The following is a 273,464-nucleotide window of genomic DNA, read 5'->3' as shown; positions in this document are numbered from 1 at the left end:
GTCGGTGACAGCACAGAGGGTGCAGCGGGATATGACTTGGGGAGATTTTGTGAGGGAGTTTAACTCCAAGTATTTTCCATAGGAGGCTCTTGATCGCATGGAGGCATAGTTTTTGGAGTTGACTCAGGGGGACCGTATAGTGCGGGAGCTGGATGCAGAGTTCAGTTGGCTTGTGGGGTATGTAGGCCGGGCATGGGAGCCAGAGTCGGCTCAGGTGTGGAGGTTCTTGTTGGCTCTGCGGGATGATCTTAGGACTTGGTGTAGAGTGAGGAGCTATGCTACGAGAGCAGAGCTGGTTGAGGTTGCAGCTGGGATATAGGATGACTTGAGGTCACAGGTTGTTGTGGTCAGTCCTTTGGTGCAGCCACAACGGTCTCAGACGCATTCTCTGACTAGCAAGGGCGGCAAGCCTGCGCATGGGCAGAAGCGGAAGTTTGATGATATGTAGAGATCAAGGTTCGGTGGTGCGAGATGCTTTGGGTGTGGTAGCAGGGACCACAAGGTGACCAACTGTCTGCAGAGAGGTGAGCAGCGGGCAGTGATGGAGCAGCGGGCGATGACAGAGCCGCGGACAGATACCCGAGTGTGTTACTACTGCAGAGAGACGTGGCATATCAAGCCTCGTTGTCCCAAGTTGCAGCAGATGGCAGTAGCAGCGGTGCAGGCTGGAGGTCAGCCCGGAGTGCAGTAGGGTGTGCAGCAGGTGGGTTGGATTGATCTGACGTCACGGGTGTACTCGACTGTGGAGACCGGTGGCACGAGTGCAGGAGCGATCACGGGTATAACTTCTGAAATTCGAACTTGGTCAATTCAATAGTTCAGATTATGTTTGTTTTTGCTTGTGATCAAATGTTAGGTTCTCAACACATGAGGTTTGTGTAGGGACCTTGTTGGTGGGCGGGTTTAAGTCTCATATTATGTTTGTTTCTGGAGCTTCTCATAGCTTCATCACTCCGGAGTGTGCAGAGAGTGCGGAGATCAGAGGGGACTCCGGGGAGCATACATGAGTAGTCAGAGTTGCGGGAGGCAAGTTCCTGAGAGTTATTGGACGAGCTAGACGGGTTGATATTCAGATCGTAGGGAAGTCATGGCCCGCTGATTTGCTTATCAGTCCAGTCAAGTTGTATGATGTTATTCTCGGGATGGATTGGTTGCATCGGCATAAGGTGCATTTGGATTGCTATCGGGGTAAAGTGGAGTTTGAGCGTCCAGGAGGGAAGTTGGTTTTTCAGAGTATTAGACCGACTTCAGGGAGTCTCGTGATCTCGGCCATTCAGGCTGGGAAGATGATCGAGAAGGGCCGTGAGGCTTATCTGGTTACTATATCCATGCCAGAGTCAGTGGGGAAGTCTACGGTTAGCGGTATTCCGGTAGTGGAGGACTTTGAGGATGTGTTTCAGTCATTGTAGGGATTACCACCATCTCGGTCAGATCCTTTTACAATTGAACTGGAACCGGGGACGCTGCCGTTATCCAAGGCTCCTTATAGGATTGCTGCAGAGATGGCAGAGCTAAAGAAGCAGTTGGAGGATTTGTTGAGTAAGGGTTTTATCCGTCCTAGTTGTTCACCGTGGGGAGCACCGGTGCTGTTTGTTAAGAAGAAGGACGAGAGTTTTTGGTTGTGTATCGGCTATCGGGGATTGAACCGAGTCACTGTGAAGAACAAGTACCCTCTCCCAAGAATTGATGAGTTGTTGGACCAGTTGAGGGGTGCTACTTGGTTCTCCAAGATTGACTTAGCTCCGGGTTATCATCAAATTCCAATACATGAGGCAGATATGAGGAAGAATACATTCAGGACGAGATAAGAGCATTATGAGTTTGTGGTGATGCCGTTCGGTTTGACAAACGAGCCAGCTGCGTTTATGAGATTAATGAACAGCGTGTTACAGGAGTTTCTGGACGTGTCAGTCATCATTTTCATCGATGACATCCTGGTATTTTCCAAGAGTTCTGAGGAGCATGCAATACATCTGAGAGCAGTTCTGGAGAAGCTGCGGGAGCAGAAGTTGTTTGATAAGCTGAGTAAGTGCAGTTTCTGGCAGCGTGAGATGGGGTTCTTAGGTCACATTGTTTCTACAGAGGGAGTTTCCGTGGATTCCGAGAAGATTCAGGCCATCAGGGAGTGGCGGAGGCCGCAGAGTGCCACTGAGATCCGGAGTTTTCTGGGGTTAGCGGGTTACTACAGGAGGTTTGTTCAGGGTTTTGCGAGTATGGCACAGTCGATGACTAAGCTTACAGGGAAGAAGGTTCCATTTGTGTGGTCACCGGAGTGTGAGGTGAGTTTTGCAAGCCTCAAGTAGATGTTGACTACCACGCCGGTGTTAGCACTGCCTGAGCAGAACGAGCCCTATGTTGTGTTTACAGATGCTTCTGGAGTGGGGTTGGGTTGTGTGCTTATGCAGCAGGGGAAGGTTATAGCCTACGCTTCGTGGCAGTTGCGGAAGCATGAGGCTAATTATCCTACTCATGATTTGGAGATGGCAGCAGTGATTTTTGCTCTGAAGATTTGGAGGTCTTATCTGTATGGCGGGAAGGTACAGGTATTTACAGATCACAAGAGTCTGAAGTACATTTTTACTCAGCCTGAGCTGAATTTGAGGCAGAGGCGTTGGATGGAGTTAGTAGCAGATTATGATCTGGATATAGCTTACCATCCTGGTAAAGCTAACCTAGTTGCAGATGCCTTGAGTCGGAAGCGGACGGCTTTGGCTCAGGAGCAGGATATGGAGGCGTTGGTAGGTGAGATTAGTGCATTGAGGTTGTGTGCTATCTCACATGAACCTTTGGGTTTGGAGGAAGTTGATCGAGCGGATTTGTTGAGCAGAGTGTGGTTAGCTCAGAAGAGAGATGAGGGGCTGGTGAATGCCTCTAAGGCTGCGGGTTTGGAGTATCATGTCTCTGCTAATGGTACTATCCTTGTGCATGGTCGGGTCTGTGTGCCGGTGTCGAGGACGTTTGATGCGGTTTGGGTCATTGTGGACTGTTTGACTAAGTCTCCGCATTTTCTGGCCATCAAGAAAACTGATGGTGCAGCGGTTTTGGCCAAGAAGTACGTGAGGGAGATAGTCAGATTGCATGGTGTGCCTGCTAGTATTGTGCCTGATAGAGATTCCAAGTTCACCTCGGTGTTCTGGAAGGCGTTTCAGGCAGAGATGGGCACGAAAGTGCATATGAGTACAACCTACCATCCTCAGACAGACGGTCAGTCAGAGAGGACGATCTAGATCTTGGAGGATTTACTGAGGATGTGCGTGTTGGATTGGGGTGGTCATTGGGTAGATCATTTGAGCTTGGTGGAGTTTGCTTACTACAACAGCTACCAGGCGAGTATTGGGATGGCTCCTTATGAGGCATTGTATGGGAGGCCGTGTCTTACACCGTTATGTTGGACTCAGATGGGGGAGAGGAGCATATATGGTGCGGATTATGTTCATGAGACCTCGGAGAAGATTCAGGTTCTGAGGCTGAACAGGAAGGAGGCTAGGGATCGGCAGAAGAGCTATGCTGATAAGAGAAGATAGGATCTTGAGTTTCAGGTTGGTGATAGAGTGTACCTCAAGATGACCATGTTGCAGGGTCTGAACAGCTCATTGGCAGAGACTAAGTTGAGTCTGAGGTACAAGGGACCGTTTAGAGTGGTTGAGCAGGTGGGACCAGTGGCATACCGGCTGGAGTTGCCTGAGGTTATGCGTGCGTTTCACAAGGTATTTCATGTCTCTATGCTGAGGAAGTGTTTTGACGAGGGTGATCGGTTGTTGGCTAAGATTCCCGAGGATCTTCAGCCCAACATGACCTTGGAGGCGAGACCGTTGATGGTGCTCGGGAGGAGAGTCAAGAAATTTCGGAAGAAGAAGATTCCTTTGATGAGAGTCCTGTGATGGAGTAGAGGAGCAGACTGGGAGCCCGAGGCGAGGATGAAGGCAAGGTTTAAGAAGTGGTTTGAGAAGTAGGCAGCGACTTGAGCTTGTCTAGCCGGGTCCAAGTTGTAGTTCGTGGCTGGAGCGGGTACGGAGTATTCCAGCTCATCTCTCTTGATACTTGGTCGCTTAGGGGTGGTTGGTTGTGCGACTAAGTACCAAGGTGAGGTGGTGCTCAGGATGCGGGTTGATGGTTTGGATTGTTGTATCTTATTTTCTAATGTATTGTCGTTGAGGTTGTAACAATTATGATATTTTTGAGATTAATAAAAATGAGTATTTTTCTTTATGTTTGACTGTTGCTGTCATGGGAAAAAGAGAAATTTCTCGGGTTTTTATTTTTGGAAGTTTCCATAAATAGAAAGTTTCCACAAAAAGGAAGTTTCCATATTTAGAAAGTTTTTAAAAGGGGAATTTTTGTGGGAAGTGTTGAGGTAGATCTAGCCGGGAAATACTCGATGGCATCAGATTTTTTTTTGCTCAAGGCCGTGTGGGCCCAAATCATGTGATACCGATAGCTCGATGGACTTTGTGGTCAGAGAGTGGGAGTGGTATGTTGCTTCGGATGATGATCCGAGAGCGCGGTTTAGGGTGACGACCCAAGATCGGGATATTTGAGACTCCCTAGATACCGTAGCTGTGAGCCGGTATGTCTCGAGGGTTGCGACCCGAGAGCGGGGGGAGTGTGTGTGAGTGACTTCCTAGATACCGTAGCTTAAGGCGGTTGGCCTGATAGCGAGCCGGCATGATTCGTATGTTGCGATCACGGACGGGGGAAGCACTGAGTTGTGAGCAAATAGTGTCTTTGATGTGAGTATATTGGCTAGAGGGAGACCTTATGGTTCATTCGGAGGTGTGCGGGCTGTTGCGACAGTTGCACGGGAAACTTTGGCTAACGGTGTTTAGTCTGGTCGGAGGACGTGCTGGCCGTGTTAACGGTCGCACGGAGGTCCTTGACGGATGGACGGTGATGCAGGATTCGAGGACGAATCCTTATTGGTGGGGGAGAATTGTAACATCCGCAAACCAAATATTGTATTTTTGGTCTGAGTGTCGATCGACACCCTTGCTGTATCGATCGACACCATATGTTATGGTTTGGTCGGGTTTGTTTTGATTGCTGTTTGGTTTGGTTTGGTTCAATTAGAAATCCCTAAATCACATTTATAAGTGAAGGAGCGATGAATTAAGGGTTCTGAGAGTTTTGTTTGTCGCCGTTAAATGAGAAAATAGAGAAAAAGGAGAGAAAGCATTGGAGAGTGTTTCTGTGAGTTTTTGGGTCTGTTCTTGGCGTTTTTGGAAGGATCTGTGGCTGGAGATGGGAGAACTGTTGCTGAGAACGAAGGAGAAGGTTCCTAAGGTGTTGTTTCCACCGTTTCTCAACCCAATCTTCCTTAAAAGAGGTGAGTGCTTGACCATGGTTGATCTAAGCATGAGATCTCTTTTGTTTGGGTTGTTCATTGTTGCTTGTGGTGTTTGCTTGCTTGGGTTCGTTGTTTTCGTGTTTACCATAGGTTCCCGAGGTGTTTGGGTGAGTTTGAGACGGTTTCGAGATGATTTGAAACGGAGGATCGACGTTCGTGCTCGTGCAGTTCGCGTCTGCAGAAGAGGCATCGATCGATACTGTGTAGCATCGGTCGACACTATGTCGTGCAAGCATCGATCGACACCGTGTAGCATCGGTCCACACCATGTCGTGCAAGCATCGATCGACACCGATGTAGCATCGGTCGACACTAGTCTTATCCGAGACTTGTTTTCCTGGTTTGATGTATTGTTGTGTGTTTGTTTGTTTGGTTAAACATGAGAGTCTCAAATGCTTGTGTGTATAACCTAGTAGATGGGAGGACGGCCTCACTAAATATTTATGATAATACTTACGCATCTCAATTGTTGTTTGTGGTGTGCAGGTAAAGGCAAAGTGTGATCGTGCAATCAAAGGCGATGCGGAGGAGGATGTTCTAGAGGCTTGATTGATTGTGGTCTAGCTACTGTTAGGTTGCAAGTGTTGAGTTGATAGAACATTGTAGGATGTTGGAACTTTATTATTTCATTGTTGGTTTGGATTATTGCATTGTTGGTTATTGGAATGTTATTGTTGGATTCTTGTTGGTTTAATGGAATTGTTTTGTTATCCGCTGTTGTTGATTGTTGCTAGGATGTTAATGGGTATGAGAACACTAGTGAATTATATTATAAATAAAAAATGGGAAGGGTTGTTTCAACAGCACTCTACACTATTTTTGTATCTTTTTGTTTCTGCAAAAAGAAAAATGCATTTTTCTTAGTATTTAAGTTTGCATATGCATATTGCTAACATCTACTATATTCTTTTTTTAGTTAACCAATACTATGTTCTATGTCCTGTTTATCATTTATTATTCTTATGAATTGTTAAATTTATAAATTTATGTCGTGTACATAAGCATATACAAATCAAGATCTTTTTCGAAAGCATAAACTTTTTACCTAGAGAGTGTATACAAGGGAGGATTGTGGTATAAACGGGTGTTCATCCAATTGACATAGCATCTGCAAAACAAGAAAATCACATTTGATTGCTTAAAAGAAGTCCACATTTTTATATGAACCCGGTAAGTCACAAAATACTATATTAGTGTTTGTTTTCTTCAGTCTTTATATAGATTTATTTCAGAAAAATCTATAGGAATTTCTTATTAGGGTATATAGTTGAGCCTTGATTTAGCATTATCAACTTTAGAAACCAACACAGAAAAGTACAATTTAATCTTCCATGACTGTGTTGTTAATTTATATTCAGCTGTATGTATTAAATTATATTATTTTCCTTATTTTTTTCAAATATATTATGTGAACCGTCTTTTTTTAAATGGCACTACAATTTGGGATGTATATGTAAAAGAAAACAAACAACACACATGGCAGTAAAACTTTATAGCATGAGTACCTGAAAATTTGTTTTTAAGTCATTATTATCCTTAAAAAGTCTATAAAATAAAAAAATAAAAATATTACTCTGGAAGTGACCTTAGTGCAAAGGCCAAAGGTAAGCCCTTAATGCACAAGATACCATCACACCAGGGATCGAGTCCCGCTCCTTACGAATGTAGGGATTAGGCTAATGAGCCGGCCTGTTGTTGCCCAATGGTTGACAAAAAAAAAAATTACTCTGTAAAATACCACATAAGATAAGAAAATTTAGATAACAACATTCAATTTTCAAATTCTTAATAATTTTGGTCAGAGTTAATTTAAGAACATATATTTTGTAGAATTCAGATATTTTTTTTTGATTAAAAAAAATTAAAAATATAGCATTTTGGATAATTTCCATTAATTTTGTACAAATTAAATACTCAAACAAAAATACGGATATCATGTTAGAAGCTTTTCCTATTTATTTATTTTTGCCAACCAAATACAGATATTCTTTGCCCAATCTGTTATCCGCTGGACTAATATAAATATTGTCAAACGAATAATATAACAGAAATTTACATTTGGTGGATACAGTATGTCCAAAATATACATGTCTATGTTCTCTCATTTATAACTTATTTTTAATCGTTTCCAGGCCAACCGATGGTCTGATCCAAGTCTTAAAGTACTGATTAACACTCAAACACCCAAATATTCATAAACCAAAATGAAACTGAACCAAAAACCAAAATAATAAAAATTTGGGTTACAGATGTTATACTAAATAAATATGTTTACACATACTAAATAAATAATTTTAATTCTTGACATGTTTTATGACATGATAAAATACATTGAATGTTCTCAAATAAATCTTACTATTTTCAATTGAACTAGCATAAGTTCAAAATAAAATAAAAATAAAAATACATAAAATATGTTCTATAACAGTTAAAAATATTAAAACAAAAAAACATAATCTAATATAGATGAACCATATATAAAATAATAAGAAATAAAGAAGTCAATTAATTTGTAATATTTTTATTATAACATAATATATATAAATATACTATGAATTATATTTATGTTTATTCCATATGGAAGTTTGAGAATGTATGTTTTCGTCTGGTCTCATCCTGTATATTCTTTTATGCAACAAAATTTTGAAAACAGGTGTAGGACATGATGGAACATGACAAAACGAAAAGAGAATTACGCTCATCCTTAAATATTCGTATTTGTCTCAAACGGGTTTTCATCTTTGTTAACGGTTATATATTTGATTTGATAGTTCACAAATTTAATAGAATCAAACCAATTGATTTCGTTTGTTATCAGTCCAACCATTATGTTGTTATGAATTTTAAAATTTTGGTGAAACCATTATTTTTTCAAATTTCCAAACATTAGTAAACTAAACCAAAAATCAAACTAGAATCTCAATTAGTATGTGTTTGATTATAAATAATAAAATAAATTGGTTTATAAATATGCGGGTCCGAACCTAATTATTATTTATGGTGAGAAATAATTTATAAGTCCGGACAAAGTCATTTATAGATGTCGCTTAATTTTGCTTGCCTTAGGGCATCTCCAATGATCCTTTATTTTTGCCTCTATTATAGAGTTTCTCTATTATAGAAGTGTGTTTTACTCCAATGGTTCTCTATTCCCACCTCTAAAATAGAAATTGCTATTTTTTCTTTTATTTATAGAGGAACCCAATTTTTTTTTTACAAAGGTTTCTCTATAAATAGAGGAAAAAATAGCAATCTCTATTTTATAGAGGATCATTGGAGTAAAACCCACTTCTATTATAGAATTTCTCTATTATAGAGGGAAAAATAGGAAAAACCATTGGAGATGGTCTTACAAAGGCATGAGAAGTCAATCCAACCAACGTCACCGTTGGTCCAATCCGTTTACTACCATAACCGTATGGTTCAGGCATACCGGGTCGGTTTTTAAGAGACTGGGGCAAGGCAAAGAAGCCAATAGCCTCCTGCTCTAACCGAGTCATGAGTTCGGATCTGATTTTTTACCTTGCACAAGTACGCTCGGGCATTGTTTTGCTGTATTTATATCAAATAAAAGAAAAAAAATATTGTTATTATCTTTACATATAATTATATTTAATTTATAATAGTTGAAAGTCCATTTTATCTATCAAATTATAAACTTTTGATAGAAACTAAATTTTCTTTTGCTATAATCTATAATCTATAATCTGAACATTTTAAAATAATTGGAGAATACAATGTAAGAGAACATGTATCGTATCTTTCATAACTCTTTTATCAGATACTATAACGATTACATGGAAACAAAAGACATAGGGATGAATTATCGATACGTGAGATGAGAGGGAGTTTGAAATGACTGATTGAAAACGGAAGCGATAAAGTAGCAGAGTAAGCTACGTTAAGTTTTATCGGATGTGGTCATCTGCATCTTTTGCCAACACGACGTTCATCACTTGGGAGTCTATGGTGAGAGAATGTATCGTTATTGGTGTCTACTGAATGACTACAACTTGGAATTGTGTTGCTGCTTATTGGAATATCTGTTAACATAGAATATACACCAAAATAAATAAATTAGTTAGAAAATAATGCAAGAATATGTGTTTACAATTCAAGGATCCAAAGAACAATACGTGTTTCATTGTGTATCCTTCTTTCTTTCCTCTTATTCATAATGCATGTCACCACTCTAACTTTGATTCAGTTTATCAAGACAGTTAATTAGAGTACCATAACACTTTGATATCAAGATCAAATAGATAGAGTTTCAAAGAAAAACAGTCAGATAAACAGAAACAGAGCAAACAAAATTTGGCTATGGAATTCTAGAGGAACTATGTATAATTTTCAGATCAATGGAAGATAAATTTACAGCTATATGATTTTCGATACAGAATCTTCCACAACTATAATAAAGTAAAAACAAAAATAGGAGATACAGTATATAGGGATCGTATGACGAAATTTGTGCACCTGTTACCGCCAATTTCTTCATGTTATACATACTACTCCATCTCAACACCGTTATATTGCGGTTGATTCAACGTATGATCTGATTTCAACTTCGGTACCTAAAATCCCTTCTGAATGATTCTCCTACTTCAAGTCATACTATTTCTGCAAAGTAAAAAATCAATCCCTTTAGAATCTTTGGTAAATTAGTGTACAAAATAGAGTGAACTTGTGCAAGTGCATTTCACAATAATATATCAGTACCTTTATTGCTTTATATTGTTTCCTCAACCTCTCTAATGATCCATTTCTCCATCTCTGAATTTATCTTGTTCTTTACATATGCTGCGTACGTCTTCATTTGTGTCCTTACAAATCCGAGATGTAGAGCACAATAAAAAGGTCAATTTCACTCTTGCAACTCCTTGAACGATGCACAGTAGCCAAACACACGGTTAAACCAGTAAAAAATATGAAAACATAAACTGTTGATTTATAGAAAGAGTAAAAAAATGCAAATCAAACTTTTCAAAAACTAAGACATATAATTTCCAATTATAAGTGAGAATTCGAAATCCCAGTCACCCAAAATTACGTACCATCCCATTTTCCATGGAGGATCCTTGAATCCGTTTTGCTCCTCCGAGATATCTAAACAAAATTAGATGACTTAAAACGACTCAGGTTAGATGAGAATAAATACAACGATGAGCTCAAATGATTCAAAAGAAGATAAAAGAGGAGGAAAATCTGTAAGTTTTTGTGAACCTAGAAAAATCTAAAATGGGGCAGGATACTTTTCTTACACCACCAACTCAGACGCAACGATGTCGAACATATATAGAGACAAAGATTTCTTGAAAAGAGATCGTGGGTGAGGAAGATGGATCATGGACTCGTGAAATGGGGAAGTTGAGATACGATATCAATTATTTTGTTTAACTTTCTTAATTTTGAATTTATGATTTGAATTACATGTGGCAAAATGCTAGAATATGATTGGTCAGATGACTTGTGCTTTATAGGATAAAGGATAGGGAGTGTTAATCCTGGGATTATTAACCGTACCGAGTCAAACCAAAATTTTGGGTGTTCAGTTCGGGTACGGTTATAAAGGATAAACTGTATCGGCAACAGTTTGAATTGGCAATCGGTTATCGGTTCTTTCGGTTCGATTCAACCGAACCAATCTATTAACCGAAAATATTCACCCGCTATCATTGCTTTGTCACTTCCTGTATACTTCTTCTTTATGTTATGTCCTAAGGTGGGAAAATCAAGCTTCCTGGAAGACGGAACAGCGAGATTCGTCTTTGGGAAATTTTCGTTGTTGAACGGTGATAAGCTCAAATTTATCCCTAGAGCTACTCTCTCAAACAAGAGATCAATGCAGTACTTAGGGGTCGAATCCACAGAGACTCAAGATCAAACACAATGGATTATAGAGTTTTGTTATTATGCTAAACAAGTTAATTTAATTAATGAATAAGCAATGCAAATATTTAAATGAAAGTGTTGTAAATTCAGAAAATCAAAAGAGTTAAGCCTAGGTAATTTCTCAGAAAATTATGAAATATTAAATCAGATAAATTAATTAAGGTTCAGTAAATAAAGATCATATCTAGAACTCTAAACTTTTGGTAAAATAATCAGTTCTCACTGCAATTATATTCTAAATTTAAAACCAGAAAATCCAAATCTCTTTGTAAAATTCTAAGTTAAAAATCAGCTTTAAGAACAGGTTTAGATAAGTTCACAGAATTATTAATTCAAATCTCTTTGTAAGAAACAATTCTGCTCATCAATGGTTATATTCTCATATCAATTTATTTCCCTAAGATAACAATTCTAGGTGATCAATCAAGAATTATTGTGAAGAACAACCAAGGATGAAGATCATAAAAGATTAAGAACCCTAAAAATCTCAGATCTAATAAATCATAAAAACCTTATGAAAAAATTCTAAACCTAAAAAGCAAATTACTCAGACATGTTTAATAAAGAACAAATCATATTTCTGAATAACATGCAATAGATATTGAAAAGTAAGAAAGAGTTTAGAAATTCTTCTCTCAATGAAGTTCAGATCTCTCTCCCAAAAAGCTCTCAATATCTCTCTCTCAAAAACTGCTAGAAAAATAACACAAGGGTTTCTAAAACCTAAAAACAATATATATACATCCTAAAACACGTCCAGGGGCTTATGTTGCAATTAGAGAAGACTTTGGGCAAATTTGTAAAACTTCCATTTCTTGTTCTCTCGTCGGACAAACAAAAGTGTCGATCGATGCCCTTGTGGTGTCGATCGATGCCATGACTCTGATCCGAATCCAACTTGATTTCCTTCGGTAAAATGCTCCAAAATGATCCAAATTGTTCCATATTGCTCCATCCGTGCCAAAATCCTAGATAACCTGTAAAGACTCAAAAACAACCTAGAAACAAATCAAAAGACTAAAAAAGCACACTTATATCATGGTTAAAAACCGTAAAAACCATGATATATCAACTCCCCCAGACTTAGCCTTTGCTTGCCCTCAAGCAAAACAAAAACTTAGACCTGTGAAAGAGGTTTGAAAACATAGAATTCACTCAACTGCAGGTAACTGATCTTCGCACTCTTCATCGCCTTGACTCTCAAGAACTTACTTCATATACTTTGTCAATTGAAAAGCATCAACATTCCTTACTCAAATCCCACAATCCTCTGGAATATCTAGTGTCACCATTGCCATCTCATTACATAAATTAAAGCAAGTACAGGTGAGTTCTTACCTTGGTGTATCGAACAGTGGCATATGGACTCTCTTCAGGCCAAGACATTCTTTTTTTTTTTTTTTTTCTCTTTTTTTTTTTCTGAAACAATAAAGACTCAAAACCAAAAATTAATATGTTAGTGATCCTAAAAAGCAAAAATTCAAAATAATTAATTCCCACCAATGGGTCGCCTCCCACTCAGCGCTTGTTTTAAGTCATTAGCTTGACTTTGTCGAAGCTCAGGCGTCCGGCGGATCAGAACGTGGCTGTGAATACTTCTGAGAGGAATGTCTCATCATCCAAGGTGGTGTATAAGCAGTAGATGAATGAGGTCTACCAAAGACATGAGAAGCAAGACCAGGGCGGGACTTGGGTATAGTGCATCTTGGCTTCTCCCGAGGACTCTGGAGTGTAGAAGGGTGAGTCATCCGTTTAGTAACAGGTTTATGACTTGGAGCATCAATTTTGAACAAGCTCTGTTGCGGATGTGGAGGAGTATCGACCGACACCACAGCAGTGTCGATCGACACAGAGTCTGATGATCGTTTAGTAGACACTTTCTCAACACAAAAAGTCTGGCCATCAATAGTAGGAACCCTCCTCAGCTTATCCATCTCAAAGTTCATAGTCAAACCTTCCACATTCAGTGTTATGTGTCCCTTCTGCACATCTATGATGGCACCAGCTGTAGCCAAGAAAGATCTTCCTAAGATGAGAGGATCATTAGGCTCTTTATCATACTTCAGCACCACAAAATCAGTGGGAATCATGAAGTTTCCAACCTTAACTGGAATATCCTCTAAAACACCTTCAGGAATTCTTCGGGATCTATCAGCCAAGATAAGAGAAATCTGAGTTGGCTTAAATTCTGTCATCCCAAGTCTTACAGCAACAGAATATGGCATCAAGTTGACGCTAGAGCCTAGATCACAAAGTGAGTGAGAAAACCTTCCTGCTGAGATTGAGCAATCAAGCACAAAGCTTCCAGGATCTGGTAGCTTCTTAGCAGTCCTACACTGAATTGCTGCACTCACTTTCTCAGAAACTACCACTTCTTGCTTTCTCTCCTTCCTCCTTTGAACATGCTAGTTCAACAGAATTGCACTAACATCCTTAGTTAGCAAAGTTCCTTCCTCAGGGCTCAAACCATTGGATACCATTCTCTTAACGTAGTGCTTAAGTGGTGGTGAAAGCTTCACTACATCAATCAAAGGCATTGCAATCATCACCTTATCCATCATTGCTTTGCATCTAGCTTCCTCCATCTCCTGCTTAGACTTTTGTGGCTTAGGAAAAGGAATCTTAGGCTTGTAAACCCTCTCAACTGCTGGAACCTGAGATTTTGCAACTTGTGGTTCCGTCTGAGATGAGTGTCGACCGATACCGAGTTGGTGTCGATCGACACCAACATCTGGAGTCGACAGATTTGTCGATTTCTCACCGTGTTCTGCAGAGTCAATTTCATCAACCTCTACATCTCTCACTGATATAGCATTGCAGGCATGCTTGGGGTTTGACTCAGTCCTCGCAGGAAGATACCCCTCTTGTCGTTTGACAGACCCAGCAGTCTGTGTAACTTGACTCTCCAGCTTCTTAACATGAACATTCAATGCATCTATCTTCCCATTCAGCTCATTGTAGACATTATCAATCTTCCCATTGAATGTCACTGTCAAATTCTCTTGTCCCTGAAGAATCTGCTCAAACATGGCCTCCATTCTACTCTCAGAAGAAGTCTTTGGAGGCGGAGACTGATAGGATGAATTCCCATAAGTCCTTGTGAAGTTGCTCCCTTGTTGCTGCTTCTGGTAATCCGGTTTGGGAATGTAGCCTGAAGAGTTCCCACTGTAAGGCCTATTGCCTTGCTGATTACCGAATCTCTGACCCTGATTGCCATATACAAAGTTGACATCTGCTTCTTCATTCCCAGTCTCAGGTTGTGGCTTAAATGATTCAACTTCAGCAGCAAAGTGAACTGATTTCTTACCAACCAGGAGATTATGAACTGAATCAAGCTTAGCATTAACAGAAGCTAGCTGGTTTGCATCAAATCCTCCATGCAATCTCTTCCTTTCAGCATCAGCTCTCTTAGTACTATTGCTGGAAGCCAAATTCTCAATCAAAGCTTCAGCATCTTCAGGATATCTTGTCTTGAAGTTTCCATGGCTTGCAGCATCCAAAGCTAACTGATACTCCCAGTCACACCCTCTGAAGAAGATACTTAGCAATTGAACCCTTGAGAAACCATGGTGTGGACAATCCCTTTGGTAAGCCTTGAATCTCACCCAAGCGGCTTTGAAAGCTTCATCTGGTCTTTGCTTGAAAGAGGACAGCTTGACTCTCAACTCATCTGACACTGCATCATCATAGAAGTAGTTGAGGAAGGCCACCTTGACATCATGCCAATTTGTCAATGATCCAGCTGGCAATTGTTTCAACCACTGGGATGCCTCTCCTGCAAGTGAGTAAGGGAAGAGTTTGCAGAAGATGTAGTCCTCAGTCACCCCATTAGCCTTGATGCTAGTCACCAGATCCTCAAAATGCTCAATGTGGTCCAAGGGCTTCTCATTGGGAAAAGCGGAGAAAGGTCTCTGCCCAACTAGTTGAAAGTACGCAGGTTTCAACTCAAAATTATTCCTCTGGAGTGGAGGAGGAACAATAGCGGACCGGTTCTCATACACCAAATCAGCCCGGTTGTAGTCAGCAATAGTCCTGATCAGATCTTGGTTGTTCTCCTGTCTTCGAACCGGGTTTTGGACATGGTTGGCAGCTCCACGTCCGTCTGCAGGAAGGGGGTGTCGATCGATGCCACCTGGTTGGCAGCTCCACGTCCGTTATATACATTAATTTTATTTAAAATTATTTTTAAAATTCTAATTTATTAATTTTATTTTATTTTGTTAATATATTATTTAGGCCCGCGGGCCGGCCCGTCAACCCGCTGGGCTTAGCGGGGCGGGCTTTGACATAACTTTTATGTCTGCGGGTTTAGCTGGCCGGCCCGTCGCGGTCCAAAAAATTGAAACTGCCCGCCAAGGACGGCCCAGATGGACGCGGGCCGGCCCGTTTGACACCTCTAGGTCCAGACAATAAAGATCAGATCTAGAACTCTAAACTTTTGGTAAAATAATCAGTTCTCACTGCAATTATATTCTAAATTTAAAGCCAGAAAATCCAAATCTCTTTGTAAAATTCTAAGTTAAAAATCAGCTTTAAGAACAGGTTTAGATAAGTTCACAGAATTATTAATTCAAATCTCTTTGTAAGAAACAATTCTGCTCATCAATGGTTTAATCAGGAAAATTGATTATATTCTCATATCAATTTATTTGCCTAAGATAACACTTCTAGGTGAACAATCAAGAATTATTGTGAAGAACAACCAACGATGAAGATCATAAAAGATTAAGAACCCTAAAAATCTCAGATCTAATAAATCATAAAAACCCTATGAAAAAGCCCTAAACCTAACAAGCAAATTACTCAGACATGTTTAATGAAGAACAAATCATATTTCTGAATAACATGCAATAGATATTGAAAAGTAAGAAAGAGTTTAGAAATTCTTTTCTCAATGAAGTTCAGATCTCTCTCCCAAAAAGCTCTCAGTATCTCTCTCTCAAAAACTGCTAGAAAAATAACACAAGGGTTTCTAAAACCTAAAAACAATATATATACATCCTAAAACACGTCCAGGGGCTTATATTGCAATTAGAGAAGATTTTGGGCAAATTTGTAAAACTTCCATTTCTTGTTCTCTCGTCGGACAAACAAGAGTGTCGATCGATGCCCTTGTGGTGTCGATCGATGCCATGACTCTGATCCGACTCCAACTTGATTTCCTTCGGTAAAATGCTCCAAAATGATCCAAATTGTTCAATATTGCTCCATCCGTGCCAAAATCCTAGATAACCTGTAAAGACTCAAAAACAACCTAGAAATAAATCAAAAGACTCAAAAAGCACACTTATATCATGGTTAAAAACCGTAAAAACCATGATATATCAAACGGCTGCCACAGTAATTTTATTTATTACTCCTTCTGTATCATAAAGGTTGATGTTCTAAGATTTTTTCTTGTATCACAAAAGGTGATTTTTTTAGTGTATTTAATATACTTATATTTTTAAAATCAAATAACTAATTAATATCTTTTACCTTTATAATAAATAATTAAATATAGACATGCATTTGAATGAAAAATGTAAAATATAAAATAAAAATAATTAATAATAATACATCATTAATTATTTTCTTAATTCTGGTGAAAATCCTAAAACATCATGTAGTATTACACACATTATTGGGATTGAATTTGAAGTTAGAAATTATATCAGGTTTACTAATTGAGTTAACAGGCTTACGGTTAATTTGGTGGCCCATTGTTTTTTAAGTTTAGCGAGCTTTACATAAGACACTTTTTGTCAAAACTTATTCAGGTTTACCATGACACATTTTTTTGCTTACTTTTTACACTAGATTAAAACCCTTGTTAGAGCACAAGTTTAAATTCATTTTAGTTATATTGTAATTTTTATATAAAATATAATTTATGTGATTATATTAAAAAGTTTTTTGGATAAAATATTATGCAATAAAATTATATGCTAAATATGATGACTTGAGAAAAGATACTTATTTTGTAAGTTTTATATTGTTAATGATTCTAGATAAGTACCCGTGCTATAACACTGGTTAAATTTTATCTTATACAAAATTTTCTATATTTTCTATTTTAAAATAAAATTTTAATATATTGTATTAGTTTATGTACGAGAAGTTATTTCAACAATGTATATTCTATATCATGACTTAAATGTCATTATAAGACATAATTTTGTGAATTTGGTTTTTAAAAAGCGAGTTATTATATTATGAGTAATTTAATATATTATTATACTTTTTGTTTTAATATACTTGGTTTTTTTAAAAATTCTTTCATATTATAGTGACATATTATTGACATTGCTATAACAAACCAATTTAGGGTGTTTATAATTTCTAACTTTTATATCAAGTTTCAATATTTAAAAAATATTTCAAAATAAATTATTTAAAGTTTATTATATTATATAAAATTATACAATTCAACCAAAAAGTACGAAATTGAATTTAAATATTCAAATTTTGACCCGTTACTCAGTAAAATTTTAATTCGATAGATATTATTTTTTAAAGAATAATATTACTAAAACTTGAATATTTTATAGATTGAATCATTTATATTTGTTTTTAAAAATTCAACTTATGGTATATCCAGAAATAAAACTATTTTTAATTATAATAAATAATATGATAATTTATTTGTTTCACAAAATAGACTCATATATAAAAATGAAAGGTGAAGTATAAAAGTGGGTGGAGGGTAGAGATTGGAGAAGTTCATGCTAATAGGCAGAGAAGGTAGTATGTATCAATGACCATTATAATTGTTCGTCAAAAACCTAAAAAGAAAAGACTGCAACGCCGTTAACGCAATGTTACGTTAATCAATGATTTTATGTTTTTTATTTGTTTTTGTTTGTTTATTTTATTTTTTTAGTTTTAGGTTTTTCTTAAAAATAAACCCCTTAAATATGTTGTGACATGGCACATTTTAACTGGTTAAATTATGGAAAAGTGAATGAATGGGTTCACCCTAGGAGTAAACCCAATAATTGTTTTTTTTTTCTTTTTTTAATCATACCCCCTCATGTTTAGTTACTCAAATACTTGATAATATATTTTTTTCCTAATCTTTTTTCAGACACAAAAGATCTATGTTTTTTTCCTTATAATTTGATATGCATTTTGTTAATAATTTAAATATATATTATATCACAACTGATGTATATGATTGTTCTGTACATATTTAGCTGAATGGTTTTTAATCCGCACACATTTATTGATGGATGGTTTTTAATCTGTACACATTTATTGCTGGATGGTTTTGATCTATCTATACTATTAAAAGTGAAGCATTATTTACAAGGCAAAATGAAACATGAGAATATATGACATAAAATGACCCTGAATAAATTAAAAAGCATACAAGATAAGAAGGACATTAAAGTAAATCATATCGTCAAAAAGCATGGATCCTTCTCTGACCCGAGTTTAATTAATTCAGGTTATGTATATATATATATATATATATATATATTTGAAAATATGTTAAATTAGATTCAAAAAAGAAAATAGCGTTTTTACATCTAGTGCAACAGTGTAATCAATAGAGAGAGCTTAAAACAGAGGAGGTTGAATAAGTGTGTAAGAGACTAATTAGAATTTGGATGCTAGCCAAATGCTCAGACTATCATCGTATCGGTGATCGCCCTCGAGCTGGATGGCAAGTAGCTGGTTGCGGACCTGCCTATCAATCCGCTGAAAAAGTTGAGCCTGGGTGGATGGAGGAACGGCGTGTCGATGATCATTCCGCTCCCGCCATAGAGTATAGACCGAGATCTGCAAAGCGTAACGCACAAGGAACCCGATTGTCCGGTTAGGCCATTGAGTAGAGGCTTCCTGGACCACAGTTTGCCAGTATGTGGAGTGTCGAGTAGTGAAAATATGTGAGGCGAGATCATCCCAAATTCCTGTAGCAAACCCGCATGAGAAGAAAATGTGTTCTCTCATTTCAAGGGCGTTGTGACAGAGTACACAACTTGCATCCACTCCTCTGTTCTAGAGTAGCATCCTATCTCTGGTGGACAAGCGATTCTGAACAGCTAACCACATGCAGAACGAGAATTTAGGAGTGGCGTGAGAGAACCACACCCCATTCTTCCAACCAACAACACCAGAAACCTGTCTGATATTATGCCAGGTGTCTCTAGTGGAGAAACGTGGTCTGTACTGATCATTCTGGCCCTTCCACAGTATTCTATCCTCTTCCAGTTTTCGTTTTAGCCATTGCGTATGCAGCTCAATCTCCATTAAGTTGAGCTGGTCTGTACGATGGTGTCGCCTTCGTCGATTCCAGGCCTCAGCAACTGTCGCGTGTTGGCCGATTCCCATATCAACAATTCCTCCTGAGCCAGTGATAGATATAAGACGCCCCATGCTAAACCAATCATCGTACCAAAATAAAGTCCTCTGACCGTCATTCACACTTGTCTTGCATAGTGGTTTAGCAACTTCCCGAAACTTGACGATTTTTTTCCACATCCAGGAGCCTAACTGTGTTGCCTCAACTGCCCAAAAGGACGAGTGCTTGAGGAGATTTTGTTTGACCCATGTAACCCATAACGAGTCTGCACCAGAAACTATACGCCAAATAGGCTTTAAGCAGCACACATCATTTGCATCATGCAGAGACCATAGTCCCAAACCCCCCTCTGACTTTGGTTTACACACATCTTGCCATGCTACCTTAGCTTTGTTGGTATTAAGGTCTGGACCCGACCAGAGGTAAGCAGAACAGAGGCTTTCCACAGTCCGGATACATTCCCGGGGGAGACGATAGGCGGCCATCCAGAAATTGCATATACTCCAGAGAACAAAGCTAATTAAGTTCAGACGGCCAGCATACGAGAGGAACCGTGCCGACCAAGAACCAATTTTGCGTTTTACAGTCTCGATAAGTGGAAGATAATCCGATGCAGAAAGGCGCTTGGTGACAAGGGGAAGCCCTAAATATCGAACTGGCAAAGTGCCCACAGCAAAAGAAAACAGCTCTGTGATCTCTTGATGAACCTTAGGGGAAACCCCCGCTAGATAAACCGTTGTTTTCTCCATACTGATTTGCCGACCAGACCACTTTGCAAAGTCCTCAAAAACCTTAATGATTCTGTTGATAGATCGAACAGTACCATCGGAAAAAAATAGGAGATCATCGGCAAAACATAAGTGTGTTAAGCCAAGAATCCTACACCGAGGGTGATAACCAAATTGTTGAGACAATGCTGCTTTGTCCAACAGTTTTGAGAGAACATCCATAGCAATTACAAACAAATAGGGCGATAGCGAACAGCCTTGCCTCAACCCACGTTTACTGTTGAAAAACCCCGCAAGTTCACCATTCACTTGGACTGAGAAGGATGGAGTAGTAATGCAAAGCAGTATCCAGTGAATAAATTCAAAAGGAAACTCCATTGCCTCGAGGGTGGCTCGCAGAAAAGACCATTGAACTGAATCGAATGCTTTGGAGATGTCAATCTTAAGAGCACAACGATTTGATATGGTGTCCTTATGATAATCCTTAACTAGCTCTATAGCAAGCAAAAAATTCTCAAGAAGTAACCGATTTTTGACAAAAGCTGACTGATTCCCAACTATGAACTTTGGCAGCACTGATTTCAACCGATTGGCTAGTATAGTTGAGTTTACACCCTTCGGCAAGAAACCTTTAACAAAGAAAGATTGAACCGCCAAAACGAACTCACAACCAACAACATCCCATGCAGCTTTATAAAAGTTTAAGGTGTAACCATCCGGACCAGGGGATTTGTCATTTGGCATGGCAAATAAGACCTTTTGTACCTCGTCAGCCGAGACAGGGCGAACCAAACATGCTTTATCAATATCAGAACAGCGAAACAGCAGCAGACAGCGTAAAACGTCCGGGAGAACCTCCTCGTAATTACCAGGAAGCAACTGCATAAATTCTCGGAAGAATCTATCCGCTTCAAGCTTTATCTCAGCCGGATCCTTTGTGATAGAACCATCCGGCCTCTGAATTTCCCTGATCGAGTTAGCTGCCGCCCGTTTAAGCACAGCACGGTGAAAAGTTTTGTTGTTCTTATCCCCAACCTGCAACCATTGCAGCTTAGAACGTTGCTTGAGGTAGTTCTCCTCTAGACTGGCCACACGTTCCCATCGTTCATAAGCCACAGCTTCTTCCTCCATTGCGTGTGTGGTTGGGCATAGCATGGTTTGCTCTTGCTTCCGACATAGATTCACATAAGCCTCCTTCGATTTCTTAACCAAATCTCCCAACCTGTTTTTTGCCAATTGTCGGAAACCTGGTTTCAAAGATTTCAGCTTCTTGGTATAATGTGTCTGGAGTCAGATTAATTAATAGTATAAACAAACAAAGTCTTTTCACAAAAAAAAAAACTCGGCATTTGAATTAGTTGTTACACGAGTGGCCCAAATGTGTAATATCCAATAACACATTACCAAGATGCGTAATAAATATAGTGGTCTAATAAATCGAAATCTTTCCAAACAGAACATAATTCTCTACATAAGAAATATTAACTACTACTATAATTACTAAGATATTGTATACCTTAACAAAAAAACGAATACCAATAATAATGAAAAGAAATATTATATTTATGTCTTTATACTCACGCAAATTATGTAAAATTAAAAATTAGCAAAATTTTGTATATCACTAATGTTGAAAAAGGGAAACTATCCTTATGTCCCAGTCACACAAATTAAGACATTTTTAAATAGGAAATGATAACAAATTAGCAAAATTATCGGATGCAATGTTTTCAAAACTAACAAGAAAATATTACACCAAATAACTACTACTTACCATTACTATTTTGCTCGTTTACTCGCAAATTAATTGGAAACTGTACAACTATATATAATTCGTTCGGCGAATACAAGGTATCTTAAAACAATATCAATGATAACCACTTCATACAGAAAATGGCTGCAAGTAATGGAATCACGAGTCTTGCTAACATAAAACCTTTCAAGACAAGTTGGAAGATTCAAGTGCGGATCGTTAATTCGTTGAGACAATATACGATCTACACAGGGGAAACCTTAGAAATGATCTTATCAGATGTTGAGGTGAGATTCTATTCATTTACTCTATCTACTTATATTTGTTAAACCATATATGATTACGTGACTAATAATATATTATTTGCTAACTATAGGGAACTCTAATCCATACCACTGTTTAAAAAAATCATGTTAACAAGTTCCACAGAATGATAGTTGCTGGAGAGTGGAGGTTTGTGGAGAATTTTCAGCTGACTTAGTCTATGAGGAAGTAAAGGGCAACAAAACATGCTGAAATCTATTTAGATTTTCAGTTGGAATCTATTGTTTCCTGAGATTTGTCTAAAATCGGTTCAACACAGTTTCTATAAAAAAAAACTAGAATAAAAAATTAGAATCCTAAAAATGTCGCAGAGGCTTCAAGATTATTTATTTGAATATCGGAGGAGTCTGTGGCTTCAAGAATAGTATAGAAGTAGAGCTGATGGTTAAATTTTGTAAACATTTTTTCGGTTAATCATAGATAATGATAATATGACAAAGCAATATAATCAAAAAGAGGAGGACCCCGATTTAGATTTCAATACATTCATCATATTTACAATCTAGAGATTAATTTGAGAAACCTATTTGGATATTTCCTTAATCTAATTTTCATCTCAAAAATAAATTTTAGATAATTTAGTAAGTCAACAAACCTGATATATAATCAATGGCGAACCTTGCTTTGGGCGTTGATCGTAGTCACTACCCATCTGAATTTTGATCCATTGATTACTTGCAAGAAAACAAGATTTATAAAAGAAGAATGAAAACCTGAGAAATCAAAAACCCAGCTTAAATACAAATTAAGAAACTGAAATTGCTTACCTTGAACTATAATAACACATATAGTGTTGATGTCACTGGATTCGGCCAATTATTGGTAAAATAGGATGTCGATAGATGTTCCAATTGGAGAATAATCAAGAGTACAATATGCAAGTAGTTTTCAAGTTCGACTCGCTAACATAGTTTAACTGAGAAAGTTATGATTTTCCTCAAACGAACAAACTATACTATATTCACAACAAATTTTCTATACTACATTCACAACACATGTTCTACTCTCTTTTATTTTCTATGGACAAATTATAAACTCTAACCAAATAACTATAAAGAATACCACTTCTCTTCTTTAAAAGTTAAACAACTTTCGTCTAAACCAATAATAACATAAATTTCACACATTTACATAAAAATACAAAAAAAAAAAACTTAGTTTTTGCAAACAATCCCGCACGTACGTGCGGATCCGGATCTAGTACACGTTTATTGCTGGATGGTTTTAATTATACACATATTTGTTAGAATTGATATGTAATAAATGTTTTAGACAATTTTGGTCTGAAATCTGAAAACCATCCAGCCATAAACGTGTACATGTTATACTAATTTCAGAACAGGTTTTTGTTCTAAATAAGTTAGTAGTCCGAAATACAAAATTCTACAATATTCAGATTATGTATTCTACGGTTTAGTCTATGTTCTAAACGTTTTAGTATAATCTTTCTACGATTTACTCTATGCTCTAAAATCGTTAGAATATATTTTATTCTTTTTACTATCTCTGAGAAAATTAGTAGACATCTACTACAAAAAAGTAGACTGTATATAGAAAGTGAATCTTTAGAAAAGGAAACTCAATATTTATCTAATAATTATGTAAGATTGTAATTGTTTGTTAAGATTACGTTCTATGAAATTTAGAAAAAGTTGTCTAACTGTTTTAGAAATTTTTAAAACAACTCTAATCGTTTAGTGCACTAGTTTATGGTCTTTAAAACCGTTTTCTCCCATTTCTTTTCACCATTTACGACCGATGGCAATGCACATCTATGTTAAGAGTGGTGTTTGGAGATTTTTGAGAATCATGAGTGGAGATTTATTATTGATGATGATAATCGTGGAAGATTACTGACTTTAGAATCGAGTACAGCACATGAAGAATTGAATATTATGTTTTCAGAAGCCTATGGAATAGAACCGAGTATGGTTGATATGGAGCTAAGTTTTTTACCCACAGATCTCACTGCTGAGTGTCCTCCTGTCGTTATGATGAATAATAATAGTCAGGTTACAAATTTTCTTTCCTAATATAAAAAGAAGAAAACAATAAATTTGTGTGTGACATTCAAAATGTGGTGTTGAGTAGCCTAGTGTTGAGGATGTTGGGAGCAAAGTCAAACTGGATTTGAATAAAGAACCAGAGGTTTCAAGTGATGAAGATGGCGATGGTAGTCTGAATGAAAACGACATTTATATATATATATATATATATTTAACGACTTGGTAAAAGAGGAGAAACAAAATAGGGTTTTGATGGTTGTAGAAGTCTCTCAATCAATTAGAGGTTTAGGTTTCTTATTTTGTTTTCTTATTTTCAGAAATAAATACACTTTTTAAAATATATTTATATTTTTGTTATTTTGGTTGTTTAAAAATGAGGGTAAAACTGGGTTTTGATTATTATAAAACCTATCTGGCTAAACCTACAAAAATAAAGTGTATATGGACATTTTCCAAAAAAATGTCCTATATTTCCAATTTTCCCAAACTAATACAGCAATAAACGTGTACGGATTAAAAACCATCTAGTAATAAATTTGTACAGAACAATCATATACATCAGTTATGATATAATATATATTTAAAATAATAAAACAAAATGTATATCAAATTATAAAGAAACAACGTAATTTTTTTTGTTTCTAAAAAAATTTAGAAAAATACAATTATTAACAAATATTTTAATAATAAAAGAGAAGAGATGTGATGAAATAAAAATAATAATATATCATATCCCACTTCCTCTCTCATACACCCACTTCCTCTTTCACACTCTCACGTTTTCTCCCTCTCTCACACTCACAAATGGTTACTACACCTATTTCTATAATTTCAAATAGTAAACTTACTAATCCTCTAATTTAGTTTCCAAAACATACTAAAAATACAAATAACCCTTTAAGACATGATGTCTTAAATTTTTAGTTTCCAAAACATACTAAAAATACAAATAACCCTTTAAGACATGATGTCTTAAATTTTGGGTATCTCCAATGGTCTTCTATTTTTACCTTTGTACTCTACTATAAAGTAACTTTTGCTCCAATTGTACTCTATTTTCACCTCTATAATAAAGATTGTTTTTTTTTTTCTATTTATAGAGGAACTCTATTTTTCCTTTATAAATAGAGGTGAACTATTTTATTTACAAAGTAGTCCTGTTAATCTTTAACTTCTTTTGTTTATGACCAAAATAAATAAAATAAGTATTTTTGAGAAGTAATAATATAAATTTAAGTATAAATATTTACTCTAAAATTTTGAGACTACCATTTGCAAAAGATAATTTTATAAAAGTGTTACAAATTTAAAGTAAAATGGGTTAGCTTGTAATTTTTGTAAATAAAAGGTGTTAATTGTAAAATAAAAATAATATCTATTTAGAATATTCTATTTTTTTTTTTTTTTGGCAACAGTTTACAAGAGTGGCTCAAACGAGCCAAAACGAAGGAACGTTTTACATAGGTAACTAAGTGCGGAACTGAACGAACTCGTCGAGCTAGATTATCCGCATTACCATTCTGAGAGCGAAGGACGTAGACCAAAGCAAACAAAACAAACTCCTCTCTATCCGCATGTATGTCCTCCAAATAAGGCGTAAAAGCTGGCCACTCAGCAGGTGAAGACACCATCTTCACTAGGTCAGAGCAGTCGGTGAAAAATACAACAGATTGATTATCCGTCCCAATCATACAGCGCATAGCCCAAATAAGGGCCTCAATCTCGGCATGAAGAGGGGATAGACTCCGACGCAGGTTGGCAGCACCCATAGTAGGGGTATCTCCCCAGGGTGATGTACAGTACCATCCTCGGCCTGCATAGCAATCTGTTGCTTTCCAAGAGCCATCAACAAAACACGTATAACTTGAGAAAGACCTAGCAACACCCAAACCCCCGTGTCTACATGGTAGAAACGCATCATGAACATTCGATGTGAGATCCATATCCTCTGCTTGGGCCAGAGCCCATGCTTTTGCCTCATCCTCCGCTATTCGTAAAATAGCAAGGGGATTTGAATCCAAATTAATAAAATATTTATCATTGCGTGCTTTCCAAATATACCACAAAATCCAGGGGAAAAAGTCCTGGTTTGGAATATTGTGGAATCGCCAAAATAGGGAATCCAATTCGTGAAAACCGACTCCGATGGAAAACAACCCAGTGCTGTCGGGAATTGGGACAAAGCCCACACATGTCTAGCTGGTGGGCATTCAAAAAGGGTATGATTAATTGTCTCTTCCTGACAACCACAAAGACTACATGTGGCATCTCCACATATACCACGATTCCTTAGATTAGCCGCAATTGCCATACACCCCCAATAGCACTTGCCATTGAAAATGCCGAAGCTTCGGAGGGCATCTAATTTTCCACATAAAAGCCTGAAGAGGAACAATGCTCGGCCCATAAACACTCAATTCAGTAGGAACTGTGTGTTTTGAACGGAGAATATGATACCTTGATTTAACCGTATATTTACCAGCCTTAGTAAAATGCCATCCCAACAAATCCGCTTTATCCGGTTGTCGCAATGATAATGCAGAGATTATAGCCACATCTTCCGGTACAAACGTAGCCGTAAGCTAAGCCATATCCCAGGAGTTTGAACTCCTATCAATAAAATTTGAAACTCGTAGCAGAGGGTCAGCAGGAACCGCCATGCTCAATGATGGTCTCGGGGATTGGGCAGAAATCCAGGGGTCTGTCCATACTGAAATGGAGTCACCGGATCCTACCCGTTTAATTAGTCCTTTGTTAACCAGAGAGCGAGCAGAAACTATACTTCACCACCCATAAGACGGCGAATAAGACTTAATAGGATCTAAAGGGTCCGAATGCCGATAGTAACGACCCTTAAAAACCCGTGCAAAAAGACAATCCGGAACCGTAATTAGCCGCCAAAGCTATTTGGCAAGCAAAGCAGCATAGTTTATCCAAGCTGTTATAATCATCCAAACACCAAAAACCCAACCCCCCCCCCCCCCACATCTTTCCCGCAGCATAGTTTATCCCATGCGATCCAGTGTAGTCCCCGCGATTGCTCAGACGAACTCCACCAGAAATTCGAAATGGCACTTGTCAGCTTCTTCGTGACCGTCTTTGGGAGACGAAAACACGACATTACAAAGGTAGGGACCGCCGTAGCGACCGATTTAATCATGACCTCCTTCCCCCTTTGGATAACAATCTCGCTGGTCACCCACTGGCCCGTGCTTGCAGCTTATCTTGGACAAACGAAAAAAATTTCATCTTAGATCCACCCAAACTTTCCGGAATTCCCAGATAAGAACTCATCCCGCCCAAATTTGTTATATCCAAGACGCCCTTTAATTCCTCCCTGATAATCAACATCCACCGTATGTCCAAATTGAACAGAGGACTTGTGGAAGTTGATTTGCTGACCAGAAACCCGTTCATATTGTTGGAGAATCCTCAAAACCACCTCACATTGCTCCTTTGTGGCCCGACAGAAGAACAAACTATCATCCGCAAATAACAGGTGCGAGATAGGAGGACTAGCAGTGGAAATCCGGACACCACTGAGAAGCTTTGCCTGTTCTGCTTTCCGAAAATTAGCAATAAGCACCTCCGTACACAAAATAAAAAGATATGGCGACAAAGGATCTCCTTGTCTCAATCCCCGATGTGGGATAATGGACCCCGAGGGCGACCATTAATCAATACCTTGTACCTAATTGATGTCACACACCACATAATCCAAGATATCCATGTCTCGCAAAAACCAAACTGACGAAGCAGTTTCTCTACAAAAGACCACTCCACCCTATCATAAGCCTTACTCATATCCATCTTGATGGCCATAAATTTCCCTTTACATGAAAGGTTAGTACGGAGGCCATGGAACATCTCCTGTGCGATCAAGATATTATCCGAAATATAACGGCCCGCCACAAATGCCGACTGTGTTTCGAAAACCAAAGACGGAAGAATATTACGCAGCCATTGATATAGAACCTTTGAAATAATTTTATACCCAATATTACATAAGCTGATCAGACGCAACTCTGACATCCTGGTTGGTTTATCCACCTTCGGAATAAGATAGATATGTGTCTCATTTAACCATTTATCGAAAACTCCCTCCTGAAGAAAGGAATTAACCAAAAGGACCAAATCCGCTTTAACCACACTCCAAGCTTTCTGATAGAATAATGCCGTCATACCATCCGGTCCTGGGGCTTTATCCGGATGCATCGTAAATAGTGCCTGCTTAATCTCCATCTCAGAAACTTCCCGTGTTAAAGAATCATTTGTGACCTGGCTAACAGATGTACCAATCTCGGCTAAACTATCCTCAATATCTGAAGGATTCGACGAAGTGAAAAGCTCCTGAAAATACGATATTGCAGTATTTTGGATCTCACTTTCCTCCGTCGACCAAGTACCATGTTGGTCATAACAATTCGGTTCCGTACCCATCGCTGCTTCGTTTGAGCATGAAAATAACTTGTGTTGTTATCCCCAAATCTCATCCAGCGACTTCTACTTTTCGTATACCAATAAACCTCTTCATCCCGATACGCCTCCCGTAATCGCCAAGTAAGTTCTGCAATCTCATCAACTGATGTACTATCATTCTCTTGTGCAACCGCTAATTTATTTTTCAAATCTTCAATTATCTCCCGCCCATACGGTACCTGAGCTTTCCGCCATTGAGAAATGGCCCGCCGACACGTAATAATTTTTTCCACTAAAGTGGAAGACGATGAACCGACCCCCACATCCCACCCCTCCGCTATTGCTCCAACAAGCCCATCCTTATCAAGCCAGCGCCGGTCAAAATGAAAACTGTTTTTACCCCGACGAACTTTGTCCTCAATTACCGCAAGCACCGGCATATGATCCGACGCAATCCGTGGTAAATATTCCGTAAAATAATCAGTAAATAAATCATGTCACTGTTCATTTGCTAATGCACGGTCCAGTCGACTCCGTATCGGTTTCTTGTCCCTCTAACCTCGCGAAGAAAGTGTATCACCCAGAGCGGGAAACTCAAGTAACCCACAATGTCGGACCATTGTATTAAAAGGTACAAAGGAAGAAGCATGGCACAATTTGCCACCCCGCTTCTCATGATTGCCTTTTATTTCATTAAAATCACCAATTAGGAACCATGGTTGATCGCGTCCCAACCCAATCCGGGTTAACCATTCCCACACTAGATCACGGTTCTTTGGAACCGGATCACCATAAACAAAAGACAAATGTATTAAGTTCCATTTATAATTAACCTCCACATCAATGAGGCTATTTGATTCAAATAAAAAGGAAACATTATTATTATTATTATTATTATTGTAGAATAAGGCCAAGCCACCACTACAACCAATAGGTTCAACTGTTTTTAAAGCTGAATAACCAAAATGACCAACAAAAGACTCTAAAAAAGAAAAGGGTTGTCTAGTTTCAGACAAAAACAACAAATCTGGCTTATGCTTCCCCCATAAATCCCTAAGATACCCAATAGTAGCTTTATTGCCCAGTCCCTGGCAGTTCCAACTTAGTATCTTCATTTTGGAATCTTTGGAATCTTTGAAATTGGTGGTTTAGCTCCACCAGCGATACCCTTCTCCATATCCTGAGGCTTCAGGGTAACCGTGTCTCCAACCAAAGCAGGACCCTTTAAAGATGGTCGCTTGCGAGGGGTACGTACATACAAGTTCAGCTTCTTGGAACCCAGACCTTGGGTGCCTATGACTCATTTCCCCTTGCGTGACTTTTCCACAACCGTAGACTGACCTATTACACTCTCCTCCGGTGGTTCTCCTACCATAAGAGAATTCGTCCCAGCTATGACGAGGTTCTCACCAACGAAAGCCTCCTCCTCCATACCAGCAACATCCTGAACCTCCTTCCCTTCTTCCTCTGTCACATCAGTATCAACCTGCATAGTGATAGTCTCCTCCACCAAGGGAACAAAAACCTCCTTCTCCTTAACCCTCTCCAAAACCACAACAGCATCCACCGCAAGGTCCTGCACAACAGTCTCCTGTACAGACATAGTGTCATTGTCCCCAATAGTGACCGCAACCACACCAGACTTATCTTTCTCAACATGAGATAACGTCGTTGTTATCCCTGAATTCAAAACAGCACCAATCTCACCCAGCTCCGGAACTGCCTCCGCATTGTCCGACGAAGCTCCCTCTTGAAACAAAGCCTTACGTACCACCTTACTCAGATGAGGATCATCCACTAGAGCCGTAACAACACCAGAATCCCGCTGCTCCACCTTATCTTTGAGTTGAACTTCAGACCCCTTCGTAACCCGCGGGTGTCTGTGTTCGTTATGTTGCACATACGGTTGGAAACGTCGTTGCTTATGCACCGGTTCCCCAACGGGAAAAGTCATCCGACTTTTGTGTCCTTTATCAGACCTCCCCTCCATAGGCCTCTTCCCATCAGCCTTAGTCCTCTCTCCACTGTGTTTACCCCGATTCCCCCATTTAGCACCTCCCTCCGATCCAGCCTCTTGCTGCCTCTCCGACGTGACTGCACCCTTATAACTCTGGTGCCTACGATCAGCATCCTCCCGAGGTAAGACAAGTTGTGCTATAGTAGGCTCCTCTAATGGAGGACAATGATCCTCATCATGGCACAGACTAAAACATTTAGTGCAAAAGCCAAACAGCCTTTCATAGCGAAGGGACACCACAGTAGCTTCACCGTTGAAAAACTCTACCCCCGTCTCAAAACAAAGACATTTGAGACCATTGATGTCCACCTGAACCCTTCCTCCATCAATATCCACATCCAACACGGACCCCAATGCTTCCCCTATGCTCCTGAAAGTTGGAGCAGCCCAAAACTGGAACGGAACACCCATGACGAACCCAGAAGGTCAAGGACGATGGGTAGGAAGGATCTACTGTTGGACGCCATCGAACCATGGAAACCATCCAATGGTCAAAGTAAAATGGAGCCAGCTTTAGCACCTCAAGCATATCGGCTTCCTCATCGAAATCGAACTGGAACTTCCCCATCCCCAGGTCTGCACCAACAACTTTGCCATCCATATGCCAAATCCGCGGAACATAATAAGGAGAGCCTTCATGTCTTGCCTTGACGGGTTCATACATCTCCCGATCACTGTCTTTGAGTAACCTTCTTTCAATTCCGTATTATCGAAATATGGAACCTTCACTTTTGTCTTCATCACATTCGACCCCTGACTGAGAATCAAACTCTGCGACATCACCACAAGGAATGTTGCTAAGAGCAAAAACAAAGTGCACAAAAAACTTCGAAACAGAGAAAAAAGCACTGTGAGTGATGAGTTTCCTGTTGCACAGAAGCCAGGTCTTTATACTCGACAGAGGAACCGACCCACGAACTCATAGGATCAATAGAATCCCAAAAAATCCGACCCACCACATCTCGTAATAATTGTAATCTCCAATCATCAAGCAAGATAGGCATAGCGCACCAGATCAAACCATTAAAACCAATCGTAACCCAATCATACCAAGGATCCCCAAATCTCATAAGAAGCCCAGAGAGAAACAAATACGAATCCTTCCGTCTTCCTTTTCTGATATCGAAATCAGCGGCATACCAGAGATACGGATCCGCACAGAGCACCACAAAGATCCACCATGATTGCCCAACCTTCCAGATTCGAACAAATCTCTCCGAATAACCATTTTGATTCCTTCGATTGAATTCTCGATCCGTAGATCTGAATCCAATATCATCACACTCAAATGAGTTCCCGTAACAACCGCATCGAACCCATAGAATACCAAAAGAATAAACGCTCATAGTCGGGTCAGAACCCTAGAGCAATCGCCATCGCCGTCGTCGTCTTTTTCTTTCCTTTTTTTTCTTATTTAGAATATTCTTTTATAGAGAAATAAATAGGAGAAATCATTGGAGTAAAACCCATCTCTATTATAGAGAAAAAAATAGGGAAAACCATTGGAGATGGTCTTAAAGACACCATAAATATTTTGTTATCACTTACTCCCTCTTTCCCTAAAAAAATGATGTTTAGAAGTTTTTACACATTTTAAGAAAAAATAATTAATAATTTTAAAAACATTATTTTCTCTTACTAAAAAGAAATTATTTAATTTTAAACCAATAATAATTTAAAAATTCAAATATTTACAATGATAATTTTTTGAAGGTTACACAAGATTAACTTTAATTAATTTAAAATTATATTAAATCAATCTTTATGAGACATAAAAATATCCCAAAACATCAATTTTTACTGGACAAAGTAAGTATTATATTTTTATTGGAGAAGACATATCCACAAATATGTGGGATAAAGATGGTCTTATTCTTATTTCTTCTTATCTTAGGATTCTTGAATATTTTAATTTTAAATGCTTTTTTAATATTTTTAATTTGTTTACATTTTTAATATTATTACACAAAAGCTCCTTTGCTTGTAAATGCGTTTATGTTTTGTCTTGGCTTTTATGCTCAACACTCACATCCATACCCACAAATCAACTCCAATATTTGTTTCAAATTATCTGTTTAAAAACAGAGTAACGTACATATACTACTTTTTTTTTTTTTCACTGAAGATTTTCATTATATAATACAAGGTGAAATACATGGGTGGAATGCGTTTTTGAAATCTTAAAGCCGGAGGAAAACAGAGATATCCCCGGAAACTTAAGCCCAATATTCGGGAAACACAAATTACACAACACAAGCCAAAAGAAAACGTACATATACTACTACTTATCTTTATATGTCCTTAAAACAAGGTTATTGTAATTGTTTTAGAAAAGCCTAGTCTACCATGGAAAAAACGAGTTGAACTTATCTTAGACGGAGAAGTGAAAGCGAGATTTCATTTTGAGGGTGTCTAATTCTTTTTGGTGTAAATGTTAAAGACAAAGGTGTTTATTACACGTTCACTCTATTGTGTATGTAAAAGTAAACTACATGATAAGTTAACCTCACGTTCCACTTTTGCGGATTCATAGAAGCTAATGTTGTGTTATTTTTCTTTTAGTATCAAATATTCAAATGTGTTTCACATAATATTTATAACTACATCTATATTCCTATACAAAGTCTTTTAATTAAAATATTGGATAGCAAAAATTGATCTAATGGTTTTTTGTTAATTACTGAAATTTATTGTCATTCGGCATCCTATTTTTCTTGCGTGTGGGAGTTATATGACTACTACACATGACATAAATTTAAAAGACATTGTATATATCATAGGAAGGAAAATTATCATGAATTATATAGAAATTAATCAAGAACAAAATTTATCAAGACATTGTGTCCCTTGTATATTTAGATTTTTGGAGGTCAATAGTTTTATGTAGTTTTTGTACATATGAACACATGTAACGATACTTCATTAGAAGCTCTCATGTATTATCATGCTATGTCTTAATTTTGAAAGGTCAATATTTTATTTTTTAAAGCTCTCACCACATTAGAAGCTCTCATGTATTATCATGTTCATTTCACTAAGTATCGTTAAATGTCCCCAATCTCCAGCCCTCAACTTCACTATTGTACCAAAACCCCTAAAGAACATTTGAAAAAGTCAGCATCTGCCCAAAAGTTGTTGGCCAAATTTCCAACTGTCGAGAAGATCATATGTACACAAGAGTATTAAAAAGCGTATTGTGCATGGCAGCACATCGTTTAGGTTTATCTCTAAATTATTCAACATAAGACTCTCCTTCTAATTTTGACACTGTAATGAGTAATGACGCGTATTCCATCATCATGAAAAGTCACTACTGCAACTTCCATTGTCGTTTGTTGCAAACCGAACTTATATACTAATTTTGGAAGGCTGGTGACCAATTCTATCCACCTAGACTCATTCCAGTCCCTCTCTTTTCAAAGACCAAGTTGCAAAGGTACTGAGCATTTGCTGGTCCGGTGCTTTGAACCATCCTGAAGAAGGCACTTGTATCTCTTGATAGCAATTCTTGTGGACTATCATACTCCAAAACCTAAAAAAAAAAATTGACATTTCCCATAGTTTTTATTATGTAACGAATCCATATCTGATAAGAAGATAGATATAATTAAGTGAGTTCCACGAATAGTAATCCTGGCATTACCTGACCAGAACTAAGCACAAGGATTTTGTCACAGTCGACGATGGTATTCAATCTGTGAGCGATAACAAGCATTGTGCAAGACTTGAATTCCTCGCGGATGGTCCTCTGTATCAGAGAATCTGTTCTGACATCAACAGATGCAGTTGCTTCATCGAGAACTAGGATTTTAGATCTTCTTAGCAATGCACGTGCTAGACTTAGCAGTTGCCTTTGCCCCACGCTGAAATTCTCACCTCCCTCAGAGACCTTCACAGAGTGATGAGTGTTTGGTCAATAATCTCAATCATAACAAAACTAACACAAACAATGCTAATAAAAGCTCTGATTAAACTACACCTTTGCATCTAAGCCAAAAGGAGTCCTGCTGATGACATCTTTTATATGGGCCCTTTGTAAAGCCTCCCAAAGGTCAGCATCATTGTGCTCACTAAATGGATCGATATTGAATCTCACCGTCCCTAAAATAAAGAAATGATTCTCATAATGAATAACAGAATGCAGGAATATATACTTACAAGTTACAATGTTGTCTTAAATTAAACACGAACCTGAGAAAAGAACTGGTGATTGTGGTATGATACTTAAAACCCTGCGTAAATCTGTCAGTCCGAACTTAGCCACATCACTGTCATCAATCATAATTCTTCCCTTTTCTATTTCCACGATCCGAAATAATGCATTCAGCATGGAAGATTTTCCTGCACCAGTTCTTCCTACCACTCCTACTTTCTCACCTGGAGAAACAAAAAATGACAGTCCATGCAATACTAGAGGAAGCCCGGGTCTGTAACGCAGGTGAACGTCTTCAAACTCAATGGATCCTCTTGAAGGCCAGCCAGATACTGGACGACTGTTCTCGATTATCTCTGAAGCCTCAGAAGGAAGATCAATGTAGTTACCCACACGCTCAACAGAATTCAAGCTGTTCTCTGCTCTGCTAGCTTGCCTTAAAACACCACTTAACAGAGTAGTGATATTCAGAGTGTAACTAAGAAGGAGTCCCATCGTAGATGCAAAAGCAGCTTGGTTCTCTGCATTCCCATTTTGCAGAACCGCAAACGTTGCAGTCAACCAGATCATGATACCCCCAAGAGTCTCCAATCTTATAGTGAGCCAACGATTTGAGCTCGTATTTGCAAGAGTGAACCTTATGTTGTTGTCCATGGATCTTCCATTAATATTTGCCATCCGGTCATAGGCTTTATAGGCTCGAATGCTTGACAAACCATTCAAAGCTTCTCCAAACTGAGCATAAATAGGTGATCTAGTAATGGAATCCAAACGTCTAACTTCGCGGGATGTGCTCTACAAATCACAAAATGATGTTAGTTCCAAGAGTATCATATGGTTTAACAGCAATTCTCCATGTTTTTGAAGAAGGAAGTACCTGATAGTAGAGGTATGCTGCATAGAACAGTATTAGGAGTGGCATTATTGCCCACAATGAAATTGTACTGACAGTACCTATTAGTGCGAATGTTGAGAGGAGTTGCCACAGCTGGTTCATGAACATATTCATTAGGTTGGCCACATTTCTATCTATATCACCAATATCCTTAGAAAATCTGTTTATTACACGTCCAATTGGATTAGTGTGGAAGAAGAGCATAGGAGCTCGAAGAATAGAACTCAGCATAGCGTCATGGAGTGTTTTGGCGGCACGTAAACTTGATGTGATCAGCCAAAAGGAGATGGTAAACGTGACAGCCACCTGAAGCAATGACCATAAAAGTCGTCAACTTCGTGTGATTTGTCAAAATTAAAGATCTCAGTCTTTTACAGAAACAAACCTGACCAAATCCGAGAAGAGCATATACGACAATGTAGAAACCGGGACTATAACTCTTTGACGTGCTTTGATCTGTCCAAAAACTTAACCATGTGCTACTTGAAACTCGGAGAACTTCAGTAGATAAATAGCATGCCAATAGAATCATAACTACCCATAAGCCGCCAACTGCTTCTTTATACCTGAAAGTTAAAAACTATCTTATAGTCATCTGTGTGTATAAAATATAAAGAAATGCTATATATTCTGAGTCGGATGAACCAGTGAATGTTGAGTTAAGTACCTCATCAGAACATTCCAACTAACGATGCCAGTTTCCCGTTCTTCTTGCTTGACAAGCACGGATCTTCTCCGTTTCCCTTGCTTGGTACTGCCCTGATTTCTTTCACTCACATCAATCGTGACAGTTGGACCCGGCTTCAAAATGTTCTCGTCATTTGTATTGACCTCTTGGGCATCCATTTTTCCAGCATTTTCCATTAGTGTCTTGAACAAACTCCCACTTTTTGACAGCTCTGCGAAGGTTCCTTCCTCTTTAATCATTCCTTCGGAGACTAAAATTATTCTATCCATTAAAGGAAGAAAATGTAGCTGATTTGTGACAAGCACCCTCGTTTTCCCCTTCAGCTCATTCTTCATACAGCTATCAAAGACCTGTTAATTGTAATAGTGAAGCTTAAATAATTACTCAAAAATAAATACTGTAACTGTGGATATTAAACTCTACAATTTTTGTTAGTTCAAAGAGATTATCATTTATGTAAGAATACCTGGTGAGCAACATGAGCATCTAAAGCACTCAAGGGATCATCGAATATGTAAACATCTGAATTTGAGTAGACTGCCCTAGCCATTGAAACTCTCTGCTTTTGCCCTCCACTAATATTCACCCCACGTTCTCCAATCTCAGTAAGATCACGGCCCTGATTAAGCAAAATTCAGGAAGTTACTAAGAAATGTTATATAAACTCAGGCTGTGTAAGTTTTTCATTCCACTTAACTGGAAGCAAATCAAGATCTTGTTGTAAGGCTGTCGCATCAATAGCCCTCCAGTATCTTTCAGACTCAAAATCTGACCCAAATAAAATGTTGTCACGCACCTGCAATATATTAACACATATGTTGGGGACACTTCTAGCCAAACTAACTGACCAAATGGAAAGAAAAGGCGACTCACAGTGGCATTGAAGATCCATGAAACTTGAGGAACATAAGCTACGGAGCCCCTAATAACAACGCTTGAGGTTTCAGGATGAGATAACTCCCCCAGCATTGCCGAAATAAGTGATGTCTTACCTTCTCCAGTTCCACCTACAATGGCAACCAAGCTGCCAACAGGTATCTCCAAATTGATATCGGCTAATGTGGGCTTGGTTGTCTGAATTTTCGAGCAAACGCCGTGATCAGAATGTCATGTATACTGTGCAATGCAGAAGCAAGTATTGCATCTCAACATAATTTCAAAAAGAGAGAATATTTTGAGTAATCACCTTTGAATCCCATGAAAAATATCCATGCTTAATAGAAATGGCTGGAGCTCCTGGTTGAAGAGGTGGGTTTTGTGCTAGAGTTCTCTCTTCACTTAAAAGTAGTTCCTCAATGCGTTGTAGTGAAACATTTGCGTTGACAACCTAAGTCGAGAAGTAGCAAAGATAATTAAAGTAAAGAGTAAATCCATGGGCACATGATAGGTCAAATGCAGACTAGTAAATTAATAGTTAAAATATAATAGAGGTATATGAAACAGCTGAGGAGGGTATGATTGTTAAAATAACCTGACTTAGTAGATTTGGTAGCATGTTGAGAGGAAATCTTAGAACTGCGAATAGAGAAAGAGATGTGAATGCCCTTGCTGGTGTCAAATCTCCTCCAAGCAGAACGAAAACCCCAAATGAAACCACGGTCACAACTACTGGAATGCTGTTTAGTATAAAACTATTGAACTGGAAGAGGAAAAAATGTTTAGGGATTAAGTTGTTTAATGTGGAAGACATATCCCTAAATGTAAGTCATATACGGAATTTAAGTGCATACAAGATACGTAAATCCTGTCGAAATGTGTTAGAGAAATGGCAGGCAGTATAAAAGTAAAGATAAGGAGTCATACAGCTGATAGTAACTGCGCTTTACGAAACCATGAGAGCTCTTCGTTTCTCATATCTTGAACCCGAGTCTCGAAGCTCTTCTCCCATGCATAGCATCTGAAAATAGTAGAATAACTAGTTTAATAATGTATCATTAACTCAAAAAACCTGAAAAAGAAGCAATGAAAATTATCAATCATACTTTACAGTATCCATGGATGCCAGAATCTCATTTGTGATACCGACTCTTTGGTCAGTCCACTGGAGTCCTTCTTTAGTCAGTTTCCTCATTTTGCTTATAATCAGTGTCTGTTTATCAAGAAATAGAAAAGGTGGACTTGTATGTGAACATACGCATTTACCACAAAGCTTGTACAATATTAAAATAGGTTTATCAACAGAATGAAGTTAAATACCTGGAGAGGAATTAAGAGAAACAGAATCAACGAACCGAAAAGTGAAGCAACTCCTAGTTGTTGATAGAGAAGAATCATAGACACAATGATGCGAAATGGAGCAGACCATAAGCCGTGTAGCTGTTGCGATATTTGCTGAAATAATCAGAAGACTATGTTAGCAGTTACAAATCCATAGTAGTGCAAAAGTAGTATGTATCAAACTGAGAGAGTTAGACGGAACGTTTAACTGAACCTAAGTATCAAAAAAAAATTTGTCCCTAGGCGTATAGATTTTTTTGGACCCTTTTCAGTATAAAATTTTTTTTTCCTTTTTTTTGGACCCCAAATGCTTAAGCTTTTCCCAAAAAAAAATTTTTGTCCCATGGCATCCGCCCCTCTCGCCCTAGCTTTAAGCCGGACCTGAGTATACCTGAAGTGAATTAGCATCCGTAGTTATCATGTTCGTGACCTTCCCTGAAGCAAAATTCTTGCGAGCTTCATGAGTTAGTCTTAGAGATTTGTGGAATATAGCTGCAACCTACAAAGTAATTAGCATAATTAGAATAAAGATGACTAAACTGATCATACAAGTCGGAGAGAAATAAACGTTTCGCCAAAATTACCAGAGTTGATCTCAACCGAAATCCCACCCGCCAAACATTCTGAAAATACTGGGCTTCACAAAGCACTCCAAGTGTCTAAAATGAAATTGAAATGGACAGAAAATTATGGGAGGGGGAAGTAGAAAACCAAACATGACAGTTTGGAGAAAAAGTAAATGAACCAAATAGAATTTTAGAGATCAGAGACGAAATGTTGTGAAACATACCACCCCAATGAATATTATGAAAGCATAGACATATCCAACCCAAGCTGGATCACCTTCTTGCATTGACTACATAAAATGATCAACGATTTCTATAACCAAAGTAACACAGGACAAGTTGTTGAAAATGTAAGATAAGAATCAAGGAGGTCTGCAGAGTACAAGCAGCGTATTAAAATAGAGGTCATCACTCATGTATGAGAACTATATGTCACTGCGTTATTACTCATTTTTATATATGTAAACCCCCAAAAAACAATGAGTAATGACCGTCGAGTACATGTTTTATATAAGTCAGGGGCCAAAAACATCTATGCAATATTTTTTCTAGTACGAATTAAGCAGAAAGAGACCTTACCCGCAAAAGATGGCTCAGTATCACTGGTCCAACAAATTGAGAAATATCATTTCCAATCTATAACACGCTAAAAAATGATGTGAAAATTGCATGAGGGTTGTCAAATACAGAACTGAACATTACTGTGGATGCAGGTCAAACCTGATGCACGGAAAATAAACCACAGTATCCTTACCTTGAAAATACCAGCCAACCAGAACCTACAAAGATGGAAAAGAGAATTAATGCCAGTGTCTATATGTGTGGCTTTAAGGAAAACTACATGGAATAGACTTTTATTTAGAAAAATCATCAGCTTTTTACCTTCCACCAAGGCTACTATTTAGTGCTCGGAGAAGCCATGGCTTAGGTCTCCGTGATTCTTCAGTCCAGAATCTTTGGAATCTGTCAAAGCACTCATCCAGTGAATAAGAATGTTCTTGATTCTAAACGAAATCTTCTACCATATATATAAAAGAAGATATAGTGCAGAAGGCAGAAGCCAAGTAGCAACTCATCTGTACCTTGTGATCAGAGTTTCTGTTTGGTCCCATTTGTCTAATTGCCAAACATCCTTCTCAGTTATTGGCTTCCTGTAGCCTAACTGCATCAGCGGCGTGATCCAACCAAAGTATATTCCTAAGAAAAGAAATCCAAATCAGTTGAATAATAAGAGACCATGGCTATATTGGCCAAACAAGTGTCATTTGCCAATAGACTGAGCATGATATAAATTTCGTTTATCAGTTCCGGGGCTACCTACTGGAAAATATGCTGGCATGTCGCTCAGGACATATGTGCTCTCCCTCCCGAAGTGCATCATATTCAACATTGTCTAATGGTTCATCGTTTAGAATATGGTAACCCGGATAAGGATCAAGATCAGGAATGTATATAAAAAGAAGAGTTCCAAAAAGAGCCTGAAACAGAAACCATATGAGACAAGAACTTGATTATTAGCACATGGCTAGCCTCCTCTAAAAGCGAGCTTATTGATAAATTTGAAGATTTTGGATGTAATTTCTGAGAACAATAAATTGCAAACTTATACATAAGGAAGTTGTTCTAACAAACCTGGGAGCATCTCGAACTGATACAGAGATATAGGGCAGTTCTGCAATAACAAACAGAGGAAATCTTATTATGAAATTCAGGGCTAAATCCACCAATGTCCAATCACCAAATCGAATTCATTTCTATGGAATATACAATAACAAACCTATTGATTGAGTTCTTGAGAGGCAACACAAGGTCCAGCAGGACAGCATCAGCAACCAAAACATAAACAACACCGAATCTCAGGTACCATCGAAACTCTTTGACATATTGTTTAGTTTCAAGCCCAACCAAAACAAGCATGGAGAGCCAAGCCAATGCCTCTACCATCAACGATGCAACCTGCCATTGAATAACACCAGAATCCTATTTCATTTCTTTCCTACAACTTTCGTATCAACAAGAAGGGCTTATGAATTTAATCTCCCCACAACCATATGATTACAAATCAGAGTTACTCATTTAAAGTCACCTCAAAGGGAGGAAGACCACGAGTCTCTTCATCCATGTCAAAGAGTGAAATCCCCATGACCAATCTGAGTATAGGCTCAATAGCACAGTAACACGCCAATATTCCAAGCACACAGTTATAGTATTTCTTCCTCAAAAAATATTTCTGAGCTTTGGTATTGTAGAAGATGATCCAAATCCGGTAGAAACACAAACCCAGAAGCACAAAGTGAGAAACAAGAATCACTAGTGAATCAATGGCACACGGCGTGTAAGCTCTAAAGGCACCATCCACTGCTTTTCCCCAAATTCCATCTGCAACTGGCTTGCAGTACCAATTCAAAGCTTCAAAACCCATCTTTTTATCAATCAAACCTTCATTACACAAACTGAAAGAAAACAAAAAGGCATTTTCTTAGTACTATACAAAAAGGCTAATACAACACACACACACACACACACACAGTTTCACGCCCAAATTTAAAACCTTAACCAAGGCAACTGTCATAGAATATTATTAGCTAGAATTGACACCAGTAGAATAACAAAGGGGCGTTTTTTTTTTTTTTTTGACAAGGCCACTAAAAAGATTCTTCAAGGTTCCAAAAGCAAAGAAGTCAGTTGTAAAAAAGCTAAAACCTTTACGAAAGTCCATTAGCAGTAGTAGTACGCAAATCAACTTGAACGCTACTAATACAGAGAGATGAATTACGGAGAAGAAGAAAAGAATTACACTTTTTGGCTCCGTGATATTTCCAAGAAGACCCAAAAAAAATTGAAGCTTTTGCCAATAGTCTCTGAACGGAGAAGACTAATGGGTACGAAAAGCCAACCCAACCCGAAAAGCACTCTAAAAGCAGTGGAGGGAGTGTTTGGTTCTTCTTCATAACTAATCAAAACCTCACTTAAAAAAAGAAAAAAGAAAAAGGATTCTCTTAGATAAGACGAATCGCGAATTCCGATCTCTACATGTGTCTGTAAGTGTAACTCTGTTTTATGAGAAAAAAAAAACATTTATTTATTAGTCACCATTGACGTTTTGTCAGAAATGGGTGAATTTAGGTATGGAGACGAAAATTAATCATTAAACAATGTGAAATATTTAATTAAGGCGGAAAACAAATTCAATAGAGCTATCTCTCTAGAAAATAGATCTAAACCTTGAAATTAGGAGTAAAAAGAAGAACTCAAGAGAACTAGGGTTTATTGTAAAGAGGGGAAGGAGAACTCAATTATTGTATTAGATTCTAGATGGATTACAATGGAGAAGTCTCCCCTTATTTATACATGTCTCAGAGATCACACAATATATCAACTTTCCTTATCAGACGAAGTGAAATATGGAAAACTGCCTTATTGTTTGAGTCGGCTGCGCCGCATCAAAGTGGAGGTCGGTTTCTTCTTCTCCAAGACTTCGTCTCACCCGAATTGACTCTTGATGACCTAATTGATCCCCTAACCGGATTCCCGGTTAAATGTTCAATTAATGTTTCTGGTTTAGCTCGGTATGTCGGGGGTGCTGAATCCCGCACCAACAATTAGTCCCCCCCCCCAGTTCAATATATTCGAGATTTAATTCGAATATTTTGGACTATGGAAAGAGAATATCCGATCTAATCCATAAAGACTTAATTGATTTTACTCAGATCTCCGAATCATCTCACCGCATATCATCTGGACGACACGTGTCGTTTCCGTCACATCCGCTAGCTCGGAATTCGAAGAGTCGCGTAGGTCATCATTACTTTTCGTAGGGTTGCCGCCCATCCGACTCTATAAATACGCTTCTGCTCTCGTCATTTCTCATTTTCCGCCAACAGCAACAGGTAACCTGCTCCGATATCTCTTCCATTTTGCTATTTTTTTCTTCTTCCACACTCTCCGAACTCAGGAAATGGCGAGCACATCGGAACCTGCCTCTTCACCGGAAACTGAAAGCGAGCAATTAATTCGTCGTACATCCAAACGAAGAACTCTCAATCCTGAACACTCCGCGCAGATCGGGGAGTCAAGTAGATCGGCTTCCAAAGTCCCGCCTCACCTGGTTCGCTGTTCAACGGGAGCCTCTTCTTCTCAGGTGAATCCAACCTTGCCATCGTCAGTTCGTCACGAGGCTGAGACCAACGAACTGATTTCGGACGTATTTGCGCTAGAAGAACATCGGTTCGCACCCTTGGGATTTTCAATCGAAGATATCGACCCCTTGTTTGACCATGAAGGACGGATTGGAGGCGAGAAGAGCTCGAGTTCGATCAAAACTGTGAATGATATGCTAAACTCGTGCGGTTTATTCAATAGCAACGTCACAATTTTAATTCCTCGAGAAGATCAACGCCCCTGGAGCCCCCCAGAGGGGTATGTATGCTTATACGAGGGTTATTTTACCGAGTGTCGCCTCATATTCCCAATCCCGGAGTTGGTTTCAATCTATGCCGAAAGACGGACGATAGCGATCTCGCAGTTCGTACCCGGAGCCATTTGTAACTTCATGGCTGCCCTGACCATAGCAGCCGAAGTCAGAGTCGACCTTAGAGTTCAAGCTTTCGAACAGCTATCAAGTTTCAAGCAATCGAAGAGTTCGAATCGCTGGGAAGTTAACATGAGACCGGCTCATAATTTCCTCCGCGGCAAACGAGTGAATAAATTCCCGAAGTATACGAACCAATACTTCTTCGTCCGCGTCGACAATTATTCATTCGCTAACCCGTTGGGTTTTCACCGGAGAGTGTGGAATGAAAATCCTGGTAGATTTATATTTCTAGTATGTTAATTGACTTCGGCACCTCTGACCATTTTTAACTTTTTCGTGTCTCTGCCTCCAGATCGTCCGTTTTGTGCAACGTGCCTAGCTCCGAACTATATCCTCGTCAGAGACGCTCTGCTAACCGGGAACAATCGTCAGTGGGATTCAATCACTCGTATCCGTGTCAAAACTGCAATGGGCAAAGGTAGGACGAATTTTCCAAGTTTTGCCAGTTCGCTAAGACGAACTGGCGGATGCCGCGTCATGGAAGCAAAAGACGTCCAGATTGTTCGCCGAGACACCCAAGCTGCCATTGAAGCCGAGATCGGTCCGTCCCAGGGTCTAACCGAAGTTGATCCTACCCCAGACCAGACGGTCGCCGACCCTATTCAGGCACTCGGAGAGGATATCGAGCCATCTAACGTTGTAGAGGAAAACGCCCTTCCTTTGGCTTTAGAAAACGCCAATCCACCGAACGAAGAACAAGACGTTCCTCAACTCGAAGCTGGATCTAAAAGGAGGAAGAAGAAGAACAAAGACAAACAAATCGTTGCTGAGCCAACCACCGATGCGCGTCAGTTACCAAGTCACAAGCGTTCGGCCGATGAAGCCGGACTGGAGTCCGCCGATCGATTTTGCCTTGAAAGAAAGGATGACAAGACGAATCACTTCGCCTATAATTACTTCGGCGATTATCCCTTGGTGACCAATCGCGAGGCTTCGGGCGAGCTTTTCCGGACCCTGAAGATTTCCAACCGAATTCTTCCGTCAGCTGACGAATTGGAATTCAAGCAAGCATTCCTCGACGTCGCTGAATCGCACTTAATGGTTCGTCTTACTATCAACCTTTTAAAGTTTTATTTTTCCAAAGGAGCTTCAAACTGACGTAGATTCTTTGAATGCACAGACTGCCGCCAAGATGAATGCGCTGGTTCAGAAATATGATAGGCAAGTCAAAACCAGCAAGAATTCGGGTTCAGAGCTCGAAAAAGTGAAGGAATGCGTAGAGCAAATCTGAACTGCCAGCGACGCTAAGGACGCGAGGATCAAGGAACTCGAGGCGCTAGTTGCCGAGAAAGATGGCATCATTGCCAACACGGAACTGAGAGTTAGCGAACTGAACTCCCGAGCGCTTACTCTAGAAGAAGAGAAAGCCGAGCTGCAGGAATCATGCGACGGGTTGAAGTTGCAGCTCGCTTTCGAAGTTAAAAGGCTTCAGACGGATCGATGGGAAAAAGTGGAGCGGACAGCAAAGAAAGCGCAGACCCGATTAGACAAGGTCAGGGCCTATCTAGTCGAACAAGTGAAGGTTCGCCCCCTAGAAGATCTGCTGAACCAAGCCACCGGAGTACAGGAAGCTGTACAATATTTGGTTGAGAATGGGGCCGTCATTCCTGAAGAGCGAATCAAGGAGATTGACGAGAAAAAGGCCGAAGCCGAGAAGACTGTCACGGCGATCGATGTCCTCGAGCTGAATGACAATGACCTTACTATGTCACCGGACCAGCTCGGTTTTGGATTCCCCCCCCCCCCCGGAGATGACGGCTCCGGAATCCGTCGAACACCCATTCGGTTCGAACGCCGCGAGTTTCCAAGCAGATCTGTCTGGTGCCTTGGACGTTGAAAATTGAAATCGTTTTCCGTGTATGACTTCTTTTTCTTTTGTTAATCCTTGTGGGTCGGAGTACCCTTGTAAAACATTGCCGACCCGTTCGGCCCATTTTCTCTTTTGGAACCTATTTGCCGGAATTTTTCCTTTTCGTTAAAAAAAAGAAAACTGACAATTTCAAGAAATTTGTATTCTTACCATTTTGCATGGAAAGTTCCCAATTTTCCTGAGAGGTTTACCTCCCAAGGATCGTACATCCAAGAAAGCTTTTCAATCAAAAACAATGTCGAGCTCGGTTAGCAGCGTAGAATCCCCGTTGGTTGGCAACGATGTGCCAACGTTCTCGAATGCCGAAGCTATCGAAAGAGGGATGGCGTACTTCCCGAACATCAGAGCTCCCTGGATGTTGATGTTCCGCGTTAAACCGGAGGAAAGACGCGAACTAATCGAATTTCTTCATGAGGTGGAAGATCGTCATGCGGAATATTCCAACCGTCTTGCCGCATCAGAACAAGCACAACGAGATCTGTTACTCAAACTCGAGATGCTGGAGTCTCACCCAAAAGACTGGATTGAGAATGGGTTTGACAAGATAGCTGATTTGCCGCCATGCCTTGTTGCGTACTGCAATGAATGCCGAAGTGAATCAGATCGGAAGCCAATGCACATGAATCCTGCCTTAATTGGTGACTTCGTTCCAGGCAAAGTTAAGCCGTTTTACATTAACCGGCGGGCAACCGATGCCGAGCTTGCCGAGGCTGACGCCTTTTTCCGTCAGGTAATCGCTACCCTCTTTTTCTTTTTGCCTTCCTTGTAAACGATCGAAACTTGTCTCTCCCGTATTGACCCGTTATTGATTTTGTGTATGCAGATTGAGGGTACGCACCATGAACTGACTCAAGATCTTCAATCCTTTCATATGAAGAGGGGCAGAATCGATCGACGCTTGAGGACTCTGGAATCCGAGATTGTTTTACTCAAAGCGAAAAGGAAAAGGACCACTGATCTGCTTGACGAATCTGAACAAAAGGCCAGGGCGCTGGAGACTCGTTCCGAGGATTGGGAAAAGACCGGATTGCAGCTGCTATGGCCAATGCCGAAACGACTCAAGTCGAGCATTCGTGAGATCGCTGCGAATGGCGCACCGGTTCGGAATTAAGATGCTTTATTTGAATATTTAATAAGACCTACCCGCAATGTAACGGGCGAACTTGAATTTCGCTTGGAATAACAGTTTTATAATAATAAGAGATTTTGCTTTGCTGCTCTATTCTATATTTAGTCATTGTTTTATTATTTGAAAAATGTGTCAGAGGCGAGACGTCTCCCGGCTTACAACAGACAATTTTTATTGATTGATAGTAGAAAACATCGACTTGAGCCTCAAAAGTTAGTGACGAAGTGTTTAACAAAGTGTGTTTAATCGGAGAGCGAGATACTAGGCTCGGCTTACGTCCTTCGCTTTAGCTCGGATGCCGGACTGCGAAAATATCCTCTGGGTTCGGCTAACCGTTCCGTCTGAACTAAAGTTTGGGTGCCAAATAAATACTCTGGGTTCGGCTTACCCCAAAAATAAAAAGCGGGTGCGGAATAAATACTCTGGGTCCGGCTTATCCCTACACAGGAAGGTCAGGGGCGACTCTGGGTTCGGCTTATCCTGAAAATAGTAGGTCTTTATACAAGCTGATCACCTAGCCAGGGTGTCAACGAGGGATGAACTTTGTACGAGCTAATAGATACTTAATCCGGCTTGGGTTAAGGTATACCTATGAGTGTATAGTTCGTTTTTTTTTTTTTTTTTTTTTTTTTTTTTTTTTTTTTTTGGAAATTATGAAAATTTCCTTTTTCTTTTTGGAAATAATGAACGCGCCCCATTAAATGCGTTGCGCAGTCTTTGAGAATTTCTCTCGGAAAAACGCGAAAATCACGCTTCATTGGTGGGTTTAGCGGCGGTTACTTCCCATAATCCTGTATAAATAGGATTGAAGGTTTGGGAGATCATTCTAACTACTTCCATTATTTTTGAAAACATTGAAAGGAAAAGATGGTGATTACTCGATCAGCGTGGCTAAGACAGGCTCGGGAAAGGATAGCCGCTTCGGCGAGCAGTTCGAGGCGAACTGAAGCTTCAGAGGACTCCTCCGCCCACGAGAGCGCGGAGACGTTCCGAGTTTGCGCTCCTGTCCCATACGTTGACATGACGGGTGCAGAAGGGAGTCCTGTGTGTCAGGAACTTCGAAGATATCGAGCTCGCCGCTATAGGCTAGGGGCTCACCTTATGGCGAGGCGCCGGAGATTGGCCGAGGTCTGTCAGCTTTATCATTTGGACGGGACTATTCGGGTCCTGAACAAACTAATCTCAAACGGTTTCTACTTGGAGAGGTGGCGTATGACTGGGCTGTTTGCCGCGCGAACGGCGTGCTTAGAACTGCTGGAAGGTATGGGGGTGCCCGTCCTCTTGGAGGCCGACTGTCAGCCTCTCGAAGATACTGCGTACCCGTTTAACGTGGATATCTGGGCCTACCGAGCCTCCATAGAAAGGTTAAGGCGGTATGCCACTTTCCTGGAGTCGGCCGGCCCGATTTTCCGCGAGAGGCACTTGGTTGAAGGCCCGTGCGCTTTCTTAGAAGACTTGGCGTCGAGAGGCATCGAGGTTCCAAGGGAAAAACTGGAAGCCCTGAGGGAAAGGCGTCAGTTCTGGCGTGCCAAACTGGACAAGGTAGCAGTGGAGGAACCATTGGCAGACGACCTATCGGGTCCGCGGCCTCCACTTCGTCTGCAGGATCAACCTAGACGCTGAGTGTGGGAGTTCGACCGTTCCAAACTCTGAGTTCGGGCGGTCTTTTTCTTTTTTCATCTAGGACCCCGAGTCGTTGAAAGGACGTTCTCCCTTTGCGTCTCTTTTCGATCTTTTTTTTTTTTATTAGTCAAAACGTCCAAAACATGTAATGGGGATTTGACTTAGTTATTGAAGCTTTTTTCATTATTTTTTTTTTTTGGATTTATCAAAACCGTGTAAAGGAGATTTAAATGCAAGTGAACTTTGGATATTTTGTTTTGCACACCGGCTTGTCGCCGAGTTGAATAAGATAAAGTTTTTAAACCGGAAAAAACTTTATTAATATATTAGCTGCATTCGCTTAGTCTAGAAAAGATAAGGAATTGCCTACGTACCCCGAAGTGGGGATCAAGCCAACCGTAGTTCGTATTACAAGTGAAAGATCAATGGAGTTCGGATTCCCGAAAACTCCTAGATAGGGTCGTAACAACGACTTAGCTGTAGTAGCGTTTCAAGTGGGCCACGTTCCACGAGTTTTTGATGCGTTCCCCGGCCATGGTTACGAGTTCGTAAACGCCCGGACGAACTGCTCTAGATACGAGGTATGGACCTTCCCATCGAGCGCCGAGTTTGCCGGCGTTTACTTCCTTGGTGTTCTCGAAGACTTCTCGCAGAACCAGATCACCTTCGTTGAAACGCCGTTGACGAACAGCTTTATTGTAGTATCGAGCCGCTGCATCCTAGTAGTGTTGCATCCGAACTAGAGCTTTGTCGCGCAATTCTTCGGTAAGATCGTTGTGATCGATCAGCATCTCATCGTTAAGTTTGGGATTATCAACCATCATAGTGCGACGAAGTGTCGGGACTCCTGCTTCAGCCGGGGCAAGTGCTTCGAGACCATACGCGAGGGAGAAAGGGGACTGTCCCGTACTCCGCCGCGGGGTTGTGCGGTATGACCATAGCACGCCATCCAGGTGATCTGCCCATGCTCCTTTCCTTCGACCGAGTCTTTTTTTGAGCCCATCAACGATCGACTTATTCGTAGCTTCAGCTTGACCATTGCCTTGCGGGTATCAAGGAGTCGAAGTGCTAAGACGGATTTGCCATTTCGTCAGGAAGCTTCTGGTGATCATCGAAGTGAATTGGGTACCGTTGTCGGTGACAATCTCATATGGGAGTCCGTGGCGGCATATGATGTTCTTCCATATGAAATTGGTCACGTCCAAGGATTGAATCCTTGTGAAAGACTCTGCCTCTACCCACTTGGTGAAGTAATCGGTCAGCACCAGGACGTACTTCTTGGATTTGGATGCCGGCAAAGGTCCTATGGCATCCATGGCCCAGCGCATAAATGGATACGGGGCAGTGACGGTGTTCAACAGTTCGGGCGGGACATGCCGCATGGGTCCATGACGTTGACAAGCCTCGCATTTGGCCGCGAAAGTTTCGCAGTCAGCCATCATGGTAGGCCAATAGTGTTCATCCTTTTTGATCTTGAGAGCAAGTGCGCGTCCGCCAGAATGGTTGCCACCTTCTCCTTCATGTACTTCCATCATGATACGTTCGGCCTCGTCCCGAGTAACACAGGTGAGGTACACTCCCGAGGCGCTCCGGCGAAACAGTTCCCCGTCCAACAGGATGTACCTGGCACTTCGAGTCTTCAGACGTCGAGCTGCCCATCGGTCTGCTGGGACGGTGCCATCGGAGATGTAAAGTTTGATCTCAGTCTGCCAATCTTCGGGAGGCTCGACGACATCCGCCATATCTTCTATTGGCTCGTCGACTTCCATCGGGATTGGATCGTCGTTGATGAGGGCAATCTGGCTGTCCGGATCAATGCTGGGGGCCTCTATGCATTCAATGGGAATGGTACGCCGTAACTCGGGGTCGGAACGGTTCGCCAGAGCTGCGAGAGCGTCGGCTGATGCGTTCTCGTTCCGTGGGACCTTCGTCAGAGAGAAGGACGTGAATTTGCCGGATAACGTGAGGACCAATTGTCGATATGCTCCCATTCGCTTGTTTTTCGCGTCGAACTCTCCGCTGAACTGACTGACTACGAGTTGGGAGTCACAAAAGACCTGCAGGTGTTTGACTCCAAGTCCCTGGGCTAGTCGGAGTCCTGCGAGAACGGCCTCGTACTCGGTTTCGTTGTTCGACACTTTGAAATTAAGCTTTAACGCCTGCTCGAAGATTTCTCCGGTGGGGGATCGGAGTATGAGTCCGACCCCGGATCCTTGATTTGTTGATGAACCGTCGACGAACATTGTCCATTGCTCCACTGCGGAGGTGGGGTCGTCAAGCTCGGGTGACAGTTCGGTGATGAAGTCAGCTAGAACTTGTGACTTCAGACTTGGGCGAGAACGATATTCGATGTCGTATTCGCTGAGTTCGACCGCCCATTTCGCCATGCGTCCGGATTGGAGGGGGCTATGAAGGACGGTTCGGAGTGGTAAATCGGTAAATACGACGATCGAGTGCGATTGAAAATAGGGTCGCAGTTTCCGTGCTGCGACGATCACTGCAAGGGCCAGTTACTCCAGCGTGGGGTATCTTGATTCCGCATCGTTTAGTGCTTTGCTTGTGTAGAAAATGGGCTTCTGGTCTCCGCGGTCGTCTCGAACTAGTACCCCGCTAACCGCCAAACTGGAAATCGAAACATAGAGATACAGTGTTTCCCCATCTTCCGGTTTAACCAAAACAGGGTGACAGGTCAGATATTCCTTCAACTGACGAAAGGCGTTCTCGCATTCCTCATCCCAATGGAAATCTTTGTTCCCACGAAGAAGTTGGTAAAAGGGGAGGCACTTGTCCGTTGACCGGGTGATGAAGCGGTTCAGAGCAGCGATCCGGCCAGTCAGGCGCTGCACTTCTCGCTTGTTGGTCGGTGACGGGAGTCCTAGTATAGCTTCGATCTGCTTAGGATTTGCCTCTATTCCCCGTTCAGTGACGATGTACCCCAAGAATTCCCTGGAAGTTACTCCGTCGGGTTTAGTTTCATCTGGAATTGATCCAAGATGTCGAAACATTCCGCCAGATGTTGGACGTGCTGTTCTGCGATCAGGGACTTGACCAGCATGTCATCTATATAGACCTCCATGGTTTTGCCAAGCAGATCAGCGAACATCATGTTTACCAAGCGCTGGTAGGTTGCTCCAGCGTTTTTTAGTCCGAACGGCATCACTTTGTAGCAGTAGGTCCCTCTATCTGTGATGAATACCGTTTTTTCGCGGTCGGCTGAACTCATGGCGATCTGGTTGTAGCCTGAGAAAGCATCCATGAACGAAAGCAACTGGTTTCCGGCCATGGCTTCGACGAGACGGTCTATGTGCGGAAGAGGAAAGCTGTCCTTAGGGCAAGCTATGTTGAGATCAGTGAAGTCCACACAAACTCTCCACTTGCCGTTTTTCTTTTTGACCACAACTGGGTTAGCCAGCCAATCTGGGTACTGGACTTCCATGATTTGATCCGCCTTGAGTAGTCGTTCCACTTCGTCCTGGACCGCCTTGGCTCGATCCGGGCCTAGGCGCCTGCGCTTCTGTCTGATCGGCTTGAACGTGGGGTCGATATTTAGCTTGTGGCACATGACTTCGGCGCTTATCCCGACCATGTCCTTTGTTGACCAGGCGAATGTGGAAGCCCGAGATTGCAGGAAAGCGATCAGCTTAGCCTTTATGCTCTCATCGAGTTCGGCCCCGATGCCAACAGTTCGCGATGGATCAGAGGGGTCAATATTCGCCTGTAGGATCTTGCACTCCGGAGACTTGAGGCGATCCCGCTCCGGCTTTCGGGGACCGGAGAGATGGTCCCCGCTCTGTAATTGCTATGCGGTCTCCGTCTTCCTCTGCTTCTTTTCGATAACAGAGCAGACTCTGGCCACCCTCTGGTCGCCGTAAAGCGTGCAAATTCCTGTAGGAGTTGGGAATTTGAGGCAGAGGTGATAGGTCGACGGTACGGCTTGCATCACATATATCCATGGTACCCCCAAAATAGCGTTGTAGATTGGTGGTGTATCAACGACTGCGAACTTAGTCTTCCGGGTCACTCCGCCAGCTCGTACTTGTAGTTTTACGTCTCCCATCGACATCTTAGCGACCTCATCATAGCCCGTTAGCGTTCGAGTTTTGGGTTTTAGTTGGTCTGGTGTGACACCCATTTTCTCTAGCGTCTGCCAGCAGAGTACATTGACGGTGCTCCCAGTATCGATCAGGACTCGTTCGACATTGAAGTCGCCCATCGAGACTTCGATAACCAAAGGGTCTGAATGGGGGTGTTGGATCCCTTTGGCGTCATCCGAAGTGAATGATATCGGGTCCTTTCAGAGTGAAGGCTCGCTCGGAGCAGTTTGAAGGGCGCAAACTTGTCGTGCCCTCTTTTTTAGTGCGCGAACAGAGTCTGCGCAGTCCTCTGGTGGACCAAGTATCATGGTTATTCGTCCACGAGGAGGAGAATTGGCCCGCTCCGGGTTTTGTCCCCTCTGTCGTTTGGGAGGGCCAGGCAGTTCGTCTGCTTGGGGCGCCTCCTCCTTGTGATTCACGGGTGCTTGGTTGACCAGCTGTTGGGCTGCGTTGGGTGGTCCATCGTAACCCCGTCCGCCGCCTGCGCCACGGCCTCGGTTAGATCGTCCTCCGCGCCATCCGCCTCGGCGACCTCTACCTCCACGGGCGCTTTTTGGCTGATAAGTAGCTTCGACTTCGCCAGAAAGATACTTTGCGTACAGGTAGTTCTTCAGGTGGACGCACTCTTGTGTGGAGTGACCGGGGTACATGTGAAAATCGCAGTAGAGTTCCTTCGGGTCAGATGGCTGCTTGTCCTGATCGTCCACCTCGGAGACTGCGTGGATGACGCCCTTTTTTCGATCCTGAGGTTCGTGGTGCTTGCGGGGTTCGTGGTGTTCGACCCGGTTTTTAGCCTTAGCGGGATGTGATGGTTGTTCATCATTAGTTTTTGCGGCTATTCGGGCTTCTTCCTCCTCGTCGAGATCTTGGGTTCCCGGATGTTAAGGTCCTTTCGTAACGGTGATCCAGGGATTAAACCCTTTCTGAAGGCTGCCATTGCTGCATCCTCCGGTACGTTGACCTTTGTCAGCTTCTCCTTGAATCTGTTCAAGAAACTGGCGATGGGTTCTCCCCGTTCCTGGGCCATCTCCCATAGATCTGAACTTGTTACGCCTGGTTCGATGAGGATTCGATAATTCTAGAGGAAGGCCTTAGATAAGTCGTCGAAGTTGTCGATCGAGTTCGGCTCGAGCCTTGTGAACCATACCAAGGCAGCGCCGGAAAGGCTATCCACGAATAGCTGACAGCAACCGGCGTCCCTCTGTTCGTCGGTGTATCGCGCTTTTGACATGGTCGCCATGAAGGATGTCATGAACTGGACTGGATCTTTGTCTCCTTGGTAGATTGGAAGCTTCAGTTTGACGTTCGGTATGGTGGCCCGCGCTATCCGTTGAGTGAAGGGTGATTGCCGAGTCACTTCGACAATCCTATCGATCTCGGGAGCCGTGCTGATAGCTCGATGGAGGAGCGTGTTCATGCCGCTAATCTGCGACCTGATTTCTTCGAGTTCGAAGCAAGGTCCAGAGTTCGCAAGGCGGGTGACCGGGGCGGTCGAGCTCTCGTGTATCCGTAAATTCGGATTTGTCGGTCGAATGCTCGACGTTGTTTGAGGGGGAGGATTCCTCTGCTCGAATTGTCCGTCAGAAAAGTCGAGACGACGAGTGAGTCCGCCCAAAGTGAGTGCTGGCGATTGTCCGGCAGAGATTTGTGACGGGGTTGCTTGGGTTACAACGGCGTCAACTCTGCGGTTGGTGTCCGCGATCATCTGGTAGATCTCTTTCGTCATGGTGCCGAACAGGATTCTGAAGTCCTCCATAGAAACGACCAGCGGGTTCTGGGCCGCAGGCGTGGTATGAACGGGGAGGTTCCCGTCTTCTGCATCGATCTGCTGCTCTGTCATGTGAGCATCTGCCTCGTTATGGGTTTGTTGTTCAGAAGGCTCCGTGAGGTTGACTGGCGCTTCGCGAGTTTGCCCTGTGTCCTGGCTGGTCTCCCCTTCAGATCTGACCCCGACTGGGAGTTCGGTGGAGGTTCCGGCCGGGTTTGCCGTTGCGTTGACGCAGTGACGAGAGTATACGGCAGTGACGGGCCTAGTCGATGCGCCGCCCAGCGTCGCGATGCTATCCTGGGAAGGCGTGATACCCGTGAGATCGGGCGTGCAGTTTGTTTCGGGAACTTCGTTCACGACGGAAGACATTATTGCAAGGCTTTTTTAAGGAGAGTTTCCTAGAGATGAACTTTTCTAGAGACGATTTGCGTCCCCACAGATGGCGCCAATTGTAGAAACTAGGTTTCCACAATGAATTTGTTTAAGGCGGGAAACAAATTCAATAGAGCTATCTCTCTAGAAAATAGATCTAAACCTTGAAATTAGGAGTAAAGAAGAAGAACTCAAGAGAACTAGGGTTTATTGTAAAGAGCGGAAGGAGAACTCAATTATTGTATTAGATTCTGGAGGGATTACAATGGAGAAGTCTCCCCTTATTTATACATGTCTCGAGATCACACAATATATCAACTTTCCTTATCAGACGAAGTGAAATATGGAAAACTGCCTTATTGTTTGAGTCGGCTGCGCCGCATCGAAGTGGAGGTCGGTTTCTTCTTCTCCAAGACTTCGTCTCACCCGAATTGACTCTTGATGACCTAATTGATCCCCTAACCGGATTCCCGGTTAAATGTTCAATTAATGTTTCTGGTTTAGCTCGGTATGTCGGGGGTGCTGAATCCCGTACCAACACAAAGTTTTTTCAATTTGGTAACGATTTACAAAATTAATTTTGAGAAGCAGGAATTGATAAGATTTTTCCTTTTTATTCATAGAAATTGGATTTTCTTGTTTTATAAGTCATGGCTTACGTGCACAAACACCCCAATCAAATCAACTTTTTATGTACATTTTGGATTTATGCATATGTAAACTACTAGGTACTAGTATCGCATGCGCGGGGATAATACTTTCATTCTTCTTTTTTTTTTTATAAATTTTTTGTTTGTTTTCACAATTTTCCAAATTTTTTTGGATTACATATATAATTTTTGTGGAAAATGTCAATGATAAAACATGGTCCTGTATTTTGTCAATTTTGTCCACTATGTAAAGTTGTAAACAATGCCGTTCCTTAGTCAGTGGTTGCCCAAAAAAAAAAAAAAGTCAGTTTGTATTTTGTAGAAAAAAAAAAAAACATGGTTCTGTATTGAGAAATTATGTCCAATGGTTGGTTAGAACTTAGCCATGAGTTCAAAACCAATGTTTTTTTCTTTTCAAATTTTGCGTTAAAGATGAATTCCAGTTGTGTCTATATCATCCGATCCTCGGGTAACCAAACGCTCTCTTTCTCAAAGAAGCGTAGCCTAAATATATATATAGTTACACCACAACAAAATGGGCATTTTTGTTTCGTGTATCCAAAGCAACACAAATCAAAGTTCATCAAAATGTGACTTTTTAAGGTCAAGTAATTTGTAAGCCTTTCATCGTTTGTTTACATCTCGACATTGTCCCAGTCAAACGATTTCCCTTCTAAATTGTAATCTGGGTGTTGCATTCGGTTCTTCGCCAATCTGCTCATCACTGCAAGCCCTGATATAATATTACACCAAATTATTAGATCAAGATACTTTCAACATTTCGTATCCGCAGAATCTTAAGAATAGCATTTACCTTCGACCATTTTGTAAAGAGATGGCCACCACCGCTCTCTAGAGATGTCACTTTGGTTAAGAGAGTCTTCAATCTCTTTATCATGCTTCCCTTCAAGAACACTGCGTAGAGTGACGACTGCGTCCTTTGTTCTCTTCAAAACACTGCTATCATCTTCTATTTCAAGGCTCTCAAGGTCGTTGTGAGATGAAGTCAGGCTCACAGCCAAAGCAAACTGAGCAGCTGCAGCCCAACGAGAAGAAGCTTGCCATTTCCTCTGACCCTCTAATGGTTGTGATGATTCATCTCTTGTACGTTTGTTCTCAAGTACTATACTACGTAAGTACTCGGCATTTGCAGCTCCTGTACTTTGAACCATCTTCGAGAAAGAACTTTCTCCGTTTGAAAGAAGATTCTCTGGTGTACTGAATTCCTGAACCTGGGGTGTTACGAAATTTCAATTTATATTAGTTGAAGACATATAAAGCAGATCTCAAAAGTAGGGTGCAAATAGTGTAGGTCGATGAAGCGTTCCTACTTTTCCAGAATCAAGGACGAGAACTTTGTCACAGTCGATGATCGTATTGAGACGATGAGCGATGATTAGCATCGTGCATGACTTGAATTCTTCTCGGATGGTCTTTTGGATGAGAACATCAGTTCTAACGTCAACAGCAGCAGTTGCTTCATCAAGAACAAGTATCTTAGATCTTCGCAACAACGCACGTGCAAGACTCAACAACTGTCTCTGTCCAACACTGAAATTCTCTCCTGCCTCAGATACCTGATCAAACATACTGAGTTATTACTGAACACAATAGACATGCTAAAGAGAAAATGTTTAACTGAATTACCTCAGCATCAAGACCAAGAGGATTTCTGCGTATAGTATCTTTCAAGTGTGCCCTCTCAAGCGATTCCCAAAGATCGGCATCATTGTGTTCACTAAATGGGTCAAGATTGAATCTCACAGTACCTAGATACAAACGACATTATTAGTATTCTTTTGACTTTTAAGAAAGATAAAAACATCAGAAGCAGTCGTGTTAAAAAAGATATACCAGAAGCAATGGGAGACGTACCTGAGAAAAGAACTGGCGCTTGTGGTATAATTCCGAGCACTTTACGTAAGTCCATCAGTCCAAATCTGCCAATGTCACATTCATCGATCAAGATCCTTCCTTTTTCCAGCTCCACAATCCGGAATAAGGCATTCAAGAGGCTTGATTTCCCAGCGCCTGTCCTTCCAACAATTCCCACCTTATCCATTGGAGAAATCAAGAATGAAACCCCATGTAGAACAGGAGGTAACTCAGGGCGGTAACGAAGAATAACATCCTCAAATTTGATGGATCCAGATGATGGCCATCCGGGAGGTGGACGATTGTTTTCAATGACCAATGGAGCCTCTGACGGTATCTCGATATAATTTCCAACACGCTCAACCGAGTTTAAACTATTCTCAGCTAGACTCGCGAGTCTCAGTACAGCTGTTAAGGAGCTGGTGATACTTAAAGCATAACTGAGAAGCAAACCCATCGTAGATGCAAATGCTTGTTGGTTCTCTGCCCTTCCATTTTGCATGACGGCTAATGACGCAGTCAACCAAACCATGAGACCTCCCAAAACTTCCAAACGGATTCCCAGCCACCGATTTGCAGCCATGTTTACAAGTGTAAATCTGATGTTATTATCCATTGACCTTCCATTAATTTCAGCCATCCTATCATAAGCTTTGTAAGCTCGGATACTCGATAGTCCATTCAATGCCTCTCCAAATTGAGCATAAACCGGTGATCTTGTAGTCGAATCCATACGTTTAATTTCACGGGATGTGTTCTACAATAAGGAAAGAACAGGGTTACCACACAACAGATATGATTGGACTTTTTTTGCTGACAGTTAAGATTAAAGGACTGATGTACCAAAGACATGCGAACTTTTATAATCATGAAAACTATAAGTCTAATGTGGAAACCGCAGCGTATAATAGAAGACTTAAAACTATCAGTGTTCTTTTTGGTCTCAGTTTTCGATGTCTCGATCTGTATTCTTTGAAAGATTTATGAATTGAGAAATCATTGCGTCTAAAAGGTATGTTACCTGGTAATATAGATAAGCTCCATAGAACACGATCAACAGTGGCATGATGGCCCACAGGGACAGAGTGCTGACAATGCCAATCAAGATAACAGTTGAAAGAAGCTGTGCGATTGAACCCATAAACATGTTTACAAAGACTGCCACAGTTCGATCAATATCACCCATATCTTTTGCGAATCGATTGATTATCCGTCCTAATGGATTGGTTTGAAAGAAGACCATTGGAGCTCTTAGTATGGAACCAAGCATAGCATCATGCATCTTTTTAGCTGCATACAGACTGGACATAATCAACCAATATGAATTGATCAACGTCACAGAGACCTGAAAAAACAAAAAGAAATAAGTCTTAGCACAAACATTTTGCTCTCTGTATCCTTTTCTTCTCCATTTTTTTTTCCCCAATACTTTGGCGCAGAAGAAACTTGGTGTACGTTATTTCTTAACTGATCTGCCTTTTAATGTTCAGTTATAAATTATTATGCGATCATGAGTCTTTAAGTTAACGACTCAAAACATTTACCAAATGCAACTCATACCTGTCCAAAAGAAAGAAGCGCATAGACAATATTATAGAATAGGGGTCCATGAGTCTTCGGAGTTCCTGCATCAGTCCACTCACTCAACCAAGTGCTGCTTGAAACCCGAAATACTTGAGTCAAGACGTAGCATATAAGGAGCATCATCACTACCCATGCACCTCCAAGTGCATTCTGGTACCTGGAACACCTCAGTACTCTCATTAATATGGCCTTTAAATACGAAGCTTAGCAAGGAAACATGAATAGGAGGTGTCAAATAATTTATAGAAATAAAGACGCCACAGATAAATTGACATATTGCTGAACCAATAAGAATGTGTCATACTTACTGATATTTCCACTATGGGTAGAAAATAAATAGGAAAAGAAAAACCGCAATAACACAAAAAGAAAGAGCAAAACTCCAAGCGCCAACTAACCTCTCCAGGACTTTCCAACTCACAACTCCAGTTTCACGTTCTTCTCGCTTGACAAGCACAGAGTTTCCTTCTTTGGATTTCTTTGTCTCGCTTCCATCCTTCTGCACATTATTAGTGTTTCCATTCTCAACTGGTCTTACAGACGTTTGATCTGCTTCAGCTTCTCCATTTTCTTCTGAATATTCTTCAACCTTCCCTGCATTTTCCATTAACCTCTGGAACAATGGGCCACTATTGCATAATTCTTCATATGTTCCTTCCTCTTTTATTGTTCCCTCATGGACAAGTAAAATTTTATCCACTTGTGATAGGAAGTGGAGCTGGTTTGTAACAAGTACTCTCGTTTTCTGTCCTAGTTCTCTTTTTATGCATTTTTCAAAAACCTATACATAACAGCCAGTTCTAAATATCAGGTGGCAAACAATAAGAATATTCATGCAGATTGGAAACAAACGTTATAGAATTCAAGATTTGCAAGATTTAAAGATAACAAAGTATTGTTCTATCTGAAAGAGTCTTTGGCTAGTTTACCTGCTGACCAACATGCGCATCAAGGGCACTCAATGGGTCATCTAAGATGCACACATCGGAATTTGAGTAAACGGCCCTAGCCATAGAAACCCTCTGCTTTTGTCCCCCACTGATGTTAACACCTCTTTCTCCAATTTCCGTGAGATCACCACCCTATCAATCAAAAGAAAGAATAGGAAATAAACTTAGATACCTGAGAACTAGAAAAGAGAAGTCCATGCTATCAATGGATCTGATGCAGTTGTCAATTTTTTTCGATTTACATCGCACCAACAAATGTTAAATTTCGTTTCACCTAAGGAAATTTTTGATGCACGTGGCAAAGGAATTCTGCACAAAACTTACGGGAAGTAACTCAAGGTCATGCGTCAGTGCTGTCACATCAATCACCCTTTCATATTTTTCTTGGTCAAAAGGAGCCCCAAACAATATATTATCACGTACCTACGGATGTAACTTACAATCATCAGCTCAAAATCACTTGAGATAATACACTAGTAAAACCAACAATATATGAACTTACTGTTGCGTTAAAGATCCATGAAACTTGTGGAACATAAGCGACTGATCCTCTAAGAGTAACTGTAGCATCAGATCTTGCAGGAAGTTCCCCAAGCATAGCAGATATTAGGGAGGTTTTTCCTTCTCCTGTACTGCCAACTACCGCAACTAGGCTGCCAAGAGGTATGTCCAAGTTGATGTTCGACAAGGTTGGCCTATCCGCCTGCATATGTATACTTCTAGCTCACTTTTTGTACTTCAATGACAATATGTAATAACGAAAACTAGAAGACGTAAGAACATGGGGTAAAATAGACAAAGAAGACCTTTGGATCCCAGGAGAAGTATCCATTTCTTATTGAGATAGCTGGCTGTCCAGGTACAATGGGAGGATTCGGTAAGAGAACTCTCTCTTCAGTCGATAGTACCTCCTCCAAACGGTTCAAGGATACATTAGCATTTACCATCTACACAAGTAAAACTTGGTCAGCATCTGCAAAACAAAATTATGACAATGACTGGTCTAGAAAAAGAGCTAGAGGTTAAATATAAAAAGAACAATTAGAAGCAATCATTACTACTGATGCCACACTATTCATACTGGACATGAATACATGGTTCAAAGGAAAATCACCTGAGTTATAATGTTCGGAAGCATAAATAAAGGAAAACGAAGCACAGAGAATAGAGAAAGTGACGTAAACGCTCTTGCAGGTGTCAGATCTCCTCCAAGCAATGAGAACACACCAAATGAAACAACAGTCACGAAGACAGGAATGCTGTTTAGTATGAACATATTGAACTGCAGCACAAATAGAAGACCAAAAATGAGTCAGAAACTAACATGAAAAGAGGAAATCGAAATACATATAATGCAATATATGTTATAGAATGCTGCTACACATGGCCGATACAACTAAAACAATGTTCACTGAACTAGAAAAGTACACAAAATGCCAACACATCTTGATTCTTGATGGATACCACTCTCAAAATGGTCAAAGGCATTTAACTAGACGAGCAGCTTGGATTTGTCTTTATATACAACCATACTGTTACGAGAACGACCAGTATATGACCAAGACAACTATTGCACACTATGCATACAGTCTATAGAAGCAATTAATATAATAGTCACTGCACTAAAGCCTTACCGCTGACAGGAGTTGTGCTTTTCGGAACCAAGATAACTCATCATCACGTACAGTTTGAACCTTGGACTGAAAACTGTTTTCCCAAGCATAACACCTACATTATATGGGTTTAGTGAGTTAAAACATTGCCTCAAACATCCAACTATGCAAAAAAGAAACATCAGGTCCCAGTCTTCTAAAGTATCGTACTTTACTGTATCCATTGCGGCTAAAACCTCATTCATTAGGCCAATTCTCTTGTCAGTACGCTGCAACCCTTCTTTTGTTAACTTCTGTGTTTTGCTTATAATAACAGTCTGGATCAAAAAAAACAAGAAAATGAATCATAGTCGTTGATCTGAAAAAGAATTGAAGTGATGAGGAGAGAAGCAGAGAAAATTAAGAAACAAATGAGAAATAAGCACTCAAAATCAAAGATCATGAGGAATTATAAAGATATAAGAACCTGAATAGGGAACATCAGAACAAGAAACAATGCACCGATGATGGAGGCAACACCCAATTGTTGGTAGAGGAGAACTAGCGCTACAATTATACGGAATGGCGCTGACCACATGGTATGAAGTGATTGGCAGATTTGCTGTAACAAACAGGAGAAAATTTAGAAATAAGACCAGCTATCAGCTAGGTAAACACTTAGATTTCAAGCCGAAGCTTTGATAAAAGCATTATCCAAAGGTAACTTTTTGACTACATATCAAGCAATATTAAAGGTTTATTGGCTAACAAAGGAAAATCCAACTCCTACAACCGCATTAAAAGAACTCTTAGATTCCTTGAATCTTATAATTAGCTTTCAGAATCAGTCAATAACTTACAGGAAGAGGATTATCTTGGTAAACTGCATTTGAGACTCATATTTTGAGGTATATACACAACTATGAAGTAAAACTTAATACTGAAAAACAGACAAAGCCAAGAAAGGAAAAGGCAACAAAGACATATACCTGCAGCGACTCAGCATCAGTTGTCATTAAGTTTGTTATTTTTCCTGTTTGAAACTTCTTACGGCCCTCATTAGTTAGCCTCAATGACTTCCGGAACACAGCAGCAATCTATTAAGGGAGGAAGTCATCAGCATAAATTAGCAATCTAAAAGCATCTGTTATAGTTTTCAACAAACAAATCAGTACAGGTTTTGAATGAAAACATGAGAAGCATAGCAACAACAGAAGAAACTAAGTAGCAAAGATAATTGATGTGAAACTTCATCTTACCAGTGCAGATCTTAGCCGGTAACCAACACGCATCACATTTTGGAAATATTGAGCTTCACATAGAACCCCCAATACCTGAAATTGTCAAAATCAACATCAAAGACTTGCATAGATATATCCTTTGATGTCCATGCAAGAGATAAAAAAAAGGAAGCGGAGAAAATGTAATTTGTTGCAAATTACATACCACTCCAACAAAGATTGAGATTGCATAGATGTAACCTATCCACGCTGGTTCATTAAGTTGCATTGACTGCAGAAAGTTTTAAGACCACATTAAGAGATATCGTAATATCCAAAGGATGATAGGATTGTGAATCTACCAAGAACGTTTAAACACTAATGTTAGCCAGTAAAATTATGAATCCATCTGAGCGATCCATGTGAATGGCCAAATTACATAGCATTTTGTTAAATAGGTTCAAACACAATGTGAACTGGGGAAAAAAGAAAAGGGCAAAGGAACAAACCTTTAGAAGCTCATTCAGTAGAAGAGGGCCCACGAATTGTGAACAGTCATTCCCAATCTATGATACAATGTAGATTAAAAAGGTCAAAACACTTAATTAACAAGTTACAAAACACATCATTTAGGAAATATAAGACCTCCGAAGCCATCAATATTATTACATAGACAAAGAAAAAGATTGTTACGGAATAATGTAAATAAATAAATAAAAACACAAGAAAGAGAAACAAACGTACCTTCCAGAACCCACCCCACCAAAACCTACAAAATGCAGAAACAGGTTTCCGTAAGACAAACAGTTCATAAGGATGAGAAATATTTAGCATATTACGACCAGAAAAGTAACACATTGATTATCCTAGTTGACATGCATTAAACCATACTTAATCTCACAGCGATAAAAGGTTTATCAGTTTCTAGTTGTTCATAATGCATTAACAATTACAACCAAATGCTTCCCTATATAGCTACATATCATGACGAAGCCCAAACAATCAATTCATATTTCAAAGATACGAGAACACATGACTGCAAAGATGTTTCTCTTTACCTTCCCCCAAGGCTGCTATTCAGTGCTCTCAAGAGCCACGGTTTGGGCTTTTCTAATTCCTTATCCCAGGACATCTGGAAGCTAAAAAAGGAGATAAAATTATATCACGCAACCATGCCAGTCATAGACAGTATTATAGCAAATATGATTTATAAAACAAAAATACCTCCTCATGAGAGTTTCAGTTTTATCCCAAGTGTCCAGATGCCATACATCCTTCTCCGTGAGAGGCCGTTTCGATCCCAGAGTCATCAACGGATTCAACCATGAGAAGAAGATTCCTATGGGATAAAAATATAATGGTAAGGTACATAATAGTCAAAGCTCAACAGATATTGAAGAATCTACTATACAAAATGTTGCGGCTTAGTCAAAGTGATGACCCCTAAGCAAAAACTTCGGTCTCACAATCACATTCCAGTTTTCCTAAGTTCATTTCTATAGAGAACGGAAGCAGAAGTTAAAAAGAAACTGAAAATACTATAGACAACTCGCTGTGTAAATGTGAAAACACTTATAGTGACCGGTTACCAACTATTAGCACTCCATTAGAAATTTATAGATTCAGGGAAATATTTAAGCTCAGAAGAAATTCCAACTTAGATAGGTAGTAAGTGAAAAAGAGATCAGAGATACTGTGGTGATTCTCACAATAAAATAGAAATGCATATAGATAACTAAATTCAGACGGTGGGAATGAGAAATGTAGAGTGACATACTGTCAAATAAATTTGCATGCCGCTCAGGACATATATTTTCTCCTCCAGGAAGCTCTTCATACTCAGAATCCTCCGAGTTTTCAGTCGCCACTGGTGTGTAACCAGGGTGGGGATCCAAATTAGGGAAATACACAAACAAGAGAATTCCAAATGCAACCTGGATTCAAAAGCCACCCTCAACGTCATTATCAAAAGACAGATGTATCATCTATAGCCTGATTTAGACACAGCAGATGGTACCGAGCAGTTTAGAGAATGCAAAAAAAAAGAGTCTAAATGTGCAAACCTGAACTGCCACCTCGCTTATGTAAAGATACAGTTTAAAACTGCAAAAAAAAAAAAAAAAAAACATGACATATACAGTATAAGGCCATCCTGCAGACCAAATGCAACGACTTTCCATAAACCACATAGATTGCAAAATTAACCAACCTGCTATAGTACTCCTTGACTGAAAGAACAAGATTTAACAGCACCATGTCTCCCACAAGAGCGTAAATGACAGCAAATCTGACATACCAACGGAGTTCATGGATATACGTTTTAGTTTCCACAACAGTCATAACCAATGCAGAACCCCAAGCGAAAGCTTCAAGGACCAACATGAACGTCTGGCAAAGAAAGCACAAAACAACAGCATCTTTCAGATAAAACGTACAGAGCAACAACAACAACAAAAAGCAAATGAAGTAATTACACGAACCTCATACGTAGGGAAACCAGCTCCATCCAAATCCAAGACAGAGATCCTCATAACCAATCGAAACAAAGGCTCACCAGTACCATAAGCAGCCAAAAGAGCAAGAAAATAGTTATACCAATTCGACCTCAAGCAGAACTTGACAACTTTGTGATCCTTGGAAGTAAGCCATAAGCGATAAAGACAAAGAATCAAGAGAACAAGATGAGAGATGCCAAGCACAAAAGAGTCAATAGCACAAGGAGTGTATCCACCAAATGCATAATCCACTGTTTTTGTCCACACACCATTCAGCACCGGCTTACAATACCAATCCAACGGCTCAAACCCCATCTTCTTCTTCCTCAATACAAAATTAAAATCCCTCTGCTTTCAAAGTTTATTATCCTCTCAAACACTACACATCACAAGTAACTAACAATCCTCCAATCTGCAATTATTATTAAAAAAAAAAAAAAAAAAAAGACATCAATGAGTTTGTGGTTATGAACTCAATGAATACAAATGGGGAGAATAAGTTGGGAAAAAAAGATATTTGCCATATAAGTGGAGATATTAAAAAAAAAAAACTTTAATAATCACAAAAAGGAAGAACAGAGACAAGCACCACGCAAAAAGTAAGCAGTTTTAAGCATAGATTCTCATAAAACTCTGGAGAAAGAAAAAAAAAAAGTCATAAAAAAGAAGATGATAACATCCAAGTTTCTATCCCCAGAAAAAAAAAAACAAAATCTACAAAAAGTCAGATGGTTCTATTCATGAACAGTATTAAGAAGAAATCACGTAATCGATTCGTTTTAAGATTCATTGTTACAGACTTCTCCCCATGTTTATCAATCGATTAAACGCAAAGCAAAATGGAGAAAAAACGAAAACCTCGAGAGTGCAATCTCGCCGCCGGAGATTTGGAAAAAAAAAAAAAAAAAAAAAATCAAATCAGGAAAGAAGACGTAAACGGAAGAACCTTTATAAGCTCATTTTTGGCCGGAGAAAAGGTGACTCTGACTCTCTCTCTCTCTCTCTCTCTCTCTCTGGCGTAAGCTCTCTTTGGCAGATTCTGAGAGAAATGAGATTTTATAGAGAAGATGAAAATAAATAAAAAAAATGAATGCGTCACTGCTTACACTAACGGAGAGAAAATGAAGAGAGATCCATCCATTAATCCATACTATATGTTTGGAGATTTTTTGCCCAGAAAAGTCAAAAAAAAGTTTCATGAGTAAAAACAATCACCACCTTTTCTCTGCTTATTTCTTTAATTTTTATTTTACACACATTAAAAATTACTAGTAATTAGTAGTACTTAACTTTGCCATTTTCAAAATATACTAAAAATTGGATAAAATCATTATAGTTATTCACCTAAATCACCCCATTTGTTATTACTAATAAATGACTGAGTATTTTTAGTAGATGATATAAAGAGCAATAAGAACAACATTTCAATTCGACAAGTGATACTATTAGATTTTAATTATTTACCCATAATCTTAATCCAACAAACACTTTGGCAATTAGTATTTTTCCTAATCTTACTTTAGCTATCAAATGATTATCATATAAGTATATTCTTAAAAGAAACAAATAATAATGACTGAGAGTAGACTTTTCCTAATCCTTACGATCATAAAAATAATGGCAGCACTGCATGTAACAAAGTTGAAAGCACGACTTCTCTCTAGCTTTACCCACTTTACCAGTAGTAGACCAAGATATTTTTCAACTCTCTGTCCCAAGTTTTCCAAGATATATTGGTCACACGAAAATTTAAAGAATTGTATTTTATTTTTTTTAAACGAAAAAAAAAACAAATCAGCAGCAAACTTAATAATAGAAACTGTCTTCGGAATCAAAGTAGATGTAGTGCACACGAGCAGAGGCTCCTCCTTTTATAATAAAGTTGGCCAACAAGTGACGGAATCAACTCGAATGTTGTTTTATGAAATTGTCACTAACCTATCATTTCAGTTATATATACTGGTTGGTTACTCAGTGAATTATTATCTTTTCGTAAAGAAGATCGATGACATTCAACAACTTATCAGCCTATGAAATAATTTTTCTTTGAAAAAAATATAAATATTTTAGTGTTCTTAGATTATATATATATATGGCGACTAAAGTAGATATATCAAAATTTTGCTACTGGATGAAATAAATTTTCTTTTTTTAAAAAAAAACATGTAGACCACTCTATATATTTTGCAATAACATGATTAGTGCTTTAAAAACATATGGCTGATTATAAGTTAGTTAGTGATTTAACATAATTTTGCTGCTCATTTTGTTTAGAAATTTTTATTGTATTATAAAAATTGAATTGTCAATATATTATCTTCAACAAAAAGGAAAATTACCAAAAGACAATACTAATAACTCCAACTATGCAATATGCATCATTGGCTCATAACAGTGGTCAGTGGATAAAATAAAAGATCTCCAAAGGTGAATCCGCAAATGGTCCACACGGAAGATGATATCTGGCAATGAATGAGAGAAGGAAGGGTCATAGAACACAAGTGCAACTAACTTTCTATATCATCTTCGCTTTCTCTTTTTGGCAATTTTTTGCCTGTTTTCGATTTGAATGCCTCAAACTCACACATTTTTTTTTGTCTTTTTCCCCTTAAATTTTATAATACTATTGATTACAAAATTAAAATAATTTTTTTTCAGTTACAAAATTTATTACGAGTTGGCCAATAGTTTTTAAGGAATTGTCGTTCAGATCTTTAAAAACGCCTCGACGCTGGATCTGACTTTGACTCAACAGATGTTTTGTTTGCACATGCACTACACTAACTAAAATCACTGAATAACAAAAATAAGTAGTATGAAATAGTACTCATGATTTACTCATCACACACGCACGACCTCGACATCATCGATGATCGATTGCGTACAATAAAGTCTTTTTCCAAATTTATTTATTCATTTGTTTCTAATTATATATCTTTAGTCTTTACCGGAAGTATCCAACTAATTCAAGTTTACGCATAATTTGTAAACCTCTAATGATCAAACTGGTAACTGTAAATTGTATACTTTTTAGTTTCAAAATCCAATACCAAGGTGCCACCACGCGAGCATGTTGTCTTTTGGCAAGTTTCTTATGGAAATTCTCTGGTTGCTTCTATCTATACGACATGAGAACTGAGAAGTTTACTACAAATAAAAAAATGTATGGGCCTAGGCCCTAGCCTTAATTCTGATTGGGTCTAACTCGAATTTTAAAGCTACAATATTAATTCGATACAAATAATTATAAACAAGAAAATTGAAAATAGATGCGAAAACCAAGTCAAGTCGAATATTTGCTGAATGTTAATTGTAATTAATCCGAATATCATAAAATAATCACCCAAGTAAAGTGGCATTCAAATGTACTCCATTAGAGGCGACCTAGGAATAATATCTTTGTTGCTCACGAAGGATCTTCCAATGTAGACTCCTTTGCCACCGCCTTGACTCCATGTTGACACTTCCCTAACTGCAAGTTCTAGGGATTCATGAGGATATTCTCTGATATTCTCAAACAGGAAACGGTTATGTGCTTTGCAGACATACTAAAGTATCTATGCAAAAACGTGGAAACTTCCTCGCCTATTCCCAAATTTGTCATTCCCGAATAAGTTAAAATTATAGTAGAGGAATAGTCTAGAGAAGATAGTCCCTGAATAATGGAAAATCTAAGTGTGTAACTCGTTAAAGTTAACTATGTTATATCCTACTATATTAATTGGGAAGTACAAATATGAAACTAACCTTATATGTGTAAAAAATTACATTAAATTGCCATTAGAAAAACTTAATTAAAATTAATTAATTAAATAAATATAAATAATTAAAAAACGAAAATTGGAAACACATCAAATAAAATAAATTATAGAAAAGTAAAAAAAAAAAATCTATTAGAATCCAAACTAATTCATACTTAAAGAACAAAAATTAACAACTAAGATTTTAAAAATCTAATCGAATAAAATCTATGTAACTACAAATTTCCTCAAAAAAATTTTGGGGTTAAAATTTTTATCAAATATTTAATTGAATAAAATATATAACAGTTCCATTTAACGACTTATATTTTAAAAATTAATAAAGAAAAAATAAAAGATATAGATATAGTATCTTATCATTTTCTTCATTAATTTTCTCTATCTTTATTTTATTTGTTTGAATTACTCAGTTTCAAATACAGAGAGAGGAAGAAAAATAAATAATAGACTTAAGTCATTACATGCAAATGTTTTATTGACAGGTTTTCAATAAACATTTTTTAAAATACAAAAATTATAATATAAACAAAAGTATAACATCTATATTAGTATTTTTGCAGCAGTTTTTTCTCAAAAATATGTTTTTGGAAACATTTACCACTAAATGCTATTAAATACTTATATTCATATCCAAACAAATTTAGTTAACTCTCTCTACTATCTTTATAACCAAACACAATTAAAACATTTTAAATATTCATATATATAATGTTATACAATTAATATAGATATTTAGAAGATTTATTTCAGATTAAAAAATTTATTCACCTATCATCTCTTTTTGATTTTAAAATTTAAATTTAAATCTTCATATAATATATAAAGTCAATAAAAGTATTTTTCTGCATATGTTGTGAACTAAATTTCTTAAAACGAACATATATTACTCTATTAATATAAAAAGTGTGTGTTCAACATACATATATAGTTAATTTACCGTATATAGTATATTATAAAATTTTAAGAATATTATAATTTATAATTGATATATCTAAACTTAATAAAATGGTTAAAATTATGAATATTTAAACATAATAAATTTTCAAAATAACACAAACGAATTATATAACATGACGGGTTATATGATATGACATGATTGAATTGATAGTACTAAAAAATAAAATATAAATAATATGATACTTCAACACGGGTTAAATCTTTATTTTACTATTTTAACAATACCAACACGGGTTAAAGTATGTCGAATCAAACTCATTTAATTAAGATTGTATTAAACAAAAATTGTTGTGCGATATACTGCAGTTTATATATTAAATCACTAAAATTAACAAAAGAGTACATTAGCAAAATTAGTATTAAAATAGTTCATTAACAAAAAAAACTTGTCCGGCTGTATACCGCGAGTTATAATCTAGTTATTTATTATTAAGTATGTAATTTTTATAATCTTTTGAATATGGAACCAAGTGGAGCACTAGAGTACTAAAAATGATGGAGGAGACACAAGAAAGCAATAGTAGTATGATACTAGTATCGTCTATGTTATGGGGAACCTCATTTTCCTATTGCCGAAACGACTAAGATAAGTATGTAACAGTAACCATCAATTCGAACTATAACACAATGCAGACTTAATGCCTAACAAAATGAAAACAATTAAGCATAAGAATAGCTCAAAAAACTTTTAAAAACTAAAGTGAACTCTAGTTTTAGGCTTTTGGCGTCACTGAACCGAACACATTTATCAACTTTGTTGGAAGATTATCTCCAGACTCCATCATCCGTTATCAGATGACAAACAAATTAAACATGGATCAACAAGCCAAACAAAAATCTGAAAACCTTCGTGAAACCCTTTTTCTTCATGTTTTGTAAAATGCTAGACCCTCAAAATATTATATGACATTGGATTGCAATGTTTATATCTTGTTAGTGTTCCAAAGAGAGTAACTGGACTATATGAAATTCATCTTTCGCTTATCAAAATGACACTATGCATCTCTAACCAGAAAATTTCACAAAACAAACACTTGAAGATCTAACTACGATATATACTAGCTAGCTAGGCTTCGAAGAATAACAAACAAAAAAATTAAAGAGAATGAAATGCGATCCAAACATTATAAACATAAAGACTTGCAACTTCCATTAGACCTCCCTCCGGTTCATGAGAACATTGTTATAAAAACCTACAAATTTTACATATTCAAATAAAGGATAGCTTCAACAAATTTTAAATAGCACCAATGTTTTTGAGGCCGAGGACAACTCCAACGCCGATGACATGACCAACGGTACCACAAGCCAATGTGTCAGCGAGCGTGAACCCGGCAGGGTCGCCCGTTTGTAGACCCGAGTCACGTGCCTCCAGCCTAAGTCCAGCTGTCGCCTTCCTATTCGCTGATGGCGCTAGTCCGAACCTCCCAGCGAACAACATCAGCGTCGTCGATGTTACCATTATCTAATAAAAAATATATCATCAACCATTGCTTAAAACTTAATTACCATCCATTTAATTTTTTTGTTTTATCTCTTTCATTACCAGATTTGTTGATGAACCAATGAAGTCACACTTGGCACCCAAAGCTCCATTACCCTTGCGTCTCATGGGCTGAACACTTGCCTAGTAGAGTTTAAAACAAAAACAAATTCATATTATTAACCATTTCATATGATATCAGCATCAAATGATTAAATCAAGAAAATTAAAATTACTAACCAGGCCTTGAACAGGAGCTGCAGAGATCTTGGTGGCTCGAAGACCATTGAACTGTGGCAATGTAGTCATCATAGTGCTCGCCATATTCTTAAAGTTGAATCTCAAACTCTTTTTATTTTCTTGTGCTATCAGATTTTTGTGTTTCTTGTTTTTTCGCAGTTTTGTTCTTCTTACAGTCTTTAAAATGATTTAGGCAAGAATCATCGTGTGGCTTTGGCGATCACAGAAATGGATTCTGTTTAGGTTACTTCTTGCTGACTCGTCGACTGTCTATTGGCTGATTTTAACTCTGGATAAGGGTGTCTCATCGTCTTCTTTCAGAAAGATCCTTTCTTATATGGGCTTCACATGCAAGCCCATTTATACTTAATAAATCTCAGCACAAATACTTGAACTTTGCATTACCTTGCGGGACTTCAACTTCAATTGGACCGTGGTCTGGTTTTTGAAGACAATCGAATCATAATATTGTATTATAGTTCTCAACAACACATGAGTCATGGGAAAGGCTAGTGTCTACTGTAGGATTTAGTGGTACTTTTGTGATTGTTTCAAGAGAAGAAGGGTAAGACTGAGAATAGGAAGGATGTCTTATCGTTGACGTGCGGACGAACTTGCCTTGAAGAACACTTTCGAGTTGGTCAATTCATTACCCTATTGTTTGTGAATTAAGTTTTTTCAAACCAATCATCGTACCTGAAATATTTTGTTTTGGTCAAATCCATTCCTTTTAACATTAATATTAAGTTAGAAATTCTTATCTACAACAATCATCAACCTTAATAAGCCACTTGAAGTCCACCACAAGATTTTCATACACAATCATCAACTTATCCACAATATTATTTTTAGATAGTATAAACAAGCATAATCATGATTAATCATCTTTCGAAAACATGATTATGCTAGTTTTAAATTGATCAACTTATCCACAATATAATATAGCATAGTCCTTTTTACAGAGATTAATTTCTCATCGAATTTTAAATTGATCAACTAGGTTAAACCAGTAGGTCGGAAATGCACGTCAAATTACATGCATTTATTTATACAATATTACAATGAGATATGTTTGTTTCTTTATTCTCCTCTAGTCAGCCAGTAACATTTTTATTTTATTTTTTTGAACAAAGTAAGCCAATAACATTTTTTTTGTTGGATATTTATTAGATTTTATGTAACGTTCTTATCCAGTAGCAAGCCAGCAGCAATAATTCTAAATCATAATTAAGTGGACCCGTTTATTAGGAGGAAAGTTGAATTTCTATAACCTAACACAAAAGCCGACACAGTAGACTCTTCTAAGAGTTGATTTGTCCTAACACATAATCTTTAACCAACTCCATAATTATATTTACATCTAGCAGCCGTAGTTGTTTATTAAGTCCTTCAGCTGCCAAAGAATAAATTGTAGAAAACTAACATCATGGACATGGCGTATTATTATTACTTTGACCAACTAAAATCATTTTTGAGAAAATGAGATGTGTTTTGACTTATATTAAACCTTTATAAGAGAGGAAATTTAGAAAATTATTTTGATCTACAGCTTTTGGATCTGGTTAGTTTACCTGAACCGGGGATCTGATTCTATTAGCGATCGACCAACCTCTTCGCTTAACTTACCCACATACATATATACAACTAAACCGGGTCAATCATTTATTCTTCGTCTACGCATTTGAGTATCTTCCTAGAAGTAACATATATGCGCGTGTGAGTTTATAAGTTTCTTCGTTTATATAGCACATAGAGATCATTTCTCAAGCACATCGAACACATCACAACTTTATCATCATCTTCATCATAAGTCATAACCAGCCTGAAATACAAACTCAGAAATGGAGAACGCATTGGTCAAAACTCCATTGAGAAAGCTAAGAAGAAGAAGAATAAAACGGGTCTGGAGATTGAAGTTGGCATGGAAGTCTATCAAGACCCGGGTCAAGTCACATCTCCCAGGTTTCTTGGTTACCAAGAAACACCTCTTGCACATTAAATCACGAAAGGAAGAACAAGATTTGTCTCAAGTGGCCCGGAGGATCTGCAAAATCTCCAACGACTCGACCAAATCGCTAGCGTTTTTACTTCAGCTTCCTAAATACTCAGCCGCGGATTTCTTAGACCGCGGAGATTTGATGACTCCGGCTGCGTCTCCAAGGGAGAACATATCCAAAATGTGGCGTGAGCTTCACGGTAGCAACAATTGGGAGAATCTTCTCAATCCTCTGCATCCATGGCTTAGGAGAGAAGTAACAAAATATGGAGAATTTGTGGAATCCGTCTACGATTCCCTCGATTTCGATCCTTTATCCGAGTTCTGTGGAAGCTCTAGATTCAACAGGAACAAACTCTTTGAAGAGCTTGGTTTAACCAAACATGGTTACAAGGTAACCAAATTCATCTACGCGATGTCTCATGTCGATGTTCCTCAGTGGTTCTTAAGCTCATCTATGGGAGAGACATGGAGCAAAGATTCGAACTGGATGGGGTTTGTAGCTGTGAGTGGAGACAGAGAGTCGTTGAGGATCGGTCGGAGGGATATTGTTGTGGCGTGGCGTGGAACTGTGACTCCCACGGAATGGTTCATGGATCTTAGAACAAGTAAAGAGCCGTTCGATTGCAAGGAAGAACATGGCAAGAACGTGGTCAAGGTCCAAAGTGGGTTTTTTAGTATCTATAACTCGAAAAGCGAACTCACACGGTACAATAAAGAGAGCGCATCGGAGCAGACGATGGAAGAAGTGAAGCGGCTAGTGAATTTTTTCAAAGATAGAGGCGAAGTAGTGAGCTTAACCGTGACCGGTCATAGCCTTGGAGGCGCGCTGGCGCTTATGAATGCTTATGAGGCGGCTAGAGATGTTCCAGGGTTATCTGGTAACGTTTCTGTGTTCTCGTTTGGTGCGCCAAGAGTAGGTAACTTGGCATTCAAGGAAAGGCTAAACAGTTTAGGTGTCAAGGTGTTACGTGTGGTGAACAAGCAAGACATTGTCCCTAAGCTTCCTGGTATCGTGTTCAACAAGGTACTAAACAAAATTAATCCGATAACTTCAAGGCTTAATTGGGTCTACAGGCACGTCGGAACGCAGCTTAAGCTCGATGTATTCAGCTCGCCTTATGTAAAACGCGATTCGGACTTAGCGAGGTCTCATAATCTCGAGGTTTATCTCCATGTTTTGGATGGCTTCCACAGCAAGAAATCAGGGTTTAGGGTTAACGCGAGGAGAGACGTTGCTTCGGTGAACAAGAGCACAGATATGTTGTTGGATCATCTAAGAATACCTGAGTGTTGGTACCAAGTGGCACATAAGGGTCTGATCCTCAACAAACAAACCGGCCGGTGGGTGAAGCCAGTCCGTGCGCCAGAAGATATTCCCTCTCCGTTATCGACAGGATCGAAACCAATTTATAGCTTATGAGAAATAAATCAGTTTCCATTCCATTCATTCGTTTAATTCTTGAATCGTTTGTCTTTGTGAGGTTTGATTAGAACATTTCTACTCGTTCAACATAGATCAAATTGTGACACTAATGTATATATATGTTTGAAGCTACATATTAAGTACAATTTGCAACAGAACGTGTCAGTGTGACAGATTAGAGCTTCCACTTCTAAGAAATTGACATGTGGCACATGTATATTTGACACCTTCTAACTTTTTCTTTCTTTTTTCCCCATACTAAACAAGATTAATGCACTATGGGTTATGTTTGTAATAAGTGGTTATTGGGCCACCTTAACTCCGTGTATATGAAAGTAAGCAAATTTATTGTCTTCTGCAGATTTGATGATCAAATAATTAGAAGATATACATTATAAGATGTTCAATTTTTCTTTATTTTTTCTATATAACATATTATCCAGTAATAATTTGCTTTTGTATTTCTTCACTTTAACTGAAATAGTTTACATGATATGATTGTTACAGTATTTTCAATTTTATTAAAATTTAATATAAACTAAAGCATATATAAATATAAAGAATTAAAAATCTAACATTATTATTATTATTAGTAATTATATACTAACAAAAAATAAGAACTGAATAAATGTTTAACAATAAAGAGAGAACTAAATATATATATATATATATTATTTAGAATTTGATTAGCTTGAATTTCCTGTCATAGATTTATTTTTAGTAACTATAAATTTATATTTAAAAAGATAAATTTCAGTTATTTATTCAGATAAATGTACTTTTGTAAACATTGGCCATTTTTCACTTTCATATTCTAACATATTTAGTAACTCTCATATTAATAACAATATCCATGTGATAAGGCATTAAATTTCATTTAGTTGAAATTTATTTATTTTTGTTTATGTTGACACATTTTTGTAACTTACATAGTATTGCATAGTAATGCAATAATTGATTAAGTACATTTAGAGATATAATATACAAAAAATATATATATATATGTATTTATTGCATTTTTGTAACTCTCATATAGTTTATGTAACTCCTATGACAATGAGATATGAATCACCTTCACCTTATAAATATAAATTGATAAATTGATATAAATATCAATGCATTAACTACCCAATTAAATAATGAATTTATAATATGCTTTTTAACTACAATTTTTCCTATAAATAGCACACGCATCTCATTAATCTTCATATCTCAAATCTCACATAATTTTTTGTATTCAATTTTACTAATGTCTTAACGTATTTCATTTTTTAAATCATCTAAAGTTTATTCTTTCCAAATATATATATTTTCCGTTTTGTTAGTAATGCAAACATATTCTTCCTATCTTATTAACATCATCATATGGTGTCATTTTTTTTTTTGAAGTTTTGATATTTTTTTTATAGACTTTTGAATGTTTAATATCTCTAAGTTTGAACTTTTATGTGAGAGGCCATTATAATTTTTTTTTTCTTTTGGTTATGTTATTTTATAAGTTTGGAAAGTAGGTTTTATAATTTTTACCGACATGTAACATATTGTCTTATACTGTATTTTTCTATTTTGTGTTGTCATTGTTGTTCAAAATAAATGACTATGAAAATATTATTTTTAGTGATGTATGATATATATATATATATCATTTTAATGTAGGCAATTAGCATATATCAGATGTTCTAATTTTGCACACATACTATAATAATGTGCCATATTGTCATATAATATTTTTTGAGTGTGTGATCGATCAAGCTGTATAAAACTTTTATCTAAGGAATCGAAAGAGAAGATTTGTGAGTTTGATTTAGTGAGCTTTATTTAATTATTTATGAATTGTCTCTCTGGGATGATATAGATGTCTACTACCAATAGATATATATTATTTATATGTCTCTTTGTTTGTTTTAAATATACAGTGTGAAAAGGTTATCAAATCATAATGTTATATATATATATAAATCATAAGATATATCTTTATTTATTTTAAACTAATCATATGCAGCTTATGTCATTTTAATATGGTTATTTTTTTAAGCTATTAATGGAAACAATATAATGCTTCATACTCTTCCACCTTAAAATGATTATTATGTTTTTTTTTTTAAATAGTGTGTTGTTGTTTTGGGTACTCTTCCACCTTCATAGATGTTTACTTTTCATTTTACTATTTATTCAACCACAAATAAAAATGTTTAACTCATTTCATATATATTATATTTACTCAACCACAAATAAAAATTAGGATGAACTAAAAAAAACTTTAGGCTGAACTAAAATAATAAAATTAAATCAAGTAAAATTATGAAGCAAGTCAATGACAACTAAACCAATATTTTATTTGATAACAATATATCAATATTACAAACATGATAAAAATAACTACTTAATAAATTTATTATGCATTGAGAAAATTTAACAGTTTCAATAAAGATAAGAACAAAAAATTTAGATTTTTTAAAAAATGATAAACTAATTTAAAATTCTTTTAAGGTAATTAAGAATTATTTTCTATTAAACACCTAGCCTACGCAATTTTGCGTGGGCAACCTAGTTACAGATTTGTTAAAGTTTCTAAACCAACAAACAATCTAACAACAACAACAATAGTTCATGGATTCAACCATGGGAGACCTGGGAGTGATCTTTACTTTAACTGTCTTGAATTCAAAAGTTTAATTTCTTTTCAAAAGATTTCAACAATGATATGAATATCACATATCTCAATCTAAAAATACGTTTGAAGAAGTGGGCGCCTATTTTGTATATTTCCCGAAAAAGAAATGCTAAATAACTTTAAGAATTGTCCGTCTTATACTGATGTGATGAACCAACCGTCTTATACTGATGTGATGAACCAACCAGATTCCATTTTTTTAATAAAAAGAAATAGCAGTAGAAGAATAATAATGATGACAAATCAAGTTGATGTTTAAAAGTAGCTTACAAAGTTACAAGTTACAACAACCCAAGAACACATACAAAGAAGAATCCTAAGCAAACCCTAAAATTTCACACACACAACAATAAAGAGATTCTAAAAAAAGCCAATAAATCAAATCTATGAGATAATTGGGATTGGCTTCAAATTTCTTAAGCGGCTGATATTGCATTGAAGTCTTGATAACGAGACATTGCGCCTTTGAACTCGTGTTCGTCTGGTTTGTGAGTGCTCAAGCTATGAGGAATGTATGCTCTGAAAATCTCCTCAAGGTCTGGACTCTGCTTCAGCTCACGGCAAGCCACCTCGAGAGCTGTGTGCTCGAACCCTCCGTAAAACTTCTGGCGGCACACGTAACCGAAGATGAGAGAGGTGATGATGAGAGGGATCACAAGGGCCGTGTAGAAGAATGTCTTGGCTCCTAAGTAACCAAACATGACTACTTGGAATAGAAACAAAGCTGCTAGTATGCGCTGGTGAATATGCGGCCACATTCTTCCATAGCTCTCATATGATGGGACGTACACTTTCAACGCCTGTCATACATACCCCCAAAATGAAATCGTTTAAGATCACATTTGTAAACCTAAGTTTTTATGGGTGTAGAAATAAAGGAGAGAGTCTGACCTGATTCCTAAGGACGAGCCAGCCTAAACCGAAGTAGGTGACGCCGAATACGAGGATAAGAGGAGCGATTACGGAATAACAGAACGTGATTGTGAGGATGAGCAAGTCTCCTGGAACCCTAGTGGCATAGCTCAAGTCTCCCGGGTACCAAGCTTCTTTCACCTCTGCTTCGGTTTTGCACATGAACTTCTTCTTCAAATGGAAGATTATCAAAGGTATGATCCGAGACAGCTCAAGGCCATAACCAATAAAGAACCTGAAAACAACATAAGATTTAGAAAAACAAACGAACAATGTATATGCTGTTTAAGTTAAGAGGAGCAAAAAAAAAACTCACTTGAGAGCAACATAGGTCAAGAAGAAAGTCGCACTCTTAGGGAGGCTAGTAGCCAAAAGGTTAATAACCATGTCGAGTTTAGGATTTTTCGCAATATCCTTCACTGTGTTAAACAAAGTCCCTGCAAGGGTAACTCCAATGAAGACATTAAAGACCGAGAAGTAAAAGTACTTCCCCGAAGCAGCCCTAATAGCATGGCTCTGCGAAGGAATCCCCTCAGCTTTGGAGAGAAACAAGAGAAGCTTAGGCAACATCGCCAAGAAAACGAGGAGAGCAATCTGAGGAAGGAAAGACTCCAAAACAGTTCTTACGGAGGTTAACTCCACAATTGGCTTTATGAATGGAATAATCTTCTGAAGATTCTTAAGAGTGGTGATAGCAGAGACGAACGCAATTGGGATCATGTAAAACAGAATGGTTACTGCAACAAAGAAGTAGATGAAGTATTGTCTGATTATTCTACCGAAGAGCTTGATATTGAGATTCTTCCATATGAGCTGGCGAGGCTCGGGAGCTTCCATCACCGTCCATTTATCAACCATCTGGCAGTGCAAAGACTGAGCGGCTGATGCAGCAGTAATCCTATTGTTGAAGAAAACAATTGCTGCAGTTTGCTGCTTCTCAGCAAGAACAGCTTTCTGCTCTGTTTCTAGTTTGGCTACAGACTCGTTGATTAGCTCGGTGTAATACTCAATGCTGTCTACTTGTTTACCAACTAACCCACACATGCCGGTTTTATTCGTGGGTCGGTTATTAGTGGCTTCATTTATCGCTTCTGCACGCGCAAGCTTCTTCTTGTAACCTTCCAAATCTTTCCATATCTTATTAACCTATATATCAACAAAGAGCAAAGATTAATACTGTTTTTAAACAATATGATGAATAAAAGTTTTAGTGCAGAACAAGTAGATAGATACCTTGCTGTTTTCTGTTACGACAAGCGATCTGTAGAATGTCTGAGGGTATATTTCTCTGAAATAAGAATCAATGAACTCTTTCTGAGTCTGTCCGTCAGGCGGATGAGGCATATCCCTAACAAGAATAGCGAACTGCTCGGGTTTGACATCAGTAGACATGAGAGCTTGAGCTCTCAATGTAGAGACATGTTTATAAGCTTTCCACAAAAAGAAATATGTGACGAAAGATATCCAGTACACAGCTCCTAGGAACGCCCAAAGCCTCGGACTTTTTTTCTGTTCAGTTGAAAGGATACACATTTTTGCTTTAGAAGATCAAAACCGCAATATCTGAAATGGAGTCTTTGATTGTGTTTGTTGAACTTACTGTGATGTTAGCCATTGATAGATTATCAATTTGGCTAAAAGTTCCTTTGCTTGTGGTATCTGTGGCGTTCTTTGAACGGGTCTTTAAATTGTTGTCTGTTGCGGCTATAGGGAGTAGAGTCGGTAAGAGAAAAAGACCGGAACAAGCAAATATCCCAAGAACTGCGTCAAACAAACAAAAAAAAAGCCAATTTCAAGACATCAGAAACACTTTGTCATGTTCTTGTAAACATTAACTGAACAATATCAACATCTACAAGTAGAGATCCAAACATAACATAGCATAGCAAAACAGATCGTCAGAGACATCAACAAAAACATCATTTTGAAACTTTTTTCCCCCAAATTGTCCCCAGAGATTGAAACTTTCTTAGGTTAAATATCAAACCCAAATCAAAACCAATAAAAATAAGCAGAATTGCACAAGATCCTTAAATAGTAACCACTCTAAGAACAAACTAAAGTTGCCCACAGAGAGAGAGAGAGAGAGAGATCGAACCAGTGCTCAAGAAGACAAAGTGGACGGCAGTATCGACACCGGAAACGTCAACAATATCTTGTTCAGAAGAAGTGAAAGCTTCACGCATCCAAGCCAAAGGGTTACGAGTCAAGGAAGTACCTTCCCATGGTTCCAACCCTTTAATGATCCGATTCGGGTAGTAAATCGTAACATTACCGGGTTTTCGAGAAAGCCAAGTGAAGAGAAGCATGAGAACGACGAAGATAGCCGCAGATGTCCCTAAGGACACAAGGAAAGATCCGAATTCCATCTGGGTTTTGCCAGATGAAGGCTCTCTCTGTTTTCTCTCTAAATCCTCTCAAAGTAGCAGTTTTTAAAAGAACAAAAGAAGGAAAGTAACCGTTTTTAAGAGAAAGAGAGGAAGTGTGTAATGTTGTTGTTCTTGCTTCTTCTGGTAATTAACAGCCTTACAGGTGAGAGAAGACAGGCTTTTTTTCTTCTTTTGTTCTTTCTCTTGATGTATTATTTATTTCACCAAAAAGAAAAAAGAAAAAAGAAAGAAGATATTTTTTCTAGTATTTGTTTAATCTTGTGGAATTGGGTTTGTGTTGTTGTTTATGGAGGAATCAAACTTGTGATTAGATTAAGAGATTAAATGGTGGGGAGAGGGAGAGGTGTGAGAAGAGAGTGAAGAGCGTGTTTAAGTGAGAAGGCCGACAGGTGTTGACGAAAGAGACACCAAAGGAGCTCGTTTCAACCCTACTTCAGGGGCACCCTCTCTCTTTTACCCAATTTGTTCCTTTTCTTTTTATATTCTTTTGTTTTCCAATGATAAATTTTCCTCTTTTTGTGCTTCTGAAGTTTCTATTCCTTTCTATTTTCTATTTTTCTAAGTGTTTCCTGCTTTTTACAAAACTTTTTAACTTGTAAAATTACTTACTATAGGTATCTTACTCCTAAGTTAACTATGACATGTTTTACAAATCTCTTAAATAGTTTTAAATTAGATTTAGTAAAGAAAAACATTTATTTTGTTATATATAAAGGTTATTGTAAAATTGGTTATCAAACTGACTTGTATTTATTAATAACCTCAAACGAGTATTTATATAATAGAGTCTCAACAAAAGATAAGATCACATTATCTAAACACTTATCATAAAGAAATTTAATCATAATCTTAGCAGATTCACACACATCCTCATATACTCCCTCACGTTCAAGCGTGAAAATCATTAATGCACAACTTGGACATTAGTTATTCAAACTGAATCTAACCAAGAGTCTTGGTCAAAACATCTGCAAGTTGTTCCGACGTTGGAACATGTTGTGTAACAATGAGACTGTCACGAACAGCATCATAGACAGAGTGACAGTCGGCCTCAACATGCTTGGTGCGCTCGTGGAAAACCAGGTTGGTGGCAATGTGAATAGCAGTCTTACTATCGCAAAAGCATCAAGCCGGCCTAGACTATTTGATACCCAATCACGTCAACAACATACATATCCATTTGATCTCACGAAGACCAGCGGCCATAGTGTGATACTCTGCTTCAGCGAAAGAGTGAGAGACGGTGTTCTGTTTCTTTGTTTTCCAGGCAATAGGAGAATCCCCAAGAAAAACAACATAAGCACTCAATGAACGTCTTTTTGTGAGTGGACACGACTACCAATATGAATCACAGTAAATCGTGAGAGTAAGATCTGGATCAGCCTTAAGCAAGATACCCTGACAGAGATAGCCCTTTACATAACATACCACACGAACAGCAACATCCCAATGAACCTCGCGGGGGGGGGGGGGGGGGCTTTCATAAAATGTGACAAAACATGAACAAAGTAGCTTAACTAAGGCTGAGTATTAGTAAGATAGATTAACCGACCAACCAGCCGGCGATATGGTTTGGGATCATCAAGAACAGGACCGTCGTTGGTGACTAGGGGATGACTTTGTTGAAAAGGCGTTGCAGCAGGCTTAGCACCAAGATTGCCACAATCAGAGACAATTTCCATTGTATACTTGCGTTGGGAGAGAAAAATGCCCTCAGGACCACGACTAACCTCAATACCAAGGAAATATTTCAACTTTCCCAAGTCTTTCATAGAGAAGCAACACGACAAATAGTCTTTAAACCTTTGTAGCATGTAACTGTTGTTTCCGCAAATGAGAAGGTCATCAACGTAGACAAAACACATAGCTCAATATCGGCTTTGGATTAAGAGAATAGGAATAATCTTCATAGGATTGTACAAATCCAAAACAAAGCTAAGCATCAGACAGCTTCTTAAACCAATACTGAGTAGCTTGTTGAGCCCATACAGAGACTTCCTAAGACGACAAACTTTGACATGGTGAGAGTGATGAAAACCACGAGGCAACTTCATATAGACTTCTTCTTCTAAGTCACCTTGAAGAAAAGCATTATTGACATCCATTTGATAAAATTCCCACTGATTAGCAGCAACAAGACGAAGCAAAGTTTGCACCTCATCTTAACAACCAAGAACAACAAGACGAGCCTTGCACCATTAAATAGAACTATCCGCATTGTATTTCAGTTTATAAACCCACTAACTTCCAAGTATAAATTTATTCTTATGAGGATCAACCAAATTCCATGTCCTCTTAATCTCAAGAGCATCCACTTCTTTGACCATAGCATCATTAAAACTATCATTTGAATAACTTCTATAAAATGTTTTGGTTCCACTGATGTCGTTAGGCCTGGGCAAAAAAACTGGATCCGAAAACCCGAACCGGAACCGACCCGAAAATATAGACCCGAACCCGAACCCGAACCCGGAACCGGTAGAATACCCTATTAGGTCCTAATCTCCTAAACCCGAAGAACTGGAACCGAATCCGGAACCGAACCGAAAACCGAATGGGTACCCGACATACCCGAAATAAAATCATATATAGAGAATATTAGTTATACATATATATATATATATATATATATATATATATATATATTTTATAACATAGTTATTCAAAGTTACAATTTAAAATTCAAAAATATTATTTTTTCCTAGAGCAAAATAATGAAAATACTCAAAATAACCAAAATTATATTGAAATGTTTAGCTATAATTTTTTAAAAATTAACCAATCTTTTTAAAAAAATAATTTTAAAATTTTTATTTTAATATTTAACATTAAAATTTCCGAGTAATCAGGTAAAATTCAGGTTTTTGGGTTAAATTTCGGGTAATCGGGTACAAAATACCCGAACCCGAATGATATCCGATTTTTTCGGGTATTTGTAGGTTCTGAAATTTTAGATCCAAACCGACCCGAATTCGGTAAGACCCGAACCAAACCCGAACCGATATTTTCTGTTTACCCTAATGGGTCCTAAACTCCTCTACCCGAAAAACCCGAACCCGATCGGTTCCTACCCCACCCGACCCGAGTACCCGAATGCCCAGGGCTAGATGTCGTGATCGCAGCCAAATAAGCACAATGGGCTAGTGAAAATAATCATCAGAAATATAGTCTTGTAAGGGGTATAAACATGTACCTTGGACCTTAGTAGAGGACTCTGACTGGGAAGGGAGCAAACCATGATGGGTTTGGGCAGAAAAAACAGCATTGTGAGTGATGTAGACTTGAAGATAACCCGATTCATGGTGTTTCCTTTCACTACAACGAAGCGGTACGAACTGCGTTTTATCAATTTTGGACTGCAACATTGCAGGTTGTGGAGGCAAAACCATAGGTTGGGATAAAACTGTAGGCGATAAAGATTGAATAACAGGTGGTTCCTCAAAAAGAGAGCAAATTGCTGGTTCCTCCACCAAAGAAGGCACAATCGACAGCTGAGATGCAAGAGCAGGAGAAACAATAGCAAGGATCGCAACAGGTGTGTCAACAATAGGATTTGCTTAACTCCCCCTGTCCAACAAAAACCAGATAAATTAGCCAATCCATATCATTAATAACCTGAACAGGTGAAACAGGAGTGGAGCTTAAATTATCAGAAGCATAAGGGAAGACATCCTCTCTGAAAACAACCTCACGAGAGACTAGAAATTCATTCTGGTCTATGTCAAAAACTTTCCATCTCTTTGTTCCAAACTGATAACGACCAAACACACAGAGACAACTTCGTTCACCAAATTTATCTTTATCTTTAGTGACAAGATGAGCATAGCACATAGACCCAAATAAACGTAACGATCCATGCGATGGCTTATGCCCATGAAGCAATTCATAAGGAGAAAGCCATTATGAATAGAAGATGGTGTGCGATTGATTAGATATGCAGCTGTAAGAACAACCTCTCCCCAAAACTTAATAGGCAAACTTGCTTGAAACAGTAATGCTCTTGCGACATTTAGAATATGCCAATGTTTTCTTTAAACTCTACCATTTTGCTGCGGATTCCGACACACGAAATTTGGTGAAGAATGCCTAGTTGATAAAAATATGAGGCAAGGCACATAAACTTTGTTCTATTAGCACTTCTAACAACCTTGACTGTCTTTCCGCATAAATAATAAAATTTATCAATACGCTGCAAACTTCAGACTTTGCAAAAAGAAGGTATATCCAAACAGCCCTAGGATAATCGTCAACAATAGTCAAAAACTAAATAGCACCACATGAATAAGGAACCCGATAAGGATCCCATACGTCACAATGAATCTAAGAAAAACACTCGATTGCTTTATTCAAACTGTCTGGAAAAACAGATCTAGCATGCTTAGCTCGAAAACATACGTCATACGGACTTGAGCTAGCAGATTTTGAGGAACTGGAAAACATAGATAAAGCCAAAAGAACAGAAAAAGACGGGTGTCCTAATCGCTGATGCCACAACTCAGTTTTGAAACTAACATTCATGCTATGTATATTTTCCGAAACCACATCCGTACTACTCTTACCTCTTCCAATCAAAGTTTTCGAAAAACAGTCATGCAAAACACACAACGTTTCTGTAAACAAAGCAACACACTTTGTTTGTTTTAAAATCTTTGAAACAGAGATTAACGTGCAATTCAAGGCATGAACGTATAACACATCAGTCAACGAGACTATGTTGCTTAATGGAAACATACCCATGCTTAAAGTAAAGGTGTTACTTCCATCGGCGAAACCAACAAAAGATGGTGGCATAATTTTTAACACTGTGTAAAAGGGAGAGATTCCCAGTCATATGATGTGAGGCTCCTATGTCAAGTATGATATTGCCAAGATTTTTCTTACTGGACAACTTGTCGGTACTCTTGGCACTCGACTGTTTGCCATTTGTTGAAGGAGCCTCAATTGTTCTAGTGTTAATTCTGCAAAACCCAGGAATTAGAACTCTTAGTGTGAGCTGCTGTTACTTGTCCTCTTCCTCGTCCTACACCGCGTCCAACACCTCTACCACTATGTTCCATCCACCAGTCCGAAAAGCCTACAACTTCCCAACAATCACGTCGCTCATGTCCAGTTCGGCCACATTGTGTACATGTCTTAAAACTTGGTGTTTTTGGGATGGATGTATTGGGTCTGCCTAGATGGGTCGTGTCTGTCCTACCAAGGTACAAAGCAGCGTCGGAAGAGACCTCTCTAAAACTAGAGGAGACTGGCTGGTCAGAATTATCACGGCGAGTTAAGAACCCAACTGAGTCACGTTGCCGCTCATGAAGACGAGAAGCCGCCAGCCTCTATTCTTCCCTAGTAATGCGCAAGTAAACTTCTCCAATAGACGGCAAGGGATCCATGGAGATAATGTTAGTGCAGATACCTCCAAAGCGGGACTCATCAAGACCTAACACAAACTGATGAACCTTTTCTTCCTCCTTTTCCTTATGTGGTTCGAGAGTAACACCATAAGTACACAACCCACATGTACATAATTTGATTGGTTTGTAAATTTGGTATTCTTCCCAAAGTTTACTTAAGCGACCATAATATTTAAGAACCTGTTGACGACATGCTGCAAGCTGAGTCATGAGGTGATGAATACAGACTTTGTTGCCCACAGAGAAGCGTTCTTTTAGATCCCTCCATAATTGATGAGCATCGGAGATAAAAGTCACCATGGATTCATTTTTGGTTCAATTGAAAAACGGATCCATCCAACAATCATTGAGTTCACGGCTGTCCAATTCTCAAAATTTGGATCACGTGGAGATGATTTGTAGATCTAACCATTGATGAAACCGGTTTTACGTTTGGTTTGAAGCGAGTTCACCATCTCTGTTGACCATTCTATATAATTATCACCATTCAACATGACCGACAAAATCATATCACCTGGGTTGTCTGAACTTGACAATAGATACAACAATACCACCATCTTGTCTGGTTGCTGCACTGCAACCAAAGAGTTTATTGCAGAAGAACCATTTTCTACTCCTGATATCTTTTAATTGACACGTAATAAACAAGAAAATTATGAAATTTTTTAAAAATCTACGAAATCGTTGGTCTGATACTATGTAGAGTTAGTTATCAAACTGACTTGTGTTTGTTAATGACCTTAAACGAATATTTATATAATAGAGTCTCAACAAGAGATAAGTCTGCACAAGAGATAAAAACTAGACACATTGTCTAAACAATTATCCTAAAAAGATAATTCTAATCTTAACAGATTCACACACGTCCTCTATAGTTATTGTAGCAATTTTTAAATTTAAATTATTGTTTTAAAAACATATTGTATATTATTTGGAAATAATCGAAACATATATTTTTGTAGAAATCAAATTGAAATAAAGGTTTTTTCTCTTTATTTTACTAGTTATACTTACATTTTATATCCTACTATATTAATTGGGAAGTACAAATATGAAACTAACCTTAAAATATGTAAAAAATTACATTCAATTGTCATTAGAAAAAATTAATTAAGTTAGTTAATCAATTAATTAATTAATTAAATATAATTGATTAAAATAAAAAACGCTGACATATCAAATAGAAAAAAATCTAGAAAATAAAAATTATCTCTCTAATAAATTATGGACGAAAATTACTAAATATTTTTTAAAAAAATATAAACTAATCAGAATTTCAAAAACTAAGATTTTATATCCAAGTAGACAATATAATTATCTTTAATAACTAAATTTCATAGATTTTGTTAAGATTTCAAATTATAATTCTCCTATTATCTTTATTTTCTTTTATTTACAAATTGTTTAGAATTTTTATATAATACTTATGATTAATAAAATGCAGTATCTTTTTTCTGCATATGTTGTGCTTTGAATTTTTAAAAACGAAAAATATATTACTCAATCTATGAAAAAAAGTGTGTTTGAATTTTCACATTGGCGGGTTGGTAAAACTAAATTTATATAGATGATAAATTAATAATTTTTATTTGCTCACAATTATAATATTAAAATTACTACTTCATATTTCACAAAATAACAATGCAAATACAACAAAACAAACAATATAAAACTGTAATATACGTCAAAAATGAAATTCTATAATATTCTTAAATAATTAGTATTCAAAAAGAACTAATAGATTTACAGAAAATTTAAAAATAAATATTATCTCAAACAAAATAATTATTTTAAAAATTATAACAATAACTTTATTATTGTATTATAAATTATTTTAAAAATATTAACCCGTGCTTTAAGCACGGGATATCTCCTAGTATCTTTTATTTAAGAAAATCATACACAAATATATCAAATATATTATTTAGATATGAGTTGAGCCGGGGTTGAGTGTGTGACTAGAAGACAGACAAATAACGAAAACATTTAATTTCTCGATTATTTGTCCTACAGTTGTGGAATAACTAACCCATTAAATTTAATTTTCTCCAATTTAGATTCCTCTCTGGTCTTATTTTTTACTCTAAAACATCACCAATCACACATAATGTGTGTGCCTTTTAGCCTAAACATATAACACCTTATGTGTGTGTGTGTGTGTGTAATCTACGTAAGAAATACATGTCTTGTACGTGTGCACAATAAATACGAGAGAGAGCGACTATTATAAAAAAACAAAGAACAATTGATGCAGTTTCTGAAAGTTTTCAAGTAACAGATAAAAGTCGAAAGACGACGTCCACGACATACTTATAAGATACTACTATAAGAGTTAAGTTGTGACTATCTGATTGACAATGATCTAGTTCAAATTAATCAATAACTATGTCTATGTGTCGAGAGGGGAATCGTCTTTAAATTGGTTATGATTTTAAACCATGGGACGTTTTTTTTTCATTTTTTTTTTTTTTTCATTTGTGTGTACAATGAAAATGATAGTTTTGTTTTGTTTGTGTTATTATCCATGAGCAGTAGCTAGTAGTATCACTACCACCGGTCCTTCCTTTTTATGTCGATTGGGTAAAATCCACACTAGATAGATCTAAAAGAGATGTTATTCTTTTGGCATCTAACTGAATTAAATAGATAACAAATTCACTGGACAAAAACAGTGGGTTTCACTAAGACAGGCCATTAATATGGATGGGAGAATAAAAATTACTATATCTATAGATAAATTTATGCGAATTTGATAAAGTTTGTGTTACTCACAAGACAAAAAGGGCCCAATGAAAAATAGCCGTTGTGGTCCAGTTGTTGCCACGTCGACGTAAAATTCATTGCCGACAACGAAAAAAAAACTTGAAAATGTCCCCCGAACCTTATCTTTATTATATATGTAGTCGAAGACCCTAAAGACTTATCTACAAATAATTTCAGTTTAACAGTACTATTTGTTATTATTTGAAAGTAACGCGGTTCACAGATTTGGTTAGGTGGCTATTGATCGGGTCCAAACTCCTTTTGGTGATATTTATTATTTTTTCTTCTCTTTTCACGTCGACATGTACATAAACCAAGACCCACCACCTCATCAAGTTTCTTCTACTTATTACGAGGGGTATGCTATGAACAATGATTAAATGATATTTCAAATATCAATTAGATGACTCGAATGCATATTTTAATCAAGTTGTATTAGCAAAAATTTATATATAATTATTATGTCAAGACTGAAAATATCTAGAATTCTTATGTACTATTAAAAAAATATCTAGACTAATCTTCGAACTTAGATCAAAATCAAAATATGAAGAGATTCGTGAGAATCAAATTTGGTAGATTTCATTTTGTAAGCTTCGTTGCTTTCACGATCGAATATATATGTGTACATTTTTGCCCATAGACTTGTAATTTGCTTGGGAAAAGATTGCAATAGTAATTAGTTGTAAGAATATTGACTTCTACGAGACTACGACTTAGAATCGTAAGGATTTAAAATGTCTGGAAACCGACCTACTGATTATTTTACTTTTTTTTTTTTTTTTTATCATATAGGCTATTTGTTAGAACACAACGACCAATTTTTAATTGCGCAACACCATGGTATAATTGTGTGATATGTGGACTATACAAAACAAATCAAAACATAAGGATTTTCAAACTAAATTTATTCAATAATCATTGTATGGGAGACGTGACTCCTACTAGTAAAAAAAAAAATACAGTTTGAATTATTTTGCATGACTTGCAATCAAAGGCAATATTCAATCACACAGAACAAAGTATCATTATTATTATTATTCCAAAACTGAATATCAGGTTACTATAATTTACCATATTTCTGGTGTTGTCGCTATGCAACGAATCAATCACATGTAATATAGCATTTCGGTGACAATATGACAAAAAGAAAACTAATTAAATGGTGCGTGTACCTCCGGCCAAAATAAGTTATTTATACTTGACTTGCATATGCCTGAGCAAGTTATACCATATTATATCTCCAGATTACCCATATACTTATTCTAAGAAAACAAAATACTAATTAAACCTTATACATCTAGTTTTATATTGACACCTATAATCCCCATTTGGTCAACACATTATAACATCGCTGATCGTTTTCATTGTTTAGCTGACTAATATGATGGGCCGTTAATATGCACGGCCCAAACAATTTATTTTACGAGACTCCAGCAGGAGAAGGAAAAAAATGGGAGAATTGTGCAAGTATGAAATATTTAGTTCGTATTTTGACATATAAGCCTGCAACTATGTTCTAAAACTGGATCCTGCCCAATACCTAGACTTTTGGAGCGATGTTCATATATATGATGAACCAACCAGGGTCTAACTTTCTCTAATCTTTAAATATTTTCTTAATGTTGAGAAAAAATATATATATATATATATATTCTTAATTACACTGATAAGATAGATCCCAAACTTTCGGCTATCACTAAATACTAACATTACATATTGAATCCAAATTCAAACTAACACATGGTCAGCACAAGCAGTGCGGCCACTCTAGAGGAAGAGCATTGTTCAAATATGTATTTCTATCAACATTTAAATTCAAATGATGATAATATAAATTCATTACAATTAAGTTCGGACAATTCTCCCCATCTATAAAAACTTATCTTTTCACATTAAATGGGCCACTACATTATTATAACTAGGAGATTTCTTAGGAAGATCAAAATCCAACTAAAAATTAATTTACTAAATCCAAATCTTATGTCATGTAGTTCTTTATGTTCCTCAATGTCATATAGACTACCAGTTCTATGTGTCACTGTTAGACAATAATAGTACAAAGTTCAACAAGGATCAATCATGGAGCAAGAACCTAGTTGGTACCAAGCAAACTGGTAGGAGATAGCCAAGAAGAAAGGCTAACGTAAAACATTGAGGAAATGTTTGACATGTAAATATGTAATTTTTTTGACAGTCATTTTGAAAAATAAAAACTTAAAACTTATAATGACATTTTGAAAAATAAAAAAATATATTTAAATATGTAATTATAATGACATTTTGCAAAATAAAAACTTTAAAATGACATTTCCTTTAAAAATCTCTTGTAGATTGCATTATCTGCATGTGTGTCACACCTTCTCATCTTTCACACGCATACATAAAATTCATACACGTAATGCAAATACTTATATACTTATAAGTCTATTGATAACTTATACGTATACTCTGTAGCTCACATCTATGTTGTGACTCATGCATAGATATTTGCACTCACCTAGTTCAATTCAAGCATCAACATCTTCAAGAAAATGGATTCTCTCGTAATAACAATTTCACTTCTCTTTGCAATTTTCGCTTCTCCTCTTGTAGAGTCTGCTTATAATCATAGTAATGGTTACACCCTCGCGAAGGTATCACTAAATCCAATTGATGCTTGCTGGCGAAGAAACCCTAAATGGGCGACTAGCCGTCAAGCTCTTGCAAATTGCGCGGTAGGGTACGGAAAAGCTGCGTTAGGGGGCAAAAACGGTCCGATCTACGTGGTTACAGACCCATCAGATGACCCTGTAAAACCTAAACCTGGAACGCTAAGATATGGAGCGGTCCAACCAAAACCGCTATGGATCACATTCGCACGTGACATGGTGATAGTGTTAAAAAGCGAGCTCTATGTGAACAGCTACAAGACGATAGACGGGAGAGGGGCAAAAGTTGAAATAGGCAACGGGCCGTGCTTAAGGATGAAACTTGTGAAACATGTCATTATACATGGGATAAGTATCCATGACTGTAAACCAGGTCCGAAGGAAAAATTGGATGGTGACGGTATCCGCGTTTTCCAATCTTCACATATTTGGATCGATCATTGTTTCTTGTCTCGGAGCCAAGATGGTTTGATCGATGTGATTTTTTTGTCTACGGCTGTCACTATCTCTAATAACTATTTCACGCAGCATGATAAAGTAAGAGTTTATAATATTTACTAAAACAGTACCAAAAATAATATTTAAGCTAGTATTTGATGAAAAAATTGGTGTGTTTTTGTGAAGGTGATGTTACTCGGACATGATGACAAGTTTATGGGAGATAAGATCATGAGAGTTACAATTGCATTCAACTATTTTGGACCAGGTCTCATTGAGAGAATGCCTAGGTACGTAAGTGTATATATATAGTTTAATTTAACTGAATTAGATTAGAAAATGCTGACATAGATCGATATGTGATCAGGGTGAGGAGAGGGTACGCGCATGTAGCAAACAATAGATACGAGAAATGGCAAATGTATGCGATCGGAGGAAGTGCCGATCCAATTATCTATAGTGAAGGCAACTACTTCGTTGCTCCCGACAAGCGTAGCAGTAAACAGGTATCTTCATTTTAAATATTATCATGCAATAAGATTTAAATTAACGATGACATAATCTCACGTTTAAATAACATATTACATGCTGCACTTGGGTTTATATAGATATTGACTTTGAGTAGCTTTAATAACTGTGTATTTGTTCGAGTACGACGTTGTGTATACATATATTGTAGGTGACGAAGAGAATGACAACTGGAGCTGATTCTAAAAAATGGAAATGGAGTACGTCTAAAGACGTTTTCATGAATGGAGCTTTCTTCGTGCCGTCTGGTGGAGCAGTCAAGCCGTTGTACAAAGGAGGAGAGGCGTTTCCGGTGGCCCACGGCTCTCTCGTCCCTTCTCTTACTTCCTCCGCCGGTCCTCTCCGTTGCTCCGCCGGTAGAATTTGCTAATCAATTACTCACCTCGTTTTTATTATAGAAGACCAAAAAAAAAAAAAAAGTCAATTTCTTCATTAAACGATATGTAATTTTATTTTTTTGGTTATTGCCTCACAGTTCGTTAATATTATCAGAAGATTAACTCCCTTAACTTCTATGTTAATATGTACTCTCTTAGTATAAAATGTATATAATATCGCATTAAATCCTGTAAATATATGGTGGTAAAGTATAGTAATAGACTTTTAGTTACATCGCATACGAGTTATAGTGGCATTGAATTGACCTCTCGCTTTTGCCTTCTATATAATGTTAGATTGTTCTATGATTTCATTGGTGGTTTTTCTTTTTGAGTAATGAGTGTGATGATTCATAATGTTTTAGCTTCTTCTTGAACTTAATTAGGAACTAGATAGATCTATGGTTTTCTCATGGATGTGTCTATTGTTTTACATTTTATTGTTATTCGATAGAACATGCCAATCTACACCCCTCACAAAATCTTCACCAAGAACCCACATTCCAATCTTATGTGAACCTTACATGGGCCTTTGAGACCTCCTAAAATAGATCGTTTGATGGCTCTCGATAAGGTATCTCATCTCGGCTTTGATGGGCCTTGTTTTTGGGGTCTAGGTTTGTTCAAAGCTGAGTGAAGGAATCAATTACACGAGATTACAAAAATTATTTCTAAAGGCTATTTGGTTTCACTTCAATTGGATAGTGTGATACATTGACAATTCAAACTCATACATACAGAGATTGAAAACTACATCTCGTATCCTTTTTAAAAGGATATACTTTTGTAAAAACAAATATAAAATTAAGGAAGATGAAACAGTGTCTCCCGTTAGGAAAGCATGTTGCAAAAAATTGAGCTGAATAATTACTAGTAATAGCTTTTTATCACATACAGTACTTTTTTAATATATCAATATTTTGTTATCTTTCGCTTTTTACGTGTGTTAAAAGATGTACCGAAAAGTAAAAGGCATATATAATCAGCATTCGAATGGATTTTTTTCTTTGGTAAAAGGTTTTTTTAAAAAATCAAATTATCCAGGTTCAAAGCCGTTTAGAATTCGTATTTATAAAGAAACCTTGACATAATAATAGACTAATACATCCACCAATTGTGAAGAAGATTATCATTACGAAGAATCATAACTCATAAGTCATAAGTATAATATAAGTGAGTGTTTACATTACAAAAAAAAAAAAAAAAAAAAAAAAAAAAAAGAAGATTGTCCAAATTACTATATTTAAACGTGAACAAAATATTAATATATTCTAAAAGAAATTATTTTGTGAAGTGTATAGATACAAAATATTTGGAACATATGAGTTATTAATTATTTATAACTTTATAAATATTTGTGATGAGCTGTATGATTATTCATCATTTTGTTATAAATTATCAATAACTGATCCATTGTACCAAATAATTTTATACAAGAAGGAAAATCCGACTTAGATAACCCGTATTTATGTGATGAGCTGTTATCAATATCTTTGTCAAATTATTATCATATACATATCTTAGTCATAGTTTATCAAAATATCTTGATGAAATTTTGTTAGATCCCCCACCAAATAGAATATATTTTAAATATTTTTGGATTGATTATTAGACTGCACAGATATGAAACCAGATATATATATATATATATATATATATATAACTTTATTTTTTATTCTTTCATGGCCTACATCATCGATATGATTCGCACTACTAGATCTTAAAAGTGCATGCTCATGTTTATTTATACATCGTGAAACCAAATTATGTCACTTTCTTCTTTCATTTCTTCGCACGTCCCTATCATTTACCGATTTGTTTTTATTTTATTTATGTATTGACATCGTTACATTACTAATTTCTTAGATCCATAACCGTTCTGAAGATAATAATTTTAGGCATTTACAGTCTAACATTAAAATTTGATGTTTACAGCCGTTTAGTGCATCCCTAAATTTCTTACGTATTTTTCAAGTTCCAACATATCTAGGATTCCGATTACATGTTATAAAACTAGTGTTGAAGTTTGTCATAGTATCAAGTGGAATGTACTACTAGTTTAAAATTGCTTAGAGAGATATAAAATTCTAAATAAAAATGCATTTAAGTGTAGTAGGTATGAGACATGATAAACCGGGCCACCCTTAGTTCAATGCAACTTTTTCCATAGCACATTGCATTTGACTCTTTCTTGGATTTCACATTTTCCTCAAGTATATCAATTATGACTGGATACCACCTTATAATATACACTTTTTCTATAACAAAGAGTTTTTGTTAAATTTAGTTAAAAGTAACCTCATAGTTTTCCAAATCGATGAATTTCCTAAAGTAAAGAAGAAGAAATTCCAGAAATACTAGGGCTAACACATTACTTTACAAACCAACTTAGATTAATATTAACAAAATTTTACTCCTATTTCTAACAATGATGAATTGTATACTTCAAAAAAAAAAAAAAAGAGTATTATTGGTTTAGTACTTTAGGGTTATTAAAAATTGTTAATCACAAAAATAATGCATTTATAGTTAAATTCTAAAATATATGATGTCCACAAGATCCCATTCACCGTTCACAGTGCGTAGATTAGATCATGTCCACACAAAAATCAACAACTTCTACCGTAGAGTAAATAATGTCACTTAGAACTATCTATCATCCCTCGTTGTCGTAGACCAAAGTAAACTAGATCTATAATTCGTGTAGAAAATATTTGGTTTGTGATAGAACGTAGATAGTTCTCGTTGGCAATATTTGGTCTACGATAGACAATTGCTAATTTTCACTTTTCCGGTACGGTATCTGTAGTTAATTAGTTATTAATAATTTTGGTTTATTAATTTGGTTTATTAATGAAATAGCCTCTCTCTAGTATCTTAGAGTAATTTTGAATTTTTTTTTTTTTTGTGTGTGTGTGTGTTCAGATTGTGTATTCAGAAGTAAAAACGTTTACTTCTCTCCAAAACCTAAGTACTCTATAACTTTGACTATTATTATTAGCATTTATTTCCAAGAGCCTTGCCTAAAATCATCTCCAATGGTTTTTCCTATTTTTACATCTAAAATAGAGGAACTCTATAATAGAGGTAATTTTTGCTCCAATGGATACCTCTACTTTTTCCTCTAAAAAAGAATATTCTGTAGAAATTCTTTTTTTACTTTACTATTAATACCTTTTACTTATAAAAGTTGTAAACTAACCCATTTATTTTAGTATTTGTGAAACTTTCATAAAATTATGATATTATTTAAATTTTTAACATTCATAAATATTATTTAAATATCACATTTATTAAAAGAAATACATTGCATCATATAAAATAATAAAAGTGTTAAAAGTTTAAGGACCATTAAATATATAATTTATTTATTTTGATCATAAATATAAAAGTGTTAAAAGTTTAAGGACCATTTTATAAATAAAAAAGTTCAACTCTATTATAGAGGAAAAAATAGAATTCCTCTATATATAGAGGAAAAAATAGAGATCTCTATTATAGAAGTAGAAATAGAGATGGGTTGGAGTAGATTTTACTCTAAATAGAGTTAAAAAGCAAATATAGAAGTGGGATGGAGATGCCCTAAACGATGTACTATTATTGAAATGATCGACCGAACATACACTTGGCCTTTGCCATAATCTAATGCGTGAAAATTAAGTAAAAATAAGGACTTTGGGAATACAAACATGCAAGTCCATGTGACAACTATCTTTGGCAACAGAATAAACACTTAACTGTAAATTTATACCAAAAATTGTAAGTACATACAAAATTTATAAGTAATTCGATTCTTCTCATAGTTTACAGTATATATGGTTCTTTCATAGTTAGGGCGACCAGCAAAAGGAAAACAACTTTCTGACTCTCATTGTAGAATGAGACAACGTGGTTGGTCAAAATATATATTGAGAAACCAGAAATAGCAGGACTACATATATATATATATATATATATATATATATATATATATATATATATCCCGTAACAATCTCTAGGGAGGCGAGTTAAGACGCTAGGATAGTAGGATCCATTTCGTGTAGTGTTTTTTTGGAGGACATAATTAATAGTTTATTTGAATATTGATTCCAAATTTCCAATTTAAGGTTCTTTCTAACTATATGGCACGGTCTATTTAATGGATGAAAACCACCCTAAGAAAAAACTTGTAATTCGTTTTCTTCTTATTGTTTTGCCTATAGCTAGCCATTATAAGAACTAACCAATATGATACCAAAAAAGAAGGAACTAACCAATATAACCCTCAATTCAGGTTTTAGCATGCTTTCTTTTTCTATTATTATTTTTACAAAAATAAAAATTAAAAAATCACAGCAGATTAAAAAAAACAGTGACATCTCAACAATAGTATTTTTTTTTTCTTCTTCTTCTTCTTCTAAATGGCTCATTAATTTTATAAAAGAAAGAAACTATAACAGATACATAGTTACCTTGTGAAGTGCTTTTATATTCTATTTAAAATTATAATAATTTTAATGCTGATAATTATAATTTTTTGTATAACCTACAAGAGAGAAATATATAACTTGGTAAAGTCTATATTTTATATTTGAGATTTTTATGGAGTTAATTATGAAAAAGCCACTTTTTTAGTGGCATTTATGGATTTTGCCATTTTTAAAGATTTTTAAACACAATTTTACACATTATGTTTGGGTTTTTTTGGTTTCATTTTTTTGTAGGGTTTAGTATTTGTTATGAAGTATGTTTTTTAGCAAAAAAATTCACAAATGTATAGATTTTAAAGTGATTAAAAGTGGCAAATGTAAAATATTTGAAGAAATTAAAATAGCAGATTCAAAATAATTGGAATGAAAAGCGGCAAAATCCGTAATACCCGATTTTTATGTCATTTATAAATAATTATTTTATCGTATTCACGAATTTTTTGTTTTTCTCTCCAAATATAGAAAATGTCTGATCTACTATATATATAATATGTAGATTGGGCATATATATATATATATATGTGTGTGTGTGAAAGTAAATCCAATATGACACTTGATCAAAAGTGAAAATAAAAAATATCATCATTTAGATTGCATTTGACTACTTTTTTCTTCTTCTTTTTTATTTTGAAACGGCGCAAATGGTGAAAAGAATCTAACTCAAGCTTTTTAAATATAAGCATCAGTAGTACTATGCCCTAATTAGCACTAATCGCAAGGCTTAGAATTAAGGTAGACAAGGGTTATCAGTGTCTTTTCGGACACTCGAACATGTCTTAAATTGTTGTGTTGGTTTCTCCTTTTTAATTAACACTAATCATTGTTAACGATAACATTAATTTTTTTATAATACTACAGCTTTTAACTTCTTTATTTCGTTTGTCAAATAGTTTCGCTTCATTAAGGGAATGTGTGGGGCCCATTTTAATAATTAGAAAACAGCCTAATTAACATTTTAGCTTCAAGTCTTGTCTCTTGTCATCATCTAATGCTCTAACGAGGTTACAAAGAAAATCTTTGTTGGTATGTTTTGTTTAATGTTGTCTCTACAAGCTTATAACTTGACTGAATAAACAAATGAAAAAAAAGTTTATAACTTGACTTAATGTGTCTGACCTACTTGTTTTACATTGATTAAAAAATTTTAGAATGATTAAAAAAACATAAATTTCTGCAGATATAACTCCAAATAATAGTGGTCAACGACTCTCTCTTACTAGAGGTCAAAAATAAAAATACTCGCTACGCGTACCTCGCTCTTCGATCACTGCTAAAAGGTGACTAAGACCATCTCCAATGTATATCTCTATTTTTTTCTCTAAAATAGAGTAACTCTAAAATAGAGCATTGTTTTTCTCCAATGTATTACTCTATTTTAGAGTTGAAAATAGAGGTAGTGTAAAAAAGTAGATGTGAGAATAGAGTTACTCTATATATAGAGCAATCCCATCATTTTTTCTATTTTAGAGTAAAATATAGAGTAGGGTTGGAGCAAATGTTGCTCTATAATAGAGTTTTGACTCTAAAATAGAGTGGGGTTGGAGATGCCCTAATAAGACTAAGTTGAGTTTCACTAATCATGGTTTGCTACTAATTTAGGTCACTGAGTCTTGATATAATACATAGCCATAAGAACTAATTAAATATCTGATTTGTTTTACAGTAATAACTAAATTCGTTAGTTAACAAGGCTATGTCGTAATAATCTCATCGTTTTAAAAAGGAGCTAGTTAATCATCTCGTCGTTTAGAAGTATTATAGTTGATGAGACGTTTAGGTTCACGAAACAACTTATCTTTCGCAATATATAATATAAAGTTACATATGGGTCAAAATTGTTTATAGAATTATAGTATTCTGGTAAGAAAAGAAAGCAATATAATATAAAGTAACATATGAATCAATATTGTTTATAGTATGTGGTATTAAAAGGAAAGCTGCCCTAGCTATTTGTATTTTTATTTCAGTTTAACCAAAATAAAACAAAAGTAAGTTGAACTAGTACGGAGGTTTCATAAAACTAAACTCTTTAACAAAAGTTGGATGCTCATGAGTCACACATGAGGTACGATATTTGAACCAAATTGCCTTCGATTATAATTTAATATATGGTTAGGTACTCTTACAGTTACTATATAATTTAGGTTACAAGTTGCGGAGAATCCTTCACTAAAGAAATGTTCTTTTTCTTTTAATTTTTATTTTCCTTTGGCACAAAAGAGAGGGTCAATGTGTACTAATTAAAGAAAACATCCTTAAAAGAGAAAAATGTTTCATTTAAGGTATCTTTCTTTTCCGCGAAATCCCCTGAAAAAAATAATTTCATGATTATCTTATTGTAGCAATTTGTAGATCTCATTGTTTTATATAAGATGCATTGTAATCATTTTATCGTAGATGATTCCTTTGCATGCTCGCTTTTAGATTATTAATGTAGTATGTTACTAGCGATTAATTTGAAATAAAGGGTATAGTTTGTCAGGAGAAAGGATGTACTGTATTAATTAAAGCAAAATGTATATCATGTACTAATGCTTATATAATAGTACTATTGGTTTATATACGGCCATTGAAATTTATTAGCTATAATAATAATAACAATTAAATTTTCCCATAAAAACAGAATTAGTTGTTTATAACAATATGGGCCCAAACTTCATAATATATACCAAATGTTGTATTACATGTTTATTATATCAATAGCCGTATCTGGCTCGTCTGACGTCAAAACGTTTTTAAAAACTATCTCTGGTTAACTCATTTTACTACATTTCTTATAATTTAAAATAAAATAAAAATAAATATTATCCATTGGTTGTATTTGTATCTGTAATCTCATTGATAACATTGTACTCCGATTGATATTAATAAAGTTTTTAAGATGTTAAAAAAATGAATTGAATAGTGGAATATATTATTTCATTACGAATAACAAATCCAATAGCTTTTTTTTTTTTTGCCAAACAACAAATCCAATAGCTATGAGACAATACATATACGGAAAATCTAGTAAGTGTGTTTGGTACTAGAGAACATTTCTTCCATGCCAGAAAAAAATTTCGTAGTAGCTTTGCAAAACTCTCCAATGTTCAAACATACATATTTATCTATCGTCAGATATTTATACTAAAAATGTGAACAAAATGTAAATGAATGGTATCTCCAACATGCCCTAGATCTGGGCGTTAAAAAAAAAATTTTTGGTTTCTGATTCACAGATGCTGATCAAAGCCATCACTTCAAAGTCTCCATCAAAGGAGTTCTATGGAATTTTCCATGATATCCTAAAACTTTCTGATTTGTTTGATGAAATTTCTTTCTCTTTTGTAAGTCAAAAACTCAATCGACAAGCGGATGAACTGGCAAAATCAGCTATCCGTTCGGTTTGTAATGTACCACTTTTGGTTCCGGTTTAATCTAAATCACCCACTTATGGGCTTGACAAAAAAAAAAAAAAATGTAAATGAAAGGCATGGGCGATAAATGTAGGCAGTGTGTGAAATTGTACCTACTGTTTTTTTCGTATATAAGTACTTTGTAGTTTATAGAGAACAAGCTAAGTGCCTTAAATTTCAAAATGTGGAATGGGCTTATATGTTATCTATAACAAGTATGGATGTTTGTTTTTTGATAAACTATATATATTTTTTAAACTATAAAGTAAGTATGGACGTTTCTCCTCAATTGTTTTAGTAGTTATATTGTTTTCATCTTCACGTAAGCATGGATAATTCTCCATTATATTCACAAGATTAAGTTAAAGTCACCTTAATTATGACACTAATCCTAATAAGTAAGAAATACAGAAAATAAAAACTCCCCAACATTGTTTAACACAAAATATAAGAGTAAGTTTGAAGGAAACTTTTGATTGACGAACATGCTCACTCCAAATCACATTGTTAATTATTAACCACACTATCATTTATTTTTTTCCTATGCGAGATGAAAACTAAATTTTTTTCTTTTGAAAATGAGCAACTATTTGTAAAAAGCAATGGATTAAATCATGGAAAATATATATAACCAAAAATCGTAGAAATTGGTAGGACCAAACTTAATATCAATTTGTTGAAAGGATCAGTTTTGTATTTATTTTATCTTCATCAATACAAAAAAAAAAAATAATAATCAAATGAACCACATGGTCATATACAATTTAATTGCTCAATAAGTGATAGAAACTTTACATTTCGAATACGATATATTTGGAACATTGTAAAGCTTCGATGAAGAAAAATAATTAATAATTAAATATAGGTAAATTTAATTTTGATAAATCATTACATCAGAACTTTGTAGTTCGTTATTGATTATTTTGTTGTTGTTGGAATAAATTCTAATTAAGACATTCTAGAAAAACAAAAGGTTTATTACACCTCACATATTGATATTTTAGATTGATTAAATTCATGCATAAACATAACCGCACAGTTCAGTGTGATTCTAATAAAAATAAAATAAAATATATTTTTTTTGTGACTATAAGAATCGCACCATATATACTTTATCACTTTTCTTTATTTCTAAACTTCCACTTATACTATAGTTACGACAATAGGTGGATTAGAAAGAAAAAAATATTCAATGAAATTTTTATTATATATTAGATTAATGATTGAAGGATAAATATTTACAATCTTTAATTTTTTGGGTGGTTTTGGCTAAACAGTCAACCTTAAAATTAAAACGTACGATCAGTAAGAGAAAGAGAGAAATAAAAGAATGATCGGATATTTCTCAGAGTTTTATTCATATCAAAGTTTGATTTTGTAAAATATACATAAATCCAATACAAAATATAACAGTGATCGAATTTCTCATGTCGCCTCTTTTTCTTCTTCTCGGTTTAAAATGATCATCTGTTTCTCTCCGCAGCTTCGTAACTTCGATAATGTTTTCGATTTTTCTTTCCAAAAGCAATTAGCCAAAAAGATAATGATTATTAAAGTTAGGAGAAGATATAATAGTGGAAGATACAATATGACGTCAAAAAGAGATGGGACGGGGAAATCTTAAGCGATGAAATGGTGGGACTCCCAAATCTTACACTTGACCTGTTGCTTTTTATATTTTTATTTTCTCACAAACCAGAAACCTTTTTTTTTTTTGCGTGGGTGGTTGTTTTAGATCGACAGTGAATAATATGCATATAATCTAACATTTTTCTACGGCCAAAGTATGTTATGAATCATATTTTGAGAGTTTTATTTTTCTTCAGTTATAAGCGTCATAGTTTTGTTTTTGTATATTTGTCTTGATTGGATTAGTTAACTCGGCTAAATTTGGCACTCTGATAAATAAATATGAGCTTCAAAATTAAAATTTATTGGCAGTTATTCTTACAGAAATATGTTTTCTCTATCTCTACTTTTAATGAAAAATATAATAATAATTTTTTCTATTAAATAACCTAGTATGCTTATAAAACCAAAGAAAGAGGTTGATTTTTTAACTGTAAAATGTCTTAGTGTCTGCTCGCTCTCTGAAAAACAAAGGACTTATTAAACGAATAGGATCTAGTGCTTCCATTTCCATATGGACTGATCCATGGATCCCTGCTCAATCCTCGAGACCAGCACTGAGTACAGGGTCGTCTTACGATCATCTGCTTCGAGTTTCAAATCTTATTACCATGAGTTCTAATACCTGGGATATGGCTTTAACTTACGGCTACGTTTATACCGGAAGATGTTGCTATAATTTTTGCCACACCCCTGTGCCAACCGGATAAACCGGACTTGCTGGGTTGGCATTTTACTACGTCTGGTAAGTATTCGGTAAAATCAGGTTATCACGTTCTTCGTTCAAATATGTCGGCTTCCACTGAACCGACAGTATTTGGACCAGACATTGCACATCTCCGGGCGTTTGTGTGGAAAATTAGGTGTCCACCGAAACTTCGTCATTTCTTGTGGCAAGTGCTTTCAGGTTGTGTGGCAGTTACAGCTAATCTGCGGAAACGTGGAATGAGTGGTGATGCTATGTGTGGACTTTGTGGACTTCAGGAGGAGACGATAAATCACACCCTCTTTGAATGCCCGCCGGCCGAACAGATTTGGGTTTTGTCGCAGTTTCCGACGGGCTGGGTTATTTTCCTTCGGAGTCGGTTTACACAAACATGGATTTTCTTTTTTTGGCGGTTTATAACTGTTCCAACACATGAGGTTTTTCCCTGGTATCTATGGTATATTTGGAAAGCTTGAAATGATAAACTTTTCAGTAATCTGGATTCGAATCCCCTTACAATCCTGTGGATAGCAGAGGATGAGGCAAAAGCATGGGCTCTGGCTCAGTCAGAGGACATGGTCTTAGTAAAACAACCGGACCCGTTTTTTTTAAAATAAGTACAATACATAATTAAGCATCTCATACTACTTAATTAAACCACCCAAACCACAATTCCTCATTAAACCGATAACAACCAATATGCACAGCGGAAACATACCAACATACAGAACCAACACATCATCAATGCAATAACATTCCTAAGCATTCTATCCATCAACCTAGCATAACTCTATCCAAGGTTCCAACATAAACAATATAACCAAGTCCAACAACACACAACCGAGACCCTAGATCATCCTCCTCCTCATCGCCATGATTCCACACTACACAATACCTGCACCACAAACACAATGAGATGCGTGAGTATTACCAGAAATACCCAGTGAGACGATCCTCCCATCTACGAGCTATACACACAAGCAAATCAAGAGTACAACCACAAATAAAACATAACAAACCAGACATTGAACAGAACATCCAATAACACATTCATCACACCTACACAACTTCACACAAAACAAGTTATACAACCCAATCGCTTAGATAAGCTCATGGTCACGCACTCACCTTATCAAACTGATTATAACAACGAATATAACCAGTTGAGACTCTCCTAACGTCTGAAACAGCCCAGCAATTCCCTACAACAAGCCACACAACCAAAAACGACTTATAGCGAAACTGGACAGAAACATTAGAAAAGAACAGTCTTAAAGACGAAACCCTAAAATATAAACCAACCGTTAACTATCAAATCCCTCCGGTGAAAAGCTAGTCCGAGACGTCACGAAGCTTCCCACAAAATCTCGTGCCGATCAGAAACCAGACGAGACCACAATCTCAGTTATAATCCCCGATGGTTCCAACTCGCGTCTGAGAAAATGTGTCTCACGAAACTGCACATAACTCATCGAGTTTAAATCCAAATCCACTTCTGTAAAAATGAGAATGACGATGAAAGGCTTGAGAATAACACTACCAAATTTCGTTACCTTTGACAACGATTTGATATATCGAAACTGTTTCTTCCCAAACCCTAACGATTCTGCTCCTTCTCCTTTAATCTCCTTCACACCACAATAGGCTCTCTCCTCTCTCTATATCTCTTTCCTCTCAACACAAGTATTGAATAACAGCCACGACCAAATAGAGAGAAGAGGCGTCCATTTCATTATAAATGTATCACTTAGGGTTTCCCAAAACCTGCTCTAAACCGGGTGAACTTAAACCAAACTGGGCAATTTCATGATTTCACATAAATTGATCGGTTCTTCCACTTTTCTTTGGGACACGGGCGTTACACTTAGTCCCAGAAAATCCTGGCGCAGGTGTTCCCGACGGAGGTGGGGGATTAGGGGTTCGTAGGTCTCTCTCGAGTCATATTTGTTTTGTTGATGGTTTTGTATGTCGCCCTGGGGCGACGCCCCCACTATGGGAGCAGCCAACCTTCGCCGTAGCCTTTCCCCTCTTCATGCTGAGTTTGAAGCCCTCGTCTGGGCTATGCACTGTATGATTGGAGCGGATAATCAATTTGTCATCTTTCTCATCGACTGCTCCGACTTAGTGAAGATGGTGTTTTCGCCTGCAGAGTGGCCAGCTTTTTTGCCTTATTTGGAAGACATTCAGGCAGACAAGGAGGAGTTTGCTTCTTTCTCGTTAGTCTACGTTCCACGAGCTCAAAATAGTAAAGCGGATAATTTAGCGCGGCGAGTTCGCACAGTCCCGTACAGTTCTGCACTTAGTTACCTATGTAAACAATGTCTTTTCAGATTGGCTGATTTGAGTCAATCTTGTACTATGTTGTCAAAAAAAAAAAAATGTCTTAGTGTTTTCAAATTTTGAGAGTTCCTATTTTTATAATACTTTTTGAAAATGATGGTGTTTCTATAATTAACATCTAACATATGCCACTTCTAACATAAACCTAGTTCTTCTTTCCTAGTATGCTATTCTACATGGGTACCAAACAGGTACAATTGTTGGCAGTGCGGTCGACTACTAATAAAAACGATTTGTATTGTCAGTACAGTACGAAATGAACAGTGCCATTAAAAATATTAAATAGTGAACTAATGTGATGTATTAAAGAAAAAAGGAGTTTGATATTACTCATTTTAGAAAGCTAGATAAGCAAATATTGTTTTTATTTCCTAATTTACATATTTAATTATTACTTTTCAAAAACAAATATAAGCAGTATGGCGGTGCATGACAACCGCAAATACTTTTCTATATTTTAATTAAAACAAAACTACTTCACTTCATTTTTGAAGACAATGACTCTTCTCGATATAGTGATTACTGTTTAGAATAGTCGAAGTTTATTCGGATAACAACTCGTTGTATTTGCATCCAGTTAGTCATATAACTTGAGTTTTCGTTTACTTTTATTTATTGTATTATATGAGTTCATAGCATATGTCTGCATTTATTGTGTTGTTTTAATTGAGTTCTTGGTTCTGTAAAAATGTTTGTTGGTTATGAAAATGTATGAGAAAATTTTGACCATGACGTTGACTCGAATGACAGGTTTGCCAGAGAAGTCGGTGTTTTAAATAGGTATTGTTTTTTTGGCGTTAACTAATTATTCAAACGTCAGATACAAATAATATTGTCTAGCCAATTATATTTGTTAATTTTTATATTATTATATATTATAAAATCCAAAGAAGAGTTGAGCTCATACTCGATAAGACAGGTTTCACGTGCAATGCCCATAGACCAGAGATCAAATACATTTTTGGACTAGGACTAATATCAGCAATCTTACAAATTTTTAAAAGAAAATTCTAGTAATAGTTTTTGAGTTTATTTATTATGTCGAAGAGAATGCGTGTTAAACTAACTTAAACGTATTAAAGACAGGCTAAATAGAACTATTATATCGATAATTAATGGTATGCTCCAGTATTATAAATATGCGATATTAACACCAAACATTTGGATAAGTCATACGCCAAATTTGCATGAGACAGGAACACTTGGAAATTTGTAAACCAAGACTAAGAATGATGTGATGCTGTTGATAGAAAAGGTATCTCGTTTTCTAAATTGATACCAACATTTTTTTTCAAAAGAATAAATTAAACTTATTTTTCCAAAAATTAAAATTTAATACACATAACTAAATATCTCACAATTGTTTTTCTTATAAAAGAAATGAGAGAGAGAGGGAGCGCATGTGAGATGGGCCAGAGCCTCTGATCCAACTGGCAGTTTCTTCGAGGGACATGCATGAATGGCCTCTTCCTTTTCTTTCTCTTCTCTTCTTACTTACTTAGGGTTTTTTTTTTTTTTTTAAACTCTAGCATTTATTAGTTACTTTTTTCATGCCCGAGAAGTTTCTGATCGAGAAAACTCAGGAATCTCTTTGGACCAGAGACAAAAACATAATTTATCTAATGATTTTTCATCAAATAGTGTTCGAACACACGACATAGTCCGACTCCACCACAGTTTGATTTCATCAGATTCAACCGATTGAATTATCGTTTCCAAGTATTTACTGTTAATTTAATTTATAAACATATCCTTTGTTATCATCGTCCTACCTGTTTTTTAGTTGTACGTACGTTCTTGTCTCTAAAACATTTGTTCTATAATAGGCTTGAAGAAGTGAAGTTACACGGTGTTTCGATGATTTTAGAATCGTAGCCTACATAAGACGTCTCCCAATGATTTTTACCATGCACGAAAAAACATCATACACCATTATTTTCTGGTCACGAAGAATAAATATGTTTTGTTTATGTAAGGCAAGACTCTAGGTTCATATTATCATATATGATCAACACCAAGTGTTATCCTGCAATTTTTTCTTTATTTTATTTGCATTGGAAATAAGTCTTTGTAAAATTAATCTTATATATTGGATATTGATTTCATGAAGGTTATTTAGAGCAACGCCATATATTGAAGGATATTGATTTTTTCTTTATTTTAATGCATTAAGATATGTTCGAGGCATCATAAAGCCATCAACAGAAACTATATATCATCTTTTCACCCGGTAACCTTTGATATTTTGTGTAGTTTATCCATCATTCCTCTTATAAATTGTACTTCTCGTTCTGAATAAAAGGAGTATATTCTTATGTGTAATATTATGCGTTAAACATGTATGAGATTTATAGGCTGCCATAAAATGCATAACTTTTTCCTCAAAACTATTTACCAGTGACTATTCTTTTTTTTTTTGGCATCCAGTGACATTTTTATTCAGTAATTTGTGGCTGGAAACAGGGACAGTTTTGACCCAAAAGAAAAAAGAATGGGAACAGTATCCTTTTAACCACAAAAAAAAAGGAAAAAAACCTTGCATTTGCATCTTTTAATTATTAGAAACACTATATTGTTGTAACTATACAATGAAAATTTTCTAAAAATTTTCCAAATACAATATACATACACAAAAATGTAAGCCTCGTAGATCTTATCTTGGTCATATTTTATTTTCAGAACCTTTAAAGCGAATATATAATATATAGTCGAAGAAGAAGAACAATAAATATTAGACTATTTTTCGTGTTATGTGTGACGCAGTACACACAGTGACACACGTGTGGATTAGAGTGTGGGAGCGGGAAGGTAATTGCGTGTAGCGATGGAACACCGTAAGGTACTGTGAAAACGACCAATGGAAGAAGCCCTACTGTTTTTAGTATAATGTCATGTCCCATCTCCAACTCATGCGAGTCCCCACTCTTTTTTTTTTTTCTATCGAACGGCTATGATTCATTCCTTGTTTTCATAACCTATCATCGTACACCGCTCACTTCCGCTCTCTACCCTTTCTTTCTAGGGACAACCCATACACTGTCCTATTCTTCTTCTCTTCTTCTTCTACTTACGCATTTAATTTAATAGTATTTTTACATTATTCTTTTCTTATTTTGACGTCCAAAATCTATCCTATACGTACTTTTATAATATACCCGTCAAGTCCACTATATATATATATCGCCGACAGAAAAAAATATCATTCTATAGTACATTGATTTATTCGAGTACACATACCGAGCTATGTACTTAATAAAGGTCTCGCTTTTGAGACTTTTGTGACAAGTTCTTTTTTTTTTGTATGAAAGTTTTTTGTGACAAGTTCAAAACGAATATATATATATATATATATATATATATATATATATCGAGTAAAGAAGAATTTCTCATATACAAATTAATTTTAGTTCATAACGAAGTCAATTTCCATTGCAAAACCTCGGTTGCTTATCTCTTAAACAAGTCATGGTTACTATTTTCTAGACATATCTTGGAGACGAAACAAGAAAACGAAAACTAAAGTCAATGTGGATTTGTAAGGAGTTCTATTATGACTACGAAACACTTGGCCGCCATGACATTACTAGTAACATCGTATAGATCTCAATCATCTCATACATTAGTACGCAAAATCTGATTAAGAAACTTTCTAAATCAGCCGTCTCACAATAATCCGATTAATTTATGTTTAACTTGAATATAAATGTTGTCTACATCTCTTTTTTTTTTTTTTTTTTTTTTCATTTTGACTTTTTTTTTTTACAAAAAGAGGGTCACTTTATATAGTTTTAAGATTAAATATTTTTCCCTTTGTTTCCATTAGACCAAATTCCTACAATTATAGAAAGCAAAATTCGATACTTAGTGGTACATTTTACAATTGGATTTATTATTAGCCATTATACTAAAGTCACTTCATTGATTAAATTTATTTTTATCCTATTATTTGAACTTATTAATTAGAAAGAGAAAAAAATTTAGTGCATATATAAAGGGTAAAACAGAAATTTAGATAATTTTTTTTAGTTTGTGTGCATTATGTCAAAATAACATTTTTTGTGAAATAGAGGAAGTTTCAAATTAACAAAAGATATATTAATTAACATGATAAGATAACTTTTAACATATTTTAATATTGTATATGATATATTGTATCATATATCTAGAAAATGAAATAAGAAAATAAAAACCTTTCAAATCCATGATTTTTTTTTTTGGATCTATAATCTATATCTGCAGTCCTGTTTTTTTAATTATTAAGATTTAAGAGGGTTTAATTCTTTTATTTTTTTTCGAAAGCCCTCTTAGGATATCTCCAACCCATATCTTCATTTTTTCTTCAAAATGGAGTAACTCTATTTTAGAGTTGGGTTTTATTTTTTTTCGAAAGTCCTCTTAGGATATCTCTAACCCATATCTTCATTTTTTCTTCAAAATGGAGTAACTATATTTTAGAGTTGGGTTTTACTCCAACCCTACTCCATTTTGAAGTAAAAAAATAGAGATCTTCAAATTGTAGTGTTAAATAGAAATAGAGGTCTCCAAATACAGAGAAAAAAATGGAGATCTCTATTTTGGAGATGAAAATAAAGATGGGTTGAAACAAAATTGACTCCAAACTCTATGAAAATGGAGATGGGTTGGAGATAGTCTTATAATTGAGACAAGACTGAACCTATGATGTTGTCGAAACCCGTATAACAAAAGGAATAGTTTAACATGATCATAACTTAAAATATTACCCAAAATTTAGCTTGTTCATTTAGCTTGTTCATTTATTATACACAAAAGTAGTTTATGAAAAAAAGGAGAGAAAGAAAAATATGAAGCAGAAAAATGGAAATGAAAAATGTCTCCAAATGCGAAAAAGACAAAAAAAAAAGAAGATTTATTACACTTTATTTATCATATTTTCTATTATATAATTTGGCAATCTTCCATTGTAATTCACTAAATTCACCCATGTTTCTATATCTCCATTTTTTCTATTTAAAATCACTAGATCTAAATTAGTGTATATAATAACAAATAACTGTTATTTTTGCATAACTTACATGTCATCTTTATATAATTAAAAAGTACTAGGCTTCTAGCTATGTTTCTAGTTTGTCGCAAAATTTTAAGGTTTTTTCGCTTAAGAATTGGTTGCATAAACAAATGCTAGTTGGATACTCTTTGATGCTGATGTTTATGTACATATAACATATACAACCACATTAGCCGAATTTTCTAGCAACTGAATCCCATGTTATTGAGAAATTTTCAATAATGCAACCATAATTAATACAAATAGATAAAATATCCCAAAAAGATATGACGACGGTACTGGTCTATTTTGTATATTATATTGTTTCCAACGTTACCCTTGCTACGTCAAGAAACTGCACGTGCCTTCATAGGGACAGTATTGTCATTGCTTAGCTAAATGATCACTAATGTAATGTCCACCGTTTGGAATCAAATTAGTCATCCAAAACAATGTGGAAAACACCTAGAAAGCTCGAAAATATGATTTTCATTTTTTAAAAAGAAGAAAATAGCTCTAAATTGATTTGAAAGAAATATACGTATATTAAAAAAATATGACATCAGATTCGTAAATTTCCGAATGAGGAAAAATGTGTATTATATACATATAGTGCCAAAAGTGCCCTCTCCGACATGCAATTTCGAAAGTATTATATACATAAAATAAAAGAAAAATGTATAGAAGAATCAGGAAACCCTAAAAGCACGTCCTGTCATTTTTATCAGGTGATTTCACTGTCTATCTTGACTTATTGCTACAAAAAAATATATTTTATTTGTTACTCACACTTCCAATTTTTCTCATAATTACAATTTAAAAAGGTAAAATCACTTATATACTAAATTAATAACTACAGACTCCCTTGCACTAAAATCACTTTTATTTTATCTAAATATTATGCTACAAAAAAATATTATGCTCTATAATAATACAGTTACACATTTTTACCTGAATATTTATATTACAATATTTTTTGTTTTGTGATAAAGTGAAGTCCATCACTTCTTAATTTTTTTTCAAAATTAGTTAGAACACTTACTCAATTACTGTGTAATTTGTTTATTATTATTATTATTATTACAAACAATGATTTATTTCATTTATAATAAGAAATTTTTAATTTCTATAGTAAATACTAAATACACACGACAAATGACTTACGAACAACTTTACAATAAACTGTCTACATGTATAAATACTTCAGCGTTGAACATTCAACTTTAATAAGTAGGATCACCAAAAATCATATTGTTAACATTACTTTGCTTTTTTAAATTGCCATTTACATTAATATTAAAAATATTTAATTTAATTTCTATTACAAAATAATGATCCATTGATCACATATTCACATCTAACTATGTACATCACATAAGGTTATGACGAAAGAAGTCACAAACTATTTACAACAAATAGGTCGAACTATATACATCACATAAAGGGTTTGATTAGTGACAACAATTATTAACTGTTGTAGAAAAAACGGTTAAAAATACTGGAAAGAGAAAACAGTACAATTAAAGAGAGCGGTTGAATATTTAGTATGATTGGTAATATTGTAATGGTTAAATAGTGTAAATTATAATAATTAGTAAAAAAATAAATTAGTTTAGTTGGAAAATGAAAAATATGAAATAATAGATTATTATTTAATTCATAATATGAAATATGAACATAATAAATGAAAATTGTTAAAATACTAAAGAATTAGTTTTATCATAACAATAATAGATTATGATAGTAAACTATCATAAGTTTTTAGAAAATTCAATTAAATAAATTCAATGCCATAGAATTTTTTTTATAAAATAGTTTATGAAAGTATTATATGAACTATTTTTTCTTTTGTTGAGAAAAAAAAATCAAATGCCAAAAACAAAAATATAATGTCAAAATAAAAATTTGGTAACTTTTCTACATCAGTATATATCACCAAACGTTGGTTTTTCTAAGTGATTGAATTTGGTGTTTACAACCACTAAAACTATGCTTTAACCATTTTTTTAAACTCTTTTTCTAACAAAGATTTTCAACCGCTTTCTCTTATCGTTTTGTTAATTGATGAGTATTAGAACAGTTAGAGCCCAGGTTATGATTAGTTATCGATTAGCAGGAAAAAAATTCCTACAAACAACTTTTTAATATAAAACTTAGATATACAAAAGATCCTTAACAAAAAAAACTGTGATATACAAAAAAAAAAAATTGAAACAAAAACGACCATGTTGTATAATAGTAGTATATGACGGGCACTATAATGTATCAGTATTATTTCCTGTTTTAGAAATCGTTAGGCACTAGTCGGGCGGTCGAGGTGGGTCTAGCGCCTAGTGAAAAAATCGGAAATTAAACGAGATTAATCGGAAACTAGTTTTAGGGTTATTTTATTAAATTAACAATAAAATAAAATATATTGTACTAAATATATGTATAATTCTGTTTATATTAAAAATAAAATATCAAATAAAATATAAACTATATTATTGTCTTTAAAATTATGGTAAACACATAAAAACATTATTTTAAAAGAAAATTTTATGATTTTTATTAAAAGTTATACATTAGTTATTGTAAAACATCATAATCTCTTAATTTAAATGACAAAATAACAAAAATATTTATGTTTGATTTTTTTTGGTTCTAAAAAAAATTGATATACACAAAATTAAGCAGAAAATAATCGGACTAGACATACATAATCAGATAATCGATGCTAGATGGAGATTAGTCATTAATCGAGGCAGAGAGAGTCGACCTAGCGATTTTGCGGGGCTCGGAGATTTTTAAAACAAGGATATTATTAAAACCATTATATAGTACTTCTTCATTTAAAATTGATTTTCATGGACGACGCAACGAAGTTCTTAAAATTTCGGGAGAAGCACAATTATTTTTTAAAATCAATTTAGAAAAAAAAAAAAAAAAGAAGGCACGGCACGAGTCCCCAACTGTAATAAAAACGAAACTAAAAGGGTAAATGAGTAAATTTAAATGTCCTTTCGGAAACACAACAAGTTGCTTTAAAAATGTTTTAATCAGAAAATCAAAGACCCGCTCCGTTCGGGTTCGGGTCAAAAACTGCCATTGTCGTTCTTCTTTCTTCTGATTCAAATAAGAGAGAAAAGAGAGAAGTTTGTAAAAACTTTAGCAGAAGAGAGAATAAACAAATAAGAAATAATAGCACCGCCACGTCGCCGCCGTACTTCCCTAGCGGAATCATACTACTCAGTTTTTATCTTTTGCAAATCCAAAATAAAATAAAATAAAAACCGTCTCTTTCTTTCTATCTTTGTCTATACTTTTTTTTGGGGTTTGATTATTCTGAGTGTACCCATGTTCTGCAACAGTTGAGCAAGTGCATGCCCCCATATCTTTCTTACTTCTCATTTCCTGATCGTAAGCCCCCATTAATCATATACTCCTCCTGGGATCTCAGTTAAACCAAGCTTCAGATTAGAAGATCTCTCTGTTCTTAATCTGAAACGACACCACCTCTTGTCGTTTTTTATTTAGCTCGAGATCTGTGTTTCTCTCTCTCTTTTTTCCTCCTTTTCTTGGCTTCTGAGCTTTTTAGCGGTGGTGGGTTTTTCTGGAGAAAACCAAAGGACAATTAAAGTTTTGAGCTTTTTTTTTAATGGGAGTTATGAGTGGGATTGTTACTACTGGGTGAGTAATATACAAGTATGAAGGAGTTGAAGATTCGAAGAAGCGGTTTTGAAGTCGGCGAGACCAAGATTGCGACCTTATTTGGTTGATTCCAGTTCCACTTCTGTGAAGGAGATTAGAAGAAAACAGTTATTTTTTTAATTTAGGGTTTTTTTTTTTTTTTAGATTGTGAAAAAGATTTGGTTGGTGAATGGGGTGGGAGGTGGAGGGAAACAGTTAAAAAAAGTTATGCTTTTTGTGTCTCTTCCTCATAATTACATTTGGGCATCTTCAGAAATCTTGGATCTTTGAAGACAACTACTTCTCTTTTTTTTTTTTAATTTCTTTGTTATTGCTGTTTGCTTCTATAAGTTATCACAAAATGAGATTGTCTTCAGCTGGGTTTAATCCTCAACCTCATGAAGGTACTTCTCTCATAATTTTCCCTTTCTCTCTCTCTCTCTCTCTCTCTCTCTCTCCCTGGTTCATTGATATACTTAACTAACTTGTCTGTTTTGTTTTGGATTCAAAGTTACAGGAGAGAAGAGAGTTCTTAATTCTGAGCTCTGGCATGCTTGTGCTGGTCCTCTTGTCTCGTTACCTCCTGTTGGAAGCAGAGTTGTGTATTTCCCTCAAGGTCACAGTGAACAGGTTTTTGTCTCTTTCCTTTATTGCTTTGGGATTCTAATCTTTCCTTTTTTGGTTACAGATTACTTAAGCTTCTGTGAACATTTTTTCAGGTCGCTGCTTCGACCAACAAAGAAGTGGATGCTCATATACCAAACTATCCAAGCTTGCATCCGCAGCTTATCTGTCAGCTTCACAATGTCACAATGCATGTGAGGAGCTTGTTTTTTTTGAAAAGAATTTCTCAAGAGTCGTTTCTTCTGTTTTATGTGTTAATTAATAACATGTTTCCTTACATTTTCAGGCTGATGTGGAGACTGATGAAGTCTATGCACAGATGACTTTACAACCTTTGAATGCGGTATGAGACTTTCCCTCTAATCTATACTTCATTTACGCCGAATTTGTCGGTGTCCTGAAATTTTTTTTGCTTTGGTTTTTTCTTGATTGAATACAGCAAGAGCAAAAAGATCCTTACCTTCCGGCGGAATTAGGTGTCCCAAGTAGACAGCCTACAAACTATTTCTGTAAAACTCTGACTGCTAGTGATACAAGCACTCATGGTGGTTTCTCTGTACCTCGCCGAGCTGCTGAGAAAGTTTTCCCTCCCTTGGTAAATACATCTTCTAGTTCATATAACTTTAAAGCTTAGCTGGTATTGCCTCTTTTAACCAGAAAATGTTATGTGTTCTTCAGGATTACTCACAACAGCCTCCAGCTCAAGAGTTGATGGCGAGGGATCTGCATGATAACGAATGGAAGTTCAGGCATATCTTCCGAGGTTAGCTTTTATCATAAAATCCAAGCTCTTCTTTATTGATGATGATTGAGGAACAAAGAGGTTTATATCTACTCTGCATATGTTTCCGCCTTTCAGGCCAACCAAAGAGACATCTCCTTACTACGGGTTGGAGCGTATTTGTGAGTGCTAAAAGGCTTGTTGCTGGTGACTCTGTGCTTTTCATCTGGTTAGAAACGTTTCTTTAACTTTTGTTTTGCCTTTTTAATTGAGACCTGTGAATCTTGGAACTAACTCAAGTATTTAATAATACTAGGAACGATAAGAATCAATTGCTTCTTGGTATAAGGCGAGCCAACCGACCACAAACTGTCATGCCTTCATCTGTTTTGTCAAGTGACAGTATGCATTTAGGTCTTCTTGCTGCAGCAGCTCATGCTGCCGCCACAAACAGCCGATTCACTATCTTCTATAACCCAAGGTACAGTTTTAGATCCATAAGAATGCGCTGCTTATGCATAAGAATGCACAAGAATGTGCTTACGTGTTGATCTGCATTTCGCGTTTAAAGGAATCCGCTTTTCTTCAGGGCGAGTCCTTCAGAGTTCGTTATACCCCTGGCTAAGTATGTGAAAGCGGTTTATCACACTCGCGTCTCTGTTGGCATGCGGTTTAGGATGCTGTTTGAAACCGAAGAATCAAGTGTTCGTCGGTAGGTGAATAATCAGGATTTCCTATATTTTAACTCTGCTTTTTGCACCTGGAATGTTCTCAATAATCTTTGTTTGATGTCAGGTACATGGGTACAATAACTGGCATTTGTGATCTTGATCCTACTCGTTGGGCTAATTCTCATTGGCGGTCCGTTAAGGTTTTAGCTCCAAAACCAAACCTTTAATGAAGATTATTCATTAATTTTTACTTTCTCATATGTAACATTCACAATCTGATCAAAATGTAGGTTGGGTGGGACGAGTCTACTGCAGGGGAGAGACAACCGAGGGTTTCCTTGTGGGAAATTGAACCTTTAACGACATTTCCGATGTATCCATCTCCTTTCCCTCTCAGGCTTAAACGTCCTTGGCCTCCTGGTCTCCCATCTTTCCATGGTATTGTAAAATTCAAAAACTTGTTGTTTCATCTCTCTCTCTCTCTCTCTCTCAAGAATTTCCATTTCTAGTCTTTTATATCCTCTAATCTTGGTTGCCTTTCCTTTTCTTTTAGGCCTTAAAGAAGATGACATGGGTATGAGTATGAGTTCGCCGCTTATGTGGGATCGTGGTCTCCAATCTTTAAACTTTCAAGGTATGGGAGTAAACCCGTGGATGCAGCCGAGGCTTGATACTTCAGGCTTTCTTGGTATGCAAAACGATGTTTACCAAGCAATGGCTGCAGCTGCACTTCAAGACATGAGAGGCATTGATCCCGCAAAAGCTGCTGCTTCACTTCTTCAGTTCCAAAATTCTTCGGGATTCTCAATGCAATCTCCGTCTTTAGTGCAGCCGCAGATGCTGCAGCAGCAACTCTCTCAGCAGCAGCAACAACAACTCTCTCAGCAGCAGCAGCAACAGCTCTCTCAGCAGCAGCAGCAGCAGCAACAGCTCTCTCAGCATCAGCAGCAGCAGCAGCAGCAACAGGCGTATCTCGGCGTTCCTGAAACCCACCAGCCGCAGTCGCAGGCTCAGTCACAGTCAAACAATCTTCTTTCTCAGCAGCAGCAAGTAGTGGATAATCATAACCCGTCAGCATCCAGTCCTGCTGTTGTTTCCACTATGTCTCAGTTTGGTTCTGCTTCTCAGTCCAACACGTCACCACTCCAGTCCATGGCTTCTCTGTGTCACCAGCAAAGCTTCTCCGACACCAATGGAGGAAACAATCCTATTTCTCCGCTTCACAGTCTTCTCAGTAACTTCTCTCAAGATGAGTCATCTCAACTGCTCAACCTCACTAGGACTAACTCTGCAATGACTTCATCCGGTTGGCCATCAAAGCGTCCTGCAGTTGATTCATCGTTCCAGCACTCTGGAGCTGGTAACAACACTCAGTCCGTAATGGAGCAACTGGGACAGTCCCACACAAGCAACGTTCCTCCTAACGCTGTCTCGTTGCCTCCATTTCCGGGTGGTAGAGAGTGTTCAATCGAGCAAGAAGGAAGTGCCTCAGACCCGCATAGCCATCTTCTCTTCGGAGTCAACATAGACTCATCTTCTCTTTTGATGCCGAATGGAATGTCAAACCTTAGAAGCATTGGCATTGAAGGTGGCGACTCCACGACTTTACCCTTCACATCATCTAACTTCAACAACGATTTCTCGGGTAATCTTGCAATGACCACACCATCCAGTTGCATAGATGAATCAGGTTTTCTACAGTCGTCAGAAAACATTGGTTCCGAGAACCCACAATCTAATACCTTTGTGAAGGTAAAAATTTAGTTATATTCTTTTCCTACCCAAAGTGTTTTCTTTTTTTGTACTCATAGTGATACTTTTTTGTTTGCAGGTGTACAAGTCAGGGTCTTTTGGGCGATCGTTAGATATATCGAAGTTTAGCAGCTACCACGAGCTGCGGAGCGAGCTTGCTCGCATGTTTGGCCTAGAAGGCCAATTAGAAGACCCTGTGAGATCAGGCTGGCAGCTTGTATTTGTTGACCGAGAGAACGACGTTCTTCTCCTCGGCGATGACCCTTGGCCGTGAGTTTACACTACTAATAATCACGCAGCTCAGCTTTTTGGTTTTGTTTTGTCCATTTTCCATGTTTACTAACCTGCATTTATCATTATCAACAGGGAGTTTGTGAGCAGCGTGTGGTGCATTAAGATATTGTCACCACAAGAAGTGCAGCAAATGGGTAAAAGAGGCCTTGAGCTTCTCAATTCCGCGCCATCTTCCAACAATGTCGATAAGCTCCCGAGCAACGGGAACTGTGATGACTTTGGGAACAGGTCAGACCCGAGGAATCTCGGTAACGGTATCGCATCAGTTGGGGGTACATTCAACTACTAGAAGTAGAAAGAAAACCCCATTCAAGTTAAGTTTCAATCTTATAAATTAGTAGTGAGATCCTCTTTTAGTTTAATTACTAGCAATATCTCTCTTTATAACTTATAAAAAAAAACAAGGGAGTTGTGCCTTTGCCTTTGTGGAAACAAAAAAAAAAAAACTATATAATCCCTCTGTCGTAATACTGTAATTATAAGATCTTTTGGTCTTTTTTTTTCTTAATCATATGAATATTTTTACTCAACTCTGTATGTCATTTTCTTTACTCACTTCTTCAATCAATATGATAGTGAAGTTTTATTTTGGAGTTATATTAAGACTTTGTCTGACCTTAATGGTCCACATAGAAAGTGATTTGGGTCCCAATTCCTTTATCAGAAGTGAAAGCGTTTTGTGGTTTTGTTGTGTGAAACACCGAAATATTCCGACCCGCAATTTCGGGCTTTACCGTAAAATTAGATCTCATTCTGCGTCAGCACTACCTTTTTTCGCTAGACACGTATCGATCCGTAGTTCGTAGGACACTTTTATTGGTAGGTAAATTAATACTCCCTCCGTTTCAAAATATAAACATACATATTAAGAAAAAGTTACTTTTAAAAAGTTTAACCAATCATACTACTGCATAATAGAAAATATAAAATTAATCTAAAAGTTGCATAAAAAGTTGGAAACATCCTATATTATGAAACAAAAATAATCTTCTAAACATTTTATATTATGAAACGGAGGGAGTATATGTCCTAGCGTTTATAGTAGCCTCAGAGAAAAAAAAAAAAAAACGAGGACGGTTCAATAAAAGAAGTTTAGAATGAGTTACGAGTAAGGTTTTTTGTTCACGTCTTATGTTATGATGATGCATAATAAGATTATTATATGTAACATGGAAATGTAAACGTGAATTCAAAAAAAAAAAAATGTATGTATACTCCTATAAACTCACAAATCGAAGTCGTTTCAATGATTGAACTTCTTGTGAATTTGGTTGGCTTTTATCAGATTGGGATAAGGTTAGCTATGAATTGGGCATCTTCAAATAGTTTAGAATTATGTATGATTTAGTTTGGTATTTGATAGTTCTTTTTTGATTGTCATTACGATATAATATTAGAGTAGCCAATGAATGAAAGACCATGTTTTATACATTTTATTGAGTCAAAGAAATAACAAATCTGATAAAGAGATATTTGTAAGCATTTGGTTTTGATGTGTGGTGTATGAATGTGATTCACATAAATCTTTATAGTGGTGGGACTCTATATTCTAAGTAAGAAATTGGGAATGGTTGAAAATAATGTTGGGTGCATGTGGTAGGGACATTTATAGATGACACAAGTTAGGGCACTTTCATGAACCCTAATTAAATAGTGCATGGTGACCCATCATTCTGAAAGTTCTCACCTTTTTTTTCTTTTCGTTTTCTTTATTTACCTTTTTCCCTCCTTTTAAAAGTTATTTCTTCTTCTTACAAAATCAATTATTCATTTTAGTCATTCATAGGATGTTATAGCCATTCATTACGTGGTTAAGAATAGATTCAAATGAAGATCTAAGAATATAATTTTTGTCTATATATATCTACACAAAGAATCATATGTCTTTTCTAGATTATATGTCATAACTATATAATTTCAATCTTATAGGAATTTTCATGACTTTAATATTATTGCATAATTAAAAAAATTCTGGTTTGTTTTATTTGATATTCAAAGGCTGAAAGTGAACGTGTAACATTCTTTGAATTCATTACTTTAAAAGCATGCATGCATCAGTGCATCACTATATTATTTCTGATATATATATATATATATATATATATTATTTTTGTGATGAACATATTAATCTGTTGAAGAGTAGGATCTTAGAACCGCAATCTGACTTACAAAGAAAACATTCCATGCTTTAGTTATTTTGTTGATGGAGTGCATAATTTATTTTGAAGTTTGCTATTGTAGACCTTAATTAACAGCTTTATCTAGTAGTACTATTTCTAATTTAGTCTCGTTACCAAATAGAAATAATAAAATGATATTTGCACTGTTAAACTCGTAGTGGAATGAAAATATAATCCTTTACTTTCTATCTATAGATAGATGTATGGAAATTAAAAATGAATATAACCAAAATAAGCTTTTAGCGATAAGGCATAAGGGTTTTGAGTGGATATGTAATTTTGTTATTGTGCGACTTCTTTCTCATTTATCTCTTTTAAAAACGACGAACAGAAAACGTCAAATGTGATAATTATTGATTGTTGAAGCACTTTTTGAACAAAGTAAATAAAGGCACTTTATTTGAGTTGTAAGACCAAAGAAAAAAAAATTCTTTGGACCATCCTTTCGTTGTACTAACTAGCTAGTCTGTTACCGTTTCACTGAGTCAAGTGATCCCTTTATCACATTAATTCTATTTTGTAAGGGTGGTTACAATGCAATGGAACAACCGGACAACCATGCATTGTTAGCGAAGTACGATCCAAGCTTAAGTATGCCAGAATTTCTAACTGAACTACTGCAAACTGTAAAAAAAATAGCATAGCTACTTACTTAGCTAGTACGTAGTGATCCTAGCTATACTACTTACACATGTTTCTAGAGGTTTCAAGCGAGTTAAAACAAAATGAGTATATTGTATAAATATATTTTAACGATGATTATGATTTAGTTTCAGTCATCATACAAAATATTAAATTTGAGAAAAAATGATAGATAAAAGTCTAAAATAGCTGAGATAACCAGATAATGTTTCCAAAATTTTATATTCGAGTTTTCTAACCAAATTCATTTCTATGTATATGATAACCAAGTTATCAAACCTCACTTGTTGTGACATAGTTTAACGTTCAATCTTCCATATACTGTATTGTATACTTTTAAAAGACTTCAACATTTCAACTAGTCTTCTGACCAAACATCTGTTACAACTTTTAGTTGGAGAGGAAGAATCATAAAAATGGGTCGTGGCAGAAGAAGACTTAAGCGAACAAAGTTACGAAGGTCGAAGAAACAACAACTTGAATTTCTAAGGTATCAATAAGACTATTTTCTTTGATTAGAGATTTTAAAATCAATAGTGTCTTTGGAATATGAGGCAAAAGGCTCATTTTGTTATATCATCATTTCTAGTTCAAATCTCACATAATGTATATTGTTTGCAAAGTAAACAGTTCAAATCTCACATAATGTATATAATATGTTTGTAAACAATATACATTATGTGAGATTTGAACTCGAATGATGATATAACAACGATGCACAAATAAAATGTTATTTCTGTTTTCTATTGTTAATTCATAAATTGTGAATCCGTCATTCCTGCTTCTATACTTGAAGAGAAGATTTTTAGATTTGGAATCATACAAAAAGAATACATGTCAAAACTAGGTGAGTTTTGGGTCAACAGTTGTACTCATCTTAAACATTGAGTCCATAGGTCAAAGCCCGAATATATCAGTGTAACCAAAGAGGGCCTCTACAACTACAATTGCTGTCCGGTTTGCAAGTGAACCGTTTAAAATTTGTTTTAGTGTTTATAGGCCAATGTCTATCAACAAGCAAAACAGATGTATGAACATGTAAACATAACGCCACAATTTACCTCTAGTGATTTGGCTTTCAATTCTTGGATTTTTTTTGTCAGTTCTGGTTAACTTGCTTCTGAAGGCAAGAGGAAGCCCTAACCTAAGGCACAATCTTTGGCATTCTCTTTTGAATCTATGCAACATAAAAATGCATTCCATTCCATTTATATATTACACAAAGGGGATCTAGAGTCCAATCTTGATTTACCCAAAGACCAAAAACTCAATCTAGTGCCTCACCCTCATGAGAACCAACCACAGCATAACTTGTAACCGGAAGCCGGTATTCGACCAGTTTCCCGGATATATTGGGCTTCAGCTACTGCCTTTTCAGCATCACGGACTTTCCTAGCTTCCGCCAAAGCCCGTTTCTCTTCTGACCTTTGCTTAGCCAAGGCTATTTTCTTCACTATCTTCGCTTCAGCTTCAGCTTTCATCTGCTCAACTTTAGCCTACCAACAGAAGTTTAGATAATCTTTAGCAACGAATTTGGTGTGAGAGACCAATCAAAAGTTAATTTTGATCAGAAAAACGCCTCACATACCTCAATACGTCGCATTTCTGCTTCGAGTTTGGCTTTCTCTTGACTTTCCCAAGCTTGGATTCTGATTTCCTCACGCTTATACCTAAACATTTTGAGTTTCAAAAAGAAACAACACATTAAGTCTTTTGCTCTTTACCTGCCAAGCAAGAAATATTGGTTTAGGTCTTAGGAGCAACACGGACCTTGCATTATGTTTTGATTTCTCTGCTTCTTCCCATGCAGTAGCTCGTTTTTCAAACTCAATCTTCTGTGCCTCCTCTGCCACTTCATTTTTTTTATTGTTCTCCTCTTCTTCTTTACTTGCCCAAGCCGCAATGTTCATCTTCCCTAGCTGAACTCCAAGAGCTACAATCTCTCTCCTCGTCTTCGCTTTCTCTTCCTCCTCAGATAGTTCTCTTCTTGTGTTTTTCGACTGGTTCTGCGACAAAGAAGAGTCCTGTTGTTGGCCACCTCTAGGGGTAGAAGGGACAGATGAGGTCGGGCTTCGAAGAGGGGTTGTTGCATCAACTGGTGTGACAGATCTTGAAGGTTCTTGACTCGGTATCGGCGTCATATCAGTTCCCATATCTCTCATACATACAGAACGAATCGCAGGACCACCTACACACATTAAAATACTTATCTTGTCAGGCTCCGTGGTCAGCTTAAAGAATCAAACAATTTCGCCCAAAAAAAACTAGTCACCTTTGTTTTACCTGTTGTGTTATCATGTGATGGAACCTTTGTTGTATCCACAAGATCATTGCTTTGTGTAGATTGATCGATCAACGAGTTTCCTCCATAGTGGCACGAATCCATCCTAGTTTTGTTATGCTCGTAACCTGCATTATCAGGCACAACTCTCACGGGCACCCGGTTCCCTTGACCGTTCTTCCTCATCACCATGTTCTGTCTGCTCATTATCCACTTCTCAGCATCATTCCATTTGGATGGCATTTGTCTCGAAGGGTAAGCTCTTGAGCCATGATTCTGATTCGAACGCTCGCCACGAGCTCGGTGAAACTCGAAGCTTGAAGAGCTAGCGTTACTGTCGTAATCAAGGTTCTCATCTTCTTGAGGTCTCATCATGTGAGAAGCCGTACTCAAGTCCCCTTTTCTATATTGCTGCTGCGGTCTCGATTGATCGTTTTCCTTCACAACACCATCAGAACGATGTCTCGTGGCTTGATTATCGCACTCGGTCAGATCCAAAACTGGCTCATTTGGAAGTTTAGCTACTTCGACATCCGTAGTTGTAACAGCTACTAGACGTCACACACAAGAAAAACAGAGCAAAGAAACACACTTTAGCCAAATTCAGGAGTTGAATCGATGAAAAAGACTTCAAATTGTAATATAGAACAGAGAGACGAAACAAAGAAGAGGTAAAAGAAACAAACATTATTCAAGAACAGAGCAAAGACACAAGCTTAAGCAAAGTGTTGAGGACCAAAACAGAACAAAGACACAAGCTTTAGCCAAGTGTTGAGGACCAAAACAGAACAAAGCAAAGACAAAAACTTTAGCCCAAGTTCCGGAACTAAATCGAGCTAAAGACTTCAATTGTAACGTATAGCAGAGAGACGAAAAGAACAGGTGAAAAAAACACAAACTTTAGCCAAGGAATAGAGCAAAGACCAGAGACTTAAGCTGATTACATTATCAAACTGTGTGATACGGAAGAGGAGAGAGAGAGAGAGAGAGAGAGAGAGAGAGAGAGAGAGAGAGAGAGAGAGAGAGAGAGAGAGAGAGAGAGAGAGAGAGAGAGAGAGAGAGAGGAAAAAACCATTATGGTCGTCGTCGTCAGAATAAGATTGAGAAGCTAACAAGCTGTTCTTGGAGAACTCGGTATCGTCTGAAATCTGAAGACGAGAAGGAGAAGTTCTTGAAGAGTTACTGTTAGACTTGGATCCTTCTTTCTTCTTGTTATTGTGAGGACCCATTAACTTCATCCGCAGCTTCGTTGGCGAGATTATGCTCTTCTGCAATTTATACATATATATATATATATATAAACATTTAAAAAAATTATTAAATTTTTCTTGATTTCTTTTTTTGTTAGTTAATATGAAAAATTCAATAGTTCAAAAAAGACAGACTTATCAACATTTTTTTCTTTTTCTGATAGAACAAAACTAAAAAGGACAAAAATGTCTGAAATTGAATAGTAGAAAAGTTAAAGGTAGAAGTGAAACTCACTGTAACATAAAATGGAACCTAAAAATCTTAAGCAGAGAGTTGTAATAAAGAGGACAAAAACAAACAAGAGAAGTACAAACAAGATTCAAAAACCAGAGAAATGTTGTACTTGAATTGATACAGAAAAAGAAGAAAAAAAAAAGATTTAAAAAATGAAACTGTACCTTCTCTATCCTCTCGTAATCCATTACCAATGCCCAAATCTTTTTTTCTCTATCTCACTATATATTTACAGATACAAGAAGAAGAAGAAGAAGAAGAAGAGAGACAAATGGGATTTTGTTTTGTTTTAACTTTGTTCCTAACTCCTAGCTTCTTCTTTTTTTTTCTCTAATTGGGGGTTTTGGGAATTTTTTAGATAATGATTGGGACAAAAGACGAATATAAAATTTGTAATTTATATACGACTTCTCTAATAGGGTGGGACTGTGCACGCCGGTCCACATTTGTTAGCTTCATCATCATATCACCGTTCTGATTTTGACACGTCACCTAATTACATCAACAGTTTATTTTTTGGTTTTTGAGTACTTTTTGTTCTCTTATGGTGTTTATCCTCCATGAATACAACAATTTTTCTTGTTTCTATCCAAATTAAGTTTGGAAAATGACTTCTATATTTATTCATTGAAATTTTGACCCAAAAAAAAAAAAATATATTTATTCATTGAAATAGAGAAAAAAAAAAAGAGAACACAGAAGAGAGACGCAAAGTAATTGTGATATATGATGAAATTAGAGTATTTTAACAAAGTTTAATTTGAGTTATAGAAAAAAGAAGAGAAAACGAGTCTAATCATTACCATGGTAATCATTTTGATTCTTTTTGAGATATAGAGTTTGGAATAAAAGAGAACAAAAATTGAACTACATGCCAAAAAGAAAAATTCATAAAGATACTACTAAAAATTCACTGATATCTGAAGAGTCTATAAATAGAGATCACTAGTAAAAAAGTGTATTTATTATGAATACTCATCATAATGAACTCTGAGAATCATTTCTTTTTTCACTGTTAACCTAATAATAATAATTAAAAAAAAAAAAAATCAGAACCCCATACTACAGTATTTGCCTATTTGGTTCAGAACAGTGATATTTTCTTGGTTAGTTTTAAAGAAGAACCGAAGAAGTAGTTGTGTTGTGTTGTAGAGAGATTGGCAAAGCAAATGTAAAAACAAGAATCAGTACTGACTGAAACGTAAAACAATCGAAACTGACAATTTTTCTCCACTTTAGGGCATTACGTTTCCTCTGTCACTTTGACCGTTGACTACCCCCTCTCCTTCTTCTATTTTTCTTTTTCTGATACTTCATTCGTTTCAAAATATAAGATGTTTTAGAGAAGTTTATTGTTTCATAATATAAGATGTTTTCAAGTTTCTATACAACTTTAAGATTACTTTAGTATTTTATATTATGCAGTATTGTTTTTGATTGGTTGAATTTGTTAAAAGTAAATACTTCTTAATCTACATGTTTTAGTTAAAACATCCTATATTTTGAAACGGAAAGAATATACTTTAATCGTAAGATTATATAGTTCCTTTGATTTATCATATAACACCACAAATCGATATTATATAGTTTCATGGGATTATAAAATTCAAAACATACGAATGTATTAAAAAATGACGAGGCGTGTGTTACGTATTGCGAGGCTCGAGCTCACAGCTAGATTCCTCTAGCCTACTAACCTTGTTTTCCTCAAAAGTTTTTTTTTCTTTAAAAGAACCAATTTTTCCTAAGAAGCCATGCTTTTGCACACTATATATATGACATTATTTTCACTTTTAAGACCTTTTTTTTTTCTCTTTTCTACAACAATATATGATATTATTCATCAATCATAATTTTCGTTTTTTACCCTTTTCTCTCAATTCGGTCGAAAATAGTCTTAACTACAGTCGGAAGACGGAAATAATATGTCACGCTGCTATTAATCATGTGAATTTGATATATTGTCATCGCAAAAAGGACTGAAGCAAACCTTATCCTCAAATCAATTCTTACTATAACCAACCTTACTTAAATCTCTCACTTTCACTTCTTTTTTTCTTTTTTCACGTTTCACTTTCACTTATTGTTGTTGACTACTGTTTCTGAAACTTATTTTCGCTTCTTGTTAATTTTGGACTGTTGAACATTGGTGAGCCTATTTTGTTTTTTTACGTATATGTGCATCTATACTATTAAAAGGGAAGCATTTTTAATAAGTAGACATAGATTAAGAGATTATTACAATAAAATACCACTGAAAACTGAATAGGGATAAATATAAATAAGGAGCCAAACAGATACAATTAATAAGAAATTTTGTAGCCAAACAGATAATATATCAAAATCGGAAGCAAACAATATCTAAACAAATCTACCCATCTAATTAGCACGTCAAACTTTAATAATTCCTTTATTATATTGTTACGATTAAGGAAATTCAATCTTAGAATATCTTCTATTAATGATAATCTAAAGAATCATTATAAAATTTATATCCCTTAACATTAGCACCTACCATCCCTACTATTATTTTGAAACACAGTTTATGGACTAAACCTTTGTTTTGTAAGAAATTACAAAGGTATGCCATTGAAGTTATAACCAAATAATATATCTTCATTAAGGGTAAAAACGAAATTTTGTTCATATCCTAAACGGATAAACACGCGGATCCCGGGTCAGATCTTTTAAAATGGCTTTTTTTACGTCTAAATAATAAATAAAAGCAATACATTGTGTATTTTGTTGAGAAAATTCTAATAGCATATTGGTCCAATGAAGCTCAAATATTCCGGAAGGTGCCAATTTCGATGCACCTTAGCTACAATTTTTGTTGTTTCCAATAGTTATCCCACTACGATTTTTTTGGGAATTAGTGAGGAAATCTTATTTCCACAAATAAGCGGATTACACAGATCAAATATAGCACTTGCCATATATGCTTCCAAAACATGAATATTATAGTTTTCATGTTTGTTTCCAAATATAATTTAAATTATTTAAATTACCATATTCCCATAATATTACCTTTAAATTTGATCTTGATATCTGAGTTTCTTACAAAAATATAGGAATGTATATAATTTCAAAATCCCGAATATAACTGATTCCGTGATTAGTTGTTTTATCATTCATATTTAGATATCTTCCTGAAATTTCACGCATAACAGATTCAGGCATTTTTTTAGTAAGTTGTTACTAATATTTCCCTACTATCCTATTTTTAATTTCTATATTTTAACGTTTTAAAGTAAATAAGATTTTTCTTTTATTTGTTATTCAAATTAAATTCGTATCCTATTTTCATGATTGATTCGTATGAGTGATTTCATTCCATATACGTAAGATATTCTTTAACTAACAATATATATACGTTGACTATTTACTCAAATTATAATGGTATATATATTCGATTTCATATGCTTCTAAAATTTCGAGAAATCTGTTGTAGTATAGCTTTGCATCCAATCAATTCATTAATTACCTATCAAATATATTTTCATAATCCCGCTTAACTTGGTAGCAGTTCCAAATTTGATAAACTGGATTAAATGCGTGTGCAAATTATTGAAAAAATTAGAAAACCTACTCCTTATTTAAAAATCTATATATACCCTCCTATTCCTGACTCTTCCATCACCGGCTCACATTCGCAATTTACTTCCTACTCCACTTATATCATATTAGCAATTTACAGATGTTGATCTTATATGCGAATGTGAAAAAATGGTGAGTAAGATCAGTTTTTTTTTTTATTGTATGTTATGACATTCAACCATTAGCACATAATCATGCTTTTACATTGTCCGGGTTATCTTTAATAATATGTTATTGTGTGTGTGCAGGTAACTTGGTAAATGGTAAATGGTTGCTATCGAGGTCCAACCATATTATAATATCCAACACCATGAGTTAGAAAGGTTCGGTTTCAATTATCGAAATTCGAAACATATATATACAAATGTTTTCATAGTTAGACAGAAACATAACTCTAATGATATCTTATATGAATGCATGTGGTTTTAGTATTTTATTTGGCAAGTACAAACTAACTAAGCGACCCAACATTTTAAAAAAGATTGCAAACGAGGTGACAACAAAAAGCATAAACGTAGTTAAGTTTCCTTTCCTATTTAAAACTATGTTGGTAGTTTTTTTTGTTTAGGTTATATCTTTCTTATTTTTTCTTTGTATTTCTCTTGAACATAAGCAGACAAAATTCATGAAAAAGCCTAATATACCGAGAGGTGATAAAGATGAAGACCACAACAACAAAAAACGGCAACAACGTCGACAAGGTTTTTGCTAATTATAATAATATATAAAAAAAATAAATTATTATGGTTTATATGATTTTTAAGGTATGCTGTCACTGTGGAAGCAGGGATGTGTGAGTCGAGGAGCCAAAAATTTAAGGTGAGTCGTGAGCGAAGATAACTATTTCAACCTTTGTCACACCAAATGTTCCCCCGATAGTAATTGCGACGGATGCCTTTGATGTTGCTTCTGCCAAAAATTTGGTCATTCCAATCATATATCAAATTTAGTCAACTATTTATTAAGCAAATTTATCAATAAATTTATCTTCTTCCTGCTTAGTGTGTGTGCATTTGTTCTATAAACACTAATAATATTTGTCCCCTATTATCTCTTGGGTATTAATAATATTTGTCTGTAGTAACAAATTAACTTATTAAATTTTAGTTCATGTATCTATCGTAAGCAAATAAATAAGTTTATGTAAAAGTTGGCTTATTTGGCTTTGTTAGATCTTTGCTTATTCAAATTATCTTTGCACATCCTTATTCAAAGGATCAAATCAAGAACATGACATTGTTTCAGTGAGTTGCTTATTCAAAATAATTTAGTTAAAAGGATCTTTTTCAAATTATCTCAAATTATCTTCCAAGTATTAAAATCTAATTGACTCACTTGGTTAATTTGAATAAGCAAAGATCCTTTTTCAAATTATCACATTATTTTGTAGGGTACTTGGAAGTTGGAATCTAATTTCAACTTTTAATTTAATTATTTAATTATGAGAATTCACTTTACAAAACATGACATTGTTTCGTAAATAATTGCATGTTAATGTTGTTGATATCATGACTATTTAATTAATCTACAAAAGGTAAACACATATATTTGCTATTTTTTGAATTCAGATTAACGCGCTGGTCTAACTGACTTAATTTAATAATAATTTTTTTTTATCTTTGCATCCAATTCTATCGATGTTTATTTTCGAATGGGTGAATGTCTTTTAACTATTTTAATAATAATTCAACTTTTAAAATTTGAAAATTAATTTAAAAACACATTTGCATTTAATGGGATTTTGTAGTTAAGGAAATAAATATTAATTTATATTTAAACACACTGTTTTCGTATATTCTGAAAATCAGGAATCAAAGATCATTCTTTTGACTAGCCTACATTATTTAGACATTTTTCAACCAGCTATTTTGTTATAGATATGGATAGTTTCAACATTTAAATATAAAATATAAATATTCCTAAAATAAATCTTATAAGTTTTTCAATTATCAGATTCATATTAAAAAAGAAATATGACAATAACGAATTACTTTGAGACATGTATATTGAGAATTTTGTATACTTTTGAAAATTTTGAGAATTTCTTAACCAAAATGTTTTAATAAATATTGTCTAAAAAGTAATTATTTCAAAAAGAACGGTTATAGGACACAAAATTTTTGGCAGTGTGAAATGGACAAGACGGGATAGGACGAGACTATATGACATGTAAAAAACTACTTTAAAATGTGTATTTTGAGAGTTTGTGTATTTTTAAAAATATTTTGAGAGTTTTTGAGAATTATGATCTACTAACTATATATAAATTAAATATTCAAATAAAGATTTTATGTACTTCCTCTACTTTTTTTAGCCAAACTTTTTAAAAAAATATTGTCTAATCGAAAATTATTTAAAATAGTAAATTTATGGGCATAAAATATGTTTCCAAACTCAAATATGATATTTGGGTTAACACCCTTAAACAAACTGTGAGAAATATTTTTAATAGTTTAGTATACACGTGAAAAAAAACACGGGCTCTGTTTGGTTATTATGGATGAATTGCCAAAAATCATATATTTTCAAATTTAATTATCCTCGACACGGGTTGCGATATTCACATATAAACCAAAATATTGACAAAACAGCCAAATAATGGCCAACTAATTTCAATAGAAAATACTAACAGCATCTAATTAATTTTTTAATTTCTAAACCATTTTTACATGAAAAAATATCACAATGTGTTGTATCCCGAGATAGTACTTAGAAGACATTAAAAGTCTCAGTGGTTGATGAGTTTTTGTGTATTGTGTTGCCCATACACAAATATATTATATTTAAAAGTTGACTATGGGACATGTAATCAACTAATTTGGAACGGGTACTTTGAAATTTTGGGTACTTTTGAAAACAGTAAGATAGTTTTTGAGAATTATAATTTTTTTAGATAGTTAAACCAACTAATTTTTTTAGATAGTCAAAATGAGACGTAGACAATTTCCGATAACCGTTGCTTTTGCAATGACTATCAACAAAAGCCAAGGTCAGTCACTCTCAATTGTTGGGTTATATTTGCCTAGACCGGTTTTCACTCATGGCCAGCTATATGTAGCGATGTCCCGTGTAAGTACTAAATCAGGATTGAAAATTCTCATTATGACCCAAAAGAAAAACCTCAAAAGAAAACAAGGAATGTTGTCTTCAAAGAGATTTTCCAAGACATTTGATTCATCTTTATGGATACTTATGTAAGGCTCTATTTTTATTTTGTGTCCACTTTTTAAAAATTTATATATATGTTCTTTGTGTAAATTATTTGACATAATCTTATGTTTTCTTTTGCAGGTTAAATTTCATAATATCACCCATCCAATAAATTTATAAAAAATCCTTATTCATGTACTCCAATAAATAATTTTTATTGCATACTTCCATATTTGCATTTTCATTCTTTTTATTTATTTCTTATAATTATTATATCCAATATTCTACCATTTTATTATTTCCAATTATTTAACCATATTTATATATATATATATATATATATATATATATATACTATTAGAGAAATTTAAAACTTATTACATTCATTATATTCTTGATACATATTTTAAAATCTTATTGTACATTATTTTAAAATTTAGTAGTAAAAACATATTTCTTATAAAATATGGTTGAAAAAATTATAGTAAAATACAAAATTATATAAAAGAGATATAACACAGCAGCTAATACAGGAGAATACAGGAGAGAGATTATTACATATGGTGGGAAGTGGAGTATAGAGACCAGAGGTAATTAGATATGAATAGAAGGGTTTCGAGTTCCAAAGTAAATACTCATGTAAATTATACTATCAATATAAAATAACTAACATAACTCATACAATATTAAGAATTTAAAAATATAATAAACGTTTTTGCCCGTGCTGTAGCACGGATTATCACCTAGTACTATATTAATTGTAAAAGTGGTGTATTCAAAATTTTCAAATATAAAAGAAAAGTTTGATTATAAAAATGATTCATATTGACGAGTTTTTCTCCTTATCTATGTATTATTTTCAGAGTCTTGGAGAAAGATCTTTGACTAATTTCACCGGCATATTATTCCACATTCTTTCTTCTTTCAAATACTGAAAATTCAACAACTAGATCTTTTGTGTTTGTTTACATGAAATCAACGTTGATATAATTGTGATGTACATACTGGTCGCTGATTTTATTACATTTTTTTTTTAATCAATTGACAACGAAAAGTGTTTGTACTCTCTTTATTCTTGGTCAACAACGAAAACATTCTTATTTTTTTAAACAAATAAATATATACAAACAGATACGTCATTACCAGTTCGACCTTTCATAAATGGGCTTATTGAAATGGTGCGTCAATTGGATTATGGTGGTCGGTGTATGAGATAAGTAAAAAAAAAGCCTCTACTACTACATTTTCCTCGCACACAATTTTTGACATTTTGTCCATTTCACATTGCTATTACAATTCAAATCGAATGCCGTGAATTTAATTTCGAAAATTTGTATCATTTGCAAAGGTTCAAAAGCATGAGGGTTGACTATTAGAGTAGAAAGAAACAACATACACTATTTTGCCTATTATACCCGTTTGACTATCAGAGTAAAAGTAAAACAAATTTGTTTTCATTGTTACACTTAATAATTAAACTACAATTATAAAGAAAGAAACAACATACATTACTTGCCTATTTGGCATATGGTACTATGATTCTTTTTTTCCTCAGATAATGATTTTTGTTTTGTTGGTTGTTTAACGAAGAAACTGAAAAATGGTTGTATAGTAGATTCCCAAAGAATGTGAAAAAATGAATACAAAATCAGTACTGAAATTAAAATCATTTTATGAATATTTTGAATCTACAAAAATGTTAATATTTAAAAGAAAGATCAACCACAAGATACATATTTCATAATCCATAATATTTGTTTATTTATGATCTTTCACTGATAAACTTTGACATTCATATATTTTCTCTGGAACTAGTTAGTTTTGCCACGCTAAAATCACCATTATAAATATCATGATAAAATATAGATATATGTAAAAGCAATGAAACCACTTTTTAGTTAAAAATTATCATTGAAAGATAAATTAAAACAACCAGCTGGTTATCATAGAAAAATAAACAAAAACAACCAGATGGTGGAAGCAGCATCTACTCAGCAACATTTAGATACTGAAAGCAATTGTTAGTTGAGTTTTACTTCGGAAATAAACACAAATTAGTAAAAAAAACACTTTTACTGTTTTTTTTTTATATTTAAATTTGTCTGACATTTTATGTTTTTCTTTTTTTTAATTTTCTTTTGAAGTACACAATCGACGACCATGAATCATTTGACTAGCATTTGGGAGGGCAATAACCGAACCTTTAAAATTGTATAAAACTTTGACTAATCTTTGACTAATTTCACTGGCATATTCAAAAATTCTTTCCTCTTTTAAATACTTGAATTAAACAACTACATCTTTTGTGTTTGTTTACATGAAATCAACGTTGATATGATTGTAACGTACATATTGGTTTTTGTCTCTCTTTATTCTTGATCAAGAACGAAAATATTGTTAATTCTTATTGTCAATTGGTTTGTGGAATCTAAGATTAGCTTTCTTTTTGGGAGAACAATGATGGATTCGTGAGAAAACCTTTGTTGGAGATAAAAGCTTCATCCAAACTAAATATAAATATATATCGCATACAAGAAAACCTAGTAGTAGTAATAGATAAATGGAAACCCGGCTTTAGGAGTGGTGCTGAAGGTGCAATAGCACTGGGTCCTATAATTTTTAAAGCTTTTTAATAATAATTTAGGATCCTAAATTTTGAGAATTTTATAAAGTAGGGTCCTAAAGTTTTTAAAATTTTGCAAGCAAGCCCTAAGTTTCTATATTAAAAATATTTTTCAACAAAATAATATTAATTGGGCACAAGGTCCAATATATTTTTGAGTCATGCTTAATGGTTGTTTCTCTTTAGATAATTTTATTTTCCATTGTTTGTATTGTTGGTAAAATAGTTTATATCTGTGGGGCTTAGGTTCCCTATTTTGGGCTTAAGTTTCTGGAATATCTTGTTCACCCGCCTCCATATACGTGTTTCGATAAAAATAAAAAATAAAGAGATAAATGTAGATCTTCTGGTAACTATATAAAACGTTGTCTTTTGTTTAATGCTTAGGATGGCAGTGGCGATATTACTTCGAAAATTTAAAGGCAATGACTGATTCTAAATAAAATACCTCATAACTCTCTAGATTAACCTCTTTCTGTTGATCGTCACGCTCATCTTTAACCGGTGATAGTCCTTTCCTAACCCCAACACTGACCAACAAACAACTGATTGCATAAGCCACAACCCAACCAAAAAATAAGAGAAAAGATAAATGGATTGATCTAATCGGACAATATCAGTTTTCCCTCGAAACATGACTCGTCTCCAATGGCAGAATCAGGTCTCCATTAATCTGGAGGACGCAAAAGATATCAAAAGCTTGGTGACCAAGTAAAGCAAATCTTGGACCAAGGGTGAGAGAATACTACGGAGAGCGTGATGCCGTGAGGGCAAACGTGAGGAAGATCGATGAGACGATCGCAGAAATCAGAGATCCTCGAATGTTGAATGTGATCTACTACTGCATAACTGGGTCTTGCATCTTTCTTCTTCTCGTGTACGGTGTATCTCTCGATGGAACACCACCTTAACCCTCAACATATACATACAGAGAGATTTCGTACACCCCAAAAATTGACAAGATAAGAGAGATCAAAGAATGAGAAAAAATCTGTTGCTTCTGTTATTATGAGATTCCGTTACAGAGTCTCTTTATATACACACTGGTTTTGGTTTAATTGCACACAAATTACTCGGTTATCTAAACCGGTACACTAATATCAAAGACAATTGAAGATGTGAATTGGTTAAGAAACAAAAAAAAATAAAAATTCTCTGTTTTTACTTTTTATTATAACAGCTAGTGATGTGAATCTGGGGAAAAAAATCTTTAGTGATAATGTTGATATCAAGCCATGTGAGTAAATGCATCATCTTGAACAAAACCGTTTCTTTCTTCTCCATGTCTGCCTCTCCCTCTCTGTAGAAAGACCCACAAGCATCTCATCTTGTAACTTAGATAATCAAGCCTAAAGATATTCAAGAATCAGAGCTCAGTTAAAAAAAAGAAAGACAATATTAATGTTATTAGTTTCTAAATGGGAAGACCAAGTAATCATTTTTACCTCTTTATAGGTCTATTGGCACTCTCAAGCCATCGTGAGCGAGTTTTACTGGAATCCCTTCCCTAACAAACCAATACATTGCAGCAAATAAGATTACTTCTCTCTTTCTATGGTATGGATTCGTCAGATATATTTTATGTAATTAAGGGTTTTCTTTAGTTTTCTTACTTTTTAGACCATTCTTCAAGATACTCGTTGTCCTTGTGGTGATCAAACTCGTGAGTCATTCCGATTAGAAGAGCCCTTTTCGGACTCAGTCTTTTGATTGTGTCTAGTGTCTACAGATAACAAAAGTAAGCATACATAAACCATAAAATAAACACCACACTTTCAAATTTATGCTAACCTGCGGGAAACATAAGTGGGTGTTGTGGGATCCTGTCTGCAATCACAAATGTGAAAATATCAGCTCACATTAAACTTAAAACCTCAAAATTTAATGCATAATGATGATCTGTCTTACCTTATATAACGTATCCAAGATAAGGAGATCCAATTGTCCACCACCAGATTTTGATATAACTGTGTTAATACAAAAGGCAAATGAAGTCTGAGACATCTTTGTCATGTATATCAAAATGCAGATGCACTAAGCAAATTCGTTGCACTTACCATACTCGGTGTTTGGAGGAAAGCGTGATACATCAGATATATACGCCACTCTTGATTTTTCACCAAAAAGGAAACCAAGGCATACATAGTCTTCTCCATGCATCACCTGCGGCATAAAGAAGATTGAGTCTCCACATAGATCAGCAGGGAACCATGATTCACTATTTCTTCAGAGGCTTTGAGAAACTTACTGGAAGTGGCGTGAATGATAAGTCTGAAGCTATAAATGGCTTCTCACAATCTTCTTCAATTATTCTCCAATCCAGCTGTGCTACTCGCCTAACTTCTTGGCCTTCTTTAAGTTTCTTCTGAACCAAATACGGGAACTTCACAGCAAGGCTGTATTCAAAAAAGCACGAGATTGTCTACAGCTTCAGAGACTAAAAAGTCAAACTGAAATTTCCAAAGACCATGACTATGTTTATTACCTGTCCATAGCGTATTGGCTTACAAAAATTGGAGTAGGCTCAATATCATTCGTAGGACTAAATGGTTGCACAGAACGTATATCATCCAGGCCAAGTACTGCATCAGCATGCTCATGAGTCAAAATTATCTGCAATTCATGCGAAAATTATGAGAGCTTCAGATACAGATAATAAAATTCGGATAAGTGACCCAAAGATTTAAAATTTGCTTTCAAGTTAGCTTTCTACTTATCTCAGGCATGTTAAGACAGCATTCATAAAAAGAGATCTCAATGGGAAGAATGAAGAGAAACGATTTCGTGAAGACTTACAGAATCAACTTGAGGAATCTTGTGAAGAGTAAACCAACGAAGGACTTGTTCCCTAAAAGTCTTGCCAACATCGATTTGAATGTATTTATGTTTGCCATCAATTTGACAATAATCAATGAGCATTGAAGTATTCCCCCTGCCACAAGATCTCTTATAGAATGAACAAGCTAGAACTAGTCTAACACTCTACAGGCAAACTCAGCTTAAGAATGGATCTAATCAAAGCACCACAGACAAATCTTAAAAGGCTTCATATGATTCAACTCAACACATGGATCAAATTGGAACACCAAAACTAGACTAACTGATCCCAAATCATTCGGAAATTGAAATTAATCCAAATTTTTAATCGTTCATAAAATTTCCACTGAATCATATAGACTTTAAGGAAGAACCAAATCAGTGCGAGACGAGAATGTACCTGTAGTTAGGATTTCGTTCAGGAGGGATCGAGAGCGACTGGGAACAAACGTAGCAGGGACTATCAGATCGCTGGATCAAGCACATTGCGTTAGGTACCGCGCTCGAGCATCCCGTTCCGAGGAATATAAGAGCCGATCCATCACGATCAGATGAAACGGTGCCGTTCTCCATCGGAATCGAACCGTCCATCATCGGCAACGTCAGTATCTCTACTATATATATGAAATATTCCGGCGAAGGAGTCGATTGTAAAAACGGTAACACAAGGCTGTCGAGTGTCGACGACGCAAAGGGTACACAAGAGGAAGCAGAGAGAACCAAAAAAAAATAATTTGATATATAAATAAATACATAAATAGATATATCAACGGTTTTTGTCTAATTTGTGTACACCACGTGGCGTAATCTTAACGGTTTTTCCTCAAGGCCCACGTTTTTAATTTAGTTTTCGATTTTCGACTTGTAGTTTCTTTCCATGGATTCGTCACCCCCTTTCTGATTTCAAAATTCGCATGGTTCCGTTGATTTTGCTCTTTAAACATTTTTCTCAGTTTGAGTTAACGGAGAGAGGTTCGTGTTTGAGTAGCTTAATTAGTGAAGAAGCTTCTCGCTCTACTGTTCTTCTTGTTTGATTGATGTTGAATTTAAGGGTTAATCGGATTCTTCGTAGACCCTTAATTCGATGTTTACCTTGCTCAATCTCTAACGATGATGCATCTTTCTCGACAACTTCATCGAAAAATCCTGGCTTTAGTCATGTTCCGGAGATTGGAGCAGTTTCTTATCAAGAAGATGAACATTTAGGAGAGTTGAGGCAATTGGGTTTCGTAAAGTCATCAGCTTTGAATGCTACGAGCGTTGGTGAACCTGAATTCGGAGAGATTCCAAACCCTAGGTTTGATGAGATTGATGAATTGGGAGAAGATGAAGAAGAAGAACTAGATGAAGATGGTGGAACAAGTGGCGAAGAGCGTGATGATGATCTCGCTGTTCTGAAATCGGTTAGGAAGATTCCTCAATCACGAGAAGAAAATGGTAGATTCGATGTGGAAGAAGATGAATCTAGGCATCCTTTGGTGAGAGAGATAGGTAGGTTAATTGGTCTCAGGTCATCTTGGAACCCAAAGCATGAAGCTCAGATGAGGAATCTTCTGAGGAGTCTTAAACCATCACAAGTCTGTTCTGTTTTACGCTCACAGGACGATGAACGTGTTGCTCTTAAGTTCTTCTACTGGGCAGATCGTCAATGGCGGTATAGGCATGATCCCATGGTGTATTACTCCATGCTTGAAGTTCTTAGTAAGACTAAACTGTGTCAAGGTGCTAGGAGAGTTCTCGTTCTGATGAAGCGTAGAGGTATATATCGAAGCCCTACAGCGTTTTCGTTTGTAATGGTATCGTATAGTAGGGCAGGTCAGCTTAGAGATGCGTTGAAGGTGTTGACTCTTATGCAGAGAGCTGGCGTTGAACCTGATTTGTTAATTTGCAATACAACTATTGATGTTTTCTTGAGAGCGAATAGGTTGGAGAAAGCTTTACGGTTTCTAGAACGTATGCAGGTTGTTGGTATAGTGCCGAATGTGGTGACTTATAATTGTATGATTAGAGGTTATTGTGACTTGCATCGAGTTGAGGAGGCAATTGAACTACTAGAGGATATGCCTAGTAAAGGATGTTTGCCAGATAAAGTTAGTTACTATACGATAATGGGATATCTTTGTAAAGAAAAACGGATTGTGGAAGTGAGAGACTTGATGAAGAAGATGGCGAAAGAGCATGGTTTGGTGCCGGATCAAGTCACTTACAATACTCTAATTCATATGCTCACAAAACATGACCATGCAGATGAGGCTCTTTGGTTTCTATGCGATGCTGATGAAAAAGGTTTTCGGATTGATAAGGTGGGTTATAGTGCTATAGTTCATGCATTGTGCAAAGAGGGAAGAATGTCTGAGGCTAAAGATCTCATCAATGAAATGCTGTCGAAAGGACATTGTCCACCTGATGTAGTAACTTATACTACAGTTGTTAATGGCTTCTGTCGTTTGGGAGAGGTCGACAAAGCTAAAAAGCTTCTTCAGGTTATGCACACACATGGACATAAACCAAATACTGTGTCATACACAGCTCTGTTAAATGGGATGTGCCGAACAGGGAAATCATTAGAGGCAAGAGAAATGATGAACATGAGCGAAGAGCACTGGTGGAGTCCGAATTCCATTACTTATAGCGTAATTATGCATGGGTTGCGAAGGGAAGGGAAACTGTCTGAGGCCTGTGATGTGGTAAGAGAGATGGTACGAAAAGGTTTTTTCCCTGGCCCAGTTGAAATCAACTTATTGCTCCAGAGCCTTTGTCGGGATGGGAGAACACATGAGGCCAGAAAATTCATGGAGGAGTGTCTGAACAAGGGTTGTGCTATTAATGTCGTGAATTTCACTACAGTGATTCATGGTTTATGTCAGAACGGTGAGCTAGATGCTGCTCTCTCAGTGCTTGATGACATGTACCTGATCAACAAACACGCAGATGTCTTTATATATACTACTTTTGTTGATGCGTTAGGAAAAAAAGGTAGAATATCAGAAGCAACGGAACTTATGAAGAAGATGCTTCATAAAGGTATAGATCCTACCCCTGTTACATACAGGACTGTCATCCATCGATACTGCCAAATGGGAAAAGTTGATGATCTTGTGGCTATACTGGAGAAGATGATATTGAGGCAAAAATGCAGGACGGTTTATAATCAAGTCATTGAGAAGCTTTGTGGTCTGGGAAAGCTCGAGGAGGCAGACAAACTTTTGGGAAAGGTTCTGAGGACAGCTTCAATAGCTGATGCTAAGACATGTTACGTACTTATGGAAGGCTATCTTAAGAAAGGTTTGCCTCTGTCAGCATATAAAGTGGCCTGTCGGATGTTTAACCGCAATCTGATACCTGATGTTAAGATGTGTGAGAAGCTTAGCAAAAGACTGGTTCGAGACAGAAAAGTAGAGGAGGCAGATCAGCTAATGTTACGTTTGGTTGAGCGTGGTCATATTTCTCCCCAGTCCTCAAAACCATCAATGGTCTAGTAAATACCTGTCTTGATTTACTTTAGTTTTTGTAACAACAAACTTCTTGATAGTATTTGAGGCTTCAAGCAGAGCGATTTTGATAATACAACTGTCCAGGTGCTGGAAATGATAACTACATGCTGTTGTATATTTTGCTTCTTAGTCACAACCTCCAGATCCAAAACGAAGGAACTAGGCTCTCACACTCCGTTAGCAGTGATGGATTTCTTCTTTGATGCTCTTGGCATGAGGAAACTGGTTTGAGCAGAAACCAGTTATTCTATTTCACATTTTCCTGGTAGCGTTATTCCCAATACTTCTACTCATTGTTTTCATTATTACTATTAATGACTGGACAAAACTAAGAAATAACCTTCCAAAAGGAAGAACGTGAAATGGTTTTTCCTTTCCGCAGGGACCATATTTAAGTGACACCATACAATCAAGTACTGATAAGTCTCTGTCCTCTTAAGTTTTACTTTAATTAAGGCCACGATTGCATATTTGCGTTTGCGTTTCCATGTTATCAATGATTAGAACATTATAACATGGATAAGTAAACATAAACACAGAAAAATAATTGTGACCTAAATCATGTGTCTCTAAGTTTTATTTTACTTTATAGCAAAACTAGAGGTTCAGTATACCTCACTGTTTATTGATCATTTTGATTATTCTGGGAAGTGATTTCATTATAGACCATGATGTTTTGTTGGTTGCTGCTTGATAATTAGAATACAGTAGAAGGTGCAAATAGAAAAGAGTTGTTGATGCAAATGAGTTGACTATAACACTTAAGAGTTTTTATACATGTAGGATTTTCACTTTCTCTGATGGTATATGGTATTTATATTATCAATTATGAGAAGAAATAGGAAATCATTTTGGGACAGACAGAATTCTATGGTTAGAATTACGATAGATGACTTAACCTTGATGGGGGTATATCATACATGTCGCTATATTAATAAAGATATCCATTATTTTCTGTATTTGGGTATAGTGAAGCTGATAGCTGTGCATAAACACTCTCTCTTATTGTATTTTAGTTGATTTTGGTGTCTTGTACCAACGCGGAATTAACTCTTCATTACTTTCTTTTTCCGTGTGAACCTGGTGACGTTGGAGGTACTTATCAAACAACATTTCCATGATAATTGCCTGCATCTTGGCTGATTCTGATAATAAGCCAAAACTAGAAACTGTTGCTGGGAAAGTGAAAGTAAAGAGCGTACCTACCTCAGTTACTGCTTTTGTTGTAGACTGTTACTTTATATTCTGCAAACAAAAGGATCATGTCTGCTCTGCTTGTCCAGTTAACGGTTTTAAACTGTTGCTTTTTATAGGAACTTATTGAGCCATTTCCATTTTGGCGTGTTGCTGTTGGTTTTTCCATGTAAAGGCTGAGAGAGCCCTTATGCGAAACTCGTTTCTTACTCTGCGCATTCACTGTTACCATATAATTCCACACACAATCATGCTAAAAAGAAAGTGTTGCTTTCAAGAATCTCTTGTGAAATTCATTTTTAGAAAAGATGTTGAATTGATCTTTGGCGATGTGATTTGTTGTTTTGTTTGTAATGTTTAAATGGTATGTCCCAGTATATGACAGCGATTATAACTGTTGTTGTCTTTTAGTGGAGGACTTGACTTATCTACAGGATTCTACCTTGGATTTATGATATTTCCATCAACACTTGACAGTAAATGCTACTGGTGCTTCAAAGGATCTCTACTGGAGCTTCAAAGGATTTCTATTGGTTACATGCAAGTGCCGACAGAGCGAGAACTGTTCTATTACTGTACACTGCACAGGTACTGAAAGTCTCCAACTTTACATAAAAATAGTTTCTAGAAACTTGATGGCTCTGACTGAACCATTAACTAGTAAGGTCTTTAGCATCTTATGTAGTGAAACCGAACCCTGTAAAGTCTTTGCTTTGGCAAAATGGTTGAATACAAATGAATAAACTTTGTGTTAATCAAGAGAGTCCTGCGGTTAGGATTTTTAGCCTTGGAAGCCTTAATCGAACAAATTAATCACTCGTTTAACTTTGCTTAACTCATTAACAACATTGGTGAATCCTTCTTTACGTTCCAATGTACTGCAATGCCACATTATTGAGATGGGTCGTTTGCATTATTGAAGTCACCCGCAACGAATCCATGACCCTGAACTGATGGGTAGTGTATTTCCTTTAGCCGTCTTTTCTCCAAACATAAATATTTGTGTATAAATTTTCCTTCTTTTTACTCTCTGGAAATGCAATGTGTTTTGCATGGTCTAGGTTCATTTCTGCTTATGATTTGCATTGCCAAAACACTCTGCAACAAAACACCACGAGTCCTTTCTGCCCCATCTCTTCAACTCATGGGTATGTATAACACCATTAGCAACATAAATATCTTCATGCTTTTTTTTTCACCCATCTCTGCAAATGCTGTGGTTTAATAGTGACATAGGTCAAATTCAACTGTAGTCTATTTTGTCTGCTTATGGTTACAATCGCTTTCCTCTTCGGCTTATTACTTTGTCAGGAGGGTTATTACACGTCAAGAGAAACCTCATTGGTTATGGCCATCCATTCTTTGTGGTCGACCTTAACTGGACTGTGTATTTGAGGATTTTGTGTTTGGTATTATCCAAAGGCACTTATGCTTTTGCTTACTGAATCATCTCCCATGTTCTGTTTACTTTGTTTGTCTTCCAATTTGCACCCAAAGATCATTCATTGCCTCTGTAGCAGTCAAATTGTTGTGTAAATTCGGTTCTGCCCCTACCCCTCCTCTTGACACACTTTTGTGGGAACTGAGGAACTATCTTGGGGGAAATATCTCCGGATATGTGGAACCATAGTCTAACGAAGTTATGTGCATTGAAACCATTGACGAGGAAGGTCTTCCAGGTGAGGCATTGTTGGCCGCCTTAGAGAGCTTGTTTATTCGCCGAGTGAGTTGTTGGAGCGGTGTCATAGCCTTGATTGGGAATTCGACCATATTCTTTCTCTCCGCACATGATAAATAGTGGTTCGGAAGGCTAGTCGAACGAGATTCACTGCAACTTGCTGAAGTAAGCCCCAATGCGGTGAAAATGTATTCCCTTTTGGCGCTATAAAAGTGTGTCAAATTTAGTATACGAATGATACTAATGTAGATTTCAAAAGAGGATGATACTTCTAATTTGTGTTACAAACTAAACATATTGTAAAATGGACCACCAAGATTTTTCATTCCTTTTAAAAAGGAGATTTGATCTCTAAAGTCATATCGTAGAAAAGATTTGATGTATGAGATAATAACTAAAGAGGACAACATCTTTGCAACATAGCATCCTGAAAAGTTAATAAAACTGCAAGGAAGCATTACAGCTCAGACACATGCTTTGTAAGTTGTAACAGCTAAACATCCATGATTATTTTTTTAAGTTTTTATCTAATTACTTTGTTATTATTTTAGTTAAAATGATCTAAGCTCGAATCTTAAGGGAGCAAATCCCATAAGAAATGATTGCTTTTGTATATGGTTTTGTATATTATATAGTATATTTTCAGAAAGAAGATAAAGTTGTCCCCCTTGAAGACCACCTGATCTGCATTTTTTACCTGTAATGTTCCATACCATGGTTTTGAATCTGATACATGTTTTAATATCACTTGCTTGTTCCTTTTTTTGGTCGTTTTTGTTCCTTGCCAAAATGGTTTCCAAACGCAATTAAAAACTGCATGGTCTTCTTCAAAAAGGTGGTTCCGAGTTAGAGGAGTATTGTTTTACAACTTTTGTATAGAACTGAATTTTGTTGTTTAATAAATTTTATATTTCAAAAAAATAAAAAAATAAACCTGAATACGCCAACTTTTAAAAAAATATAAAAGTATGTGTATATTCAACAATAATACGAGTTTCTTACAAATTACTTGCATCGTCTTTTTGACTATAGTAGAAATGGAATAGAAAAAATATAAAGAAGTCAAGCAGAAAATAGCTAAGAACTGAGATCTGATGTGCACATTTTTGTACCATTTACTTTATTGATTTTCAATAGATTTGTGATCCGAAACAAAATCAATTGTTCCATAGGTTTCCACAATAGTGCCCGTTTCAATTGCGAGCCAAAATGGAAAGATCTTTTTCCAACACCAATGAATTAGTCAAGACTCAAGAATAACAAACACTCCCTGAGTGTATGATTCATTTGACGTAGATTGAGTTTAACCCCATGATTAATAGTCCATCTTAGGGGATTATTATAAACTTGTGAACACTAATGGAATTGATAACCTAATTTATATGCCGAAAATGCCAAAATACATTTGCTTACAAAAACCACAATATAAAACCACTTTTATAATGTGATGATAAATTAATGATCTGTCCATTCGGGGACATCAAAATTAAAAAAAAAAAAAAATGTTTAACGATCTTTTTTCTTTCTAATTAATTTGGGAATAATGATAAGCAATGTGTTGGAAAGTAAGAAGGGTATGGCCTTTTTGGTGGGGAAGAATGTTTATTGACATCAAATTATAGCATGCATTGTCCCCCTCCAAAGGGTATGTGTCATTCCTTCACCCACTTCTTTTTTAATATCGAAATGAAATTAAAATGTTTTATAAAATAATCATTTCCCTAACATATATAATAGGAATATCTATCGGGAGTGACTCTAATTATAAATCAGTTAAATGGTTTACGTTTTACATATCTTATCGATGACCTGTCAACAATTGAAAAACGTGATCTTTAGTTTTTTTTTTAACAAGATGATTTACAAAAAGAAAACAAGTTTTTTCAATAGTTTTACTACAAGTAATTTTATGCAATCATATCATATCGGTCATTAATTAGACATGCATGTTAAACTGTCTAATACTAATCGTACATGGTGCTTCTTCGTCGAACTTGATTTGAAACACAAACTTCATTGTTTTTTTTTTGTATTTTGACATCTTCATACATCATGTTTTACATGTAAATAAAAACATCATGTTTTAGTTCTTCTTGAACATATATCGGCATCTATATATGATGTTGTTTCAAAAACAATATACTATCTTTGCTTTAATCAAACATATATATAAAAGCTAGCTAACCGGAGATAATATCTGCTTGATCCATAAACATTGAACGTAAATGAATCAAGGCATAGATACTTTTGATCTTGTAAGTATATAATTATAGTTTAGCAAATACAACTAGCAAACGCGAGACATGTTGGAATGTTATCACAATGCAAAACGATATCGGATTCATAAATATCATAGTTAGATATTTTATGAGGTAGGGTCTAAAATTTGATAAGTTTATTGTAAAATATTTGAAAATGTATACATACTTTTTAATCTAAATAGATTAGATTTGTTTTTGGTTTTACACTCCACTAGGACCACTATCACCCAAAGATAACTGAAAACTTAGATAATGAATTATAATTTTTTTGAAAAATTATCATATAAAAGAGCTAGAAAATAATGATACAAGAAAAGGCCGGAAACCATTAAATCATGTCTTCTGAGAGAGTAGGGACTCCAAGTGGGTAACATGCTATTTGGTGACAACAAAAAAAAAGAGAGTCAAAAATCTTTATTTACATATATAGATTTACAGTATTTGCCTCTATTTAGAAAGGCATAAACATAAAGAAAGAACACATATTTGTACAAGTGCAAAAAGAAACAGCATATACATACATATAGATTTGTGAACTTTTAAGAAATTAATCATCTCATGTTTGATATGACCTGAGATTATTCAATACCAAGATATATAAAGAAGATGATAATTCAATGAAACCTTTTCATGAAATATAACCAAAGCAAAGCCTTTACATGAAGTATGTGCGCGTGTGCAGTATGTTAATGTTGCGTTATTTGAGTCTTGTTTGCACGAGTCTAGAAATAAGAGACTTAGTCTCACTAGTTTGAATTGGTCTTTTCTGTTTGTGGTTTTCTATCGTCTAGTTGAAGTCGTGTTTTGAGTCACGTTCTGTTTCAGTTTTTTGTTTTGCTTCAGTACTTGTATTTGCTATAAAAGGCATTGGAAGTCTCTTTAATAAAGTGGATCATTCAGTGCAAACATGTGTATTCTTTGAACCTAAATCTACATTTGGTATCAGAGCAAAACACAAATCGAGTGATCAAAAGAGAGATAGCGAGAGAGAAGATGAGTGAGGATAAAACACTTACCAAAATTCCTCACTTTGATGGTCATTACGACCACTGGAGTGAATTAATGGAGAACCTCTTGCGAGCAAAGGGGTTATGGAGTCTGGTCGAATCGGGTTACAGTGAAGCAGTGGAGGGAGCCGAGGTGACTGCAGCGCAGCAGAAACAACTCGATGACCTCAAGATGAAAGATCATCAGGTGAAGCACTATCTGTTCCAGGCCTTAGATCGGGTGGTATTTGAGCAGATCTTGGATCGAAGGACATCTAAGATCATCTGGGAATCCATGAAGAGGAAGTTTGGAGGCAATGAAAGAGTGAAAAGATCTCTGCTCCAAACGTTAAGGAGAGAATTTGAAGTCCTTGCTATGAAGTCTAATGAGAGCATTGATGACTACTTTGGAAGAGTTATGGCGGTCTCAAACAAGATGAGGAGCAATGGTGAAGAAATGTCGGGCTCGAAGATTGTCGAGAAGATTCTTCGTACTCTAACCGACAAATTCACATATGTGGTGGTGTCAATAGAAGAATCCAAAGACACAAGGAGCTTGACCATTGATGAACTACAGAGTTCTTTGTCTGTGCATGAGAAGAAGTTTAAGAAGAGTAGCTATGAAGAGGAAGATCAAGCACTCAATGTCAATGTAAGAGGAAGAGGTGGTGGTTCGTACAGAGGACGTGGCAGGGGGAGAGGGCGTTCGTTCAACAAAGCAGTGATCGAATGCTATCGATGTCACAAATTGGGGCACTTTCAGTATGAGTGTCCAAATGGAGGTAATGCAGCTCACTTTGCAGAACTGGAGGAAAGTGAGGAAGTTATGTTGATGGCGTATGTGGAGACTCAAGAGAAACAAAGAGGCAATGTTTGGTTTGTAGACTCTGGCTGTTCAAACCACATGTGTGAAGATCGAGGTATGTTCTCCAGCTTGGACACTGCTTTTACTCACAACGTCAAGCTTGGAGACAACCACAAACTGCAGGTTAGTGGAAAAGGTGCAGTAAAAATCACACTTAAGGGAACAAGCTATGTGTTGAATGATGTCTATTATGTACCTGAGCTGAAAAATAATCTGCTAAGTGTTGGGCAACTGCAAGAAAAGGGGCTAGATGTGTTATTCAAAGGAGGAGATAGGAAGACCTGTAGCATATTTCATCCCACAAAAGGAAAAATAGCAGAATCTGTCATGAGCACAAACCGGATGTTTGTGTTACTTGGTGATGAAAGTGAAAAAACATTGGAAGAACGTTGTCTCCAAGTGGATGCATCTGACAAAGCAGAGTTGTGGCATCACCGATACAGACATCTCAGCTACAAAGGCCTTTTCACGTTGAACAGCAAGGAAATGGTCACTGGTTTACCAAGCATTGGACATTTGAAGGTCACCTGTGAAGCGTGTGTTAAAGGAAAGCAGCATCGAGTTTCCTTTCCAAAACAAAGCAAGTGGAGATCAAATGAGAAGCTACAGCTCATTCACTCTGACCTGTGTGGTCCGATCACTCCACCATCCAACACCCAGAAGAGGTACTTAATAAGCTTCATTGATGATTTTTCTCGCAAAACTTGGATATACTTTGTGCGAGAAAAATCTGAGGCATTTCATCAGTTCAAAGTGTTCAAAGCATTTGTGGAGAAGCAGACTGGGAGCTCTATTAAGTGTTTGAGGACAGATAGAGGAGGAGAGTACAACTCTATGGAGTTCAATGAGTACTGTAAGGAGCAAGGAATCAAGCGACAATTGACTACTGCTTACACTCCGCAGCAAAACGGGATTGCTAAGCGCAAAAACCGAACCATTATGAACATGGTGAGAGCTATCATGTCGGAGAAGGAGGTACCAAAAAGCTTCTGGCAAGATGCAGTACAATGGGCAAACCATGTTCTGAATCGATCACCTACGACAATTGTGAAAGACATGACCCCAGAAGAAGCATGGAGTGGAAACAAACCATCTGTTGAGCACTTTAGGATCTCCGGCTGCATTGGGTATGTGCATATTTATGATGTCAAAAGGACCAAGCTTGATGATAAGAGTGTGAAGTGCGTCATGGTAGGCTACAACAGTGAATCAAAAGCTTGGAAACTGTTTGATCCGGTAGAGAAGAAAGCACACATCAGCAGGGATGTGATATTTGAGGAAGAAAAAAAATGGGATTGGGATGTCAGTTATTCTGCTGAACAGAACATGGAGCTTGAGTGGGAAGAAGATTATGAGTGTGTTGAAAATGAAAACGAAGAGGAAGAAGCAGAGTCAGAAGAAGCAGAAGAAGATGGAGCTCAGAGTGCTGTTCCAAATGATCCTCAATCAGGAGCTACAACACCAACAGTGAGTAGAACAAGAAGACCACCAGTTTGGGCTGCTGATTACACTTCTGGTGAAGATCTTTCAGACACAGAAGAAGAGGCAAACATGGCAACACTTGAGTCTGAAACTCTAGCTTGTTTGGTCATTTCAGATCCTACAACCTTTCACGAAGCTGTCCAACACGCAAGGTGGAAAGAAGCGATGGATGCTGAAATCGATTCGATTAAGAGAAATCACACTTGGTCATTGGTGGTGCTTCCAGACGGAGCCAAAGCTATTGGTGTGAAATGGATATACAAAACCAAACTAAACGAGCTAGGGGAGGTCGACAAGTTCAAAGCCAGACTTGTGGTGAAAGGATATGCTCAAGAGTATGGGATAGATTACACGGAGGTGTTTGCACCAGTGGCAAGAATGGACACAGTGAGAATGGTCATTGCCTTGGCAGCACAACGAGGTTGGAGAATCTATCAACTGGATGTCAAGTCAGCTTTCTTACATGGTGAACTACAAGAAGATGTTTTTGTGGAGCAGCCTCAAGGATATGAAGCAACCGGGAAAGAGCATTTGGTGTACAAACTGCACAAAGCTCTTTACGGACTGAAACAAGCACCAAGAGCTTGGTTCAGTCGTATTGAAGCCTATTTTATCAAGGAAGGTTTTGAGAGCAGCTCCAGTGAATAGACTTTGTTTGTCAAACGCAAGAGAGGTAAGATTCTTATCGTTAGCATCTATGTTGATGATTTGTTGTTCACTGGTGATGATGAGGAGCTGCTAAATGAGTTCAAGCAGTCGATGAAGAAAGAGTTTGATATGACAGACTTGGGGAAGATGAGATATTTCCTCGGCATTGAAGTGATACAAAAAGACGATGGTATCTTCATTTGTCAAAAGAAATATGCAGCAGAAGTGATCGAGAGGTTTGGGATGCAGAATTATAACTCTGTTAGCGTTCCAATAGTTCCTGGACAGAAGATTGGTCGTGATGTAGCTGGAAAAAGGGTTGATTCGACTCTGTACAAACAGATGGTGGGAAGTTTGATGTATCTGACTGCAACACGACCTGATCTGATGTATGCTGTGAGTCTCATCAGTCGTTTCATGGCCAATCCTACTCAGTTGCACCTTGCTGCAGTGAAGAGAATCATGCGTTATCTGATAGGAACAGTGGAGTATGGGATTTGGTACAAAAGGGAGGGATTCACAGGTTTCATTGGATACACTGACAGTGACTATGCGGGAGATGCAGAGGATAGCAGAAGCACTTCAGGGTACGTATTTCTGATGAGCGGAGGAGCTGTTGCCTGGTCTTCGCGAAAGCAACCTATTGTGACTATGTCTTCCACTGAAGCAGAGTATGTTGCAGCAGCAAACTGCGCCTGTCAAGCTATTTGGATGGAGAGAATTCTTAAGGAGATTGGTTTTGAACAAGATGGAGAAATGGTGTTGTTATGTGATAACACCTCCACCATCAAGTTAACTAAAAATGCGGTTATGCACGGCAAAGCCAAACACATCAGGGTTCGTTATCATTTTCTCAGGGAGTTAACCAAGGAGGGTGTCATTAAGCTCGTTTACTGCAATACGGAGGAGCAGCTAGCTGATATCATGACAAAGCCTTTGAAGTTGGCGACATTTCAGTGGATCCGAGGAGCTTTTGGGATGAGCATTGTAAACTGATCGTGTGAGAAGGTTCAGTTCAAGGGAGGGAATGTTGAGTTATTTGAGTCTTGTTTGCACGAGTCTAGAAATAAGAGACTTAGTCTCACTAGTTTGAATTGGTCTTTTCTGTTTGCGGTTTTCTAGCGTCTAGTTGAAGTCGTATTTTGAGTCACGTTCTGTTTCAGTTTTTTGTTTTGCTTCAGTACTTCTATTTGCTATAGAAGGCATTGGAAGTCTCTTTAATAAAGTGGATCATTCAGTGCAAACGTGTGTATTCTTTGAACCTAAATCTACAGTTAACCTTTTCACTTAATCAAAGTATTTATCTTCTTTTCCCCCTCGATTAGCTTGAGTAGGTACGAGTTTCATTCAAACTCTAGATTATGCCAATTAATCTTTCTTTTAAAATATGCTGATTCACATATTGTCCTTAAATGCTCCAAACTCTCAATTCTCAAATGTTAGCTAGTATATTCTAGATTAAGCACTCTTTATAGTATAACCAACAAAATTCGAAGTCGTATATTTAGACGTGGGATTGAGAAAAAAAACACTGTGTTGTCAAATAAATAAAATAAACTATTTAACAGCGTTACGTACAACTTATTGGTTTAATTGATAACATAACGGTTAAAGAAAATGGCTAATGATACATAAATAATGTAAAACGATACGAAATGAAAAAAAAAAAAAAAAAACAATAACATCGTTATGTATTGATTGTTTTTAGACTTTTAGTATTGTTCTCTGATTCTTGACAATGAAAAATTGAAAATGGTAATGAAGGACAATTATATACTTATAGACAAATTACATGTTTGGATAAAACCATTAAATGCATTGTATGTGTAATGGTGTCGTACACAATACTAATCCACAAGGTACAACTAAATTAGAAATTTTAATTGAAGGACAAAAAGAGTTGAAAACGAATAAAATCCATACCCATGATGAAAATAAAAATAATTAAAAATAAATCTTTCGTTGCCTACTATATTATATACTACACATGTTATGTTTCGTTTAGTGTCCATAATTACACAACACAACACACTCTCTTCACTTCCTTTTGTTCCTTATACTTCCCCGGTGACCGGAGAAACATAAAAAAAGAAAAAACTTCACCGGCGAAATGGACGAATCGTGGCGTATGAAGATGGGTTTAGGCGCTGATCCATTCTTCTCCATCGCTCGTAAATCTATGGACGCTCGGATCGACGCTGAAGACTTCGCCGATGTTTTCGGTGGTCCGCCGCGAAGCGTCCTAACACGAAAATTCTCCGGCGACTTTTCTCGTTCTGATTGTTTCTACGACGAGATTTTCCGGCCGCCGGGGAATTTCTCCGGTGGCGGCTCCCTTGCTTCTTCTAAATCTCACGGCAGAAACTTACCGGCGTTTAGGATTCCCTCCGGCGGTGAAGGATTTTACGACGGCGTGTTCGGTAGCCGCGGCGGGTCGTCCAAAGATGGATTAAAGAAACAGAACTCGATGGCCAAATCGATGTCGAATTCATCATCGCTACTCTCTTCAGAAGAGCTCAGTCCTCATTATCCTCCACCGGCGGCAACTTCCGGCGACGACGCCGGATTTTCTTCTTTCACTTCTAGACTCAGGTTAGTGGTCTTTTTTACTATTCTATCCTCCACATCATTACTGGTTTATTCACAATTCTTGAGGACAGTTCCGTAATTTCAAACATGCTCTGTTTTTGTAGACCGTTAAACGTCCCTTCAAGAAGTCATAAACGAGACTCAAAGAAACAGAGTTTCCCGGCGTTTCCAACATCCAAAGATTCATTCTCCGGCCAAAACAACACGCCGGAAAAAGCAGATTTTTATTACAGGAAACCACATTTCACCGGATCCAGGAGAGCATCTCCGGAGACAATTAGCTTAGATCCTAATTCCTTCAGAAGAACGGATGATTACGGACCGAGCTCCCCTGCATCTTCCCCTGTTTCTTCCTTCATCTGCGAAGAAGAACACAACAACACTGATGCCAAACAGAGAAGGAACAGAGACGAAGAGGTAGTCGTAGTAGAAGACGAAGATGACGAAGAAGAAGAGATGAGCTCTTACGTAATTGAGATAAACTCTGACCGATTCGATCGTTACAAAGAAGAAGGAGGAGGAGGAGGAGGAGGAGGAGGGAACTCGGATTCAAACGACATGGATGAAGCAATAGCTTGGGCAAAAGAAAGATCACAAAGACCAGAAACAAAGCAAACAGAAGAAGACGTTATCGATTCGAGAAGAAGTGAAGAAGAACCCAAATCAGAAGAAGAGGTTAGTGTTGTTGTTGTCATTGACATTTTCCCGGGAAAAAACTGAACTTTTCTCAAGAACTGATGAGATAAAAATGAATTGAGTAATGCAGATGGAGATGGAGATGAAAGATGAAGAGATAAGAATCTGGTTAACCGGAAAAGAGACAAACATTAGACTTCTCCTCTCAACGTTACATCATGTAAGTGTGTGTGTAATCAGAACTTTGAATTGGTTTTAATGTTGTCTCGGACCGGTTACTTAACCGGGATTTTGTTTATTTGTTATATTCAGGTTCTTTGGTCAAATAGCAATTGGTATGCGATTCCTTTAGCAAATCTTCGAGATGGATCACAAGTTAAGAAAGCTTATCAAAAAGCTCGGCTTTGTTTACATCCAGACAAGTTACAACAAAGAGGTGGAGCTTCACCGATTCAGAAATCTGTCGCCAGTAGAGTTTTCTCCATTCTTCAGGTACTAAACCGAATCAAAAATCGACTTTGTTTTGTGGTTCTTGTCACTAACTCTTAGCTGACATTTGGAAATTTGTAGGAAGCATGGGCCGTGTACGTAACAAACGAGGGGCTCTCGAGCTAAACTGGAATCCGCAAATATTTTTATTCTCTCAGTTTGTATTAAACTGTCAGAATCGGTTTATAATGTAATAAGAATAAGAGCAAAAAAAATTAAGCACAATTTGGTTTCTTGATTGTAAAAGTCATATATATTCCACTTTCAATGTTCTTATATAAAACCTTGATAAGAAAAAAAAAAAAAAACGAGAAAGCGAAATAAAATAGAGCAAGTCTCACATGCATCAAACAGAGTAGTAATAGTGTTTCCAAGTGAGAGTGATGTTTGAAAGATTTAACAATAATAGACAGACATAGATTCTCTAGACGACTCAAAACTTAGTATTCTATATCTTGAGGTGGAATATGGTATGGGGCATTGAATCCGAACCTAGTTGAACCACCCTCGTAGCTGCAGTCAGCAAGATCGACTAATCCGACCTCGGCGAAATCAAAGATATGGACTTTGTTAGGGAGCATGCCTGGAAAAGAGCTAGCAGGGACACAAAAAGGTTCAGACCTTGAGATGAAAATGCAGAGATCTCCTATGTCTTCAGTGTAAACCGCGTTTCCTTCTTCGTCAAGCTTGAAAACCCTTAAAACACTTGTTTCCATTATCGCAGCACCGTCGATGCTATCGATTATATCCCTGTACCACCTAACCAAGAATGTTTCACCTGTGGATCGTGACTCCACCAAGTGTTCGCTTGTGCTGTACAAATTCAAAAGCTCGGGTGTGGTCTTCATCTGTCCGGGATGGTACTGATATCGCAACTTCTGGATCTTAGGTATGTTCTTGTACTGTTTGTGGAGATCCCATGATCCAATGAGGTGGCCTCCGGATCCGGGTATGCGAAACATGCCGTGTTTCTTTGAAAACATGACTTGGGAGGAGAAGAAACAGGGGTTTTCGATTCTGACATTGGTCCACTCGGAGTTACTTTGACCTGGTCTGCAAAAGCTTAGTTGAGGTCCCAAGAACTTGACAGCCACAACACAGTCCTCATCCTCTGGAGAAGTTGATGACATTGCCACGTTAGTGACGATTTGGGTTTGGCAATGAGGCAGAGTTACAAGAGGAGGTAACGAGATACGTTTTGGATCTGAATCCGATGCAGATGGGTTGAGATCGTCTTGGAGACGCACTGTTCCGTTCTTCAAAGTAGCTACCCAGCCATGAGATGAACCGATCGTTACCATCGCCTCAGTAATATCATTATACACCAACTCCATAGGCACCTTCTTATCCAAATGAATGCGGCCACATTCGTTAGCATTTATAATCACGAGTTTTCCGAGATTTGCTCCGCAAGGATCAGCGCCGATGATGGAACAAGGAGGGGTTTGCAGCAAGCCATTAGAGCGAAGAGGAGGAGAGGCTCTAACAAACACTGGTTTCCGAAGACAGAGCTTCGGAGCCTGGCCGAGAAGCAGAGACATGAGTGTGTGTTCTTAGCGAAAGGCAAATGTTAACAAGAAACCAAAAAAAAAACTTAATCGGCGATGTTAACATCTCCACTAAAACCCTTTTTTATTAGTAGAGAGAAAGGAAGGAACTTGGTCACCAAGTTTTCAATCTCCAATATCTTTTTTTATGGATATTCTTCTTTCCTTTTCAATCTCTTTAACTTCCAACCTTAAAGAACTCTAATCTTTTTTTTTTGGTTTTTTTTTTTTTGGGATGGATTGGGTTTGGTATATTGGAGAGTTGAATCAGAGGCTGAGGACTCACATGCTGAAGCTTTACTATCTATGAAGATTTATATTCTTCAAGACTCACATGTGTGTTGCGCGGTAATATACAAAGAAGCGTTCAAGGAATAAGCTAATAAGAAACTTGAGAGAGTTAAACATGAATGTATCAGAAATATAAAAATTAAACATGAATATGTATGGCTTTTGTTTATGATGTATATATGTTATAGAACCCTGAGAGCAAATGTAAAAGACTCTTCCTCAACAATGGCAAATAAATTTGATGTTCGAAAAGACAGACTCTAGACTCAAACTCAATTCCAAACTACTTGTACAACTTTTGAGGTGAAATATAGTAAGGGACCGTGAACCTATTAATAATACTATCGATGGAGGAATCAGTCAACTTGACGAGTGAAAATTCATTGTCGTCCAAGATATGGACTCTGTTAGGGATCATGCCGGGAACGGAGCTAGCAGGGACACAAAAAGGTTCAGACTTTGAGATGAAAATGCAGAGATCTCCTATGTCTTTAGTGTAAACCGCATTTCCTTCTTCGTCAAGCTTGAACACCATTAAACCTTCTGTTTTCATTTTGGCAACACCGCCCATGATCTTCTCGGTCTTCTTGTACAACTTAAGCAAGAATGTTTCACCCGTGGATTGTGACTCCACCAAGTGTTCGCTCGTGGTGCATGAACTCAAAAGCTGGCGTTCGGTCTTGCTCAGCTCGGGAAGGTTTTGATATCGCAACTTCTGAAGCTTGGGTGTGTGCTTGTGTTTGTCGAGATCCCATGATCCGATGAGGTGGCCTCCAGATCCGGTTATGCGAAACATGTCATGTTTCTTTGAAAACATGACTCGGGAGGAGAAGAAACAGGGGTTTTCGATTCTGACGTTGGTCCACTCGGAGTTGCTTTGACCCGGTCTGCAAAAGCTGAGCTGAGGTCCCAAGAACTTAGCAGCCACAACACAGTCCTCTTCCTCTGGAGAAGGTGAGGACATCGCCACGTTGGTGACGATTTCGGTTTGGCAATGACGCAGAGTTACAAGAGGAGGCAACGAGATACGTTTCGGATCTGAATCCGATGCAGCCGGGTTTAGATCGTCTTGGAGACGCAGAGTTCCGTTCTTCAAAGTAGCTACCCAGCCATGAGATGAACCGATCGTTACCATTGCATCAGAAATATCGTCTCGGTTTTCACCTTCTTCTTCAGAGAAGCTAGCCAGCCATGGGTTATTAATATCGTTATACACCAACTCCATAGGCGCCTTTTTTACCAAATGATCATAACTACTGTGTTCACCGGTAGCATAGAAAATTTTGAGTTTTCCGAGACCTGCTCCACAAGGATCAGCGCCGGCAATGAAACATGGAGGAATTTGCAGCAAGGAAGATGAGGAGGAGCCATTAGATGTATGCGCAGAGGCTCTTACTACCAACACCGGTTTACGAAGGCAGAGCTGCGAGGGCTGGTTGAGAAGCAGAGACATTTATGTTCTTGGAGGAAAAACCAAAGAAACTAAAACGGAAGAATGAAGAAAACCCTAATTGTGATCTTGTTCACATTCTTCGCCCTCTATTCACATTGATAAACAAGGAGTAACTTGGCCACCAAGTTTTCCATCCTCGACATAATCAATCTTTATGGACATTTATTTGTCTTTCCTTGTTTTCGTTTAATTCTCAATTTCTCATTAACGTCGAATCATACATAATACATTTAATTTGTTTTGGCTACATTTTTGATATTGGTTTTTAATCCGCTTTCCTTTTTCGGGGTTTTAAGTGATTGATAATGTAGAAAATCGCAAAACCAAATCTGTAAAGCTTTTACTTTCCGGTTAAAAAATCGATTCAAGCCAAGATACTCGCAACACGCATGCTATTCACAACATTCCATGGAATCAAACAAGATTAAATTATCAATAATTCCCATTTCCCAATATAGTTTCAAATTGCTTTGCTTCACTTCTTAACGCTTCCTTTGTATAACTTCAAACCCACTCGCAACCCCACCCACTACTATAGTAAAATTTTAAAGACGAAAAAAAAAAAATCTATATTTGAAAAAAGTAAAACAGCTTATGCCGACTGTTTCGCAACTGTCCGGTTAGCCATGGCACCATTAGTAGCACCTGAAACTTGAAGAGACGAAAGGATTTGTGTTCAGATCGTATCGTTAGTTACTCCTTTCTAGGCTTTTTATCTAGCAAACATAATAATATTCAAGGCGGATACTTACCATCGGTTCCTTCCTCTTTCTCTTCGTCGATGGTTTTCCAAACAATGTCCTTAAGTCCCGTGGTAAGGTTCTTGTAAAACTAAAAGAAGAGCAAGAAAGGAGGCAAAAAGGTAAAGATTCAAACATCAGTTACTGGAACACCATTTGACAAACAAAAGCACAAGCTCGGGTTTCATATAAACAGATTCAGCACTAATAAGCCTTGCATACCTTGTGGAATTCCAACGTGTCACCCCCTGATTTTCGCATTTCAACCATGTAAAGAGATGGAGCAACTTGAAAAACCTGAAGGTAGATGTTAATTAAGTTAAAATTAGGTTCATCCAACATTGGGCGAAACTATACAAAGCTTGAGCACTGGTCACTGTGAAAGCTAACCTCAGTGGCAACTGCCAACTGACCCTTGCGGCCTGATTTTTCTCCTGTCAGCTTCATCTGAAGGAGTTGAGAAATGGTAAAAGGGTCTAATCAGAAGCAACAAGCCATTACAACTCCATAGCACGGGTAAATAAATATGTAACAGTATTCTAACCTTGTAGTTATTTGTCTTGACATCAAACCCCATAGGTGCTGCCGCAGCCTCGATTTTTGTAACTATCTCGTTAGCCGAAGATTTGGAAGTAAATCGAGTTTTTCGCTTCACAAGCCCCTGAAATCAAAGATGCTTACCGATCAGAATGACGACTTTATCAAACTAAGGATGGACTTCCAAAGAAAAGTATTGGTCACTAAAATTTGGTGGCAAAAAGCTACTTCTTATTAGTTCTGACCAAACCGGCAAAAAGATAGTTTAAAATCGTCAACAAAATAAGAGCCTTTGAGGGCTGAATTTTAAGGACCAGCTTTACTTACCATTTGTTTTTCGAAAAGTGAACCCAGATTGAGACCCTGGGATGTTGAGATGAGCTCAAAAGCATTCATAGTTACTGGTGTTTTGGGTCCTTCTTCTCGCCTTTCCACAACAAGATTCTTAGACTCCTATTAACAAACAAAAACAAACTGAGCAATCATCCAGGACAAACTACAGAAAGAAAGAAAAAAACCCAAAACAACATAAGCCTTACCCCCGAGTCATCAAAGATTGCATCAACATCATCAAGGCTGACATCAGCATTCTCAAATTTAGGTGCTTTATACCCTTTTTTAAACCACTCATTTTCAATGACCTCAGCAAATGTAATCCTCTGCCCAATATAAAAAATCAGTGTAAAGCTTTCCGATCTAAGCAATCCAATATAAAGCATTTGCCTCTTCAAAGGAAATCCCCTCTAATATAATAGGTTAAGAAAAATATACCGTTGCTGGACTGGGATCCAAAATCCTTTTGATTAACTTCTTAGCACTTGCAGAAAACCAGGGAGGGCAGGTAAATTCTGCTTTGAATATCTGTAACCATGAAGAAAGAAGACTGAGGTGACATTTTATGCTATATAAACCTCATGTCCTATAAAAATCACAGAGGCTCCCCATACAAACCAAATGACACCTTCTAGAAATTCAAACCTTGAAGCTTTTCTGATAGCAAAAGAAAAAGAACAAAGTGTAATACCTTTTTATATAACGAAGTCAGGTTAGAATCTTCAAAAGGTAAATAACCAGCCATTAAGACAAAGAGAATTACTCCACAAGACCACAAATCCGCCTTCGCTCCATCATAACCTTTGTTGTTGATTACCTGAAGAGAAAAAAATAGAAGGTTACCGAGACTAGAAGACTTGAAGCTTCAAGACAACCGTGTGTCAGTTTTCAGTCAGACGATAAAACCTCCGGAGCAACATAATTGGGTGTTCCGCATGTTGTGTGAAGTAACCCATCCTCCTAAAGAAGAAGGATCACAACAAAATCAGCTTTTGATAACTCATGGAAAACTTTCTCCTTAGAGGCCATACATAGTAGCTGAATTATCAAACTATCGCATATACAACAATGAAATCAATATATATGGATTGATGCTCACTCGAACTTGCTGAGGTAGAGCGCTCAATCCAAAATCAGACACTTTCAAAGCACCATTAGCATCCAAAAGCAAATTTTCTGGCTGAAACCAGAAAAAGGTAAAAAAATTTCAATTCTGATACCAAATTCATTCACAAGAAACCAGAAAAGGTAAAAAAATTTCAATTCTGATACCAAATTCATTCACAAGAAACCAGAAAAGGTAAAAAGTTTCAATTCTGATACCAAATTCATTCACAAGAACACTATGCAAGAGTGTAGCACAAAAGTAAGATTTGTTTCTAACCTTAAGGTCTCTATGATAAACACCTCTGCTATGACAATAATCAACCGCATTAATAAGCTGTTGAAAGTACTTCCTCGCCTCATCTTCCTTCAATCTCCCATTGCTTGACTACATACATGACAATTTTAAAAGAAATCAAGATCGCATTCCCACACATTAGTCATATATAGTACTAAGAAACAGATATTAAAAAAAACACATGTTTAAATGAAAGCTTACAATTTTATCAAAAAGCTCCCCACCAGTCACGAATTCCAAAACAAAGTAGATCTTAGTTTTACTAGCCATCACCTGAACAATAAGAAGAAGAAGAAGAAGAGAATCAATCGGTAACTACTACAAAGATACCAAAACATAGAATAATAAAAAAAAATCCGTTAAATATTATATATATAAATATGATGATCTAGCCTAAGCCAGGGACCACCAAAATATGTTCCATAACTTCAAAACGAATCTCAGATTCTAAAGAACAAACACTTTGGAATATATAAAGCTCTTAAAAGAGTCTAGTATAGATGCAGGGAGAGATTTAGAATAAAAAACCTCAAACATACGGATCACATTTGGGTGCTTGATCAATTTCATTGTTGAAATCTCACGCTTGATCTACCAAATAACACAAAAAACCAAGGTTATATATATATATCAGACACAAGCTGCGTAAATCAAAGATAAAACAAAGAGAAGAAGATATAAAGAGAACCTGAGCGATCATCTTATTTTTGGTGACTTTCTCTTTATCAATAACTTTAATGGCGACATTATCACCATTCTCAACATTTCTAGCGAATTTGACCTTAGCGAAGGTTCCTTCACCCAGAGTTCTACCAAGCTCATACTTACCAACTCGTGTCCTACCTGAACCACCACCACCAGAAGAAGGCGTTGATCGAGAAGGAGTCGATCGTGACGGTGTTGTTCGAGAAGCCATCTCTCTCTCTCTCTCTCTCTCAATCTCAATCTCAATCTCAATCTAGCTTATTTCTATAGATATATAGATAGATCTCTTTCTATTGCTAATGAATCATAAGGAGGAAGAGGACCTCTTCTTCTTGCATGGCTGCCATACTTGGGATTTGGCAACGCTCATCGTGAGATCTGCAGACGATTAATAAAAAACCCTAAAAGGGAACCCGGAGACCGGAAAATCAAAAAATCGGGGATTTCAACTTTCGCGTGCGGAGAAAATTCAAACCGGACGACGAAGACGAAGACGAAGACGAAGACTCATCACAATACGAAGATTTTCCAAAAAAAATAATTTGTAGTGAAGAATTGTTTTCAGTAAGGTGAATTTAATGTTTTTTTCTGATATTAATCGCAAATTTCGGCTACAAAGGAAACAAAAAAAATCGAAGCCGGTTTTGAGAAAAAAAGCGAGTAACAGGCTAACAGCGCGAGAGAGAGAGAGAGAGTTTTGTGTGATTCTGTGGGTGGAAAGAGGATTTTAAAGTTAATTTAATTTTTACTTTAATGTTTTTATTTAATTGTTTCTTTCTTTTTTCTTGTTTTTTTGGGTCAGTAAAGTTGTTTAATTAAGGAAATGTTTAATTAAATTCTGTTTAGGGATTATACGAGGAAGGTTATATCTGTGTCACTGTGTGGGTTTCTCTTTTTTTCTTTTCTTTTCTTCTGACGCATGCTATAGTTACATTTTTTAATAATACTAATAATTCTCTAGGCTTATGTTAGAGTTTATTATTATTAATGCAAAGTGTGAAAAACTGGGTAAGAAAAGTTCCAATGGCAAAAGTCAAAACCGTTACTAAAGTAAGCGTTTTTTTTTTATCTTCTTGGTAATACAGTGATTATTTATTTCTTTATAACGTTTGTATCCAATATATGATGAGAATTTAGTTCCTTTTTAATTACAATGAAAATGGTTTCGTATTTGGTATAACAAAATTTGAGGTTATTTTGGGTCAAATGTAAACCAAAAAAAAAAAAAGTATTTTGACGTTTGTTGACAAAAGTTAGAAAAATACTTAGGTTCCCTCTTCTCTCAGCTAATCAGAATCTTCCATCTAATACTTTATTTAAAAAATAAATCAAAATTAAATTAAAAAGCAATCCAAATTAAGAAAACAAATTTTGTATACTTTTAATTAAGGAAAGTTAAATATTTGGCTTGGTTTAAATTTTTAAAACTAAAGTAAAATTATATGTCGGTTTGAGTTTACAAATAAAGTGGTTAGGGTTTAGATTTTATAATTAAAACGAAATTATATATCGGTTTGGGTTTACAAATGAGATGGTTAGGGTTTAATTTTACAATTAAAACAAAATTATATGTCGGTTTGGGTTTACAATTGAGGTGGTTAGGGTTTAGATTTTACAATTAGAACGAAATTATATGTCGGTTTCGGTTCACAAATGAGATGGTTAGGGTTTAGATTTTACAAGTAGAACAAAATTATATGTCGGTTTGGGTTTACAAATGAGGTGGTTAGGGATTAGATTTTACAATTAGAACGAAATTATATGTCGGTTTGGGTTCACAAATGAGATGGTTAGGGTTTAGATTTACAAGTAGAACAAAATTATATGTCGGTTTGGGTTCACAAATGAGATGTCAGGATTTAGATTTCACAATTAGAACGAAATTATATGTCGGTTTCGGTTCACAAATGAGATGGTTAGGGTTTAGATTTTACAAGTAGAACGAAGTTATATATATCGGTTTGGGTTCACAAATGAGATGGTTAGGGTTTAGATTTCATATATATCGGTTTGGATTTATTAAAAAACGGCTTAAGTTTTTAATTTTATAATAATATATACAGATTTTATCTTCTTATTTTATAAGGAGGTGAAGGGAGAGGTTCACCCCCTAGGAGTGAACCCCAAGTATTGTTCCAAAAGTTATGACTTAGGCCATGTTTATTGGTATATCAGATGGGGGTTTTTTAGGCATTTTAAAAATGAAAATAATTGAATAGTGGACTTAAGATCAGGCTCATTGATCTTATTCTATAACTGTTCTTGGGCCTGATCTTGTGTGATGTGTCTCTCTCGGATTGGAAAGAATTAATTAAATATAATGTTTGTCTTGTTTAATTAATTAAATAATATGTTTGTTTTTATAAAAAAAATTATTTACAATGTTTTTTCTTTTGTTTCATAAAAATATGGCATTTTATTTTGAATTTTAGTAAAAGTTTTATAAGTTTGCAATTAAAATGTTATTTTATAAATTTTTATAATTGTAATATGTTTAAGAATATTAATAAACATTATATTATTAAATAGTATTAAACATTCTTAAATTATTTATTAAACATTAATCTATGTATTTATTAAACATTCTTAAATTTCTATAAAAATATTATATTATTAAATCTTAAGATCTTACACATGTTCTCCCAATAACTAACTTCTTAACAAAAGTTCTTAACTAGTGATCTTACATTATTTTTACAATATTTATACTCTAAGAACACCCTAAACTGATCTTCCTATAAACATGCCCATGTCAATCATCCATTAATGCAAATGTATCTCTTATCATTAAACACATTATGTAACTATAAAGATAGTGTTGAACTCAATACATATGATTTGACAAGGATCCTTTTTTTTTTTCTGAAGCTGGTAGCTATGAATGATTCTATGAGGAAAATAAAATTGATTTGCCATATATTTTTTCTTGGCAGAAATTTTAGAGAAATACCCTAAACTAGCACTAAACCAAGTTTTAAGGACAGCTATAGCACACATTCCACAAATTTTCAAAAATAGCACTATTTAACACATTAAAATATTTAGAATTAATTTTTTTTATGTATGAGTTCTCAATTTCACATTTAAGGTATAGTTTTGAAGGGTAGGGTTTAGTATTTTGAATTTAGGATTTAATTTTAGAAGATTAATTAGTGCTATTTTTGGAATTTTAGAGATGTTGTGCTAAATTTGGAACAAAAACTTATTTTGGTGGTATTTTTGAGAATTTCCCTAAATTTTATATCGGAAAATAGTTTAATGTCAAGGTTACGATGACTGAAGTGAATAAATCCATCGGCAGTTTTAGTTTACTTTATTTTTTATATAGACAACGAATCACTACACATCAATTCTATATGTTTTAAAAAAAATTGAATTTGTCTTCTGCAAATATAATTTATGATTAGAAAATGAAAAACAGTATAATCCACAAATAAATTTATCCGCATCAATAACCATTCGAACTCAAAACTTTAGAACGAGTGTCTTAACATCAGAATGATATTTATGTGGGGATCGAAACTTTAGACCAAGAAAAGAAGCTTCTACTACCACTTATCCAATTAGCTTCCAGCATTTATCCAGTATTATCCTTTTATACTCCGAGATTCCAAACATATACTTATGAGACTTATAAAATGTTAGAGGATCTTATTATATTAAATCTAATAAACTTATATTGATAAGTTTTGAAACGTCCAATTCAACTTTTGATGTTATGGAAAAGCCGTTAGCAGTTTTATCAAAGAGCCACGTGCCCTTTTCAAGCCTAAATCGTTTACAAAGGGGCATTGATACAAGCCATTAAACAATGCATTAGTACAAACCATAGCATTAAACAATAAAATTCCATGGTTTGATCATATGTTTAGAATCTTGTATCTAGATTACGTGTTTGTGTTTTCTCTATAAGAAATAATGTTCTATTGTAAAGTATAGTGTTATTGTTCTAATCTGGATTTTGTATTCATGGTTTCAAATATATTTATCAATCTAAAATAGATATACTTCTTTAGTAGTCAACCCATATAGTTTGGTTTCTTCTGTTATTATAATGAGAAGAAGAAATGTATTGTTTTCATGAAGAAGGAATCATCCTCCTATCACCATATAATAAGAGAACAAAATCATTGATGGGCAAATGTAGATCCATGAACTTGCCACGTTTTCTAGAAAGGTTTGACTTTAAAATATTTATAACATTATGCCCATGATGCCATTACTCTAGAAAAAAGTTATCTTATATTCATATTAGTACTGGTTTAGTCGTTTAATATATTTCCTATATTTTCAAATACCATCACTATAACTGTAATCAGTCGAACATTGTTTATAAAAGATTTAGCTAGTTTTTTATAAACCCTAAAAATCAGTTTAAATTGTGGTTCCAAGTTATAATTACAATAATAAAAAAGCATGAGCTATGTGACTTTCTTATAAAGAAACGTATATTCCTCGTCTGTCATTATTATATTTGACCTCGGAAACAAAATTATATACCGACCCACGAGTCCGTGTTTGATTTTGATATATCGATGACCGCAAAAAAAGAAAAACTAAATTAACGGACCTTAACAGAAACAATCATGTTAAGAGTGTCTGTTGGAGCCAATCAAGACCTTGTTTTTTGCGTAATTAAAATGATTTGGTATTAGTTTTGCAATGATTAATATTATTGGCGAGAAAACAAATTTTGCAATACTCTTAAGTTCCGAATTCCGATAGGTAACACATGATAGCATAATTAATTTACGTTTTCTAAGTTATTTAATTCTGCCATTTTTTTATTTTTGGAATGTTCATTATTCGAGTTTTTATTCTGCAGTTTGTGTTGTTATGAGATTATATCAGGTTACCGATGGGAGCCTTAATTAGTTTCTTACATGTTATAAGACCATATATAAGTGAATCCAATTATAATAGAATGAAACAATATTCATTTTAATCGGTTGAGTGGAGTGCGTTTGAGTTATAATCATAATCGTTTTATATATGTTTGTCTTCTTTGACAAAAATATGTTTGAGTTATAATTTAGCGAGACTATAAAACTTTAACAAAGATGCCTAGTTTTCGTTAACAATGCACACTCAGTTCAGATCTAGTATAGTGTATGATTATATGAATCACCACCAATACCCCCCTTTATGAATCAAAACGTCCCGATCAAAAACCTAAAAAAAAACACAATATATAAGGTTTTGGTAAAGGGCTGCTTACGCTATTCAGTAAACTAAGCAAAGGGCACCGCTGATTATCATTGAGACCATGCCAGTAAGGGCGACTCGATCATTGGCAGTAACATGCGTGAGCTGTGAGAAGAATGCAGGAGAGTGGAACCCGAAACTCATATATGGAGTTGACACCATTTATTCAAGATGTTTGTCTTTAAACTCATTATTTTACTCGTTGTACTATATATCTTTCGAGTCTCGACCATGATTCGTCAATCCTACGGATAAAAAGAAAGGTTTCATTACTTAACTTGAAAAACGATATTAATTTAACAACCTTTTCGACGTCATTGATGAGCGATCTTGTTTCGGACCGTATAGTTACATTCTTTTAATACCATTTAATTATGATAAAGAACACATAATCACGAGCTGAGGGACAAACACAGATTCATGCATGAACTTGCCACGTTTTCTAGAAACGTTTGACTTGAAAAATTGTATAACTTTAAACTAATTATATAGTGTATACATGACAAACATTAGGTGAAACGAATAATTAATCAAGATGTCCTTTTTGTTGTATGATGTACCGACGTCTAATGTGTTGCCACATATCCCTTTGCAACTTCCAAGCTAGTGGCGTGGAGCATATACTAGATTTGTAACAGTCAGTCGATAACATAACTTTCTCTAAATTTTCTATAATTCTATCCACAAATTTCTTACGGTATTCAAAAATATCTATATATTACATATAATATCGCATTCTAAGTGCAAATCATTTCTCTCATATAAAATATAATTGACTTAGTAATCCTTGACTATTCACTCTCAAGAAGAGTTGGCCACCAATCCTCCAAGTCACCACGTAATATTCACTTGGTTTAAAGATAGAACCATTCACAAAACCACATTGGGTTTGACTGGTAACTGTTTTTAAAAGCTTTACAAATATACAGTTTTAATATTTACCAATCACAAAAACTTTACCAAAAATTTTACTCTCAGCTTTTTCATACAATTTTTATGTACAGCTTTTTCTTACAGTTTTACACTATTCACTAAAAACTTATAGCTCCAGCTTACAGTTTTTTTGTATAGTTTTCTATACGTTACCAATCGGACCCATTGTTTTGCGCTTTTAACTATCATGGGCATATATGCATACTAACAGAACAATCATGTGATACGGTCAAAAGTAGAGATTGTAGAAATTTCAACAAGTAAATGAAAATAACAATAGCCTAAATTTTTTTTTGGGCTCATTTCATATAAAAAAAACAATAAATTGAAAACGACATCGAACAGAGTCCCTTCCACATATTTGACTACGTACACAACAATTCTTTGATCAACCCACTTGGGAATAAAACTCTGATCATCCGAATTCACCGGAGCTCACCGGGAAATCAAACTCAACACACATAGACACAATTCTGATTACAACGTAATCGAATAGACAAAACATTTCCATGCATACATATAGAAATATAGGTATAATTTACATCTGAAAATTGGTTCAGTTCTTGAAAACCGGAAAAGAACTCCGGTTCTCGATAATCGGGAAATTTTTGAGACCGGAACTGGATGAAGAAGAAGAAGCTGAAGAAACAGCGGAGGGATAAGGAGAAGTAAAGGGTGAGCCTGAGGAGATGATCTTCGAAGAAAATATGGAATCAGTGCCAACTTCTCTTTCTTCCTCCTTGATGGTGTCGAGTACCTTAGCCGTCCTCCTCCGCATCACCGAGACAAATTGTGGTGGTGCAACCTCTGTAATGAATCTCGCCAGTCGTGAGCTCGCCATGATCTTGAAATTTAAAAGGATTAGAACAGAGTGGTGATGATCGATGATGAGAGAAGATGATGGATGGACTTGGTTTGGGAGGATGGATTTTATAGTTAGGTGACAAATCATATCTTTCATTGTTTTTATTGACTTTGTGAAAATAAAATTATTATTTTAGTGATTTTTAACAATTATATTTTCCTATGGTGGATACTCGTCAGAGACTAGATAATTTTGTATTTTTTTTTTCTTTTTCTTATTGGTATACAGTATATTGGATTTTGATAAAGACCTTGACTTCAGAATCGTGACACGTGTTGAATAGTATAATGTAGAACATGAAATTATTGTTATATACTTTTATCCGCAAATAAAACTAATGTTATATATATTTGCTCAAATTGGGGACTTTTTTTTTTTTGGTGAATAAATTGATATTGGTTTAAGTAGTTACACTTAATAACATATCAAAACAAGTTGCACTTGGATGGTTGTATATTTTGGTTGGAGAAAAAACGTTTGGAAAAAGTGGTTAAATTTTAGTTATGGTGGTTTTGAATCAGAAGTTGCAATCAACAGGTTTTTATTTTAAGATCACCGCAAGATATGGCATAAAAAAGTTGGCTCAGTTTATTTGGAGGTATTTACCATTAATGGAGAGTTTATTGTCTTAATGGTTGAAACAATTATAATTTTTTTCTGCGAGTTCATATGACAATACATATCACATTATAAATGTCGACGACGGTCGAACTTCAAACTTTAAAGTTAGAAAGCAAAAACTGATGTGAGAAATTTAACGGTTAGTGCCGCCCACTAGCTTTTTGTATTAAATAACATAGCCGTCTAATTCCTTGACTTCAGTGACCAAAAGCAAGCTTCGTCACCTCTCCTTCTGAACCTGTCTACAAAAGAAAAGAAAAGAAAAGAAAAGAAAAGAGAGTACTTGTTGACTCAAATATGTGAAAGCCGAAAACTTGTTTCTGCGACTAAAGTAAAGAAAAGTAAACAAAGGTACATCACAAAGTGCAAAAGATATGTTCAAAAGATAAAATAGGAAAATTTATATTCACAAAGCGGTTTCTTCACCAACCGAGTGGAGTTTAGTGTTCATATCTACAATGGCACTCACAATTAAGTTATAATTATAGTATTACACTACAAATTTTGTATTCAATGTTACTTTTTTCGTTTCATGTAGTTGATCATCACCCTCAAAACTTTGTTAAATATGCCTAATGCATTGTTAACCTGTGTAGACTGGGACATTAAGAATCAAACTGCATGCATAGAAGTCATAACAATTTGGTTTTCACATTTGGAATTTCACTAACTAGCCAAACTTCATTATTGTTTCTTTAATATATCAACTTATTAGGACCACCTTACCCGATAAAGAAGTTACAAATTTTGTGTTAAATTTAATATTATACCAACTAAAAGTCTAAAACTGATAAATGTATACCGATCTATACGCAGTAAGTGCAAAATTGACTTAAATCATGAAAGACGTACAAAAAGGGAAATGTAAAAGGATAGGTTGCGACCGTTGGGTCATATATCTACCACGTGTAACACTCTGAAGATCTGAGGACCACGCCATCTCTAATCTGATATGTGCTTGAGCTTATATTTTATTTTGGTTTTCCCTGCTAGCTTCAGCCTAAATTAGTATATGATTTGGATATGTACCTATTTGTGGTCTTATCTCAATACGGCAGTGACGGCCAAAAGCAGTCACTGTTATAGACGGACCTCTCTAGCTCATATTTGCCGTCAGAAACACGGCACAAGCCACCGGCTAAAGAAAAAGGAGAGTTTTCACACTTTTTGCCATCAATTTTTGCCCTAGTCGAGACAAAGGTTTTGCAGAAAACACCAAACTTCTTTTATTTTCTATATTTGGAGGGTCCCTTGCCCACATGATATATTTCCGAAAATGAAACGGGAGATAAAAGCGTAAAAAGAGCACATCTTGTAATCTAGCCCCATCGACCTCTTATACAATTTCACGCGGTTGCTTCGATAATTAGACCGTAAGCATGACGAGTACAAACATATGATAATGAACGTTAAGTATAGAGACTCAGAGCAAAACAATTCTGATGAAACATGAGACTATGGGAGGAATATGTTGGGACATAAATAAGAGAGACATATATGTCGTGGGAACTCATCCAATCTGATATTAATTTTAGGATGGCCAAAAAGAGCGAATAGCTGACGTATAGCATTTGAAGATATAACAAGTTCAAGAAACCTGGATTAGATTTTAGGCACATGAGGGAATCATATCTGTTAAGGTTCTGGTTTTGGTTTATCAGCAAATACAAAGTTCACCTCTAGGAAGACTAGTTTTGTGGAACAATGTTAGTTCTTCAATTCGACTTTGTTTATGCTTATAATATGTTACTTTTGAATTAAGGAATCAAGGGTTTTTACTGTAAAAAGTTTTTTTTGAGGTTTGGAGAATTTAGTTCTTGTCAATAATTATTTAATTGTTTCGGATTCCTTATCTTTATTCATATACAAAATAGTTACACATAAACAAAAAAAACTTAAATTTTTCATATATATGTTAATGAGATAGGGCAACACATATCGTTGTTTAACTCATAAAAAGCTGGCCATGTTTCAACCGATCGAAAAGACAAAAGTAAACAACTTGCACCAATAATATTGTCTTCTTATCGCTATTTCATATATCAAAAACATATCGCTATTTAGCTTTTGTACTTTGAGAGAAATCAAGAAGAAGGAAGACGCTAGCTGAATATTGAAAACTCTTTGATGTATGTCCAAAACATGCATTTAATTCATAAAGTTCTTTAGTGCTGTCTTTTTTTTGGTCCTTTAGCATTGACGTCCATCCAATTTATTCAAGTAATAAGGGATTATTTTCATCTTTATAGTGTTTATCGAATTGTTTTGGGGAGTAAATTTACGAAAATTGCGTTCCAAAAGTTGATAAACTATACATTTGATTTGAGTATATTATATTGATAAGATAGAACATCGAAACAATATCTACACTAGTGTGGATGAGTACTAGCGATAGCCAATACGAAAACATGATGATAATTGATGATTATACTACTAGCTAGTAATATTGCCATATTTTGTACTAGCATGCAAACATTTCATTGCGTAGTTCTTTAGTTGTAGCAACGGAATTAGAATTTTAGGTATAATTAAGTTATATAAATTATCATATCTACATAATAAAAATATATTATTTTTTGTTTGAGAATTTCTTCAGTTTAATTACTTCTACATTATATGTCATATTAGAAAATTTTACTTTTATCTAAATCATTAAAAAAATTACTACTTGTATGTATACGACTTATATACATCGATGGTAAATAATCTGATAAAAGCTAACAAAGTTTTAAGAAAAAAAATCTATAAAATTGGGACAACAAATACAATTTTTATTACAATTTTACTATAGAAGTAAATCTATAATTTAGAAAAATAGATTATTAATTAATTTTCTTTCTGTGCTTAAATAGAGTTTTACTGTTTACACTAGATTAGGACCCGTGCTGGAGCATGGGTTGAAATTTCTTTTATTTATATTATAATTTTAGAATAAATATAATTCATATGATTGTTTTTAAAAGTTTTTTTTTGATAAAACATTATGCAGGAAAATCATATGCTAAATATGATGTTTGTAAAAAACATCTATTTTGTAAGTTTTATATTGTTAATTTTGTAATTTTATGTATGAGAAATGATTATGTTTGTTGTTTGTTTTTATTTTAATTTTTGAACATGTTTGGTGAGAGTGTTTTAATATGATCCGTGCTTAGATAAGATTTTATTTTTAACTGCACAATAAGATCTTGGAAATCACGATTAAGTGTGATAAATTGCCAACACTTTTTTTACGCCTAACAGTATATTTTTTTGTAACAATACATAGAATACTAAAAAATTTATTTTGGAAATTGTATAAATCATTGGAATATTCTCTTTAAGAGGATTCTTTGGGATATTTTTAAGTGTATTCCACAGATTGACCAATTAATCTATAATCGTTTTTTGTAACCAACCTATATTTAATTTATAAACTATTTTGTAACAAACTTATACAAATTATATAGTCTACAAAATAAAAAGTTGTGTACTTCCTTTTTATTATATATGGGATTGGAATATTCTTTTTAATAGGATTCTTTGGGATATTTTTAAGTGTATTCCACAGATTGACCAATTAATCTATATCGTTTTTTGTAACCAACCTATATTTAATTTATAAACTATTTTGTAACAAACTTATACAAATTATATAGTCTACAAAATAAAAAGTTGTGTACTTCTCTTTTATTATATATGGGATGTATATTATGTTGGCACTTTTATTTTTCACTAAGATAAATAAGGACTAAAAAGAAAATGAGGGCAATCTCGGCTAGGCAACTCCTATATAAACAGAGAAACCCATCTTCCAAATCAACAACATTTACAACAACCCAAAGCAAAACAAAAAGCTTCACTAGTCCTTACTCCTAAACACTTTAGTTCAGCCTTAAGAAACACAAAACCCTTTTTCAAAATGATTAATACTCAAAACACCCTTTTCGTCTTCCGACCAGACCAACAGGCTCTCGCACCTCAACCTCTGACTCCATTCTCTGCCGTGACTGCGAACCGTGCCTCAGCCATACGTAGGTGCCGCCTCATGATCTCTGCCAAAACTCTCGAAATGATTCTCGAGGATGAGATAGCACCAGAGGATGATCATCCAAGCATTGCCCCTTCGTTGGATTCTCTTTTGGTGTGTCCAGCGACCTCTTGTTTCTAAGACATCAAGAAACAAGTCTCTTCTCTGTTTTACCGAAGCTACAAGTGCCCTTGATCATCCTTCACCACAAGTATTGTGTGTTTTCTTGTAATAGATAAGTTAGTGATGTCATTTAAGTGCAAGTATTTTTTTCTTGTAATTTATGGCTTGGTGCTTTTTTTCAGAAGTCATTTCAAGTTTTTTTTTCTTCCTTTTTATAGTTTCCACCAGATAATAATTAATCTTGTGAAACTGTTGTTTGAAAATATGTTCTTATTGGTTTCGCAACCCTAAGAACATGTTTTTTTTAAATTATTGAATAAGAATTTACTTCTGTAATATTCATATTCTTGTTACAAAGATTTGTTTATTAGTCTTACCGATTTGGCGGTTTAAATCACCAAATTAAAGGATATATATTAAATTTTCCTACAGAAATCTTGATTTTTGTTACTTAGGTACAAAATGAAAATTTGGTACTATAAAATTAATAAAAGGAAATCCCTACCAAAAAAAAAAAAATAATAATAATAAAAAGGAAATTTCAATTTGAGGATATTGTCCCCCAATTTGGATTACAATGTAAAGGTACATCCGGTTAAACACAAGACAAATTACACTCGGTTCAACAAACCGTCAAGATTACCGGTTCGATTCGATTTAACCGATAAACCAAACCTGATTCGCTTAAACCTTGTCTCTCTAACATCAAAAATCTCAAAGCCACCTCTGTGTCCGCTTCAGTTCTTAAACCCTAATCTCACCAAAAACCCCTAATCTCTTCATCCGCTGCTTCAATGGCGTCTTTTGAGCGTTTTGAAGACATGTGTGACTCAAGATTAAAACCCAAGATTCTCCGAAACCTTCTCTCCGAATATGTTCCAAATGAGAAGCAGCCTCTGACCAACTTTTTAGTACTCTCCAAGGTTGTATCCACTATCTCCACCCACAAGCTCTTAACTGAGCCACCTCTAGCTTCAATTGACCAGAGTCATCATGGTAAATCGAAATCAGCCGTTGATGATTGGGTTAATAGACTATTGGCTTTGGTTTCTTCAGATATGGTACGAATCTGTATACTATGACCTTTCTTTGGAATCAATTAACTCTATGTGGTGAAAGCTCTCAACTTTGGTGTTAATTTGTGTGAATTTTGTTGTTTTGGTTGTTGTTGTAGCCAGATAAATGCTGGGTAGGTGTTAGTTTGATGGGAGTGACTTGTCAAGAATGCAGCTCAGATCGTTTCATTAGTTCATACTCTGTTTGGTTTAACAGTTTATTATCACATCTTAAGGTATGTTTGGCTTTGCTCCTATAATGAGGTTTGTTACATCTTCTACTATTTATTCTTGAAAGTTCATGTTTTGTTTTGTTTTCAAACAGAATCCAGCAAGTTCTAGAATCGTCCGAGTGGCTTCATGTACCTCAATATCTGATCTCCTGACAAGGTCTGTATATATATGAATCTGTTTTTGCTATTTGTTTCTATAAAAATTTCTCTGTTTCATGTTCGATAATGGGATCAAAGTCTGCCGTTATTTGTACTGAAAAGCTATGTATATCAGATTGATTTAGTTTAGACTTTAGACAACTATGAACGGTGTTCTCCGCACTCTGCAGAGTCTGTAATTTTAGCTGATCTATATCTTTCTTCTTTTACTTTATTGTTAAATATATGTATTCAGCCCTCAAGAAAATGCTTAGGCTTTTTATATAAAGAGACTTCTCATATGGCATTGCATTGCTCATGATTATTCAGTTTTTATATTTGTTTCTTTATGTTCTACCGTTTCCTTGGTTTGCTTCTCAAGCTTTTTGTAACAATGAACTTTTGAAAATCGAATATTATTTTTGTTTTAACTGATACAGGCTGTCTAGATTTTTGAATACAAAGAAAGATGCAGTTTCACACGCTGCGAAAGTAATCCTACCTATCATTAAACTATTGGAAGAAGATTCTTCAGAAGCACTATGGGTAAGTGCCATATAAGAAGGCTTAGGCCTGGAATTATAAAAGAAAGAGTTGTCAGCTTCCATCCTATAATCTTTGGTTTTGTGCCAAGACTGTTCAACCACTTAAAAAGTAAAATTAGATGTTTAACATGTAGAGTTAATAGTTATACATCGGTTCCTCTGTTTGAATCCTTTGTAGCAGAATCATAACCTACTATAACTGCTCAGTGCTATAAGAATTTAGGGAAGTATCATACTTCAGCAACAATTATTCTTCTCCTGTCATTGCTAGAATCTTCAATTTGATTTTTTGATTGGTGTTGGATGTTCAGGAAGGCATTGTCCATCTGCTAAGTACAGTTGTAATATTGTTTCCTGCTGCCTTCCACAGTAATTATGACAAGGTCAGCTCTCTTGGCTTAAATGTATTTTCTGTTTGTCTAATTTCCCGAATGTATTAGTATCAGTATTTTGATAGCTACATGACAACAGTGCATAGTCTAATTAATACACACACATATGACTTTGTTATACATTTATTTCCATCCCAATGGTACTACACTATCACAATCACCATACATATTTCAAGTAATATGTTACCAATATGAGTTTATTTATTTGAAATGCTAATTCTTTTCAGGTTGAAGCCGCTATTGCCTCCAAAATATTTTCTGCGAAAACCAGTTGTAATATGTTAAAGGTATTCATCTTTTTAAGTCCTGTACTTCATATTGTCCATCAAGGCATCAACTAAGCAAGAAACTATTAACGTGTACTTCTTTCCTTCTATCTCAACCTTCAGAAATTTGCCCACTTGCTAGCATTGCTCCCCAAAGTTAAAGGAACCGAGGACAGCTGGTCCTTGATGATGCAAAAGTTATTGATATCTATAAACGTACATTTAAATAATTTTTTCCAAGGTCTAGAAGAAGGTAATTTGTTCATTTCTTTGTTCATTTTGTTTATGTGCGACTATAGTTTCCCTGATAGAGCATGATGACATGTGTTGCAGAAACAAAAGGAACAAAAGCTATCCAAAGATTGACTCCTCCTGGAAAAGACTCTCCTTTACCCTTGGGAGGTCAAAATGGGGGTTTGGATGATGCAGCGTGGAACTCTGAACAATTGATTGTATCCAGAGTGTCTGCACTTATGCTCTGCAGTTCAACGATGTTAACTAGCTCATACAAATCCAAGGTAGTGTGATATCGTCTTTTAGGTTGGAATATTTGTGATTCCTCTTGATTTTAGACGTGGAGAGAGTTAGCTTCTTCGTACTTGGTCATAAATAGATAGGGTCGCAATTTGGGTATCTAGATTCAGCATCATTGTTAAAGCCTTAAGTTAAGCATGTCCCTTCTTATGCCAAGTCCAAAGTTTTGCTTTCCCCTCAGGAGACTCCTCCTGTCTCTCTTGATATGTGCTACTACGTAAACCAAACTTGCCATTTACTTCTGAAAGATCCTGATATTCTTTATTCTAATCTTCAGATTAATATTCCAGTTGGCTCATTATTATCTCTTGTTGAGCGAGTGCTAGCGGTGAATGGCTCTCTACCTCGAGCCATGTCACCCTTCATGACAGGGATCCAGCAAGAATTGGTTTGTGCAGAACTTCCAACTTTGCATTCGTCTGCTCTGGAACTCTTGCGTGCTACTATAAAGAGTATCCGCAGGTAATTGGTCTCCTTTCATTCTCGCTAGTAGCAGAAACTATAGTTTCCATTTAACCTGATTGTTAACTTCATTGCCAAAAGCTATATATATTTACATGTCAGACACATTAGAGATTGTATTTCACCTCAAACCTGACCTTAATTTTTTCATTGACACACAATTAAGGAGTTGTTCCTTTGGTAGTTTATGTCTTGGCTGATAATAGTTTGCACTTTCTCGTGATTCCGAATAATGGATAGTTACTACATCTTCCTGTGCCGTAGGAACTTAAAAACCATCCTCTTATTTGTCCATTTTGCAGCCAACTTTTACCATATGCTGCATCTGTGGTGAGACTTGTTAGTAGCTACTTCAGAAAATGTTCATTGCCAGAATTGAGGATAAAGCTCTACTCAATCACTACAACCTTGCTCAAATCCATGGGTATAGGTAATTTCACAAGATCTTGCCTTTGCTTGTAATTTCATTTCTCAGGTTGATGTGATGAAAATCAAGATCACTTCTGCTAACATATAGTTCTCTGACCAGGAATGGCAATGCAACTAGCACAGGAAGTTGTCACTAATGCCTCTGCGGATCTAGACCCAAGAAGTGTTGAAGTTGATGCGGTATCTAACAAAAACATGTCGCTTACTAACGGAGCTGTTCTTCAGGCATGCAGTAAAAAAAGGAAGCATTCAACTAATTCAGGAGTCGAGGCAGAGAATTCTGCTTTTGAAGTGGGAGTTCCTCACAATCACTCCAGTAGCCCAATTACATTGAAGATTGCATCTCTTGAGGCACTGGAAACTCTTCTGACCATTGTAAGCCCTATTAACTTATTGCTTTTATAATTCCGCTTTTTATCGACACTGTTGGAAGTTAATCTCTGGATTCTTACTCATAGTCACCATTTTTTTTCTTGTAATTCTGTCATTATTTCAATTTGATAGGTTGTCACATATTTTTCTTTGTTTTTTGTTTCAGGGTGGTGCATTGGGATCAGATAGCTGGAGAGAACGTGTTGATAATCTTCTAATGACCACAGCAACAAGTGCTTGTGAAGGGAGATGGGCCAATACTGAAACTTACCATTGTTTACCCAATAAGTCGACTACAGATCTGGATGAGTTTCAGCTTGCAGCACTCCGTGCCTTCTTGGCATCTCTCGTTTCTCCATCACGAGTACGCCCTGCATTTTTAGCTGAAGGGCTTGAGCTTTTCCGAACAGGTAACTAAGATTGTTGGCATGACTTAAACTAATCTTTAAAAACCAGAACCGGAAATATTTGATGCATATATCGAAATGTTTGGACAGGTAAACTTCAGGCTGGAATGAAAGTTGCCGGATTCTGTGCTCAAGCTCTCATGTCCCTTGAAGTTGTCATACATCCGAGGGCACTTCCACTTGACGGTCTCCCATCACTTAGCAACTTGTTTCCAGAAAGCAATTCCCTTGCCAGCCAAAAACACAACACACCTAATCCGAATAAGTTGAATGGTATTGCTCATGATGGTGATGATCTATGCAACAAATGGCTGGCAAATGCGGACGTTCCTTCTAACAACGCAATTCAGAGAACCTTAGAGACTACTTTACCTTTCCAAGAGACTAAAAGATTGAAAGTTGGGAATGATTTAGCTACTGTCACATCTCTGGGTGTCCAAGATCCTACTGATATGGTTGCATCAGAGAATGTTCAACAAGCGGATGTGCCTGTGCAGGTTCCTGAGGGATCTCTTGGACAGATTTCGGACAAAGATGCTACGGCTCCCCAAGACGGTTATGTAGAAGTAGTGAGTGGGACTCAGGAGGGAGAGGATTATGTGGTTAAGGATAGTCTGATGGAGGAAGCATCAATTGGTAAGAGAGAATCATTAGATGAATCTGATGATGATTCTATTCCTAGTCTTAAGGACGATGATTTTCTCTCTGATTCTGATGCTGAATCTTAGTGCAAGACAAACAAATCAATCTGTCTTTAAAGAATCTCTTTTGTTTCCTAAGTTAAAGTTTTGATCATGATTATACCCTCTTATTGGATGTTGAATTGAAAAAGGCCCCTACTACGAAGTTTCAAATTTTCAAATTTCAAAGAGTTTATTTCCAAGTTTTGTGTAAATGAATGGTTCACTAGTTTCCATGAGAGAAGCAGCCAAAGAGTTGGTCATGTGCCCAAGCAACCACAGAAAGTATCGATTAAAATTAATGGAGGTAATTTTTCACCCAAATCTTACCATTGAAGGGAAACTTGGTCACTTAAACACTCTTCTAAAACTCTATAGCACAGTATCTTCAGAACATGTCTAGAGAACCATCATAATTATACAATTTTATCAGCTTGAATTCCTCTAATTAGGATATCCTACTCAGACAATCACTTACTAAATCGTACTAATTTTTTTCAGCAGCTTCATATCGTGATCCAATGATTAATAGGAAATAGTTAAGGATTCACTAAGAATTACATATGATGCAAGCTACAAAATAGTTAAAGGAAACAAGAAGCAGAGAATGGTCATAGACTCCTCCATTCTGAATTGTCATTTTTCATTAAATATCAAAACGAATCAGAGATGGCAAAAACCATAACAGAGTCAAAAACAACAGTCTACAGAAACTCGGGAGACAGAATATAGAAGAAGCAGCAGACAACATAAACACAGAACTTCCTTTAAGCTTTCGTGAAACTTACATATCTTATTGAAGGCAACAATGTCACAGCTCTGGACGTATTCATTGATTAGTTCAACAGTGAGTTGCTCTTCGATCATGGTGTCAATAGAGACAAAGTCATCAACAATGGTGCACATAATCTGCAACTTCTATTAGATGAATCTGAATGATGATTCTATTCCTAGTCTTAAGGACGATGATTATCTCTCTATTCTGAAGGTGAATCTTAGTGCAAGACAAACAAATCAATCTGTCTTAAAGAATCTCTTTTGTTTCTTAAGTTAAAGTTTTGATCATGATTATACCCTCTTTTTCAAGATGTTGAATTGAAAAAGGCAAAAACCAAAGTATCAATTAAGTGATTAAGATCAATGGTGGTAGTTCTTCACCCAAATCTTACCACTGAAGGAAAAACTTGTGGGTCACTTAAGCTAAGACACTCTTCTGTATATATAATATTCAATATTGTGCTCAATTCAATTGAGAAACAGTCTAAAAAAATGGAACTCTATAGCACAGTATCTTCACAACCTAATGTCTAGAGAACCATCTAATATGCAATTTTATCAGCTTGAATTCCTCTAATCAGGAAATCCTACTCAGACAAGCACTTACTAAATCGTACTAATTTTTTTCAGCAGCTTCATGTCGTGATCCAATGATTAATAAGAAATAGCTAAGGATTCACTAAGAATTACATATGATGCAAGCAACGAAATAGTTAAAGAAACAGGAAGCAGAGAATAGTCATAAAGTCCTCCATACTGAATTGTCATTCTTCATTAAATATCAAAACAATAAGAGAAAGCCATAACAGAGTCGAAACAACAGTCTAAGACAAGTCGGAGACAAAATATAGAAGAAGCAGCAAAGATTTCAAAGATTTCCTTTAAGCTTTCTCCATCTTCATTCCTGCATTATGATTTTAAATCCAATATACAAAGTTACACACTGCATTCTAAATGATGACAATCTCTAAAGAGTTGAGAGCATATTTATGAAACTTACATATCTTGTTGAAAGCAACAATGTCACAGCTCTGGACGTACTCATTGATTGGTTCAACAGTGAGTTGCTCTTCGATCATGGTGTCAATAGAGACAAGGTCATCAACAATAGTGCACATAATCTGCAACTTCTTGATACCATAACCAACTGGGACAAGCTTTGATGCTCCCCAAAACAATCCTTCCATCTGAATAGATCTAACAGCTTCCTCTAGCTTCTTCATGTCAGTCTCATCATCCCACGGCTTGATATCAATCAAAACTGATGACTTTCCAGCTGATGAAGAGAAAAAAAGAACAATAAGAAACCAAAGACATCTTCAAATCAAAGTGTAGAATAAGAAGCCAAACTTACATTCCTTCTTCTTTGTAGATGCCTTCACAGAAGCTGCTCTCTCTTCAGCAGCTTTCTTTTCCTCTTCTGTCTCCTCTCCGAAAAGGTCAACATCATCATCATCTTCCTCAGCCGCAGCATCCTACAAAAATACACATTGATATGAATCTACCCAATGCACAACTTTAACAAAACATTATGAGTAACCATAGAAACAATCATAAGTACCTTAGAATCAGCTGCAGGGGGAGTAGCAACAGCCTCTTCTGTGATAGGGGCAGATCCCTCAACAACGACACCGCTTCCTTCAGCGGAGACACCACTGTAAATAACAGAGATCAATGAAACGCCATTAGATTAATCCGAACAGCGAAAACTTAATCCACAAGTAAACAGGAAACAATAGAAGGCAATAAAGCTTACGAGATCCTCAAGAGGGCATCAATGTGGTTGTACCAACGAGAAGCATTCACATGCTGGGAAGTTGGGGGCTTTGCAAGAGCTGCGAAAACAGTGATATCATCCTTTGAAGCCTGGTACCTATAAAACAATACAGAAGGAAAAATAAATGTTACTTCAATTGTTTATATAAGGTACAGACATAGGATCTAATCTATAAGAGATGCCCACAACCAAGCTGAGATAACACCAACTAAAAAAAACAGACATGCTTTAATAAAACTTCTTTACACTTTTGGTGCTCAATGAACTTACCCAGTGATGTAACTGCGAGTGAGAAGATGCTCATCGAGCTTCTTCAATCCAGCATCAGAGTTAAGGTTAGGGAAGGCCGCCATTATTTCTGAAGCTTGAACCTTTTCACTGATATAAAGCAGATCAAGAACAGATCAACTACTAAAAAACACCAATGATTCAGCAAAAACGAAACTTCTATTGCTATCAAACATTGATTCACTAAGTCATTAGTTCACATAACGAAAAAGAGACCATACAAGGCTCATTGATCTAAGGGTTCCTAATCACAGAGGATCAGCAATATTTGTTCAGATAAGTGTCTAAAAATTGAATTTTTAATCGAATACTATTACAACTTTGGATACTTTCAGATCGAAACAAACTTAATGGGCGGCGTACGAACAATTAATCTAAAAGAGGGAAATCGAAGAAGAACAAACCTGAGCTAAAAGGTGCAGACTTTGAAGATGAAGAGCGAAGGAGGCAGAGGAGGAAGACACAGAGTTCAGAGGAAACTTATTTAACCTTCTCTAGGTTTTTCTCTAGTGGGCCTGTTTTTGGGCCTAATTAATTCCTCTTTTAGGCCTTTTCTATTTTCTCTTGGTGGGTTTTACACACAAACTAATGAACCGGTTAAGATCAATTTGATAGAGACTTAGAGAGCATCAAGATGAAAATGAAAATTTTATAAGCTAATGATGATGTTTAAGTGTACATTGATTGACCCAAAAGTTCCAAATTTTTCAGTTAGGAATGAATTAGCATTGCTCAAAAGTCAAAGAACAACTACTAAAAAAGCGATAAGGAAAAAACAAACTTTAGTTTTATTCATAAGGTAATTTAGAATTATTTATGGAAAGATTAGATGTGTAATGTATCTTACAAAAGTAATCAATTTTCCTCTCTGATTAGTTGTCACTTTTTTATCCTTTAAGTTGTCATTTGCTAACAAAAGACTAAGCTCAACTGATTTTGAAAATGAAAGGTCACCCAACATACAACAGATTATCTAATATGTTGATATTAGTTATATCAACGAAAAAATAAACGGTGTCGCTAATCTCAAATTATCAACTTAATACCATTTTCTTAAGTTTGAGTTGAGACTAGTTGTTGGATCTAACAAGCTCACAACGCCAAAAAATATCTAGTATATAAAGTTTTCATATTTTAGAAACAAATTAAACACCAGTTTTTGATTTTTTAATTAGTTATATCTTTTGTCAAAAACATGATTACTTATTTACTAAATTACTAAGATTAGATCCGCTCTACAGCACAGAGAAATATTTCTTTATTTTTTTGATAATAAATAAAATTTATTTGTTTTTAAAATTTGATTTCTTCAATATTTGAAAAGTGTATTTTGTGAATAAGAATTTGTATGTACCATCAACAAAATTTTATATAGTCATTTAATTCTGGACATGTGATCCATCGCGGATGAATATGTTTTTCTATATTGTGTTATTATATTTATTTTAACATGGTACATAGTTCAAATTTAAAAAACTAAGAGATATTATTAGTGTGATGCAAGAAGAGTTATACGGTGGAATAGTTTTTAATTTAAATATGTGATAATATCATTTAAACTTTAAAGTATACCAAAAATACTTCTACTTTATCAAAAAAAAAAAACAAACAAACAATTGTTCGAAATATACCCAAAATTGTTCTACTTAGGAATGAGCCCATGTGTAATTATAAGATTACACATTATAAGATTGAACTCTAGTAGTCTTGTGTAATTAAATTCTCACGTCATGTAATCGTTATCTGCGTGTGTGCCATGTCAAGATTACAAATCATCTCTTTTGTAGAAATCAGAAATCTATTTCTACATGACCATATTTACAAGAATCACGTATTATTATATTATTAAAAAGTGTTGTTAAAGTGTCATGTTCGTTAAGTATACTCGCCACTAGAATCAGCTTTGAGTTCCAGAAATCATTTGTGAAAAAGGTAAATATGATCAAGAAAGGAAAAGGTAGCATAGCGTTCATGTGCTACATCCAGACAAATGTAAGGGAAGGATTGATGTATAAATATACTTATAAATATATGGCTCGCAATAACCTATCTTCCGGAGCATAGGAGGATTCTTTCGCCACTTGAGGCGTTAATTTACCTATTAAAATATTACATGTTAAAATATTACATGTTTCAATTCATGTGCTACATCACAATCCCATTTTTGTCCCCTTCTAGATGTGGTATTTCTTTAGTGATCCTTTCATGACTTTGGATTGTCAAATGCGTCTGAATTTCATATTTCCGTTGTGGAAAGAAGTATAAATATCACCATATACTAGACACTCACTAATGAGTACCGCATCTTCAAAATTGTATCCTTCCCATAGCATATAAATTTGTACAAGATTGTAATTTGTAAAGTTAGTTAATATACTCCATTGTAAAATGGATAATTTTCCTATAACAAATTTAAATTCAGAGAATGAATTAGATTACAACTTTCAACTGTATCATAAATAAAATTTACAATATCTTCTTTTTAAGTAATGAACATACCATGTGTTCTCAACAAATCTCAAGTGCTAGAATTGGACGGAGGTTGTTAGCTTTTGTAAAGTCGTCGGATATATTGACATCTTCTTGTCCTCTGAATATTCCTATTGAATTTTCCATTTCCCTGAAATTAAACGGAATAATGTTACTATTCAAATGATACATTATAATTTATGGTGAACAAGGAAAACTTACCATAATAATAACCATCTCCAATTTCTTCAGGTTCAGGTAATTACTCTACTTTGTCTTCTCTTGTAGTTTACACGGTTAGTAATCTCACATTTCTCTTTTAGTTTTAATCTCACATTTTTTACTTAAAACGTTTTTTAAGCAGATCTCATGGAGGGACTAGACGAGGGACCAAACCAGGTTTATTACTCTTGGAGTGACGAAGAGGATGACACTGTTTTTGGAGAGGTCGTGACTCAAAGAGATTCAGGTAACGACTCTGACTCTGTCATCTCCTTAGTTTACACGGTTAGTAATCTCACATTTTTCTCTTAGTTTTAATTTCACATTTTTTAATTAAAACATTTTTAAGCAGATCGACTAGCCCAACCAGCCCAGGGACCAGACCGGTTTTATTACTCTTGGACTCAAGAGGAGGATGACACTTTTCTTGGAGAGGTCTTGACTCAAAAGGGGAATGAGTGATGGGCAATTGCACCCACAAGGCAATTGGAAGCCCTCTACAAGCTTTCAGGGGTACCTCTGCCAGCTAATTTCAAATTATCAATCCAAGAAATTCTAGATGTTATGTCTAGGTCAAATTTAGATCGTGGGAAAGCTCTTAAAGATGTTGGCAAGTTGAAAAACCTCCTTACACGTTTAGGAACTGTATTAGAAGATAACAACCCTCTTACATTTCACAAAAAGTTAGGAATCATGCTGGCAGGTTCAAGGCAGAAACAATAATTAGGCATGACTACAATAAAGATACACGTTTTGAAAAAAATCTCTAAGATCAACTGCATATTTCCCCTATTGCGGCCCGGTTAATTCTCACATATGATTACAATGATGTTGTTGGGAAAGTTCCATACGCTTCAATGAAAAAAGAAACTAGTGAAACTAGTGGGCACTTTGTGTACAAATACCAACGATTAATTGTACATTTGTAATAATTCTTCTAATGAACTAACTTTTTCGTTGTTATCAATGGGAAATTTAGCTTTTCCCTTTTCTTACAAATATCTACAAATTAAATAAACAAAAAAATACACTATTGATTAATCATTATGAAAATATTTAGAAGAAAATATGATGAATCAATAGAGCTAAGGTAAGCCAAAGTTTTGTTTCAAACGGAAAAAATGAAAAAAAAAAGTAATAATGAAAGAAAGGATAAGTCCAAATTCACGAGTTGTGTAACACTCACTATCAATTCAAGAGTTTGACTGAATCATATACAGTTCAACTCAATTCCAGCATTTGCAATTTTCTTGTGTGTTACATATATATAAAAGTGATCAATTGAAAATGATCTTTGACCAAATTAAGTTTGGTAATGACAATTAAATTAGGTATATAACTAAATTATTAACGTGCTTCCATACCACAAACGTTTTCTCTTTATTTCTTGAGTCTTTGATCAATCCCATGGTTTTTTTTGTTGGTTGAATTAAGTATCTGCTCCTATAAGCTTCGTCCCAAATTCTTGCAGGAGGTACGAATGTCATCCACCTCCTCGGAAGCCATTATAAAAATTACATTGTAAAATCGTTTATCGTATGCAAAGGGATGGACTTTGGATTATTCCATAGTGGTTGAATTAATCGCATTCCGCAAGCTCACCATTTGGAAGACACCAATAAAATCACTCAAACAGATTTGAATATCAAAATATGTAATATAGTTTATCAATAAAACTTATTCGTTTTAAAATTTGATTTCGTTAATATTTGAATAGTGTATTTTGTGAATAAGAATTTGTATGAACCATCAACACAAATTTATTTAGTCATCTAATTTTGGACTCGTGATTTACCATGGGTTTATATGTTTTGTATATAGTGTTATTATTTTTTAACATGGTTCAAATATAATTCAAATTTAAAAACTAAGAGAATTCATGAGTGTGCTGCAAGACGGGTTATATAGTTCAAATTTAGTCAAACTCTTGATAGTGTCCAAATTAAGTTTGATTTAGTCCAAATTCACGAGTTGTGTAACACTATCAAGAGTTTGACTAAATCATATATAGTTCAACTCAATCCAATTTTCTTTTGTGTGTTACGTGTATTAATTAAGTGATCAAATGAAAATGATCTTTGACCAAAGTTTGGTAGTGACAATTAAAATAGGTACTGTATATATTATATAACTAAATTATTAACGCGCAATTCTATACCACAAACGTTTTCTCTTTGTTTCTTGAGTCTTTAATTTGATCAAATCACATGTTTTTTTTTTGGTTGGTTGAATTGAGTATCTCCTCCTATAAGCATCGTCCCAAAGTCTTGAAGGAGGTACGAATGTCATATCCATCTCCATTACGAAAAGTCCCTAATCATTTATGGTATGCAAAAGGATGGAGTTGGCTTGAATTAAGCGCATTCCGCAAGCTCACCGTTTGGTAGACACCAAAAGTTCACTCAAACAGATATTGACACTATTTAGCCGGAACGAGAAGATAAATAGTATCGTCAAGTCGGTTAACAAACTTTTCTCGTTAGCCATGAGTTCGAATGATGTAAGAATGAGAACTCATAAATATTTCTTATTCTAGAAGCCTTTGAGTTCTTCGAGTATGGAAACCGACAGTATTTATCGAAGTCAATAAAATGTAACATAACCTTAACTTGTTAATGTAAAATTCGGTAATTATGGAAAGTTTATGGATTCTCCCTTGGTATATAAAAGATTTAACGATCCTTATTGTACAAATCTTATTTTTTATCCAGAGTTACAGTTTAGGGTTTTCTTCTTCTTCTTTTCACCAAGCTTCCTTCACAATGGCGAACCCAAACCAATCCGTCTGGGTACTTCTTCCTCTCTCTCTCAATCTCTCAGTCTATCACTCTGTCTTCAGTTGCTAATGATCTAGCTGTGTAATTTTTGCAGACTTGCAGACTAAAAGTCGATCTAAAGTGTTGCACCGGTTGCCAAAAAAAAAGCAAGCATGAAGTTGAAGAGTATCTCTGGTATGAAATAAAAAGTCTAAACCTCTAGAGTGCGAGACTCATAAGTCTTATAACACGAGATGATGATCCTTAATACTTTTGTTTCCAATGAAAACAGGTGTAAACGAAGTGGAGTATAATAGGGGAAAAGGGCTCATGACGGTCACAGGTTACGTAGAACCTATGGCTCTGGTTCGTAAACTTACTAAATGTGGCAAAAATACAGAGCTCCTCTCAGTTAAGTACCAGCTTGAAGATGATGATCTAAACAGCGATGATGAAGATGACACTTCTTCTGACTCTACTAGTTCATATAATATCTGAAGATTCCGAACCCCATGGAACGTGACTTCCAAGAGAAGATGAAGCAGCAGAACAAGACGGGACTACCAAAAAAACCCTTCTCTTTTAGGGTGTTTCACCAGTAAAGGACAAACATCTCAATAATATAGTTTTCTTTTGGAGAAATTATTGTTTTTTTTTTTTTTTTGAAACTTATGGAGAAATGATGAAAATGAATAACCTAATCATATGAGCCTAATTAGATAACACAAGAATTAGACTTCAATTAACCCGCTAATGTAAGCGTTTGGTACCTCTGCTAGTATATTCATAATTTTAAAATAATTGGGTCGCTAAGACTACATATGAATTGCCAAGTTAGAAATTTTCTATACGTAACATTAATAGAATTAAAATATTAAAAATTCTAGTCAACTATACTGACATGTAACGCTAACGCATGTACTCAATTAATGTACATACACTTTAGTAATTAATGTTGTCATAATTTTATTTTTATGTGATATGTGTTAATGTGGCAATAGAGACAAACTTAAAAAGCTAATACAACTTTTTTTTTGTGATATTATAATCATTTTTTGGTTGAAAAAAATATTAAAAATATTCAGATTGCCATAATGTAAATTATTACCCTAGCAATAAATGTTTTTTCAACAAAATAAATGTAATATTATAAATATAGGTACATATAAAAATACAGACAAAGAAAATTAATAAATGAGTTATCCAGAGAAAAAAAGTAAAAGAAGAAAAAATTGAAAAGTCATTGGATTTTTCTAGTAAGAATCATCGTGTTCCATCTCAATTCTTCACTCATTCATCACCACAATTATATTTTATTTTCCTCACTTTTCTCAACAGATAAAAAATACAACAGAGAGAAAAAACAGAACACAACAGAGAAACTCACAGTCTTTATATTGGTTGTTCCGTCTCATTCGACAAACACTTTTAGCCGAAAAAAATAAAATAAAAATGGAAGGAGGAATAATACATGGATCAGGAGGAGCAGATGAATCAGCTTTCAGAGAATGTTTCTCACTAACATGGAAGAATCCTTATGTTCTTCGTCTTGCTTTCTCTGCTGGAATCGGTGGTCTTCTCTTTGGCTACGACACCGGTAAGTTTCTCTATCTTTTCTCTTCTCTGAGACTCTGACGATTCTCTCATGCATACATATATTTGCTTTGGAGTTTGATGGGTTATATATTGTGTGTATATACATGCAGGAGTCATATCTGGAGCTCTGCTTTACATCAGAGATGATTTCAAGTCTGTTGACAAAAATACTTGGTTACAGGTTCTTATATTTTTCTTGCTTTCTGTTTTCTTGATTTTTGGTTAATTTTAGGATTCTCAAAAACATATAAATAATCGATATGTTTTAATAAAAATTAGATGAGTCCACCTCGGACAGAAGAATATACTCCAATGTTTCGTAATTTGCGTTTTAGACACTAATATACTCTAAGTTATTTTTTTTTTTTTTGAAAAAGGCTTCACTCTAAGTTATTTATATTTTGTTTGTTTAAGGTTTGTCAAACTTAAGTTTATAGTTAGATGTTAATGTACCGCCGCGGTTTGACTTATTGATTGTAACGATTGTATTGATTTGCAAACAAAATTTAGCAAGCATAAATAAAAGCAGATCATCAAGATTTGGATTCTGTTTTTAGAGTACGATTAGCACTAAACATCATGTTGCTTTTTTTTGCATGCCATTTAGTATTTACCGTTAAGAAAAGCATCTTAATACCTAAGCAAGTTTCATGAACATACAAAGACACAAGCAAACACTAAACTTGAAACAAACAAAAAAAATGGAAACAGGAGATGATAGTGAGCATGGCAGTCGCAGGAGCCATCGTTGGAGCCGCTATAGGAGGTTGGGCCAACGACAGATTCGGGAGGAGAAGCGCGATTCTTATGGCGGATTTTCTTTTTCTATTAGGAGCTATCATTATGGCAGCAGCTCCTAACCCGTCCCTCCTTGTTGTTGGCCGTGTATTTGTGGGCCTCGGGGTCGGGATGGCCTCGATGACCGCTCCTCTATACATCTCAGAAGCTTCTCCAGCAAAGATTAGAGGAGCTTTGGTTAGTACTAATGGGTTTCTCATTACTGGAGGACAGTTCTTGTCTTATCTCATCAACTTGGCCTTTACCGATGTAAGTGCATGATACTAGCCCAAAGACAGTTCTTGTCTTACCTCATCAACTTAGCCTTAACGAAGATATCACACTTTGACTAATATTCTGTTTTCTCTTGTTGTAGGTGACCGGAACATGGAGATGGATGCTCGGAATCGCGGGACTTCCAGCTCTTTTGCAGTTTATCCTAATGTTTTCGCTCCCGGAATCACCTCGTTGGTTATACCGCAAGGTACTCATGATCTCCATGACTTTTTCACTAAGTCTGATAATATCTAAAAATGTGTGTAACCAAAAGTGTTTTAAAGATTTTAAGCTCCTTATATTAAAATCCATGTGTTTTCGTTATGTAAACAGGGAAGAGAAGAAGAGGCTAAAGCGATTCTGAGAAGAATATATTCATCAGAAGATGTAGAACAAGAGATACGTGCACTTAAAGACTCAGTTGAAACAGAGATACTCGAAGAAGGATCATCTGAGAAAATCAACATGATCAAACTATGCAAAGCCAAAACTGTTAGACGAGGACTAATAGCTGGTGTTGGTCTCCAAGTGTTTCAACAGTTCGTTGGGATCAACACAGTTATGTATTACAGTCCAACCATTGTTCAACTCGCCGGTTTCGCTTCAAACAGAACAGCTCTGCTCTTGTCTCTAGTTACCGCAGGGCTTAACGCATTTGGTTCCATTATTAGCATTTACTTCATCGATAGAACTGGAAGGAAAAAGCTTCTGATCATTAGTCTTTTTGGAGTTATTATCTCGCTCGGTATACTAACCGGTGTTTTCTATGAAGCGGCTACTCACGCTCCTGCGATTAGCTCACTCGAGACACAAAGGTTTAATAATCTTACTTGTCCGGATTATAATAAGTCAGGTATGAATACAAATGCTTGGGATTGTATGACTTGTTTGAAAGCTTCTTCTACATCTTGTGGCTTCTGTTCTTCTCCTAATGGAAAGGTAAAAAACTAATCGAATAACCGAAAAATATAGGTTTTAAGGTAACATTTTTGAATTCCAAATCCTTTTTTTATATGATGATTCTAGGAACAACCCGGGGCATGTTGGATCTCTAATGATTCGGTTAAGGACTTATGTCATAACGAAAACCGGCTTTGGTACACGAGAGGATGTCCTAGCAATTTTGGTTGGTTTGCTCTTCTAGGATTGGGACTTTACATCATTTTCTTCTCTCCTGGAATGGGGACTGTGCCATGGATAGTTAACTCAGAGATATATCCATTGAGGTTCAGAGGAGTCTGTGGTGGAATAGCTGCAACTGCGAACTGGATATCGAATTTGATCGTGGCTCAATCTTTTCTTTCATTGACTGAAGCTATTGGTACTTCTTGGACTTTTCTCATCTTTGGAGTGATCTCAGTCATTGCTCTTTTCTTTGTTGTGGTTTGTGTTCCGGAGACGAAAGGAATGCCAATGGAGGAGATTGAGAAGATGCTTGAAGGAAGATCTATGGAGTTCAAGTTTTGGAAGAAGACATCGACAAAACCTGTTGAAAAACATAACCAGAGTGCATGAAAGAAACTCAAAACCAGAGTGCATGAGAAAAAAAACTCTTGTAAGCAGTATCAATGTATAAGAACTCTCATGAAGATTTGTAAGTTTGTATTGAAACTTGATAGTGACAATATCCTCTTTTGTAAGAATTAGTACAATAAGACCAGTTACTTATTATATACAGTTCTATATGTGAACATACAAAACACACGTTTCTTAAAAAACACCCATGTTGTCGTTTAATTATTATCAATCTTTAAGGATCCCTATGGTCATACTTGACTCTTTAGCTGTTAAGCATGAAGTTTACAAGTGACAATGTAGAAACTGAGTTTCACACTGAATTTGTTTGAAGGAGGAAACAAATTCAATAAAGCTATATTTTTAAGAAATCAGATCAAAGTTAACAACCAAAGAGAAATTGAAATCTCTTGGAAAACAAGCTAGGGTTTTGCTTAATAACAATCAAGAATTAGAGTTTTTGTATTAATTGATGGATGATTTACAAAGAGGAGATCCCCTTTATTTATACTCTATGATAGATTACAGAATATATCCACTTTCCTAATGAATTGGATCAAAAATAGGAAAGTTTCTTGTTCTACGTTAGTTCGGCCGTCGGGTAATCTGTAAGGTCGGTTTTTAGCTTCTGAACTGGACTTCTTGATTCTATTGGGCCTTCATTCGAAGGTTGAATCCATTTCGGGGCCGAGCTACTGTTTTAGATAATCGGTTTAACTTATTGGTTTAAATCGGTATAATGGGGGTGCTAATACCCGCACCAACAGACAAGTAAAAGTGTAACTAAACCAAGCGCAGATAACAAATATTGTACTTGAAGCTTGAGTAATTAGAAATTATCGTGTGCTCTTTTTTGCATCAGAAAGAACTCTTTTTTTGTCTTAATTGGGAAACACAAACCAATTATGTTTAACATATCAAATAAATAGTAAAATAGATATACATTGGAGGCTTGGAGCAATAGAAAAAACAAAAGTGAAGTTCGATGTAAAACAGAAAGAAAAAAATTTGAATGTGCATCAATAAATGCCTTTAGACAGCGACACGTGCGTGGCAGTCTCGAGCCCGTCGTTACCACCGAAACCCAAATATATCATGCACCTTTTTTTTAGGACTCATGAGTCATGAATCATGATGATGATATTAGATAGAAATAGAATTAGATCCGAAACGTTAACCCATCAAAAGCTCGATACAGAGCAAACTCTCTAGTATACACACCCACTCCGCTTTAGATTAACCAAATACATTACCGTTTAAGGGACACGTTACGTTCTTATATTATCATACATGTCTCTTTTAAAAAAAAAAATTGGCAAACATATCATGCATGTCTCTAAACATATGAATACTCCATAATTGGTTGTTATAATTAATACTAGACTGAGTAGATTCCTATAAAAACAAAAAACGAATGGCATAATTAATAGTACTTAGATTAGGTTACATAATGTTCCATTACTTCTTCAATATTTTAATTTCTTTAATTTTCGTCACTAATTTATAAACTTTGCTTTGTATACAAAAACAATTTGGACATTGTTTCCCTGTCAAGAAAATAGTCGTAATCACAAAGATTTTACTGGTCTTGGAGCCTAAAGAAGTTCCAGAGTTAACAATTGGCCATTTGGGCCATAATTTGGTTAGTGCATTTTCTCTTCTCTTTATCCAAAATTTTTACATTATTTACTAGTATTATTCTCTTTTTTTTTTTTTTTTTGCATTAAATCCAATCCCTTCCATGTCTACGCCAAAAGAAACCATTGTGGCATTATGAAATACCAGGTAAAGCGTGAATCTTTCTTTAGCATTGATAACTTGAAAATAACTTGTTTATTTATATTTTAGAAAAAAAAAAAAACTAAAACATATTTTAGTGTTTGGTGGTAGAGAATTTACGATGGTGTTATTGATTTTCCTAAGATGAGCAATCACGCATATTTTAGTGATGGTGACTATATTTTTGGTATTTTTCTCAATCACGACATTTAATATAATTTAACTTTCTAAGTATAATTAACTTGAAAAAAAAATGTGCCAATGACGCACATATTTTATTTGGTGATTCTTTGTTGGGTCGTTTAAAAAATCTTTAGAGGAGTCAAACACAAAATATTTATACTAATTATAGAACAAAATAATTTTGTGCTCTAAGCTGCATAAATATAACAATTAATTTTGTGATTTGGTGACAAATGATCTTAATGTTTTCACACATCATATTAAATTGTTTATTTTTTCATATTAGATTGTTTGTTTTGTTGTCTAAAACTCATTTGTCTACTTGATCACCTTGACAAATTAAGCCTGTTTTAAAGACTTTTTTTTTTTTTTTTTGGACAAACAAAGACTCTTAACCATTGATATATCAACATGAAACATTATGCAAGCTTAATATTCCTTGAAAAGTTAATGATTTTAAAAAGAAAAATAGACTAAATAAAAAAGAAATATGCATCAAATAAAAAACATTTATATAGACGAAGTCTCTCTCCATTGCATCTAGGAAAGTGTGGAATTTTTTTTTTCACAGAAGGAAGTGTTACTGTTGTAGTAGAGTCTACACAACTATACTAGCAAATATAATTTAAATTACTCTTTTAAAGATTTTCTGACTAGAGCTTAATAAATTAAATGCACTTGTCTTAATTATATCTATTTTCTTACATCTTCATATAAACAAATCAGAATATTATATCTTATCTGCTTATTCCTAGCTACTGTCTTATCAGATTTTATATCAAACTTGTAGAAACGATTAAACAAACATGCATACATTTATACCAATAGAGAGTTAATATTCCAATTGTAAAGTATAGTAGGGTAAACAAATGAGTGGCAGATTTGTAAAACAGAGAAAGAAGGAAGGGTAAAAAAGAGAGAGAACAGAACAAAGGAAAGTACAAAACAGTCCAAAACAGTGCACTTCTGTCTTCCCTTGTCCGAAGGCTTTACTTACTTACTCTACCGTGGATATTTTTTTTCTGTAACAGGTAATAAAAAAACACTTTTCTCCCTCTAGCGTCTCCTTCCAATTCCCATTTTCTGCTAATTTTCTTTCACTTTCTCGTCTGATTTTCCTAGGAAATTAAAAAAAAAAAGAACATCCAAAAACCGTACCTCAAACGAATATTTGTTTTTAATCTTATATAGAACCATTTCGATTTGATTATTATGGCAGATCTGTGGATCTCAACACTCTAATGTTTATTATGGAAGCTATGATGAGATCTAAGCATGATAACAATACCAAAGGGATAAAGAAGAAGCTCGTCTAAAAAACAAGATAGTTTGGTCTTTTTTTTTTTTACAGTCGCCGCCATTGTTGTTCTACAGTGAGCTTGGACAGTTGACACCTGTAATCCAAAGTGAGTTTTCTCTTTGTTGGTGATTTTTGAGGCAACTCTTTTATTTATATTTAAAATCTTTTTAGCTTTTCTTTAATGTAATCAAGATTGTTACTTTGCAACCTGCCATGTTTATTAGGGCAAAGCTTCATGAACTAAGAAGCCATTTAGTGTTGTAGTTCTTTTTCATCTTCTTCAGCTAATTAATAAACCTCTCTTTTAACTTGTGGGTATTTATTATTTTCAGACCTTAGCTAGCTAGCTCATAATCTTTTTTATCAAACTCCTATAGCTAGGTCTAATAGGTTTACACATATTTAATTTAGGGTTTCTGAAAAGGCTCTTAAGCTATAGGTCTATAAGCTATGAACATGAATGTTTAAAAGATAGGCTTTGCAGATCTACAAAATTGGTATTATTAATTTCAATGAAACAAACTTATTCATATTTCAGCTTTTTCAGTAATGACTTTAATCTTCTTCTTCTTCCTTCTATTTTTTTTCTTTCACAGATTCAATCACTGCAACATACTCAGGCTTTTTCATTTATCATCAATAGCTTCTGATAAAGTATGAGAGTAGCGTTTCAATGGAATTGGACGAACACGTTGAGGTACAAAGACAACAACAACAAAGCAGGAAGCTACAGAGATTTACAGACGACAACACCGGAATGATGAAGGATTGGAACAATCCATCGTCTCGTATCATTAGGGTTTCACGAGCTTCAGGAGGCAAAGATCGACACAGCAAAGTCTTGACATCAAAAGGTCTGAGAGATAGAAGGATACGTCTCTCCGTAGCTACAGCTATCCAGTTCTATGATCTTCAAGATCGTCTTGGATTTGATCAGCCAAGCAAAGCTGTTGAGTGGCTTATTAACGCAGCTTCTGATTCAATCACTGATCTTCCTCCGATCAACACTAACTTCGATCTTGAGAATCAGAACCAGACCAAATCTGCTTGTAGTAGTGGAACATCTGAGAGCTCGTTGTTGTCTTTGTCTAGGACAGAGATTCGTGGGAAAGCAAGAGAGAGAGCTAGAGAGAGAACTGCTAAAGATAGAGATAAAGATTTGCAGAATGCTCATCAGAGCTCATTCACTCAGCTTCTCACCGGTGGCTTTGACCAACAACAACAACAACAACAGCCGGATAACCACCGGAATTGGACCGGTGGTTCTGATTGTTTCAACCCGGTTCAGTTCATACCAAACTCATCCTCAACATCTCATCAAGAGCCACCAACAATGAATCAGAATAATCATCCATTCTCCTTTGTACCTGATCATTACAACTTTGGAATCTCTTCTTCTTCTGCCCTTAATGGAGGTTACAGTAGTAGGGGGACCCTTCAGTCCAATTCACAATCTCTCTTTCTCAACAACAACATTACTCAAAGGGCATCGATTTCGTCTTCTTCTTCTTCTTCATCTTCTCCAATGGATAGTCAGAGCATTTCCTTTTTCATGGCTACACCTCCTCCTCTTGACCACCATAGCCACCAGCTTCCTTCTACTTTTGATGGCCGTTTGTATCTTTATTACGGCGAAGGAAACAGGAACTCCGATGACAAAGATAAAGATAGGAGATAGGAATCAAAATGCTTCCCTTTCATCTCTCCTCAATCTTGGTTAGTATTTTTTTACTATCTTTTTTTACAATCTCAGTTCTTCATTCAATGTTTAAAATATGGTTAATAGATTGATTAGATAAGTTTAGTAATAGTACCATGTTGTTTGATTTGTTAAAATTTGGTTTCTTGATTTCACAAAAGAAAGATGGTTTATTGGGGGCGTGGCATTGATGAGTCATTTCTTGATTTCATTGCTTTTTATTTTTGTGTGTGTCTCGAAGTAATGACTTACAGTTAGATTTATTAACCAAAGGGCATGTGGATGAATTTGAAAAGAGGGCTTCATCGTGTGTTATGTCTCCTCATCTGTACTATGTTGGGTTCCCTTCTTCCTTAGCATCATCACTTTTGCTCCAATTTGTTGTGATCATTACTTATTTTCTCTTAAGGGTAGATCCGGATTTTATTTTATTTGTCTCCAACTTTTGTTGTGTTTTATTTCATTCACATCACACACATTCACCTAACCTTTTGACTCCATCATGTTTCTGATTGATACTATGCTTTCCAAAATTTAAGCTTTTGAATTAATAAATACTTTTAGTATTCAAAGTTCTTGGTTTAGGAATCTTTATGGAAATTTAATTGTTTTTAATGGAAAATGTAGTGAGTTGATTAACTGTTTAAGGATAAGAAAGAAGTTGGTTAATATATTATTATTAGTATGAAAGAATCAAATATTAGATAAAGACTTTTGCTATGAAAGAATCAATGAAACTTTATCCTTTATATATAGTATTTATTTTTAGAGAAAAGATGGGATGTTGAGTGTTTTTGCCTGGCAAAATGTTGAAAAAATTGTTTAAAAACATTGGCCTCCTGAAGTGGCACCACATGCTCTGTGTCGGAATCTAACCCATCTCTTCATTGTTGTCCCATGAGCTCTTTCCCTTTACTTCAGGGCATCACTCAATTCTTAGATCTCTTCAACTTTACATCACATAAAACATTTTCTTTATAAAGGTTGGATTTGTTTCTAGTATTGAGGATAGATGAGTTTTTGTAGTTACAATGTCACCTTTCAAATGTATTTTTGCGTTAAGGAAGATAATATAAAATGTGTTTTTGTGTTAAGGCCGATGACTTAAGTCCAATGCTTAACATGCACATATGGAATTCTTGATAATGGTCTTTAACAACCCGATTGGGATTTATATCTTCATCAAGATATATGGTTGATTTATGACAATGTTTCTTGGATTTGAAATGCAGGAGAGGAAGTGTAATTTTAAGGGAAGACGATGTTTGCGCAGCCCTGAGCATATATATATTGCAATCATAAGCTTGATTGGTTGTATGTTCAGACCATGAGGAGTAATTGTTGTTTGTTAAGATGTATTATGTATGTATGAATCATATATATGTTTTTATGTGTGTTCATCATGTCCATTGTCATCATAAACTTTGGACAAATGTTTTTAAGGTCATCCTCATTCTGTTGGCTGCATGCTATGAAGCTTTTTCTGAGCTTCTAGGTTAAAATTGGGGGAAATATGAGTGTTCTGATTCCGGTTTCAAAACAATTCATACTATCCATGATGGTGGATATGCGAGTTGATGATGCAAGCCATAAGTAAGCCACAAGAGCATATATCAAATTAGAGAGGGGAATCATTAGAAGATCATTGTTTTAAGTAGTTAGCTTCACGAACAGAACATCTAAGTATCAAGAACAGAACATCAAAGTGTCGAAATAAAGCTGGAAAATATTTATTACAGACTCTTAAATAACATGATCCCTTCCGTGTTACAGCGATTCCCGTGCTAATATGTGTCCCTTTTAAACACAGACCACACACATGTTCTTTGCTTATGTTACAAGAGTGTATGTACAATGGCGTTCTTCGGTTTCAGAGTAACTCCCTTAGACATCCATGCCTGCAGATCCGATGCGCTCCGCATGGCTGGCGAAAGCAGTCTTTGTCAAAAAGTCAGAGAGTTGCGGTTTTTAGCTTCAGGACATTTGCGATCTCTCTCTCTCTCTCTCTCTCTCTCTGTACTCTTTCCGGCATCCTCCAGTATATGTGGATTTGTTTGCTCCCACCACCTGCAAAATGTCTATGATTAACACTGTACTTAACACCTTCCACATGTAGAATACAGTCTAAACCAAATTCAAGACTCGATGATATGTACGAAAAGCAACTCAAGTTATATCCGTTTTGGCCACAAATCAACCACATTTTCAGTGAAATTGTTAAGAGGGAAAGAGAATCTAATTCAGGTCCTGCAGGTAATGTATTCTCTCAAAAAGAACATGAAACATCATCAGCCAAAGTAACACAATTCACAAAACATGAGCAAGAACAAAGCAAATGCCCTTTAGATTGGTTCTATGTACATGCATTTTCTTCTTCTAGCGGCGACATAGTTCAAACGACCAAAACAGAGCAGTACAAAAAAATCAGAGAATAGGACAATGCAAAATTGTACCTGAAACCGGGGTCGTAATGCAAAATCAGAACGAGTTCATCTCCAAACAATAAGTCCTCCTCTTGATCAACATCTTAGCCGCAGTCCCATACGGTTCCTCAAACGCATCAGACAACCAAGAAGCATCACAAACTTCCTTCTTAGACTCACTCGGCCTAATAGCCACCAACGTCGCACCTTTCAAAACCGAACCATCAGGCAAATCCAATTGCGGAGCATACCACAGCCTCATGTTCAATGCAGGCACAAGCGTCCTCTTCGAAGCAGAAGAAGCTGATAAAGGAGTAACTCTAAGCTCTTCAAGCTGTTCTCTATCCATACACAAAACACCTTGTCCATCAGCATCAGATAAAACCAAACGATCTAATGTCTTGTGCTCAGTGATGATCGGCTGGAGAAGATAATGCCGAGCTGAAGCTGCGATCAACGAGCTAATCGTCCACACTACACGGAGCTTAAGTCCTCCGTTAGTGTAGAACGATTCAGGTATGTTACCATTGTCTTCATCAACAACAACACAATTCTCAAGATTCTTCGATCTAATCACCGAAGATGCGCCGAGAATCATACAGTTATCAAGCGTAGATCCAAAATCAGCTCTCCATTTCAGTAATATACCATCCTCGATCCCTAATTCACCTGTAGGGAGTTCGATTCTCAGAAACCGAATCTCGTTAAAGTTTTTCAAAACCTGCGTTGGAGAGTGATGCGTTACGCCGCCTTGCTCGATCTCACCGTCGATGGACGAAAACGACGCGTCGAAGGAAGACGATCGTTTCGGTCCTAGGAACTGTCCTAGAGCTTGGAAAGGTTTGAAAATTGGAGCGAAGACGAGACGGAACAAAGCGGAGAAAGAGCCGCCAACAGCGACGGCGTCTGAAATCGAAGCAGCGTTGAGTGAGAATCGACGGTTGTTATTATTATCATCAGAGGAAGAAGAAGAGTCGTCATCGGAGATAACACAATCAACGCGGACGAGAACGTTTTCAACGAAAGGGACGAGAGAGTGGAATCTACGGGAGACGATACAGCAACGGCCGAGATCTTTGACGTCGGCGACTTTATCGAAGATTAAGAGGAGGAGAGAGTCAGGGAGAAGATCGAAGTGGTCGAAAGAGGTTAGAGATTGAGGCTCTGGGTGGATTCGTGAAACTGGATCGGAGCGGAGAAGATAAGACATGGATTCTTTTCTTTTTTTTTGAAGGAGAGGGTTTCTTCAGAGTGTGAGATCTGAGGAGGAGGAGGAGAAGATAGAGAGAAGAGACGCCATTGATGAAGGGGATTGAAGAAGAGGTGTTGGCTCGTGATTGCTTTTGTCTTTTAGTGAGAGAGCAAAGAGAGAAAGATGTGTTTGTTACTTATTACGTTATTAAATGAGAGAGATAAAGAGAGAGAGAGAGAGAGAGAGATCTCACTTAGTTTTTATAATTTCGCATGATTAATTTATGGACTATGATAGTTAAACTCTCTTAATTATTTAAATCGTTTTCGCAATTATGTTATTACAGGTGTTTACTATATTTCTAAGAAATCGTTTTATTTATTTATTTTTGTGATTCTGAATTTGTTAAAAATGCCTCATTTGCCATACTTCTTTTCAAAAATGCCACTTTTTTTTGAACATTTTCATTTTTTTGTCCTCTTTTACACAATTACCCTATGTTAAATTAATTTTTAAAATTTGTTTTTTAGGTTTGGGTTCCCAATTTATATTTAGAGTATAATTTTTAGGATTTATAATTTTGTCATTTTATATATCAAAATGGTACTTTTGAAAATAGACATCATCAAAGGGTATTTTTAAAAAATGACATAGAAAAAGGGGTATTTTTGAAAATCCTCCTTCTTTCTAATATAATCGTATTTTAGTATTTTTTTTTCGAAAGAACTGGAACTTACTTCTAATTTGTTCGTCACTATAATTTTGTTCGTTACATTTCAATGGTTTAGGTTATTATATTGGAAAATAAAATTGATTTTTCAATGTTATATATATTGGAGTTTGTCGACAAAAAAATATATATATATATATATATATATATATATATTGGAGTTTAAAATAAATTAGTAGTTGGAGTTTTAAACTTTTAACTAGGAGATATCTCGTGTCTAAAACACGGATCAATATTTTAAAAAAATTATAATATAATAATAAAAGTTATTGTTATATTTCTTTTAAAAAGTTATTTTGTTTGAGATAGTATTTATTTTTAATTGTTCTGTAAATCTATATATGTCTTTTTTAATACTAATTAATTTAAAATATTATAATATTTTATTTTTGATCGTATATTATTATATTGTTTGTTTGTTCTATATACATCATTATTTTGTGAAATATGAAATATTAATTTTAATATTATAATTATGAGCAAATAATTTTTTTTAATTCATCAGCTATATAATTAATAATTATTTATCCATATTTTTTAAAAATATTAGTTGTTAATTTATATTTTTATTTTTTATTTTTAAGACAAGTTAGTTTTGATTTGAATATATTTTTTCACTTTTCTAGATTTTTTTATATATTTGATCTGTCAGTATTTTTTATATTTGAATTAATTATTTTTATTTAATTAATTAATTAATCTTAATTAAGTTTTTAATGGTAATTGAATGTAATTTTTTACACATTTTAAGATTAGTTTCATATTTGTATTTCTTAATTAATATAGTAGGATGAGAGAAGAAGAGTAGTGTACTCGATCATGAGTTGTTTGGTAGTGGTTTCACGCTGTTTTTCTAAATATGTAACATACAATTCTATTTTAAAGATAATGTAAAACTAATTTGTAATGATTCAAATATTTTCGTATTGGTTATTGGTAAAAGACCAACCAAAGCGTTTTCAATATTTAAATATTCATATTCTATTGTTAATTTGTTATAAACACATGACACACAATCTAGTGATTTGTATTAATACAACAACAATATCAACATTAACAAAAGAGAAACCTACTATATCATAAATCTAAATTTTTAATTCAACAACAAGCATGAATAAACTATTATAAATAAAAAATTTACAGAAATTTTCACTGTCTTTATTTTTTTTTTTTCAAATACCATGAAAACTGTAAATTTAAATGAAATAGTTTCTGCCTTTCTGGCAATATATAGAAGAAATTATATAGATTTTTTTTGTTGAAATTAATTTTCAGTTTAGTTTAATTAATAAGAAATGATGTAGTTATGGACCAGAAATTATAAAATTGCTGATAACAAAATGTTAGGTATTTCATATTTGGCTTAAAAAAACATGTTAGGTATGGTTTCAGTCGCATGGCTCTACTGAGATTTCTTAAATTTCTTATTCACACTAAAAAGGTGAATGAAAGCAAGATCTTACTTGTAATCTACCAATATCTTTTTCTTTAACATGTTTTAATATGTCAACAAATTTAGTGACTTTTAAGAACAAAAAAATATCTTCTTTCGGTTACTTAATTTGGTAAAAACTAAAAAGTAATCTAAACAGAAAAAAAAAATGATCCTGAAACATGCACTGTTTATTTGTGACACTTGCGATGCATTACCAATAGACTTGCAAAAGCATGTAAGAAAACTTACAAAAATTCTGAAGACTTGCATCAATAATATTTTCAAATTTTACCAAATATTTACAGGGAAATTTTTGTAGGTTTCCCGAAATTTGAAAATAGGTTATGAACTTATGAGAAAGTCAAAATGATTTGTAAGTTTTCACATTACGGATATATTTCTGGTAAAAAAAAAACATAACTGAAGCTAGTGTCGTTCCTTTTACCCTTTACCCTTTCCAAGATCCCAAGGACGTCCAATATGAAGGCTGATTATTTAGTTCATTCTTCTAGAAAGCTAGTGCCAGAAACGATTTTTGTAAACTCTTTTCCTCCAGTTTGAACAACCAATCTATGAGTTTTATTTTAATTAATGTTAGGTTGAAAAAAAAAACATAACTGGAGTTTCTTCATCTCATAATATTAAAACTAGGTAACAACCTGCACTATGTGCGGGAAAAATCAATATAAAGAAAGTATTATAACTAAAATTATTATCCTATAACCAATATCTGTTTGTGTCAAACATAATATATAACTAAAGTTTTTTTATTTATTTATTTAAAATTACGTTTTTCGTGTAAAAAAAATGTTTCACCTGTAAAATCTTTGATTATGTAAGAAATTTTATAGTGGAAAAAATATTGATAAAATGTTATTAATTATTGCAATATGTCTTTTCTGTGGTTTAAAAATCAAATTCATATCTTCTTATGTTTTATTTTGTAATCATAACAATTTTGCATGTTTCTTATGTAATCATAACAACATACACTAAAATTACTTGGTAGTTTAATTATTTAATTTTTATTACTATATGTTAGTAATAATCAGATTCTAAACTAAATTTTCTGAAGATAATCTAATTTATTGATTTAATATTTTTTATTAGGCTATTTAAATCTTTTGAGTTAGTCGGTTTGTTAATATTTTCTATAAATGACGGATTATTACCAAAAACCATTATGAAAAATTAATAATATTCCAAAATCAACGTATACATGTAAGATTACATTTCACCCGTGAAATATGTGAACGTGGTAAAGAAAATATTTATAAACTGTTACAATTTATGGTAATATATATTTTTGTGTGCTTTAAAAATAAAATTTATATTTATGATTTATCGAGTAACTATAACAATTTTGCATAATCTAATAATCACTCATTTCAAATAAATTATGATTTTTTGGGTACTAAATTTATTTATAATGATAAGGGTTATTGTTTCATTCCTTTCAATTAGAACGTATATTCCTATTCAGTTATCAATATTTCCATTTTTCAATGAATAATCACACTAAATGTTGAGATTAATTAGTTTACATACTTAGATATATATATAAATAATCATACATCATGATATCCCCTAATTTGTTGTCATTTTTATATTTATTTATGAATATATATAATCTATATTTATTTGGAATTAAGTTTCTTTTAATGAATTGAAGATAATTCAGGGTAATATACTTATTTTTATAATCAATTATAATAACTATTGAAACTTGTTATTTCAATTATTATGGTAATAATACTAACTTAAAAAATAACATTTCATTTTTATATGATTATGTTAATAAGTTATATGTTTTTTTATTAACTTTATATTAATTGATATGTTTTTATAGCATTTTTAGAATATTTTACTTATATTGATTTTAAGAAATCAATATAATTTTGACTTGTATATTTGTAAGTAAATTTTAGTGAAATTTTAATTTAAAATAGTATGTAATTATTTAATTAGTTTTTATATGTGATATTTTAATTTGTGTGAGAAATAATAGCATATCTAACTATTATTCAGTTAATTATTTTTTGAAAAATATATAATGGCATGTTAATGTAATTAAGTAGAAAATTTAAAGTTATTTTGCTAAAAAGTGTACCGAGTTCTCTGGCGGCGACACATCAGTTTTATCAAAAGAGTGTTTCTCTATTAATATATAGGGGATATAATAAGAGAAGGTTTTTCTCAACTTCTGCTTAGAACATGACATCTGGCTTATTATATAACTGACACATGTCCTCTCTTATTCTTAAAGGCCATTGTTTTTACATTTTTAAATTGGGCCTAACAAAATAAAATCAGTTACAAGTCCAGCAAATATAATTGACAGCCCTTACACCCATCAGGAGGATATGAACCAAACGATGTCAAATTCACCTATACTCACTTTTTCACAATCATCGTTCCCAGCAGCTACCACCTCGGATGTACCTTCACAAAATCTCCTAATCCTTGGGTTTCTTTGGTTTAATTTTCCTACTCCACCACCAAATTCTAAATCATTTTCGGTTTAATGTCTGTGTCAAGATCCCGAACACCTATTTGAAGTTCCAAATTGTATGTAACATTAATCCTGTCCAAAATCGTTTTTAAATTGCTTGGTATCAAATTTAGAAATATTAAGAAAGGGGTTTAGATCTTCACTATCAATTATAATCATATAAACCATTATTATGACGTTATTTGTATTACTTATTACAATCTTTAAGGTAATTAAAGAATTCCATTGAAGTATATCCTTCATTTTCATCTTTACGTTTACCACCCAATTATAACGTAATGAAAATAATACCAAACACCTATGATTTCATGGTCATTAACATTTCATTCCAATCCCTGATTACTCTCCCTCAACCATTGCATTAAGTTTTTTTTTAAATAACAACCTTTGACGACACTCATCTTCTCTCTCACACACCATGGGTAAAACTAAAACAATAGCACCCTACTCTACCCTTGATTCAACCTCCAACGAAATACACGACACTGGTATCAATAGGATTGTTGTTTGGATCATCCATATTTGGGAAGTTCGAGACTTTTGAAGAAACAATATGTTACTTATTGTTCCTGATTAAAATGTCTCCTTACTGATGAAAATGTATATTATCTCTATTATTGTTACTCTTATGAATGGGGCCCAAAAATAAAATAAAAATTCATTATTTGGTCCAGTAAGAAGATAATTTTTTTTCTGTTGCTTGTGGAAGTAACGATTCTCAACAAATATCAACATGTATCGACTTTTGAGTGATTACTATTAATTGTGATTAAAATAATTTTTTATTCAAAAAAGAAATGTTGAGAGCGGTGCTGGGGTGGTGATAGTCTTATAATTTACTTTTTACTTTTTTCTGCATTAATATCTAACCATATGCAATTCATTTTAAGAAAACACAAACATATAATACATTTCAAACAATTTATTATAACTTTTTTTAAGAACTTAGGTTTTGATATGTAGACATGTATCCACCAAGTCACCAACTTCCAACCCGAGATTAACCACTTTGGTGACTACCAAATAAATAAACAGTACTTCAACATATGTTTTTATTTTATTTTTCAATTGTTAACGACTTAATGTGTTACCACTTATATAGATTTCCACTTCTAGTTTTACCAGTATTTTTACTCCTACGAACCGCATTCTGTTTTTTACTCCTATGAACCGCATTCTAATTTTTATAATCGGTATATAAATGTTACCACGACCACGATGTTTAAAGTTAAAACGTTTGTGCTTAGTCCAAATCTTGATTGCATATTAAAACATCACACATCTGTAATAAACCTTATCCATAGAAAACACTAATATAGTAATGTAAATGTTTCTCTGAATAAGTACTTTAGTTATCAATCAATTATCATCCAAATCTACGACATTTTTGTGTGGATATAATAGTGCTATTTTAGTTAATGTCATAGTCATCCTTAGTGGACGTTTCTTTGTATTGTCTATAAATATATAAGGTTATAGTAAGTATGTGCATATCCAGATATATAGTCATATATTTGAATTTCGCAGTAGTCTTGCCTTATAAGTCGCAATATATGGGTCTCCACCTAGTGACGAGTTGGTGCAAGTTGCATTTATATCAGTTTTATAATCATTATTGTTTGACGTATATATTAACTAATTGAGATTAGGTATATTCGTTGATTTATAGTGGATAAGACTTGAGAAAAGCATGAGACAACTAGTTGGATATTAAGCTAAAAATGTCTGAGGTTTATTTTCTTAAATTTTAAAACTCCTGTCTAGGATTAGGATAATATAAACAATCTCACTTAATTCGTGAAGATGTCAACATACAGACATTTTTTCTTGACCGCACTTTTTGAATTTTTTTTTCGTCTACTAACAACCCTGTTGATCTCTAAAAACCCGGCAAAAGAGAAATATCAGTTACAGTATATAGTATTAGCTAATTTCTACCATCTATGATCTATCTATCAATAACATAGTGTATGTCTATAACAATCATATGATTAGACATACACATACTGATTTATTTATAAAAACACAATAACATTCTAAATTTCTAATGTGAAAACATATCTTGTGATTGGAACAATGCGAGAAAAGAATTGGTTGGAAAGATGCGCCAGATCATATTTGCTACCACACTCAATAATTAAAGATATACTGTAAATCAAAGTCTTCGCATTGACCGTACGTTGCAATCCATTTCTACGTTTTTTTTGGGGTCTAATGTTACTTGCCATCTCCATCATAAAAAACAATAAAATGTCAGTTACATACATTACAATTTATTTTGGCAACTACTTTGACTGCTATATTACTTTTCGTAAACGATTAAAAATCGAAAGGTGATTGTTGTATACATAATGAGCTTTACAATTAACAGAGAAAGGTCCATCTCACGTAACAAAGATTTCATGTAGCCAATCCAAATAACCTAAGTACCTAACTAATAATGCTACATATAAGACTCATGAGATATCGATTCATAATCTAATGTATACGTATAAGCTAATTTACGTACGTGTTTGTGTTTGCTTCACGTAATCACATGTCAAATGCCTTTAGGCCCTTGGATCAAGTAGATTCTTTTTTTTTTTTTTTGTTATCAGAAGAGGTAAAAGCTAAAAAAATCATTAGATTTTATTCACATTGGCATTAACATTTTTTTGTTTTTGTCGTCAAGCATTAACATTTAATTTATTCACTAACTTGGTTAGATTACATCGTAAGGATTCACCGGAGACACGGCGTCGCATGTGTCCATGTGTTTTGTCTGTACCTTTCCCGGGAAATTCGTACGGAGATTCACCGCTTTTTCACTTTCGTTTGCTTTTATATATACTAATCTAAATCATAGTAGTAGCAAATTATGTATTCCCTATTGGATGAATCAACTATTTCAACTAAAAAAGTTTATTACTAATAAAATACCTTAACGTGTATATGGCTTATTTAGAGATTGTGGTTGATAATCTCTTTTGGAATTGTGATTTTGCACGAATAACACATACTCCTTTTCTCTTTAACAACAAACATCTTTATTTTCTGGGACCATTTTGATTTTTGACCTAAATGTATTTTCTCTTTTCTCTCTATCCTTGATGACCATCTCTGATCTCACGCTCTTTCTCTTTTCCATTTTATATACAAAGGTCAGGACGAGTTCGTTCGTTCGTGGCGTGATTGAAGGTCTTATGTTGGGTTGCGACATTCATTGCGGAATGAGCAATAACAATTTGATATATTCAAGAAATTTCACTTGTTAATTTCCTTAAAACTTGCTAAATTCTTTTTCTCATAATTAATATCAAAAACATATTTACAATACTACAGATGATTTATGTTATTACTGAAAAGATGATTCCAAAGAGATATGGATCGAGTACTATGGGCTTGACTGGTTCAAACGCAGCGTTTGCGGTTGCGAAAGATTGTGGAAGCGGACAATTGCGGTTTCAAATGTTATTAAGCGTTTTGAGTGACTGGTTTAGCGTTTTAAAATAGGTGCGTTTGCGGGAGTTTTACGACTGGTTGACCAACGGTTGCAATAGCGATTAAAACATAATATATGTAATATATAATTATATAAATATTTTAAAACACCAAAAACTTTCTTAAACTTGATTTATAATTAAAAATCATTAAAAAATACTAAAATAATTATTCAAAAAAAAAATTCATATTGAAACACTTATTACTTTATACATTTGGCTTTTCATCTAAAATTTAATCAAGTAATGTGATAAATGACAAAGCATATGCTTTAGATTATAGATCTTCTCTGCTAAATCTCACAAACTCAATAAGTTCCTCATATTGAATTACAAGGCCAAAATAAATTAATTATGCAAGAGTTGGGAAGAGTCATTAGTGTTTTGTTTTAATATTTTCACAAATAATATTATTTTCTCAAACTTTTGATGTATTGTCATATTTATTTAGTTTTTTTTTTTAATTTATGTGCAGTGTGCCAATAGTTTTACATCATATTTTTTGGATTTTTGTTAATTGGAATATTATTTTATTGTAATTGTTTATTTTCTAAGCTCTTCAATAATATTTGTACCTCATTTTTCTCATCTTTAATGGGTACTATAGTTAGGTTGAACATATAAGAAATTTTTTTTAGTATTTTTAATTTGTTTTTTGTTTTTGAAAAAAAAAATTCCAACCGCAATCGTCCGCAACCGCAAACGCGGAAAACAGCTTTTGGGAGCTTCAAAAAAATGTTATTCACTGGTTGTCCTCAACATATAATAGTATATAATATCTGTATATACAAAAATTGAAACATTTAGAGCTTTGTCTAAAGCCTGTCGATTTGTTTTCCTTCTTTAGTTTTGGCTGAATATCACACATTTTTTTTTTTTTTTTTTTCATTTTCTCCATTACTTTGAAGTTTGAAAGCTAGTTTATGGACTTTTACAAGTCTTCGACAATTATTTCAACGTTACAAGAAGATTCGGACATTATTACGTACCAACCACAGCTATCTAATCTAGTGGACACTAGTATATATTACGTAAAATGAAAATAATAACTAACGTCTAACAATGCCTTTCCCCAATCATTAACTTAACTTTGCTAGTGATTAATTTTGTGGTCCTTTATTTATAGAAAAGTTCATAAAAATCTGATCCAAATCCAATTTCACCGTCCCTCATCGGCATATTATCTTCGAGTCATTTTCACGTCTTTAGCATTTTGTTTTCAAACTCATTCATCATCATCATCATCATCATCATCACAATTACTATTGATATGCATAATACAACAAATGCATTGATGTCGGGAATCTTTTTTAAATAAACATTCAGTTTTAATAAAATCTTCTGTTTTAGCAAACACTTGTCTTAGGAATTCACTTCATATGTGTGGTGGTAAGTTGAAGGGAGATATCCTTACTGGAGTAAAGAATTCATGGGCCTTAGTTTAAAAACCCAATACAGGCGCATAAACAGCGACGACCAAAATAGGTTGTATGTAGGATCCTCCTCTTAAACTGAGTATTGTGTTTGTGTCCATCAAGATAGATCATTCCAAATTTTGTTTACACCTCAAAAACATTGATATAGGCTTTTTCATATATCCTACAAGATCCATTAAAAAGGATTACGAACCTCATCTGGGTATCTAATTGATTTTGCATCAGAATGTGCCAAATGGAATATGATCCATTCCTAATTAACTTAATTTAATTTTATGAACAAGATTAAAAAGAAAAAAAAAACTAATTCTTCCTTACAAAAATCTAAACACACGTAGCATAACTAACCGATACTATAATGTTTTCTTGGCATTAAGCGATTATATATATAAATTTTTGTTTTTTACAACGGACCAAATACTGTATTTATCAGTAACAATTATCCTTTTCGTATTCTACTGCTTATAATAATTTACACCGTCGACGATACTGCAAAAATAGTCGTCTCATCACCAACTTTCTTAAACCATACTCTACGTTCTAAAAGAAAAGTACTGACTAAATTAATACTAGGATCTGATCTTAAACCATAATTTACGTAGCTGAAACTCGTGATTGAGATCTGATCTGTCTATTGAACCGTTGGATGAACTCTTCGACTCGTTTGTTCAACTCCTCGTTCGACATATTTGAAAACTCTTCGGATTCTTCTTCAACATTCTCCCACTTCTCCGGAACAACCATCCATGTCGAGCTATCGGACTTCCTTCGACCATAACTCTTACGTTTTGTCTCTATACCTTCACTGAGCCTCTTTCTCCGTGGCTTATCTGATTTACTTCTCCCGTACAATTTAGCGTTCATATGATTTCTTGCGTTGGAAACTTCTACGCTAACAACAGTTTCATCAGTAACATGTTTATATTTCTCGATAGCGACATCGTCTCTAGGTTTCTCCTCGTTCACCACTCGTAGTATTTTCTCGGGAGGAGAAACGTAAACGATCTCTTTCACCATCGGTGGTTCTTCTTCTTCTTCTTGTTCTTTATGGTTCTTGGTTTCCACATCTGTAGGGTTTTTGATTTCTCCATCTCTAGTATTTTCTCGGTATGTCAAGACAGGAATAGGAGAGTAGTTATCTGCACGGCTTCTCATCATTGTGGTTGCGGCGGTGTATTGACTGTAAACGTCGTGGCTCTCTTTATCAGAGAAGGCGCCATAATCTGCGGCGATTATGAGGATGAGAGTGTTGGAGATGAAGAACAAGACCTTCGTGTCTTTGAAGATAGACGATGGGGATACTTCGAAAACGTAAAAGATCATAATGTAAGTGAAGATCGACAAGAAGATAAAAAGCACCGAAGAAGAGTAACAACGCCGTTTCTTTGGCTTGTAAGGCTCAAACTTAGGGTTCTCGATCATGTAAGAGGGCATCTCTTTCATTTTTCACTTGTCAAGAGAGGAAACGAGAGTTTAGTAATGAAGAGTTGTGTAATTGTGTTGATCTTTTGAGGTGTAGAGGAAGCCCCTTTATATAGAGGTTCATGGATATAAATCATTGAGTTAACGAAATTTCCAAATTACCCTTGAAATAAATATTATTGTATTGATAAAGTTTTGACACGGTTCAAGATTTGTCGCGTCATAGTGATTTACGTGGAAACTAAAGAGCACTCATATTTGAAACATCCTGGTAGGTGCCCGGCAATTCATATTTAGTAATTAATATAGGATACAAATCTTGTCTACTTGAAGAATTACACTGTATAAAAATGTTTTGCTAAGATACAAAAACTTAATTAATTCGGGAAACATAGTTTGTCAAGGCATCGATCACGCTCGAGCATTGGTACAGCAGAGTTACGACACGTCATCATTAGCCAACAACACAATAATCGGATATGTTCTCGGTTTTATCTCTCTTTTATATATAAAAAGAAATAATTATTGACCTCAAATTAGTTCATTACATTTTGTGAAGTTAGTTAGACGAAGAGCAGTATTATTCTATAACTCATGATATGGCTTTCAAAAAAAAAAAACAAAACCATATTTGGCATTCAAATCTAAATTTTGTGAAACAGATATATGAATTAAGTCATTAACTCGAGTTTTGGGGTAAATAATTTAATGTCTTACGTCGTCATATAGTTTTATTAATAGATATCGTGATAGATCTATTCTTCTTCCACGTAAACGTAGAAGTGGGTTGTTTTAATTGCATCATCTCATGATTCACTATCACTTTACGAATAAATATATTGAAATCTGGTTCAATGGGATTTTATCATACCTTTCGATGCGTTTATACTTTATATACAGTATAGTGTATACCCTATGGCCTATGATATGTTTTTACTAATTTTGATAAAAGATAAATTATCTTCTAAACATTAACCAACTTACATATATGTACCCTATAAAAATTGAAATTTATTTAGAAATTTTTATTTGCCTATTTGGTCATGAACAAAAATTTATGAGAAAATAAATAAAATTTGTTTACTACATTTACTATACTACTTCCTATATGTTGTCTAAATTCCACCTTAGCCCTTTTAGCATTATATGGTAATCCAATATCTTTGACTTTTCTTTTACGAACATTGAGATTTTTTTCTCACTCTAACCAACTTTTACTCAGTAGACTTTTCCAATAGTTCTTAACTAAAATATGAAAAAGAAACATAATAAATGTGCAATATTAGTTACCATGTTCCAGTAGCACCATGGTAGTTATATTTGAACTCAAATGTAAATTCGTGTATGTTTGATCTACTATATAATTTATAATTTATTTATACTGCAGATTTACTTGTTTACGTGGGTCATTTGGTTGTTTGGGTTTTGGTCTAGAGTAGACAACTACTATATAGTGTGAATTGTAGATACTTTCATACCAATAATTTTCTTTTCTTTTCTCATCCTTGAAATTTCTTAATGTTAAATTAATTTATTAGTTACCACAAATAAATGTATAACCACGTTGCAGCTGCATGAGCAAGTTAGTTGTATACTATTTAGTAGTCGTGTAAACTTCAGTCCAGTTCCTTGTCATGATCACCTTAGTCTTGCTCATAATTATTATATTTAGATATTTTCATCATTAAGTTAATATTTACGACTGACGTGGTAAGAATGAAATGAATCATCGTTCATACAAATATACAAAAAGGCTTTAAGAATTTTGTCGTCTTTTGATATATATATGATATATCATATATGCCTCCTCCTGATATTTCTAGGCCGTCTATATTCAAAAGTATATATTTTTTTTGTCACTAATGTATTGATAAAGCTTTGAAGAATACAAGGTAAAATACAACATAAGCCAGCCGTCTATATTCAAAAGTATATATATTTTTTTGTCACTAATGTTATTGATAAAGCTTTGAAGGATACAAGGTAAAATACAACATAAGCCGGTGAAAAACAATATATCCTCTAAGTTTAAAACCCAAAAAAGGGAGACTAAGTCGGCGAACAAAAGAAAAGTTCCCGAAAGCTAAAAGAGAAAGCAATAATTAAATTTACTAAGTAGAGAATTTAGATTCTAGAAGAAAACGAACCCTTAAACTAAAGCCAGATGCAGCAATGCTAAACCCTTAAACAAATATTAATCTTAGGAAGCAAGACAAGCTCTACTCTTGTATATATATATATATTTTTTTTCTTGTAGTTAATCGTTACATATCATGTGACGGCTAATCATTGTTTCTTGTTGTTGTCTATGACCTATGTAAATGATTATAATACTTCCATAAGAAGAGCTTAATACTGCTATCAGCTAGATCACTTGATTCCTCTTAAATTTAAGCTTAATATCGAAAACTTTCAATAACTAGCATCGTTTATCCTTGACTAAACCATTTTGGTTAGGTTTTATACTAAACCATTTTGGTTAGGTTTTATACAAAACCATATACAAATATTATCTACCCGTTATCTACATATATATAGATAATTTAGTTCTCTGAATTTCTACGAAAGTAACTTCTCGTTAAACCGGTCTTGTAATGACGGAAATATATATATATATATATATATATATATATATATATTTACTTTTTCTTTTGTTACAAAAAAATAGCTGTCTGAAGTCATTTTACTGTATTTATTTGTAAAAAAAGGACTTCCGAGTTCCAACAGAATATACTTCACATTTTAGGATAGGACACTTATGACAGTACATCTAGTTCACATTACGACAGTCGTTCACATGTTAAAGATAAGAAAATTCCCTACCGCGTTCAACTCAACCATTACGTTGTAATATCTCTAAACACAGATAATCATGAAACGATCTATCTTTGTCAGTAAAGATAATTCTCGAATAAGAAGAATTAATAATTAGGAAACCAAGGTGCATTTATAGCTTGGATTCTTAATCCATCTTATAAATTTCAAGTCGATTGATCTTGACGTGATTAACGGTTCGTAAAACGTCACACGATATATAACAAGGCATATCGATGAACATGAACCGATCTATCTTTTTCAAAAAAGATGATTCTCGAATGAGAAAGAAGAAACAGCAAAACAAGCTTCATTTATAGTTTGTGTTCTTGGTTGTGTTTATGTTCCCTTTCTAGCAGCACATGAGTAGTTCATTCTCCATCCTTTATTCACCATATCATTTTCATCATTCATATTCAAAGCTCCATTTTCCTTGATCCTATCTCCATTACACATATGAAAAAAATATATAAATATTGGAAGAGGACGAGTTAAAGGAAATGTGAATATTAAATTTGTTTGCATAAAATCTATTTTCGATATTATTGGGTGGGGCACACATCTGAAATGTATTTGAAAACAAAACTAAATAAATATATATGTATATATATATTGAAGATATTTGAAGGGTATGAAAAAATTGTTGATAGATTTTTAATTTTACCAAAGAAAATGGATATAAATTTTAAACAATATTTCTCTAATGCCATAGCATACTTTCCTTTTTTGGCTCAAATACATTTATTGTTATAGTTGGGATGGTGAAACATGTGACAGCTATAGTGTATTTAGGTGATACTTCATTTTAAACAAATGAAGTGAATTGTGTATGCACAATATGTTTATAGAAGAACAATATATTCCATTGATCATAATAAACTAATTAATACAGTCGAAAGGGAACATAGATGACCGAAATTTAGTTCTTAGGAAGTCGAGAGATAGTAGAATCGAAGCAAACAAAGCCATCCAATCCTAGAACTAGCTAGAAGATGGAGGAAACCAGTAAGGTTGCACAATATGATTCAGTGCACCTCTGGGAGCTCGAAAAGCAGAGACATCTCTGGTGGTAAGATCGTAGATACCTACGCTAAAGCCAACAAAATAGATGGAGTTTGGCTTAAGGCCAGTAACAGAGCTTGCGGGGACGCAAAAAGCCTCGCTCTTTGAAACAAAGATGCAGAGATCTCCAATGTCATCAGTGTAACACATGAATCTTCCTTCTGTAGTCTCCTCCTCTCTAAACACCATGAACCGCTGCGTTTCATAGGTGATTTTACTCGAATAAGCCAAACAACCCTTGGCGTACCTGCATGCAAATACCAATGATCAATGGTTCAGCAATAATGTAGTACGGTAGTAGCTATAGATCAGTATTATTATACCATTTGACGAGGAAACGTTCATCTCCAGAGGGGTGACTCCACAAAGCGTTCTGTCCTACAAGAAGAAGGAAACATCTCCGACTGCTCAGAGTCATACTTGAACGACTCTGGAAAGTTTCGGAACTGCAACTCATGGAACTCAGGATGGTCGGGTTTGTCGAAGTGAAGATCGTAGGATAACAAGTGATGGCCTCCAGGACCAGGCAAGTAAAACTTCCGATCTCTCTTGGAATACGTCAGATTCGAGGTTGGAAAGTAGTCAAAAGGTGTTTGGAACTTAGTCCAACGCAAGTCACGATGGGGCCTACAGAAACTGAGCTGGTCACCCAATGACTTGATGCCAACAACCCAGTCTTCATCGTCATCAGGACAACAGGACATTGCCACGTTCCAGATCACATCAGTTTGGCAAGAGAGCAGAGGGTTAAGCGGAGGCAGAGTCAAGAGTTTGGGGTTTGGTTTGCAATTCCATGGGTTCAAAAAGTCGGTGAGGAGTACACAACGGTCTTGTGTGTCAGAGTGAACTGACCCTTGGAAGCTCCGATCCATTTGGCTGAAATGATTTCTTCTGGAATTGCTTTGTCCGTAAGCTTGAGTAACTCTTGTTTCGCAGGGTCGTACAAATCTACTTCTCCGTTGCAGACGCCTTCCGACGGGGGTCCTGCACTGACAGTAAGCGACAAATACGGACAAATACGGACCGGTCGTGGAAGATGAAAACGAACGAACGCTCCTCTTGTGAATCTGCCATGTTTAAGCAAACATAAATGTAAATCCTCAATTTTTTAATGAGTCATGACTCGTGTTAATTAAAAGGTTAAAAAGTATAAGTTGGACCTACTTCTTTTGATGAGGTGAAAATCATTGCTCTATAGCTTTTAATCCTCATCTCATGTGTGTGTTTCTAGAATATAAAGCTCACACAGCTTATTCTCGATCGTTGTCGCAGATAATTAAGACAAAAGTCACAATACTTAAATCTTTGTTTATATTTGTTCATATGCTGCCGACTGCCGAGGGATGAATAGATTTTGGTCTTAATCGTTCTAGATAAATCACTATAGCTCAACCCTCCGTTAGCGTAATAGAGTAGAAAAGTAAACCATCTAAAATCTAAGAAATACAAGCAAAAGAAATTAGAAAATTGAACAAAAAAACAAGGAAGATCTTACAAGGGGAGAGAGCTTGGAAAGAAGGCGAGACATAATTGCAGATAACAACACCAAGAAAGAAAACCAAAGTTAAGTTGATGTATCTGTGGAGTCTCTACCATATATCTTCTCTTACCTTAAAAGAGATATATATGCGTGGATAGCAAGCTTTTTATTTTCCTTTCTGGTGTAGTTTTCGTTTTTGGAATCTTGCCAAAGCCAAGGCAGTCGCTACTAGAACAGAGACAATAATAATGCTTTTTTTTTTTCTTTCAATTTTTCTATATTTTGTTGCTTTTTCTTTGTATCTCTTTGTAACCCATTGCGTACTCGGTAGTCGGTACTCATTACCGAGCCCCACTCACAGTTCTTACAAAAGTTACAATAACTTTGTTGACAGAATCATCTACAAGTACATTAATAATTCTGAGCCAACAATATTTTTCACACATCTCTCTATCTAAAAACTTACATATGGGGTCTACTCTAGTAAGTGTTGAGTCTAAACTTATTAGTATGTATGTTTTTATAACGATGTAATGTATAATTAGGACTCTAGGAGACTCGTTAAATGTACTATATTGACAACACGAAAAATTAAAATTCAATGTAAACAGTTAAAATTTGAAGCGTTGCAGTTAAAAAAGAGTTTTAAGAAATAATCATGTGGAGTTATGGCTTTGGAGATGTGAGCTTTCTCTTTGGAAATTCTTTGATCTCTATATGTATCTATATATATTTTTTGTTTTTTGCTAACTAGTATCTAGTAATACTCTCTCGCTTCACAAAGCCATGTCATACACTATATCAGCTTAAGAAAGAGCAAAAATAATAAATAATTGTGTGTTTTCATATTATAAATCTATAACACATGAGGATTATTATGGAAGTATTCAACCTATCATAGAAATTATATATATGTTTTCTGTCTTGGTCAAAATGGTGTTCTCTGTGGTACAATAACGTGCATATAATACTGTATATTGTGTCGAAACACTTGTTAGAAGAGGGTGCCACATCAGCAAGGGTGCGATTTTGAAGGCGATTAGGGTTTTGTCGTGCGCTGCACGTTCCACAGCGTCTCGGCGGTTGGCCATCGGGGTTTCTCATGATGGTGGAGGGTACTGTCGGGGTTTTGAATACTGTTTCCAGTCCGCAGAAGGAGGCTCCTAAATCTTATACTAATGTCATAGGAGGTAAGCCAAGCCTCACGAAGTTTGATTTTGAAGTTTTGACGGTAGATGGAAAGACAACGGTCGCTGTTCCAGATGCCATTCTCAAGGATTCGGTGCCTTTGTGGGAGGATTTTCTCATTGGTAGGTTTCCGTCTGAAGCGCCTCATGTAGACAAGATCCATGTTATTGTAAACAAGATCTGGAACTTGGGGGATAAAAACATTAAGATCGACATCTATGCAGTCAATGAAACAACAGTCAAGTTCCGTATCCGTAATGCGTCTGCTCGCCTGCGAGCACTCCGTAGGGGTATGTGGAACATCTGTGCTTTGCCAATGATGGTTTCGAAGTGGTCTCCGATAGCAGAGGAGGCCCAACCAGAGATTCGCACAATGCCTTTGTGGATTACAATCAAGAATGTTCCGCATTCAATGTTCACCTGGGAGGGGCTTAGCTTTCTTGCAAGTCCGGTGGGTGAACCTAAGAGATTGCACCCGGACACTGAGCTAGTTACTAATTTTGATGATGCTAAGATTTTTGTGGATGTGGATCTTATGCACGAGCTACCAAAAACGTACTATTTTTCAGTGCGTGGAGTTGAAGCCTGTGTGCAATATGAATACCCTTGGCTGCCTAATCGTTATGGTTTCTGCCGGAAGTGGGGCCACTCTGTTGACGGCTGTTTGGCGAAGCTAGCAACTGCATCTTCGTCCCCAGTCTCCGTTTAACCTGTTTTGACGGAAGCGGCTATTACTGTTCGCGTTAATGTGCCTACCACCACGCCAGTGGTGGAGCAACCTAAGCCTGTAGAACAAACCATGCCTGCGGAAGGAGAGAACACTACTCTGCCTGAGCAAACTATGCCTGTGGCGGGGCATGTTACGGATCTCAGCTCTGATGCATCTTCTGTTTCACTGGTTACTGAGAAGGAGGGTTTGGGGACTGCAGAGGAGTGGACAGAAGTTACTACTTCGGGTGGTAAAAACTCGCAAGCAATGCAAAAAAATTAGTTTATGGTGAGGTTCAAATTGCTTCTCCTTCCCGGTTCGCTGCTTTGGGAGATACTGAGGAAGGGGAGATTGAACCTGATGCCGTTCTTGATGCGGTTGAGAAATTTGGAGCTCCTCCTGTCTCTGCAACAGGAAATAAGTCTGTCTTGGAGTCAGTTCGCCAGCCGTCAGCGCCTAAGGATCCTGTTACTCTCTGTGTGCAGCAGCTGAGGAATTCCAAGGATGCTCATAACTTTTTGTCTGAATCATCTCAGAAAACCAAGGACGCTGGTCCTCGAAGTTTTGGCAGAAAGAACTCTTCTTGCAACCGTTAATGTTGGGTTTTTTTTTGGAATATTCGGGGTTTTAATAAATCAAATAAACAGGATGTTGTCAAGAAGTGGGTCCGGAAAAATGGTTTTCAGTTTGGTTGTCTTTTGGAAACGAAGGTTCAAGAGCAAAATGTGGATCGTGTAATGAAAAAGGGTTTTGGTGATTCGCACCTTGTGTCTAACTATGGTTTCAGTCGGTTGGGAAGGATTTGGTTTGTGTCAAACCCGCAAACAAAGGTTCAGGTTGTTTTCAAGAGTGGGCAGATGATCACTTGTTCTGTTCAGATGAGTGGTGGTGTGGATGAGATTTGGTGCTCTTTTATATATGCGTATAATACTGCAGCGGAAAGGAAAGCGCTTTGGGCTGATATTAAGAGGCAGCACGACTTAGCCTCTTTTTAGGGTAAGCCGTGGGCTCTGTTTGGTGATTTCAACGAAACTCTGGACATTGAGGAGCATTCGAATGCTGTCTCCACTCCGTTGTTAACCTCTGGGATGCGTGATTTTCAAGACGTGGTACGTTATTGTTCTTTATTGGAGTTGCGAGCTTTGGGTCGTTTGTTTACCTGGAGTAATAATCAAGAGAATGGTCTTATTTGAAAGAAGCTAGACAGAGTTCTTCATAATGTGGACTGGTCCCAATCCTTTCCACATTCTTACTATTTGGTGGAGGCTGGGGGATGCTCTGATCATCTCCGTGGCAAGATTTACTTTGATTCTGAAATGCAGCAGAAGAAGGGACCTTTTAAGTTTACTAATCTCATGGTTTCGCAACCAGAGTTCCTACCGAGTGTTGCGGACTATTGGCAGACTACTCCAGCTCTCTATCTTTCTACTTCTTCTTTGTTCTTTCTGAGCAAGAAGCTAAAGCAGTTAAAGCCTGTTCTACGAGAGCAAAGTCGCAACACACTGGCTGATATTTCTCGACGAGCAATGGTTGCTTATGAGGATCTTTGTACAAAACAACTAGCGTCTCACTTGCATCCTACACCTCAGGATGTGGCGGAGGAAGCAGCGGCTCATGCTCGTTGGGAGCGGTTTGCAGGTTTGGAGGAGCGATTTCTCAAGCAACGCTCTAAACTTCACTGGTTGAATGTGGGGGACAAGAATAACAGAGTTTTTTACAATGCCATCACAGAGAGACAGTCTCAGAACTCGATTCATGAGATTATCGACCCTAATGGTAATTGTCTAACTGCTATGGATGATATTAAGGCTGAAGGGATTCGGTTTTTTACACATTTGCTAACACATAAACCAATTGAGTTCACTGGTATCTCTGTTACAGATTTAAGGGTTCTGTTACCTTTTAGATGTTCTGCGGATCAGCAAAGCCGACTTCTTCAAGAGGTTTCAGCACTGGAGGTGAAACAAGTTCTCTTCTCCATGCCTTTAAACAAATCTCTGGGTCCAGATGGTTTCACGGTGGAGTTTTTCAAGAGTACTTGGTCTATCCTTGGTTCGGATCTCACAAAGGCTGTCCAATCTTTTTTGCATTTGGTTTTTTGCCAAAGGGTGTTAACGCAACAATCCTGGCTCTTATACCAAAAACCACTTCGGCTTGTGAAATGAAGGATTACAGACCAATCTCATGCTGTAATGTCTTATATAAGATTATCTCCAAGATTTTGGCGAACTGTCTCAAGACTATCCTGCCTGATTTCATTGCACCGAACCAATCTGCTTTCATAAAGGACCGCTTACTCAGGGAGAATTTACTTCTTGCTACAGAACTTGTTAAGGACTATCATAAGGAGGGAGTTTCCTCCAGATGTGCGATGAAGATAGATATTTCAAAGGCTTTTGACTCGGTGCAGTGGCCATTTCTCTTAAATGTATTATCCGCTCTTGGTTTGCCGGATGAGTTCATTCACTGGATTCACCTTTGTGTGTCTACTGCCACTTTCTCGGTTCAGGTGAATGGAGAGTTGGCGGTGTTTTTTAATAGCGAGCGAGGTTGGCATCAAGGTTGTTCATTGTCTCCCTACCTTTTTGTCATTTGTATGAACGTGTTGTCTGCCATGCTTGACCGTGATGCGGCTGCGCGTAAGTTTGGCTATCATCCTCGTTGTCGTAGTCTAAACCTTACCCACCTTTGTTTTGCGGATGATATCATGGTGTTTTCTGATGGGAAAGCTTCTTCTATGGAAGGTATGCTAGAGGTCTTTAGGGACTTTGCTGCAATCTCGGGTTTGTCCATCAGTTTGGAGAAATCGACTCTGTTTTTAGCAGGGGTTACTGGTCGCATTAGGGATGACATCCTTGTTCGCTTTCCGTTTGCTTCTGGTTCTCTGCCTGTTCGTTATTTAGGGCTGCCCCTGCTCACCCAACGAATGACAGTCCATGACTGTGCTCCATTCATCGAAAAGATCCGTAGTAGCATTGGCTCATGGAAGAATCGATTCCTCTCTTTTGCGGGGAGGTTGCAACTGCTTCGTTCAGTGATTGCCAGTTTTACAAACTTTTGGGTTTCTGCTTTCAGGTTACCTAGTGCATGCGTCCAGGAGATAGAACGGCTTTGCAATGCTTTCCTTTGGTCCGGTCCAGAGCTTGATGCTAAGAAAAATAAGCTTGCGTGGGTAGATGTTTGTATGCCTAAGGAGGAAGGTGGTCTTGGTTTGAGGTCGCATGTTGAGGTCAACAAAGTAAGCTGTTTCAAACTGATTTGGCGTATAGTCTCCGCCACAGGCTCTCTTTGGGTTAATTGGATTCAGCGTAAGCTGTTGAGGGGGGCTTCTTTTTGGTCAGTAAAAGAGTCTACCAGGGACTCTTGGATGTGGAAAAAACTTCTTAAGTATAGGACGCTTGCAAAACAATTTCATAAAGTGGAAGTTGGTGATGGTATGCTTACTTCTTTTTGGCATGATAATTGGTCTTCTCTTGGTTGCCTTTTTCCTCTGCTTGGGAAACGAGGTTTCATTGAACTTGGAATCACTTCGCAGGCAACAGTTGCAGAGGTCTTGCAGGACCACTCAGTACGTCGTCGGCGCTCTGTCATGTTGACCCAGGTTGAATCAGAAATCACTGCATTACAGGCTCGTGGTCCGTGTGAACACACCGACACTGCTCTTTGGCGGCGGTCAGACAACTCCTATGATTCTCAGTTCTCCACCACTGAGACTTGGCTACAGCTTCATCGTGAAGGGTCAAAAGTGGGTTGGTATAAGAGTGTTTGGTTTCAATACTCTATACCAAAGCACTCTTTTATTCTATGGCTAGCGATCCATCAGAGACTCAACACCGGGGATTGCATGCTGCAGTGGAACAGGGGTCTGAACCATTCTTGTGGCCTCTGCACTGCCCCGCTGGAGACAGTTTCTCACCTGTTTTTTGACTGTGGATACACTTCAAGTGTTTGGCAGGCTATGGCTCGTTCTCTCTGCCCTCAATTTTACTCAACTCAACTCTCACAGCTCTTGATCCTCCTCTCGGGTACGAATGTTAAGGGCACTGCTTGTTTTCTCTTACGCCTTGCTCTTCAAGCCACAGTCCATACCATTTGGTTGGAGCGAAACCGTCGACGTCATGGAGGCACTCCTAGTACATCAGCTCAGCTCATTCAGTTCCTGGATCGCTTGATCAGAAACAAGCTTCTTACCTTGCAGAAGCATACCACGAAGTTTGCAGACGGGCTTCAACTCTGGCTTGCTTCTCATACTTAATCTGATATCTCTCAACTCTTTTCTACCTTTTTGAATAAAGTTTAAAACAAGGATGCATTTATTGTAAAAAGAACTTTTTTGGTTTGAATATATTTTTACATTCATTCAAAAAAAAATAAAAAAAATAACGTGCATATAAATTAAATCTGTAAGTTGCAGTTGGAATATCAAATACTGACATGCTGATGATGAATCTTTTTGTTATAACAGTAAGAGGATTAAGTTTTAGAAATGTGTAACTAGAGAATCCAGATTCACTCTGGTCTAAATTGTAGTCTCCATATCTCTGCTTTCTTTTTTTCTTTTTTTCTTTTTTTGAAAAAAGGTATTCTATTGAAAATGCAAAAATTTAAAGGTACCCGATTAAGTCATACAGATTTGAAAGATAAAATGAGAGAGTAGAGATTACATCAATATTTATGAGTCAATCATGGACTACTGGATTCCATATACAAGCTTTAAACTTGACAAGGTGGTGTAATCTCGGTTGGGATTCATTCAAAAAATATAAATTTATTCAAACAAGGGGAACACAAAAGCTAATATAGGATCCGGAACTATGATAAATTTGTTATGAAATTTACGATGCAAAATCTTGATAAATTCGTGACACACGGAATATCCTTACACAATTATTTCAAATTTGTAACAATTATTCCAAAATACCAAAAGAATTCGTTAACTAGATGATCTTGACAATTCAAATCGGTAAAACAGGACAGAAGCAACCAACTAGACAGACAATAACAGCAATGAAGGAAGGATCGATCGAGCACTAGGGAGAAAACGGAGGAAGCCAGTACGGGCAGTAGGGAATTTTTGCTGGTGTACCTTGGGGATATTCATAGCACCAGAAGGTACTGTTGCTCATATTGAACGTCGCTAACAAACGTCCATATAAAAAGATGGAGTTACGGTGGAGTCCAGGACAAGAGCTCGCCTCGACGCAGAAATCTTCTCCCTTTGAAATGAAAATGCACAAATCTCCAGTGTCCTCTGTGTAAACCATGTTTTTCCTCCCATCTTGTGTGTACTCCTCTCTAAACACCATTAGAGTCGGTGCTTTGAACCCTTCAAGAGTGTATTCTGAGTACCTGCAGCCGAGAAGACCTAAACGTGTTTACTATTTCTTTCACTTTATATAAAATATCTATATGATGTACCATTTGACAAGGAAACTTTCGCCCGAAGGTGACTCCACCCAGTGATCCTCCCTGCAGTAGGAATCCAACTGCTTCCGTCGGGAACGTGGCATGCTGGGAAGGTTGTGCAAAACCAACTCATGGAACTTAGGCTTCTTGTCTTCCTTGAAGTTGAGATCCCAGGAGCATAAGTAGTTGCCTCCAGGAGCAAGCAAATAGAACCTTTGGTCTTTCTTGGAATACATAAGTTTTGAGCTATCCCATGACTCAAAAGGTGCTAGGATGTTAGTCCAACGCAGGTCACGACGGGGCCTGCAGAGGCTCAGCTGTCTACCCAAGAACTTGATGCCAACGACGCAATCTTCTTCGTCTTGATCAGGAGGAGAGGAGGACATGGCCACGTTGCACACGACTTCGGTTTGGCCAGAGTACATTCCGGTAAAAAAAGGCAGAGGAATCATCTTTGGTTCTGACTTGGAAGCGTAGGGGTTTAGACAGTCGCTGATAATGACCGACCGATCTCTTCTATTAGAGAAAAATCCCCATCCATGGGAAGCTCCCACCAACTGCGCGTCATAAAGCTCAATGGGATATGTTTTGTCTGTTCTGACTAACTCGGAATTTACTAGGTTGAACAACATGACTTGTCCGAGGTTGCCGCCGTCCGGTGAGGGTTCCATCATGCTGCAAATCGAAACATATGGGCCGGTCGTGGAGGATGAAAATGAACGAACGATTCTACTGCTCTTGTGAATCTGCCATGTTAAACACACAGAGATTAAGACCAATCAAAGTAAATGAAGCATCACCTTCTCTAATTAAGCTTAGATCTATAACTCAACCCTCCGATCCTTATCTAATCTAGTGTAATAAAGTAGAAAAGTAAACCATCTATAATCTAAGAAAATACAAGCAAAAGAAATTAGAAAATTGAACAAAAATCAAGGAAGATCTTACGAGGGGAGAGAGCTTGGGGAGAAGGCGAGACATAATTGCAGATAACAACACCAAGAAAGAAAACCAAAGTTAAGTTGATGTATCTGTGAGTCTCTACCATAGATCTTCTCTTACCTTAAAAGAGATATATATACGTGGATAGCAAGCTTTTGTTTTCCTTTCTGGTGTAATTTTCGTTTTTGGAATCTTGCCAAAGCCAAGGCAGTCGCTACTAGAACGGAGACAATAATAATGCTTTTTTCAGTTTTGCTGTTTTCTATGACCTATGTAAATGATTATAAATAAGTCTCTCCATATAAAACTAGAGGTTGAAACATTAATTGGTAGTAGACCATACTATATACAGTATGATAAAATTGATTCGTGTTAAATTTGAGCGAGAGAAGTGACTAAACCACTTTATATTTAGGTTTAAGCTTCTATGTGATACATAAACCACTTTATCTAGGTTTAACTTCTATGTGATACATACCATATACTAAATTATTACAGTATGTAGTTGATTTGTTGCCTGTGAATTTTCGAGGAAAGTGACTTCTCGTTGTAACAGGATCAATCAATGAATTTTTAAACTTAAAAATTATAAATAATAATAATTGAAATATGAATAAGAAAGAACATGCATGATCCGTCTAGTCATTTGTTGGGATGATTATAAAAACTACTCTACTTTAGTTGATAACTATTAGAAAAACAAAAAAATTGTGAGTCACTTATATAAGAATGTTTATCTCCTTATTTTATTTTTTATTTTTTATACTTTTGTCAAACGTCTGGATAATGTTTAGGGAAAAAGACTAGTTTGAACCAAATTAAAGGGTTAATTACTAAACTAACTTATATAATTTGAGGGTTAATTGATATAATTTGAGGGTTAATTGAGTTATTTTCATAGTTAAAATACCCTTTGTTGCTTTGTTAGGAAAAAGAAAAAGTCAATTTTAATTAAAATTCCCAGCGATATTTTAAAAAATTAAAATTTTTATACAAAGTCTGTCGGACTAGTTGTGACAGATTTGTTTGTGAACGACAGATTTGTTTGTGAACGACAGATTTTTGTCCATGACAAATTTTCTCTGACAAACTTACTTTGGCCGGCAAATTTATTTGAAGAGTGTTATGACAGATTTATTTTTAACGGCAGATTTTTTTTATGACAGACTTATTTATTAAGACACGATAAATTTTCATAATATTAGACAAACTTGTTATAATATGTGGCAGATTTATTTTTCACTATTGCAACAAATTTATTTTTTTATTATGACAGATTTTTAAAAGAAAAAATAATTACTAGTTTGACGTCTAGTTCTAACAGATTTGTTTCAAGTTATGACAGACTTTTTAGTTTAATGAAAATTCTGTCGATTGATAACAGATTTATTAAAGTTTTTTAAAAATCGCTAAAATGACCTACATTAAAACGATATGTTATGACAGATTTATTTAAGTTATGACAGTTTTGTTTTTGGATATCGAAAATCTGTTGTTTGATAACAGATTTATTAGATATAACTACAGTGACAACAAAATTATTTAATGTTACGACAGATTTGTATATTTAATATAATAATGACAGATTTGTATATTGGATATATACAGTTTCTAGGGTTCATACTTAGCCCAGATTTCACAGCTTTCCAGCAATTACTTGGCCAGGAAGTAACGTGCATATCTCCTCGAGTTTAACTCTTATTGAAGTTCTTTCAGTTGCTATGGATTCTAGGTTTGTTGGAAATCACACCAGTCTCTTCAGCTTGCTGTACTAGTCTTAGCTCCGGCGTTGAAGAGCCCTAAAAGTTGGTTCCTCCACACTGCTTTTATCTCCAATTTCCTTTCACTTTTTTTTCTCTTCTTCACTTCTATTCACTCCGGCTTTGTTCTTCCACCCCCATCGAGGCTTGCCACAGCCATGGAGTGACTAAACGGAGCCATTGGTGGTCGACCACCTCCTCAACAACTCGTTCTCTATATCCTCCCCACAACTCGCTCTCTCTCTCCTCCCGACATCTAGTTCTCTTTTCCGATAACAACACACAGCCGCAACACAACAACGCTATAGAACTCAGATTGCTTCCCCTCTTTTCTCTTTTTGGATCTGTCTTGAATTGGCTCATCCACCTCCAAAGGAACTGGCCACAACCATAACGTGACTAATTAGACTCATCGTTGGTTTTCACCATCCCGCAACGTCTTGTTCCTCATCGTCTCTCTTATTATTATTATTTTTCTTTATTTCACATTATAGACCCGAGAGTTTTTATTTACTTCTTTTCTATTTTTAATTAAAAATAAATAAATAAAAATTAACATTTTAAGGACTTTTAGTCTTTTTACATAAAATTTGTATCATTCTAGTAAAAGAATAGGATGAAATGTTAATCTAGCAATTAATTGCCAAATTTGTGTCAAACTGGTCTATTTTCACTAATGTTTATTTCCTTTTTTTTTTTTTACTATTTTCATTTGTAAAAAAACATTTTTTTTCTTCTTTCTTTCATCTTTTCGCAAAGAGAGATGAGCAAAACAAAATAAATTATTAAAGAAAATGTCATGGACAATATTGTTTTTTAGAAATGTCACATTGTGCATGTTTTTTCTCAAATTCCACAACATTTACGTCAAATAACAAAAATAGTCTTTCTCCCTATGGCACACTATTTGACAAGTTGTCCACCAATAACTTATACTGTATATAGATAACTTTAGTTTTCAGTACAACAATTCATGATTATTTTCCTAATCATTTATGCATCCTTGATTTTGTGACGAGCCTCCATAGACAACTTAAATTTTCAGTTGACAACATTTTCATAGTTGTGTTTTTCGAGATATGTTAGTCAGCGATTTTCCTTTGTTATAATACTATAAGGTTAATGAAATGAGGTAGGATTAGAAAAAAATCCCTTTGTTATATAATATGACAATTAATGATGTTAATATTTTTTATCCGTAAAAGATATTTAATTCTAGTGCAAAGTGACATTTTGCTAGAGCTGTTTTGAGAGATAAGTGAGGAAGAATACTCGTAACTACAAAACAGAAAACATAGCTCACACTATTTTTTTATCTTATTGTATAAGTATGTTTTTTTTTGGGGCAAATATAGTTAAGGACGCATTTTATATATAAACTAGATAATAAGCCGGGCTGGTAGCACGGGAATTTTTTTATATTTTGTTATTTGTTAATATTATGTTTTTGTTGTATCATTCATTTACATGTTATATAATATAGTACTATATGGTGAATTTTGATTCATATTAAACTAATAATAGGTAGGCCTGAAAACTACTACCGATACCCGTATTGGACCCATTTTTCGGTTTGTATCCGTCCCGAAAAAGGTACCCGCAGCTTTAGGGTCGAGTGAAGGATATAATAATTATATTATCCATGAATAGTGATCGAGTATCGGATATTAATTTAATTTCTGAGCGTCTCGTTACCCGTCTCATTACCCGTTTTATTACCCGACTCATAAATACACGTTAATATTTTGTAGAATAATGTTACCAGCGTGAGGAAATATTTATGTAAATTTGGATTTGTTTGTTACAAAATAATAGTAGAAAATTTATTAATTCTACATATTTTATAAAATCATATATTTAATTTACTTAAGGTCATACTCTGATTTCGACCCGTAGTTGGTACTACTATTTTGGTTTGGTGCAATATCAAATTCATTAATTATACATTCGGTAAAGCCAAAAAAATCCAACAAAACATTTATTGATCCGTGATTTGGTATTACAAATTTATGTGATCGTGTTTAGAGATCTTAATATACCAAATTTACAAATTGAAGTTATTGGTATAACATGTTGTATATTAATTTTCTAGGTGAAAATTACAATTAGGTTATGTATATTATCAATATTATACACTTAGTATTGTTTATATAGTGAATATTGTGTATAAACAATTAAGTTTTAGCTAATTAAATAGTTTGTTATTATTTCCTAGATTTATGAAATAATAAATAGAGTTTTATTATTTTGTAAACAAATCTAAACTTTTCTTTTGTTAGTTATTAGAATAATTAAAATATAATAGCATTTTCGTAATATGTCACATCAGAACTGGTTAAATTTTTAACAACATAGCTTAAATAAGTATATAGATATATTTTAAAAATATAAACAATGTTGTATCCTAATTTAAATATATATTTGTTATTATTAAATGATTTAGCTATGTAAATATTTAATCTTAGTTTTATAATTTTCTAAATAGTTTTTTATTGTTTCCTAAGATTTCTAAAACAATAAATAGAATCTGTTTAATTATTTTATTACATAATTTCGAGATCATTTTATTATTATTTAAAATAATTTCGAAATTATTTTATTAATGATTTCTTGTAATCTAATAAATTAATAATTACTATTTTTTTGGATAATCATTTTCAGGTTACAACAAATTAATATTAAGATTATGTTATTATATTTTGTATTAAAATACAGTGGCATTTTGTGTAATATTTTACATGGAGTAGGGTTATTTGTTTAAAGGGTTATATAGATAAGAACACTAGTTTAGGTATAAAAAGTATTGTTTATATATACTAATAAAAACTAGGTTTTCACCCGCAGTACACTGCGGGACTAAATTATAGTAAATTAATGTATTTTAATTAATATTTTTAATTTATTTAGTTTTCAAATTTCCAATTAATTAAATTTTATCTAATTAATTTATAATTTTATTTAGAATGCTTTTTCTTCTTCTTACGTTTTATACACTTTATAACCTAATTACGTTAAATTTGTTATTAGATAATATAAAATTTTAAAACACTTAATTTTGTTTTCTATAATTAAACAGAGGTATATACCTATATGGTATGTTAGTGTATATTTTTATGTGTATACAATTTGTTTTTAGAATATTAAGAATGTGTTGTAGTATATGTAATATTTTGTAGTTCATATACTAAATAATTAATAAATTAATTTTCCAAACTATGACTACAAATCTATAGTATATGAAATAAACTAATAGTTTTAGTGTTGGTTCTATAGTTCAAATCCACCATGCTAGGCGGATCATGCAACATGTTCAAAGATTTTTTGATCCGTAAAAATTCATCATACAAAATCTGTAAAAGTAAAATATAGTATATAAGGCTAAACGTCACTTTTTATCAAATTAGTTTTTCAAATTTTTAAAGAACAATACCTCCTTCATTCACTTCCTTATAAAATAAGGTAATAAAATCTATATACATTTACAATTATGTTTGTTATCTTTTAAAACACTTAATTTCTATAAAAAATTAAATATAAGTAAAGTTAATTTGTTTATTAAATTAATTATTTAATGTCAATGACATGATTGTAAATATGTATGAACTTTATGATTTATTTCATAAATGTCTCTAAATATGTATATATAGATATATTTAAAATTGATTTAATGATGAACATGAAAATGATAATTTTGCATGGATTAAAAGAAAAAACTTTATTGTCGTGAGTGATGATGGATAAAGTGAAGTGGCTTGAATTCGAATTTTTCATTTCTGAAAAGAGATATTTTTTCATTGATTTTTGAATTTGAAAGTTGATGATCATCATTATAATAAAATTATGTCGACTTGTTTGGAGAATTCGTCCCGTTTGATAAGGTTGATTTTTTTTCCATATCTCTACTCAGCAATTGATATTATTGATTTTTCCTGCATTCATTCACATGTCCACATCATACCCAAAAATGGATTCATTTATCTATTGTGATATTGCATCAGACGAACATACTTTGTACAGATGATATAGGCCATGAATGGAATAATTTTTTTAATTTGTTTTTAGTTTTTGGTTTTTAGATTTTAGTTTTTCTTTTCTAAATATTTGGTTATTAGAAAAAGTCTAAAACATTTTTAAAAATAATAATAAAATTTGAAAAATAAAAGAAAAACACTAACGATTAGAAAAACCACTATAGCCGAAAGAATTCGCGTCATGGAATATGCCCGCACCAAGTTCGTAAACTCGATCCAACAAACAGTCACAACCATGGTGAAAGAGCATCCACTCCAGAAGGATCAATGCATCGAGTTTGAGTTAGCACGTGGTGCGGTAAGGGCAATGGGTGTTAGGAAGGATTATGTGGAGATGATTAAACTTCACAACAACTGGAAGTCAGCAGAGTTCATTCATAAAGGAAAAGGGAAAGTTTAATTAAGGTTTATTATTATCATACTTAACATTTGTTAAGAGATCTACCCATCTATCCAATGCATGTATTTTTCGTTCTTATTAATTTCAATTCACATGTATCGTCGGTCGGTGTGCATGTTTAATAATATTAATCTATTTTATAAAGTGATTTTAAGTGTTTGTAGTGAGTATTAACAAAAGCCAAAACACAAAAACAAAAATGTTACTAATGATCACTCACTAGATCCGGTTGGGCGGAGCCAAGAGGCAAACATATAATCTCAACTTTGCTCACAAGTTTCAGGATACCATATCGGTCTAAAGCGGACCCAAAATCTCCCGGTTCATTATGGGACATTTTGTCAGCCTTTAATTATATAGCTTATTACTCGACAAAGGTAAACCGATAATTAAACCAAGTAACCGGATTAAAGTTTTTTTTTGTAACATCTGATATTTTTAACTATTAAGTAGAGTTGTTACAATAATCCTCATGGATGAAGCATGATAAGCTATTAGGAACAAAATTGTGAGATACAAAAGACTGTTGTAATGGTAGTATATTTGTAGCGAGAAAATCTGCAGCCTTGTTGTGTGTGCGTCCTATCCAATTGAATTGCACATCCTAAAATTTAGCTTTTCAGTGTTGTATCTCTCGAAGCCAATTATACATCCCAAAATTGATTGTGGCGCCTAAGAGAAAGTTTACTAATTCTTGACAACCTCCCTCAAAGACAACTCATCGGTACCCTTTTGACCAACAATACTGCATAGTTTGTAGAAGACTCTGACATTCACTTTCCAAAGCACTGTTAACTTTCATACCTCTAGCTTGAAGCGTTTTTGTACGTACCAGTGTCATTTCTTATTATCCAACCAGATTGGGATTTTCGATTCACATTGGTAAAAGATGCATCATAGTTGCATTTGAGCCAATCCATTGGTGGTTTTTGCCATCTTCTATTCTAAACCGTGGTGGGTGTTATGCTTGGAGTGAGTATGGTGGCTATGTACTCTTCTGTGGTAACCCATTCCTTTGTATAATTTCTTGCTAGTCGGAGTGCTTGTATCCACGTTTGTTGTCGCTGCTGGAATGTAAGGATATTGCAACTTTTCCATAGTCGCCAAAGTATCCATATAGGTTGTTGTTTGAAATGATTGAGAGTGTCATCATGGTGATTCGGAAGTAATAGATCTAGCTTGTCTTCAAAAGGAACCTGTGTGTAAGTTACAATTGGAGAGAAGTGGCCTGAAGCGCTCCATACCGATTGTGCATACAAGCAGGTGAAGAAAGTATGATTTGTTGTTTCTTCATACTGACAACACTATTTGCAGATGGTGTTGGTCGTGATGGGTCGTCGACCTAGATTTTCTCCTATATGCAATATTTGTGTCACCATTCGCCAGAGGAAATGTTTGAGCTTCGGTGCAGCCTTTTGTTTCCAAATCTTCTGCTTTAGTATATTGTTGACTGGGATTAGATGATAGTGGCGTCAATCAAGTTGGACTGCAAGATGATAAGACAACTTAACAGGGTATATACCAGTCTTGGTGTAATGCCCGCCTAGTATATCATAATCATCTTGTGAATAGAGCTTGATTCGCTGAATTAGCTCCAAATCATCTGGATGAACTTGTTCTGTTAATTTCTCTATGTTCCATGATGTTGGAGTAGTCATGTTCCACTCACTCAGTATAGTTGGTATTATATTCCCTCTTGGTCTGGGGGGTCGTGGAGGGTCTGATGGCAACTAAGGATCATTCCATGCATCTATTGAGTTGCCATTACCAACTAAAACTCTCAATCCTTTCTTTATTAAATCACGGCCATGAAGAAGAGATCTCCAAAAGAAGGATTCTTTTCTTTTTAAGTTGCATAGAGTATCTGCGTGTCTGGAAAATATTTACCTCGAATTACCTTGACCATTAGGCTATGAGCTTGTTGCATTAATCGCCAAGATTGTTTCCCCAATAAAGCATCATTGAACAGCTCTAAATCTCTGAATCCAAGGCCTCCAGATCTTTTTGGAGTTCCAAGTCTTTCCCAAGCTAACCAATGCATACTATTATTACTCTCACTGGAATTCCACCAGAACTTAGCGAGGCAGCTATTGATGTCTTGAAAATTTTCCTTTGGGAACTTGAAGACATTCATGGAATAGATCGGTATGGCTAATGCAACTGATTTAAGAAGAACTTTTTTGCCTCCAGAGGATAAAAACTTTTTGTTCCAACCTTGGGTCTTCTCTTTGACTTTCTCAATGATATATTGGAACATAGTGCTTTTCTTTCGACCAAACTGCTCAGGAATTCCCAAATATTTACCTCCTTCTCCTTCGTTGTGGATATTAAGAATGTGTCGTACCTTGGTTTTGTTCTCTACTTTAACTTTCTTGCCAAAGGTGATAGATGATTTGACCAAGTTACCAGCTTGCCCTAATACTTTCTCATATAACGACAATATCTCCTTGATTTTCTTTGCAAATTTCACATTTGCAAGAGTAAAAAATAGGGAGTCATCAGCGGAAAGAAGATGATTGACCTCAGGACTTCTATTGCTGATCTTGATACTTTGTAATTTTCTCGCTTTCATGTTGTTTTCATTAAATGAGAGAGAACCTCAGCACACAGGATGAAAAGGTAAGGAGAGAGTGGATCACCTTGTCTGATTCCTCTTTATGGAACTATACGGCCTCTTGGGAACCATTGATCAAGACATAATAACTTATAGTAGATACACAACTCATGATCCAACGTATCCACTGGAAACAGAAGCCCATTCTCTTCATTGTCTCTTTAAGGAAGGTCCATTCAAGTTGATCATTTGCTTTGGATATGTCAGTTTTTATCACCAGCCTGCCGTGTTCATGTGTTAGGACTGTGAAAGACCTTGTGTGCGATGATGACATTGTTTGTTATAAGTCTGCATGATACGTAAGCTGCTTGATTTTCTGAGATGAGACTTGAAAGATGCTTTTTTAAACGATTGACCAATATTTTAGAAATTGTCTTGTATGCCATATTACAGAGTGCTATTGGTCGATACTCTGACATTGCTGATGGAGACGTCACCTTGGGTATGAGGCATATGTTGGTACGGTTATGAGACTGATCGAGAATTCTTGTGTCGAAAAACTGTTGAACCTCTTGTATTATAGCCGGATGAATGTCTTCCCAGAATGTTTGATAGAAAGCACCAGTAAATCCATATGGTCCTAGTGCCTTGTATGGCCTTACAGAAAAAATCGATGCTTTAATTTCATCAATAGTTACTGGTCTGATCAAATCTTCATTTGATCATTTGATCGCATCTGTAATTCTGCTAGTGTATCCATTAAAAACATCTTCATAGTCTGTGTTGTTCGTCGGGCTGGATTTGTATAAGCTCTGAATATATTCCTCTGCAACTGCGGATATATCTACTTCATGTCACTGCATAACGCCATATTGGTCTTGTATTGCATTGATTCGCTGTTTGGAATGTTTTGGTTTTGCTGTTGAATGGAAATAAGCTATTCCTTCTTGCATCCATTGGTTTCGGCTTTTAAGCTTTCAATATACTTCTTCATCAATATAATTCTTCTTGATCTCTTTAGGGCCTGTCAAAATGATAAGGGAGCTTCATTAGTGATAGCTTTATCAAGCTTGTATCTGGAATGAGAAATTTTCTCTGCAGAATTCATTCTATTGGTTTTCTTCCAATTGGATATGTGCTTTCTACATTGTTGAATCCTTTGAGATAATGGAATAACTCTGTCATTCTCAAATTTCCATCCAGACACAACAGCTTCATGGAATCCTTCTTTGTGGCCATTCAACTATCATAGATGAAGCTTTATCTCACCAATATCAAAAATGTAGGTTACTAGAGGTCTATGATCTGATTTCCTATACTCTAAGAATTCTGTAACTGATGCTGGATACTTTTCTACCCAGTGTTTGTTGGTCATTGTTCTATCTAGACAACATTGAACATAATGCTGACCTCTTTGACATGCCCATGAGAACCTATCTTCCACTGATCTTACATCCACTAGGTTACATTCTCAATTCATTCATCTGAAATCCCTAAAAGAAGCTTCTGGGCTAAACCTGCCACTCTTTTTCTCTTCATTACTTAAGATTTCATTGAAATCTCCTAATAGCAGCCATAGTTGGGACTTTCTAGTGATTAATCGTTCTATACGTTCCCAAGTGTGATTACAAAGGCTAGGATCTAGATGTCCATACACAAACGACAAGTGAAAAGAGCTTCCATTGAAATCGACCATGCAATCTACAAGATTAGGAGAAGCAAAATAAACAGATAACCCTACTTTCAATATACTGTCTATCCTCACTAAAAGCAAACAGACCTAAACTTAAAAGGAATATGAAACATCTTTCATGTCACTTATTCTTTTTTATATCACAAACTGTTTTAATATTTACATAAAAAAATTAGAGAGGCTTTGAACACGTTCCAAGAAAATATATGCATCACCAAAATACAAAAGGGCATCAGGATTGAATCAAAGAGTTACTTCTTCCTCTTGACATAAAAAATGAATGTATATGCATATGATTTAGGCGTTACAATTTTGTCAATAGTTTGAAGAGTTGCAGCAGTGATAGAGATTTCGGTTAATATTGTAGAAAAATTCATTAAAATTTGTCTATTAAAAAGTAAATTTATATATATAAAGACGATTGGGGTTTTCTTCACTATCAAATTGAAGATAGTTGAATAAAACTGTAGAATGTTGGTTTAGAAAAATACAGAGACAAAGAGGAAGATAGTTGAATAAATTCATGACTGTTGGTTTTCATATTTTAATATTTAGAAGTTGTCAAAAATTAAACTGAATAAAATTGTTATTAAAAACCAAATTCTAGAGTTATATTCATGAAATTGAAGAGCTAACATGAAATGAAGATGTTTATCTTAATTATATCTATTAAAGAGTTAGTCAAGCTGCAATTCTTGATAAAAGAAAATTTTAGTGTTTAATAGTATTTGATTGAGAAGCTTAAGTATGAATATATCTAATTACTTAAGCCTTTTTTTTTTGAATGAATGTAAAATTTATTTTACCAAAAAACTATTCGTTACGATCTAGAGAGGATAATAACAAACTAGGGGTAACATAATTATTAAATAAATGTATATATTGTAGTTCTTTTGTTACAAAACTTTCTTTCATTATGCACTCTTTTAACAGGATCTATCAATGAAATGTGAAATTACAGTTGGCGTGGGTGCCAAGCTTTTCTTTCATATTTTCATTTTTGGTGATATTTTGTTTTTTGTTTTGGATTCTATTCAAATCATGCTAGCCAAGGAAGCTCTTTTCCTTTTATCTTTTTTGTTACCGCGTGGTCAAGTCACATTTTTTTTTTTTTACCATTTTCTATATAACTTGAGAGCGAATAAGTTTAGTTACAACAGCAAGAACCAGAGAGTTTTTAAAACATAATCTATGGACTTTGGAAGTAAGAAAACCATAAACATAAGTAGTCTTCCTCGTGAGAGGAGGTGTTTGGACTGCGGTTTTTTGTGAGCATCCGATCTAGCCCCAGCAGCTTCCTCCAAAGCTGGAGCTGAATGTTCCTTTGCAGCTGATGTTCCGGACAGAGATTTGGACTGTGTAAGCGAGAGTTGCGTTCCTTCCATATGGCATATATCAAGGCATGAAAGACAAGTTTTCAAAACGTATTAAGCCTACCATTTGTGGTAGGATTCTTGATCCAGTTTAGAAAGCTTGTGAAAGTGGATGACGGTGTCGGTGTAAAGTGAGAGAAGAAGCTTGACCAGAGATTCTGGGAATAAAGACATTCAAAAAACAGGTGGTTCCTTGATTCAATGTTGTTTAGACACAGGAGACAAGAGGATGGTACAGGCAGATTCCACCGTGATAGCCTATCTCTGGTAGTAAGTTTGTCCTGAACCGTAAGCCAAGCAATAAAAGCCATCTTAGGGATATTACCTTTAAACCAAATTTGAGAAATCCAGGGGATTGTTGGTCCAGGTGGATGCAGGTATCTCCATGTTTTCATCGATGAGAAGGATCCTTGAGCATGATCAGGAGTTAATTGCTAGAGAAAAGTATCCTTTCCCGAACCTGATGCCGGTGTCTTGTGTAAGTGGATACAAGTCCTTAGTAGCTGAACTAGCGGATGACGGTCTCTAGGTATTGCCCATTGACCGTTCTGCGTGACTTCTGAGACCAGAGCATTAAGACTAATACCGGTAACTCTAGGATCCGATTCACCTAGAAGCTCTAGCAAAGGCCCTAAGCCTGTACAGTTGTATTGCCAAAAGTGAGTTTGTTCTCCGAAAGTGATGTTGCATATCACAATAGGCATGGCCAAAGCTCGAAGTTTTGTCAACCATCACCACATCCAGCTACCTATTGCATGAAAATCAGCTTCCCATAAGCTTTTTCCGCGGATTAGATGGTGCTTTGTCCAGGAGACCCACAGTGACCCTGCTTGAGAGAAGAGAAGCCAAATCAGCTTAAGACCAAAATTTTGATTCCAATCCACCAGCCTTTTGAGTCCTAGACCGCCAGCGGATTTTGGAGAACAAACTATCTCCCATGAGACTTTGGCGCCTCGAGCTGAAGATGCAGTACCGCTCCATAAAAACGCATTGCATATTTGCTCCAATTTCTCCAAGCATTTGTTTGGTAACAAGAAAATTGATGCCCAGAAGTTTATAGTGCTATTTATGACTGAATGGAGTAGTTGCAGTCTTCTTGCAAAAGAAAGGTGCATGTTGGTCCAGGATGAAATTTTGTTTTGGACCTTGTCTAGTAGCGGCTGGTAGTCCAAAGCTGTAAGCTTGTGTGAAGTTAGAGGAACGCCTAGATAGCGCATCGGCAAAGAGCCGTATATGAGGTTGTACCTTGTAGCCATCTCTCTTAATGTGTCTCTTTTATTTCCGTCGAGGTAGAGACAAGTTTTTGTCAGATTTATGCCCAAACCTGAAACTGCTTTGAAGTGAGCCAGAATCTCTAGTATTACTGTCAAGGAAGCCTCTTCTCCATCGAAAAAAACCAGGATGTCATCAGCAAAACTGAGGTGAGTGATAAGAGGATTCGAGCACTTTGGATGGGTGTTAAATCTTCCTTGCAAAGCCACTTCATCCAAATGCTTTGAGAGAATATCCATGACCAAGGTGAAGAGGGGTGCAGAGATAGAGTCTCCTTGTCTAAGCCCCTTCTTGCCTGGAAAGTAACCCACTAGCTCACCATTTAAAGCAACTGAATAGGATGGAGTAGTGAGACATGTTGTTAGCCAGTTGATGAAGACTGTAGGAAGTTCAAAGGCATGCAAGATATTACTGAGGAATCCCCAGTCAACATTGTCAAAAGCCTTCGAGAGATCAATTTGAAGGCAGCCTCTTGTGATCGGACCCTCTTTGTTAAAATCCACAACTAACTCTGATGCTAGTAAAACATTTTCGTAGAGCAGCCTGCCTTGAATGAAGGCCACTTGATTGTGTTGTACTGCAAGTCCTGTGAATAGTTTGAGAAGCTTTGCTAGAATCCTTGATATCACCTTGTAGATAGTATTACAACAGGATATTGGCCAGAACTCAGTAAGTTTCTCCGCTGTGACTGTCTTTGGCAGGAGAGCAATGATTGTGGCATTCACTTGCTTCAGTAATTTGCCAGTTTTGAAGAATTCTGTGACTGCTTCAATTAATAATGGCCCTACCACTCCCCATGAGGTTATGAAGAACTCAACAGTGAAGCCGTCAGGACCCGGTGCTTTGCTCCTTGGAAGAGAAAAAAGTGCGGTGGTAATTTACTCCGGTGTCGGGATTGCTGAGAGTGAGACCGATAGCTCCTGTGAGCAAAGGAAACTTTACAGTGCCTTGATTTCTTCTACTTAAAGAGGCTGAACCTGCGTGTTCTTTGTTCCGAGCAGCTGGTGGTAGTAATCCAAAATCTTATCCTTTAGAATGTCCTTGTCATGAGCTTTTACCGAGTTATGGAAAAATCTAGTGTTACTATCTCCTTCTAAGCACCATCTGACTATGGATTTCTCTCGAAGAAAGGTTTCTTCTGCACTTGATAGAATGCTCCATCTGGTTCTGCAAGCTTTCTCCTCATGGAAAAGAGCTGCACTTGGAGTTGTAAGTATCTGAGATTGGATTTGATTGAGAGACTAGAAAGCTTCAGTTGTTCTGGCATGTGTGTTGTTGTAACTGTTTCGATTTAGGGCTTTGCATCCAAGCTTTACTGCTTTGAGCTTCTGACAGAGAGTGAACATGATGGATCCCGGTATGGGAGGCATATTCCAGGAAGATTCCACAATATTTGGCTAGTCTGGGTGATTAGTGAAAAACGAGTAAAATTTGAAGGGCACCTTCCTCGTTTGAGTCTCTTCAGAGGTTGCAACCATTATTGGCGAGTGATCAGATCCTCATGGTGAATCAAATAACACATTGGATTGAGGATACTCAGCCAGCCAAGCTTTGTTTATGAGTGTTTTATCAAGCTTCCTTGTGATCGGATTAGACGGCTGGTTGTTGTACCATGTGTGAGCTGCTCCTCTGCTTGCAAGCTCTAGAAGTTCACAATAGTCAATTGAATCTTAAAATTCAGCCATACCTTGAGTAGGGAGGGTATATGGATAAAGAGACTAGTGCTCATATGAGTGAAGTATTTGGTTGAAATCTCCCAATATCAACCATGGTTGATTTCTTAGCGAAGTGTTATGATGCAGCTCTGCCAAGGTTGCCCACAGTTCCCGTCTGGCCACCATACAGTTACGGGCATAGACGAACGAAATCGAGCAGGTTTGCATTGAAATAGGGTCAAAGACTCCACATGTTATCACCTCGACTGTTTTATTGTAGATGAAGACTTTTAAGGCTGGATCCCATATTAGCCATATTCTCCTATTTGGTACATTTGGAAAGTAGTTATAGTCCGAACGCCAACCAGGAAAGTTACGTGCCAAAATCACATCCGCATTCTCTTGCTGGACATGTGTCTCCAAGATGTCTCCTATTGAAGGTCTATGAGTATTTACCCATCTCTTAAGTTCTTGTTGTTTATGGGTTGAGTTTAACCCCCTTACATTATAACAACATTTTTTTATCTTCATCATCAGTAGGCAAAAGGTGTTGAAAGCTGAGCTTTCAAGCTTGATGATGGGGACGTCCCTGTCCAGGTGACCGTCCACTGATGGAGTGCTTGTTAGCCTTCTGTCCAGGCTTCTTTGATTCTTGGAAGTTTATGCAATCTCAACAGGACCATTGGTAAGATCCTTCTTTACTGATGTCTTCTCTGTCTTCCTTGATTTTTCAACTTTTGAGATAGCCGGTGTGGGAGGCCTCTGAGCCTTTTGAGCGGGGTCCAAATCCTTCCCGGAATGACACTTGCCTTTATCTGACGGTTCCTCCTCTTCGAGTGATTGCAGAACGTCTCCCCGCTTTGCTAGAGAGTTAGAATTTGATGCTTCTCCAGCCTCCGTATGTTTTGGTGGATTGGATTGGCGTTTGACCACTTGCCATTCCTGTGGAGTATCGTTCGATGGGGAATCAAGGTATTTGTGTGTGGAGGTTGGGATCACTTTTATGCAAGTGGTTTTTGTTGGTGTTGATTCGTTGCGTCCGTTCCTTAGAGTCTCTGTTCCACCATTCTGAACCGATGGAGAGAGTGGTATTGGAATACCGGCAACTAGATGCTTGTTAGTCTGACCATGATTGAGCGATACTTTAGCAGCAACTGGCTTGATGTTGTTATGCGTTTGTTCCGAAGGTGCGTTTGGTGGTGTCCTTGTAGGAGGAGGGATTGTTTTGGAGATGTCTGGAGCAATGGGGCAGCGATGATAAAGATGTCTGAATTCCTTGCAGTAGTCACATTTGGGAGGGAGTCGTGGGTACTCAATCCATATTTGGATTTCGTTCCCTTCATTATCCTCAACAAGCACATATTGCGGTAAAACTTTTTTAAGTAAGATCTCCACCTTTATTCGAGTATCAGTGGATAGAGGTTGAAAGCTGGTGCTTCTCCGTATGAAGCGGTTCCCCAATACCTGAAGCAATAGTGCTGAGACATGGCAGAGAGTAGAGCTGAGGGGGTACAAACTTGAGACTGACCCAGATGGGCAGTGATACTAGCTTGAGAGGAATTAAAGAAGCTGCTTGAGACCAGGCGGTGACTGTGAAAAGACAGTTTCCTGTCTGCCAACACCCTACCTCTAAAACCCATTTGCGGGTAAGCTCAGAATAGATGTAGATGAGAACTAGACCATTGGGTAAACAGCGGATGTTGATTCGCCCTTCCTTTCCCCAAATGGGATTTAAATCCACAAATATTTTACCTGCCGGAGATGGAGTACCATGAAAATGAGCCACGATATGATTCTTCCATGTATCGGTTGATTTGAGGATGACTGAGGCTGGAGCACGAACACGTGGTGTGCCGTCTTCGGTGAAGGTTGGTTGAGCTGCCTTATTGAGATTGTGAAGGCATGGATTGAAACGCTCAGCCCAGGGAAGCTGGGTGTCGTCAATTATGGGTGCAGCTTCTGTTACGATTTTGGAGGCTGAAGGAGAAACGATTGGAGTCGCTGTTGATGATTTGGCTTGTTCATTGGGAGCAGTGTATCCCCCTGGATCTGAGAATTGAGAAGCAGGAAGCGAGGTGGGAGGTTCTATGCCCGTCGAAGGATCCAGATCTGGTGGATCTGAGCCTGAAGTAGCCATTTTAGAAAAGAAGAGAGGGGAGAAAGAAGAGATTTTCGACGGCGGCAAGAGGCTTTTTTAACGCTTTTTTACTGTTCACTACTCTTATGCTAAAGTAATATTTTTCTTCTTTCAAAGTTATAAGGTGGTCCAAAACTGAATTTCATCCAAAACTGAATTTCACCCAATCACAATTGTTAGCAAAACTATAAATAACTCTCTTGACCGAATAAACACGTACATATACCATAAATTGTTAGCCAACAATATATCATACATATCTCTATCTTTCTTATTGGTTTTAACAAACATCTCTATTTTAAACTTAACTCGATGAATGAAAGCGTTTTATGTTCACATTAGAATTAAACAATTATTGTACGCTGAGTAAAGAGACGAGAGGAAGCATACACCACATTAGAATTAAACTCATGGTTTTACTTTAAACTTTACATGTCCCTAACCGAAATCATCTCTAAATCAAATTCCCGGTTCTCTAGCGGTTCTTTAAAATACTAATGAAGGTAAATACATACGACCTATTTTGATCGATATAAACGGACCATTTCAAACAAGGCGGTTCATTTTTTTTTTTTTCTAAGGGGGGGTTATTGGATCCTTGATTTTAATGGATTTGAAATCCTTATAAGATTTGGAAATCCATATGGAATCCATGGATTTTAAAATCAAATAATATGGATTTGAAAATCAAATAATGTGGATTTGAAAGTAAAAAAAAGTGGATTTGAAAATCCTAGAGAATAGAATTCAAAAATTATAAAAGAAATAGAACTTATAAAAATAATCTCTTATGTAGTATTCTCAAGTGAATCAGTCCACATGTTTGATGCTATTGTCTCTCTCCACTCACTGGCATATTCTCTTTGTTGTTCTTGGGTTGTAAGTACTTCAGCATTATCATCGTCATTAATTTCTTCGACAACTTCTTCTGCACTCTCGATTTCTTCTGGAAAAATATCCGTTCGACAAAACTTTCGCAGAAAATTATGTAAACTTTCGCAGAAAATTATGAAACACCTTTGTCTTTTGTATGCAGCAATGCAAGGGGCACTCTAGACAAACTACCTTTAAGAAGGAAGCATAGAAGCAATACTAACAATGTAAGTGAACCATCAAGTCAATCTGAAGGTTCAACAGATGTCTATGCTGAGATGAATTCATTGACAACAGTAACTCATAAACTCTTCGATCTAATACAAGAAAGAGAAACAAGACAACAAAGAGAAGCTGAACAAAGAGAGGTCGAGAAGAAAAGAAATAATGTATGGGAAGCTATCAAAGAAGTTCCTAATTTGGAAGAAAACGTTCGTTACGATGCAGTCAAAGTGATTCACCAATTAGGAATGAAAGAAGTCTTTGTTAGCATGTCCACTGATGAGCGTTATGGTTGGATTTAGCGTAACGTGATGGAGTGCTAAATATTATTAGCGGATCATCCTTTCTGCTTTCTGTTTATAAGTTGAATTATTTTTATTAGGTGCTTCATGATTTTTTGTCTTCGAACCCCTTGATTTTTTATTAGGTGCTTCATAATTTATCATGTCCGATACGTATTGTTATGTTTGTGCATGAACACACTCTTTATGCTTTTTATTATTATCATGTCATTCTTTCTTTCATTATTACGTATTGTGATTTTTTTTCCAAATCCACCCAAATAACTAGGTGGAGACCAAGGATTTCAATCTCTATATTTATAAGTAAAACATATTTTCAAATCCATCCAAATCCATACTCAAATCTTTAATAATGAATAAGGGGTGATTTTAATTAGGATTTAGAATTCATAGATCCAATAACACAGAATTTTAATAAAGATTTTAAAATGAATGATTGAATAACACATGATTTAACTTGGATTTCTAAATCCATTAAAATCAAGAATCCAATAACCCCCTAACATTTGAGATTTGACTATTTTTTTTAATATCATTTGTAACTAATTGACTATGTATAGTCAAAACTTAAACAACAATTAATTCATAACGTCAAAACATAATTTATACTATTTTACTATCTATTATATAACCCGTTTATAGGATGGATTATCACTTACTACATATGTATGAAAAACAATTCCACTCTATCATTTTAATAAAATCTTCTTTTTTAGTAAAAACTTGTCTTAGGAATTTCACTTCATATGTGTGGAAGTTGAAGGGAGATATCATTCAATTTTATGGACCTAAGTTTAATGGCTCAATACAGACGCATAAACAGCGACGACTAAATGTGTCCAGTTTATCATTAAGGGAAAATATCATTTCCGACCTATACAATGTCAAAAATACCAATTTATACATGTACAAATTTTCAGTGTCAATTTCTACCTATACTCCTATAAAAATCAAATTTCATATCCAACTATAAAAAAACAGTACCAATTTCAAAATCAACATCAACAAATATTAGTCAAGAGCTGACTCAGATGACACCTTTTTTAACGAGGTGGCATCGAGCATCAAAATGACGTCGTTTTGATGCTAGAATCGACCTGGTCTATTATAACAAAGCTTTAACCAACTGATCACATACTTATTCGAAATATTGGGGATGGCTGCTCTTTATTCAAAACTTTATCATCAAATATGAGTGCTCTTTAGTTTCCACGTAAATCACTATGAGAGTTATGTGGTTGTGTTAATCTTTGGAATTGGAGGTCTAGAAGAAGCCTTTATATAGAGAGGTTCATGGATATATGAATCATTGAGTTGACGAAACGTCAAAATTGCCCTCAAACTTTTTACAATATTAAAGAAGAGGTTTGAATTGAACTTTTAGATAGGGAGAAACTTTTATGACGCCTAGTGATCTACAGGATTTAATAGTTAGTTTACAAAAAATAATAACACATGAACGTACAATATCCTTAGAATAATATAGTGTGAGAAACACATTTATATGAGGAAACATTTTATGTTAGTTAGTAGAGATTAATATAATATAACTCACCAACATCTTTTCAAACAGTCCGTTTCATATGATTATAAAGATTAAAGTTTTATACAGAAAGATAATTTATCTGATTTTTTGGCTTTAAGTGTTTTTTTTTTTTTTGGCTTTAAGTGTTTTATCCTCGGCTAAATTGGTTTAAAATCAAGTATTAGATGTTATTATCAATATAAATTTAAAAAGAGTGAAAAATTAGAAGTTATTTTCGATGGTTTAGTTAAATTTCTTATAACTTAAAATGGATTGAGTGTATCTGTTATTTTATCATAAGACTGATGACGAGCCAACAATCAATTTCATGGATTTCGTAACATATGCAAATAGAGACTTGTACCACTAACTCTTATATCTTAATCAATTGGCAACTTATTTGCAGTTCAACCATAAAAATAATTTATAGCCTATACAAGATAACTAGACATATTAACTTATTGTCCTTGACGTGATTAAAAGCTTAAACCGTAACTAGCTAAAAATATACACATGATCAGAACCGATCTGTCTTTGTCTGTCATTGTCAATAAAGATGATTCTCGAATACAAACAAAATAAATATAAATAAATACTGTAAAACGAGCTACATCTATAGCTCGTGTTCTTGTTAAATTTTAGGAATCTAAAGTTGATTGGTCTTTAGACTTTCATAAAATGTCACACGATATAAACAACAAAACATATAGATAAACATGAACTGACCAATGTTTGTCAAGAAAGATGATTCTCGAATGAGAAAGAAGAAACAGCAAAACAAGCTTCATTTATAGCTTGTGTTCTTGGTTGTGGTTATGTTCCCTTTCTTGCAGCACATGAGTAGTTCATTTTTCATTATTTGTTCACCATACCATTTTTATCTTTTATATTCAACGTTTCATTTTTCTTGATCTTATTTCCATTACACAAATGAGAAAGAGTAACAAAAGCCATCTCCATCGGTGAAAAAATAAGGGTGTTTTCAAATAATAATTAAAAAAAAATTATTACGTTAACATTGGCTAAATAATATTTATCTCCTTATTTTTTTTTTATTCATCATTTGTGAAAAAAACTTTCGTTTTTCTTCTTTGTTTTGTCTCTTCCCGAAGAGAGATGAACAAAAGAAAAAAAATTATTACAAAAAATGCCATGAACAATATTTTCTTTTTTTTTAGAAATGCCATATTATTTTTTTTCTTTTTCCCAAATGCTACTTAATTAAAAAATTATTACGATTTGATATTCCAACAATCCAACTGCCCGCAAGATGGAGGTTTTATTAATATCCACGACGTTGCAAAACAGAGGACACCATTTTGACGGTGACATAGAACACACACGCATATATAGTTTCCAAAGAGAAAGTTCACATCTCCAAAGCCATAAAATCCATGTGGATTTTGTTTTTTTGGACAAACAAAATCCACATGGATTATTTCTTAACTGTAACACTCCAAATTTAAACTGTATACGTTGAATTTTATGTTTCGTATTCGACGATTTTCGTAGAGTCTAACTCCTAATTATACATTACCCCGTTATAAACATTTAAAGTTTGACTCAATACTTACTAGATCCCCCACATTACACATACGTACGTTTTTAGATAGAGTGGTGTGTGAAATATGGTTGGCTCTGAATTTTTTTTTTTTTTTTTTGTCAACCATTGGGCCACAACTGGCCAGCCCATTAGCCAAATTCCTACATTCGTAGGAGCCGGGACTCAATCCCAGGTGTGATGGTGGCTTCTACAAATGGACTTATCTCCTGCCACTGCACTAAGGTCACTCGATCCCGGTTGGCTCTGAATTTATGGTTTATTATTATGCACTTGTAGATTCTGTCAACAAAGTTATTGTATCTTTTGTAAGAACTCTGAGTGCACTACAAGAAAAACATTTGATTTCCTACTGCAAATTTCGAAGAAAAATGGAAAGAAACAAGCGTTTCCTTCTATTTTCCTACAAAAAATTGTTGGAGGTAATAACCTGAAGAAAATCGGTTTTGGAAAGAATTTCATAGGAAAATTCTTACCAGTTTCCTACAAAAATATTTTCGTAAGAATTTCGTAGGAAAATAGAAAAAAAAAAATTTTAACCATTTTTCTACCAAAATATTGGTAAGAAAATCATTTTTACTATTTTCCTACCAAATCTATATTACGATTTTCCTACCAAATTAATAAATAATATATAACATAACTTTTTTAAATAATAATATTAATTCTGAAATTGAATTAAAATTAAATAATCATTAATGATTAATCTGAATAATATATATATAATCAATTTATTTAGAAACAAATAAATCTAAAATCAATTTACATCAAATTATTATTCTTTTAAACATAACCAAAAGAAAAAAAAACATAAAACATAACCAAATTAACCCAACTAGTCTGGTTAGGATTACAAACCGGCCTAAACTGAAATAAACCACCCATTACCGGAGAAGCCGGAGAAAGTATCGCCTCCGTGAGGATTTCTTTCCTTGCCATAGATTCTTTAGCTTCCTTGCCATAGATTCTTTAATTTCCTCGCCGTAGCTTACTGGCCTCGCCACATCGGAGCCGCTATCCAAGCTACGCCGCCGCTGGGAAGGGAATTTCAACCAACGAAACCAAATCTTCAATTCAAAGAGATCAAAGTTTCAGGTAAGATCATATCGAAATAGAACAAATGAATCTATACTAAGGATTAGAGGATAAACCAAATCTTCCGAAACAGAATCCTTGTAACATACTGAATCCATGATCTCCTCATCTCTCCTACCGCAACCTCCATTTTTTCTCGATTAGGGTGCTACACGCGTTCTTGCTTCAAAGCCTTAAAAATCTAATAAGAAGAAAAAAAACTAGAAATAGGCTCGTGTGAGATATATTTTATTTTATTTTTATTGATTATGATATATCTTAAATTTAGAATATATTTATGAAATAGATTTTTTTTTAATATGAAATTTTATATTTTAAATATCTAATATGTGTTCCTTTATATTTATGGTTCTTAATGTTTGGACATAAAATAAAATAAACAAAACATATCAAAAAAATTTTTATTGAAGTATTTAAATCACTCAAATTCGTACCAAATTCTAAATGGAAAGAAATTTTCCTACCAAATTCGTATCGCTTTGATTCCTATTTAATTCTTTCCATTTTCCTACGAATTTTCTTATGACTCTTAATTTTGAAAGAATTTTGTAGGAAATTTCCTACTACTTTCTCAAGATTATACTTCGTAGAAAATTTCATATTAATTTCCTACGACAACTGTTTTTGTAAAATAATCGTAAGTTTTTTGTAAGAAATTTTCGTAGGAAATTTGGTAGGATTTCACCATGTTTTCTTGTAGTGGTGGTCATCGGTAATGGATTACCAAGATTGAAAGATACAAGGGAAAAAGAAAAAAAAAATATGAGGAAACAACAACTAAACTAAAGGATTAGTATGAAGAAGATTCTCTCTTTTGTTCTATAACATCCAAAACCAAAACCCAATCAAAGTATTTCGGATTAAGCTTCTTCACACTCTTGGGCCTTGACTCGTGTGGTTGATGTAGCCCATCATACTCAACCCCAAAAAGGTAATATCGGAGACTAAATTTTTACGATATAGTATAGAACATTCAAAATCTAAGTAAGTACGCAAATTCATAGAACTGCTACATTTAAGAAATCCAACTAATCGACTTGGAGCGTTCTGATGCTTCAAAAGACACTACATGTGATCGGAGTCCGACGATCTTTTGATACTTAGAAAACGTAAAAGATCAAAATGTAGGTAAAGACAGATAAGAGGATGGAAACCATCGAAGAAGAGTAACAAAGTACGTCGTTTCTTTGGCGTGTGTAAGGTTCGAACTTAGGGTTCTCGATCATGTACGAGGGCATTGCTGTCAATTTCACGTGTGAAGAGAGGAAACGAATTAACGGGAGATTAATAGATAGTGTCTTAGTGATGAAGAGTTATGTGTTTGTGTTTATCGAAATTATCCTTGAAATATACTAATTTTTTGTATTGATGGGCTGTGACACGATTCAAGATTTGTCGCGTCATTGTGATTTACGTGGAAACTAAAAGGCGCTCGTAATTTGAAACATCCTTTTGGTGGTGCCCGGCAATTCATATTTAGTAATTAGTACAGGATACATATCTTGCTTACTTGATAAATTACATTGTATAACATGTTATGCTAAGATATAAGTATAACTTAATTTATTATTCGAGATCGAGAACCATAGTTTGGCAAGGCATCGATCACGCCCGAGCATTGGTAGTGTGGTACAGAAGAATTTTCGACACGTCATCATTATCAACACAATCGGATATATCCTCGATTTTATTGAACATAGAGGAAAATAATTAACTGGACTTTGGTAAATATTATAGTTTCTTTATGGCATGCAATTTTATTCCTAGGTCTATCATGTATGCCCGTGATGGCGTGAGCTAGCAATTATTCCACGTAAAGGTCAAAGTGAGATTAGTTATTTATTTGCATCATCACTGTCACTTTACGAATAAAATGTATTTGGTTCGATCGTACCTTTTGATAATAATTTTCTTATTAGTTTGAATAACACGATTCTTTATATTTTTAACCTACGTAACTTTTAAATAACATATGATCAAAACATTAATTTGTTGGGAAAGTTCAATTACTTGATTCATGAAAGAAAAAAAATCAGAGGAAAAGATACAATTATCTTCTGTATCTACTATCAGGGAAAATAAATCAGAGGAAAAGAGAAACCTCACATCTCCAAAGCCATAAAATCGACATGGGTTTTGTTTTTTTTGGACAAACAAAATCCACATGGATTTTTTTCTTAACTGCAACACTCCATATTTAAAGTGTATACAATACGTTGAATTTCATAGAGTCTAACTCCTAATTATACATTACACCGTTATAAACATTTAAAGTTTGACTCAATACTTACTAGACCACATTACAAATTCGTAAGTTTTTAGATAGAGTGGTGTGTGAAATATGGTGTGTGAAATATTACTAGATTCTGTCAACAAAGTTATTGTATCTTTTGTAAGAACTCTGAGTGGTCCTCGGTAAGGTTACCAAGAGTGAAAGATACAAGGGAAAAAGAAAAAAAAAATATATATATATATATATAGATATATATATATATATATAGAAAAATGTAAAAGAAAAGCATAATTATTGTCTCTGACTCTCTGTTCTAGCAGCAACTACCTTGGCTTTGGCAAGATTCCAAAAACGAAAATTTCACCAAAAAGGAAATAAAAGCTTGCTAGCCACGCCTCTATCTCTCTTTTAAGGTAAGAGAAGATATATGGTAGAGAGACTCCACAACAATTTTTGGTTTCTTGGTGTTGTTATCTGCAATAGTGTCTCGGCTTCTCTCCAAGCTCTCTCTCCTCGATTTTATTGAACATAGAGGAAAAAAAATTAACTGGACTTTGGTAAATATTATAGTTTCTTTATCCATGCAAATTTATTTATAGGTCTATCATGTATGTCGACGTGTCGTGATGACGTGAGCTAGCAATTATTCCACGTAAAGGTCAAAGTGAGATTAGTTTTTTTTTTTTTTTTTTTTTTTTGACCTCTGAGATTAGTTATTTATTACTATCACTTTACGAATAAAATGTATTTAGTTCGATGTTTATCGTACCTTTTGATAATATTTTTCCTATTAGTTTTAATAACGCGATTCTCTATATTTTTAATAACCTATATAACTTTTAAATAACATATGATCAAACCATTAATTTGTTGGGAAAGTTCAATTACTTGATTCATGAAAGATACAATTATCTTCTGTATCTACTATATACCGCTTTCTAGCGGGTTACCAAACAAACAAGAAAAACATTCCACCTCATCTCTCTTGCCATTAAATGCTAATCCAATATTCGACTAACAACATCATGATTTCTGGATTTAATAATTTAATATCATAATAAAAAATTTCCAATAATTGTTAGCTAAGAAAGGAGAGTTAAGAATAAACGTGCAATATATATTAGTTACCCTTGACCAATGCACGGTGACACATTGGTCATTAGATCAGAGCTATAGCATAAACTATCGTCTATGTTGGTTTATATGTTGATTTCGGCTGTCAGTAATTCTAAAGAGAAAAAGAATCATTTGGATGTTTGGAACTTGATCTATGTAGTAGACTGACTGATACTCTCTAACGATCGAAAAGGTTATTTTTCATCCCTAAAATCAGTCGATGCTTCAACGACTGAATACTCAATGTTAGTAAAAATTGTATTAGTTACCATAAATTTAGGATAACGCGCGAAATGTTTAACACTTGCCACGTTGCAGATGCATTAGCAGGTTGGTTGTATTTTAGTACTAGTGTAAATTTCAGTCCAATTTCCTTGTCATCACCTTAGTCTTCCGTATTATATATATTTCTAATCAAGTTATAGTTTTATGATTGACGTGGTAAGGCCATGTTTATAGAGGGATCACTTCACCTGATCTTGGGGTTTAAGAAAATAAAATTTAGTGAATAGTAGTCCTAAGATCAGATGAAATGATCTTAATTAAGATCAGTTCTCCATATGATCTTGTGCTGACGTGTCAGCTGCTAAAGGAAAGAAATGTTTATTTTTTTTTCATTTCATTCCAGTTTTAATTTTCATTTTTCTTCTTCTCTCTGTCCGGACACGCGATTTCGCGGTTTCATGAGAGAATTATTTCCGTCATCGTCTTCTCCTCTGTCCGGCGATTGAAACACCGGGGCGACCGTCTCCTAGTCGTCTCCTCGTCTCCTCGTCTCGTCGTCTACTCCGGAGCCACCGATTATCGTCGTCTCCTCTATCTCGCGAAGTCTAGACATCTCCTCTGCGTCGCGAAGCTGAAGATCTCGTCGTCTTCTCTGTCTCCTCTGTGTCGTCGGCTAGGTAATCTCCTCTGTCTCGTCGTCTTCTCTGTTTCATTTGGTTTTAGGGTTTCGAATTTGGGGAAAGTTTGATTTTGGGTTTCGATTGGTTTTAGGGTTTCGAATTTGGGGGAAAATTGATTTAGAGTTTCGATTAAAATTGATTTAGGGTTTTGATTTGGGGGATAATTGATTTTCCCCCAAATTAAAATTGATTTAGGGTTTCGATTCGATTTAGGGTTTCGAATTTGGGGGAAAATTGATTTAGGGTTTCGATTAGATTTAGGGTTTCGAATTTGGGGGAAAATTGATTTAGGGTTTCGATTAGGTTTTGTTTTAGGGTTTCGAATTTGGGGGTAAACTGAGTAATAAGGGTTTCGAATTTGGGGAAAAATTGATTTAGGGTTTAGGGCGTTTGATTATAGCGTTTGTTTTATTGATCTTATTGCCTTTGATTATAGTGTTTGTTGTATTGTTACTAATCATGAATGGATTTTGGTTTGTTTATGAGGCATGTAGGTGAGGTTTAGCAGGGCGATTTAAATTGGACCACCACAAACAACATTCATCTAAAGTAAAAGGTTAGTACCACTCACTAAAAGGAAAGTTAATGTAATTGCTTGAAAATTAAAGTTTGTTTGGTTGTAGTCTATACTTATTTTCATTGTCTTGGTTGAAAAGTATTGTTATTGGTTGAAAAGTTGAAAAGTATTATGCGGTGGTGTTATTTTCATTGTCTTGGTTGAAAAGTATTTGTTATTTTCATTGTCTTGGTTGAAAAGTTATTGTGATGGTGATTGCGAGAGTGTATGTTGGTTGTTTCGTTGTGATAGTACAAAGTTATTGTGATGGTGATTGCGAGAGTGTATGTTGGTTGTTTCATTGTGATAGTACAAAGTTATTGTGATGGTGATTGCGAGAGTGTATGTTAGTTGTTTCATTGTGATAGTACAAAGTCATTACTTCTCTAAAACACTAAATGTCTATGTTGTGATGGTCTATGTTGGTTGTTATTATCTGAAACACTAAATGTCTTTTATTTACTGCTGATGTGACTGAAGTAGGTATAAATGGTTATTTAGAATTAAAATTCTCCAACAACACCAAACTTTTAATTTAATGATCTTCTCTATATTAACCAATCTCTAAATCATCTTCTTTCGTAAATCATCTTTTTCTTAAGACATAGCTACTTCTCTTCCTCATCTTGTTTCGTAAATCATCTTTTTTCTTAAGACATAGCTACTTCTCTTCCTCATCTTGTTTCATAAATCATCTTTTTTCTTAAGACATAGCTACTTCTCTTCCTCATCTTGTTTCGTAAATCATCTTCTTTCGTAAGACATTGCTACTTCTCCTCCCCGCCTTATTCCGTTTTCATTCACTACTTCTGTTTTAAAAATTTTTTCCTATGGAATCAAATAATAATCCTAATAGTCAGTTTCAATCCTACTTTAGTCTTCTAAACTTCCCCTACGACAGCTTTGCTCCAAATGTAAACCTTGGATCCCCTCAAATCCCTTCTTTTTGCTCGCAAACCAGTCCACAGCCGAGTCAACCTCCTACTCAAACTGAAGAGACAGCAGAACAACGTAGGGAGAGAAGGATATGGTCCGCAAAAGATGACTTAGTGTTAATAAGCGCCTGGTCAAACACATCGAAGGATGGGATTGTTGGGAACGATCAACCGTCTGGATCCTTCTGGAAGCGCATTGGTAATTACTATGCAACAAGCGATCATGTCCTTGGTGGTGGTGAACCAAGGCTCCGTGATCATTGTAGACAACGGTGGCAAAAAATCAGCAGGGAGGTCAGTAAGTTCTGTGGAGCATACGCAGAGGCAAAGGCTGAGAAAGCTAGTGGCATGAATGATGTGGATATTCTGCAGAATGCTCACCAACTATACACGAAGCTGTACAAGAAGAAGTTTAGTTTGGAGTACGCTTGGAATGTGCTTCGCTATGAACAGAAATGGATTAATAATGAGCCTATGAACCCCACTCCAAAGACAACCACCTCTTCCAAAAGAAAAGCGGATGAAGATGTACCATCGTCAGGGTCTGTTGTGGGTGAGCAGGAGAGCAGGCCTGCTGGAATAAAGGCAATGAAAAAGGCGAGGAACAAAGGTAAAGAGAAGGCTGCACCATCCACAGATTTTAGTCAAATGTGGGAAATTAAAAAGAAGGATTTAGAGGGCATGAAGGAACTTCAAAAGATGTCCATTCTTGACACTCTCATTGCCAAGAAAGAAACGCTAGATGAAGATGAAAAAGCTCTAAAAAAAAAGCTAATGGCTGAACTGTTTTAGCTTTAGGGTTTATGCTTGTTTAATTTTAGTTTTATATGATGTTTTTAATGAATCGGCTTATATTTATTTGATGTTTATGTATTTCCAGAAACTTTAATGAATATTTTTAATGAATGTTTTCAGAAATTTTAGTTTCATATGATGTTTTTAATGAATCGGGTTATATATGTTTATGTATTTTCAGAAACTTTAATGAATGTCGAATGTTTGGTTTGTTTTGGTTTCAGGTTGTGGAAGACATGTTCTCTGACTATGACGAGGGAATAAACAGCCCCTTAAACTATAGTTCCGATACAGAAGATGAGGCTGAGACTGCTTACTATGAACCGCAACCATTAAACCGTGAAGCTGGTCCATTACCTAGTCTGTCGAACCGTGAAGCTGGTCCATTACCTAGTCTGTCGAACCGTGAAGCTCAACCCAAGGACGAAGTGATCCAACTCAAGGAGCAAGTAATCCAACTCAACGACCAAATGATACAGCTCAAGGTTCTTGTGATCCAGCTGACGGACAAAGTGAACCAGCTGACGGACCGAGTGATCCAGCTGACGGACATAGTGAACCAGGTCAAGTAAATTATTGTCTTGAAAAGATGTTTGGTTGTTTCTTTTGGTGTTGCAACCCGTGATGTTGGCTGTTTGCGAATTATGAACCCGTGATGTTGGTTGTTGTTGTTTTTTTTTTGCGAATTATGAACCCGTGAAGTTGGTTGTTGTTGTTTTTTATTGCGAATTATGAACCCGTGTGTTTAGTTTGGAATTTGCCATTGATCAGTCTATATATATGAGACATTTGTTTCTCCCAACAAAACAAACATTTGTTTCTCTAAACAAAGCACAAACATTTCCTTCTCTCACCAAACTCAAATATTTCTTTCATTCATCAAGCAGAAATTTCCTTCTCACCCAAAACAAATATTTCTTTTCCTAAAAAACTATCACTTCTCACCACTACTCACAAATATTTCTTTTCCTAAAAAACAATCACTTCTCTTTCTTTCCTTCATTGCTATGGCATCTTCTTCCAACAAATTTCACTACCATTATGACCCAAATAATGATAGTTTAAACCAATACTTTCAAGAGCAATTTAATAACCAATTTGAAGCTGTTGAAGAAGCTATTCCGGTGGAAAGGAAACCACGTGAATATATTGATAGAAAACGAGAAGAAGGGCATGAACGTTTGTGGAACGATTATTTTTCTGATAATCCGACTTACAATGCTCACCACTTCCAGCGACGGTTTCGAATGAACAAGCCGCTGTTCTTGCGTATTGTGAATCGTCTCAGTGAAGAAGTTCCATATTTTAAGCCAAAAAAGGATGCAACCTTCCGGAATGGTCTATCACCCCTACAACAATGTACTGCTGCAATTCGACTTTTAGCGTATGGGACTGCGACGGACTCGGTTGACGAATACATACGTCTTGCTGCTTGTACTGCTCGTAAATGTTTGGAACATTTTATCGTCGGGATAGTTGACTTGTTTGGCACTGAATACCTACGCCGACCAACAGCAGAGGATCTTCAAAGGCTACTATTTTATGGAGAACAGAGGGGTTTTCCCGGGATGGTTGGTAGCATTGACTGTATGCACTGGCAGTGGAAAAATTGCCCAACCGCTTGGAAAGGAATGTATTCAAGAGGCACCGATAAGCCAACAATTGTTTTGGAGGCAGTAGCTTCACAAGATCTCTGGATATGGCACGCATTTTTTGGAGCTCCGGGTACTTGTAACGATTTAAATGTCCTTGATCAATCACCAGTATTTAATGACATTATTTACGGTCGAGCTCCCGAAGTTTCGTACTATGTCAACGGAAATGAGTATAATTTGGCTTACTATCTGACGGATGGTATTTACCCAGAGTGGGCGACATTTGTTAAATCCATCCCACAACCACAACATCTGAAACATCGTTTATTTGCACAAAAACAAGAAGGTGCACGAAAAGATGTTGAGCGTGCATTTGGAGTCTTGCAATCTAGGTTCGCCATGATTAAAAATCCAACTCTTTTATGGTCCAAGGGTAAAATTGCATATATAATGAGAGCATGTCTCATAATGCATAATATGATTGTCGAAGATGAACGAGATTCATACACACTCTATGATGAACAAGAATTCCAACAAGAAGATAGAATTGGAACTACTCCGGATCTTACCTTTTCAGTAACTATGTCTTCAAATCTTGAAGGTTTAGGTGATGGTCATACATTAATTCGTGATAAACAAGCACATCGCAAATTAAAGGAGGATTTGATTGAGAATATTTGGAATAAATTTGGTCATTTGTATTAATTAAATAAAATGTTTGTTTTCTTTAAATAATTAAGTAATAATGTTTTTTTTTTAATTTTAATAAAAGTTGTATAAGTTTTCAATTAAAATGTTATTTTATAAATTTTAATAATTGTAATATGTTTAATAAGAAAATTAATAAACATTATATTAAATAGTTTTAAACATACTTAAATTATATATTAAACATTAATCTTTGTATTTATTCAATATTTTTAAATTTCTATAAGAATATTATATTATTAAATCTTAAGATCTTATACCTGTTCTCCCTATAACTACCTTCTTAACAAAAGATCTTAAGACCTGATCTTACAATATTTTTACATTATTTCTCATCTAAGATCACCCCCACATCTTCTTCCACAAACATAAATAAAAGACTCCTAAATTTTTTTGTTTTCATTTAGTACATAATTTGAATCAAATTTGAGCTCCGACAACTATTTTATTTAGGATTAGTTTTTGTTTTATGTGAACCCATATATATACGTGATTAGTACAGTATATAGTTGGGTTCGTTTGCCTGTGAATTTTCGAGGGAAGTGATATTTTCCGGTGAACTCGTTTCCGAAGAACAACTCATAGTCTTAAATATGATTTTTTTTTCTTTTCTTTTCTTTTCTTTACCAAAAAATAGCTGTCGGAAGACATATACTGTAGTAATTAGTTGACAGTGTAAGTTTTTAAGACTACTTACGTATCCTATCTGTAAAGACTATCAGATAGGTAATTTAGTTGACAGTGTAAGATAGGATACTTTGGCACTGCCAACTTAAAGACTATCTGATAATTTTTACTTACGTAGGTATATTCCTAGAATTTGCAAGTTGGCTCTGTATTTGTAAGACCTCTTAGTTTCTCGTTCACTTTTTAAGATAAGTAAATTTCTTGATGTCGACTCATCCATATCAAGTTATATCTTAATATTTGTAAGTGAAGAAGTCTAAGCTAAGTCATCTACATACTAATTAACCAAAAAAAGTTAAGAGTATATACATTAACTACATACAAAATTTCACAATATACATTCCATAGAAATTTCAAACAATATAAACATTCCATCAAAAAATTTGAGTATCTGCAGAAGAGATTTGAACAGAAACCTAATTTAATTTTAGATAACGACATATTTTGATGATGCCTAGTGGCTAGTGTCCTAACGAGATTTAATAGTTATCATTAAAAAAATTAGAACACATGAATCCACAATATCCTTAATTAGTATATACTGACACAGTGTAAGGAACACATCTATACGAGGAAACATTTTATTGGAATTATGGAGAGGGCAGACAGTAATAATTTTATGTATCTCCCCAACCATTTTTTTCAATACTCCGCGCGTGTCCATGTTATTCAATGTTTTAGAACTGCTTTGTTTATCTCATTTAAATTTTTGAAGTTCTATGCAAACAACAATTTAGTTCACCTTTGTAGCTATCCTTCATATTTTGAAGTGTTTTATTATCGGCAAAAATTATAAAATTAAAGTTATCAACGTGAAAAAAAGCCAAAAAGAAATAACAAAACTAACTGAGTAACATATTTGTATGTCGATTAGTTCAAGTACCCCAATCGGTTCTCGAGTAATATATAAACCAAACCGATGTTCATGAATCTAAAGAAGAAGGGATCATTCGGTTATATGCTGCTACCCGAGACCAAACTGAACCATCCAATTTTGTTCCGTTTGGTTCGGTTCCTTTCGATTCAACGTAACTTTTGCGACTAGGACGCAGTAACTTTAATATATATTCATCAATTGGTAATTTAATTCAACTATAAAATGATACATATACAGTGTAACCGACCTTTACATGAACCGATATACTCGCATAACGAGAGCAAGTAATAGGCAAAACAATAAAACAAATGATCTCTTTAAACTCCAAACCTCTGTCTCTAGCTATCATTTCCTTTCTCTTCATACCTTTCACTCTCTACTTAAAGTCCAGTCTTTTTCATCTCCCTCTCCCTATTTCTTGCAGAGATCGTCATCATCTGATCACCCAAGGCCAAAAAAATATTTAATATTTGTAAGAGCTTCATGATCGTGACTTGGGGTAGAAGTAATTGCTCTCATGTGATAAAAATACCATAAATTATTTAATTTCTTCTAGCGTTCTTCTTCAGTGAAGAACTTATTGGGTTGGCGTGGAGTTTTTTTTTATAATATATATACCCTAAACCACAAGCAAAATAACACACCGAACTCTCACACTTCTTTAACGTACGCATCTCCTCTTACACGCTTCTCTTAGTTCATCCTCCTCTTTCACGGTTCTCTTCTTTCACCATGTCTTCTTCTTCTTCCTCTGCTCTCAAGGCTGCTGCAAAAGCTTTGGACAGAATCCGCGTTATGAATTCTGTCCGGCCAGAGTTCGTTGGCTTGTTTAAAAGAACAGTTGACGACATAGTATCTAATAATCGCTTCAGCAAAGACGAGTGCGTTGTCCTTCAACTAGCACGTGGGGTGGCTAAAGCTATGGGTCTTGGAGAAGATGCCGTGCAAGTGAAGCGTCTCCACAACGACAGGATATCCTACGAGATTTTGCACTCAGTAAAGACACCGATGCCTCCACCGCCGAAAAAAGGGATGCCCACGGATCCTCCGGTGACCACGACCACATGCTTCATAAATTCATAATCAATGATAAAAGTGCATTCGTCGAAACCCTCTACAAGAATATCGACGAAGATGGCACCAACATGGGCGGGGAGAATTTCGTAAAGCAGTTCCGACGTCCTCCAACCCCATCTGAAGACAACGAGGACGACTAAGCTCGTATGTTTTATCTCCCTAAATTATCCTATGCTTAAGTAGTCATCTTTAGTAATTGTCTTGTCCCTAATTTGCTTTAGACTCTGTGTTTGCTTGTCTCTCCCTATAATTTATGTTCATGTTGTAATGGGCTTTGACTTTTTAGATCTTTATCAAGTTTTCGTATTAAATATTTATAATAATTTCAAAAATGAAAAGACCAAAGCATCATCTCAGAACCTCCCATAACCGAAAATTGACGTAACTAAAAGATTTATGGATGATTTTTATACCGGTTCTGTAAGTTATACCAGTTATCACACAAGGCCCATTTTGGTCGATAGTAACGGCCCAATTGAAACCATTGATAGACAAGTAGAGAAATCGTTCGTCAGTTGTGCGTTGTTTATCATTTCAAAACTCGATGTTCTGAAATTTTGGCGAGATTATATATCTTAGTAAGTATAGATTTCCCAAAAAAATTCCTTAGAAACTACAACTACGAGGGCTTCTCTTATTATTGTTACCTTTTTTCATACGGGAATTCAAATTTCAACTCCGCTTAGATTCTTTTTAGGGAATATGCACTAGATACCACAAAAAACAAACTTAATTAAGAAACTACCATAGGGCCCACAAGTCATTTTCTCTTCTCATATACAATTACTTTTATACCCATTACATATATTACATGCTATTTTTAAAAATATCATGTCATTTTTGTTTTTTGAATGAAATTATATATTGGTTTAGGTTCACAAATGAAATGATTAGGGTTTAAATTTTACAATTAGAACAAAATTATATGTCGGTTTAAGTTCACAAATGAGATGGTTAGGATTTAGATTTTACAATTAGAACAAAATTATATGTCGGTTTGGGTTCACAAATAAGATGGTTAGGGTTTAGATTTTACAATTAGAACAAAATTATATGTCAGTTTGGATACACAAATAAGGTTAGGGTTCAGATTTTACAATTAGAACGAAACTATATGTCGGTTTGGGTTCACAAATGAGATGGTTAGGGTTTCGATTTTACAATTATAACGAAATTATATGTCGGTTTGGGTTCACAAATGAGATGGTTAAGGTTTAGATTTTACAATAAAAACGAAATTAGATCGTTAGGGTTTAGAATTTACAATTAAAACGAGACTATTTGTTGGTTTGGGTTTACGATTAAACGTTTTTTAGTTTAATATAACATGTAAATTATAAATAATACATGCTATTTTTAAAAATCACACCAAATTTTTCACTTTTTCTATCTAACAATAAAACAAAAAAGGGTGATTGTGTCTTTTTACTCCATAAACATGTGGGCCCTATAGTATTTACCTATAAAAAAAGATTGTTGTGGTAGTTTCTTATGTTCATATTTGTGCTATCTACTAATATTACCCTTCTTTTTAGTCGTTGGATACTACGAAATTTGTTGGGGTTTAGCGGTCGGTTTGAATTGTTAGAATCTGAATTTTATTAGTATACCGGCACTAAAAATGGAACCACTCTCCCGGTTCACTGGGGGACATTTTCGCAAGGCTATATCATTGATTCTGCTTATAATTGGACCAACTTAAACCGATAATAAAACCAAGTAACTGATATCCAACTGGTAAAGAAAACTAACAGCCAACCGAACCAAAAGCAAATTCATATACCGAGACAAAGTTTGAATTTCATTGGGTTCATTCATCATCATAATGATATCACAATCTCTATTATAGTAAAAGAGAAGTACAACCTTTCAACCGAAAATGCCCCTACGCCAATAACAGAAAAATAAAGAGATCAAGGTTAAAAATGACTTAACAATTTCTTGGGTCGGGTCAAAATTAAAAAATAACCCGAAATACATAACTCGGATAATTAGAGCCTCATTACTCGGTTTTGAATGGATTTTGGGTATTAACAATATTAAATGACCCAATACTAATGGACTCCTTATCACGTTAAAACCGAAAATAAATACTTCCCCAAATTTAGCTCATTATCACGCTAACACAGCCGATAATTATTCTGATATCCTACTCAATCTCATCAATTAATTTTGCCAATATCAAAATCCTAACAAAAAAAGAATATCTTACTAAACTGTTTCTTTATACACCTACTACATTTCCTAAACAATATACAAACAATATATACAAAATATTCCTACTCGATTTTGCTTAATTATCGGCTAACATAGAATATTCCCAGACTAAAAAATACCTACTTTAGGATACGTCAAGCAATCTCTATAAATTAGATGGCTAGAAGCAAAGGTGCAATCATCATACCTGCAAATCTTTTCTCTTATCACTACTATCAACTTTTCTGCAATGGCTGCTGTCGTCGATACTACCACAAATTTACTGTCAATCAAATCATTCAAAACAAGTTGGAGAATACAATTCAAAATCATTCACTCTTGGAAGCAGAATACAGTCTTCTCTGGAGATACCATAGAAATGGTTTTAGCAGATATTTCTGTAAGCTTACTAAACTCTTTATTGTTTTCTATTCACTTATAGTTTATTGTATTCTAGGATAAATGCAGAAAAGTGTAGAATTCTAATACCTTCATTTGTTTAAATAGGGTACCATCATCCATCCTACAATTAAAAAACCACATTTCGGAAAGTTCTAGAGGCTGATTATCCCTGGACAATGGGTAATCATTGACACTTTCTCATTGACTAAATCAGTGGGGAAATACAGGGTTACAAACCATGTTTATCGCATGTCTCCATTCTCCTCACAAACCAGTCGAAGCTGATACATAAACATTCATTATATTCAATTAGTTCCCAGTTATCAAACACTAACTATATCAATTCAAATCTAAAAGGAAATATGCCATCTTATATAATCTTAAATTTATGTTACACTGCAGTATTTAAAAAGTTATCACAATACAATAATGGCCAATGTTGTAAGTAAAAAAAATGAATTAGGAACTCATCTTTCTATTTCTCGCTCAAAAAAACATGGAATCTGAGGTAAGAAACTGGTGTTGATGAAAATACATGTCACTTGATACCCTGAAGCATTCTGTAAAACAAGTAAAGCAATTAGTTTAGCCTCTTACAAATAAAACTAATTTTCCCAACCTCATTCTATACATATAGAAGATTAAGAATCTAAAAGTTAAGCAATTCCGAATGATAGAGAACTTACCAAGCCAATCGAATTGATTACCACTTCGGTCTTATACCCATGGTTGAAAACCGAATCCGCCAATTATCGGATTTATCTACCCCAACATAGACATCTTGGATTCGATTCGACTTGGTGGGACTCCTTTCATTTCCCGATTTCCTTAAAAACAGCGCGAAACAGGTTCTTGATTTTAGATGGCGTCAAGTTGATTAGAAGGTATGATTGAAGAATGAAATAGCGCTAATTATAATCTGGAAATAAGATCAATCGCATGGAAGACGATTGACCACAACAATTGCATTTGTTTCACTCACGAAGAAGATAAGTCAAAAGGACAACCTGAAAGTCGTTTATTTTTTTACAAGAAAAGGGTCAACGAAGCCCAACTACTTAATTTTCAGAAAACACTTCCAAGCCCAATATTTTATACATACACACTTATACAGATAACCCAACTATATTTACTTAGAAGTTATAATACATTTTTAATTACATAAATTAAACTCATAAATTAAAAATATATATTTACACTATGTTCATGTATATGAGGTGTACAAGAATAAATACATATTACTATATCTCTACTGACTATATTATTAATCTGTGCATAATATTTTTAATTTTATTAAGTTTATTATTTTTATAATAATTCCGTCACCTCTTAAGTTTATTAAATTTTTTGATTGTATTAAAATTTCGTATTATTTGATATTTACGTTTTTTTCTTCATTTTTCATTGTATATAAACTTACAATAATCATCTCTATATTAGTATTATTCCAAAGTCTACAAAACTATGGTCAAATTTAGTCGAGAACAAAATTTGTATTCATTATAGAAATCTCATAACAGCGGTACAAGACAGATAGAAACACAAATAATATAATTACATGATTATATAACACTATAATAATATGCGAATTTTCCCCCGCGCTGTAGCGCGGGTCCGATCCTAGTCTTGGTTAAAATGTGAAGATAAAAGATTTACATACAACATTTTCATCGACTTAAGTATGAAGATATATATATATATAGGTGTAAAACTGTAAATAAATGTAGTTGGCTCAGAATTTATTGTTTACTATTTATTCAGTCAACAAAGTTATTATATTATATCCTCTTTATATATCTATATATATAAAGTGCACACCTCAGCATTTCCCTCAGTTTAATAAGGTTAATTTTTGGACACAGCCCATTAAGTAATTCCCTCCGTTTAATAAGCCCAAATTTTTGCCACAACCCACTAAACAATTCTCTTCTTCTTTGTTTCATATATCTTAAAAAGCTCAATCAATTACTAATAATTGTTTTATATGCCGTCGAAGTAAACCCCTTAAATGTTTAGAACCCCGCCGTCCGCCGTTGTGCGATCTAAAGGGTCTCTCCGTCAAAATAAAATTAATGCTCGCGAATCCTCTACACCTTTTCACTGTCTTCTCTGGCTTCCATCTCCATCATAACATCTTCCTCTAAAACGGTGATTCAAGTCTTTCAATGCCGTCTCTTTCAATTGAAGTCCCACTACTTTTTATTCAATTTGTGTAAGTGTAAGTTCTATATAATGTCATCTTCTCCAATTTCATGCCTCTAATAATTTCCTTTCTCTCTGAAATTTCTCCTTACTAACATGGATTTCATTGTCCTGTCTTTCGCAAATCTCAAATCTGGCCGCCAACACCAACAGATCGTTGGGAGAAACCACTGCTTTTGATCAGGTCAACGAGTCTTTCGGTATCTTTCCAAAAGAGTTTTTCAGGTTTCTCTTGCCAACACCAATACAGATCTTCCAGGTTTGTATATGTATTTACTCTTTCAATATTTTCCTGTTTCAATATTTTGTCCATCTCTGAAAGTTTAAGTTTCATAATCGATCGCTCATAAGTTGCCTTCCTTTTAAAAATTTTAAACCAAATTCTCCAAATTAAAGGAACACCTACATTAGTTCTACATTATTTTAAGGGGGTGCGTCTTAAATTTTTCTATTAGATGTAAATTTTTGGTGTCGTTATTTTAATCTATAGCCTTATGGTTTCGCCTACATGCCTGTTTTCACATAAGATGTCATGGGCCAAGTACAGGGGCCAAGTATGTTGCAGCAAAGCATATGGAAATGGAATGACACAAACCTTGGAGAGGATGTTAGTCCATCTATGTCTTGAAAGGTCTGTCCCTCACCGACTTACATCTCTTTGATTCACTTCTTAATATGGTTCTTATAGTAACCCTCTTTATTGCTTTCAGCACATGTATTCTATTATGAAAGTGGGGAGAAAGTGCGCCTAAGTGCATTTGACGATCATGCGACCTCTTTTAGCGAGAAAGAGGGTGGGGCTTTCATATTGTTAGCTTTGAGAAAACGAACAGGTAATGGATGCTTGAAATCTGTTATTCTGATTTGCAAAAACCAGACCAATCTCTCTTAGAACTGTTGTTGTGATTTGGTTTAGTGTTTGGTCATGTGACCTGCGTCATGCCGTTAGCGGAAGAGAATGAGGAGAGAGTGCTAGACGAAGTAAGGCCGTCACTAATGGCTGACAGAGGAAACGTGGCGCTGCACGAGATCGACGGGCTTGTGGTGGTTTTAAAGCTACAAGGAGCTTGTGGCTCGTGTCCTAGCTCATCAATGACGTTGAAGATGGGAATCGAGAGTCGGCTACGAGACAAGATTCCAGAGATCATGTCCGTTGAGCAGTTTCTTGAATCTGAGACAGGAGGGTTAGAGCTGAACGATGAGAACATCGAAAAGGTTTGTTTTTTTAAAAAAACGTTTTAGTTGTTTTTAATTTAGCGTCTTGTGTTTTGTAATCGATCTGAATGGGCCCTTTTTGGGTTTGTTGTTCAATTAAGGTTCTCTCTGAGTTAAGGCCGTACCTGGAGGTGGGGGGCTTGAGTTGGTTGAGATTGATGGTTACGTGGTTAAGGTTCGGCTCACTGGACCAACTGCTGGAGTTATGACTGTTTGTGTCACCTGTTAATATTTAACTTATTACGTTTTTCATTTGTCTGTTAGTTACTTGGTTTAACAAACTCACATATGAAAAACATATTTAAAAACATCATTGTTTGACAAATTTTGTTATTTTATTTTCCTTTCTTTATTCTTGAAGTTTTGGGCTCGCATACCACTTTTCTACAATTTATAATTTGACTCAACTATTACAAGCTTGAAAAAAGGACTCCTTAATTACTGAGTAAGAAGAATTAAAGGTTAAGCATTTTCATCAATAACTAATTTTCCCTTATCGTATACGATTTCGATTTATCTATATTCTAAATTATTGTTAACTAAATCTCAAGGGCTCTACAAAATGTGGAATATTGATGCTCGCAAGATAGGAACGCTTTGGCCAATGCATCTATATGGATTATGGTATATATGTTTAACTGAAGGTAAGATAAATATACTTTAAAAATCGTGGAGTTTGATATTTTTTTAAGAAGGATCACTTATATATTGAAGGAAAAAATTGACTATTGTCGTTTTTGAATTATTTTGTCTGATCGCATAGTAGGATGAGCAAGGAGAAAATAAAATGTACATCATAACATGGCTGATGGCTCTATAGTTGCATGTACCTATCATCTATTTTCTATTATTTATATATGTTTCTCTATTTGAATTATTGTGATTTGGAATCTTAAACGATAATTACCAATCTTTGTTTCACACCCCAAATTGTGGACTACTTTTGTTATATGAGTGAAGGCTAAGATGAAAACATAATTATTCGCTCATCCGGAACAGCGGTACGCTGGGTTATGTTTTCGATTACGCACATGTTACCCTTTGATATCTACCCTTCAGCCTAGAAGATTACTATCAAGCTTATGTTATATCTTTGAGTGATTTAGAAAAAAAATTTGGCTTCCGACGATTGATATTGCAATGTTTCATGTTTGTTATCAAGAAGTCGTTATATAGAGTCAATGTACAAAAACTACAGTCCTACTATAGTACATTGGCAGAAGTCCAACCAACTATCATCTGCACCCTCAATGACATGAAGAATAAATGTGTGCACTCCTACTACTACAAAAAAATGATCAAGTTTGTCTTTTTCTTTTAGCTTAAGGAAAAACAATAAGGTTAACCAATGTTATCATTCTCTTAAAATTTCTAAAATTCAAAATAAAATTTTTCGTTTTTCTCCATCATAAACATTACATAGGGTCCAAAATAAACTAAACAAGAGAACAATGGAACATAACTGAAAGTATAGCAAGAATACAAACGATTGGGAAAATAAAATTAAAGTCCACCACTTACCATGACAACAAAACCAGAACATTCAAGATCAACATATATTGAATAAACTTCTCACAAACCATCCCTAAAAAAGGTCTAAAAGTATTACGACCACCATGAGATAGACATATGCAAAAAGGTCTTTAGCTTCAATGACACCTAGATCATAAAAATAGTCGGCTTCAAAATACAGAGCTACTAAAAAATCGAAAGAAACAACAACTGCAACGAAAAAAAAACAAACACTTACAGAGGATCAGGGAAACCCCACTAAGATTCAATTAACGTTACTCGCCAACAATGGACAAAACCATCACCAAACAGTAAAAAAATGTAAGAGATGGACACACATTTAGTTGAAGGAAAAGATGCTGAAATTCGAGTACCACATTTGGTTCAAGTTAGACCAAAATTGAATGACTTACTAAAACGGCCACAAAAAAATACACCCTACAAAATTAAAATAAAAAAACATCATAGAGGCGACAATTTAATTTGAACAACACAAAATTCATATCCACTTGAAACCCACTTCATGGGGCCAACCAAAACTAAAATTTAGAACTACGAACTCAAAAACAATGGGTACATTAATTAGGAAATGAAAGGAACAAAACAATTTTAAAAAAGAACAGATTTGCAAATCAATTAACACATACCTGAAACGAAAACATCAGGATAGAACCAATAACCCCATACGGATGCGAAGCGAAGAGGAAAAACACCCAAAGACACCAAAAAAAAAAATGTGCATCAATGAAAGAGATAAAAGCAGAAGGATTACAAGCATCAAGAAATAGTTTCAAAACTCATATTGTCCTGTAGATCCCAAAAACAACTGTTACTATACAAACTTAGCTTCTAATTCTATATTTTTTGAAAAGAAAGAAAGATCATGATAATTTAAATTTAATAAATATCTTAAAAATTACTTTATTATACTAACTGAAAAAGATATAGGAAAAAATTAAACCAACAAAAGAGCAAAGGAAAACATACGCAGAACATAACCAGACGCAAAGAGGAAAAATACATAATCAAAAACAAATTAACAAAACAAACGAAAAAACACTCTCATCTAACTCCCGCGCGTAGCGCGGATACAATACTAATATATATATATTCATTTTTTGTCGTCAAAGTTATTATATATCCTTTGTCACTGGTCCCTTTTGAAGTCTTGATCCATAGTAAATGTCCCCAAAAAAAAAACGTTAAATATGTAAAAACCATTACTATACGTCTATACCCCATATGTAAGTTTTTAAGATGTTGAAGCCGTAAATTTTGAATGAAACCTTCATTCTTCATCATGGCTCTGGATTCTCTAATTACACATTTCTAAAACTTATTGCTCTTAACCGCTAAACAAAGATTCATCAGCAGCATGTCACGATTTGATATTCCAACTGTGCGCAACATAGAGGTTTTATTAATATCCACGTCATTGCAACACAGAGGACACCATTTTGACCGAGACATAGAACACGCACATATATATATACACACACATATATATATATATATAATAAGTATGATGGGGTTGAATATTTTCAAGACAATCCTCATGTGTTATACTAAAAAACACACCAAAAAAGGAAAGATTTTTAAAAGAGTATAACATTAGATAGAGTCATAAAGAGTCTCCAAAGAGAAAGCTCACATCTCCAAAGCCATAAAATCCACATGGATTATTTCTTAACTGCAACACTCCAAATTTAAACTGTATACGTTGAATTTTATGTTTCGTATTCGATGATTTCGTAGAGTCTAATTAACTCCTAATTATACATTACAGTACCGTTGAAAACATTTAAAGTTTGACTCAATACTTACTAGACCACATTACACATACCGACATACGTAAATTTTTAGATAGATCGTGGTGTGTGAAATATGGTTGGCTCAGAATTTATGGTTTATTATTATGTACTTGTAGATTCTGTCAACAATTTTTTGTATCTTACGTAAGAACTCTGAGTGGTCCTCGGTAATGGGGTTACCAAGACTGAAAGATACAAGGGAAAAAGGGAAAAAAAAAATATCTGTATATAATAGCAAATCCACTTTTTTGTGTTAATTTTTAATCCAACGGATAAGATTAATTTCACTTTTAATCCAACGGTTTAAATTGATTAATCGTGTTTTTTCGTTGCACCCCCATCTTTCAAAAATCACACCTCTTAATTTTTGCATTTCTTTGTTGTACCTCCTGGTTTCAAAAATCACATCCATTAATTTTTACACCTTTTTATTTAACACGTCTATGTATTACACCTCTTTGTTGTACCTCCATATTTCACATCTATTAATTTTTACACATTTACATTTCACACTTCTATATCTTACACCTCTTTGTTTCGTTCCACTTTTAATCCAACAGTTTAAATTTATTAATCGTGTCTTTTCATCGCACCCCCATCTTTCAAAAATCACACCTCTTAATTTTTGCATCTCTTTGTTGTACCTCCTGGTTTCAAAAATCACATCCATTTATTTTTACACATTTTTATTCAATACCTCTATGTATTACACCTCTTTGTTATACCTCCGTGTTTCATATCTATTAATTTTTACACCTTTACATTTCACACCTCTATATCTTACACCTTTTTGTTTATTATATATAAACATTTCTTGACTACATAAACAAGTTTCAAAAATTTGTTTTCTGAATACTAAATAAACCAAAGAATTGTTATATTGAAGTCTTTCTTAACTAACAAATATCAATCTTTAATTCAAGGTAATTTTATATATTTTCACTGTGAATGACCTGTTAGTGTTTCTTATATATGAGTGTACGTCGCTTTTTAATTTGTTAAGTTGTGAAAGAGTATATTATTCAAGCATACGTTCTATTACAAAACACATACGGACATGTGGATTAATCTGTTCATGCATTGCAGGACAATATACCCATAAGTTCAAAACCAATAGAGAGGCATGATGACATGCAATGATGCTAGAGTTAAGAATAAGCCAAATTGTTTTAACAAACATGGTATAATTTTTTTTTTTCCTTCCAATAATTTTATTACCAAACAGAGTTTAAATCAGAGTTTACAATCTGTCTTAGAAAAGATGGACAAGAATAATAAGCTCCCATAGAGAGGGATGTGAGATTGCATTTTTTGCTAGAAGATCAGCACAAGCATTGCTTTCCCGATGACGAAAAGAGAAACTCATAGATGTAAAGTTTTGTTTCCAATCGCGGATGGTATCCAAGAATCTTCTTAGTCTTGGGTTGTGTCCATGGTCATTGAGGAGTCGTATAACATTGATGTTATCCCCTTCAAATATTATCGAACGGTATCCCAAACCCCAACATGATTGTATTGCCCATACTAAAGCCGAACATTCCGCTTCTTCTATAGTAGGTCTTCCTTGAAATTTGCCCATAGCACAGTGGAGCACCTGACCATTAGAATTGCCCATACTAAAGCCGAACATTCCGCTTCTTCTATAGTAGGTCTTCCTTGAAATTTGCCCATAGCACAGTGGAGCACCTGACCATTAGAATCTCTGATTATCCATCCTAAGCCAGAGTCTCTATCACCTTCATGATGTGAAGCATCATAGTTACACTTTACCCAGCCTGGTCGGGGTCTTGTCTATCCGGAGCGTCGTGGTCTGGCACTTATATTAACTGGCTTATTGGTTGTGGTTTCAGTGTGTGTAAGCCAATTTGTTGTATCCACAATTGCTTGGTTGAGGAGTGTACTTCCAGCAGTTAGCTTCTTGTTAAAAACAAGATCATTACGGCCTTTCCAAAAAGGTTGACATCTAAATGTTGCATCTATGGACTTATCCTTATAGAGTGCAATAAAAGACAATAGCTTTTCCTCAATTGGTTTGGTTGAATCACAAAGTTGTGAAGTTGGATAACCAGCCGTTCGCCAGACTTGAGTTGCGTATGGACATGAGAACAACAAATGGTCTGTTGTTTCCAGTATAGAACAACACCTAGCACAATATGGGTTCACCTTGATGTTTCGTTTTAGTAGATTTTCTCCCACTCCAATAGCCCTTGAAGCTACTCGCCACAAGAAGTGTTTTAGCTTTGGTGTAATCTGCAACTGCCATATTCCATTGGCCAGTACTGGTGAAGTTGATAATGGTGGTTGTGGTGTCTCTGTTTCTAATCTTGAATGCATCGCCAACCAATAACCTGATTTAACTGTATAGTTTCCGTCTTGAGTGTGACTCCACAAATACGTATCAGGTGCCGGTGTTGAAGGTAGAAAGAGCTTATAAATCAGATGTCTATCTTCGGGAAGTATCAGCTCTTGAATTTTTTCTTCATTCCACTGTTGAGTCATCGGGTTGATAATGTCAGAAACTAGTAAAGTAGAATTAGACATTTCTCGCACCCGTGGAGGTCGAGCAGGTAACGTTGGCAACCATGGTTCAGATGCAAGACTCGTAGAAGAGCCATCACCAATGCTTTTTTGTATTCCCTTTTCTAAGAGTTCTCGACCAAACAGCAGTGAACTCCAACCATAGGAGGCTTTGTTTCTCTTTTTCGCCGTGAAAAAACTTTCATCTCTGAAATATCTCGCTTTGAGGAGTCTGAATAATAGGCAATGTGGTCTATTTATTAGCTTCCATGCTTGATTTGCTAATAGAGCTTGGTTGAACATATGTAAATCCCGAAATCCTAAACCTCCATTTCTTTTAGACACAACCATCTTCTTCCAAGCTACCCAAGAAACTTTACGTTTATCTTTTGTAGTTCCCCACCAAAAACGTGCCAGCATGCTATCTATTTCTGAACATATCTCCATTGGAAGTTGAAAGCAATTCATGGAGAACACAGGCATTGCATACCCTACTGCTTTAATGAGGGTTTCTTTACCCGCTGCAGACAAGAATTTGGTGTGCCAGCCCTCTGTCCTTTGTTGAACCTTATCCTGGATATACTTAAACATCTCTATCTTCCTCCCATTAAATTGTTCAGGGAGACCAAGATATTTACCTCCACCCGCCGTAGTAGGTATATGGAGAATGTGTTGTACTCGGTCTCTAGTATGTTGATAGACATGCGTACCAAAAGTGATTGCCGATTTCTCGAGATTTATCATTTGACCAGACGCTTGCTCATAAACCTTGAATATCTTTAGAAGGTTTGAACTGTTTTTAGCATCAGCTTTGAGGAAAAATAAGGAGTCATCAGAAAATAATAGATGTGACACTACTGGACCCGGTGTACTAATGTGAATTCCTTGAATCTTTTTCTCCTTAATAGCTTGTGTGATCAAGGAGCTTAGAACATCCGCACACAAAATATATAGGTAAGGAGATAGGGGATCCCCTTGTCGTATTCCACGTGAAGTAGTGAATCAACCATATGGACTCCCATTAATAAGCACAGAGAAAGAGACAGAGCGTACACATGCCATGATCCATGTAATCCAACGACTGTCAAAACCTTTTTTGATTAACACTGCTTCTAAGAAATCCCAGCTGATACAGTCATATGCCTTGCTAATGTCTGTCTTAACAGCCATATAAGAATTTGCGCATCGTTTCCTGACCCGTAGCGAATGCATTATCTCGTGTGCAATCAATACATTGTCTGTAATTTGACGTCCTGGTATAAAAGCTGCCTGGTGCTCGGAGACCACTGATGAGAGAATTTTCTTGAGTCTCATTACCAATATCTTGGAGATGATCTTATAAAGGACATTGCATAGGCTGATAGGCCTGAAATCCTTCATAGTTTTAGGATTTGTCCCCTTTGGGATCAAACACAGGTTTGGGGGGGGTTAGCTTTGCTTTGGAAGAAGACTGTTTCTGTAACTATCTATGAACAAGACGCACATCTCATTGAATGTAAGATTGCTAATAAAGATGTGTGTTTCTATTTCTCGTGTGTTTATGGCAATCCTGTTCGTAAGTTAACCCCCCCCCCACCCCCCCCCCCTCTGCCGCCACATCACGTACTCTGCCGCCACATCACGTACCACATCATCTGGATTCTTTGTCTCGATCAGAAAAAGTAAGTCCAGGGAATAAGTTGCCTTGATTCCCAGAAGGCGTCGAACTGCCAGGTTCCCTTTCAATCCTCGGCAGTTCCAAAAGGCTGTATTCATGGCGGCTCCGGTGGCTTCTGGCCCACATGGTATAATTTTATATAAGTTCTATTATTGACTTATTTAAACTTATTTAATTTTTTAAACAAACATAGTATAAATGTAAAAGTCTCAACCTTTCCGTTCATGTTTATGTGAAACATCGCCTCCTTCTACTAAACCAAGGGATGTGTCTTTCAATCGTAACCTTTTGTTCATTTCACATTCATTTCTTATGTGAAGCATCGCCTCTTTCTATCTCATTTCTCACCACCTTTAAGTATGCTTCTTCATATTGATTTATATACCTAAACATAAACAACCGTGAAACAAAAGGCGGTGTTGTTCCCTCTTTTGAAAGATTTAGTTTTTCGTGAAAACTTTTGTCACAACCACGTCTAGACTGTCTTCTCACTAGCGACACACAGTCGGTTATGGTTGCGATTCTTTACTCTCACAAGGTACTCCCCTGCACAGTTTTGATTTAATTCCGTCTTGTCTGGTAGCATCTCAAAATTTCGTTATTCCTCCAATTTTCTCTGTTCCTCCTGAGAAATTTCATATTTCTCACCTTTAGTTATCGTTGATTCATAAATTAGGAACGTTATGTAACCACATGATAATTAAATATCAAACCATGTGGATTGTAAATATCGCCTGTAAATTTTTCATATGAAAAATTATATTATAATGTAGAAAGTCTTTTTTCTTTGAACGTAAAAACATGAGAATTGGGTTGTAACGGATTGTTCATAGTAAAAGTGTTCATTCATTATGATGTGAGATTAATCTACTGACTCACCATCTCGCATATCGTATCTTTCATTTGATTTCCTTCTGCAACAGTAAGTAACGAGAAACAGAAAGTTTGAATTTTGTTATCCCTTTTGTTTTTACTTAAGTTCTCTGTTTGTGTTATGTTGAGGGTTAGTAATTTACTCCTGATTATAGAAGTTGAAAAGGTATGATAGCTTATTAGAAGGAGGGGAACAAAAAACGTGAAATCAATATACCGGAAGTGGGCAAAGTTATTGTGTCATGATGGAGACATTAAATTTTTGAATTTTTTTTTTTTTTTTATATACATAACGCTAGGAAGTTCTGTTTTGAATGAATTTCACTCTTTATAATAGATAGAAACACAATTTGCTAACAGACTGGAATTCTGTTTCACGTTGATCACACCGTAAGTTGATGTTCCTCTCGCCACTGTTGCCTATTCTGATCGCTGGGTTTACAAAGGCCAACTTTCTTAATCAATAGCCTAAAAGGCATTTGATCTTCATTCTGAACCCCTCTGAGCCTGCATCATATCAGAACGTTGGTTAGTATTTTTACTGAATTAAAAAACAAGCATATCTTTCATGCCCATTGTTACGTCTGCTATTTTGTTTAGAGTGTAATTCTTATGTTTCCAATTCTTTTAGTCACCATATGTCCATTAAAATCTATCGCTGTTTTGACAAGCTATTGACATTACTATTATTATTATTATTATTTTTAAGAAAGATGTCTTAAGCATAATCAATTATGACGAGGTGAAGTGACGATAAGAAAGAAAATGCCAAATTTTAACAAGCATGGTAAATTTGGTTATTTTTAACTGTATTATAGTTTACAACATTGTAACAAATATTATTTTAATTGTGAAGGAAGAGCATTTGAATGTACATGTTTCAGGTTACAACCAATATAATATAAAACAAGTTTTTTAGAACATACAAACGGCGATGAGAAGGAATAAAGACAAGATGCTGAGGGATTGATAATTCAAGGAGGGGTACGAGAATGTTGTTTTAGTTTTCCGTTACATCATCTCAACGAATGGTCTGGCTACATGTAGATATGTTACATCATCGTCACAACATCAGAGTAACAACTACATCGATCGTGTAATTTTATGGTTTAGTTTTGGTCCACTTCAGATGGTTTATAGCCTATGGGGAAAGTGTGGAATCATTTTATTCTAATCAAAGGTGCTGATTATTCATGATCTTAGTATTTTTTGTTTGTTTAAAATCTTATACCAATAAACAAAATGCCTCTTCATTTTCAAAAGATGTCATTCTCCATTTAACCATACTAAAGATTTCTTCATCTTCAATGCTTGTGAGTTATTCCTCATATACGTCATGCTTCGATATATATCTTTAGTTAGGGTGTAGCCACCATCGCCCCACGGCTTCAAATCTCATAGCAGATAAGTCATTTTTCTCCGACTTTGTTGTTTACACACGTTCCTACTTTCTTCTTAGGCTAATAAATTGCCTCTTTGATTCAAAAGTTGTTATTCTCCATTTGTCATACCAAAGGATATTTTATCTTCAACCGGTTGAAAATCTTCATTTACATCATTCTTTCTTTATACATACTTAGTTGAGGTGTAGCCCCCACTCCTCTATTCACCATTGCCCCTCGGCTTCAAATTGTAGGTTAGACATTTTATCCGATTGTGTTTGTCACACAAGCTCCTACTTATTATGTTTATAGATTTATGGGTTTAGTGAGCAATCAATCA

The 273,464-nt window shown here is 35.5% G+C and overlaps 26 protein-coding genes, 5 long non-coding RNA genes and 2 pseudogenes across 65 annotated transcripts; 14 read left to right on the top strand and 19 right to left on the bottom strand.

Moving 5' to 3' along the window:
* Positions 1–9,040: 9,040 nt before the first annotated feature.
* On the bottom strand, positions 9,041–10,611 carry LOC104757388 (uncharacterized). The gene is made up of 4 exons (XR_015585923.1): positions 10,399–10,611; positions 10,064–10,167; positions 9,821–9,964; positions 9,041–9,387 (listed from the first exon to the last, which is right to left on the bottom strand). It is a non-coding gene; the product is annotated as an uncharacterized LOC104757388 (long non-coding RNA).
* Positions 10,612–33,892: 23,281 nt separating this feature from the next.
* LOC104757389 (ABC transporter C family member 12) lies at positions 33,893–42,425 on the bottom strand. 16 transcript variants are annotated; one of them, XM_087494841.1, is made up of 28 exons: positions 42,087–42,344; positions 41,376–41,742; positions 41,067–41,245; positions 40,922–40,961; positions 40,607–40,767; positions 40,372–40,486; positions 40,172–40,252; positions 40,044–40,068; positions 39,869–39,925; positions 39,514–39,579; positions 39,308–39,382; positions 39,115–39,222; positions 38,703–38,837; positions 38,489–38,595; positions 38,310–38,403; positions 37,978–38,145; positions 37,693–37,833; positions 37,499–37,580; positions 37,380–37,428; positions 37,204–37,302; positions 36,973–37,125; positions 36,486–36,856; positions 36,204–36,384; positions 35,801–36,124; positions 34,962–35,718; positions 34,750–34,871; positions 34,414–34,659; positions 33,893–34,302 (listed from the first exon to the last, which is right to left on the bottom strand). In XM_087494841.1, the coding sequence occupies exons 17-28, from the start codon at positions 37,703–37,705 to the stop codon at positions 34,153–34,155; spliced, it is 2,547 nt and encodes an 848-aa protein (XP_087350967.1). In that variant the 5' UTR covers positions 37,706–37,833; positions 37,978–38,145; positions 38,310–38,403; positions 38,489–38,595; positions 38,703–38,837; positions 39,115–39,222; positions 39,308–39,382; positions 39,514–39,579; positions 39,869–39,925; positions 40,044–40,068; positions 40,172–40,252; positions 40,372–40,486; positions 40,607–40,767; positions 40,922–40,961; positions 41,067–41,245; positions 41,376–41,742; positions 42,087–42,344; the 3' UTR covers positions 33,893–34,152. The 16 variants fall into 16 exon arrangements, 14 of the variants coding, with proteins under 14 accessions (XP_087350967.1, XP_087350968.1, XP_087350959.1 ...); XM_087494842.1 differs by having other exon boundaries at positions 39,105–39,222; positions 40,611–40,767; positions 42,087–42,214; XR_015586617.1 differs by having other exon boundaries at positions 36,209–36,384; positions 37,380–37,580; positions 40,611–40,767; positions 42,087–42,402.
* An 822-nt stretch (positions 42,426–43,247) lies between these two features.
* Positions 43,248–45,720, top strand: LOC147924092 (meiosis-specific protein ASY2-like). The gene is made up of 4 exons (XM_087496613.1): positions 43,248–44,097; positions 44,176–44,924; positions 44,968–45,044; positions 45,123–45,720. Exons 1-4 carry the CDS (start codon positions 43,248–43,250, stop codon positions 45,718–45,720), a joined length of 2,274 nt encoding a protein of 757 aa, XP_087352739.1.
* Positions 45,721–52,304: 6,584 nt separating this feature from the next.
* LOC147924091 (uncharacterized) lies at positions 52,305–52,718 on the bottom strand. The gene has a single exon (XM_087496612.1). The coding sequence runs from the start codon at positions 52,716–52,718 to the stop codon at positions 52,305–52,307; it is 414 nt and encodes a 137-aa protein (XP_087352738.1).
* A 3,141-nt stretch (positions 52,719–55,859) lies between these two features.
* Positions 55,860–66,362, bottom strand: LOC104757391 (ABC transporter C family member 1). 4 transcript variants are annotated; one of them, XM_087494826.1, is made up of 28 exons: positions 66,052–66,362; positions 65,091–65,517; positions 64,820–64,998; positions 64,674–64,713; positions 64,388–64,544; positions 63,835–63,949; positions 63,669–63,749; positions 63,355–63,379; positions 63,120–63,176; positions 62,837–62,902; positions 62,650–62,724; positions 62,380–62,487; positions 61,878–62,012; positions 61,622–61,728; positions 61,433–61,526; positions 60,913–61,080; positions 60,605–60,745; positions 60,301–60,501; positions 60,123–60,221; positions 59,778–59,930; positions 59,247–59,629; positions 58,825–59,005; positions 58,286–58,609; positions 57,265–58,021; positions 57,037–57,158; positions 56,721–56,966; positions 56,204–56,621; positions 55,860–56,122 (listed from the first exon to the last, which is right to left on the bottom strand). In XM_087494826.1, the coding sequence occupies exons 2-28, from the start codon at positions 65,418–65,420 to the stop codon at positions 56,025–56,027; spliced, it is 4,860 nt and encodes a 1,619-aa protein (XP_087350952.1). In that variant the 5' UTR covers positions 65,421–65,517; positions 66,052–66,362; the 3' UTR covers positions 55,860–56,024. The 4 variants fall into 4 exon arrangements, with proteins under 4 accessions (XP_087350952.1, XP_087350954.1, XP_087350953.1 ...); XM_087494828.1 differs by having other exon boundaries at positions 60,605–60,771; positions 66,052–66,211; XM_087494827.1 differs by having other exon boundaries at positions 65,964–66,136.
* Positions 66,363–70,947: 4,585 nt separating this feature from the next.
* Positions 70,948–71,700, bottom strand: LOC104757382 (photosystem I reaction center subunit psaK, chloroplastic). The gene is made up of 3 exons (XM_010480122.3): positions 71,547–71,700; positions 71,370–71,450; positions 70,948–71,288 (listed from the first exon to the last, which is right to left on the bottom strand). The coding sequence occupies exons 1-3, from the start codon at positions 71,628–71,630 to the stop codon at positions 71,061–71,063; spliced, it is 393 nt and encodes a 130-aa protein (XP_010478424.1). The 5' UTR covers positions 71,631–71,700; the 3' UTR covers positions 70,948–71,060.
* A 1,397-nt stretch (positions 71,701–73,097) lies between these two features.
* LOC104757381 (phospholipase A1-Igamma1, chloroplastic) lies at positions 73,098–75,127 on the top strand. The gene has a single exon (XM_010480121.3). It carries the CDS (start codon positions 73,388–73,390, stop codon positions 74,963–74,965), a length of 1,578 nt encoding a protein of 525 aa, XP_010478423.1. The 5' UTR covers positions 73,098–73,387; the 3' UTR covers positions 74,966–75,127.
* A 2,748-nt stretch (positions 75,128–77,875) lies between these two features.
* LOC104757380 (hyperosmolality-gated Ca2+ permeable channel 3.1) lies at positions 77,876–81,408 on the bottom strand. The gene is made up of 6 exons (XM_010480120.3): positions 80,653–81,408; positions 80,155–80,315; positions 79,788–80,063; positions 78,871–79,700; positions 78,534–78,789; positions 77,876–78,442 (listed from the first exon to the last, which is right to left on the bottom strand). The coding sequence occupies exons 1-6, from the start codon at positions 80,921–80,923 to the stop codon at positions 78,059–78,061; spliced, it is 2,178 nt and encodes a 725-aa protein (XP_010478422.1). The 5' UTR covers positions 80,924–81,408; the 3' UTR covers positions 77,876–78,058.
* Positions 81,409–91,551: 10,143 nt separating this feature from the next.
* LOC104757379 (putative pectate lyase 4) lies at positions 91,552–93,346 on the top strand. The gene is made up of 4 exons (XM_010480119.2): positions 91,552–92,300; positions 92,388–92,491; positions 92,569–92,707; positions 92,881–93,346. The coding sequence occupies exons 1-4, from the start codon at positions 91,647–91,649 to the stop codon at positions 93,097–93,099; spliced, it is 1,116 nt and encodes a 371-aa protein (XP_010478421.1). The 5' UTR covers positions 91,552–91,646; the 3' UTR covers positions 93,100–93,346.
* Positions 93,347–103,911: 10,565 nt separating this feature from the next.
* On the bottom strand, positions 103,912–104,673 carry LOC104757378 (uncharacterized). Its single transcript, XR_762419.2, has 3 exons — positions 104,608–104,673; positions 104,434–104,507; positions 103,912–104,200 (listed from the first exon to the last, which is right to left on the bottom strand). It is a non-coding gene; the product is annotated as an uncharacterized LOC104757378 (long non-coding RNA).
* Positions 104,674–113,517: 8,844 nt separating this feature from the next.
* On the top strand, positions 113,518–118,932 carry LOC104757377 (auxin response factor 6). 4 transcript variants are annotated; one of them, XM_010480117.3, is made up of 14 exons: positions 113,518–114,744; positions 114,852–114,970; positions 115,060–115,158; positions 115,251–115,307; positions 115,404–115,559; positions 115,643–115,727; positions 115,824–115,914; positions 116,002–116,166; positions 116,275–116,397; positions 116,481–116,556; positions 116,647–116,794; positions 116,910–118,108; positions 118,188–118,378; positions 118,475–118,932. In XM_010480117.3, exons 1-14 carry the CDS (start codon positions 114,702–114,704, stop codon positions 118,689–118,691), a joined length of 2,769 nt encoding a protein of 922 aa, XP_010478419.1. In that variant the 5' UTR covers positions 113,518–114,701; the 3' UTR covers positions 118,692–118,932. The 4 variants fall into 4 exon arrangements, with proteins under 4 accessions (XP_010478419.1, XP_010478417.1, XP_010478420.1 ...); XM_010480115.3 differs by having other exon boundaries at positions 116,257–116,397; XM_010480118.3 differs by having other exon boundaries at positions 113,703–114,744; positions 114,858–114,970.
* Positions 118,933–122,393: 3,461 nt separating this feature from the next.
* On the bottom strand, positions 122,394–125,424 carry LOC104757376 (uncharacterized). Of its 3 annotated transcripts, none has more exons than XM_010480113.3 (6): positions 125,155–125,424; positions 124,578–124,773; positions 123,508–124,056; positions 122,995–123,412; positions 122,813–122,894; positions 122,394–122,720 (listed from the first exon to the last, which is right to left on the bottom strand). In XM_010480113.3, the coding sequence occupies exons 1-6, from the start codon at positions 125,176–125,178 to the stop codon at positions 122,511–122,513; spliced, it is 1,479 nt and encodes a 492-aa protein (XP_010478415.1). In that variant the 5' UTR covers positions 125,179–125,424; the 3' UTR covers positions 122,394–122,510. The 3 variants fall into 3 exon arrangements, with proteins under 3 accessions (XP_010478415.1, XP_010478416.1, XP_087352320.1); XM_010480114.3 differs by having other exon boundaries at positions 123,508–124,053; positions 125,155–125,365; XM_087496194.1 differs by lacking the exon at positions 124,578–124,773 and having other exon boundaries at positions 125,155–125,362.
* A 9,916-nt stretch (positions 125,425–135,340) lies between these two features.
* Positions 135,341–137,910, bottom strand: LOC104757375 (putative hydrolase C777.06c). The gene is made up of 10 exons (XM_010480112.3): positions 137,578–137,910; positions 137,157–137,292; positions 136,846–136,973; positions 136,609–136,756; positions 136,418–136,523; positions 136,269–136,327; positions 136,152–136,187; positions 135,974–136,083; positions 135,806–135,867; positions 135,341–135,709 (listed from the first exon to the last, which is right to left on the bottom strand). The coding sequence occupies exons 1-9, from the start codon at positions 137,769–137,771 to the stop codon at positions 135,810–135,812; spliced, it is 975 nt and encodes a 324-aa protein (XP_010478414.1). The 5' UTR covers positions 137,772–137,910; the 3' UTR covers positions 135,341–135,709; positions 135,806–135,809.
* Positions 137,911–138,062: 152 nt separating this feature from the next.
* LOC104757374 (uncharacterized) lies at positions 138,063–142,298 on the top strand. Of its 3 annotated transcripts, none has more exons than XM_019239085.2 (2): positions 138,063–140,565; positions 140,754–142,298. In XM_019239085.2, the coding sequence occupies exons 1-2, from the start codon at positions 138,215–138,217 to the stop codon at positions 140,872–140,874; spliced, it is 2,472 nt and encodes an 823-aa protein (XP_019094630.1). In that variant the 5' UTR covers positions 138,063–138,214; the 3' UTR covers positions 140,875–142,298. The 3 variants fall into 3 exon arrangements, with proteins under 3 accessions (XP_019094630.1, XP_087353499.1, XP_087353500.1); XM_087497373.1 differs by lacking the exon at positions 140,754–142,298 and having other exon boundaries at positions 138,063–140,201; positions 140,317–140,742; XM_087497374.1 differs by lacking the exon at positions 140,754–142,298 and having other exon boundaries at positions 138,142–138,935; positions 139,139–140,742.
* Positions 142,299–142,704: 406 nt separating this feature from the next.
* LOC147924090 (uncharacterized) lies at positions 142,705–143,381 on the top strand. The gene is made up of 3 exons (XR_015587808.1): positions 142,705–142,822; positions 142,927–143,013; positions 143,177–143,381. It is a non-coding gene; the product is annotated as an uncharacterized LOC147924090 (long non-coding RNA).
* Positions 143,382–151,782: 8,401 nt separating this feature from the next.
* LOC104757372 (uncharacterized) lies at positions 151,783–153,724 on the top strand. The gene is made up of 5 exons (XM_010480109.2): positions 151,783–152,377; positions 152,479–153,049; positions 153,141–153,230; positions 153,323–153,502; positions 153,581–153,724. The coding sequence occupies exons 1-5, from the start codon at positions 151,896–151,898 to the stop codon at positions 153,623–153,625; spliced, it is 1,368 nt and encodes a 455-aa protein (XP_010478411.1). The 5' UTR covers positions 151,783–151,895; the 3' UTR covers positions 153,626–153,724.
* Positions 153,725–153,729: 5 nt separating this feature from the next.
* Positions 153,730–155,099, bottom strand: LOC104757371 (uncharacterized). The gene has a single exon (XM_010480108.3). It carries the CDS (start codon positions 155,038–155,040, stop codon positions 153,940–153,942), a length of 1,101 nt encoding a protein of 366 aa, XP_010478410.1. The 5' UTR covers positions 155,041–155,099; the 3' UTR covers positions 153,730–153,939.
* A 441-nt stretch (positions 155,100–155,540) lies between these two features.
* On the bottom strand, positions 155,541–156,987 carry LOC104759528 (uncharacterized). Its single transcript, XM_010482435.3, has one exon. It carries the CDS (start codon positions 156,788–156,790, stop codon positions 155,621–155,623), a length of 1,170 nt encoding a protein of 389 aa, XP_010480737.1. The 5' UTR covers positions 156,791–156,987; the 3' UTR covers positions 155,541–155,620.
* Positions 156,988–157,134: 147 nt separating this feature from the next.
* LOC104757370 (CBL-interacting serine/threonine-protein kinase 23) lies at positions 157,135–161,350 on the bottom strand. Of its 3 annotated transcripts, none has more exons than XM_010480106.3 (15): positions 160,491–161,350; positions 160,331–160,393; positions 160,004–160,075; positions 159,785–159,892; positions 159,500–159,580; positions 159,307–159,360; positions 159,092–159,217; positions 158,839–158,928; positions 158,607–158,726; positions 158,395–158,520; positions 158,075–158,191; positions 157,921–157,977; positions 157,753–157,827; positions 157,543–157,621; positions 157,135–157,441 (listed from the first exon to the last, which is right to left on the bottom strand). In XM_010480106.3, the coding sequence occupies exons 1-15, from the start codon at positions 160,716–160,718 to the stop codon at positions 157,383–157,385; spliced, it is 1,455 nt and encodes a 484-aa protein (XP_010478408.1). In that variant the 5' UTR covers positions 160,719–161,350; the 3' UTR covers positions 157,135–157,382. The 3 variants fall into 3 exon arrangements, with proteins under 3 accessions (XP_010478408.1, XP_010478409.1, XP_087350950.1); XM_010480107.3 differs by having other exon boundaries at positions 157,135–157,435; XM_087494824.1 differs by lacking the exon at positions 159,307–159,360.
* Positions 161,351–166,910: 5,560 nt separating this feature from the next.
* Positions 166,911–167,631, bottom strand: LOC109129998 (uncharacterized). Its single transcript, XM_019239091.2, has one exon. It carries the CDS (start codon positions 167,604–167,606, stop codon positions 167,202–167,204), a length of 405 nt encoding a protein of 134 aa, XP_019094636.2. The 5' UTR covers positions 167,607–167,631; the 3' UTR covers positions 166,911–167,201.
* Positions 167,632–171,916: 4,285 nt separating this feature from the next.
* On the top strand, positions 171,917–172,599 carry LOC109129999 (uncharacterized). The gene has a single exon (XM_019239092.2). It carries the CDS (start codon positions 172,033–172,035, stop codon positions 172,279–172,281), a length of 249 nt encoding a protein of 82 aa, XP_019094637.1. The 5' UTR covers positions 171,917–172,032; the 3' UTR covers positions 172,282–172,599.
* Positions 172,600–172,949: 350 nt separating this feature from the next.
* Positions 172,950–177,979, top strand: LOC104757369 (uncharacterized). The gene is made up of 13 exons (XM_019239084.2): positions 172,950–173,324; positions 173,438–173,554; positions 173,644–173,708; positions 174,130–174,235; positions 174,546–174,617; positions 174,854–174,913; positions 175,016–175,145; positions 175,226–175,410; positions 175,704–175,888; positions 176,191–176,318; positions 176,418–176,692; positions 176,856–177,099; positions 177,187–177,979. Exons 1-13 carry the CDS (start codon positions 173,058–173,060, stop codon positions 177,822–177,824), a joined length of 2,472 nt encoding a protein of 823 aa, XP_019094629.2. The 5' UTR covers positions 172,950–173,057; the 3' UTR covers positions 177,825–177,979.
* Positions 177,980–179,289: 1,310 nt separating this feature from the next.
* Positions 179,290–181,304, bottom strand: LOC104759527 (elongation factor 1-delta 1). Of its 2 annotated transcripts, none has more exons than XM_087494377.1 (7): positions 181,023–181,304; positions 180,601–180,708; positions 180,310–180,426; positions 180,115–180,208; positions 179,908–180,028; positions 179,554–179,829; positions 179,290–179,457 (listed from the first exon to the last, which is right to left on the bottom strand). In XM_087494377.1, coding segments are annotated over exons 2-7 (693 nt in total). In that variant the 5' UTR covers positions 180,684–180,708; positions 181,023–181,304; the 3' UTR covers positions 179,290–179,455. The 2 variants fall into 2 exon arrangements, with proteins under 2 accessions (XP_087350503.1, XP_087350504.1); XM_087494378.1 differs by having other exon boundaries at positions 180,601–180,741; positions 181,023–181,067.
* A 4,705-nt stretch (positions 181,305–186,009) lies between these two features.
* Positions 186,010–186,663, top strand: LOC109130000 (uncharacterized). Its single transcript, XR_002036161.2, has 3 exons — positions 186,010–186,098; positions 186,181–186,260; positions 186,358–186,663. It is a non-coding gene; the product is annotated as an uncharacterized LOC109130000 (long non-coding RNA).
* Positions 186,664–187,238: 575 nt separating this feature from the next.
* LOC104757367 (putative inositol transporter 2) lies at positions 187,239–190,387 on the top strand. Its single transcript, XM_010480101.3, has 6 exons — positions 187,239–187,662; positions 187,772–187,842; positions 188,373–188,708; positions 188,815–188,922; positions 189,048–189,653; positions 189,741–190,387. Exons 1-6 carry the CDS (start codon positions 187,518–187,520, stop codon positions 190,227–190,229), a joined length of 1,755 nt encoding a protein of 584 aa, XP_010478403.1. The 5' UTR covers positions 187,239–187,517; the 3' UTR covers positions 190,230–190,387.
* Positions 190,388–193,066: 2,679 nt separating this feature from the next.
* On the top strand, positions 193,067–196,657 carry LOC104777047 (transcription factor TCP24). Of its 3 annotated transcripts, XM_087495691.1 has the most exons (4): positions 193,067–193,222; positions 193,411–193,597; positions 194,088–195,207; positions 196,423–196,657. In XM_087495691.1, the coding sequence occupies exon 3, from the start codon at positions 194,165–194,167 to the stop codon at positions 195,167–195,169; it is 1,005 nt and encodes a 334-aa protein (XP_087351817.1). In that variant the 5' UTR covers positions 193,067–193,222; positions 193,411–193,597; positions 194,088–194,164; the 3' UTR covers positions 195,170–195,207; positions 196,423–196,657. The 3 variants fall into 3 exon arrangements, with proteins under 3 accessions (XP_087351817.1, XP_087351819.1, XP_087351818.1); XM_087495693.1 differs by lacking the exon at positions 193,067–193,222 and having other exon boundaries at positions 193,529–193,597; positions 194,225–195,207; XM_087495692.1 differs by lacking the exons at positions 193,067–193,222; positions 193,411–193,597 and adding an exon at positions 193,675–193,988.
* Positions 196,658–196,874: 217 nt separating this feature from the next.
* Positions 196,875–199,088, bottom strand: LOC104757364 (F-box protein At1g30200). 2 transcript variants are annotated; one of them, XM_010480098.3, is made up of 2 exons: positions 197,644–199,088; positions 196,875–197,257 (listed from the first exon to the last, which is right to left on the bottom strand). In XM_010480098.3, the coding sequence occupies exon 1, from the start codon at positions 198,821–198,823 to the stop codon at positions 197,669–197,671; it is 1,155 nt and encodes a 384-aa protein (XP_010478400.2). In that variant the 5' UTR covers positions 198,824–199,088; the 3' UTR covers positions 196,875–197,257; positions 197,644–197,668. The 2 variants fall into 2 exon arrangements, with proteins under 2 accessions (XP_010478400.2, XP_010478401.2); XM_010480099.3 differs by having other exon boundaries at positions 196,875–197,268; positions 197,644–199,069.
* A 9,670-nt stretch (positions 199,089–208,758) lies between these two features.
* LOC147924089 (uncharacterized) lies at positions 208,759–209,898 on the bottom strand. Its single transcript, XM_087494154.1, has one exon. The coding sequence runs from the start codon at positions 209,838–209,840 to the stop codon at positions 208,992–208,994; it is 849 nt and encodes a 282-aa protein (XP_087350280.1). The 5' UTR covers positions 209,841–209,898; the 3' UTR covers positions 208,759–208,991.
* Positions 209,899–213,474: 3,576 nt separating this feature from the next.
* LOC104757362 (uncharacterized) lies at positions 213,475–214,883 on the bottom strand (annotated as a pseudogene). Its single transcript, XR_015587487.1, has 3 exons — positions 214,860–214,883; positions 214,019–214,762; positions 213,475–213,942 (listed from the first exon to the last, which is right to left on the bottom strand). The product of XR_015587487.1 is annotated as an uncharacterized LOC104757362 (transcript).
* Positions 214,884–216,280: 1,397 nt separating this feature from the next.
* LOC147924088 (uncharacterized) lies at positions 216,281–217,072 on the top strand. The gene has a single exon (XM_087496611.1). The coding sequence runs from the start codon at positions 216,281–216,283 to the stop codon at positions 217,070–217,072; it is 792 nt and encodes a 263-aa protein (XP_087352737.1).
* Positions 217,073–221,887: 4,815 nt separating this feature from the next.
* Positions 221,888–223,676, bottom strand: LOC104757361 (uncharacterized). 2 transcript variants are annotated; one of them, XM_087494240.1, is made up of 3 exons: positions 223,541–223,676; positions 222,491–223,224; positions 221,888–222,421 (listed from the first exon to the last, which is right to left on the bottom strand). In XM_087494240.1, exons 2-3 carry the CDS (start codon positions 223,150–223,152, stop codon positions 222,103–222,105), a joined length of 981 nt encoding a protein of 326 aa, XP_087350366.1. In that variant the 5' UTR covers positions 223,153–223,224; positions 223,541–223,676; the 3' UTR covers positions 221,888–222,102. The 2 variants fall into 2 exon arrangements, with proteins under 2 accessions (XP_087350366.1, XP_010478396.2); XM_010480094.2 differs by having other exon boundaries at positions 223,427–223,551.
* A 35,442-nt stretch (positions 223,677–259,118) lies between these two features.
* On the bottom strand, positions 259,119–260,173 carry LOC147924087 (uncharacterized). The gene is made up of 3 exons (XR_015586267.1): positions 260,043–260,173; positions 259,762–259,836; positions 259,119–259,242 (listed from the first exon to the last, which is right to left on the bottom strand). It is a non-coding gene; the product is annotated as an uncharacterized LOC147924087 (long non-coding RNA).
* A 2,702-nt stretch (positions 260,174–262,875) lies between these two features.
* On the top strand, positions 262,876–263,697 carry LOC104759524 (nifU-like protein 3, chloroplastic; annotated as a pseudogene). The gene is made up of 3 exons (XR_015586265.1): positions 262,876–262,990; positions 263,074–263,372; positions 263,474–263,697. The product of XR_015586265.1 is annotated as a nifU-like protein 3, chloroplastic (transcript).
* Positions 263,698–273,464: the final 9,767 nt, after the last annotated feature.

This window comes from Camelina sativa, chromosome 17, assembly GCF_030686135.1.
Source record: "Camelina sativa cultivar CO46 ecotype springtype chromosome 17, ASM3068613v1".
In the NCBI taxonomy this organism is placed as follows: domain Eukaryota; kingdom Viridiplantae; phylum Streptophyta; class Magnoliopsida; order Brassicales; family Brassicaceae; genus Camelina; species Camelina sativa.
This window is presented reverse-complemented; position numbering and strand designations above follow the sequence as displayed.

Coding starts and splice junctions, on each gene's coding strand:
- LOC104757389 (XM_087494830.1), bottom strand. CDS start 42,240: ATGAAGAAGAACCAAACACTCCCTCCACTGCTTTTAGAGTGCTTTTCG. Junction 40,962..41,066: donor CTCAAGAACTCAATCAATAG/GTTTGTTATTGT, acceptor TTGTTATTGCAG/AACTGCCCTATATCTCTGTA. Junction 36,857..36,972: donor ATGCTCATGTTGCTCACCAG/GTATTCTTACAT, acceptor TACAATTAACAG/GTCTTTGATAGCTGTATGAA.
- LOC147924092 (XM_087496613.1), top strand. CDS start 43,248: ATGGCGAGCACATCGGAACCTGCCTCTTCACCGGAAACTGAAAGCGAG. Junction 44,098..44,175: donor AGTGTGGAATGAAAATCCTG/GTAGATTTATAT, acceptor CTCTGCCTCCAG/ATCGTCCGTTTTGTGCAACG. Junction 44,925..44,967: donor TCGCTGAATCGCACTTAATG/GTTCGTCTTACT, acceptor ATTTTTCCAAAG/GAGCTTCAAACTGACGTAGA.
- LOC147924091 (XM_087496612.1), bottom strand. CDS start 52,718: ATGGGCGACTTCAATGTCGAACGAGTCCTGATCGATACTGGGAGCACC.
- LOC104757391 (XM_087494826.1), bottom strand. CDS start 65,420: ATGGGGTTTGAGCCGTTGGATTGGTATTGTAAGCCGGTGCTGAATGGT. Junction 62,013..62,379: donor CTGATGCTGAGTCGCTGCAG/GTATATGTCTTT, acceptor TGTTTGTTACAG/CAAATCTGCCAATCACTTCA. Junction 58,022..58,285: donor GAGCTTATCTATATTACCAG/GTAACATACCTT, acceptor TCCTTATTGTAG/AACACATCCCGTGAAATTAA.
- LOC104757382 (XM_010480122.3), bottom strand. CDS start 71,630: ATGGCGAGCACTATGATGACTACATTGCCACAGTTCAATGGTCTTCGA. Junction 71,451..71,546: donor CAGCTCCTGTTCAAGGCCTG/GTTAGTAATTTT, acceptor AAACTCTACTAG/GCAAGTGTTCAGCCCATGAG. Junction 71,289..71,369: donor TTGGTTCATCAACAAATCTG/GTAATGAAAGAG, acceptor ATTTTTTATTAG/ATAATGGTAACATCGACGAC.
- LOC104757381 (XM_010480121.3), top strand. CDS start 73,388: ATGGAGAACGCATTGGTCAAAACTCCATTGAGAAAGCTAAGAAGAAGA.
- LOC104757380 (XM_010480120.3), bottom strand. CDS start 80,923: ATGGAATTCGGATCTTTCCTTGTGTCCTTAGGGACATCTGCGGCTATC. Junction 79,701..79,787: donor TCGTAACAGAAAACAGCAAG/GTATCTATCTAC, acceptor GTTGATATATAG/GTTAATAAGATATGGAAAGA. Junction 78,443..78,533: donor GGCTCGTCCTTAGGAATCAG/GTCAGACTCTCT, acceptor TATGTATGACAG/GCGTTGAAAGTGTACGTCCC.
- LOC104757379 (XM_010480119.2), top strand. CDS start 91,647: ATGGATTCTCTCGTAATAACAATTTCACTTCTCTTTGCAATTTTCGCT. Junction 92,301..92,387: donor ATTTCACGCAGCATGATAAA/GTAAGAGTTTAT, acceptor GTTTTTGTGAAG/GTGATGTTACTCGGACATGA. Junction 92,492..92,568: donor CTCATTGAGAGAATGCCTAG/GTACGTAAGTGT, acceptor ATATGTGATCAG/GGTGAGGAGAGGGTACGCGC.
- LOC104757377 (XM_010480115.3), top strand. CDS start 114,702: ATGAGATTGTCTTCAGCTGGGTTTAATCCTCAACCTCATGAAG. Junction 115,159..115,250: donor TTCACAATGTCACAATGCAT/GTGAGGAGCTTG, acceptor TTACATTTTCAG/GCTGATGTGGAGACTGATGA. Junction 115,308..115,403: donor CTTTACAACCTTTGAATGCG/GTATGAGACTTT, acceptor GATTGAATACAG/CAAGAGCAAAAAGATCCTTA.
- LOC104757376 (XM_010480113.3), bottom strand. CDS start 125,178: ATGGATTACGAGAGGATAGAGAAG. Junction 122,895..122,994: donor AAATCAAAACATAATGCAAG/GTCCGTGTTGCT, acceptor CAAAATGTTTAG/GTATAAGCGTGAGGAAATCA. Junction 122,721..122,812: donor CAGAAATGCGACGTATTGAG/GTATGTGAGGCG, acceptor TTCTGTTGGTAG/GCTAAAGTTGAGCAGATGAA.
- LOC104757375 (XM_010480112.3), bottom strand. CDS start 137,771: ATGATGGACGGTTCGATTCCGATGGAGAACGGCACCGTTTCATCTGAT. Junction 137,293..137,577: donor GAACGAAATCCTAACTACAG/GTACATTCTCGT, acceptor ATCTTGTGGCAG/GGGGAATACTTCAATGCTCA. Junction 136,328..136,417: donor TCCTCCAAACACCGAGTATG/GTAAGTGCAACG, acceptor GTATTAACACAG/TTATATCAAAATCTGGTGGT.
- LOC104757374 (XM_019239085.2), top strand. CDS start 138,215: ATGTTGAATTTAAGGGTTAATCGGATTCTTCGTAGACCCTTAATTCGA. Junction 140,566..140,753: donor AGCAAAAGACTGGTTCGAGA/CAGAAAAGTAGA, acceptor ATACAACTGTCC/AGGTGCTGGAAATGATAACT.
- LOC104757372 (XM_010480109.2), top strand. CDS start 151,896: ATGGACGAATCGTGGCGTATGAAGATGGGTTTAGGCGCTGATCCATTC. Junction 152,378..152,478: donor TCTTTCACTTCTAGACTCAG/GTTAGTGGTCTT, acceptor CTGTTTTTGTAG/ACCGTTAAACGTCCCTTCAA. Junction 153,050..153,140: donor AACCCAAATCAGAAGAAGAG/GTTAGTGTTGTT, acceptor TGAGTAATGCAG/ATGGAGATGGAGATGAAAGA.
- LOC104757371 (XM_010480108.3), bottom strand. CDS start 155,040: ATGTCTCTGCTTCTCGGCCAGGCTCCGAAGCTCTGTCTTCGGAAACCA.
- LOC104759528 (XM_010482435.3), bottom strand. CDS start 156,790: ATGTCTCTGCTTCTCAACCAGCCCTCGCAGCTCTGCCTTCGTAAACCG.
- LOC104757370 (XM_010480106.3), bottom strand. CDS start 160,718: ATGGCTTCTCGAACAACACCGTCACGATCGACTCCTTCTCGATCAACG. Junction 158,727..158,838: donor TGGATCCCAGTCCAGCAACG/GTATATTTTTCT, acceptor TATATTGGGCAG/AGGATTACATTTGCTGAGGT. Junction 157,978..158,074: donor TCAAGACAAATAACTACAAG/GTTAGAATACTG, acceptor CAACTCCTTCAG/ATGAAGCTGACAGGAGAAAA.
- LOC109129998 (XM_019239091.2), bottom strand. CDS start 167,606: ATGAAAGATATGATTTGTCACCTAACTATAAAATCCATCCTCCCAAAC.
- LOC109129999 (XM_019239092.2), top strand. CDS start 172,033: ATGATTAATACTCAAAACACCCTTTTCGTCTTCCGACCAGACCAACAG.
- LOC104757369 (XM_019239084.2), top strand. CDS start 173,058: ATGGCGTCTTTTGAGCGTTTTGAAGACATGTGTGACTCAAGATTAAAA. Junction 173,325..173,437: donor CTTTGGTTTCTTCAGATATG/GTACGAATCTGT, acceptor TTGTTGTTGTAG/CCAGATAAATGCTGGGTAGG. Junction 175,889..176,190: donor ACTATAAAGAGTATCCGCAG/GTAATTGGTCTC, acceptor TCCATTTTGCAG/CCAACTTTTACCATATGCTG.
- LOC104759527 (XM_087494377.1), bottom strand. CDS start 180,683: ATGGCGGCCTTCCCTAACCTTAACTCTGATGCTGGATTGAAGAAGCTC. Junction 180,209..180,309: donor GATGCCCTCTTGAGGATCTC/GTAAGCTTTATT, acceptor TGTTATTTACAG/TGGTGTCTCCGCTGAAGGAA. Junction 179,830..179,907: donor ATCTACAAAGAAGAAGGAAT/GTAAGTTTGGCT, acceptor TCTCTTCATCAG/CTGGAAAGTCATCAGTTTTG.
- LOC104757367 (XM_010480101.3), top strand. CDS start 187,518: ATGGAAGGAGGAATAATACATGGATCAGGAGGAGCAGATGAATCAGCT. Junction 187,843..188,372: donor ACAAAAATACTTGGTTACAG/GTTCTTATATTT, acceptor AAATGGAAACAG/GAGATGATAGTGAGCATGGC. Junction 189,654..189,740: donor GTTCTTCTCCTAATGGAAAG/GTAAAAAACTAA, acceptor TGATGATTCTAG/GAACAACCCGGGGCATGTTG.
- LOC104777047 (XM_087495691.1), top strand. CDS start 194,165: ATGGAATTGGACGAACACGTTGAGGTACAAAGACAACAACAACAAAGC.
- LOC104757364 (XM_010480098.3), bottom strand. CDS start 198,823: ATGTCTTATCTTCTCCGCTCCGATCCAGTTTCACGAATCCACCCAGAG.
- LOC147924089 (XM_087494154.1), bottom strand. CDS start 209,840: ATGAAAGAGATGCCCTCTTACATGATCGAGAACCCTAAGTTTGAGCCT.
- LOC147924088 (XM_087496611.1), top strand. CDS start 216,281: ATGGTGGAGGGTACTGTCGGGGTTTTGAATACTGTTTCCAGTCCGCAG.
- LOC104757361 (XM_010480094.2), bottom strand. CDS start 223,459: ATGTCTCGCCTTCTCCCCAAGCTCTCTCCCCTC. Junction 223,225..223,426: donor TCCCCAAGCTCTCTCCCCTC/GTAAGATCTTCC, acceptor TTAACATGGCAG/ATTCACAAGAGCAGTAGAAT. Junction 222,422..222,490: donor GAAAGTTTCCTTGTCAAATG/GTACATCATATA, acceptor TCTCGGCTGCAG/GTACTCAGAATACACTCTTG.